This window comes from Camelus bactrianus, chromosome 8, assembly GCF_048773025.1.
Source record: "Camelus bactrianus isolate YW-2024 breed Bactrian camel chromosome 8, ASM4877302v1, whole genome shotgun sequence".
Lineage (NCBI taxonomy): Eukaryota > Metazoa > Chordata > Mammalia > Artiodactyla > Camelidae > Camelus > Camelus bactrianus.
In genome coordinates, this window is record NC_133546.1 from 32,807,527 (window position 1) to 33,095,884 (window position 288,358).

General features: G+C 39.6%; 1 protein-coding gene, 1 long non-coding RNA gene and 1 pseudogene across 3 annotated transcripts; 2 read left to right on the forward strand and 1 right to left on the reverse strand.

The window, feature by feature from the left end:
• Nucleotides 1–4,650: 4,650 nt before the first annotated feature.
• HEY2 (hes related family bHLH transcription factor with YRPW motif 2) lies at nucleotides 4,651–15,669 on the reverse strand. The gene is made up of 5 exons (XM_010965513.3): nucleotides 15,367–15,669; nucleotides 13,337–13,415; nucleotides 13,125–13,208; nucleotides 10,717–10,798; nucleotides 4,651–6,804 (listed from the first exon to the last, which is right to left on the reverse strand). Exons 1-5 carry the CDS (start codon nucleotides 15,447–15,449, stop codon nucleotides 6,119–6,121), a joined length of 1,014 nt encoding a protein of 337 aa, XP_010963815.1. The 5' UTR covers nucleotides 15,450–15,669; the 3' UTR covers nucleotides 4,651–6,118.
• Nucleotides 15,670–16,009: 340 nt separating this feature from the next.
• LOC141578358 (uncharacterized) lies at nucleotides 16,010–185,000 on the forward strand. 2 transcript variants are annotated; one of them, XR_012508631.1, is made up of 7 exons: nucleotides 16,010–16,336; nucleotides 33,213–33,331; nucleotides 45,355–45,464; nucleotides 160,657–160,790; nucleotides 163,521–163,737; nucleotides 177,739–177,987; nucleotides 178,607–185,000. It is a non-coding gene; the product is annotated as an uncharacterized LOC141578358 (long non-coding RNA). The 2 variants fall into 2 exon arrangements; XR_012508632.1 differs by having other exon boundaries at nucleotides 16,010–16,318; nucleotides 177,739–185,000.
• Nucleotides 34,594–37,575, forward strand: LOC105077416 (large ribosomal subunit protein uL1 pseudogene; annotated as a pseudogene).
• Nucleotides 185,001–288,358: the final 103,358 nt, after the last annotated feature.

Consider the following 288,358-nt stretch of genomic DNA (forward strand, 5'->3'; position numbering starts at 1 on the left):
ATGACCACACTTGACCATTTGTACTGTGCTATGCTTATCTTTGTGCTGTCAGAAATATGTCAGAATAACAAAATAAATTTAACAGTGGCAACTTGTGAGACATAAAAAGTGACTGGCTTAGTTCCAGTTTAAGAGGCGGCTGGTGACTGTGACAGAGAAATGTGTTATGACAATAAAATATGGTCTGTGTACCTCTGTGTTTTGCTCTCCCGACTGTGAACACGTCTCCGTCGTCTTGCCAGACCCCAAGGGAAGCCTATTTAAGGCAGCTGTGCTGGGACAGACTGGCCAGGATATGGGAAGGGGCCAGCCACTGCTGGCCCAGGAGAAAGCTTACACAAACACAGCTACACAAAGCTCTGGTCATGTTGTTTCAGTGGGAAAAAAAAGTCTTTAGATTCTCTGCAATTAAGGAAAAAGATTTTTTTAAAAATGAAAGAGCTAGGAAGCAGAGTTTTATAGTACAGTAAATAATGTTCAACTTGACAGCTTATACTCAGGAAAGGAAAGGTTAACTCAAGATCCTCAGTTGTTTTAGGAGTTTATGAGCAATATAAAATACATCACCCCTCTTCCATGAGTGAAATATTATGAATAGTCATTCTTTGCAAATAGTTTTTCTTCTGCATGAGAAAATGTGTCTTTGTTTTCACTGCAATGAAAACACAAAACTGTTACAATGAAAACTTAATGCATGAAAACTTTAGAGTTAATGTGCCTCTTTCTATCTCTTAAAAAAAAAAGCTCATAAGGCATTCTATTACATGCATATTCCATTTCATATATAAATCTCTTCATTCCCATAGACTAATAGAATGACAACAGAGGTCAAGAAAACAGAATATTTGGTTCTCAGAAGGCTAAGAATTTAGAGGCATATAAAAACGTCTCTGGAAGTAAGAGTTTTGAAAAATTATACACATATAAACTGTTAACTGCTTTAGAAAGCATGTTTAACTGCAGGCCAAAGAGTCTAGGTTTGTTAAAAAGCCCTTCCTGATAACAAGACTTGTTAAAGTGAATGGATTACTGAGCAGGTCTTCTTAGGCCAAATGAAGAATGTTGTTTTATGACATGATGGACCTGGAATGTATAAACATTCAGAATAATCCAGCATTTTCCCCTTAAAAAAAAAACTCTTCTCTTTCAAATCTAATGGGAAGACCAAGGATTTTTTTTCAAGTTCAGTTTACTCAGCTTTCTAGTCTTAATATGGCATGATTTTTAACAAGCTTTTGTCAACCACCTTGACTGAGATCATAGAATAGCCTTTGGTAGGTTTACCAAGGGTGACTCCACCCATGAAGATAGGTAGTTTAAAACTTCCTGAGATCTCAGATGCTTGACAGTTGAAAGTTAAAACTAGGGAACTGCCAAGATAATTTTCTTTTATGTTGTATTTAGAATAAAGTGGGGTTGTTCTTTTCATAAAATATATCAAAAGGGTCAGATGGTGGAGATTTTTATGCTAATATTATACAAATTTACTCTTCTCTTTAGGCAAAGTGACCTCAGGCAGGTTGAAATTCTTGGTTAGTCTGAGTGAATGAGTCCAAAAGCACTGCCAAAGGCCACAGCCTCCCAGGCAAAGGTATGGGCTTATGGGTCAGACAGGCCTGGGCTGAGTCACAGCTCAGCTGGCTAGGTATGACCTTGGATAATCAACCTTTTTTTCTTCAGTTCCTAACATGTAAAGATAATAAGACTATATATACTTGAGACTAACATTGTAAATTGAAGTGACTACACTTCAATAAAAAATAAGAATTTAAAAAAATTTTAAAAAAGACTGTCTACTCTTTAGGACAGTTAATGAGGCTTAAATGAGGCAACAGATTCAAACACTTACTCATTCTAATTGACAGAGTTTAGCAGAGAACTGAACAGTATTAGTGGTTTAGTATTACATGTTGTATTCGTTTTTAGACCTGTGATTTAGGACCCAATTCCCTGACCAACCCCATTCCTGTCTGATCCTCTGAAGTGAGAAGTGAAGTTAGAAAGTGCCACATGGTACCTAAGGAACCATTTCTCATCTGCCTCTGGCAACATGTACAGGATTGTCTATGGAAGCCAAGGGGATTTTTTTCTTTCTAAGATCTCTCAACCAAGTTCAAAGACTTACCCTTCCTTCCAAAGAATATGAGCTATAGTCACAGTTTATGACGTCATATTTGCTACGCTTTTTTGTAGTTGCTGAAATATTCACAACCTCAGTTATTGCTTAGATCTTAAGAGAATTACAAGAGGAAGTTAAACCCCATTCTTCAGTAAAATGCAGAACTAGGAGTAGTCCCATTGGGCAATAAAAACATGAAAAGCTTAAAAAAATAGATCTATCGTGAGACCATTACAAAGTCAATCCAGATCCTTTGACTAAGACCCTATGCTGATGGGATATTTTTTAAATTAAGCTAAATCACCCATATTTTAATCTTTGAACATCTCTAGCCAAGGATTTATAAAATTACATTCAAGTACAACATTACAATATTGCCTCAACTCCAAGATGCCATTAAATTTTTTTTTACACTTAGGAAATTGGGATGTGTAAAGTTATGTTGTGGTGGTACTTTTCCTTAAAAACTGAACTTAAACCAATAATATATCTTGCAACTGATGGGGTCTTAGACTTAAGTAAATATGAAATTCTAAAATTATCTTGCTTTGTGATGATGTTACCTAAGGTGATTACTGTCATTAACTTAATTATTGGCGAAAGGGACAAGTTGAATACATGATGAAAATAATTTAAAAGGCTTTATTAAGATTAATGATACACATGTACATGTGGATCTTAGAGCCATCATTCTAACTGATATTTGGACTTTTTATGTTTCAGCTTTACTTTAAAAGTCCCTCAGAGTTCTCCAAATATGATAGGAAACATTATATTTGTAATTGCAAAAGATCTCAAGGAGAGAAAAAGCCTCCCTAAGGAGTTCTGTGAAACGCCTTTCCTCATAGTCTCAGGGCACCTCTTTCTTTTGAGGGTCCCTGGGTGGCAGCCATGCCCATCAGTGCCCGGGCGCAGGACCACACATTCAGATGGTCCTACACAACAGCAGAAAGCTGATATACACAGCACATGATAGGTATTCAATACTACTTCTGGCTCACTGATATGAAACACAAACTGTGTTCTGATTAAGAATACATACAGCCTTTATCATTTAGGGAAAACCAGATTTCTAAAAATATCCCTTTTCCTTTCTTTTCCCCCTTTTCTCCCACTCAAAATCCTTTGAGTTAATTTTGGGATTAACTTTTATACAAGCAAAAGCCATAAATAAATCAAACCCTAAAAGTTATTTTCCCCTTGAGCAATAAAAACACTTTTTTTTTTCTGTTTTGGTAGCAAACATGAAAATTCCCACACCTGAAGGTAGAATACCACTTTCGCAAAACATTGGATCAAAGACGGAAAACTCAATGGTAAAGTTAATCCAATGAAATATGATGTTAAAAACTGATGATGTGAAACACTGATCTAGAACCAATTGACTTTAAACAAACGAAACTACTGACAATGATTATCCTTAAGCACACTGACAACCCTTAGCAACAATGTAGCAAGTTGGTTGGCAAATATTTTAATCAATTAAATTGAAAAACAATAACCCATATGTAATTAGAAAGAAAAAAAAATGTAAGAGTATAAAAAAGGAAGAGAAAGGGGGGAAAGGAAAGGGGATTTTTATCTTAAATTATTTAATCCAAACTTAAAAGAAAATCCTGACTGCCAAACAGTTACATTCTAAAAAAAAGTTCTTTGAATGCTGACAATAGGCACAGAATCACCTATTAGATCCTAAATAAAAATTATTTCTATGCCTGCTGTCCGCAAACTATGATTAAGGAGCATACTCCAGATACCACTAAATCCGTTTCCTTATTTGTTACCTAATCCCATCACAGCTAACTGAAGATACAATAACCACAGAGCTTACAGACAGGAGGGAAAAGGATCTGCTTTTGCCCATTTTTTAACCCACTTATACAGAAAGAAAAAATCAGCTAAACTATATGCTTGATTTTTCAAAACTAAAATAATATGAAAGGCCTCTCACTTTTTCCTTTAACTCTGATAAGCATAATAAAAACATTGCTTTATTTTTCTTATATGTTTGACCCAATAGCTTCAGGAATTCTGAAATACTCTATTTTAGGCTTCATTGAAGAAAGAGGGATTATCTGCATAATTTCAACTGTATCAAAAGAAATCTTGAAGTAGGTACAGAGGATTCCTCATCAGGAGGCATATATTTACCTAGCAGGTATGCATGTTATGTTTTAAAACCCTCTACAAATATTTCTGAGTTATAAAATGTAGGATGCATTTTAGCTTAATACCCTGTGTTCGGTACACTGTTATTTGGAGTTCTGGTATTTGCATTTTTCCAAGAACCATGGTTAAGAATAAAAGGCAGAGGAAACTGACCACTTCCTGCCTCCAAATAATGTCATACTCACCTATGCTTAATTGATTTACAAGCTCAGATAAATGATAAATGCTATTTTCAGGTAAGCTGTGAACTATATTGAATGACTTTGAAAAAGAAAAGCCATGGCTTAGTTTGTTACTGAAGGAAGGCCTTGCTTAAAGTTCATGTCAACTTTCCATTCTGCAAAGCAACTCATCCACATAAAAATAGTCAAAAAGGACTTCATTTAATTAGTGATATATAGACTTTTGCATAGAAAAAGGTTACAAAGTAATGCAAAAAAAAAAAAAAAAAGACTAGGTACAGTAATTTTAAAACAAATATTTAAAAGTATAATTTTGCATAATGTTTAACATTCTCATAATGTTTATTGCTTTCTCCACACAGCAGAGAAATGAAGTGCATAATAATACATGCTGTGTCTTTATCTTTCAAACGTAAAATCTCACGTGCTCAATTTCAAAGTATTAAGAGATTATTTTGTCATTAAACAAAATAAAAACAATAAAACCAAAACACCATTACGTAGCACTAGTCTAGGCATGGACCAAAATAATTCATGTACATCCCAATGCATACATTCATCTTGATTTGGGATCAAACACAATCACAGGCTTGACAAAGAACACTTAAAAATTGTGGCTTTTCTCTTCCCAAAGCTCTCTCCTTCCTTCTCTCATCACCTCCAGAAATGCAGCTTCTCCCCACAAGGTGACAAAAATAGATCTGACATGTTACCGGGATGAAGTGAAGAGGATAAATACGTCAAAATTATCCAAATGAAGCTGAATAAATTAATCTACACTTTTACTAACTGGTGAGTTTTCAAGTTGGTATGAATCAAATAGCCTCTGGTGGGCACACAGCAGGCAATTGCTCCTAGGTGCACTTTATAAAACGTAGCTACGGTTTATATAAAGAAGCACCATATTTTGAGCCATGAAAAAAAATATTTTGAGCCCTGGGGGTTTGCAGGCAGGGCAGAAATGCTTGTTAATCTGAGCACTGATGTAATAATTGCTTATACCAATGCACTGCTGAACGTCACCACTTGGCAAGTCTGTACAAAGAAAGCAAACTAAGATAAAACTTGAACTTGAAAATTATTTATCCTTTTGGCCAATAAAAACCTGTTGGTTTCAAAAGAGCGCTCTTCTCTGGTACTGTGTGAAAATGTCTGCAGCCTAATGCAAGACTTCCATGCTTCTCCTTTCTTAACCTGACCTCTTTGCTCTTCTTTACTTGTGCAATGTTGTACGCTCAAAAGAAAACTTGATTAGCTCAGGCACTTATGACACACGAATATTTTTTTCCATCTAGTTTCAAGAGAATTCAGTCACGGCTTTTTCTTCCCCAATTCAAACATCCTGATGCTTGGCGGGATGGTACGGTCCATATATTTTCCAGGAAACTTCTAAAGGGAAACAAGTGTGAAGTTTTCAAAAGTTGCTGATGTCAGTTACCAAACTGTCTTAAACCAAAAAAAAAAAAAAAAAAAAAGAAAAAAGATAATAATACCACATTTCTACGTGTGAGGTTTGTGTCTCAAATAGCGTTCTCGTTCCTTTGTGGATCTGCAGACATCTGTATGGCTGCTTTCAGGGTGCAGAGATTTTAAGCTGACTCTGAAATGAAGGACATTCAGTGACTACTGCAAGAAGTTCAGTGAAAACTTAAAAAGCTCCCACTTCTGTCCCCCAGGGTCGGTAAGGTTTACTGTTTGTTCCGCTGCTTGTCTGCTGAGGGCTGGACGTGGCTGATACCGACAAGGGCGGACTGATGGCCGTGGCCGCTGCCACTGCCGCAGCCGCGTTTGGGGGGAGCATGGGGAAGGCCCCAGCGAAGGACAGCGGGAAGCTGTGCGCAGCGGCCGTGGCTGCTGCGGCGGCCGCGTGGACAGTGGCTGAGAGGGACAAGAGAGAAGTGGAGAGAGGTGGCACGCAGGGGGCAACACTGCCCGTCGACGGCATCCGAAGGGCGGAATCTGCGTGGGCAAACGTGGCCGTGAGGAGGGCGGAGCCGTGGGCAGGAGGCACTTCTGTCGTGGTGGAGAGGCGACAAGGCGTGGACTCCGACGCGTGGAGTCCGTTGGGTTGGAGCAGGGCTGCGGGGAGATGGTGGAAGGCCGCCGCCCAGTGGTGCGGATGCAGCGGGTGGTGGTGGTGGGCCAGAGAGGAGGTCATCGCCACCGCCTCCCGCTGCGAGGCGCACGTGCTGAGATGAGAGACCAGGCGCGCCCGCAGCGGATCGGAGGAGTCCAGGCCTTCCACGGAGCTCAGGTACCTTGCCACTTCTGTTAAGCACTCTCGGAATCCAATGCTCATGAAGTCCATAGCAAGAGCATGTGCGTCAAAGTAACCTAAAAGGAGGTGTGCGCAAAGTGGGGGCCAGGAGAGAGTGAGGAAGAGAATGATACAGTTACAAGGAGTAACCACCACTTACGTTCCACTCTGTTCTCCACAGATTTAAGTAGAAGGCCGATCCTTTCTGAAAACATTGCCAGCTATATATGGTTGTAATTTTGGCAAAAGTTAATTAAGTGTACTTTGCAATTCACATGTGCGACAACTCTGGCAATGCTATATACTACAATTGTTCTTGCACCCAAATATCACAGTGGGGGAAAAATTAAGAACATCTGTGTTTCAAACACTTCCAGGAAAAAAAAATGTGGTGTCTCTTCTTTTGTATTGTGGGACACTGAAATTCTCTAGAAAACTTTATCATGGTAATGCAGAGTAGCAGTCTCTCTCTCTCTGTCGCATGACTTGGAGATTAAAGGGTTTATCTGTAACATTCTCGCTCTCCTGGCATTTATAACAGAGATGTGAAATGCATATGAGCAGTTTGAGAACTTTTTTAGAAATGTGCTAGAACCTCTTAATAAATTCACAAATGCTTCTTGACTCACGATTTTTTTTGGCAACAAAATGAAAACATTACTTTCTATGAAAAAAAATCTGAAGAAAGCAGAATGATTAAAAAATTTTGGTTACGAATTTGAAGATCTTATTTTTCTATCAGGCAATAAAAAGCTCCTTTACTGATATGAAATTACTATAACTCCTAGTTTTCCCGAAGTTCAAATATGTATTTCTTTCATTGGTTAGCTTACTTTTTCCTGGCTTCCACCCAAGGAAAAATGTATATTAATTTTGTCAGTGTGTATGCTGATACTCCCACAGCTAAGGTTACTACCATAAAAATAGCCAGAGTTGATCATGTTTATAAGAAGCTCTTTTTATCCAACAATAATACATTAGAATAGAAAAGAATAATGTCACCACTTTGAATTAGTAACCTCTGATATATATAAGCATATCCTTTTCAGATTTTTTTCTCATTTGTAACTATTCCTTTGGAGCAATTTTCAAATTAAAAATTAGTCTACTCACTTTTGAGGTATATATACATAAATGACAAATATCATATTCAAAAAAAGGTTATTTTCCTCTAAGGCATTTACGTGATCTTTTTTATATTTTTGCAGATCAAAGTATTATCTGTATCATCTATTAACAATTAAACTTACTAATTATGTAATCAAAATGCTTTGGAAAATAGTAGTCACAATATTTAAAGTCCTAGAGCTTGAATTCCAATAGAAATTTGTAACTCCCCAAAAGAAATTATGAGCAAAATGTATACCATTAAGATAATAAAAAAAATAGCACAAAGCTGATATAAGAGGGTACCACGAAATGTGGAAGATCAGCAACAAAAATGGTTATCATCCCAGGACTTCAGCATTGTTAGCAATAAAGCTCCTCGCCTTTGGAGGGAAAGCTCTTCCTGAAGAAGATGCCTACAAAGAAAGATGTCACAGAACAGTCCTCAGGATTCTCTGTAAGGCTTTGCAGGCTTCTGACTTCCAGAAGAAGAAGGGAGGTAGTGATCAGAATAAGCAGAGTCTAGAAACCCAGAGGGATGTAGAAATTTAGGTTACTCTACTAAATCCTCTCTAGAAACGGCTGCAATACCAAGATAAAGAATAGACCAACAGAACTGAACCTCAGGGGCCTCCAAGAATTTTCATGAGTAGGCACAAGGTAATTGAAATTTGTGATTTGCTGGCTGTATGTTGTTGTATATGGCTGAGTTCTCTGGTGCATCTTAAGGAATATAAATTATGTAATTCCTATTCTATTGCTGAATGCGGAAGGAAATGACCATAAGCAGCTGTTTCCTGTAAATGGATCTTGGGCCAACAATAATAGCACACAGGTCCCCACCACTTCCATCACTGCTCTACGGGCTTTAAGTGAATAAACTCACAACAACCTGGTGAAGTGAACACTCTCACTGTCCTCATTTTACAGTGAGGAAACTGGGGCTCAGAGAGGGTTAGTCATTTACCCAGGGTCACAGAGCTAAAAAAGTGGCAGAGGAAGAATTTGAAACCAGGCAACCCAACTGCAGAGTCTCTGACCTTCACCGGTATATTTTGAGGCCCCCATAGCAGTTGTGAGTCTTTAACAATTTGAGCCCACATTGCCAGCCCCTCTTCTTTGGGGCCCACATGCTCTCCTGCCAGATGACCTCTCTAATGACCTGGCAATCAGGTGACGTGTATGAAGCTTGCTAGGAAATGTCTGTTCACAAACTATTTTGGGATGAATTTTAGGACTGTTCAGGTAGCCAAGAATAGCAACCAAGATAGAACTTAGCTTTTATAATAAGGCGTAAGAACAAAAATTACTCTTTAAAAGCATTGCTAATGCCAAATATTTGAAATGCTGATAAAAATTCTTAGTCTTGTAGCTAACAATGCCAAGGGGAGTAAAAAAATCAAACAACTTCCTGCACCATCGCTGACTTGATCAGCCTCCTCACAGCCTGAGGTCACAACTGTAGAGATAGAATCACAGGGCTGGAGGGGCCTTGAGAGCTCCGAGTGCGAGTGTAGACCTCACAGTGCAGCCCAGCACTTCTGTCCAGGCTTAAAGGCGAGGCAGTGGCCAAGCTGGGCTCTTCTCTATTATGCAAGAATATTTGCATCTTACGCTGAGGGTAACATTTTATTAATGAGTAGAAACCACAATTCCATACCCATTCAGGGTGGTTATTCATGCAGGATGGTTCCTTGAGAAAGTACAACAGAGGGTAAGTCACACCCCATGTGGGAGGGCTTTCCTTTACAATGATCACCCCCCACCCAACACAGGAAGAAGATGGTGATGGTCAGGGCTGATGTTCTACAGGTCCTCAGCAGTATGGCCATTCTGGAGTTAAATACAGAAACGTTCGTATACCAATTAGTAAAGAGCTACTCCCCTTCAATGCCCTGCCCCTGCTCTGATCTAGGGCAAACTATGACACCATGTAGTCAAAGGCTGATGCTGAGCAGAGAGAAGCCTCCAGGGTGCAGCTGACGCAGTTAGCCTCCTGTGGTACCCTCTCCTTATCCAGTTATCAAATATATGGAACAGCACCCTTGGCTAAGATGAATACCAAGGCCTGCTTGAAGGGTGAAAAGAATACAGAAGGGAAAAATCAACTCTGAAAGGTGTGTGAGAAGTGGGATAATGAAATCGGAGTGAATAGGACAGCTTTTGGGATCTCAGGTCCATTTTTAGCATGGAATAAGGGTCCATCCCTGACCCCCCTGGATGATTCCTCCCAGAATCATTATCCAGGACAGAAGACATCTCTCCAGGGCACTGGGCCCAGGGCACCTGCTCCTGTTGGCTCTCCACAGGCATGATGCAGCTCCAGCAATGGTTTCCAGGACAGAGGCTCACTACCTGCACTTCAAATGCTCTGTGTGGTCTAAATCCAAGACCAACCAAACTCTGAGAGCAACAAAGTACATAATTCTAGACTCACTTCTTTCGGAATAGCTGTATTATATTGACTCCCATCCCTGATGTAATGGAGGGAGTGGGTGAAGGGAAAGAAGAGAAAAGAGGATTGCTTCTAACCTCCTGTTTATGTTTGGATGTTTGTGTGTTTGTTCTGTCTTTCTGTACAAATTCCAGCATGTGCTTCTGAAAGTCCCACACAAATCTCTGACCAGGCTGCTGTGAATACAGCTTTACTCCCACAGTATTATGAAAGCAAACACAAGCCCAGGGTCAAGTGCTTCTTTTGTTCCAGAAGTTCTTTCCCACGAGTTCAATCCTGCCATTAGCATTGATTTCCATGGCTTTAATCTGGGACCTCCTATCTCAGCTTGTTAAAGAACTGTTCCACTATGACTTCCTTCCAGTCTTAGGGAGAAAAAGTGAAAAGAGAAAGGTAGAAAGGGGGAAAAATGAAGTCATCCACTTACCTTTACCCCCGGTTGCCTGGAGCATCTTTAAATGATCCACTGTCATCTGCAATATTTCGGCTTTTTCTAACTTTGCAGAGCCCTGCACAAACAAATAATAAAGTCTTAGAAGTCCTGCAGAAATGAATTTGGAAAAATTTACTCTGAATTTTCAATTTTCCACCTCACTAGAAAATTCTGAATTTAATTTTTTCACAGAAAAACGTGAATTTTTTCCTGCCTTTACATACAAACACTAATTATGTCACACCCAATGCCATTTTAACTTTTAAAGACTAAGAGGCATAATAAATAATTTTAAATCACAAAAATAATTTTACTAAGATCATTCCACCACAACTATTCCAACCGCAAAAATCTCAAGTTTTGCATCCAATTCTGTCGTGGTTAATAATATACTTTATTTTATTAGGGGATATACTATACTCTTACATAACACAAGTCTAGATCAGTTGAATCCAACTCTGGAGTAAAAGCAGATAGGATCTGAGCAAATTATTGTTAAAAGTGTATTTTTCAAAAACAGAAAATTCTAATTTGCCTTTAAGGTAATTCATACGACACCACTGGTAAGTAAAACCAAAAGTGCAAAGGGAAGACTTTCAAGATTTTTTTTTTCTCCCCAATAATTACCAGTAGGTGTCACTGTAAATTCCAAGACCATAAACAAGAAACAAGAAAGCATAATCTACCTCTTCTCTAACAAGCATCAGAAATGCTTAAGGATATTTGAACCATTTAAAATAGTTCTTAATAAAATTATCTTGGAAATGTATTTTATGTGCCTTCCCCCATTTAAAAACAAGGCAACCCCTGGAAACCAAACCAATTTAAATATAAATATGCCACCTCAAACTGTCTCAGAGGGCTGTGGATGGCTTCTAATTTCTTGGAAGAGCTAAATAATTAAATCAGTATGTTTTTTATTTTGAAAAGGAAACTGAAGTTTATTTCAGGTTCCTATGCTTTACTTGTTTTGTGACAATTGTCAGCACCCAGTACATGGTGAGAGTGCCAGAGTTATTTCAACTGCTAGAAAGAACACTCTTCTAATCATCCTGTGATGGGGCCAGCTCACTAGGGTTGGTCGCCAAGCTCAGCAAATGGGAAAGCCTGTGTTTATGGTAACTAACTGCCAGACAACTGAGGTTGGCTTTTAAGGTTTAAGTTGACATTTAAGGGAAAAAAAAAAAATCTAACAAACCAAGAAAAAAAATTACCAAACTCTTCCTCATAACTGTAGACATTTCAGTACGCAAAGTAAAAACCTCACTGATTACTGATATTTTCACTTTCAGCCTATTTTCATGAGAAACGCTACTAATTAAAACTACCATTTGCATGTCACATTTAACTTATCAAAGACAGTTTCAGCCCATAGAATGCGTGCCTTTTTTTCTCTTAAAAATGTATAACCAACAACATATGACATCTTGTACTTCTGTCAATATTCAATTTTTCCTTGAAGATGAACAGTAGTTTCAGTGAAAGTGACTAATAACAAAACTGCAGTTTCTGGATAATTTCCAAGGGCTTTGTAGAGCTTGCTTTATAATGTTTGTGGTTCATGAAGCGAACAACAAAATGAAATAAACAAACAACTGCTGTGCTATGCCCTATTTGAATTTAATTGAAAGTATTTCAACAAGTTATGAGATGCCATATTCTTCACAAGATGCTCTTAGAAATCTGACCATTCGCCATCACGGCGGGAGGAAAAACATAACTTTTCCAAAACAACAAAGGAAGATTCAAACGTTTGGCTTCCTACTTTACTAAGTGTGCAAAACCTTTTATTTTTTTGGTGAAGGAATACTTGAATTCTCAAAAGGGGAGTTTATGGCTAGTTTGAGTTTTACCAAACTTCCACAAAGATGTCTCAAATCTGACATCATTCTATTAACCCAGCGATTAAAAATGAAACCAACTGGTTTGGTAAATAAATTTTGTTAGTATTATTTTTAGGAAATGGAGCTAGAGATGTTACTTCCTCAGCTTTCGTTATTTTTTAAAATAAAAAGCTTACTTTTTTTCAATAGTTTGGGACAAGAATGAAATTTCACATATGATACGTCTTTTAAAAACTGTTTTTAAAAGAGTACTACACACAGCTTGGTTTTTAAACAAAACCACTACTGGTATTCATAGAAAGAACAGAGAAAGCATGAACATGTTACCCTTAAGGGGAAAATAAGCTAGAGAATGGAAATGTTTTTCAACTTCATGATGGATTATGTTTTTAATAGTTTTGCCACAACAAAGCATTTTATTGAAATAGCTGCTCTGTGCCAGATCAGGGCACACACACCATTATTTTAATGAGCTTTAACAAGAACCCACATTCCCAGATGAGAGAATCAGATTTTTTGAGCTCTTTGGTGGGGTGGTCAGGGGTGGGGGCGGCTTACTTGTTTTTCAAAAGCGGTTGGCACCAGTCGTCTCAACTCTGATAAACTGTTATTTATCCGATCTCGACGCCTTTTCTCTATTATCTATCCCCAAAAAGCAAAACAACAAAAGTCTATGAATACACAAACAATAAAACTGCTCATCATGGAAAAATATAACTGCTATACATTAGGCTGGATTGCATGAAATAAAAAGAAAAAAAACCACATACCCCTCTCCTTTTCTTTCTTGCCATAATCTGAGATGTTGTCGTTGGAGAATTCGATCTAATCACAGAGCTAGTACTTTGCCTAAGAAGTAAGAAGAGTTTGTCAGGTGCTGTATTAACATAACAATGTTTCTTCTGGGTGCTTGATGGTACATATTAATAAATATTCAGAGTGATGGCACAGGTCAGGTCCATGTTATTTTATTCTTAATTCTTGCTCTTAACATATTTAACGTGCTTTCAGCCCTTATATCTCTTTTCAGGTAGGAATCATGCCTTTTTTTTTTCCCCCTTTTAATCTTAATGAGTCATCCAGATGCCAAATTCACTGGCAAAAACATCCCTGAACTTTTATTAGGTCTCCCAGTGAAATAATTATGGGGAGTCAGGTGAGAAGTTAGATATTAGTACTTCCTGGTTCCACTCATAAATGTTTCTTAAAAGTCAGCTAATCTCTAATAGCATCCCTCCTCCTCCCTCTGGTCAGACCCACTGAACAAAGCAAAGCTATTTTAAAGTAAGGGCCATGTTTAGCACTACTATGCAACAGATACACCGTCATCACATGTTGTTCCTAGATGCAATCTTCAAAATAAACAGGTTACTTTATTATTTCAAAACTTCAATTAGTCACACAGGAAAAAAAAATGACAAATTCAATGTTTTCTATACTAATCTACCAAAACAATGCCCGCAAATTACATATGCCACTGATAGAAAAAATCAAAATTAGATCAACTACTAGGTAAATGTTTTACTTGAAAATAAAACCCTAGGTATCTCTCAGCCTTCAATCTAAGGTTAAACCTCTCAGAGTTGTAATCCATCTTTAGTTTGCTAATGAAAAAATATTTTATATTGAAAGTTCAATCACATCGCTACTCTGTCACTTGTAACTTTTACGACCCTTTTTAGGATGTATCTGTTTCTCTTCATAATTCACGGATACTCTCCTTCTTCATGTTCTCAAATTCTCCAGGTTCCTGTTATTTGTTCTCTCTCATTTTAGAAATGTTGCACACACCAGGTTCTTATTACCTCACTTTCTCACTTCTGGATCTTATTTCTGAATTAACTGCTCCCCTCATTCCCACCCCTTCTCAACTGGTTTTACCTTTCACATGACATCTTTTGTTTTTCAGATCTTATTTTTTAAGATGACACAACCACGCTTTAATAATTAGAAGATACTTTGCAAACAACGTTTCATGTGAGATATCTTTTCTTCTGCCGGTTCCAGGCTTTGGTCTGCATATATTAGAATAATAATATTGAAAGAAAACCAGTTTTTCAAAGGTAGAAAGAATTCTGCTCTTTGAATGACAGTTGCAGATAAATAATTAAGGCGCTTCTGGGGATGCCAATTAGAAGCAATTATCATTTGACCCGCCTTGGCACTAAAACGCCTCGGTAACTTCCCTCTGTCACTGGAGTGAAGGTCTGGCTTCCGTGATCACGACCCCGATCTTTTCCAGACTTAAGAACAAGCAGTCAAAGAGGTGATGCCCTTACAGCTGTCACTCACTCTCCCGTCAACCAAGTCACACACGATCAACCCAGAGATTTCAACCTATTTAGCCTTGACATCGCAAATTGATTTAATTTCTCCAAAAAGCAAGTCATCTTTCAGTCTCTTAAAACTGTTTTTCAATCAAATTTTTTTCTCTTAGCCTGGCCCATTCTGAAAGTGCTCCCAAATACAGTTTCGGTGGCGGGAGCGTCGCCGGTCGCCCGGACGTGCCAGTCCGCGCGCCCAACGCTGACAGCCCGGGACCCTCCTTCGCCAACTCCTGCACTCTTTCAGTCGCGTCAGCCGTCCTCTCCGCCCCACCCCTAGAGTGAAAACCCACATGCCTCGCCCCACCCCAATGCACGCTTCGTGAGCGCCCACCACTCAAAAGTTTTTTGGGCTAAACTTTCCCGTTCAGTTAGAACGCCGCGGAGAGAAACCTCGGGATTTCCAAGGAGCCGCTAGTACACAAAGCTCCCCGACGCCTCTGGCTCCGGACAGCTCCCGCCGAGCCCGAGCTCACCCCGAGTAATTGTTCTCGCTCCCCACGTCGATGGTCTCGTCCATGTCGCTCTCAGAGGTCGTCTCCTCGCAAGGGCGCTTCATCGCGGCGAAGACCGCGCGGGGCACAGCCAGTCCCGGGGCACAGCCAGTCCCGAGCCACGGACGCTAAGCAGGACGCAGCGCCCTCCCTGCCTGCCTCCTCCCTCTCTGCCTCCTCCCTCCCTCGGCCGGGGCAGGCGCGGCTCCGGCGGCGGCGCGGTCGGCTCCTCGCGGCTCTTTCCCACGCCGCAACCCAGCTCGGCCGCAAGAGCCGGCGCCGGCCACGCCTCCCCGCGTGGGCGGGGCCCCCTCGGTCGCCACCCGCGCGCAAGTCCCCGCCACCCCGCCGGGCACCGCCTCCTCGGGGGTCAGCGTGCCCCGCGATTGGCTGGGACGGAGGGGCGGGGCCGCGCTCGCCAATGCCTGCCGCGGAGCTCGGGCAGAGGCGTGGGAACGCGGCCGCGCGTCTGGGGCCCGGGATCCGAGCGCGGGCGGGGAGAGGCCGCGGCGAGCGTGAGCGCAAAGTTGCTAACTCTAGACAGGGAAGCGTGCGGACGTGGGCACTGGCGCGGGCGCGGGCGCGGGTGCGGCGGGGGCGGGGGCGGGCCGGCGAGGGGCGGGCCCTGGACGTCGGTTTTTGGCGCTCCCGCGCATCCAGCCGTCTGCCAGTGAACTTTCAGTCCTGTGTTTAAAGAATAACCCCAAGAACGTGGCTGAGTGTGAGAGAGCGTGTATGACGTCGGGAGGCGCCGTGGCTTAACCGAACCGCCCCACTCGGCTGTCCCTTGTCTGGACCAAAACTGCTGACTGACTGACCCTGGCGGTCACAGTTGCCCTCTGGGGTTTTTGAAAACCTTAAATCAAAGTTACTTTTCTCCCTGGCAACTCCCAAGGCTACTTCCGCGGCCTCTGGGCTGTGAACAGATAAGGACGTGAGTTTCCCCGACCAGGTACTTACCCGCTGGCGGTCGGAGGGTCTGAGAGACCGGCTGCCAGACGATTTTCGATTTGCTCTAAATCACTTCTCTCCTTTCGGCCACTGGGGCTATGGATAATAGATCCCGCTGAGTAACCGTGGGCTGGAGTTGTGTCTACTCTGGTGGTAGGAAGGACTAGGGCAGTGATGCGGGTATTTCAGGACACAATTTTAGTAACCTTTCAAATTCGACTTTCTCAGGCTGGGATTATCCAGATAATTGCAGTTCTCCACACACCCTGGTTTGTGTAGTCGCAGCGGTAGAGTTCATTAGAATCCAGGACGTGGAAAAAATCGCGCTTGGAAATTTGTTTGTTTTCTAAAAGTCGAATTCGTGTCCACTTTTTAGTGCATTGGACAGCGTGTATAAAACTCTAAGTGTACTTTCAAAACATGTTTTCAAACTGCTCTTTCTCTCCATACTCCGAGGTATTTTTTTTTTTTTTGAACCGGCTATGCCGATATGTCTTCGCGAGGGCAGTCGGGGTAGGTTTGCCCTCCCGTGCGCCGCGGTACCGGGAGGCGGGCGGCGGGTTGGTCGGGATGGAGCCCGAGATTCCACTCGTGCCCGGGCAGCTCCGAGCTTAGTGCAGAAAAGCCTCTGAGAGAGAGGCGTCTATCAATAATCACTACAACCGTACCTCACAGACGGTTCTTATTTTTCTGGGGATCTGCTTAACACGTGCCTTTGACACTGCGTTCTCTCCCCGCACAAGACCGGCACGGGGCGGAGAGAAGACGAAGGGATGCGACTTGAAGAGACCGGGCCCGGGCGGGGGTTAGGCCAGGGGAGAGCGGGAAGGACCTGCAGCCCGCGTGCTAAGCCCTCGTTAAACCACAGAACCCCTTCCCCACACGCCCTCGTCTCTTTTGTGCTGTCCCCTCCGCGGCGCCTGCAATAACCGTGTGAACAGAAACCCGAAACTTTCCATCCTGACTTCTGAAACTTAACACCAGGCGCAGTACAGTCGGCGGGGGCCGGGCGGGGCCTGGCGGAGCTGGACCTGGTCAGTTTGGGGCCGCGGGGGGCGATGACCCCCCAGCTCGGCTGTGGGCCGCAGGGAGGGTGTCCCGCCCGCGCGGCTCTCGGGGCCTTTGCTTCGCTGCGTTGCCGGCGCCAGAGCGCGCTGCGCGGAGCCGAGAGAGCTCGCATCCCATCGGTTCGAACCTCCCCCGACGCCACTCGGCTCTCGGTTCTCGTAACCCCGGGAGGGATGAGCCTGACGCGCGCCCGTCGCCTGCCCCACCTCCCCGGCGGATGCTCCCGCGACCAGTCCGCGCAGGCCCCCCCGGGGTAGGGGGAACATGCCGCCTCCGGCCTGGCGCGAACTCAGCCTTCACAACTTTCAGAGAAGGCTGCACATTTTTCTGAACGCGAATGCCTACAGGTGCAATTAACCTTGCCCACAGAATCAAATTAGCGGGCGCTGCCAAACGCCGGGGACAAAGCCTGAGATCGTCACTGGAAAAAAAAATTGAGTTTTTTCTCACTATACTAGAGTATTTAATTACAATAATTGAGAAAAATTGCGAAGAAGGAAATGGTTTGCTTGCAATAAAGTAGCAACTGGTTGAAGTTTTCCCATATTTGTCTTTGAAGACTTAACCACTGTACCATGTTATAAACATATGGCAGGGACATTCGAAAAGCACAGGCGATTTAACGTCGCTTAAAAAGATTTTTTTAAGCAAAGAGGGTCATATTTTAAAAGTGTTTAGAATAGTGCCTAGTACATGGGGAGCGTTATATATAGTCTGTTAAATACACAAGAATGCATAAGGCAAAAGACCTCGACGTTTTGAACAGGACCAAAAGAATAATATGCTCACTTATCTGCAGAATACTTAATCGCAATTAGGCAGCACTGGATTTTTCCATTAGGTCTTTTATTCCCCTCAAGTATCGCATTTGCCTATCCCCTAGTCAGGCGCCTTGTCTGTCTTCCACTTGAAAGTGCTTCTCGGGTCAGAGGGAGAAACAGAGGGAGCTGTTTAAAACGCCCCAGCAAGCTTAAAAACGGTAGTGGATTGTGGAGGGTGGGGGAGCGAGGTGTAGGGGTGGCATCTGCGGAGAGAAAGAAAAGAGAATGAGAAAACCGCGGGATTTCAAGCATCATCGCCCCTCAGCGACATCCTTTTAAGCGAGAGTTAGTTGAAGGCTTAGTAAGATCCCGGGCAGAAGAAAAGATGTCCGTGAGCAGAGCAAACTGCAGTTCTTTCCTTTTCAAAGATTCGTACAATGAGATAATTAGGCCGAAAGATACGAAGGGCTTTCCTACAAACGAAATGCCATTAGGAAAGAAAGCCCAGAAAGACAGATCTAAACGAAATTGAGGAGGGGAGCCTCAGTAGCCTTTCCGAAATTGGTCCCCTTGTCCCTGTTTTGTCCTTCTGTGATTTAACTCACATAATGACGTGAGAGTGAGATGTCAAATGCCAAGATCTGGAAACCTCCAACTCAGTGGTGCTGATCCTCTTTCGACTCTTCTCTCACCCATTTAACATAAAGTTACAGATTTTCACCTGTATTTTATACTTCTGACCATCTTGACCCTGTTGTATCCTGTCCACAAAATTTGAGTGTTGTTGTGTAAATTAATAAGTGATTACTTTGCAGCAGTCTAAAATTCTCCTTGCAGCATTTTTGGAAGGAACTTGGTATCTTTTTTTATTCTTGGTCTGCTTTTTTCTCATTAGAGCACTCTAATTTTTCAAGATCAATGGTCACTTTGTTATTTGTTGCTTCTCTGAATCCTTTGAGATGCTCTCACAATTACTTTAAAAGTGTAGGCCACTCCAGTGTTTGGGTTCACTTAGAAAGTCACCAAGGCATAACACCACTTTTAAAAAATGTTTTAACTTAGCTTCTCAGTGAAATACAGGCAGCTCTGTTAAAGACCTTTATGTTAGCCTGAGAAGGGTAAGTGCACATAGTTCAAATTAAGAAATCCAATAGTTTGCCCTATCTGAAATATAATTATTTACACAGCTTTCTCTTATAAAGGGAAGACAATCAGGTTGCCCAGAGCTGTGTTAGTCTGTTTGCAATTGCCGGGGCAGGTGACATGCACGTGCATCTGTGGGCAGCCTTGATGGGCTGGCTTCCCTGACTACAAGGCTATTGTGAGCTGGCAACACTTTAAAGTGTGTGAGAATGCTGTCCCCTGAGCGTGGAGGCCAAGGGCAAGATCCTTGTAAATTTCAGTACCTTTCTCAACATCAGGCTGGCAGCCGGCAGGCCACCCTAGGGTCACTGTGTGACACATATTTGCAAGCCAGTAAAGCAAAACAAAGCTGAAAGCAAGGGCAAATTTAGGGCCACCAACCTTGAAATCATCTATAAACGAGACCTGCTTTACCAGTCAACAGTTACCCTTGCCTGATCAGCCACACAAGTGTGTCGTATCTCTTGGCTTGCCCCAGTAGGTACTAAAAACTTGTTACATCAGAAGCTCCAATGTAGGAAGTCTAAGACCCAAAGGCCCCTTTCTTGGAAGTTAGAATGTTTAAATTGATCTCTGTTATTAAGGACAATTTATTTAAAAGCTTTTATTTCATGAGTAGTGTTATTCGTACTTGGTACATGCCCAAGGATGAAGGCTGGTTTTATTACAGGACCCGTGAGAAGAGGGTTGTATAATTAACTAGTTTTCCATATAAAAGTGACAGTCAAAAGATAACTATACTATGTTATCTTTTTCTTTCTGAGGGTTAAATTGATGTTGGAGGGCATTTCTTTTATGGAAATTCTTTTAAATTTTCATTTTCTTAAAGTTGGTTTGATTGCAGCTTTTTTCCCCTCTCAAGAATACAGTTAGATATATTCACTTTTGTCATGAAAATCATCTTTTAATTAACTGCATCCCCATCTAGTACAGAATAATGCCTGACACATAATTTATGCACAATGAATGGTTTGGAATGAATTTCTTGTTGAAATGAGTGAACTCCCTGCTTTCCACATATGTAGAATTTAGATATGTTGGAATAATATAATAGAAATAAACAACCATGAAGTAAAAAAATCATGGGAAAAAATGAAGAGAAAATACTTCAATATGAACAGGAAAGTATTTACTGAAATAGGCCCTTAGTTCAGCACTGAGCTTCCTGGCAGCCAAGTCAGAAAGAGAAACAGTGAATTTTCTAATTCTAGTAATCAGAAAAGAGGAAGTTCATTGTTTGTAAAAAAAGAAAATCTTTATCTAGCTGTTGACTTCTGAAAGAATTATATGATTGCCTTGTTCACAGATTTAAAATTTTAATTTTATTTAAAACAATTTTTTTTTGCCTAAAATTCTTCCCCATGTATCTACACTAATTACTACATGAACGGTAACATTCATATTATGTATAAATGAAGATAATACTTTATCTCCTGATAGCTGAGTAAGTCATTTTTTATGTTCTCAAGTTTACTTAATTGTCATTAATAGGACCAGTGCCTAAGTTACAAAAATGTGGATCCTCCACAGGAAAGTTTCTGCTTTCAGTTTTAGAAAAAAGTTAAATCAAGGATTCCTGGATCTGGTTGGTTGGCATTACTTTGATGAAAGTAGAAGAGAGAGGCTCTACAGGTTTCTGAAGCACCAAGTGCTGTGGAAAAATGTTAAGGCTAAAAGTATTTCCCACTAGAATACAAATGAACAGCTATATCTTTCTAACACTTTTATTAAAATACTTTCACTAGAGATGTGCACGTTTATGTTCTTATCTGCTTATTTTTAAGTTGATAGAAACTTTATGGGGGCAAAAAACCCTCATAGATTGGAAATAAGAAGTTGCTAAGTTTAGAATGATTGTGGAAAAAAATACGTGCTATTTTTGGACCTTCACGCTTTATAAACCTATTGAAGTGATGCTTTACAAGAAAAGAAAAATAACAAGTTTGGCATCTATTGGTTGAAGGGACAGACAGCACGGGAGGTTCCCCCCCTCCCAACTTTAGCCTTCAAAATAATTTAATTGTGTAATAATGTTTTGGGAACATATGACTAAAATTTTTTAGAGATAGATTTTGGTCTTAAGTAATAGCTTATTCAATTTCTAGGAAATGAATAAAGAAAATAACAGTTCTGTGAGGAATTGCAGTATTCATCGGGGCAATGAAATCTGGAAACAAAATGTCATAGTGCTTAGTGAAGAACAACCATGCTCAGCTGCAGTATGGAAAAGGGCTGTGTACTGTGCCTTGAATATGAAAGAAAGGTGCATTTCTTTCATACATTTCCATAGCACTTTAAATCTGAGAATCCTAGGGTATTATTGAATCATGAATCAAAATTCTCAGCACTGCAAGATTTACTTGTCAAGGCTGGCAATCAGGGTTTTGCTAGAATAACAGTCTCAACAGGAACATTAATGGTGTCTGAAACAGAAGACCAAGTTATGTATAGAAAACAGAAAACCAATAAGAACAATTTATGTGGGTATATATGTATCAATCTATCTATATACAAATGGATAAATAGATGTATTCCTATATAGGTACAAAAGGCACAAGGTAATTAAAGGTTTTCTAATTGACATGCCATTTGATTGTTAGTATTGTTAGTATGTAAAAGTCTATAGTTGTATTTGGCACAGACCAGTAGCTCACATCACAGAGGACAATGTATTTTTTAATTAAACCACCATTTGTAACATGAAATTTATAAATCATATATTTTTGTGTGTATATTCTCTGTTTTTAAAAGTTGCATTCACTGTATTCCAGTTTATGTTCTTTTTCAATGCTGAAATATGTTATCTTTTATCTATTCTATTGTCTACATTTTAAACTAGTTTCCTTATGTGATTTTTAAAATATAGGTCCTTAGAAAAACGGAGTTTTGTGGTTGAACCTGTTGGTGCAATGTGATGTTAGAGGGTTTTGTTATGTTAAAGGGTTGGGAGAGTGATTCTCACTGGTGTTCAGGTGAAAACCTGAAAAACCCATGTTCTCTTTATACAATCTTATGAAATATTGATAAGTTAACTATATACTTCTGTGCATAGCTTCTAGTAGAGTTAACAAAGGTTTGAGCAAAATTTAAAATGAAAACATTGTAACCATAAATTTATTTGTGTACATGTGTTTGAATTGGGGAAAAAAATGTCCATACTTTAATTTTAACAATGAAACACTTTGTTCCCATTCAAAAATGTAGTTTGAGAGCCAATATGTTAGAAACATCACAGTGAGGACTAAATAAACAGAACTGTGGGAGGAAATGATCTGAAAATAAAACCAAAGAGATTATGGACAGAGATCACTGACAGAACTATTAATACTTGAAAGTAATGGGGAGCCTAACTCATTAATTGTGGCCTGATTTTTCAGACTGTCCCTCTCTTAATTTGTCTATTCCTATTTCCATGCCACTAAGTATTGAACACATACTTTGAGCAAAGCTCTTGGTTAAGCAGTGGTGGTGATACCTGGTGAATAAGCCTCAATTCATGCTCTCAGGAAATACCAGGAGAAATAACAGAGGAGTTTAAATGCAAACAACTGTTACCATGATGGGATGTATTCAAGGCCAAAGTAAAAGGAAAACTGTAGGCTATGGGCACAAAGTAAAAGATGATTCATTTTTAAAAGGAGATTTCATCAGTGACAGCTCTGAAATTTTTGTATGAGATTAGAGGCAGCAATCCTGTTGGAAGGGTGGGGGTGGCCCAAGGATTTTTGTTCTCAATTTCCATTTATATGACAATCACACTATTTTTTTTAATTTAGATATTATGCTTATTGAGATGTCTTATTACTGTTAAATATTATATGAAGGGGAGTTTTCTAACTCCTTATCTATCCTTTGGTGCAATAATGGGGTTAAGGGGGAAAGTGGCATTTGAGCAGAGCTTGAAAGATGTCCAGAATAGCTAGTCTTAAATACACTCTCTTGGAAAGGGACCAGCATTTGCAGAGATACATCAAGGCTGAAGAGTGCAGGTGATTCTTAGGGAAAGACGGGTGATCCTTTGCTGGAGTGAAGGATTTGGAGGAAAGCAAGGTGGAAGGGAAAGAGTTGTCTTGGGAAATGAATTAGGCTGTAGCCAAATCGTTGTGGAACTTGCATGCCAAGCAGGGTGTCTCAAAGTCATTTGAGAGTCAGTGGAGGTTTTTAAGAGAAGTGATGCATTTATAGCTATAATTCATTAGACTGATTCTGTCAAGTTCCTTCCTTATTTTAATTGTTGTCACTAATTCGAATTAAAAACATTATAGTAGAAGAAAAATTCCAGGGCAATTTGTCTTTATAAATGGAATTCTGAATCTTTCTCAGTGCAAGTCATTTAGCCACTAGGAGAGCATTGTCAGGTAGGAATGTTAACTTAGCCCTTGGGAAACTCATTGTTTTTAATTGGGTTCCTTGGGTTTATTTACTATGACCCGATTTAGATGAAAGAACATGTTCACTACCTGTTTCATAGAGTATTCACAGAATTATGCCAGGACTTGCACATCAATATTTATAGATTTGTTTTACAATCTGTCATGTCATAATTAAAATCAGCACACTGTTACGCTCTCAAGGATTAAGAGAACTTTCTAAAGTGAAGTTTTCAGCTTCATTGACTTCAAAGTAACACATGGTACGTGAATGCTGCTAGCTCTCTCAGATTTATCCAGGTTGAACGCTTTCAGTGAAAGGTTGAGCCCGACTCTTTCCTGATACTTTATTGCTGAAAGAAAGAAATAGGTTACAGTTACTTTCCTACAGGGTGCCATCAAGCATTCAAGGATGTTACAATTCAGGTGTTCTTTAACTTTTTTTAGACTTAGTAAAGTTACATCCTTCCCTAAAAAGTCCCTGTTAAGTGAAAGAAACTTGCATTTTAATTATTAGATACTCAATCAGTAAACTCCAGTAATAATAAGGAAATGCAAGACAGCCTTATAATCATGATTTTCTTTTGGTCAACATGTTGCAGATAACAAGGCTCCTATTAGAGAACAAAGGTTAATAAAGTAGGGCTCTCATTGAAGTTGAATCGGAGCGGAGAGCTTGCAGTGCTGAGACTTCCCAGCAGATATTTCTTCACGTCCAACTTCAAGCCACTGATCCGTCATCTAGTGTGCTCGTTAGGAAATTCAAAAGCAATGCAACAGGGGATTTTTGCCCTTGGGGAATTTATTATGCAGAGAATACACTGATGATTTGAATAACTGCCGTTTGTCAGGTGTTTGCTATGTGTCAGACACTTAGCTAACAAAGCACTATATGGGTTAGTTTATTTAATCCTCACTAGAACTTCTTGACATATATATATATATATAAAAATAAATAAAATGGGATGAGTTTAAATTATTTAAATTTTTTTCTTCCAGTTTTATTGAGATATAATTGACAGCACTGGATAAGTTTAAGATATACAGCATCAACTCAACTTACATACATCATGGAACAAGGACCACAATAAGTTTAGTGAATGTCCATCATCTCCTACAGATACAAAATTCAAGAGATAGGAAAAAATTTTTCCTAGATAAGAACTGTTAGTATTTATTCTCTTAACCACTTTCATGTATAATGTACAGTAGTGCTAATTATTATATTTATTGTGTTGTACATTACATCCCTAGTACGTGTTTATCATATAACTGGAAGTTTTATCTTTACCTTACTGGCAAGGAATCAGACTGGATGAATTTAAATAACTGCCCAAGGTTTTATGGGTGTTAAGGAGTAGGTAAAGTCAGGTTTGACCCAGGGAATCTAATTCTGGGCTAGTGCTCTTACTCATTCCGGGATGTTGCCTCTGCTTATGTGATACAGACAGACAGTGCAAACCAGAAGAAGTGATACACAGTTTAAGAAAAATCTGTTCCCCAAAAACCATTTATAAGTGTGTTGTTTGGAGAGCCAAAGACATTTTTCCATAGAAACTGTGATACCTGGTGGTGATACCTGTTGTACCTTTTTGGCTCTAGCCTCAAAGAGCCTAACTACTCTTAACAGGCTCAGAAAAGTTCATGGTTAAAAACAAACTTTGGCATCAGACACTGAGGGTGGTGGTGGGGGGCATTCCTAGAACTGCCACTGGCTTCATGACCTTGAGCAGGCTCCTTTTCCTGAACCTAGGACCTTATCCATGGGGTTAATGGTAGCTAATAAAAGGGGTAAGGATCAAATAAAATAATGAGTGTCAATTGCTTAGTAATATGCTTGACATATGGAAAGAGACAGACATTACAGCTGATTAATCATGGGTCCTGAGAAAAGAGGACCAAGTTCCTTACTAATTTTTTCTTTATTAAAATTGAAACCATCTTTTATTGCTTTTATATGATAGTAGCAATACATGTTCACTGCAGAAAAATTAGTATGTTGTGTTAGTGATAATAACACTTAAATTGCCACTTAACCTGACAGAGACAATCACCATTAGTACTTTGATCATTATTCTACCAGTTTTTCTATTTTCTCCCTTTCATAAAACATGGGATCACTTTGCCTAATAATATTTAATGATCTGCTTTTAAATCTAAGTATGTATAATGAATATTTCTCCCATTTCATTAAATAGTCTATAAATTTTTTTTCTGATAATGTAGTATTCTTTGGTATGAAAGGACCATAAATGTACTTAACTATTTCTTATTATTTGGCATTTAAATGTTTATAATCTTTTCTTCTATTATGAACAATGCTGAAATAAACTATGTTGTAGGTAAAAAAGTACATGTTTTAAATTGTTTTTAGTCTAAATTATTAGAAATAGAATCAGGTGATGAAATGGTATTCACATTTAAACACTTTTTGATATTTCCTGCCAAATACCTTTCATAACAGTTGGACCAAATTATATCTCTTCCAGCAATGTGGGAAAATGCTAATTTCTCTGAATCATCACCAACAGTAGGTAGTTTGATAGTTGCCAATCTGATAGGTGAAATAGTATCTATCATGTAAATTTTAGTTTTTTTTTGGATTATTAATGATGTACAAGTTTTTTTCATGGTCTTATTGGCTATTTGTAGTTTTTTATGACTGTTGATAAACTTTATTTTTCTCTCGAGGTGGTTGTCCCTTTATTATTGAGTTAAAAATTGCTACTTGAAAATCAAGGCACTTAAATTAACATTTATCTCGTTATATTACAAATACACTTTTTTTTCAGCTTCTCATTTTCTTTTAAATCTTACTTGTTTACCTTTTGATGCGTATGTACAGAGGTTTTTACTTTGTTGAGTTTATCAGTATTTGATATTTTTCAATTTAGAATTTACTTTGGTATATTTCATTATATAGGGATGAATTTTAGTTCATTCAACAAACATTAACTACATGCCTACAGGGTACCAGGTATCGTGATTTTGCATGGGGAACAGTTGCTGCATAAGGCAGGCAGAATTCCTGCCCTCAGTAGGCAGCTCCTCCTTCAAGTGGCTCATTAGTTGATGTTCACACCTTACTTTCCTTTCACTGACTTGAATTCCTCCTTCATTTTATACCAAATACATGGGTATAGTCAGGTCTGCCTATAGACTTTCTACTTGATACCATTTATTTGTTTCTTTGTTTCTGGGCCAGTATCTCACTATTTTAATGATTGTAATTTTAAAACAATGCATTTTAATAAATAGTAAGGCAAAAACTAATTTCATTCCTCTTGCGTTTTTCTTAAATTTTTTCTTGACTTGTCCCTTCTATTTTTTTTTTTTACTATTTTTAAAATTGTGGCATAACATATATAACATAAAATAAAATCTCCCATTGTAACCATTTTAAAGTATATACTTCAGTGGTATTAATTATATTTACAATATTTGCAATCGTTACCACTGTATTTTTCTAAAATTTTTATCAACTCAAACAGAAACTCTGTGCCCATTAAGTAATAACTTCCTATAACCTCCTTCCTCCAGCCCCTGGTAACCTCTAATTTACTTTTTCTTATAATCAATGTGCCTGTTCTAGATATTTTATGTAAGTGGAATCATACAGTAGTTGTCCTTTTATCCTGGCTTATTTTATTTAGCATGATGTTTTCAAGATTCATCCATGCTGCAGCATGTAAGAACTTCTTTCCTTCTTACTCCTTTTTATGGTCCATTGTAAGTAATACCACATTTTGTGTGTCCATTCAGCTGTTTGTGATGTTCCTTGTAGTTACACTTATGGAAAAACTTTAGAATCACTTTGTCAAATACCTCCCCCACATCCTCTAATGTCTTATTAACATCCTCCATGTTCCTTTCTATCTGCCTTTCATTCTATTAATCCTGTCTCCCTGGGTTACTGGTACTGAATGCCTTCACACTGGCCCAAGCCTAGTACCATGATCCTCGAACTTCACTTAAGCTGCCCCATGCTTCAAAATTAGCTACTTCCACCTTCATTTTCCTAATAAACATGGATATTTCCTCAGTGCAATCAATCTCATAGAAGTATTGAGAAAACAATCTAAATTATCTCTAAGTTGTGAAAGCTAGATGCCTCTTAGCCCCCTGGATGGAATGCGTATTTTTGGAAAAGGATGTTTGTGATCTTAAATGATTTGCTATTATTTTTCAAATCCCAATAACATAACAAAGTATCTTTTAAAACTTTAGTCTATAGGAGGGTAACTTATTTTTGAGTTGAGAGACAGGATCCTGAGTGTGTCTGCCCATCCATGGTATCTTAAGGCATTCCTAATTGTCAGATTTTTTTTTACATTTTCAGCAATGAACCCATTAATTTTCCTTCCCTTTGGAATTCCTTTCTTAGGTGTGACATTTTTGACCCCAGTGATGGTAGAAGTGTTGGAGGTAGTTTGTGTGCCTGATTGGCAGTGGGCAGGTATAAATAAGGCACTATTTTAAAATAGAGACTTCCTGCAAATAATCAAATGCCAAACTGTATATTCTGGTCCAGAGTGCAGGGATGGAAAAGAGAAATGAGGGCTGGCATGGTATAAGACAGCTGCATGGGCATTTCAAGAATAATTTATTTGAAAAAGTTGTTTCTTCTGCTCTTTGCAAAATTTAGAACAAGTTCCTAGAAAAAAGAAACTATTAGATTGGTGGTGTTTACTAGTTCACTGTTATACGTGTAGTGGAAAAAGCAGTAGCTTTGGAATCATGCAAACCTGGCTTAAGTTCTTGGCTCTGTCACTTGGTGGCCTATGTTATCTCAGTCAAATTAATTTTCCCTCTAAGCCTTAGTTTCCTCAACTGTAAAATATACCTCACTGTTTTGTTTTAAAGATCAAGTAAGATAAATATTGTGAAACCTTCCAGCAATATGCAGTCCACTGTATATACTCCATGAAGATCAATTTCCTTTTCCTTCCTCCCCTAAATAACAAAATAATCTGTATGGGGGAAAAGCATTTATGGTACTGAATGTCAACCCTTCTTGGTTAATGGCTAAATAAAGTCTTAAATTTTCAAAATGCCTCAACTTTCCTATGTGTAGCTTTCATTTCATGCTTTACTAAATTATGGTGCTTGCAAAGCGCCTTGAACTTTTCCAGTACAAAGCACACTAAGCAGGATGGAATTAGCATTATCCCAGGTCTATAAAGTATCGTGCCTGCATTCTTAGTGACTGACAGGATACATGTTTATACAATTAATGTTGCCTAGGGACATATTCTTGCCTGAGTCCTATAGCAGTGTTTTGCCACCTGTAACGGTGCTGAATAAAAGTGGTCCCATCTATCATTTCTGTAGCTTTTCCTCCTAGAAGCAATCTTGATAAGGATAAGAAATTCAGGACATCACAGTATCAACAATCTTTTCCTCTTCAAAGGCATCTTTCAGACCAGGCTCTAGCAGTCCCTTACAAACATTAATTATATACATCTTGCACACTGTTGCTTTGTGGGAGGTGAAGTGTTGAGTAAAAATGATCATCTGAACAGAGGTTGGCTGTGTGGGGGCAGGACAGAAATTTGGAAAATGGGAAGTGGGTGCATTCATTGCTGGTACAAAGTCAGCGGCATGCTTGGCTGGTTTTTGACTAATATATAACATTTGGGCTGTTCTTTGTTAGAGAGATATTTGTAAGTGGTATGAACTACTTGAATACTAAAGATTTTAATTTTTAAGGCTAATTCTGCATACTGCATACCCAGTAGTATCCCTAGGTAGTGGCACTGAGTTTCTCAGTGTCATGGGATAAAGAAACAACTCAGATTGAGTCCAGGTGTCTCAGTCTGACTCCTGTAGGGAATTAAACAGTGAATAAGAAATTTGGAAGCCCTTCATCAGAGTATATCTTCCTGCTAGAGAATGACTTAGTGGAGGATGGAACTTTGAAGTTAACACAATAGTGTTTAGGATTTACATGATTTATGCATATAAGATGTCTACACTTTTTGTTTCATATTGATTATTACTCCTAATCTGGGGCCCTCATGTCACCAGTGACTCACAATGGTAGTCATGAGTATTTTTTGGAGGAAAAAGACATTATTTCTAAAAGCCTAAGAGAAATTGTGTATATTATTTATTTAAACTTTACTAATGCTTTTTAGGCTACTAGAAATTATATTACCTATTTATTTATACCACAATAATATTGAATAGACTAACAAACATGTTAACTGTCTTAAAATGGGGAAACAGTGAATGGTTTTGTAGTTTGTCTGGTAGGTAATTGTTGTTGCAATGTAGAATTAGTGTAGAAATAATAAAGAGACCCTTGGTGTCTAGAACCTAGTACAGCACCTGGGACATGTAAGTGCTCGGTATTTGCTAAATGAATCAGAACTATTGACATAAACCACTTTCCTTAATTGAAATCCTTACTAATTTGATTCTTTGAGTTATTTCTGATAAACTCATTATTTCTGCATTCTTAAAAACATAATTTAGAACAGAGAATTCTTTTTTCCAGTGAAAATCTTATGCATTCCCACAGTTACACTTGCCCTGAAAACATAAGAGCTGCTGTGACAGTTTGTATGAACCACCTGTAGTCAGCATCAGTTATCTTCCCAGTATCCAATACCTCTTTTACCTCCTTCCTTGCAACACTCAGATTTTCCTCTGAAGAGCCACCCCTTCCGACTGTGTAGTAGCCATTAGTTGGGTGGGACTGGCCCCCGCTCCAGGGGTGGGCCCTGAATTGGTATAGACCAACCAGAACACCCGCCTCTGCTGCTTACTGTGGGCGTATGTGCGCAGCGCAGCAGTCCCCAGGCCACTGGGGTTGGTCACGTGGGGTTCAATCAGTGAGCAGACCGAGAGAGGTGAAGGAGAACACAGGAAAGCCACCTTCCTGGGAGACTTGTTTGGGGATCATGAGGGAAGCCTGAAAATAACGTTGTGGAGAATGTCAAAACCAAGAAAACTGCAGAAAATCACAGCCATGTTCCTGACTGAGCTACACCTGACGCCAGTCCTAACTCTGAACTTTGCTGATATATGAGTCCTTTATGCTTCTTAAACTAGTTTGTAAGGGGTTGCCTGTTCTTTGTAAGGGGGAAAAAAAACCCACAAAACTTTCACTGATATTCATCCTTATCTTAATTATATTAGTTTACAGGTAAATGTTAAAAAATGCTAGGTTCTCCACAAAATATTTTAAGTTTTTGCTTTTGTGGAGAAACACAATTAATTCCAAAAGCACAGTAGTTTTCGTCTGACTAGAACACAAAGATACACTTATGTAGTGTTAGATAACAAAACCCCTAGAAAAACAGATCCGAGTTTATGAGAGACTCATAAATGCTATAATTCTTTTTCCATTAGTGGCCAAGATGCTATGGAATTTTGCATGGCATAATCAATTCATCTGTCATTACACACACCTGATACTTATCATTGTACATTTTAGGCACTGTTCATTAGGGGAAAAAACCTATTATAAAGGAAGTTAGGAAAAAACAGTCATGTCGACAAAAAGTCCATTTAGGCAACCTTTGCAGAGGTAGTGGTTTTTCATGCCAGCAAGTCTTTTGCTTTATATTCTGCCTTGGTTTCCATCATTGTTCATTTCAAAACCTCCCCAAGTCAGACATTCCATGAAGAATCATCCAAAACAGAATATATTTGGAATTCTGCTTCTCATGACCCAGTTGTATCACAAGAGGGATCAAAGAGGTTTTGTTCTGTTTCTATAATCAGCTATTTCTTTGAGAGGGCAGATTCATAAGAGTTTGAATTATGCTTAGAAATGCACACAAGGCAAGCAGCTACATGGCATTTTAATTACCTCCATCCACCCCAGTGAAAAAAAAAAACACCAGGCACAAACAGATGTCTAAGGTTAAATTCAGTTTGATTCTCTCAGCATAGCAAATAATTGGACTGTTTCCTTTCTTCTTAGGCTTTTTCTCTTCTTTTCTTTTTTCCTATCTTTAGTCTATTTTCTCCCCAGCTCTTCCCTTTTGTTTCATAAGCATTCACCTTTTGCTAATGGTAAGAAAATTTCTACTTGACAAATTCTTCTTCTTGCTGTACTCTACGTGACATAATATTAATACAAAGGGAACAGATGGCTGCCTTTGGAATCCACCAATTATAGTAGTACCTTGCTTAATCTGAAGTGACTAATTACAATCCTCAATTAACTGGACTCAGATAATTCAGCATACACAACCCCTATGGTGACCTCATGATACCGTGAGCTTGCTAATGAGTATTTAGAATTATTTTCCTGCTTTTTGTCATGAGAACAAAAAGTAAAGGCAAAGAAATTGACTCGTTTAAGGGATTTATTAAAACTCTAAAAAAAAATCAGACCCTAGTGTCCGAAGTTTGCTATGAAATCAGTATACACCTAACCTGTTTCCATATCTTCAACATGTTTGTAATTTTGTTCTTTTCAATCATCGTTAAAGTTAGATTAATTACTAGTACTCTGAGATTTTCCATTTTTCCATTCAATTAGATGAGCATTTATTAACCTTCCAAAATATTCAAAATACCATGCTAGCTGCCAAGGCAATAAAAAAATGTTTTCCAGTTATTTTGTTGTCAATGAAATCTCTCCAAAACTAATGGCTAAAAATAACAGCACTCACTTTATTATGATCACAGGTTCTAGGGGCAGGAATCAGGAAGGACTCAGACGGGTGTTTATGGTATTGTGTGTCTCATATGGTTGCACTCAGATGGTAATTGGAGTTGGAAAAGCTGGGAGCAGGAGGAGCTGAGGACTCTCTTTTCCTTCAAGGGCCTGTCCATGTGGACCCTCTGAGTAGGCTACTTTGGGCTTCCTTACAGCATGGTGGCCTCAAGACGGTTGGATTGCTTACAAGGCAGCTCAGAGCAAGTGTTCCAGCTAACAAAGTAGAAGCTGTAACACCTTTTATGACCTAGTCTTGAAAGTCATGCAGTGTCATTGCTGCTGCATTAGATTACAAATGAGTCACCAGTCTCTTCAAATTCAAGGCAAAGAGACTTCATATCTCACTGAGGGAGTGGTAAGTTTCTAGCAAAGCAGTGGAGCTGGAAATGTGGTCATTTTTTGAAAATATGATTTGCCTTGATGAATGAGGCACAACATCTTTTCCAAAAAGGCTTGTACTCTAGTGGATAGAACCACTATTCTTAAGCTGTGCATTGAGGCATCCCAGGTCACCGTGGCAAATTCACAAGGTAGCTGTGGGATACTTTATATGTTTGAGGGCAACACTGACAGTGACATCTGTCAGACACCATGTGAATCACTACTATTAAGTAGTTTGGACTGACTGACTTAATAAATGGAACTGTTAGGTGTTTCTCTGATCCTAGTTATGCCATGAAAAAATTATAAAGACACTTAAAAATTACAGAGGCAGAGAAAGTTTAGGAACCTCTGGGATAAAAAGACCTAGACATCCAGCTACAGTCTTAGCAGGCTCATAACTGACATATGTAGGGTCTGGGGCATGATACAAAGGAAATTACTAGCTTGTTCCTCTCTTTTCCCATTACACCATAGGAGCTCCAGCTTTCTATCCAGGCTCAGTACCTCGTCCTCCCCACTGCGGCAACAGCTTCTCTTTGGCCCTAGGAGTGAGCATACCAATGGCAAGTCAGCTCTCTAGAAGATGGACCATGGTAAGAGGCCCAAGAAACAGATTCAGTGTAGATTTAAGTAGGGAATTCTGGAGTCCCAGGCAAGTGATCTAGGAAAGGACACCTGGGCTCTGGATGAATGTGCCCCCTTTGGCCTCACAGAACTCCAGCCCATTTGGAGGGGTGTGGTGGAGGACCTTCTAAAATATAGAAGCCTCGGCAAGGCTTGGTTTCAGAGAAGTACTGAGACTCAGCACAGAACCCAACATATAACTGGTCCTTAGTATATACATGATGCATAATTAATCCCGGGCACATTCTGATAAGCGTAATGACAGGGGCAAATATTGGCCACTGTGTAGACTGAAGAAAACAACCGTTAATTCTGACTAGGTATCTGACTACGGAAGGCTTCCATATGTGTTACCTTTAAGGATGAGGGATCGAAGAAGTAGAGGGAAGTGGGAAAAGGCAGGGATTAATGAAGCTTCTACAGGCAAGCATCAGAAGAAAATCTAAAACTGTGCTCCTGCTCAGGGGTGAATCTGGGCTTAATGTCTTCCCATAGCATATAAAATTTGAGGGCCCTCCTTTTTTTTTTTTTCTTTAAAAAAAACCACACAAAATTAGATACAAAAAACACAACAAATTGCAAGTTTATGAAAGCTCATAAAGCCACAAATACAAAAAAAAATCTAGAAAGAGCAATTTTAAAATTAACTGTATGCCCCAACTCTATACTACTTAAAAAAAAATACTGTTTTGGCTTTGCTTCTTTACCAAATATCAATTTTATGTTCTGCAGAGAAAATAGAAAGATAATTTAGTCTTTATTGAATATCTTTTAAAAATATTACTTAGTTTACAAAATTTTAGCACCATCATTGTTAGTAATGTCATGTAAGTTTTTACAACTGTTGAGAAATTGGGAAAACCTCTTGTCATGCTGTTGAACTGTGATAGACCTGCTCTTTATTTTTAATATAGTTAAGGGTTTGTTCCCTTCAAATCTAGAAATTCTGATAAATTTATGTCTTACACAATTATCATAAACTGTGAGAAATATGGACCTTTTATAATTGTACATATTGCTTTTTAAAACATATTCCTGACAAGAGAAAACCTGTTTTGAGATCTTGATGAGAACCAAATCCTCTGTTACAGTTTTACACACTTGATGATTGGGAGAACTTTCTACAGATTATCTTCTGGCTCCATACATTTCAACCTCATCCCTCCAGCACCACACGCTGTCAGGGCTGAGCTATGGAGGAATGAATGTCTGTGTCAGGAGACCGAGAGAGATGACACAGTGGGCGGTAAGGGAATTCTTAGAATCCATTTGCATGGGGATAGTGGGCAATTACTTTCACAGGAGTGTCTGAACCATACACATACATGGCAGTGTCCTAAAACTGTATGTATCCCCAAGTGAATCAACCACCCCTTAATCATATCCTCAAAAGGCATATGGGGACCCCTACCCTGGGTCTTAAAACAAGAAGATAGGCGTGGGGAGGTCTTGGCTGAGCTCTCTGGCTAGTTTGAGAAGTCAGACTAGCTGTTGGTGAATGTGGATGCTCTGGGCTGAAGTCCACTCTCTGCCCCAAGTTCTCCACATGTCTTCTGGGGAACCAGCAGCATTGTGATGAGGCCAAGGCTGTGGATGTCCCCTACATGGACGTCGAGGCATTGAAGAAACTCAACAAGAATAAAGAACTGGTTGAGAAGCTGGCCAAGGAGTATGATGCCTTTTTGGCTTCAGAGCAGATCCCAAGAATCCTGGGCCCAGGTCTGAATAAGGCTGGTAAGTTCCTTTCCTTGCTGACCCACAATGAGAATATGGTGGCCAAAGCTGAAGTGAAGTCCACGATCAAGTTCCAGATGAAGAAGGTGCTGTGTCTGGCAGTGGCTGTTGGTCATGTGAAGATGAGAGATGATGAGCTTGGGTACAACATCCACTTTGCTGTCAATTTCCTGGTGTCGTTGCTCAAGAAAAATTGGCAAAACGTCCAGGCTTTGTACATTAAGAGCACCATGGGCAAGCCCCAGCACCTGTACTAAGGCACAGCGTAATAAACCAACTGCCACCATAAAAAAAAAAAAAAAAAAAAAAAAGGCATATGGCCACCCAGTGCCACCTAGTAGGAGGGGAAGCTGGAGCAGAAAGTGACAGTGGCCTTATCCAATTGCTATTAAAAAAAAAAATCATTGTGCACATTTTACAAAATCAAGAGCCCATGTGAACCCAATACTGTGGCCCTCCCAGGACCTTAGGAAGGGCCCATGCAAATTAGGTGCTTACAGCTTGAACTTCATTCACTTAAATCCACCTCTGCTCATCATTCTCTCTCTATTCATTAAAGGAGGGAAGCAGCCCAAACTGAGAAAGCATGTTCTGTGACAGGAAGGACACTGGACTGGAATCTGGAGGACACGAGCTTTGTCCCAGCTCTCCCAGCTCTGTCCCTTTGGGTCCCCCTTTGGGATTTACTCTCGTTATCTGTTAAGTGGTGGCCCTTCCTCATCTGCAAAGGGAAGTGAGAAATTGGAATTTTGGTTCTGGGACCCTTTGTGGCCCCCTGGAAGGTAAATCCTATTAAATTATGCCAATTATGTACATTTTAATCCATATTGTTTCCATCAGTTAATACTGCCATTTCCATACTAATGTCATCATTTAAACAATGAGCAAGAACTTAAAAATAGTTTAACTCTATCATAGAGAGGTAGGTGGAGCAGAAAACACTCGTGAGAAGAGAGAATAAACATTTTATCATTCTGGATACCATCACTAAAAGTACACTGGAGCATTTTCCCCCTCAGTTTAAAAAAGTTTTTCTTTTCCAAAAAATTTGCAAAAGTCACACAAGCACCTTATAAAAACAATTCAAATGGAGAATTTTATATAGCAAAAAATGGAGGTTTCGTCTCCAAATTTTACTCCTGCCTGAGCAGAATTACTGCTTAGACAAGTGTGTAGCCTTCCAGAACTAGTCTATGCACACACAATGGGAGGGTGACATACTGAAATGTTGACAGAGGGTTTTTTCCCACTGTACTTCCTGGTGGTCCTGGCCTTTCACCCGTTCCATCAGCTAGCACTTTCTGCATTCACTGCCTCAGGGAAAAGATGACCCAACTGGATGCATTTAAAAAAGGAAGCCAATGACTTTTGGGTCTCAACATTTTGAGCCTTTGTGGGAATAGAAAATGACACGGAATAAAAAGAGATTTGGAAGAATACATGGTAAGTCAGAAGAAGCCTTCGAGCTTTCAAGACTAGATAAAAAAAGATATGAATTCTTGGGAGAAGACAGAGATTTAGAGAGGAAGAAAAGACATCTGGCAGCTTGCTTTGTTCTGATAATAAGAAAAAGGCCACATTTTGGTGAATGAATTACAATAAGGTGACTTGCTTAGCAAATCCTTCCCAGGGACAGTGGCTTAGGTGGCTGAAAACACCTTTGAACAAACACAAAAGCCCCTCTTTCTTCCAGCAGCCTTGGTCCCATGCCGAGGGCCTTGACTGTCTAGATTTCCTCCCCACCTGTACTCAGACAAGTACCTTTGTGCAGTGTTCAGACCTCACAACCACATATGACATCCTTTCTTATGGGTGCCTGGGAAGGAAAGTTCTCTGCCCTGGCTCCCCAACTCGGGTGAACTTGGTAGTGGAGAGGCAGGACAGAAGCAGGTTTAGCAAATCTGAAGGTAGAGAGGTTGTGCCTGCTGTTGTCCTGGTAGAGCCTCAGTCAGGGGTGCTGGCAAGGCCCCGGGAAATGCCACTAGGGTGTGTTTAGACCCATTGGACTCTAGACAGTCTCTCAGAATTTCCTACAGCCTAGCATGAATGGAATGACTCTTGGGAAGGGCATGGAAGTAGCTGAGAGAGATCCAGATCCGTGAAGGGGAGGATGCAGAAATGACTGGCATGATCCTAAGATGAGTGAGCAGATGAGGCGAGAATGGATCCTAGGATGCCAGTAGTGATAGAGGACAAAAATCAAGGACCAGATGTCTCCTTACCTGTATCTTGGCCCTAGATAACCCTTCCTGGAACTCAGCTGCAATAGCAGGAATTAATTTTCTATTAGCATAAAAATAAGGTTAAAACAGAAAATAAGTTCATTTTTTAAAAAAAGTTACATTTCTTGCATACCTGAGTTTGTAAATCGAGATTCATACATCCTTAGCATTGTAATGCTAATAAAAATTATATGTATACTTGACACTATATCTGGAAAAATCTTCTTAATGAGCATCTTCTTAATCAACCTCCTTAAAAAAATGACTTCCTAATATGGCTCAGTGGATGGTTTATCTAACCATTTGCTGGATGGTTAAGTTGTAGTATCAGTGTTTCACTCTTATGAATGTTGCAACAATATTTATCCTTTTGTGTAAATTATTGTTAGCACAGCCTTTTTGAACAATTTTTTTGTGTACCTAGATGCCAGGTATTGAGAGAATTACATTCCAGCTGGAAACACACACACACATGTACACACACACACACACTCATATCAATATGAGTAATCATGCGCTAAATTTCATGCTTAGTTTTTTTTTTTTAGCACCAACATCTTTTTATCAAATGAAATATTATTTTGTGGCGAGTCTGTATTTCAAAGTTATGAAGTGGAAGCCCGCTGCATGGGTGGAGGTAGGAGGCTAGGATATCTGCTGCTCTGATCAACTGCACCTCAGCACCTCACCTGTTCCCCGCTCCTGCCTTGGAGTCAGTTGCAAGGTGTAGGTATGACACCTCATCCCTTCCCGTGCTCACAGGTCAGGACTACCACTGACAAGGTTTAGGATGCTGGTCTGGCAAAGACAGGTAGCTTAGGTGTCTCTTACGGCTTTTTTGACTCTGGCTTCTGTGACTGAATATCAGCTGTGGTGAGGTTAATCATGCTTTCTTTCATGTTTCCATAATGCTTAGCATATAATTCAATTATAGCCCTTACCACATTGTTCTTTCCTGAAAATACTGTTCCAGAAGAGGAACATTTATTTTAGCTTTAAAATCTGCAGAACTTACCCATAGAACTTGGCGAGTCCTAGTTTTCCCATGAAGGCCTTCTGAGTGAATGAATGAGTGAGTCACACACATTTGCACAATGACTAAAATGTAGTGCACATAAGCTCTTCTTCAAGTATAAAGATACTTTAAAAAAAGTACACATGTTCCTATTTTAGTCTCCCTCAGTCGTCTTTAGACTGACTATCTAGGTGTCTAACAGTTCCTGCTTTAGAATAGATTTATAGAAAAGGATTGGAATTGACCCAAATGTCTCACATCGTATTCTTGCAGCCACCTTCGGTCGATGACATAATGAGAGCAGCATATGTACCTAGAACAACCACTACTGTGTGTGAAGGATGGATTGGGTACATTTTAAACAAAAATGGAAATATGTCTGCTTTTTACATCTGAGAGTTAGGAGAACAAAGGGCTGCCCACTCCACCCAAACTCTCCATTTTGTTACCAGGATGCGTGGGGGGGAAGACCCCATAGAATGCAAATACACAAAACTAAGTAGAGTAGACAACACGTGGTAAATGCTCATTAAATAACTGAGGAATCAACCACATGAGGAAAATAGTTCTTTTTTTCTTACATGCTTTTATTTTGACATAATTTCAGACAGAAAAGTTGCAAGAAAATTTCAAAGGATTCTCTTATACCCTTCACCTAGAGTTTCAAAAAGATAAAAACTGAAACCTGTAGACAGGATGCCACTTACCCCTAATTATTTCAAGTGTATATCCCAAAATCAACGACATTATTTTAGATAACCAAGTGTAACCATCAAAATCAGGAAGGTAATGTTGGTACATAATGTTGATGCATAATATTTATATATAATATAAATTCAGATTTTCTGAATTGTCCAAGTAATTACGTTTATGAAAAACAAACAAGCAAAAAAAAAAAATAAAACAACACAACGGCAACAACAGCAACAACAACAACAACAACAAAAACTCTGAACAAACAAAAACCCCTACCAGATCTCACACTGCATTGAGTTTAGTCTCCTTTAACCTGGAACAATTATTCAATCTCGCTTCGTATTTTATGATACTGACATTTTTGAAGAGTGTGGTCAATTATAGTTTAGACTGTTCCTCAGTTTGAGTTTGTCAGACATTTCTTCATGATTAGATTCGGGGTATGCATTTTTGGCAGGAATTCCACAGGATTCATGCTGTGACCTTCTCAGGGCATCATGCCAGGAGGTATGTAGTGCTGATATGCACCATTACTGGTAATATTTGATCATTTGGTTAAATGTCTGCCAGATTACTCCACCAAAAAGTTACTACTTTTTTTCATTGTAATTAATAAATTTCTTATGGGAGAAACTTTAAGATTATGTAGACATTTCTGTTACTCATCAAATTCACACATACAAGTTTAGCACCCATTAATGATTCTTGCCTAGGGGTGGGAGTTAATAGCTCAGCGGCAGAACCTGTATTCAGTAAGTATAAGGTCCTGGGTTCAATTCCCAGTACCTCCATTCAAAAAAAAAAAAAAAAAAAAAGGAGATTTCTTGCCTGAATCAGTTATTTCAGTGATAGGTGCTAATGGTGATTTCCCAAGCCCATTATTTCTTCTGTGTTTATTGGTTTGTTTTGTACTGTAAGGAAGAACTTTCTCTTCATATGTATGTATGAATAACACATGGATTCTGATTTTATTCAATGGGTTATAATAAGTTAATACCATTATTATTTTGATGCTCAAATTTCCATGGTTAGACTAGTGGGAAGCCTTTCATGCTGATTTCTTTGACCTTTTGATATGTCTCCATCAGTCTTTGAGCACTTCCTTATTTCCTCCACAAAAAAATGATTTTCCAGACTCAAATTATCCTTTTCCTTCTCCAGACTTACTATGTTTTGTAAGTGGAGAACAGGTGTCACTGCTTCTTGGCCTTCTCAGTAGGCAGAGCTAGGAAAAGCCACAGGGATCATTTAGACCTTCCTCCTTTGCACATTTGTAACTCTTCATTGTCATTGTGGAATCAGGCTCCCGCTGATTACCGTATATTTACTTATTTGCTAAATCCTACAATATACAGAAAATAGTTTCAGGCCTATATGTCTATGAGAAAAAAAAACCCCTATTAATTGGATTTCAATAGTTGTTAACACTTCTTGTCTTTACCCTGAAGGTATATAGTCCAGCTGTTCCACTGAAAATTTACTGGAGTTAAGTTTTCTCCCCTGTCCCCCAATTTGGTTGATTTGTTTGTTTCTGTTTGTATCCCTGTCCCCCATCCTTGTTTTCTTGAGTATATGAGGCATTCACATGGTTCTACAAGTCAGGGTTGTATAAAAGGTGGTGTAATTTCCCACCATTCCTTTTATGCTTTTCACCAATCTCATTCATTTCTATTTTATCCTGTGTATCTTTATGTACAGATGAGTAGATATATCTCATTTTCTAAATATCTCTTCTTACTTACACAAAAGTGATGTACTGTAGATACGCTTTTTTTTTTTTCCATTTAACAGCGTATCCTGGAGAGAGCTCCATATTAGTTCCAGAGGGATCTTACTCATTCTTTCTTACAGCTGCCTAGTGCTCCATTGTGTGGATGCACCGTAGTTTATTCAACTCCTCTCCTACAAATGGGCATTGAGGCTGTTCCCGATATTTAAAAATTATAAACAACACTGTTATGAATAATCTGAATCATACTGTACAGATATATTTTTCGAGGTGTATTTGCAGGGTAAATTCCTGAAAGTGGTACTACTGGGTCAAAACATAGACACATATATAGATTTGTTAGCTATTGCAAATCCTTGTCCATAAAGGTTTTGTGCATACCCACTGGCAATGTATGAGAGTGCCTGTTTAAAATTTTTGCCATATGATAGATGAGAAATATCATCTCACTGTAATTTTAATTTGCATTTAACTTATTATGAATGAAGTTGATTATATTTTAATATGTTTATGGACCATTTGTATATCTCTTTTTGATGAATTGTCTATATTTTCCAGGGACCATAGTTAGTTGTCCCATGGAATAAATGGAGTAAGTAGAATAAATATGGTTACTTTTAAACACTTTTTGAGAGAGTGACCAGCTCTATATTCAGAGGACTATAGGTTTCCTCATCTGTAATCCAGTGTCTACCGTTGACAAAGCTACCTAAGCTGTCTCAGAGAGACGGAATCTCCCTTGGTTGAAAGGATATCAAAAGCAGGAAGTTCTGTAATAGCGAGAGACACTGTTGTGATGTTTGCAGTTGAGTTTGGGAAGTCGGGGAAGAAAGAATGAAAGTAAGAGCTGGTTTTTCCACTTATTTGGGTGGTTGAATTAGCTGACCTTTAAAAGCTCTTCCACCCTGAGTTTTATGATTCCATGAATCATCCCTCTGACTCAGGCCAAGCTAGTGATGGAATGGCTGGGGAGGTGTAGGGGTCAGAGGTGAGCTGGAGATGTGCTAAGTGGGTGAGAAAAAGGGGAAGAGGGGAGCGAGTTTAAATGAGAGTACAGAGTTAGAAAATAATTTATTTTTTCTTCTTTCAAAGCCTGGTGTCAGAAGGAGGAGAAAAGCTGTCCATTGGTGGAAAGGAATGAGTGGATAGGGAATGGCAAGGTAGGGGGCCGTGAAAGTGTGGTTGTGGTGGGGGATGGATTCAGGGAGCTTGACAGGATTTTAAGGATTAGTAAGATGACAAGAGCATCATCAGCCACTTTTCCAACAGGGAGAACAAAGCAGTTATGGGGGTGCAAAATTCTTTAGAGTGATTTTTCCTTCTAATTCCATCTCCTTGGTACTTACATATATTTAAAAAATACTGTGGATAAACAATCTAATGTAAAGCCTATCGAATTTTCTGAGCAGAAACAAATTCACTGCATTTTGGAAAACTGTTTTCAGATTTTAAGGCCATACTTAGAGGAGAGCCATAAAGGGAGAGGTGAGAAGCTTCTATAGATCAAGGTATTTATAAGGAGAGATTGAAAGTATATTGAAGCAACTCAATGTTATTTAGCTATTCAATTGTAGGAGATACCTTCCTTCAGTTGACCAAGGAGAGGTTGAGTTTGCAAATCATTGTATATAAAAGTGGACATGATATTTTCATTTTTTCTTAAAGAAATATTCAAAACAATGACATACAAAGGAGAAGTGAGCCTGGAGAATGGCATTGGTGACTATGGCACTGTGGTGACTTAAAGTGGGTATATAATTGTTGCCTGTTATAGCAACGATGATGATGATGATGGTGGTGGTGATCATACAAAGACTCACTGGAAAGCTTGAGCTTCTTTTTTGCTGATATGATGGAATCTTTCTGTCACCACAGGGGTGAAAAAAAAATCTGAGAGTGAAAATTCATGTGCAAGCGGCACCAATGGAGCATAAATAAGGCAATAATACTTCCCTTTATACGACCTCCTTGGTTCCCTTACCCTTCTGTGTTGGTTTCACTTTGCTCAGCTTCTGAATGACTGAGCTGCAGAAGATAAGTCCTTGGTGCTCTTTGATCGGTGCTTTCATGCTTGTCTCCCTCTCTTCCTGTCAGAATGTGCTTTCAGGACTTTCTTTACATTAGAGGTATATGTGTCCAATACATTTAACATGCTAATTACCTCGCGGGTATTTATAAGAGCAGAAGACAAAGGAATAAACCATTGATTGTAGACTCTAAGTCACCAACTAATGGGAACATTTTTTGTGGGGGAGGGGGGAGGAATCTTAAAAAATTCTCCTTAACTCATACCACTTTATCCATCCATTTATTTCTCAAATATTTATTGGGTACATAATAGGTGCATTGCAAGTTGTGTCCCCTGGAAGCATATGGAGTCCAAGATATTTATTAGGGATCAACACCTTTGAAAAGAAGGGGGCAGAAGCAGAACTGGGCCAAGGGAGAAGTCAAACTGCAAAGCAGAGCTGACAAGATCTCAGCCAGTTTGGCAGGGAGCTCTGGAGTCAGACTGCCCTTCACTGTTGTCTCAAACTAGCTCAGGCTGTTATCCTCCAGCACGCCTCTCCTCCACCTGCTTGGTTGCTGGATGCAGCTTTCGAAAAAGGGCATGATTTCAGGTGAGACCATTATTTATCTACAGCTGAGGCCAACCTTGGTGGAGCTGACAACTGGAGGCTAACCACTCTCCCAGCAAGCCTTTCCTTGAAGGGGCATCTGGGTGGAACATCTCTGTGTCTATCTCGGGGTGCCAGACCTGGCTAAGTGCAGGGAACAAGTAGATAAAGAAGACACAGTCTCTTTGCTCAAGGAGAAGTAGTTCCATCTGATCTATCAATGGTTACCTCTGACTACATTTTTTTCTTAATAATTCTTGATTGCCCAAGGGGCTAGATGAGGGGCTTCACTGCTCATGGGCAAACAGTGATTGTGTGTTGAAAACAGCTCAGACAGACCTGGGTTCGCCTATGGGGAAGTCGCTTTTCCTGAGTCTTCATTTATGATGAGTATCGTATCATAGCATCCTTTAGAGACAGTTGTAGTATCAGACAAGGTATTTATAAACTTCCCAGCAAAGAGTTCTAATACTTCATAAGTGCTCAACAAGTGGCAGCTGTTATTAACTACCCTCCTCATCCTCACTGGATTCATGGCCACCACCATCAGCCCTCTCTGTATATCCGTCATGGTGGGCTTGAGTTATCTTTTCCATCCTTCATTTTGATGATGACTTATCTTCTCAAATATGTCTGGGTCCTCACTTCCTATTATTTCAAAGCTCTTTACCTCTCTGATTCTTGTGCGTTGACTTCTGTTCATTTTACACGCCCTGCTCATAATATGTCCTTGCTGTCTTTAAGCTTTACAACTTAAACTCCTCGGCTACAGCTCATGTCTAGGAGCTTGCACATTTTAGCTCAGGAGACATTCTTACATATTGAAACAACCTATATTTTCATAATTTTCTCTAGGATGACTAGAAAAGAACAGCAAATGTTCACTGACACACATCCCATCAGGAAGCTGTCTTCATCTTTATTCTCCTTTGTTCCCTCTTTGTACACCTCTGCCGGGGACCCCGCACCACTAGCTGGCTCTCTCTGTCAGGCGATGCTTTGGGAAGATTGAGGCTCTTCGCTTACCTTCAGGTTCTGAGCACCATGCTGTCACAGACCTTAGATGTCAATTTCCTAAGACCTTCTTTTAAAATGAGGACAGGACCCTATATTGCAAGCCTCAGAGCAGATATGAGAATCCATAGGTCCAGCAAGTGTTCTCAAAGCAGCTGCTCAGCAGAATCCCCCCTTAACCTGGGAAAGAGAAAGGGAAATGATTCCAGTTTTTGGCTCACAAGGGGGTTTGATTGGATCTGGGATGGACATGTTTTAAACACGTGAATAATTCCTGGTTGTGTGTCTTCTCCTTAAAACAGGACCAGTGACTTCAGAGGGCTGTGGGGTTTTTCCTTTGTTCAGGTTCTGGGTCGTGGTGCTCTTTGCTGACAGTTTAATGTATATTCAGAAAAATTCAGTTTGGCTTGGGCCAATTCCAAACCACAGACCTCCTTTGCATTCCTGCCCTCTCTGCTGTGTCCTCTGTGAGATTTGTAGAGGAGGATGAGACAGAAGAAAAAAAAAGATTTCATATTTATGAATCATAATGATAAATTTTCCAGGTTGGGAAGTTCATCTTTAAGTCAAAAGATAGATCCTAAAGACCATATAAGTGAGAAATTACAGATTATCCCAGGTGTTTCTGAATAATGCAGTTTAGGCTTACATAACTTCCTCTGAATAACTCAACAGGTTTCAAATGGGGTATCCTTTCAAATTAATAGTTGTTTGGGACTTTTTTTTTCTTTAGTTCTTGGATTCATAGGTTCAGCAAACTTATCATTTTCATTGTTTTTTGAAGTCCAGACACTGCTTTTGCTCATTAATTTGCCAATAAATTGGTTTATATTATTAAACGGTTACTAAGAATATAAATACTACTTTGTAGTTCTCCAAAGCCATAGAATTTTAACTTACTCTTTCACACTTTCTAAACAATAAAGAGATCATTGCACACTTTCTCCCTGTTACCCTTTCACAGGGATGGCATGGTGATTCAGGAATGATCTGTCCCAGCGCTCATGGAGTTTAAAGGCTAGAGGGAAATCAAACTTTGAACCAGCAATTATGTACCAGGAAGACATCACCTCTGTAAGTACTGAATGCTGTTGTTTACTAACATTACAATTGAACACCAGGTAAGGAAAGTTAGAAGCAGTCAAAGAGACAAATGTGCATAAGAATACTTCAATCTGTGTTGGATATAGTGGTGATTGCTTGGCAACCCTTGCTTAAGACGGTTGGAGAATAAAAGTGAAAATTCTCACAAAGAGAGCGCTTGTTTTCAAATTTGCAGTTTTTTCCTTTCTCAAAAGAAACCTAAATAATGGCCTTTAGGATTTGGTTCAGAGCATAACTATTTAATCTGGTTGTTCCTGGAATGGCCTGGGGGGAGGGGAGGTTCACAGTGGGCAGGGAGAGAATGTTGGCCTGGCTTCATTTTTACTTGCACAGATTCAAAACACTGACTTCTTTTCAGAGATCTTGAAGATATTTTATTTGAAAATATAAATTAATAAGTAAGAACAATGGAAACTTCAAGGAAAGAGACTATATCTGAATATCAAGAAGCCCATATCAGTCAGATCTGCTAGCCTCTGGAATAGCATGTCTCAGGAAGAGAAACCCTGTTGCTTGATATCATTTCAAACTGGACTGACTAATCTGATAGTAAAACAGAAGAAATCATAGCTTGCAACAAGAAAAGAATAGATAAAAAGACTTAGTAAAGATTTTCCCCTTCTACACTTTTTGCCATGGTTTTCATACTTGACCATCACCAGCATAGAAAAGATAATCATTTCCTACTTTATTAGGTTTTTGTTGGATATATATTCTCATAAACACATAGCATAATAATAAAAAGCAAGAAATTTTGAAGTCATTACATAAAAGTAAAATTACAGTGAGGCATATACTTGCTCTGCACACACGGAATAAATATTCCCCAGAATAAAAGAGACTATTGGGTGAGTTTTCAGTTTGCTCTAATTCCAGAAGCTCATGGTGGATATACTGCATTAGGGTCCTCTTTTGCTTTCATAATAGATAGAAACACTCAAATATGGCACCACAGCATCAAATGTAAAATCGTAGGTGGACTTGTCTGCCATCCTTGTACTCCCATCCATCCTAAGCCCTTGGAATCATTTCTGAAATTCAGTCCAGGGTGCAAATGTCAGATTTACTTCATTGTCCACCTCCAGAATACAATGGTTTCAACTTTTTAACAGTTTAGATTTATTATTAATTATAGAATGACTATAGGAAGATATTTGCTTCTATATAGTAAATGCTGAATAAAAATAATTTCATTTTTACTGGAAGAAAAAAAGATGAACCTGACAAATATCTGGACAATATGTATCTGAAGTATGTTTCATTAGCATAAGGGACTTTTTATACTTTAAACAAATTAGAAAGGATCCAGTCTTTCCAGTGAATCAAGAGATAGCTCTGCAGTGTCCAGACCAGGGTGTGGACTACAGAAGACCAGGTCAGTTGGCCAAGTTCTAGAAACAGAGACAGGTAGGGAGCTCTGAGGCAGGGAACAACTGGGCACTTGAGCAGGAATGGTCAACCAGGTCCTATAGGCAGAAGTCAGCATGCCCAGATTCTGGGAGACTAGTAGATCAGGAGACACTCAAGGTGAGCAGTGAAAAGACAGAAGCGATTTGTTCTCGGTCTCCTTTTGAACTCCTGCTATGTGGGTGGGCTGGGGCTTGCAGGTGTCTGTAACCAGAAGAGAAGGGCCTTGCTAAGATCAGCTTTCAGTTTTCTGTTATCCTCATTCCTTGTCTCAAGCTATTCAGCAATATTGCATCTTTAATGGGTAAGCTCTGGGGCAGGTGGCTATTTGTAAGGCTACTAATTAGATAAAGGGACTGATTTGCACCAGGATGCAGATAATGCATGGAATTGTGCCAAGACCCACAGCTCGGGAGTTTATGACCCCCAGCTACCATGGCGACCATGTCTATTCAGTCAGAAGAGCCTTTTTGTTGTGGCATAGGAAGCAGCACACAGGGCAGAGCATCAGCCTCTGTGTGGTTTGAAACTGACAACTGAAAATGGAAGGGAAGAGACAAGTAGGCAAGAGGACATTAGATTTACACCCAGATGGGTAGATTATTCTGTGGGTTCCTTGCCACTTGCTTATTAGAAAAAGCAGGGCCTTTCCCTGAGGATAACTGTCTGATAAGCCTGAGATCTGGAAGGAAACATGTGTTTGTGGATGTTTTCTTCTTGCACTGTCTTCACACTTCACAACCCTAATCTCTATGCCTTTGATTTCTTATTCTTATCTTTATTTTTTCCAAATGTTTTGTTGTATTCACTAAGCAGGCCATATTGTAAGCTGCAAGCTCATAACTCCAGAAAAAAAAAATCTGAGATCTATTTTCTGGTTTTAATATGTGTAATATAATCATATAATTAGTACTGAAAGAGGCAATCAAGATAGATGGTCACAGGCCCAGTTTCGTTGGGACTGTCTTGTTGTCCTGGTGTAACAATTAATAGCTCTCTTTTTACCCTCAAAAGCAAACTGGTTGGGGGCAATGATTATCCTACTTAGAGATATGTTATCCAACTCATCATTTTGTAGACAAAGAGAGACTCGAACACCAAGCTGGGGAAACAGAAGTCTTGGAAATGGAGAGAACTATAATAATGGGGGAAAATAAGGGTAGGTGAAATGAAGGACTATTGTATCTAGGCTGGACTGGGAAGGAAATAAATCTAAAAAAAGGCTAAAAGATGGGGAAAAGCAGGAAAGGGAGGGATCAGGCACAGGAACGGAGAAAGAACAGCCAGATTAAGAGTCATGGAAATATTTTACCTTAGCCTTAATTTTTCAACTTGGCTAGATGATTGTATATTTTTTTCAATAAAAGTGATTTCTATATATTGCAATAATTTATTTGAATGCCATTCTTACTATATTTTAACAAATAATATCACTATTCACTATAAAAGGAAAAGAGTGGTGAAGAGAACTGAAAGGATAAGAAGTTGTGGTCAAAGACTGGGATATTGAGTTTATGATTTCAAAGGTGAAGCTTTAATAGTGTGGCCTGGGGTTGTGGAAGCTTCAGCAGGAAACAAATAACCCTGTAAGGATGAACTGGAGAGAGTCTAATAAAGGGAATATTTACAGAGGTGTGAGCAGGTAAAACAAACAAACAAACAAACAAACAAACAAACAAACAAACAAACCCAATAAGGGACAGTGATACATCAAAGAACCAGCAGTGACAGAAAGCCAAGCCATTTTCATACCTAGGCCTGAGGAACCAAGAAGAGGAAGTGGTGTTATTGAACTCTGGCTAGTGTTGTAGCCATGGGAGAGGTGCTGTTCCTAGGAGCTCTGGCCATAGCTAGATGAATGCACCTATTGGCAAAACTTTGGCTAGAAAAGGATGTATGAAGATAGGATCACTGTCTCCTTCTACCCTTGGATCTTCTGCCAGGGCCTCCTGGTGGTTAAATTTAAACAGGAGGCAGAAAGAAGCAGAGAAGCTCAGAAGATGGATCTGACAGGCATGAAGATAATCAACACTTTAAGGTACTGTGAAAATAGAGAGTTGCAGCAATTGTCTATAGATATTGGCTTTACCCAGGATCACAGTGAGATGGGGGGCTGGGGAAAAGATGTAATATTCTCTCCCAGAAGTTTATATATACTCAATGTCATTCTGCAGAACTATAATATATGATAACTGATTCTTAGAAATATGATCAGAAGGCAATCTGAGATTTTGAAATCTCATAAAAAGTAGAATTTATTCAAGTAGTTTTGGTGCTATTTGTATTTTGTATTCCTATTACTTACAAATTATAAATCTTTGTGTAGACTATTGTAAAGTAAGGGCCTGGATATACATCCTACCTTAAACAACTAGAAAACCAGAGAAAATACATGTAGCAGCGATTTTCAGACATGATAAAGGCAGCACAGGAGGGTGATCCATAGGAGAAATGGAGCAATGAAGAGAACTCTATCATTTCCACAGCTTACTGCTTGGAAGAGATTCCAGGCTGCAACCTAGGGACAGGAACCCAAAGAGAGCCTGTATAATTTTCTGAATTAAGAAGACAGAATTTGCAGTTCAGGGAGGCCAACAAGGCTAGGATTTGCAGAGAAAAATGCCAGAAAGAAGAGGACTACAAGGCGAAAAAGAATTAAAAGAGATTTACAGAGGGGTTCCCTCAAGCCTTTGAGTGAATACTTTTACAAACATGCGTATGAGGAAACTGTTCAGGCTGGGAAAAGAACCATTGTAAGGGAGTAGGTAGAATAATCCCTGGAGTTTAGACAGACTGCTAGTTCCTTGATGTATCACCATCCCTTGTTGGGTTTGTTTGTTTGTTTCTTTTACCTGCTCACACCTCTGTTCAGGTTTCCACCAGCCAGAGTAGAAAGACATTCTAATACATGAGGCATTAGGTACAGTCCTTAAAAAGGACCAAGCTATAGACTAAAGACTCCTTTGGACTTACCCTAACACATTTTAAAAGCAAACATTGATAGAATCAAACTGATTTCAAGCAACTAAACCGTGTCCCAGAAAAAAGCTTCATAATATTAAAAGAATACAAAAATTCCAGCAGCTAAAAACATAATATTTGCTAAATCTGTCACACAAAGAAAAAGATTATCAGACATTCAAATAGGAAAATATGACCTAAAAGGTTATCACTAAATAAGGCCAATCACTGAAAACAAACTCAGAAATGACCTAGAAGTTAGACTTAGCAGATAAAAATGGTAAAATAGCAATTATAAATATATTCTTATATATTGAAAAAGATAAAGGACAACATGAGCACAATGATGAGAGGAAACAGAAGATATAGAAAAGACAAAAGTGAATGTTCTAGAGTTGAAAATACAAGTCTGAGATAAAAATACAATGGAAGTAATTAACACCACATTAGACACTGCAGAAGAAAAGACTAATGAACTCAAAGACATAACAATAGATTCTAACCAAATTGAAACACAGAAAGAAAAACAACTAAGAAAAAGTGAACATAGTCAGATGTAGGACATAATGTGAGACAGTGTCAAGCCATCTAATGTAGGTGTAATTGGACTCCCTAAAAATGGAAAAAAAAATTTAAAGTAATAATCACTAAAATTTTTCTAAATTTTATATATATATATATATATATATATATATATATATATATATCTCCATAGATCCAAGAAGCTCAGTGAATTTCAAGTAGAAGAAATATTAAGAAAACCAACACCAGGACAGATTACAATAACATTAAAATTACTCAAAACCAGTAATAAAAGAAATTATTAAAAACAGTTAGTGGGAAAAGATCTCTTAAATACAAAGGAAAAAAGATAAGGGTGACAGCCAATTTGTCACTGGAAGCAATGCAAGTCAAGAGTCAGTGGAGCAACATTTTTAACTTGTTTGCGAGAAAAAAAACTTGTCAATCTAGGATTCTTTGCCCAAGGAAAAGATCATTTGAAAACAAAAGACAAATAAAACCCTTTTCAGGCATACAGATGTAGAAAAAGTTATTAACAGAAGATCTACATTACAAGAAATATTAAAGAAAATTAAAATTTTCCTTCAGGCAAAGGCAAAGTGATACCATATAGAAATCTAGATCTACACAAAGGAATAAAGAGCTTTGGAAATCATCACTCTGTCAGTAAAAGAAAAAAAAAGGCAATTTTAATTTTATTTAAATCTTTTTAAAGATAATGAACTTTTTTGACTAGTTGATAAACAAGCAAATATCTATCTGAGAGCTAAGAACTCAGAAAAACTGCAAACACAACAATGTAGAAAGTAAACTTTGCACAGAAAAAAATACATAATGGAATTAAAATTCAGTAGTGTTTTTGGATAGTATATTATCTGCACCCTTGATGAAAAAGATATTTTCTTATTTCAACAGTTCATTAGAAAATTTCTCTTTTTTTTTTTTGCCAGTAGATAGAAAATTTCTTAATTCAATAATACAATTAGAAAATTTTGTAAACAAATGGATTAGGAAAAAATTGAACATTACCTAAACCCCTATAGAGAAACATTTTGTGGTATCCTTGCATCAGTCTCTCTCTTTCTCCATCCCCTTCCTCTCTTTACATCTCTGTTTCTGTCTGTCTGTCTCTCTCAAGTATAAACAGTTTCTATGACCCTGTAGAGAATCTTCAGGTCTCTGTTTTTTCCACTTAACATTAGACCAGGAACATTTTCTGTGTCCTTAAATGTCATTGAAAATACTCACAGAGCTGCCTAATATTCGATTGTAAGGATGTACAATAATTTAAAAAATTTCCTTGCTAAGGATTATTTAGATTGTTGCCATATTTTCACTCTGATAAATACTGTTTCATTGAATATGTTTTGAATGCTTGTTTAATGAAATCTTTAGGAGAGATTTCTAGAAGTAGAATTATATTGAAAAAAGAATATTAAAACATTAGAATGTTAAAAAAAGATAATAAGCTATTTAAAGCAAAATAATAATGTATTGTGGAATTTTTAACATATAGAAGTAAAAAGTATAACAATAATACAATGGTCAAGAAGGGGGTAAATAGAAGTATACTGATGTAAGTTTCTTGCAGCATACATTAAGGGATTAATATTATTTGAAGGTAAATTGTGGCAAATTAAAGATGTATATTTCAAACTCTAGAGGAGTTCTAAAAAAATAAAAGAAAGAGGTATAGTTAATAACCAATAATGAAGATAAATTAAATAAAATAATCTTCAGTGAATTCAAAGGGATGTAGTAAAAGACAAAGAAAAGAATAAAAAACTGATGAGACAAAAAGAAAGTAAACATGATTTAGTAATCCACTCATGATAAAAACTCTCAGTAAGCTAGAACTAGAGGGAAACTTTCTTAACTTAATAAAGGTTATCTCCAAAAAACCTATAGCTAATATTATACTTAATAGGGGGAAACTAGAAGCTTCCTCAATAAGATCAGGTACAAGACAAGGATGTCTCCTCTCACCACTTACTTTCAACATGGTACTGGAGATCCTTGCTAATGCAATAGGAAAGAAAAGAAAATGTATACAGCATGTGAAGAAAGAAATAAAACTGTCTTTGTTTACAGATGGCATATTGCCTGTGTAGACAACCCAAAAGAATGGACAAAAAACTGAAACTAATAATTGATTATCAAAGGTTGCAGGATACAAAAGTCAATTGCTTTCTTATGTACCAGCAATGAACAAATGGAATTTAAAAACACAGTACCATTTATATTAGCACCCCCCAAAATGCAATGCTCAGGTATAAATATTTAGGTATAAAACTAACAAAATATGTACAAGATCTGTATGAGGAAAACTACAAATTCTAATGAGCCAAATCAAAGAAGAACTAAGTAAATGGAGAGATATTCTATGTTCATGGAAAGGAAAACTCAATGTTGTCAATCTGTTGTTAGTTCTTAATTTGATCTATAGATTCAAAGCAATTCCAATCAAAATACCAACAGGTTATTTTATGGATAACTACAAACAGAGTCTAACATTTATATGGAGAGGCAAAATACTCAAAATAGCCAATATCACATTGAAAGAGAAGAACAAAGTTGGAGAACTGATGCCACCAAACCTCAAGTCTAACTATAAAGCTAGAAAAACCAAGGTAGACCATTATATTCTGGGTCATAAACCAAACCTCAATAAAATTAAAACATTTGAAATTATATGCAGTATGTTCTCTAATCACAATGACTTTAAATGAGACATCAAGAACAGAAAGTTGAGGAATCTTCAAATATTTGAGAATGAGATAACTCAGTTTTTAAAAAACCATGGGCCAAGGAAAGAAATCATAAATAAAATTAGAAATTATTTTGAACTGAATAAGATTGAAAACAATATATCAAAATATATGGGATGCAGTGAAAGCATGTTTAGATGAAAATTTGAAGCATTAATTTCTATTAGATACATAAGAAAGTTCTCAAATCCATGAGTTAAGCTTCTACTTTAAGAAACTAGAAAAAAAGAGAAAATTAAATGCAAAGTACAGGAAGGGAAATAATAAAGATTAAAGCAGAAATCAATGAAAGATAATAGAGAAAAATAAATGAAACTTAACATGTTACATAATAATTCCACTCTTAAGTACTTATTGAGGAAAAAGAAAAACATGTCCACAGAAAACTTGTACGTGAATACTTAAAGCAGCAGGATTATTTATAATAGTTAACTGTTGGAATGAACTCAAATATCTATCACTTGGTGAATGGGTTAATTATGGTATATCCACACAATGGATATTACTGAGCAGTAGAAGTATTAAACTACTGATACATATAACAATGTAGATGAATCTTAAAAGTATTATGCTAGTTGAAAAAAGCCAGAAGCAAAATTTTATTTCATATGATTACAGTATATGAAATTCTAGAAAAAGCAAAACTAGTGAAAGAAAACAGATCAGTGGTTTCTAGGACCCAGGGATAGGGATAGGGTTATGGGATTGGTAACAAAATTGTAGGAGCAAATGTTAGGGGTGATGGAGATATTCTATATTGTGATTATGATGGTGGTATGTGACTGTATGCATTTGTTATAACTCATAATTCAAAATCAGTGAATTTTATCGTATACAAGTTGTGCTTCAATAAAAGTTGTATAGGAAACAGAAACACTGATCTATAGATGATGTTTTACAAGTTAGCTTTTAAAAATTATGTTTACATGCTCTTTTAAAAGAAAAAATAAAACAGAACAAAATGCTATAAAATGAAGAGTAAAAATCCTTTTCAAATTTCCACCTCTTGGGGGCATTTTACTAAAAACAATTTCTTATGGCAATTTTCAGAAATTTTCTATGTTATTTCTACTGTTTGTTATAAACAGACATTTATCAGATGTGCCTATACTTTAAAATTTTTCTTTTTCTTTTCTTTTTTCTTTTTTTCTTTCTCTTCTGTCTCTCCTTTTCTCTTTCTTTTCACAAGCAGACTCATATTTTATGATAAAAATTTTTGCACAGAGAAATAGGTAGATTTACCTTATTCCTTCTTCTTACTGGCTGCATATGCTTCTATTGAATGAATTTTTCTAATTCATTTAGTTGTTCTTCTACTATTAGATATTCAGATTTCTTCCATGTTATGCAAGAATAAAAATACGACAATGGATACTCATAGGTGTGTATATGTTTTTGTATCTTGTGCCTAGCCATATAATTGTGGGGCCATTGTTTATGCAAATAAAAAATTTGATAAATATGGTTATGTTTGACCAGCATTTCCAAAATCTTACTCACTCACTCCAAGAATATTTATTTCCTGGTATCTGTACAAATTCTGGGAATTACCAGATTTTTTTAATCTTCACCAATCTACAAAGGGAAAAATGCTACTGCTTGTTTCTTACTAAATAGTATCATTTTCCTTGCAACCAGAACATAAGATCGTAAGCCTGTCTAATAATCAGTAGACTTCAGAATAACCATATCTACCTTCTAGAATTTATTTTACTTCTTTTCTAAGCACACTTTTGTTTGGTCATCTCTCTGTTTTAAATTTTTTTTATAGTTTTTTAAAAATTGAAGTACAGTCAGTTACAATGTGTCAATTTCTGGTATACAACACATTGTCCCAGTCATGCATATATGTATATATATATGTTTCATATTCGTTTTCATATTCTTTTTCATTAAGAGTTATTACAAGATATTGAACATAGTTCTATACAGAAGAAACTTTTTAAAAAATCTATTTTTATATATAGTGGCTAGCGTTTGTAAATCTCAAACTCCCAAATTTATCCCTTCCCACCCCCTAGAATTTTTGATTAAGCCCTAAATAGCTCTATGTGCACAGTTACTGAGAGAAATCACCTGTTGTTTTAAAGAATCTCTCCTCTTTTCCCTTCATATCCCACTGCAGCATGTTTTCTGTATAGACCCACCACTTTAGATCTTATAGGCGTAGGAAATATATCCAAGTGCCTCTTGGAGTTCATGCTTTTAGTCTCTTGCTTTAAATGCTTTGGCTCTCCTTTGTGTTCCCTTCCCCCGTGGGCATTTAATCATGAATATGACAAACCAGCCTTACATGTGACTCTCCTAGTAATACCATATGGCTTTTCTGAATGGGGATGGATGGAGGAATCTGTAGACTTTGATCACTGCACTATAACAAATACAATTATGGCACGGGAAATTTCCTACTAGAGTTCAAGGGAAAATGGAGTACCCCCCTCCTCTGGATGATTCGTGTGTCTGAATGAATCAGGAGGTCTCCCCCAGATCCCATCCTCTTTCATATTTAATCATGGAGATGATGTGTCCATATGCATTACTGGGGAAGGATTTCTCTCCACCCCCATTGCCAATCAAATGATCACTCCTTTGAAACAGAGGGAATGATTTAGCAGTTGAAGTGTTGGCTTTGAAACATTTAGACTTGGTGGCATCTTTCAGAGTTTCATCAGGATTTATTTAGTCCTTCATTCTGGAAAGATCACAACCACATGGAACCCTAAGCCATTACAGAAGACCGCTCTTTTTAAGAAACTCCAAACTTGGGGCCCTGTTTTCTCTGAGATTGTTGAGCACACAAAACATCATTTTCTGAATTGTGTCCTTATCAGACAAACTAAGAACCATCAGATTCTGACCTTAGTTATCTCTGGTAGGTTTCAGAATTTTAAATAGATAGTGTAAACTAAATATTTAGTTCAATTTTTAACTCACAATGCTGTATGCATTTTCATATAGAATGCTTTTACATTTTTCATAGTTTCATAGCTGTTCCTGTGAATAAATATCTCACTTTGTTTAGGTAATTCATCATTTGAGTGTGGCTTTCTGAATTTTAATAACTTGTGTTCTTAAAAAGAGGGAAGCTACGTAAGCTTCACATCCAGGACATTCAGTTAGAATTCCTGTTTTATGCATTGTTTCCAACTGTCAGGGAGTTGGATGTTCCCTCAGCCTTGGCCTGGCCTCTTTGAGGACCGTCGCTGTCATAATTGTGACTCATAGCCTCAGTCAAATAATAAAGAACGGAAGAAGTCGTGAGAGCCCACAAAGCAATGTCATATGGAGCGCAGTGCCGGAGGAAGGCACGCAGAGGTGGGAAGCAAAGGTCACTGGAACACAAGGAAATGCCTTTGCGTGAGAGGCACAACCTGCTGCGTGATGGCCAAGATCTCTCTGGAGGAGAATCAACCACATTTGTTCTCACACATGATGGGATAGGAAGGGTTCCTGTGGGTGTGCCATCTGTCAGGTGGCTGGTCACTGAGAAACACAGGGAGTTCAGTTAGCCCAGACCTGAACTAAAACTCATTAAAACAATACAAATAGAGCAGCTCGGTCCTTTCTCTAAGGCTGCATCTAAATGTCAACAGCTCTGTGTCTCTTGGCAGCCCTGAAGCTTTGGCCCCTATTGTCCCAGGAGCCTGGCATCTCACGAAGTTAGGGAGCTGTTTGGACAATCATCCTCTGCACACTCTCTCAGAGGTGGCTATCTCCCTGGCCTCCTGGGCTCCTGGGTAGTTTCTGATGTGTTTTTCTTCAGCGTGATGTGCTTGAGCTCTTGTCTGGTGAGCTTGGCAAATCTTCCCAGCCCTGGGAACAAAGAGGTTCTGATAAGATGCTCTTCATCAGCAGATCTCTATTAAACAATACATGCCTTTTCTTTTGTCTGTTTCAAACACTCTGCTTGTTGTCAATGTTAGGCACCATTTCTAAACACCTATTCTAAACACCACAGAGCAATGGTATCCTTGTGGGTTTTCATTGTAGAGTAGTCTGTAGGTCTCAGTAAGGACTCTTTTTTAACATCAACCACCATCCTGTTGAGAGTCCTGGACAGACGATTTTAATTGATCAGAACCAAATCCAGTTGTTGATCCCAGAAAAAAGGATGCTTTTAGGTTGATTTCCCTTTGCACACTCCACAGAGTTAAAGATTAAACATACAGGCATTCTGTTAATAATATGTAATAAGCCAAATAAATTCAAGGGCTTTTTACCATTTTAAAAATTAGATGGAGTTCCAGACATCATGATGAGTATATTCTCTGTGTGAATAGAAAGTTCTACAGATCTTTTATTTTTCCCTTATATAACTGACATTGATGTAGCATGAACAGATAGTTATGGGCTCTGTTTAACTGGAACTGTAAACTTGGACACGTTTTCTAGGTACTCTGAGGCTCAGTCTTCCTATCTGTAAAATGCGGATACTGACAGTGCCTATCTCCCAGAGACGTTATGAAGATTTAATGAAATAATCCATGCATGGTGACTTCCATGTAGTATAAAAATACATGTTAGCCACAAAAGTTTCCTTAGTATAAGTATGCCAAAATTTCATAGCTGGCTAAATGCATTTGATTAAAATAAACATATAAAATTAAAGCTTTAAAAAATTATAGGGGGAAAAATTACAGTTTTGTGGCCTACATTCAGTGGGTTGTGTCATTATGCTAGATAAAATAAATACTTTTCTGTTGTCTCCCCACACTGCCCCCCTTCACCCCCCACCCAGGGTTGATGTATCTGGTGTTTGTTAACGCATTAGGGAGAATCAGGAGTATGTATGACTGATTTTGTTTTTTCACTCCCTTCTCTGAGTCCATACCTTCTGTGCATATATCTCTTGTAGCACGTACTAAATTGTGTTGGGATTATACCGTCATCCATCTGAATTATCCACCAGGATGAGAGCTTTCTGAGGACAGAGACTGTGTCTTATTTTCTTTGTCTCATGAGCAACTTTTATAGCACTTGGCATGTGGTGATATGGTAGGTCCTAAATAAATGTTTCATGACTGACTGAATGTGTTTTTAAGGACTTTCTCCCAGCTGACAGCAGTGCTTAGTTGTTATTAACTACAACCAGAAAATTTTTTAAAAATAAAATAAAGCATAAAATGTGTTCATGTTGAGAAAATATTATTACAGTGACATATACATAGTATTTTTAATACCAGATAATTTAAAAATAGTTTTTAAATTTTGAAATATTTCAAACATATTGAAAAGTTCAGAAACTAAAATAACAGACGCCCATATATCTATCACTAAAATTAAACAAAAGTAAATGCTTTAGCTCTCTGTGTAGCTTTATAAAAATGTAATGTTAAAGACAGTGACCTCCCCCCATTTCTCCTCACCCCTTATTGCTTCTTCCTCCCTACCTCTCTGGAGGTAACTACTATCCTGAAATGGTATATCTTTTCACCATAGTAAAAGTGCACAACTAGTCACAGTTGTTTTTTTTTTAAATCAAAGTAGAGTCTTTTCAAATACAAAGTCTTTTTTTAATGTTCTCTTTTTTGGGTGACATGCTTTTTTCTCTCAACTCAAAAGACCATACTGTCTAGGACAGGGGAAAATATCACAGCACATCTTTGGCTAGAGGGCCTGATTAGGGAGGGGTACAGATTTAAAATTAAACATACTATGCTCTGACTTTTGTTTGCTTAATAAAAAAGTGTGATCTAGGAATTGAAACACCTTGCATTTCTTGGTCTTAAAACCACAAATGGCATATCTAAGCACTAGGCACTTCGTTTTTCACAGCCTACATCAGTTCTAAAAGTAGTCACTAACCTCCTTGTCATGGGTGCATAAGAATTTTTCTGCCCGAAGGAAAAAATTATTGATTTTGTTCATTTTTCAAGCAATAGACCTCTCCCTGTTTTCTTCCACTTTACCCTCACTGTGTGCATATAACACAGCAAAGTAAACCCCAAAATATATAGTCCATTTTACACAACTTGTTGCTCCCTAGAATCGGATTTCTTTAATTTGAGGTTTAATTCACATATCATGAAATTCAGCCTTTTAAGGTGTACAATTCAGTAGTTTTTAAATATATTCAGAAGGTTGTCCAACCATCATTACTATTGAATTCCAGGACATTTTCATTACTCCAAAAAGGAGCCCAGAAACCATCCCATTAGCAGTTACTCCCTACTTCCCCTCCCCTCTCTAAACAGCCACTAATCTGTCACTGTGGATTTGCCTGTTCTGGACATTTCATATAAATGGAATTATTAAATGATCTGTGGCCTTTCGTGACTGGCTTCTTTCAAGGTTAATTTGTGTCATGAAATATATCAGTTACTTTATTCCGTTTTATGACTGAATAATAATTCGTTGTATGGATGTTGTTTAACCTTTCATCATTTGATGGACATTTGTGTTGTTTCCACCTCTTGACTATTGTAAATAATGCTGTTATGAACATTCATGTACAGATTTTTGTGTGAACATATGTTTACAGTTTTCTTGCTTAGGAGTAGAATTGCAGGGTCATATGGTAACTTTGTTTAACTTTTTGAGGAACTGTCAAATTATTTTCTAAAGTAGCCATACCATTTTATACTCCCATCAGCAGTGTATGAATGTTCCAATTTCTCCACATCCTCAGCAATGCTTGTTATTGTCTGGCTTTTTTATTATAACCATCTAGTTGTTATGAAGTGGTTTTGTGGTTTTAATTTGCATCTCCCTAATCACTAAAGATATTGAAATTTTTTTCATGTGCTTATTGGTTGTTTGTATATATTCTTTGGAGAAATGTCTATTCAAATTCTTTGCTCATTTATTAATTGGATCATCTTTTATTATTGAATTATAAGAGTTCTTTATACATTTTGGAAACTAAATCCTTTTCAGATATATGATTGGTAAATATAGTCTCCCATCTTGTGGTTTACCTTTTCACTTTTTGATAGTGTTCTTTGATGTAAAAATATTTTAATTTTGATGAAGTCCAGTTTATCTATTTTTTTCTTTGGTTGCTTGTGCTTTTGGTATCATATCTAAGAAACCATTGCTTAATCAGTCCACAGTCATGAAGATTTAGTCCCATGCTTTCTTCTAAGACTTTGATAGTCTAGCTCTTACATTTAGGTCTTTGATTCATTTTGAGTTAATATTTGTATGTGGTATGAGATAGGGTCCAACTTCATTCTTTTGAATGTGGATATCCAGTTGTCCAAACATCATTTATTGAAAAGTCTATTCTTTCCCCCAAGAATGATTGGCACCCTTGTAAAAGTCAATTGATTGATCATAATTATTTAGGTTTATTTCTGGGCTCTCTACTCTATTGTATTGATCTATCTGTTTATCCGTATGCCAGTACACACAGTCTTCATTACTGTAGCTTTCTGGCAAATAATGTAGCTTTGAAATTGGGAAGTTTGAGTCCTCCAGCTTTGCTATACTTTTTCCAGATTTTTTGGTTAATATGAGTCTTTTGTATTTCCATATGAACTTGGGAACAGCTTGTTAGTTTCTGCAAAAAATGTAGCTGAGATTTTTGGAAAGGATTGTGTTGAATTGATTTGGGGAGTATTGCTATCTTAATAGCATTAAGTCTTCCAGTGCATAAACATGGAATGTCTTTCCATTTATTTAGGTATTCTTTAATTTTTTCAATGATTTTTTAAAATTTTTCAATGTGTATGTCTTACACTTCTTTTGTTATGTTTATTCCTAAGTATTTTATTCTTTCTGACACCATTATAATGAAAAATTTCTTAATTTTATTTTCAGATTGTTTATTGCAAATGTATAGAAATACAATTGCTTTTTGCGTATTGATCTCATATCCTGCAACCTTGCCGAACTCATTTATTAGCTCTGATAAGTTTTTTGTGTGTGGATTTCTTAGGATTTTCTATATACAAGAGCATGTAATCTGCAAATACATATAGTTTTACTTCTTCCTTTTCAATCTCAGTGCATCATATTTCTTTTTCTTGTCTGATTGCCCTGGTTAGAATCTCCAATACAATGTTAAATACAAGTGGCAAAAGTGGACACCTTGACTTAAGGGGAAAAGCTTTCAGTCTTATACAATTACGTATGAGATTAACTGGATTTTTTATTGATGCCCTTTATCAGGTTGAGGAAATTTCTTTGTACTAGCTTACTGGATGTCTTTTTTTTTTTTTTTTTTTTAATCTCAAAAAAGGTGTTGGATTTTGTCAAATGCTTTTCTGTGTCTTTTGAGTGATCACTTAAAATTTTTTTTTGTCCCTTATTCTATTAATACAGTGTATTACATTGGTTTGTTTTGATATATTGAATTGATCTTACATTCCTCACATAAATCCCACTTGGTCATGATATATGATCATTTTTATATGTTGAATTCAGTTTGTTAATGATTGTTGAGAATTTTTGCATCTATATTTATGAATGAGATACTGGTCTATAGTTTTCTTTTCATGTGATATCTTTGTCTGGTTTTGGTATCAGGTTAATATTGGTTTCATAGAATAATTTCAGAAGTGTTCCCTTCTATATATATTTTGAAAGAGTTTGTGAAGGATTCATGTTAATTCTCTTCTTTAAACCTTCAGTAGAATTCACCTGTGAAGTCACTTGGTTCTGAGCTTTTCCTTGTGGGAACTTTTTTGATTATTCATTCAATTTGTTGATTTGTTTTTTCTGTTCAGAGTTTCTATTTCTTCTTGACTCAGTTTAGTTAGACTGCATCTTTTTAGGAGTTTGTCCATTTCATCTAGGTTATTAATTTGTCTGTATGTAATTTCTCATAGTATTTCCTTATAATCCTTTTTATTTCTGTAAGACTAATAATAATATTACCTCTTTCATTCCTGATTCAGTGATTTGAGTCTTTTCTTTTTTTTCCCCTTGGTCACCTTACCTAAAGACTTGTCAATTTTATTGATCTTTTTCCAAGAACCATCTTTTTGTTCTGTTGATTTTCTCTATTTTAAAATTTTCTATTTTATTTACTTCCAATCAAATATTTATTATTTCTTTTATTTTTCTTACTCTGGGTTTAATTTACTCTTTCTTTTCTAGTTTCTTAAGGTGAAAGTGTAGGTTACTGATTTGACATTTTTCTTCTTTTTTAATGTAAGCATTTACAGTTATAAATTTTATTCTGAGCACTGCTTTCATTGCATCCCATTTTGTATGTTGTGCTTCTTTGTGTGTGTGTTTCATCTCAAAATATTCTCTAATTTCCTTTGTGGTTTCTTCTTTGACTCACTGGTTATTTGGGGTGTGACAAAAGGAAATTGATTTCTAATTTATTTCCATTGTGGTCATACATAATGGAATACATATTTTGTGTTGATTCAATCATTTTACATTTATTAAAACTTGTTTTATGGCCTAATACATGGTCTATCCTGGGGAATGTTCCTTTTGCATTTGAGAGGAATGGACATTCTGCTATTGTTGGATGAAATGTTCTATAGATATGGTGGGTCGAGTTGGTCTACAGTGTTATTCAAGCCATCTGTTTCCTTGCTAATCTTCTTTTTAGCTGCTCTATCCATTTTTGAAATGGAAGAGGACAGCAGCTAAGTGACTTTTCTTACTTCTGTTAGTTTTGATTGTTTATAGAGTTAACAGGAACAATGTAAAGATTTATGCTAAAATGAACACCTGACTCTTCACCACCTAGACTGAGAAATAAAAATAATGTCTGTACCTTAAAAGCCTTTGTGATTCTCTTCCCAATTATATCTTTTTCCTGCTTCCCAGAGTTAGCCATTGTTCTACCTTGTTTTGGTCATTATCTTTTGCTTCATTATAGATTTACTAGTAATATATGTGTAACTACACAATATATTGCTTTGTTTTGGAAAACTTTGTAGCAAGCACAAAGCCATCTGTGTAGGGAAAGCATAAAACTGCCACTGTGAAAGGCTTCTGGGAGAAGATGAGTGAACAGAACTATATGGTCACAGTCTGGCTTCAGTTTTTCTGAATGTTTACAGGACCCCTTACCTGGAGAAGTCTTTGGCTAAGATCTTGAGTGAATCTTGGGAAACGTTGGGCTGGCATATTGGAGTTGGGCCAGTAAGCAGGATTGTTTTGGGGTCTAGGTTCTAGAAGTCTAGCAGGAAAATAGTAGGGAAATGAGTTGTTCTTTATTTTTTGCTTCTCAGCTAACCACTGCTCTAAGCTTCTAAGCTTACTTCCAGCTTTCAGGAGCATCCAAGCAGAACACTTACGCAGAGTGAACGGAATATCTTCAGCTGATCCAGGCTGCAGGGCATGGAGTGGAGAGCAGTAACCTACTCAGAGTGTAGTCAGGAGAAGCCAAGTATAGATAAAAGTTTGGTGTGGCTCACCCAGGCACTCTCAACTCACGATGAAAGGAGGTGTGATTGCCAAGTCCTCAACATGGGTCTGTATCTTGAGTCACACTGTTCCAATCTTAACTAATTGCTCTCTCCTTCCAGTATAGCTGTCATCCTGGGATCTTCCTTCACTAACCTTCTTGAGATTCCTTCAGTTTTATCCCATTCCCTGCATCCTGTGTTTTATGAGATTTGAGCTTAACTCTACTATTGTTACATTCTTTTATAATCATTTAGGTTAACCAACATGCCATTTTTTGATGCTCTTTATTCTTTCTTATATCTTAATTTTTCCATCTGGGACCATTTTCCTCTTGCCTAAAGAACACCCTTCAGAATTCCTTTGATGCATGTCTGCTAGTAGCTCTTTTGGGGTTTTCCTTCCTGTTTAAAAAATGTCTTTATTTTATCTTTATTCTGCATTGAGAATCAGTAGTATTTTTTTTAAAATTTCGTGTGGACATTTATTGACCTTCACCTGACTTTCGTTTTTTCAATGTCATTTGTTTGGACCTATTTGGTCCCACATGACTGGCTCTTTTGTGTCACATTCAGCCATCTGGCTCCACTGAAATGGGAATTTCGGCATCTTTTCATCATTCCCACTCTCATTCTCTCTTCTTCACTACCGTGCCCTGTTCCATGTGGAGGGTCTACCTCCTGATCTTCTACATTTTCTTGTCCTTCTCTTCCTTATGCCTTTTGACCTCACTTCTCATTCTCCTTTCTGGTGATCTTATTCTGCTTCTTCAGACTAGGCTTGACACAGTTTCTTGGCTAAGGCTCCTGACTCCTTCTTTGACTGTTAGCCAAATTCTCTTCCAGCTCTGCTGCATCTAGCCACTGTGGATAAATCTCTCTCCAAGTCAGGCTTGGATCCTGGAAGCTGTGACTTCAGTGCAGTTTCTATGGGTATAACTTTGGGTTGGTTAAAAAATTCAGATTCCAGATGATGACACATTTAATTTAAAAAGGGACAGAAAGGATCTTGGGGTGAATGGGGGAAGCTCCCTCACAATTTATCAAGGTATAAATTTAAACATTACTTAGAACAAATCAAATCAAACTCCCAACATATGCATACAAAACCTTGTTTATGTAAGTATAAATTTTATCTGAAATATTTAAGCTATTTTCCTGTATTAGAGGTTGAGGACAATGTTTTATGATTTTTAAGTCTCACTATATAGAAGTAAAAGTTTTTTCTTAGAATAAATTAGACATGAGTATGCCTTTTGAATTTATTGAATCATTGGAACTGGAAGGTGAGTTGGTAAGGGGAAAGACGTATCATCAAATAATTTCAAATTATTACAAATGAAGTAAAATTTGGTCTAGAACATGTGTCGTTCAGAGTACTGTTACAATGATCTATCTTATAGTAGATTTATTTGATTGATAAATTTTTAAAATAAAAGTCAATTTCTTTTTGAGAAAAGCATGCTACCAAGAAAGTGAGCTTTACAACAGGTATGAAAAAAGAAAGTTGTTAACTCAATTTGTGGCTCTGATTTTCTGTGTGTTTGAAGGAATTACTTTCTTGGCTTGGATCTCACTTTTCTCAGCCACAGTGTGTGGAGACTAATTGTTGCAAAGTTTTGTAAGAACATTAAAGGGAAGATAACTATCAAAGTGCAAAGAATAGCCAGACATTTTGCTACATTTGTGTTCATCTAATTTTGAAATTTGTGCTCTTTTTCCAGTCTCTTAGAGGAAACACCATCTGCATATTTCATCCTGTTGTGATGAATTATAAGAAGGGATATGGAAGTCAGCTCTGAATTTCCTTTTCTTTTGGTGTGTGAAAACCAGTCTTTAGCGTTATTGCCCTGTTGTTTTGTGATTTCCTTTCCTCTACGTCAACTGCATTTGTGTGAAGGGCTTTCTCTGAGATTACACATTTTCCTCATTGGCAGCATTTCTGAATTTTAATCTGCCAGACTCTTTACATTCAGACTACATGAAGCCACATTTTTTCCCAGCTGAAACCCTGGCACCTACCTCATCACTGTCAGGACCTTGACAGAGAAATCAGGCAGCTGTTGTAATGCAGTATTGAACATGAAGATGAAATTGGGATGTGGGGAGGGAGATAGAAGATATTGAAGGAAAGTTCTTTCTATTAATATTAAGGTGAAATCCTTTCTATCCAATAGTCTGATTGTACCAAAAAATGGTGCCAATGATAAGACAGAGATGCAAAATTTAGGCAAGCTGAGAATAGTGGGTGTGTCTGAGGTATTCCTCTTGTTAAGAAAGCCACTGCACTTTTGGGAACTGGAGATGGTCTCTGAATTTGCGAGGCTGGTGCTGCAGCTGGGAAGCTGAATCTGTGGGCTCAGAGGTATGTGCAGAATGTGTTTGATCAGTTTCCCCACTAGGGGTTGAAGAAGGGGGCATAAAAAGAATATGATCGAAGTAGGCTGAAAGTACAAGTTGAGTTCCGGGGATTAAATCTTAGCTTGAATTTAGAGTCCCTGTTGAAATCTTTCGCTGCAGAAAATGTTTGACTTTTTGAAGTTTTCAATAAATGAAAAGCGCACAGCATATTTTAGTACCTCCATAAGCATTTGCAAGTCCCCTATTATTCCCCTCCGCACAACATCTCCAGGAATCTGACACCAGCTCTGCCATTTGGAGAATATAACATGGAAACAAGCATGATAACAGTCTTTATGACCTTATTGGATCCTTGACAACCAAGAGATGTTAGTCAAAAATGGTTTTGAGAAAGCAAGGATTGGAAACTTCACTTTTTTCTTTTGGAAAAAACTTTGGTAGGAACTATTTATAAAGTTTATTGCTCTTATCTCCCCTTCCCTATTGAGTTCAAGGACTCAACAGATACTTTCTCTCACACTGTACCCAGGCAGTAACGTAGCCTAGTGCCAAGAGTATCCCCAGGGGGGTAGATCTTTATTCTGTGGGTGGATCACTAGCCCAAGGTCACCTAAGATGTTGGAGGAGAGGTTGGAACCAGGCCACAGCCCTGATCTCAAATTCTGTACAAATAACTGTAAAACATGTGGACAGCGAATGCAAGATATTCTTGTGGGAAAGAAATAAGAAGGCAGTAATACAGCCAGGTATTTTCATTTGTGCAAGAAGTGCTCAAGTGGAGAGGTTATTCTGTTGGACTCTGGAGACCTGAATTCTTGAACTAATTCTGTTACTAGCTGTGCTGGTGCTAGACGAGTCACTTAGTTGTTCCATGGCTCAGTTTACTCGTTCAAAAATGAGCTTGGTGATGCGTGATCTATCTATCTGAATAGGGTTATTTTGAGGATTAAAAGAGATGATGTGAAGAGTGAATGCCATATTTGGCATTGGCATCGTGTTAAATGAGGGTGATGTAACAAATTATCTTTTCAAAGCAAATTTGCATTTAATAGGCTCTCGGTAAAGTTTGTCAGGTGAATAAGGAATTGTAGAATGTTGGAGCAGGAGGAGCCCTTGGTAATGATGGGAAACCAAGGACCAGTGGACTTAACTGGCTTTCATAACTTGTTCCTGACAGGGTCCCTTGTCATGGCCCCCTGTCCCTAACTCTTGTTCTATTGTGCTTTCTGATATAACACATTGCATCTCTTAGGCACCACCATGGTAGCTTATATCCTAGATGCAGAATTAAACTATACTGAGTTCTAGCTACAGGTAACATTTTTAAAGAAGGTTTCTAAATTACCTCCATAGCTATTTTAAACTTTCTTAACCTGTTTTTTTTTTTTTTCCCTAAAGCTCTACCCTCAGAGAAATACTTCAAACACAGGCATGAAGAAACAAACATTTACTGTAAATTAATTATTGTTTCCATTTCAAAAAGTTGTGAAAGGTTTATAGAACTCCCCAAGATTACTCAAGTTGGTTTCTAAAAATATTTTCCTATAATTATAAACATGCAATTATAGGAGTGGTTGGGAGGATAAAGATTATTTCAAACTTTTTCCCTCTCATTTCTTCCTAAGGGGACAAAATCCCATTCAACAATACAATGTTTATATTTCAAAATATAGATGTAACATTAAAAAATATTAGCAGGAATAGGAAATGTAAATCTTATAAGTGTAATCAACTCACATTTATCAGAGTCAGGAGTGTATAACATTTGTTTAATTTTTAATACTTTATGAATTACATACAAAGGATTTTCAAGGAAGTTTTATACTCATTTCTGGCCAAACTAGAAGCAAAATCTATTTGAAGCCTCCAGGAATGTTCATTTTCAGTTAGGTTCCATCCAAATTTAGGAGAGCCAGATACAGTTTGCACCCATCAGTGATAAAAATTCATCTTGTTAAACCTTTTTAGTGCAATGAATCATATGTCAGCTTTGATTCTTGATCATGAGGTGATTTTAAACAGTAATAACGGCTCCTTAGTCATATTCAAACTACACTCAAGTAATTTTTTTGCTTGATGACTTAGTATCATGTAGCATTGGAAAATTAAGAAAATAGCCACATAAAGAGGCAGAAAGTATTTAATTGAAGAGGTACCATGACCTGTGCACAACATAAAAATGTGTGTCTTACTCATTTCAATACAGTTTTTGTTGTTACTAACTAGAAATCATAAAAAGAAAAGTTGGCCTCCTAAAAATTTTGTTGAGAAAGAGACACTAATCCAAGTTCTAAAAAAGGAAGAAAACCATACTGGAAACACTGGAATTTCTTTGTTTAAAGTTGTGAAGGAAAACACACAATAATGCATTTATAACTACCACTACGTTGTTCAAAACATTGCTTCTTGGATGGATCTGACTCACTCATGAAGTGAGTTCAACCCGACAACTCCCTTTTGGTGTGGCAACAACAGAAGGGGAAACAAGCCAGCATTCGCAGAGGCACTTCAAAAGTGAAGCTCATATCATAGAGACATGTTGAAAAGTTTATATATTCTAAGCGCTTTTAGAAGTGAGTTGACTCTACTGGTGTTTTGTCTGTGCTGTTATGGAACCTCACAATCTGAGAGTTTAGTTGACTACACTGGGGTTTCTGAGGCTCTATTCTGTCAAGGTGGGCACTGACAAGGGGGTGTCTTTAGCTTTAGCCTTGATTTTCACTTTCATCTGGAAAACCATGGCTAGGCCACCCCCAGTCAGTAGCTGGGGCTGAAGGTAGAGGATCACCATCTGCTGTCACCTAATTGACTGAAGCACTTGGAATCTTCAGGAATATAGAAGCAACGGTGAAGGTGGATGTTAGCAATACCTCTGAGATGTTTCCATAATTTTCTTGGATAGCTCATAGAACCAGATTCCAGAGAGAATAGACATAAACTAGCAGTAAAATGGGAAGAGATAATGTCCTGAGCTAAATATAGTCCTAAAGGCTTCATTTCTAGATAGAGGGTTTTATATGCCACTTGGGAGTTCTTTGGCATTCTTTTGAAGAAGGAACTCATTCTCAGTGTTTCGAGGCATTTGCCTCTTGAGCCAATTGATATCAGCCTTGAAGTCTTCCCATTCTCTGTGTTTGGTGGTTCTCTGATCTTTAGTTGAGGATAGAGGCAGAGATGAAATTGGAATGATTATGGCATACAGAGCTTTGAGTGAGAAATAAAATCAGAACAAGTGTGGCCAGAGCCAGGTGTGTAATTGCAGATCAAAAGTGAGTCAGTTTTGAGGCTATACCAAGATCCCATCAGATGCATGGTTTGCATATTTGGAAGATAAAGCAAGAATAAATGCTGAGGGAATGGGAGGTGAATTTACAGAAACAAGTAAACACTGGAATTGCTTCTGGGAGTGAGGACCACCAATTGATAATAGACACTGTCGTTGCTCCTTATGTCGTTTCTAATTAAGATTCCATAGCAGAAAGGGCTGAAGGAGCTAGAAACCAGATCACCAAGGTTTCCTTGTTGTTTATCCTGGTTTTGATGTATTCTGGAAGGTATACTTAGCATTGCAAACCTCTATGACACAGATACTTCCTCCATGTTTATGGAAGAGGTGTGTCATAGTTTGGATTCTCTAAATACAGCCTCTGAGATTTATGTACAGTAAATATGTTGGGAAGTGCTCTTGGCAACAACACCACTGAGGGGCAAGGAAAACAGGATTAGACAGAGAAGAAGCTGAATCATAATGCTTTTGCAATCAAAGCCTTGGCTACTCCTACTGGGAGTTCTGGAGCTGGAGTAGTCTTTCAGAGTTATCCCAGATTGGGGCGAGGATGTCAGTTCTGAATAAAAATCAGTCACAGGATGTACAGAGAAAGGATTTTTATCCCTATTGGGCAGATAAAGAAAAAGACTCAGAGTGGTAAAGTAAGTGCCCAAGTTACATAGCTTCTAAGTGGAATAGCTGGGAGCTGTTCCTGTGGCCACCAGACTCCAGACCTACGGTCACAGCCAGATAATACATCATCCCTGGCAGAGGAGGGCAGAATATGGTCTCCCATTGAACACTGACCTAAGAAGTAAAATAAATGTGCCTCTGAGTTTCTTTAAAGTTATCTGATGTGTATCTTTTGATTTGTATAATAAAGATAAGAACATGTACTTTATTAAAAGTTATGTTTATTGATAAAATTTTCAAACAATTTTCTTTGCCACTAAAATTTTCCTTTTTTACTTATGGTTTAATGATAACTTCAAATAAGACTCTTCTTTTAAGGTCTCATGTTAGCTGATATTTTCCTTAAAAATAGACCAGAAAACCATCTCAGTATTTGTACCAAGTACTTTCCCTTGAATGAATGTATATCATAATAAATAATAAATATAATAAATGTGGAACTTTTGCAGTTTAGAATTTTCCACCCATTCTATGCAGAAGCTTTGTGGGTTTGAGAAATTGTGGCCAGAACATAAATGTGGAATCTCTGTTTCCGGAGGGTTATGAGATTTGCCTGAGGTTACACAGTTCGTGCACGTGGTCCAGGCCTTCTGCACACCTTCCTGGGATATGCATATCCTATGTGCTTCTTATATTCTGCCTCACCCTAAGGAACATTCTACCATGGCTACATGGTATCTAGGAAGTAACGTGTTCTACCATATGAGTCAATGGAAGAACCAGGGCCAATGTGTTTTCAATGCGAGAGGTATAGCCAAAAACCACTGCGAAAATCATTGGAACCCTGATCTCCCATGAGCGCCTAAAAAAAATAATTTCTCTGGAAAGGCATTAAGAGTTTCAATAGAACTCATTATCTGTTTTCTTTGGATGAACTCTGTTATTAGTCAATGTAATCTGGGCTTGCGTACCACATTAGAACCCATAACAGAAACTGTCGATCCTGCAACTTGTGAGCAGCATGAAGCAGGCGTGGATTTATCTCAATGATTCCTTAAGTGGTGACCTTGATTCTAGTTACTTGAAGGTTTCTTGATTGTAATTATTTGAAAGGGATCCAGCTAAAATGACGTTTGCTTGGATTCTTGGGTCAACTATCTCACTTCTAGTGACAGAAAATATGCTATATAAGAGGATTATATCTTTTTTTTCTTTTTTAAACTTTCCTTTCCTTTTTGGTCACTTAGTCACTTTCCAGGTCCTGGAAAATATTCTGCACATGCTCAAGTGTGGGGAAAATGTGTGCGTGTGTGTGTGTGTGTGCGCGCATTTAAGAGGGAAAGAGAGAGAGAGAGAGAACACAAGTGAATTAGCAGCACCTGACCGTGTTATAACCATAAGCATGGCTTGTTCAATAGACCAGACTTGTGAAGAACTGCTCTGAGACTGGCTAAGGTTTGGCAAGGGCTACCTGATAAGTGTCCATTTTAATGATGTGTGTATCACACAGTGAATGTTGGGTGATGAATCCTTGGAAGCAGTGGTCCAGGCTGTGATACCCTACGGCAGGATTCAGACTGTCTTCATCAGAAAGGTTGTCTCACACAGTGTTGCTGGCTGTGGCACACAGCTCGGTTTAACCTCTGGTAGGGCCAGGGTAGTGCCACATATATTGAGGACAATGACCAAAGATACTTTGCTGCCAGTAGTTAAGACAGATATTTTTAGAGCAGATGGACAGGACAGGAAAGGCAACTGAAAATTCCTAAATTCCAAAAGGGGACTTCAGTTTACAGTGAAAGTAGTTTTTGGTAGAGATGGACATGTCCATGGTTATGCAGATAAAGTTATGAGGTGTTGTCAAGAACTAAGAGCACGATTTTAATGAATAGCCCAGGAAATAGAATATTGGCACTAGAAGCTTTGACAAATCTAATCATTTTAAAGGGAATTATTAGGTCCTGGGGATTGAGGGCCACAGAAAATTTTCAGGGCTGAATCAAATAGTTGTGTTACAGGTTGTAGTACCAAAAACTTAAAAAATGTCCATGAACTTGATTGAGCAACTGTTTCTAGGAGTTTTTCCAAAATAAATTGCTAAAAATTTGTGCAAACAATTAAGAATTTCCCTTGAAACTTCTTATTAATTAAAAATGGGAATAAATGAATTATTGAAACTAGGAAATTGTTAAATAGATTATTGTAAATCCATATAATAGAATCATATTTAGTCATTAAATGTGATGGGTTAGAAATACGTGTATTATATATTTTACATGTAAATATATCTTATATTTACATATAAGTATAAATATATATTACTTTGAAACATTTCGAACACACAAAGTTGAAAGAATGGTGCACTGAGTATCTGTTAACAACTTGCCATACCTTCTCTTTCTCTCTCCCTCTCTCTCTCTCTCTATATATATATCTTTATGCACATTTCCTTTTGCTAACCCTACTGAAAGCAGGCTATCAGTATCATGACACTGTGCCGCTTAGTACTTCATTCATTAGGCCTCTCCCAAGAGTAAAAGTACCCTCTCTCACCACATCATTACCACACCTGAGAAGATCATCATTAATTCAATAATATCATTCACAAACATATTTAAATTGACCCAAAAATTCTTTATTATTATTTTTTTTTGATGTGGTTTATGGATCAAAGTCCATTTTTTTTTGGGGGGGGTGGTGATCAGGGAGTTACTTAGATTTATTTATTTATTAATGGAGGTACTAGGGATTGAACACAGGACCTCGTGCATGCCAAGCACACACTCTTCCACTGAGCTATACCCTCCCCTAGATTCTTTTCTTCTGATCCAAATTCCAATGAAGTTTCATTGATGGCATTGGCAACTGTGTATCTTCAGTACCCCTCTGTCTAGAACGCTGTTCCCCTGTCTTTCCATGACATCAAATCCTTTGAAAAGTCCAGACCAGCTTTCTGACAGAATGCCCCATGTTCAGGATTAATCTGTTTCTTCTTGATTAAATTCAGCTTAAACACACCAGGCAAGAACACTGTATAGGTGATGTGTGCACCTCCTACTGCATTGCATCAGGAGGCACATGGTATGAGACAACCGCATTATTGGCAAAGCCAGGCTTAACTGGTAAGTGCCTTTATTAAAGGGCACATTTTCAATAAAATGTAGGCTGAAATTTTGAAGTGCAGGTGTATGTTTACTGATATGGAATAAGCTTTATGCTCTATTAATTATAGTTAGAAAATTACAAACTGCAAGGATCACACACACAGGAAAGGTCTAGAGGGATACAAATCCCAAGGCATTTAGAGTAGTTATGTCAAGGTTGTATGACTATAGTTGATTTTTATTTTTCTCTTTTTTTGATTATTTTCCTTAATGTTTATAATGACTACATTTAGCTTGTATATTTTTCAAAGTTAATAAAATGGATTGGATGCAACTGATGTTTTAAAACTCTTATTATTTTAAACAGGTGAGCATTGTGTGTGTGCTCCTTTCGCCTCTCCCTGCTTTGGTGACAGTAATGTGAAATACTTTGCAGAGTTGGAGCTACTTTTATTATTATACCAGATCCTACTAGGCATATTTCCCTAGGAAGGAACAGTTAAATTAATTCAAGGACAAAATTCTCATACTTCTCTCCAGAATTTCAGCATATATATTTTAATAAATGCAGTGTACTTTAATGAACACACCATATTTTAGTTTATAATTTGAAATAAAGTCATCACAGAATTTAAAGCACTTGTTTATTTCTTGCTTCAGGATAGCATTACAATGTGGTAATTCTGGCCAGTATTTATGCATTTTGCCTTTCCAAGTGATATATATGGTTATGGCATCAGGTCACTTGCTTTCTTGGCAGATGTTCTCTGGCTATTTGAGTAAAGGAAGTAACCTTTATTCAGCATAGTCACCGGGCTCTGGTGAGTCAAGGAGGGGTGGACCTAGACTCATCTTGTCTGCTGACCCATTAGTGTAGGCCAGGTGGTAGGGCCACCAAAGACCAGAAGCGTAGGGCTCTGGGGTAAGGCTCAGGAAACCATCTTGGCTAAATGACAGAGTTGAAGACGGCCAGGTCACAGCCTCCTGCTGCCTTTGTTATGGATACACAGCCTGCTGTTGTTGGAAGCGAAGTCTGCCACTGGCGGTCCAGGGAAGCTGACCAGGCAAGAGGCAACGATGTTGGGTTCTCTCCGTGGGGAAATCTTCATTTCATCCCTGGGAAGGCAGACAAGCTGGTGCAGAAGGAAACCCACACCTAGTAACTGATACACAGCAATGACGTCCTGCTGGGAGATCTGCAGAACAGAGCTAGATAGAATTCTGCATTCCATTAACTGCAAGCAGGATGTGAGGGATTAAAAGGGGGTTGAAGTGGGCAGCACAAGGCTAGAAATTATCTGCTAGAATCACTGATATTTTCCCCTGGAAACAAGAAAAGTACCCTTTGTATATATTTGCAGGGATAAAGCCTCTGGATTACTATTTCTGGGAAATATAATAAGGTTGTTGGCTGTAGGCAAAACTCATGAGTGGGTGGTGTGATTTTTACAGTAAACTATTTCTATTTTAATGTCTGTTTCCACTACCCTGGCACCTCATTTTTCTTAATGCTGTATTCCTTTCCATTGAAGTATCTGTTCTTTATTTTATACCTTTGAATTCAAGGAGTAAATGCATTCTGATAAACTTTGGTAGAACTGAAAGAACTCGAAGCTTCAGAAGACCTGGGCTCAAGTTTCAACTCCATTACATACTGGTTATGTGAACTTGGGCAGATCTCTTAACTTTTCTGAGCCTCAGGTTTATCATCCATGAGTGGGACTTCATAATCCAACTTAACATAGGTCTTAGTTTCCTTTTACAATTTTAACCATGAGCTTCTGGTTATGCGTGAGCTTCCCTAGGAAGAAATTTCAAATAAGAAATGAGGCAGGTGGTGTCTTGGGACAGTTATAGATAAACTTTCATGGATCCCCTTAGTCAATTCAAATCAAGAAAGCTTTGAGAGAACCTAGCTCCTGCATGTCCAGAATTGGCCCTGGCATTCCAGTGGGGTTGTACTGATGTGGGTTGAGTATATGGATGCAAAGGGGCTCTGGGGCAAGAGGCAAACTCTTTGTAAGCCTATGACTTACTTTATGTGTTCAGAATAAGAGCTTCTTTATTATAGAGGAGACCCAGCTGAATGGTAGGTCTCCTTATAAGAGAGTTAAAATGAAAGTAAAAACCATGTGGAAAGGGTTGAGTCTAAAGAAAGGCATCAGATCCTTTTGGTCAAGAACTTGGTCCTTGTGTAAAAGACCCAGCACAACCTCAGCCGTGCTGGGTGGCCTGTGTACTAGATAGCGGCCTGCAAGGCCACGGCCCCCCTGCTAGGTGGGTTAGTCTCTTTGACTGACAGCCAGTGGTGCTACATCCTGGGAAGGCTGTGGGCCTGTAGCTCAGGAGAGGCATGCTTGGCCAGTGGCACTTCTGTTTGGAGATTGAAGGACTAAGTGATAATTCAGCTGCAATGTTAGAAGTCTGAGGGAGTCAATGGGCTGAGTGTCTGCAGATAGAGCGATTCGTTTATTCCAGGCGTTACGGAGAGGTTATCACAGCCCTTCTGTATTACAAGTTTATGTTAGATACTTTTTCAGGGAAACTTTCCCTTGCTAGCTGGTTTTGGTGTGGAGAGACACAAGTCCTGAAGCAGGAGACTTTGGGGCAGTAAGTGTATACAAGGAGGTGATTATGCACCGAGGTGCATTTCTTATGCTTGATCATGCTTTACCCTTGGGTGTTGTACGTGTGAAATCACTCTCTTATTTGCCATGGAAATAACCACTCTTCATTGGAGAGTCATTGTGTTCTATTGCTCTGTTATTTTTAATTTTTTAAAATTGCTTTTCAGTAACTTAAAAGCAGGGTGTTTACAGGCTCCAGGTTGTCTGCCCACTTGTGAGTGGGGTCTTGGGTCAGGTCACTCGGATTCTCACAGGATTCATTTCTCACCTGCATTGTGATCTGCAATGTACACCATACGCCAATTGGAGGTAACTATAGAGCAGGCTTTTGTCTGCAATGAAGGAGCAGGAAACCAAAGGTAACAGCTACTTCCTGACCAGTTCAGCAGTCTGTGTCATGGAGTAGATGTTCGTTTGATTACTTAAACATCGAGGGGGAAGAACAAGTTCCAACCCCTTCGGGCAAGCATCGGCCAGGACATCATCCGCACCCTTGTGGGGTCACGTGTCAGGCCTTGTTTTCACCCAAGTCCATTGAAGTGTAAGAGAAACTTTCTACAGGAAATTAGTAATTGAATATGCTCATTGTTAGAACATGCAGGGAATTTTGTTAATAATCACTGCACAAAACAGGGGCAGTCAAAATGGGATTTTTCTCTTTATGCCTAATATCCCTAAGATCAGTACTGGGACCCAAGGCAAGTGCTGTCACACCTCCTGCACCATTGCTTGAATTGAAGCTTTTGCCTCTCTGAGGTTTGAATCCCCATGGACAGGAGGCATGGCTGGTCAGGTCTACACAGCCCAATGTACAATATAAAGGCAGCATGCATTCTGCTCACACACCTTCTAGAGAAGCAGACAAAAAAATCTGCATTGGGACATAGAGAGACCAAGGCTTCATATAATAAGAAGGTGGGCAAGTTATGTGGACATGCCAGTGATGTCTGGCTCAGGCAGAAGAGAGACATATGGAAAACTCAACACCCAAATGTACAGGCACTTTGCAAAGAAGATCGAAGTGCTGGGTCTCAGATAAATGTTACTGTTTGGTTTACATGCAGATCTTTGCCAGCACTTTGAGGTTACTTCTGCAAAAATTCAAGTAAGGGATTGAGCAACTCAGGAGAGCTGCACAAGAGACAAGAGATCTGAAATGAATTAATTGGCGCAGTGTCTGGTGGGTGGAGATCTCAACTCCAAATCCGTGTAACTGAGATCTGTCATTCTGGCATGTTCCAAACGAATTTAAGGAAGGACAAAAATTATTCTTTGGGGGGAGAGGTGTGGAAGGAGATGGAAGATGAAGAAGAATGGAAAGGGAGCAGGAAGCGGCATTGAAAGCTCCTGTTGGAGACTGAGAAGCAGAGGAATTAAGTCCCAGTCCATCTGCCCATCCTTCCTTCTTTACATCTGTCCACGTAGGAAGGAGAATAGCAGAGACCAAGGCTTGCTGCCACACACCATCCCTTGAAAGGACAGTGGTTTCCTTATTTTAATGCTTCTTAAATGGAAGCTTTAAAAGATTCTACGTGGTGCCTTCAAAATGTAGCATTTCAGCTGTTGGAGTGGGATGGGGGGAAGGGAAGATCCAGTGTTAAAGGGCCAGTGTTTCAAACTAACGACGCTTTTGTTGTGAAGCGATGAGGAGAAGCCAGGAGTCAAGGGGAGAAAGGACATAGCTTTCCTTCTCCTTGAATGCTGGGGCTGGGGACGCGTTTGGTAAAGCCCAGGGGGGAAACGGATCTCTGCCAATGTTGTGCGGATGAATAGGGAGCTTTTGTCTCTTAGGATGTCAGTCCAGCACCTTCCATCAGAGTTAAGTTCACTTGAAAATGTAAAGCACCCCGCCCCTCCCATCTCTCCTGCGTCCCGGAAGGACTGTGTGACTGTAATCAAAGGAACTCCAGGAACGGAAGGCCTCGCGGGTTATCCGGTTCATCCTCGGATCGTACAGGCTTTCCTCCTTCAGCGCGGCCGGACTGTCGTGCCGTCTGGTTTCCAGTGTCCCGCGTGAGGGAGCTCCCCGCCCTTCCCCGGGGGGGGTCTTTCTCTAATCCAGCAGTTCTCCCCGCCAGGAAGTCTTCTCTGATACCCATCTCGAGTTTTCCCTTCTTCAGCTGGGTCGCATTACCGCCAGGCGCTGCCTTCGTACCAAGCCTCCCTATCGGTGGCTGCACGCTGTCTCCCACCTTTGCGCCAGCACCGATTAAAACCCTTTCCTTTCACGTCCTGCACTCTCCTTTACATATGCTGCCCTCAGTTCGGGAAGGCAAGGTCGCCTTTTGGGACTCCTTTTACCGTGTCTTGTTTGTATCTTTCCTCATAGGTGAGCCGGGAACAGATGTCTAATTTTCATGAAAAAGTAGGGTGTTATTCAAAACTTGTTTTTGTAACTTTAGTAATTCTAATTTATTTCCCCCCTAAAACTAATTATAAAGCTCTTGTGTGTTTCCTCAATAGGCTTAATCTTCACAGGTCAGGTTTGTTATGTACTGGATGACGACAAATTTGTGTCTGCCGAAATGGGGAGAAGACACACTTAGAAAAGAAAGATGTGTTCTGAAGCAACAAGATGAAAAGTCAACTTGAGGGAAAGAGCCTGCGGAATCATCTGCAGTGTGGCTTAATTAGGTTGTGTGTTTTCAGAGACGTTGAAGTAAATGTCCTTTTTGCTGTTAGCAGCATAGTCTCAGGGGCTATTTGGTGCTACCACCTCACAGACCAGGTGGTTACATGTAAATGACACCTTGATCCCAGAAGCCCCAAGGCAACTCCAGATTCCTGAGTCTTCCCAGGCCATCTCAGGTGGACTGTCTAATTGGACAGGTTCCGTACACTTATCTGATGTGGACGGAAATCCCCCTTCAGGGAGGGAGAATGCTAGAAGACTTTGCAAGTCTGGCACCACTCTTATTTAAAGTCTAGGCTCTGGAGGCAAACTGGATGTATTTGAATCCTGGCTCTGTTACTTCTCTGTGAACTGGGGTGAGATATTTAATCTCTCTTTAAAGTCAGTTTTCTTAGCTGTAAAAGGAACTATTAATTATAGATTATCTCATAAGATTTTGGCAGGGGCTGAGGTAATGCTCGCAAACCAAAGCACAGTGTTTGGCACATAGTAAACACTCGTAACATGCTCTATATTTACCTAGAGCAGGTTTCTGAAAGTTGAAAAAGGCTTTGCCAAATTATATGCCAAATTATATAAGGATGCGCTTGTAGCATTGTTTATAATGGTTAAAAAATTGGAAATAGCCACCATACCCACAATGAAAGATTGAAGTCTGGGAAAATTTCATTAACAATTTAGGTTAATCCAGAAGAGCAGAGTACAGAGCTGTACAAACATATGATCTCATCTTTTTTATGTCTATCTATCTACCTATCTAATCTATATACCTTTATACTCTATGCAAATACACAACATATATGCATAAAAAAGACTGGACGTAAATGCACCAAAATGTTAACAGTAGCTCATTAAGGGTGGTATAACTGTAGCTGATATTTTTTTCTATTATTAGTGGGTATTATTTTTATTTTGCTATTTCCAGAGATGGAATGTTTCATTGTCTGGGGAGGTATGGTCTCTGTGAAACCATATTATATATATATAATTTATGTCTTCAAGATTTATATATTTCAGAGTGAGAAATCTCCTTAGCCTAAGCCCTGCTGCTTTATATTCAGCATCTAGACGTACTTTTTTATAATCAGCAAAAAGGAGAGGTGAAAGATGATGTGCTTTATCAGTCATGTCTTGCAGGCTGTTATTCCCCGACTCATCGGAGGGGGGGCCTACATGGCCTTGGTCTTGCTGGCTCCCCGGCCTCTGAGCTCTCTCTGCTCTCTTTCTTGAAACACTCTGAGTCACCTTCTGCACAAGGCAGACTCTGCCACCCCCTCTGCAGAATAAAGAGAGGTTATTTATTGATTTTTAAATTAGTAGATCTGAATTTGAATTCTAGCCTTGACACTGGAGAGTCACATTCTTGAGCATGGGGAAAGAAGGATGCAGAGTCTGTATGGATAGGTGTATGCCAGGACACACCTTAGGTAAAAGTTAAACTAGAGACCAAACAGCTGGGGGATGTGGGACAGTGACTCCAACCCATCTTCTCACTTCATATCCCATGCTCTTTTCTCTGCGTCTGGCAGCTGGCTTCTTGTGAATATATATATATATTTGTCTCTAGTGTGGGAATAGTAATGAGGGGATTAAATGAGGTAGCTGGTTCGAAAGTGCACGGAACATAATACATGTCCAATGTGGAATAGTGTGATGGTGATCTTGGATGAAGAAACCAAAAGGGGCTGACTTCGAGCCTGGAACAGAACTTCAGGGCCCTGATTCCTAGGTTGGTGTTCGTTTTACCACCATAGGCGCACACATTCTCTGACAAATACTGAAATTATTTCCATGAAAGAGAGAATTTATAAGTAAATTCAATATCTATTTTTTTTTTCCTGTTTCTTTTTCTTTAAGTAGTATTTCAGGTTCAGGTAAAAAGGAACTTTCTGACCCAGATCAAGCTCAGTCTCTCCTATTTTGTGTCTAGAGTTATATCATAAAAGATTTTTAAGTGAAAGAATTGACTGATACTGATGGATTTACAAGTGAAACCATATGTCAGATTTCACCTCATGAGCTAAGATTTGAACTCCTTCTGATGTTTTTTCAGCCTTCATCTTGTTTGGTATATTTATTCACATAAGCAGAATGGTCAGGGGCTGGGTCTTTTCCAGATTTTGCCAGGCCTCCAGAATATTGTCTCCGTGCTCCTGGAGACCGAAACTCCTTGATGTACTTATGACAGCATCAGGGTAGGTGACCTGCACTTTTTCTGGCCCCTGCCCCAGGCTATAGTTTACCATAGTTTCATTTTCTCATCTCAGAATAGGAGACATTTGACAAATTAGGTTTTGGAAATGAGTTATTTTGAGTAGCTGAGATGCCATATCTGATATGGCCCATGGTTGTGATATTTATATTATGAGCAATATCGCTTTCTTTATTTTTTGTATTATAATCCTTTTTTCCTGCTAAATTCAAGGTGTCTGAAGGAGCACTTCTGGCTCCCGCAGCGGCTTGGTGCTGCAGAATGCTTTGTGTCTGCTCCTCTGACCTCGGGAACACAAAGGGGACTTCTAAAGATTCCACTGTTTGCTTCAAGCCTCACGCTGGGTCCCTGCTGTTGACCACATTTTGAATGTTTTTCTAATGATTTTTCAACTACTTCCTTGAAAAAAGGGGTCCATTTCTGGAATCATCTGTTGGTAATTAGGGTGGCCAGCTACTCGTCTTCTGTTATAAGTCTTAGATCAGCATTTCATGGGCAGTGGTGTTCACAGTCACCTTTGTATTATAGTGGAGTATTGGCTCATTGGAAAAGTTTGGGAATCACTTAGCTTCTACAACCTGGAGGCTCTTGGTCAATACATGGTAAAGTTGTTGATAATGAGGATAATTGAGATTTCATTGATTTATAGTTACAAAGCAACTCACGGATATTAATTTATCTGACAAAAATTTTGTTTATCCAACAGAATTCTGTTTATACAACAGAATTTCCTATTAAATTAAATTACTCAAATTCTGTTCATCTAACAGAATTTCCCAAGGTCTACTATATGCTGAGTACTCAGGATTTAAATATTAGTCGAACATGGTCCAACTTTCACAATGTTCATAGGGAAGTAAGCCAGAGTAGTTTATTTGGTCCTCACAATAACCCTGTGAGGTAGGATTTATTTTCTCAGATATGATTATTTAGGCTGGGAGAAGTTGTTTGTGTCGATATTTTCACATTTGGAAGGGGCCATGCAGGTCCTCAAATCCAGGCTTCTTTGCTCCAAACTCTTGCCCTTTCACATGAGTCTGGGCTCTGGACTCAGACTTCTGCATTCTCATTCTGAGCTTCACCCTAACCAGCTGTGAGGCTTCACAAAAGTTACTTAGCCTCTTTTAGCTTCGTCTCCCCCGTCTGTAGGATGGGGGAAATAATCTTGCCTCTGGCATTATTGTGAGCATCATATGTGATAAGCCTGTGAAACACTTGCACAGTGCCTGGTGCTTAGTAAATCTCGACAAATGCTACTTGTAATGGGAACAACAAGAACCATTATGATCACAGCTACGGTACGAAGTTTGCCTGCTAGACAGTCTTATAAGCTCCTGGAGCAAAATGTCATATTTACAGAAGGGCAGTGGGACCAAGGAGGTTATGTCATCTTCCATTTTTTGCTAGTGATTATGCCCATATATAATATATAATCATTTATTTCAGTAATATTTATTAAAAACATATTATATGCCAGGCATGGACTAGGTGCTGGAAGCTTACATTCCAGGACCTATTTAACCTTCAGAATAATCTTTTGGGAGATGGTTATTTTCAATATCTGCATTTTATATGTGAAGGAAATGAGACTTGGAGAATTTTATAATTTTATACAACATCTCCCTCTCTGTCTATATATATATTTATATACATGTACATACATTATGTACATATGTATATACATATACATGTTTACATATATATACACACACACACACACACACACACACACATATATTGTCTATAGTCACCTGGCTGGTAAGTGGCAGAGCCAGGACTCTAATTCAGGCCCTCTGCCACCAAGCCCAGTGCTACTTCTGCTACTGTCTGTAGTCAGAGAGCTCTTTCATTCTAGAATCTGCTTTCCTTTCTTTGATGAAGGGACAGAAGTGGCCATAGAACACCATACATGTTATGCAAATCTAAAGTTTTAGGTTGCTGTAATTATAACATATTCAGAGAGGCCCAAACAAAAAAAGCATTAATTAAAAAAGGTAACAGATTAGAGGAGAGGTGTTATGGCACATTATCCTCTTTCCAAATAGATTCATTCCATAGACAGGTGGATACTTATCCTTAAAATCACCAAAGATACTCCATAATCATTTTTCCCCCTCATGGTCAGTTTCACTGTCTAATAGAACACATGCACAGGAATCCCTTCTTTTTGTCCAGCATAAATATCTAACATAAACTTGAGCAGTCACAGGCTGACATGGGCTCTTACATGGCACTCGGCACGTGTTAAACCGAATTTTCTCACTCTAGAAGCAGTGGATTAAATATCAGCTGATCTACTCCTTTATTCATAAGATCACCATTTACATATAATACTTTAATCCAGATAATTCTTCTTTTTTTGGTAAATAAATTCTCAATCTCATGCCTTTTCCTTTTGGCAATTATTATTATTTTACCATTTTAAATTTATCTATTTAGCACCAGTCACACACCTAAGATGCTTAATTTCAGGCAGAGATTTTGGATAAAATTGCTTCTTGTCTGGACCTATACTTTCTGTGTGCCTTGAGGCAGCAGATCCTGGAAGCAACTCATGAAAGTGTAGGCTTGTCCTGGTCACTTAAAGGTGGGAGTTTGAGAGCCAACAGATAAGTTGCAGGGTGAACTTAAAATACCCTGAAGAACTAGAAACTTACCATAAGATCACCTGGAGCACAGGCCGCCTTCATAAATCATTCATTCACATTTATATTCCTCTATCTGGCCTTTTCTACAGAGCACCCTAAAAACCTATAACCAGTCTACCCACTCAGCATGTAATGAAACTGAGTTCCAGATAAATGTAGTGGGATCATTGCTGATGTGGTTGTTTTGAATCTCAATCCTGAATTCTAACCTTCAAAATCAGGTGACTTTAAGTAGCATATTTTTTTTCCTATTACCTGTTTCACTGATCATATCTCTAATTATTCCAGGTAAAATGCAGACCCCCTACAGAACATCAGAGTCTTTCCCCACCACTTGGCCATACATACACAAATATATCTGAATGTCACTTAGACTCAAGCTCTGATCTTAACTACATGGTCCCAAGTGGACATACACTTTATAACTACTATTAAGGAAAACTACTTAACTGTAATATCAATGATCTAAAAATATTCACATATGAATGAAATGATACCCCTTTGAGGGCATAGAAATGAAAGAAACAACATCATCTTTGAATTTCAGATGATGAACTAATTAGTAGAAAATGGACAATTCCGCATTCCATATAAATGAAATTTCTACTTAATAAAAACCTCAGTTAAACACCACATGTTGTTACAGTAGATGAACAATTATAAAAGATACAGAGAAGCCTAAACTCTATGCTCTGAAGTCTGTTATACATTAAATCTGTACATCTCAAAGTGGAATTTAAAAAATTAATCATGGTGTAAAGTAATGGAGAATGTTTCTCACAAGCATGGTCTCTGCCTCCCATTGACACCGTATTTTGGGAAATGATCATGAACAAGCATAGACTTGATATGCTTGTCCGTTTGGGCTGAGCAGATTGCTATGGGTGTCAGGTTGTTCCAGGAGTCGGTAGATGGAAGGACAGCTAGCCGCCCTTGATGCACAGAACTAAAATCATCACTCAGGCAGTCGCCAGTGAAAGCCTTGGCTGAATGCTCCTAAAACCCAAGTATCCATTTAAAAATTAATTGCATTTGACATTGGAAACACACACCATGGATCTCATGTGGATGACTTTCCTTTGAGGTCTACAGTGCTCACTGCTGTGCTGCAGATGTGCTCAGCCCTATGTAGCTACAAAATATAATTAGGATGGTCCAAAATCTTCAGAGTTGGATGATGAGAACCAATCATCAGAAATCAGCAGGAAATGGGATGAATCTGAAAGTTCCATGGTGTGGGGAGGCTCAATCCCACAAGTATACAATAATGCCCAATTAGTCTCAAACGCATTCTCACTTTGATGGTAGCCACCACAGTCATCTGTAGTAATAAGAAGAATTATTCTGGGTTAAAGTGCTTATTTTTCCTGAGATCCTTCTTTTGGTAATACTGAGTTCATGTATTCCTTGCTCTATTTCTTTGCCTTTTCATCTTTTGGCTTACAGTTTCCATGCTTAAAAACTGCACGTTTAATGCTGGAAGTGGAAATTGAAAATCTGTGCTTGCCTTTTTTTTTTAATTAAAATTTTTTGTGTATGTTGGTAGACTAGAATTTCTTTAAAATTAAAAAAAAAATTGTCTCCAGCTTTATTGAGATGTAATTGAAATTCTGTACTTTAAATAATATTTTTAGGATGCCTGGGCTGCCCCTTCCCCCTGTTTTGACCCTGTGGCGTAGTGTCACAGAAGGGAGCTGGGGGCTCTTTACTGACCCCACATGTGCCAGTTAACCTTTCAGAGACTTTGTGCTGTTTCTCCAAGGCAGCCCAGAATCATCTGGCTACAAAACTGGGCTCCCGACCACTCTCCTGTTGCATGTTGTGACATTATTAGACTTTGTGTGTGTGTCTTTTTGGCTTGGGTTGCTGAACCTCTGAGCAGGTTGTTTTTGGACAGTGTTGAAAATTTGGCAGGCTGGCATGCCGGAACAGCTTTATGTATTGAACGGGATGGAAAAATAAAACCGTGAAGTTTTACTTTGCAATGACTTTATGTTTCAGTGAGTTTACAAAATGTGTCTGTAAACTCAGTGCTCACTGTTCCCCTGACTTTCTGTTAGGGTGATAACACCATTCCTCTTGAGGACAGTCACTGGAGCAATGAGTAATTTAGTTATTTGGGCAAAGTAAAATTCCTCATCTTTGCATAAACTCTAGTTTTTTTGTTTTTGTTTTTGTTTTAATTCTTGCTGTAGCTGAAGCTTTTTCACTGATGTAGTTGAATAATTCAACCAGTAATCCAGTATTAAAGTCTTTGCAAAATTATAGAAAGAGGAAGGAAGAAAGGAAAGAAAGAAAGGAAAGGAAAGGAAGGAAGGAAGGAAGGAAGGAAGGAAGAAAGAAAGAAAGAGAGAAAGAGAGAAAGAGAGAGAGAAAGAAAGGAAGAAAAAGAGAGAGAAAGAAAGAAAGGAAACACTTTCTCCCTGTCAGCCCCCAATCCCCAACACCACCAAAAGCTTCCAAAGTCCTAAATTTGCTTTCCATTAAGACAGTGGTTAGACAGCAGCTGCTCAGCCTCTTAAGAGAATACACGATATGGTAATAAACATCATTTCAGAAATATGCTTTTTGTCCACTTTACTAGGAAGCACAGTAATGAGCTCTGCATGTGCGCTGCGCTTTTTACTCCAGGCCCTGATTTTAATGAGGGGGGCTCACTGCAACTGGTTCACTCCCTACCTAGCAAATGGAAATGTTTGTTTTGTCTTTCAATTCCAGCCACCCCTGACTTGGATTCCTTTATGCAGTGCATTGTAAAATGCCCTTTGAAGTTCATGTGTCATCCATTTAGAACGAACGCCACAGGTCAGCATGCACAGCTCCTGTCTCCAATTGTGCTGGGTGTCCCAGTTTCTCTGGGGAAGGTTCAAATCTGACAATACCCTTCACTTATGGTATAGAAATCCATGCATAATACTGGGGTTGCCAGATGGAATCTAAAAATTTATGTCAGCCTGCTTGCTGTTTGTGTAGGAAATTCAATTTATAGGGAAAGAGAAGGGTGATGATTTTAATGCAATCAAATGTCTTGAAAAGTACTTCCAGGCTGTCTCATGCTATGTGCTCAGCTGGCTGCGCGTGACAGTTGATGTGGCTCCTCTGTCTCCACAGCACTGGGCAGTCCTGGGGAAAGCAGGGAGAAGAAAGATGTTGTTCAGGACAGTTGTTTGTGGATGGAGATGTGTGTGGAAGGGAAAATTCAAGGATGCCCCAGGATATTTTTCAGGGCTCTATTTGGGAGCCCACAGAAGCAACCGGATATGTTCTGTAGGATAATGTTGAGTCTGGACATCTTAAAAGTTATAAGTAAAATATTCTTTAGGAGACCATGTTCTTTGCTCTAGGTGGGCTCAGTGCTTTATGGTTAACAAGGTTCTTTTTAAAGAAGATCTTTCTTTTTGTTTTTTTCCCATTTAATCTTCACAATGTAGTTTTGAATTGAAGACTAGTATTTCTACTTTCTAAACAAGAACAGAGCCTGGGTTTTGGAGGAGTGATGTTGGGTTCAGATACCTGTTCTGCCATCTCATCTCACCTCCCTGGGGATTAAACAAGACAACTTTCAAAAAGTGCCTGGCACATGACAGGGGCTCAAGAAATATTTTTCTCACTATTTCCTCCCCCTCCCATCCTTACCATCCGGATAGGTTAACTTCAAGGAAAGAGGCTGATGGGAAGGCTGAAGCTGAACACTATTTGTATATTGAATAATCAAAGTATTGTGTTCTTTAAATTTGGTTCTGATCATAATCAGGGTGATACAGGATGAAATGAGCTTTCACCTATGGGTGAACTAGTCATTGAAGAGAAGCAAATCGGAGGGCTCCAAGGAACTCAAGGGGTGTTGCTTGAAGATTTTTGAGATGTCATTTCTGAATGAGTTGATGAATGTTATCAAATTATTAATTTTCCTATTGTAAATTTGTCTGTAATCCACTTAACTCTCTGAACCTGAGTCCCTCATTTGTAGAGTAGGATGGTCTGACCAGTCACTATTGTATTGAAGGAAACTCTGGAAGTTACTTTGCCACCCTCTTCATTATACAGACAGAGGGAACATGACTTGCTTAAGGCCAAGCAGATAAAACCGGACCTGAGTGCACATCTCTGTAATCACAGGACTTCTTACCCCTGGACCAACATGCTTTATAAATTGCAGGGAAATCGATTCATTTCTGTGTGTTAAGAAGTGGTTAAAAATTTTAGTATGTGGACTTTATCTGGTTTCTTGTACAAACAAACTATTTTTTAAAAATGGTGAAATTCAAGAGATAATTGTGAATTTAAATACTGAACAGATATTAAGGAGTGATTATGTTTTTAGATGTGGTCAAGGTAGTGTGGTTATGTTGAGAAAAATAGAGAGCTTATTTTTAAGAAGTCCATGGTGAAATATTAATGAATGAAATGATACATCTGACTTTTACTTCAAATTATATAGTGGGTGTGGAAAGTGAGGGGATGGGATAAGTACAGAAAAAACAAGATTTGCTGTGAGTTGATAATGGTTGAATTGGGTGATGGGTATAGGGGGGTTCACTATGTTATCTGTTTGAAATGCTCCATACTTTAAAAAATATATATGATTGGTTATATTTCTGTATACACTTGGTGTTCCCACTGTCAGACTTTCCATTTTGTCTTCTGATTTTGTGTACACCAGTTAACATAAGTTTCTGTTTATGCTTTTCCCAAGAAATTGGTTTTCTTTTTTTCTGAAAGACGCTGTGAATCAAAATTTGTTTTCCTTTTTGTTTAGGATGTTAGAAAGCTTAGGACAACGCGTGTGCTCTACCACATTCACTTATACTTTCATTCATTTGACAGAGCTGAGGTGATGCTGAGATGGTCTTTGTTTTTCTACCAAGTTTTTCATGAGGATGGATTCTAGAGAATTGATTTTGGAGGCTACATGGTGCTGTGGTTAAAATTCCAAGAACTGGACGATCTGGGCTTGTAGCCCAGCTTTGCCACATACTGACGAGTTAGCTTCTTTGAAGCTCAGTGTGAGCATCTGTACAATGGGGATAGTAAGAGAATTTAACCCCTTGGTGACTGTGAGGATTAAATGAAATAATGCCTTTAATGCCCCTAGAGACAGACCTAGTACATAAAAAAACACTTAGTAAAATTTTGCTTTTATTATCAATTAGTAATTATTGAGTACCTGCTATAAGCTAAATGCGAGGCTGGGAAGGGAGCTTGCAGTGGTGTCCTAACTTCACTTCTGGTTCTCTCTTAACTTGGTCTCATTCATTTCCTTAATCCAATAATTTTGAAGTTTATCTTTTTCTTGTTGTATTTTATGTATTTATCTAAGCATTCATAAATTCTTTTTGAAATAAAGTAGGACATAAATAAAAATATTGCTTCTGGGATTATGTTTATGCCTAATTCTAGGCATATTTTAAGTAATATTTTGACGGGTAAAGTATTTGATAATGGAGCACCCCAGGTAACAGCATAATTGAAAATGCAGAAACAGTAGTGGGAGAACCAAAATCTGGAGTCAATGAATGCTGGAATTTGATAAAGAGAATTACTGAGTTTCTAAGTTGAAATTTACTAGTTGGTATCAGCTCTCCCTGATATAAAGCATTTTATTTATCTTTCATTCCTCTTATTTAATTTTGCCTACTTTTTAAAATGTGAGCAGGAAAGTCAACTGTTTCATTATAGCAACAGATCTCCAAGGAGTTAACAAGATTTGCCCTACATATTATTGTACAACTCTTCCCACTAAGATGAGGTCTATAATATCAGCTGTAGGATATATGCACCCCAGTGTTCATAGCAGCATCATTTACAATAGCCACGATATAGGAAGCAACCTAAGTGTTCATCAATAGATGGATGGATACACACACACACAACAGAATACTACTCAGCCATAAAAAAGAATGAAATTTTGACATTTTCAACAGCACAGATGGACTTGAAGGGTATTATGCTAAATGAAATAAGTCAGACAGAGAAAGACAAATACTGTATGATATTACTTACATGTAGAATCTAAAAAATATAACAAATTAGTGAATATAACAAAAAATAAAACAGTCTTACAGATATAGAGAAACTATATAAACCAGTGGTTACCATTTGGGAGAGGGAAAGAGAGAGGGGCAATATAGGGATAGAGGATTAAGAGATACAAACTATCGTGTGTAAAATAAGCTACAAGGATATATTCTATAACATGGGATATAGCCAATGTTTATAATAACTATAAATAGAGTATAATCTTTACAAATTGTGAATTACTGTATTGTACATCTGTAACATATAACATTGTACATTAATTTTTACAAAAGGGAAAAAGTAACTACAATTAGTTAATACATGGTATCAGTGCTAAATTTCCTGATTTTGATAAGTGGTAATCATGTCCTTGCTCTTTGGAAATGTACACTGAGGAGTTTAGGGGTAAAAAGGACATGATGTCTTCAATTTACTCTCAGATAGTTGCAAAAGAGAGAGACAAAGAATAGGGAAGAATATAAACAATTAGTATATCTGGGTAAAGGGTATATGGCGGTTCCTTGTCCTACTAATTCTTACAGCTTTTCTGTGTATTTAAAATTAGATCAAAATAAAAGTTCTAAAAAGTAACAATGGAATTTTTTACTTGAAATGTGAGATATTTTTAGAAGTGATGTTCAGTCTAGAAGGTATTCCTCCCCACCCTTGTCCCCTGACACCTAGTCACTGGTAAAGGTCTCTTCTCTGCCTGTAGGCAAGGGGATATGCCTATTAACATGAGTGCACTCTGGCATTCAATATTAAGCTTAAATTGGGCATGGAACATGGAAAAAAAATGGGGAATATGTCAAGTCTCTGGCATTTCAAGGCCCAGTGAACCATTAATGGTGATATCATGATCATCATAAACCAGTTACAAGGATTGTCCTTATTTTACAGACAATAGAGTTAAAAAGGTTAAATGAGTCATTTGAGTGTCCCTTCCCCCATAGGACACAATGTTGTGGTAACAGCTCTGAAAACAAGAAGCCATATCCTTCACTTGAGCTCATGATGTTGTTTGTGCCGGGCAGGGGCGCAAACTCCCTCCACAACCCCTCCACCACCTTTTCCAACAGCAAACTTCTAGTGTCAATTCCAACCCACATCTGAAGATTTAGATAAGAGGGTTTCCCAAGATGGTTGAGTTACCCAATCTTCTCACCTTTGGGAAGATGGGTTATGAGTGTAAAATCAACAATTTTCACCTGGCATAAGCATTGCTACTTGCTGCTGTGCATTGAGCTCTTATTTTAATATCATTGTGTGTAGAGACAGGCAGCTGGAAGTCTACATCAGGGTTGGAATTCTTTGAAAAGATGTGCAAATGGCTGGAAAAATTAGAGCAGTGTCTCGGCTGTGCTGTGAGTTAAAATCACAGTGAAAGATTGATTAGTGGTAATTTCAAGCATTTATTGGAATAATGATAGCTCCGCACACGTGAAATAAAAATCTCTTGTAAGGAATATATTTTAGGAGAAGTAAAAGGGAAAATTAATGCCTGATTCCTCTGTCAGGTTGCTGGTGGTTCGAATGGGGGTACAAGATGAACACACCTAAGGCAACAGAGACCAAATTGGTGGGTTGAAGAGTACTAGTCCTGCAGTTGGCGATCTCAGCGTGGTCCCTGATTAACTGTGTGGCCTCAGGAAAGTTCACCGCCCTCACTGATCTGCATTCTCTTATTTGTGCAATGAGGGGTTGATCACACTCCCTTCTAACTCTGAGCTGTACTTTCAATAATAACATTATAAAATTCAGTCTCCCAAGCAGGGATGACATTAAAAATTTGTTATGTATGTGAAATAATTTTCAAAATCTACTAGTCTTATATAATATAAAGAATTATTTCTGAGATTTTTAAAGTTAAAGAAGTTCAGTCTTTTAAAATGTTTGGTAATCTTTATTCTGGAAGGCGAAAAACTCTTTGGATTCTTATTTTTAGCTCATGCTGGCATTCAAGCCCTGAGTCATTCTATTTGAAAACAACATTGTTTTTTTAAATGCCAGAATATGAGATATTTATAAGGCATATCTACAATGATTGAATAAGCTATTAATATAATGCTAACACAAATAAAATGAGGTGCGTGTTATTACCACCCTAGAGAAAGGAAGGGAATTTAAAAATTCAAGTAAGTCAGAGGAGCCAGAAGCTCCCATGAGAGGTAACAATAATTACAGTAGTGACGTTCCGAGAACTTGAGACTGGAGGGTGTGTGTGTGGCGGGGGGAGCGGAGGGGGTGGGGTGTATGTGATTACTTCTCCCTCTAAAATCAGAGAGTTGACAAACCATGCCTGCTACTTCCTAGTTACTTCTCTGTGTTACAGATTACAAACTTTGGTCTGCCTTTTACTGATTCTCATGATCCTGATAGGCTCACTCTAAGAAATGCTGATCTGCGAAAATCCCTACGTGCAAAACACATCAATTCTGGAATGATCACTTCTTTGACTAGGTTACTTTACACAGCCACACAGAGAAAATATGATTTGATTGTCAAACATATTTACTGTGTAAAGTGAAGTATAAAGTAATCTTTTGTTGAAGAGCCTCCGGATTGAGCAAACAAAAAAATCCAGACATCAAAAAGAACCCCTTCCAAACTCAGAAATGCTAAAAGATAGAATTACTTAGTAAATTAATTATATGGAGAGTCTCGAGACAAAATTATTTTAAAATGGCAATATGTTAGTTCCATAATCCCTTAGACACAATTCTGAAACACAGGAGTCTTAGAAAATTAGTTTTTTTCCTCCACCTTTATTTGATGGTAAAACTTCAGCTGACCTGAGCAAATTTGGTAGAAAACCTGACTTGAACTGATGTGAGTTTATTTATAGTCTTATTTACTTCACTGAGTGTGAATATTTGTGCTTTTTGCTGCAGAAATGTTAATGTGTTGGATTACAGGGAACGATGCCAGACTTGGCTGACCTGTTATGTAACATGCAGTAGATAGACTAGTAGCAGTAGATAGCATAGTAATAGTAACTGTAGATAGCAGTAATAACCTTCGTAAAATCGCTCAGCTCTGACGTTTGAAATCCACATAGTCATATGGGTTTCATCAAAGGAACTATGGACTGTAATATTTGTATCTAGTTTTTTGAGCTCCCATTAAATCCTTTACACAGATTCATATAGAATTTATATAGATTTTAAAAAAAAATCAGTAGTTTAGTGTGTAGATTTACTTTTATTTATAGGTATTTCCTCCTTTGCCACTTTCAGCTTCTTGAAGAGTTGACTATAAAATGCATTTTTCAATGTAAATTGTATTTTCCTATGGATTATTCTAGATCCCAAAGATGCCAGGAACCCACAGATACTACCAATAGAGGATATATTTGAGTAGATAAATAGCTTTGGTTTCATTGTACAATAAAAAATAACTTCAGATTACTTAAAATAACATACTTGTAAAGTCATACAATTAAAAGAGGAAGTTAACATTGTGACATTAATTAAAACAAATTGAAAAATCAAAAATATATTTAGTATATTTCTCAAAATCCAGAAGTTGTTCTTTAAGACTCAACTGATGTGTGAAAGAGATTTGCTATTGCCCTGTGAAGCGTTTCCTGCTATTTCTGTTATGATCCCCAAATATATATACACATTTGGAACATAAACTGTTTAGTAGCTTGCAGCAGGAAATAGTGCACATAAAAATTTTTCTTTTGATCCTGCTGTGAACTTTCTGAGTGACCTTGATCAGCTAGATTTCTCTCTCTAAAATGATAGATTGTTTCTAACTTCTTTCCAGATTTAAATCTATTAATCTATTCTTCTATATTTCCATTTAAAAAGTTTATTTTGTTCTGGTTAATTCAAAAATAGAACATTCTGATATTGGCTAGGATTTTAGAAACGTTCAATCACTTTAATGTGAACATGAAAATGAGCACATTTTCACTGTCTTGATTAGCTGTATAATCATCCTAAAATCAGGCAGACTGATTCCTCACACTTATTTTTCTTTTTCATAATTGTTTTTAGCTATTCTAGCTCCTTTGCCTTTCCATATACATTTTAGAATAATCTTATCTATATTTACAAAAAAAAAATCTTGCTGAGCTTTTGATAAAAACTGTTTTAAATCTTTAGATTAATTTGGGGAGAATTGACATCTTTATTATATTGAGTCAATCTGGGGACATGTATAGCTTTCCTTTTATTTAGATCTTTGGTTTCTTTTGTTGGTTTGGTGTAATTTTAAGCATTCAAGTTCTATACTTTTTTTTTTTTTTAGATTTTTCACTTAAATATCACATTTTTTTTCTGAGTGATTATAGGTAATATTGTATTTTTAATTTCAGTGTCCACAAGTTTACTGCTAGTATACAGCAATACAATTAATTTTATATGTTTATCTTATGTCCCTATTAGTTTTAGTACTTTTTAAAAAAAATCTTGGAACTTTGTACATAGAAAATCGTATCTTCTATAAATAGGAATGGTATTATTGCTTCTGTTCCAATCTGTATGCCTTTCATTTTCTTTTCTTGTCTTACTCAGTGGCTTGAACTTCGAGTACCATGTTGAATAAGGGTAGATATCCTTGCCTTGTTTTGTACCTTAAGAGGAAAGAATTCAGTCTTATAATATTAGCTGTAGGTTTTTGTAGGTATTCTTTATCATGTTTAGGAAGTTCTATTTCTAGCTTTCTGGGAATTTTTACCATGAATGGTTGTTGAATTTTATCAAATGCCTTTTCTGCCATCAGTAGATATGACCATGTGATTTTTTAAAAAAAAACTCTTTGCCTGTAGTGAATTACATTGACTGATTTTCAGATACTGGGCAAGCCTTCCTTACATCTCTGGAATAAATCCACTCAGTCATGGTGTACAGTTCTTTTCAGATATTGCTGAACCCTATTTGATGATATTTAGTTAAAGATTTTTGTGTCTATATTCTTGAGAGAAAATGGTTTATACTTTTCTTTTTTTATACAGTCTTTGTCTGGTTTTGATATCAGGGTAATACTAGCTTCATAAAATGAATTGGAAAGTGTTCTCTCTCCTATTTTCTGGGAGAGAATGTGTAGAATTGGTGTTAATTCTTCTTTAAACCTTTGGTAGAATGTTCAGTGAAACCATATGGGCTTGGAGATTTCTTTTTTGAAAGTTTTAAAATTATAAACTCAATTTCCTTAAGAGTTATAAGCGATTTAAATGATCTATTTCATATTGAGTGAGTAATAGAAGTTTGTGCTTTCCAGGGAATTGGTTCAGATATCTAAGTTGCCAAATTTATGTGTGTAGAGCTGCTCAGAGTGCTCTCTTATCTTTTTGATGTCTGCAAGTTCTGTAGTAGCATGTCCTGGTTCCCTCCTGACGTTGGTAGTTTGTGCCTTCTCTCTCTCTCATTGTCAGTCTTGTTAGTGTTTTGTCAGATTTATTACTGATTTTCAAGAACCGGCTTTTTGTTTGATTGATTTTTCTCCATTATTTTTCTGTTTTTAATTTCTTTGATTTCTGTGCTTATCTTTATTATTTCTTTCCTTCTGCTTACTTAGGGTTTATTTTGCTCTCTTTGTCTAGATTCTTTAGGTCAGAGCCTGGATGATTGATTTGAGATTTTTGCTCTTTTCTAACTATTTAGAGCTATAAATGTCCTTCTCAGCATTGTTTTAACTGTGTCCCACAAATTTTGATATGTTCCATCTTTATTTTCACTCAGTTGAATGCATTTTTAACAAAATTTCCCTTGAGGTGTCTTCTTTGGTCTGTCCCCATTCAATTTTTTAAGAATGTATGGTTCATTGGTTTTTGGTGTATTCACAAGTTTATGCTACCCTCATCACTATCTAACCTGAGACCATTTTCATCATCCAAAAAAAAAAAAAACAAAAAACAAAAAAACCCTTCCTCATCCCCACCTCCTTTCAGTCCCTGGCAACCACTGATCTACCTTCTGTCTCTATGGATTTGCCTGTTCTGGATAGTTCATTTGAATAGAATCATTCAGCATGTGCGTGTTCTTTTGTGTCTGGTTTCTTTCACTTAGCATATTGTTTTCAAGGTTTATCCATGTGGTAACATGTATCTGTAGTTAATTATTTTTTATGACTGAATAATATTCCTACGTATGGATATACCACATTTTTAATAGATTTTATTCTTTTAGAGCAGTTTCAGGTTCACAGCAGAATCAAGCAGAACACATTTTGTTTATATATTTGCTAGCTGAAGGATATCAAGATTGTTTTCATCCTTTGGCTATTATGAATAAACATTCACATACATGAATGTTTTCGTATGAACACATATTTTTAATTCTCTTGGATATTCCCTAGGAGTGGAATTGCTGGGTCATATAGTAGCTGTGTTTAACTTTTTGAGGAACTAACAAACTGATTTCCCAAACAGCTACCCCTCTATTCTGTTTTATAAAATATTTTTGGCATATTTTCTTTTCAGAGTTTCATTGCTTCTTTTTAAAATATATTTAAGTCTTATATTTATCCTAAATTTTGTTTTGAAATCAGAGTTGAAGCAGAAAAATAAGTAATTTTTCCCAAGGTGGCTACCTATTCATCTGAGTACTGTCTTTCCATCATTGCTTAAAAATGTTATACATGTTAATTTCTCCTAGGTAATGAAGAGCTATTTTTGACCTTACGCATTTTGTTTCATTAATCTGATTGCCTGTTTAGGAACCCACACCATATTGTTTTAGTTATTTTAGTTTTCTTATGCATTATAATTTTCAAAAAAGTTTTCAACTTTTCTTATTTGGTCCACTCTTCTTGACTTGATTAGCTCATTTGACACTAGGAGTTCTTGGGAGGCTTCACCTTTATCTCTGAAAAGTATTAAGTGAGAAAAAATGTCCAGGGTTCCAGGAAGATGCTGTCACTTGCTTTGCTGGAGAAATTATGAAATATAATATTAATTTAAATGTTGGCACTTTTTAACCTGAGACTTTTCCTGTTTGTTGCCCCATCAACTTACCATCTAGGTGGTGAGTATCTCGGTAAAGGATGGTATATCTAGATTTGAACATATATCTTTCTTTTTTCCCACTCTGAACGTTAGGCTAATGATTCTAAATTTTGTTTTTACTTCTACTTGATGTAGTTTTATGGCTTGAAGGCCATCTCTTAATTCAGGACTCAATTCTCCATGAATGATGAAACCAACTCTATGTATATACCATTTACTAAACATTTACCTATATAATAATAACAATAATTTAATAATACTATTGCATAGTGTTTAGCTGTTACATGCTGACTTATATGTAGATTATACTGGAATTCTATACATGTAACCCCTCTACTCTCTCTGGAGAAGCAGTGTGGGGCCATTATTGGTTTTTGAGCAGGCCAATTATTCAATAGAAATTGTTACATTTAACAAAGAAAATCTGAAAATTGTATATTAAAGAGATGGAATGGAAGAGAGACTAGACACAGGAAGGCCAGTTAAAACAGTTATTGGAGCAAAGTACTTGTAGTCATGGTGGTAGTAAGAAAAGCAGTTTTGAAAAATAACACAAAAGGAGACTTGAAGGTGGAATCAAAGGAACTTGATAATTTGAATTATTGGCAACTTGGGATACAGTAGATGGAGGTGTTATCAATGATATTTTTCAAAACTCACATCTTCTAGGAGCCCTGTTTACATGTTGCTTAACTCTGTTTTCACTTGTGCTTTTTTGCTTTACAGTTTATAACAACATTTTGCACTGTGGTGTGCTGTTTTCACAAAATGTCATGTGGCCTCATGCTTGTGTGTGGTTTCTCCAATACTGAGCTAGATACTCCTCAGTGGCAGGGATCATTTTGCTTATTTCTTTGTTTTTTTATGGAAAAACTGTTCTACCTACAACAGGGTTTTAATAAATATTGTTGACTGATAGGATGACCTAAAGGGGAAAGAGAGTGTGAAATGAGGGGAGCTGGTCCAACACAGCAAAATTCTGGAAAATAGACCAAACTCCCATATTTCTTTCTGATGACAAAAGTAGAAATAATCAAAGGAAACCCCCTGTGTGAAGTGGATTCTTCTAGAGCAGACCACCCTGCCATTTCATCAAGTCTGGTCAGTGTCCCGGGGAGCCTTGTCTTCAGGCTACAGCCTGGTGCACAGCACTGGGCCAGGAACCTCCCACAGTCTTCATTAACACACGGGCGACACACACACACACGCACACACACATACACACGCACAAACACACACACCCCCCAGTTGGCCAAAAAAACCCTGACCAAATGAGAAAAAACTATAACAAGGAGAGGAGACTGTTTATACATTTCAGTTTCTCAGCATCTGCGCCTGTCATCTGTTTTCAGTTTGGTGATTTTTATTAAGGCAAAGTGGCACATGCTGTCGTAGGAACGGCTCCAGCTCACGCTCCCCAGCAGGTCACCGGGCATCCCCTGGTGTGCTGAGACATGATATGTTTTCTGCCAGTGGATGAGGTGGAGGGAAAGGTCTGCTCAGCATCAGTTTCTAGTTCCACCACGGAAATGGCAAGCCACGGGCAGACATGTGAAATGCAGAGAACAGTTGCTTCCTTTAAGGAGTTTGTCCATTGATTTCACAGACAACTGTTCAGCACTCACAGTCCCTTCCAGGGATTTCATTTCCCTCAGGAGGGTAAGATAGTTGGCCTGCTATCAGGAGGGTGACCTTCGGGCTGTGATCTTCCCTTGTGGTCCATTCGTATGCCCAGTCTGTTCCCCTGTAACCCAGTCTGCATCTGGGACCAAGCTGCCTGTGTTTGGAGGTGTGGCTTATGGTCACAGAACAGGGCTCACTTTGCAACAAAATCAGTGGTTCTCAGGCTCATTAGTAACAACTATATAAAGTGACAACAATGATTTGGAAGTGAAGCCATTGAACTTGATCTCTGGCAAACTTTGGGATGAATTCATATTTTTATATGCTTTGAAAGGGTATCTGGTAGTGTTTGTGGCAATGGTTGTGTATCTTCTCTCAAGAACATCTCACTCGGCAGTGGTGGAGGATGAAGTACTGTTGCAAACACATTTTCTTAGAGAAGCAACTGTGGTTGGTGTCACTGACTTTGAGAGTGACCATGATTCTGCCTGGTGATGAGAAAATGACAAAGCAAGGTGGAGTCTTAGACAAGATCGCTGGATACTTGGCACTCTCTCTTGGTATACTTGCAGGCCACAAGGCAAGATGATACTGTCTGGAGATGGGCAGTGGAGAGAGTTCTAGTCAGAGACCAGCAGGAGCCTTTTAATGACATAAGTCTGTTCTGGAAGGGTGGGTAGGGTACTTTGGCCTAAGTTGTTTCCCCTTCAAAACAAGCAGAAGCCCTCTTGCCAATGTCTGAGAACCCTGTGCCATACCCCACCTACTGGTGCTATGACAATGAGCTTCATAAGACTTTTGGACTCCAAATACTGAAGCTCTTCTAGAGACTTCCTGGATATAGCTCAGATCCTTCAGCTGAAGACTGTGACTCCACCCCTGTCCTCATGCTCATAGTGATCCACCCAGCTTGTCTGCCTGATCCTGCTGTCTCTGTCCCTCACTAACTTTTTCAGTCTCAGGCAGGGAAGCTAATTTCTCTTAGTTCATGAAAAAAATACTGTCCTTCTAGAGGCAGGGAAAAAATCAGGGTTGAAGCTCTTGGTTGCACACGGTTGTAGTGTAGATAAAATATGAATAATGTGTCCTATAAAGCTCTTCCAGGATCCTCTCCTCTGGGCTGATGTTTGCCACCCCAGGTCCTGGGGGAAACGGCTAGTGATGGCTCAGAGCTGTCCTCCTCACTGGGACTTGCCCTCCTTAGCAGAGAACTGTCTCACCCGAGATCACATCTCCTCCCAAAAGGTGACCTGAAACTGGAGCTTGGCCTCTGTGGGGATTCATGGGTCTGTCCCCCTGCTTCAATCTGGAGCAACTCTGAAGGGCCATCCAGCTCTAAGGCTGACCATAGAATCTGCCCAAGTTCACCTGTAACCTCACATGGATCACCTTCTCCCTCTGTGGGGTTCTACCTTTTTTTGCTTCCTGACAGTTGTCTCTTCTGAGAACATTCCTCAAAAAATATTCTGTGCACAATGTTCCATTCTGAGAGTGTTTCCAGGGAACCCAATTGAAGACACTTGGTACCAGGAATGGTCATAGGAAATAGACTCTGAGAGAAGAATTATTTGCTGTCTGGATGGCAAGGGGGACCCCATCACTACTTGCAAGTAGAATATATACAGTCCCTGCCATGTTGTCCTGGTGTAACTGTTAAACTCTCACTGGTAGGAAGTTGGATTGGGATGTTGGTGGAAGGAGGTATGCTGGCTGGTACATTATACTGGCTGGTACTGAGAAGTATACAGAAATGGTAACATTAGGGACTTTGGAATTTGATGGCTGTTGCTTAGCACCACTGACTCATCAAAGAGGGATAATGACAGGCTTAGAGTGATTAATTACCAATTCAAGACAGACTGTGAAAATTAGACGGCCTCTTCGGCAGTATTCAGGGAAATCCTAATCTCTCACAGCTGGAGGGCAAAGAGGAGGACCAAGTTCAGGACTTAATCACAAAAGTACTGGAGCTTTGGAGAAGTTTGAACTCACATCCTGGCAGTTCTCCTGAGCCAATGTCAGGGCCTAAGCAGGAGAGGAGTGGAATCCTGAGACTTGGGCTGAGGATATCTAGGTAGATGCAGGCGCGAACTTTGAAAGCTCCCATTCCCTTAAGTCTGCTGAGCTTGCAGAAGTGACGGATCTTCCCTTACTAGAAGATAGTGGCTGTGCTTTGCTTGAAGGTCATGCAGGAGACTCAGCAATGAGGGAAATGCTCCCCCTGTCCCCCAATATCTACCTTCCCTTTCCTTCCTTGCAAACAAATGACGATAGTCAATCTCTTACCACACAATCCAGCGATCATGCTCTTTGGTAATTACCCAAAGAAATTGAAAACTTATGCTCCCACAAAAACTTGTCTGTGGATGTTTGTAGAAATTTTGTTCATAATTGCAAAACTAGGAAGAAACCAAGATGTCCTGTAGTAGGTGAGTGGATATACATAAATGGCGGTACGTCCAGACAATAGACTATTATTCAGTGCTAAAAAGAAAGAGCTATCAAGCCATGAAAAGACCTGGAGAAACCTTAAATGCATATTAGTAATTGAAAGAAGCCAGTCTGAAAAGGCTACATCCTGTATGATTCCAACTATATGACATTCTGGAAAAGGCAAAACCGTGGAGACAATAAAAGATCATTGTCTGCCAGGCGTCAGGGGTTGGTGAGGGGGGGTAGTTGGAATGAATAGGCAGAGCACAGAAGATTTTTACGGTAGTAAAAATACTCTATATGATACTATAATGATGGATACAAGTCATACTTTTGTGCAAAACTGTAGAATGTACACTACCAAGAGTAAACCCTAAGTTAAACTATGGATTTTGGTGATTATGATATGCTGATGTAGGTTTAGTTGATTACTCTGGATCTCTTTTACTCTGGAAAAGGCAATATTCATCTTTACCGGAATCATCACATATTCTGGGATATGAGTTTGCCTTTCCTGCCCATAGAAACTCTGCCCAGCACCACTATCTGAGCACTTACAGAGAGTCTGATTCATCAACATGGAATACTGCATAACGTTGCCTTGGGCCACTGGGTCCACTTTACAGCAAAGGATATGCATCATTGGGCCCACGATTATGGATTTCTTGGTCCCATCACACACAGAAGCTGCTGACCTGAATGGTGTCGTGGCCTTTTAAATACACAAGTGAGATGCCAGTATGACAATAATACTATCTGAGGGTGGGGCACCATCCTCCAAAACATAGCATGCAATCTTAGCTTTAGGCTCTGTGGGTCAAGAGGTCTTAGTTCCCAGAGGGAGAATGTGTCCACTAGGGAACAGTAGGAGTGCCGCAAACTTGGTTATCATCTGGTCACCTCAGTTTTCTTTTTGCTAAGAGGCCAACAGAAAAAGAGTCACCATACGGGCAGGAGCAATTGACCTGACCATCAAGAGAAGGTAGGGCTGCTGCCAGACAGTGAGCAGAGGGAAGAATATGATCGGTGCTCCCACACCCAGTTGTAACGGTACATGGACAAGTATATCAGCCATGGCCTAGGAAACGCATGGTGGCCAGGAAGAAGGGCCTGGGTCACCATACCAGGCAAGCTTCCTTGACCAGCAGAGATGCTAGTTGAGAGTGAGAGGTATCTAGAATGGAAGGTGGAGGAGAAGTGATGACTATCTGTTACGGCTTTGAGGTCAGCTCCAGCTATGGTGACTTGGTTCATCCCAAGAAACAAGATAAGCTAGAATCTGGAGATGCTGTTCCCAGATAGGAGAAGCAAGTGGACCTGAACGGTGCAAGGCATGGACTGCAGTGGAAGCTGTGGCATTCTGCCTGGATCCCCTCTTTAGGGTTGATGCGCCGCCCCTACCCCTGACCCAAAGCTGGGAATATTGGCTCCTGAGGGCTCACACACATCCGTGTCCCTATAGGAGTTGCCCTAGCAGCATGGAACTGCCTCACCCAAGGTTATACTCCCTCCCAAGGGAATCGTCTCTGGTCAATGACTGGCTTATGTGGACATCCAAAATCCAGCCTCTTGCCTCAATTTGGCATATCAGTGAAGGCATTTCAGCTCCAAAGCTTCCCACGGGATAAGCTGAAGTCTCAGCTGTTACTGTCATGGATCAGCTTCTCTCTCTGCATGATCCTTGCCTCCTTTCTTCCTTACACGTGTATCTCCCGAGAACACTCCCCAACAAACCTGCATGCAACTCTGCATCTCAAAATCTGTTTCCAGGAAACCCAAGTGAAGATAATACACAAAGGTCCAACACCACGCTGGTCCATAGGAGACATCCAGCCAGTGTCAGACTCATCTCTTTCCCTCAGTCATTTATTTTTTACTTACAACCACAGCCCTTGTCTATAATCATATACACATTTATCCAATAGTCATAACAACGGGTCCTGGTAAGAGGGAAGGATGAGCCTAGGGTAAGCTGTCGCACATCCCAGAGCCCCACAGGCCAAAGCAAAGGACAACCGCAGTCCTGAGCACCCTTCCTGGGTGAGGGATTTTACCACTCATGTTGCACATATCACCTATTTATTCCTCTAAGGTGGGTATGGGTCTTGCCATGTGGAATCTGTCCACTTTCTAGTATGCCACATTGCTTCCTCAAAGCCCTCTCATTTCACAAATAATTGTATTCTCCTGGCAGCAAGTCACTGTCCAGTAAATCCCTACTTGCAGGGAGCAGTCCAGATTTCCTGTGCCACAGTGCATAATGGTCCTAAAAAGAAGGTATGCTGTACTGCGCCCTAAACCTGAACTCTCAAGGTGTAAAGGATAAGCAAGAGACAGAGCGCTTCCTCCCAAACTCCGACTCTAATAAAGTCGGTCATGGTGTCGGAAAGTCAAACACTTTTTTGGTGGCGGTGGTTGGGGGGATGGTGGTGGGGTTGGAGTTCATACTCTTTGGGTTCTTTGGCTGAACGGGAATGATGGTGTAATTACTTACTGCAACATTTGTTAGCAAGGACATGTGGAAGGATTAACTGCAGGAATCTTAGTTTCAGACATGGTCTTCCCTAGAGAATTCACCAGTTTTTTTCTTCTCTGTCTTTTCACTACATCAAAGTCCGAGGTGCAATGTGTCCCTGAGTAATAGGTGCCTAGAGTAATATGTAATAGCTAGAGAGGTAACAGAGGATCTAGAGAGAAATGTGTGGTTTGGTTTGTGACTTACAGCAGGCGAGAAACTGCAGAGGGAAACAGACAGGGACAGAGAAAGAGAGAGAGAGCAGTGGAGGAGAAGGAAAGGATGGGAAAGGGAGGGGAAAGAAAGAGCCAGCAGAGGGGAAAAATAAGTCCTGGCCTTCTCCCCTCCATGCCAAATGTGTCTGTGCGCCACTGGGAGCACTTGGCAGCCTGGCGCAGTCGGCAACGGCAACAAGAGAGCTGTGGCTCGGGGCCAGCGGGAGGCAGGCGGCATGGGTGAGGGGCTGGCAGAGGCTGGAGGTAGTGGAAGCAAATCGCTGGATCTGGCACAGAGATTTGGTAACTGAAGTTTAAAATCTGTGTGGTAAGGAATGAGTGACTTAAAAAATCCTCTTGAAGCCGCTATTGGATTTTTGAGGTGAATGTGTTTCTGGTACATTTGCCAGAATGAAAAAGATTTCAGATTACAGTGCTGTACATTTGTGGCCCACGTGTCTGCTGCAGACCCTTTTTTGGGTAAAACAGAAGGATCTGGACTCTGCCTCTCTCTTCCAGGCCACCTTCCCCTGGTACATTCGGATAAGAGTCTGGTCTCTTCTGCTCGGAGTCGGGCCAGGCATCAGCTTGCTTCTCTGCTGTTGCCTCCATCTCCCCACGTAACCTGGCCTCTGCTGCCTTTGCCCCTCCTGGAACTTGGGACAGCCTTTCTCTTGCTTGTTGTGTTAGTACTATAAGGCTTTGGGGTATAGCAGCTTCCACGGACAGTCTGGGGACAAAGGAGAGTGATCACAGAACAGGCAATGTCTTGGAAGCCCTCAGGGAGTGTTCTTGTCTGTGGTCTCCACCGGTGGCTGTGGGGCTGGGCCTCTTCTGCCTCGATCTCTAGTCATGTTCTCCTCTTCTTACAGTTCCTGGTCCGAATTGCAGTCCCTTCTCACTCCTCTATCCTCAGGGGCTGCCACCAAACAGCAGGTCCAGGCTCCCGGCTTCCACCATGGCTGATCTTCCATTGGGTTAGGGGACTCTGTCCAAAGTCCCTTTTGTAGTGAGGCCCTGATAGCAGCACATGACTGTTCAAGTAGGTACCTAACTCTCAGAGTGAAACGGGAATCCTTGATGTCTAATTCTCTTCTTGACGCTTCCTCTGTTCACTTTGCTTTATCCACTTCCGCGGGTGCTGAGCCCCCTGCTTACATCAAGCTAATCTCCACAGACCTGTGCTGGGGCATCAGTTCCTCTGCGAGCAAAAAGGGGAGTCTTTGATCTAGCATCTTCCCTTTCAGCACTTCACCAGAGCCTAGAAAAATTTAAAATATATATATATATTTATGCAAGATTCTTTATTTTAGTTAAGGTTGTAATAGAAAAAAATAGAAAAGAATTTAACTGTTCATCAGTACAGGAAGGATTGACTAGACTATGGTTCATAATGTGATTAAATACCATGCAACCATTAAAAACAGTAGAATCTCTGTTTGCTTACCCCGAGTAATGTCACTGATATATTGTAGACTGAAAAAGCATTTTCTAAATCAAAAGCTAGAACAAGATTTTTAAAAATGCCTCCTGCCCTCTCTTTCTCTCTCTCTTTCCTAATGTAGAAATATCTTGATAAATACAGGAAAAAGAAAGAGAAGACCCCAAACTGCTCCTGGATAGTGTGATCGGAGAGGTGTACTTTAATATCTTACTTTATAAACTTCTTCATGGCAGTGATTAAGTTGTGGACTTATGAATGTCTCTTTTTTGTTTTTCATACTTTCAAGTAAAAACATTAACAAATATAGTAAAGCATGAAGTGAACCGGTAAAAACAAAGGGATCAGGTTAAATATTCACTAGATACTTTCAAGTTTTATTATCCTGAGAATATGTATTTCCACATGAGGAACAAAGAAAAAATTTAAAATATAAAGTGCTTAAAATAATTCCTGAAATAGTTTAAGCACTTGCATCATGTAAATCTTACCCCCAGATTTAATTGTATCATTTAGTGTATTTGCTTGCTTCTTACATTCTTTTCCATAATGATGATGTTTGAAGATGTTCATTCATTTGAAAGTATTAGCAAAATTAAAAAATTTCTCCAAAACTCTAATTACTTAATAAGTAAATGTGTACTTATAGAAATCACTCTTTCTTGATTTGTTTAGTATTCAGCTGAGCACATGTGTGGTATTTAACAATTTTCATTCAGCCAGTGAATTAACCACACAACAGTGCTGTGATCAAGGTGGGGCTAAGGTAGGGAGAGACAGCTTCTAGCCCTGGACTCATCCATCAGCAGTCTCCTCCTGCTGTTTTTACCACAGGTAGTAGCCTTACTGCTTGATGACTGGAGGTTTGGGCAACTTCTGGCTTGCTTATCCCCTTCTTGTCCCGTCCAGGACCACTGTGGTTAACGGATAAGTAAATGGACATGAGGAGAGAGTCAAGACTAATCTTTCAGGAGTATATCCATCAGTGAAGACTTTGGCTCTCTGCTACAGGTCTTTATCACATCCTCTGACCACCAGACTATCCGTCTTTGATCTGACATGAACCTACGTAATCCCAACCCATGCTGTTGAACCCACAGTCTTCCAGAATATTTAAAAAATACTAGATTCGGCCCTTTAAGAGCCTGAATTAGCTCTTTCAGATCAAGACAAGGGTCTAGTTATTTCACAGAAGCAGTAATTCAGTTATAGTTGTCCCGGTGGCCTAAAAAAGTCAGTGCTGCTTCCAGAGGTGCCTGATTTACTCCCTGGATGTAATTTATGTACTGGGAAAATCTGATTTGGTGAGTCTTTGTTCTTGGGAAGCTCGGAAGCAGGTCAAAAATTGAGAATTCTCCACATGACCTTGGAATTTGTGGCAAGGATGCAACACCACTCAAAATGGAAATAATAAAGCCTCCACATTCCGGAGGAGACTTTTTGTGGGTGTGCATTTTTCTTGTTCAGTTTTGCAACCCTTGATCTAGGGGAGAGTTGCTCTAACACGAGGCCACTGCCAGCATAAGAATTCATTCCCACAATATCTAATGTAACTCAATCGCCGTGAGACGATTACTGAGGAAAAGACTGACAGCGGCGACCCACACCAAAACCCTCCTTTACTTCTGGAGCATGGTCCCGGTCCTTTCATTCATTCCCTTGCCGTGTTTGTTTCCAGTCTGTCCAGAGAATGTTAGAGATGTGGAGTCAATTGAGCCTCATCATTTAGGCGGGGAATGTTCCCATGTCTTACCTAGCTGAAAATGACTGACAAAGTACAAACCAGGAGAAGGTGAAAAGGATGTAGTTTGTCACCAGAGAGTCTTCTTCTCTGGGATCCTTGCTCCTTAATCTCCTCCACTTTCCTCCTACCCTACCCTGCCCTTCCCTCTTTTAGCCTTGATTTTAGTGTTGGGGGTTTTTGTTAATTAATGGATGGTGATTTTTGAATTAAGCATTATTGGGAAGAATGAAAAAAAAAAAAAGTGAGGCCCCTGCTCTCAGAATGCCTGTAATCAAAGGGCTCCTTATCCTGTAAGGTTTTTCCTTTCTGTTTTGGAAATTTTAAAGGTAGTCCCTCAACTCTTCTCCCTTTTGTGAGTTTTTTTTGGGGGGAGTAAGATAATCATATTTTATTTCTCATCAGGAAAATGTGGAAGAACTTACAAAATTTAAAAATATTAATTAGCAGCAGCCACTTTGAATCAGGTGGAATCTCAAGAGAGAATCAGTCTCCGTGGACTGAGAGCTTGGGTTGCAGGGAATTTTGACCAGCATAGTCAGCAAGGGGGAGCTGGTAACTTTTTTTTTAAGCTAGAAACCCCCAAATTAAGCATCTCTTGCTTTTGTCACCAAGCTGTATGCTGGCAAAGTGATTTCTGAGCTAGGTAGTTCTCCGTTTGGGACAGTCAACAGTGTTTAGCAAACCTGGGCTTTCCGTAACTCCAGTGACAATCTGGATGCTCCAGGCAGGAAGATGGGATGCTGAGATCCAGGACACACAGGACCAGCCAGTGCTGAGGAGGACAAGAGGCTGAGGATGTGCTTTCTAGCCCTTCAAGTACCCTAGGACTGCATAAACCACAGTGTGCCTGTCTCTTGCTGTGTAGGCTGGTGAGTGTATGTGTGTGAACATTTCCTATACCTTCTACTCCATTTTTCCCATGGCTTTTTTTGCATTTGGGTACTGTCTTCCAGATAGTAGTGATGTATTTAGGCTTGTAAAGGAAGTAATTTTTCTATCTCCCAGGAAAGCCAAGGGAAGATCCATGTAACTCTTTGATTCCTTTATGGGGCCTGGCATGTAGTAGGTGCTCAAAAAATACACCATCTGTTGAGCAAGTCAGATTTTGGACAGCTAGAATCTGGAGAAAGAAACTAACTTTCATAGCTCAACAGCCGTCATCTGCTCCTTTAGCTGAGCTGAAAGTCAGTTTCCCTTCAGTTTAATCCTCTGTGTACATTCCCCTTTCTCATTGACACTTACTGGTTAGTGACTATGCTTTGAAGTAGTAAAGAGACTGATGAAGAGATGGGTGAGCGCTGCCACATTTAGGTTTGTTGAACATTGCAAGCTGATTTGAGTTCAGAACAACCCCGAGCATGTTTGGCAAAGCAACTTTCCCTCAATATTTTAAGAGCATGTGGACTTAGATGCAAATTTAATCTGCATGTTCATTTACACGTAACTCATCAAAACATTTAAAACAGACTTTGAAGTCTGCAGAGCCTTTTCAATCCATCTGATGGAAACTTTTTAAGCATTTTGGGTGTTTTTTTGGGAAGCCGTGTTTGGCTAAGACCAAGCATACTGGATACTGAACCCGCTTACCCCTCAAATATTTCATATTGATCTAAATCCCATACCTTATATTCTTATGAACTCCATTACTGTGCCAACACATTTCTTCATTTCTACATTGATGTTACTCATCAGATTTTATGGAGAGAGGGACAAACAATTGACATGATGGATGAAAGCTGGACATAGTCTTTGATGGCATTTTAATGAGGAGTAAAGTTGCCATGGATCATTCAAACTGGCTGAAAGGAGAAAAAATTTCCAGTTTGGTTTAAGAATGACTAGTGCCTCTATGAACTGATGAGTCTCGATATTCCCAGAAACATTTGTTTAGTTTCAGATAGATCTGTAAAATGTGACAGATTTTTGTCAGAGTGACATGGTCATGTCTGCATTTTGGATAGGAAGTTGTTTCAGCAGTGGAGGATGGGTCTGGGGGATGCCTGACTTAGCTGCAGTGGTCTAGGTGATGAGGTGGAAAGGCAGGCAGAGATTTGAGGAATATTTAGAAAGTTGATGCTCAAGACTGGAGAATGGTTGGTTAGCTTGGATGAGTAGGTGGATGGCAGTGATGGTAAGTGAGGTAAGGAACGTTGGAAAAAGAGCAGGCTTAGAATGAGAGAGAGATGGTGAACTCAATTACAGACATGTACCCTGAGATGCTGAAATGTCAGGAGGTATTAGACTTGGGATTCTGAAGCTATGGGGGGAGATTTGGGCTGGATAAAAATTTGTCAGTTACCAGCCCATAGCTGGGTAGGTATAGGTGAGAGGTGGGTGAGTTTACCTGTGAAGGTTAGCAGACCGAGTTTGTAATTGTGGAGACAGAGGCTAGCTGGAGGAGGACACGGCATAAAGGAAAGGGAGTCTTCTAGGCGGTGGAAATATAAGCATGGTTTTAAGCTGAGGAAAGGAGTCTGCTTAGAGAATGGAGAAAGTGAAGAGTCAGGGTTGAGATGGGATTTCTCAGGAAAAAATGGTAGGGACAGGATGGAGAACTGGGTCTAGACAAGGTGGAGTTTTGGCATGTAGGAGAGAGAGCATGTTCTCTGAGACTAGAGGAAAGATGAGAGAGAGGAAGGAAGTTGAGTTTTAAAATGGATGCATTTTATGCACGAGTGTGTGTGCTTTAGTTTTCTCAAGAAGTGATAAACAGTGTGGTTGGTCAACAATTATAAATATGAGCATGCTTAAAATATGAGAAAGGTTGAGGAGACTAGTGAATAGTGAATATATATTGATATGGGACAAAACATACGTGTAATATTTGCTAAGGAAAATAACAGGCAACTAACCCAGAACTTGAATTAGTCATTTGCAGCAACTCTTTCTGCTGCAAGTGATGAAAAGTCAACCAAGTCTTAAGAAAAAAGTATATGTTAGCCTACATGATTAGACATCAAACAGTGTCCTTAGGAACTTTCAGGATCTGCTCCTGTCTGAGTTGCCCTAGTTCTAAAGCAGGTGGTCCCCCATGGTAGCAGGAGATCCAGACTTTCATTCTATTTGGAAGGATAAGATTGAGTTTGAGATGCTGGAGTTTATTCAAGATTTCTGATATGGAACACTTCTCAGGGATAACATATTGCAGAGTCTGGCCATGCAAATAGTTAATTAAAGTAAGGCAGAGATGGAAGTAGTGTGAACTGAGGAAGCCAAGGAAGTGTGAGGCCAGGGTCAAGAGTCCTGACAAGTACATGTTCAGGATGACGCTGGAGCTGGGGTAGGAGGGAACGCTTTGAAATGCATGCCAATTTTCTATGAATGAAAGGGAGTGCCTGGGAAGTTGCTAAATGACAGTTACAAGAAAAGATGGTATGTGCCATAAAGAGATGGCACAAGCAAGTGGCTTTTTTTCCTCCCAATGAGCGAAAGAATTAAGTCTGAAGAAGCACTAGGAGTTAGGAGAATGCTGACTTCCAAGTGATGAAAATCCAAGTCGCATTAGTGCAGGTTAAGGAGCATTTACTGGTAAATGTGGCCAAACTGAGGAGAAGGTGTGAGTAGATGGAGTTGCTCCTGGGTGATCAGAATCAAGGCTGCCCAGCCCCCACAAAGGCACTGTCTTTCTCTACCACTCATTTTGCATCTTTCCACCTTTTGGCTTCTATTCTTGTATTTTTTCAGCTTTGCCACATGAGAAGAACCCTTAGCTCCAATGAGAACATTTGGTGGGGAGAACTCTGGCCCAGTTAGGTGCCATTGTTGGGTCTGATACTGTGGCTGGTAATGTGGGGAGGCTATGATTAATCCAATTAGGATCAAGAGTCCAGCCATAGACCAATTACTTTGCCTAGGGAGGTGGGACCTGTAAGACTGTTTTCGGAATTAAGCCCAAGGTCTTACCATGTGTGCAATCTAACCCATCAGATTCCCTGTCAGCTCTTCACCTATGTCCCCATTCCTGCCACACAGGTCTCCCAGCCCTTCCTTGAATACATCAAATGTGCTTCTGAGTCAGGATCTCTGTCTCTGCTGTCTCCCAGAAGTGCTTTCCCTCCGGATGCTGTGTGATTCAGTTCCTCACTTCATTCACATATCACCTCCCAGAGAGGTCTTCCCTGACCACTGTGTCCAAAAAAATGCCCCCAACCCTCTAATCTCTAGCCACCCCTGCCTGTTTCTTCATGACACTTGCTGCTTTCTGATGTATATTTGTTTATCTTGCCTCCACCAAGAGAACGGCAGCCCCATGGGAGTAGAGATTTTGTCTGTTTGGTGTAGCACTGTGTATTCAGCGCCTTGAATGGAGCCTGGCCCCTTCTGCAGTGAGATTTAAATCTTAGAGCTTGTCTGTCCACAAGCAGTCAAGGACCCCATCCGTGTTCAGCTCCACCCCTTTCCCCGGCCAGCTTTATTTCCTCCCTTACAAGAGTTTCCTGAGACTGTCCCCACAATAAATCAGGTATAACTGAGTCCCCATTCAGGATCTGCTTCTAGGAAGCCTAACTTAATACATCTATGTTCAAGTTACCTGTTTTGCAAATTTTAAAATTGAATCTTCTTCTTGAAAAATTGGTACATGATGAAATTTCCTGAAATAGATGAGGGAAAATACAGCCTGTTTTTGAATAAGGTTGGGGATCTGGTAGGGGGAGAAACATGCCAGCAGAGGAGGGTGGTGCTGCTCTAGGCAAACAGAATAGTCCAGTTCTCTTACTGACCCTCCTTCCTGGGCCGTGGAGCATGGAAGACCGGATAGAAGCATCTGCTCCATCTGCATCTGGAGGAAAAGCCCAGCGTTAATTAAGGCACAAGGAGTGAAGGAAATCAACATTCAATACAGAGGTCAAGAGTATAGAGAGTTTTGTTTAGCTTAGCATGGAGGATCCGGAGGGAAGAGAGGAAAGGCTTGGAAGGCCAGAGAGAAGGTGGAGGAGAGAAGAGGAAGCAGAGGACAATGTGGAGAGGAGAGTTTAAAGAGAAGAGACTTCTGGGGGGTGTTATGTTCTGGGTGGTAACAAGGCATGCCAGGGAGGGGATGGTATCAATTTTCTATAGTGTTAAATCTAAGCCTAATTGCTTTCGAGTCAGCCTGGTTCAGGGCTGGGCTGGGCTGAGATGGCTGTGAATCTGATGTCTTGGCCTCCTGGTGTCGAACTTGCAGCTTCAGGACAGTCTGCAGGCAGCCTCGCAGGAGAGGTGGGCCCACAGTGCCTGGGGGAGAGGCTGAGGAGCCTGCGTTTGGGTAGAGGGGTAATAGATTTAGCCCTATACCTTAAATATGGAAGATGAAATAGGAATTAAAAATATTATTAACACTAACTTGCATTTCAATCCTTCAAATTATGGAGGTCATTAAGGCAGAAATTCTTTCCTTGGGATCCAGAATTTATTTCAGAAGTCTAACAAAATTTCTGAAAATTCATGAAAATACTGTGTATATGGGGTTTTGTGCCTATTTGAGGGGAAGGATCCTTAACGTTCATCAAATTCCTAGAAGCTGCCAGGATTCCAAATGATTAAAAACCATTGCTCTAACCTCAGTAGATGAACATACCTCTCCTCAGGTTCTTTGGAAGATGTGTTGTTAGTCCCCTCCCTCTGTCTACTTAGCTAACATTGACATCTGTTTTAGGAATGCTGAATATGTGCAGATTTACCCTGTTATACATGTTTTGGTTGGGATATTATTAAGTTATTTTGCATTCCTTTCTAATCAGTGGCTAGATGACAGGGAGGAGCATCCTGCAGATGCCTGGGTAATGAGGCGAAGGCTCTGTTGAAAAATGTTCGGTAGATAAAACATAAAGCAGGTAACTCTAATGCAGTTGTCTTAGTGAGGTTGCCTAAAGGCAGATCTTTAGACAGGGATTCAGTTTTATGTGACTTATTGACAGACATTTCTTGGGAAACCCTTGTAAGGGAGGGAGGGAAGCAAGATAAGGAAGGGGAAGGAGCTGGGCAAGGGTGTGGTCCTTGATCTGATTGTGGGAAGTTTAAATCTCGCCCCACCTGGAGGCCAAGGGGCCAGGCTTTGTATCCTTTGTATCTTCCTATCAGTCATTGGCTACCTGCTGGGGATGGGGAAGTATGGGTGTTATGGTGATGGTTGTGGTGTAACCTCCCAAGGCTCCCCAGTGAAGTGGCTCCAATCAGCCCCGGGCAAAGCTCTGGAAAATGTGACAGGTGTAAGCCTTTAGCTCACCACTGGCAGAAGCTGGAGGAATGGGCACACTGGCTGGTAAAGGTGACCTGGGAGAGTCACCAACAGCATCTCCTGCCTTGAATACAGTTCTTTCCGTGCTCACCAGAAAGACGTTGTAAGATGTCTCTGAAAATTTTGAAAGTCAATAAATGATCAAATATATCTCGAGTGTAAGATACCATTTTTAATTGGACCCCCAAAGTGACCTCTCTACTTAATAGCAACATGATCATCATTTGCCAAACAGATAAAAGTTAATGATCTCAATTTAAGTCATCATTTGGTCAGTCTGGGCTGTATGCTCCGTTTACAAAGTTAAATGTTAGAAAAATTTGGTAAAATCAAGCATACAGATCTGGAAAATCCCTGTCTCAGGCCTCAATTTGTCCAGGGCAATTGTTCTCAAATCCAGGACACATTGGAATCACTGGAGGCCTTGTCAAAGCACAGACTTTGGGCTCCCACCTCCGTTCAGTCTCTGACTCATTAGGGCTGAGGATGGGGCTGGAGACTTGGCATTGGTCACACATTCCCAGGTGGTGAAGCTGCTGCTGGCGACCCCACACCACTGCTCTAGGGGTTGAGTAGCTTTTATTTTGAACCACAAAGGACAACTGAGCCAGACTTTTCTTCTTAGTCCTACTTGTAGACACACACACACACATCCAGAGACTACTTAATTTCCCTGTTCAGTTTATTGTTTATGCTTGTGTCCTTAAGAGTGGTAGCTCTATCCAGATGGACATTGTAGAGACAACCAGAAAACTATGAATAGTCTTCCTGAGGGTGAAACAAGAATCTAGATCAGCTCTGTACAATAGGAATACAGTGCAAACCGCATATGTAATTTAAATTTTTCAGGAGGCACACTCAAAAAAAATATTTTCTCCTAGAAGAAATAAAAGCAAGAATAAACAAATGGGACCTAATGAAACTTACAAGCTTCTGCACAGCAAAGGAAACCAGAAGTAAAACAAGAAGAAAACCTACGGAATGGGAGAAAATTTTTGCAAGTGAAACCGACAAAGGCTTGATCTCCAGAATATATAAGCAGCTCATACGACTCAATAAGAAAAAAATAAACAACCCAATCCAAAAATGGGCAGAGGACCTAAACAAGCAATTCTCCAAGGAAGACATACAAATGATCAAAAAGCACATGAAAAAATGCTCAATATCACTAATTATCAGAGAAATGCAAATCAAAACTACAATGAGGTATCACCTCACACCAGTCAGAATGGCCGTCATTCAAAAATCCACAAATGACAAATGCTGGAGAGGCTGTGGAGAAAGGGGAACCCTCCTACACTGCTGGTGGGAATGCAGTTTGGTGCAGCCACTATGGAAAACAGTGTGGAGATTCCTCAAAAGACTAGGAATAGACTTACCATCTGACCCAGGAATCCCACTCCTGGGCTTGTATCCAGAAGGAAATCTACTTCAGAATGACACCTGCACCCCAATGTTCATAGCAGCACTATTTACAATAGCCAAAACATGGAAACAGCCTAAATGTCCATCAACAGGTGACTGGATAAAGAAGAGGTGGTATATTTATACAATGGAATACTACTCAGCCATAAAAACCGACAACATAATGCCATTTGCAGCAACATGGATGCTCCTGGGGAATGTCATTCTAAGTGAAGTAAGCCAGAAGGAGAAAGAAAAATACCATATGAGATCGCTCATATGTGGAATCTAAAAAACAAAAACAAAAACAAACCAACAAACAAAAACAAAGCGTAAACACAGGACAGAAATAGACTCACAGGCAGAGAATACAGACTTGTGGTTGCCAGGAGGGTGGAGGGTGGGAAGGGATAGACTGGGATTTCAAAATTGTAGAATAGATAAACAAGATTACACTGTATAGCACAGGGAAATATACACAAAATGTTATGATAACTCACAGAGAAAAAAATGTGACAATGAGTGTGTGTATGTCCATGAATGACTGAAAAATTGTGCTGAACACTGGAATTTGATACAACATTGTAAAATGATTATAAATCAATAAAAAAATGAAAAAAAATGTGAAATTCATTTTAATAATTATTTCATTTAATCCAAAAATCCAAAATCTTACCATTTCAGGTAATCGATATAAAATGATTGAACTATTTTGTTTTCCTTCTTTTTGGAACTAGCTCTTAGAAATCTGGTATGCAGTGAATTTCAGTTTGGTTTTGCCACTTTTCAAATGCTCCATACCTGCATGTGGGTAGTGGCTACCCTATTGGACAGTACAGAAGATGGCCTACTTTTGTCAGATCATTTAACTTGTGATCTGGCTTATTGAAGAGAAAGTGTGATTTCTCTCTTTTATTGTCTCAGGTCCCCAGTTTTTGCCCAGTAGGTAGAAATCTGCTCCTCAAGGGCTTAACAATATGAATAATAATGGAGAGGCCTGCAAACATTGCTTAGGGTGTGCAAGAGTTTGTGAATATCTGCCTGCAGAATGCAAGGGAGATACAGGATTTCTTTAAAAAATAATTTATGATTATGATTTTGATATATACAATGATTTTGATATATACAAGGACATGATGCTTCCCAATAATTGCAAATGTTGAATCAATCGAATATACCAGGTGGAAGACGAGATCACCTACCCTTTATTTTAGCCATTCCACTGGCCTGGGGGCTGACAAGTCTGAGGACTCCACAGCACATGGAAGCAGGCCAATGGGAAGCTGTCAAATGTTGGTTCCAATTAGTCTGAGGTTAGCAAGAGGTTTAAGCCTCATTCCTGCCTAGAGGCAGGGTGCTAAATCTCATGTAATGCAAATGAAAAAATAATGAAAACAATTTATATATACAGGGCTTCCATACAAAATGTTTTCATGTGTGTTATCTCCTCTCTGACTTGGTATCCAGAGGTAGGCAGCAGTTACAGTGTCTCTCCCCCATTCTACAGGTCATTATGGTCAGTCGCCTGATAACAGAGTTACTAGCGGGTAAACCTGGATTTGGACCAGAGTTTTCTGATTGTTACCTAATCCTGCACCCAAATACTGCCTGTGAAGTGCATGCTACGCAGGTGCTTGGGGTGCGAGAGATGGAGAAAACAAGCCTTCAAGTCATTTCTACAGTTGAATGATGTCAAGTGTTTCCTGATGTATTTTTTCCTTTCCTGATAAACTCTAAGTAGAAGGATCATTCAGTGCTTTGACTTTATCTCTGAAAACTTGAAAAATTCTGAACTTTATGTTGGTATAGATATTACACATGTATGTTTCCTTCCTAAGCTTTTACGAAAGACATTAATGTAAAAACCAAACAGCTGAGAGATTGTCACTTGGCCTGCTCTTGGCAGAGCCTACCCACTCTCACTCCTGCCTCAGCCCCTGTCATCCATACCCGTGACAGAAAACTTGAACTGAGATCCAAATCCTCTTCTCATCTTCCGGTGGGCTGTGTGCAAGACCTGTAGACGTTCATCTCCTCTTGAGTGAGCCACTGAAGCACACAGGATGAAGCACTTCATAGTTTTCGAAGACAAGGGTGAGGTCATCACATAGCTTTTAATGTCATGTGACTTGCAGGATCCTAGTTAAATGAATTAGCTGTGACCCAGAAGGTTCCAAACTCTGTGTTCAAACTTGGCTATTCATTAGAAATACCTGATGGAGGAGCCGTGTGAAAGAATATCCTGATGCCCAGGCCTCCCCCACAGAGGTTCTGACTTCACTGGTCTGAGCGGAGGCCCTGGGCACCAGCATCTCCGCTGATTCTAATGTGACACGGAGTCAAGATGCATTGGAAAGTAAACTTTTTTTTTGTAAAGTAAAAATTTATGTTTTTGTTGTTCCTTCTCATTCACACAAAATTCCCAGGATTTCTAGGAAAAATCAAACTTCATTTTAGAAGTGCAATTTGTTTAAAAAGAAAACAAGCTGCTTTCATATTTAGAAAGAACTGCAAATCCTCTTGGAGGGCAGATTAAAACAGATGATAATTTACCCTGCGGTCTTAGACTGACCCTGGAGACCCTTCGAGGTGGGACAAGGGTCATGAAGTGGTGACTGCTGACAAAGTGTTCCCCACTTGCTACCCTCCCCTCTCTTCCCTCTGTTGCTCTCACACTCTGTCTCTTTCATCAGCTAGTGACATTAATTACTACGTAGAAGTTTCTGGAATCATACTATTTACTGTTTTTGCAGAATGGTATTTTATATTCTTGGTCTCAGTTTTGGGTAAATGAAAGAGTAAGTAAGATCTGAGTCAAAGTCCCAACTTTTCCTCTTCCAAGGAAAATGGGCAATTTCCTTAAGTCTCTGTTCTTTGATGTCCTCGTCTATAAAATGGGGACAATAATATGGGTCTCAGTTGGTTGTTGTGAAGATTAGACTGGATTATGTATGAAGACTGTTTAATCTGAGTAAGGAGCCTTGCACTTAATGAAGTATCAATGAGTAGCAGCTACCTTTACTCTTACTCATTCTTAGCTTTCCCGCTACAGTTAGTCAACATATAGCTGACAGATGCTCAGTATCTTAGTTTCTCCTCATCCTCCTCCCTGCCTGAGTTCTCTTTAAGAAACCTGAAACAATATCTCTCCGTGTGCACCAGCCCTCTCTCCAGCCCTACAAAATATTTGCCATTTTCTTACGTGGCTCTCGGTTTCTTCCGGAAGTCAGTGCTGCTTAATAGAAAAACACTGTCCAGTATAGCAATTTCACTTCATTGACCTCATTTTCCTCTATTTAAAGGCCAATACTGGTTTGTATTGAGTGAGTTTTTCATTCTTTGTCACCAGCTTTGGGGGCACATACCACTGGGACCTGCCTACAGAATCACACATGCCCTTCTTCTCATTTCAAGTACTTTCATACAGCAGTCAGCAGGCAAAACTGGTTTCTTGCCCCTCAAGAATGGCCTTCCTTGCTCAGCTTTCACATGTATTGTCTCGCCAGCCCCCACCCCCAGCCACATCCTATTCATCACCTCAAAACCAACTTCCTTAGTAGGATTTGCCACAGAAGGCCACCCAGATTATGCTTTTTATGTCTCTGGGGGGCAAACTATGCACACAGACAACAGTGAAGTGAATAGTGCTGAAGTTTGCTGTGCACTACTGTATACCTTTGCCCTGTAGTATGCCTCCCAGACTCGCCCTCATAGATTTATCAAGAGATACTGTTTCCCAAAGCGGTTGTACCATTTTACATTCTTACCAACTCAAGTGTATGAGAGTTTCAGTTCCTCCACATTCTCACTAGTACTTGGTATGGCCAGTTTTTCTACTTTTAGTTCTTCTCATAGGTGTGTAGTGATATCTCACTGTGGTTTTAATTTGCATTTCTCTAGTGACTATTGATGTTAAACATCTTTTCATGTGCTTATTTGCTATTCATAATTTTTTGGTGAAGTGTCTGTTCCAATTGTTTGCTCACTCTTTAAATTGGGTTGTTTGTTTTCTTAGTATTGAGTTTTGAGACAGATATGCACATACACATATACCTTCTATATACATATTCTCTCTCTATAGATAGATAGATAAATAGATAGATAGATAGATAGATAGATACACACACACACACACACACACACACATACATTTGTGTTTTGCTGTCTTCTTGCTGACTTGTAAATTCCTCCAAACAAGAGAGTTACTTAAGTACAGAACACACATTATAATATGTAAATTCATGGCATCCAGCTGAGATTCAAGTGCTTGAGGGATTCTTCCTAAGAATTTCATGGTAGTGAGGACCAGTCCACATGTCTCTCACATATTTGGAGACCATGCTACACACAGTCAAATAGTTTTTAATGTTAAGACTGTGGATTAACCTAATCCTATTTAAAAAGCTCTGTATGCAGAGCATATGTTATACAAATTGCAACAGAAGTACTTTTAAAGTTTTTTAGAGAATGAAAATTTGGTAGTTTCTCCCAAATGGTTAAGTCAGGAGGCATTTAATTCTAAATTATTAGCAATCTTCCTGAAATACCAGTTTAGTATTTCCAGTGGACTGTCTTTGTAGTTAATTTAAAGTAATAAATAAACAATTCTGCAGGAACTAGTGTCTGTTCACCAAATGTAGAATGTGTTAGTCAGTTGTATTGCCAAAGGGTAGAATCATGGTTTCTGAAAATAACTAAGAAGTTCAGACCCATTGGCAACCCAAATTGAGCTATCTTGCAGAGCATAATATTCTTTGGGATAAATGCCATTTGAAAAGTGAATAAGAATAATATATTAAACCAATCATAATGGCTCTGCCCTCTTCTCTGGTTGACTCAATCATGTACAAGTTGGTAGCAGCAATTCCCAGAAGCTGTGAGAAAAGATTATTTCATTGGGTCAAGTGATACCACATGCAGCCTTGTGGCATGCAATACTAGTCCTTTTAATTTGAGTTTGATTTCATTTTTAGACATAATGAACGACTTCCAGTTGGTCATTGGCACCTTGATGGATTTCCTAGCCCTTACTTACTTTGCTGGTGGGCTGTTGGCTAACCAAAGCCAGATCTTCCACTTACTAAACCACCCAAGGAGATGCCAGTTTTGTTTTATCCCCCAACTGATGTCTCACAACTAGAGATCTTTCTGGTTGCAATTTTAGGTCTTTTTCTTTTCTTTCTTTTTTTTTTCTTTGCCTCATTCTCAGAGCCCAGCTGTTTCATTCTACCTCAACAGTGTAGCTTCATGTAGGAACTTGTTAACTTTGCTTAGCTTTGTTAACTTTGCTAACTTTGAATGCTCAGCCCATTATGAAAAGGAACTATCTTATTGAAGCTTTCTTATTTTCATAATATAATTTGCATATGGGATTCTATGTTTGTTTTCTATTCTTTGGAGGCTAAATTAAACCACCAGAATCTTATAATACTCAGCACCATCCATGGCAATTTGTGGAGTGTTTATAAGTCCCAGACACTTTTCACATGTTATCTTTAATCGTAACAATAATTTTGTAAGCTAGGTCTTAATTCACTCCTTTTACAGATGAGGAAAATAAGTTGCTTGACCCAGATTACACAGACAGCAAGTGGCAGAGTTTGTTATTGTTATTACCAGTAGCAGCAATGTTTTTTCTAGCTGTTAAAGCTTTGTGCTAGAATTTGGGGAAAAAAAAAAAAACCATGATGGAAACACTGCCATTATTAATACATTTTGAAAAAGTTTTGTGATACACATAAGAAGGTAGTGTAACTGAATTCATTTACATGTTTAAAAGACATGAAATGGAGATTAAGGGCTTTAAGGTTATTGGAAGCTTCAACAAACCTCTTGAAGAATCAAGTATTTGACATTTATTATTGCCCATTTTTCCACCTGGTAAAGAGAGGAAGGTTTGTTTACTTACATACATGGGCGTACACTAGTACATACATACTTTAGATCTGTTGTATTCTGGATAGAATAAATATTCTTTAATTTTTTTACATTAATTTAAAAAATTTGCTAGTTTACAAATTTCACAAGCATGTATTATTTCATGTGTAAGTCTTGGAAAATGGCCACTGAGAAGATCTACAGTCGTTCCATTCAGATACAAATGAAGAGGACAAATGGCTACAAACAGAAGATAACCTTCCAGTGGAGTGTATTTCAGAACTCCAGAACAGGTAAAGCTGTTATAATGTAGACATCATTGTTTGAAGGAGCTGGCAAGGTCAGGTTAGATAGGAATTGATACCGTACAAAATTTATCAATTCCTCTCACACATAGAAATAACAGAAATTAATATTGTGTTACTGGGTTATGATAGAAGTTTATAAACAGTGAATATGTAAGCTTTACCAAATTCAAGAAGAGCATAGTATTGAGGAACCTTTTTTTGATGAATGGATAGGCTTTAAGCATTCAAGTTATGCCCTCTTCCACATTCCCGCACCCCACAACCCCTCAAAAATCAGTTCTACAGCACTGTATAGGAGCACTTGTGAAAATGTATTTAGAAATCCCTATATCCTCCTGACATTCTATAACACCTCTTCACAGCACTTACCAGTTTTAAATCATTCCTATGTTTGAGTGATCAGTCAACTAATGGTCAGCTCTCTCACTGGACTGCAAGCTTCTTGGTTGCCTGAACCACATCTCTCTTGCTTACCACTGCATCTGCCCCATCTGGTTTCTGACACATACCGTCGGCTCCTAGTACATTACTCGTTAAATAATTGTTAAATGAGTGAACAAATTCTTCCTCTCCTGGGACTACAGTTTGAGAAGGAGGCAAGCTAGACATGATACCTGTATGCCTCTCAGCTTCACGAGGGGGACGGGGACAGTGCTGTGTGGCTTATGTGGCCCCAAGGATCGCCACATCCTTCCAATTCTTGCTGGCAAGTAGAAGAAGGAGGGTGAGGTAAAACATCTAGAATGTCCATGCTATGGTCAGAATGAGGAATGAGGCTTTCAGTTTCTCAGAAAAAATGGGGATTTCTTTCTTCTGAGTTGGAGTCAATGTCCCAAGCCCAGGATATTCAGGACCCTTTTCAGAAGAGGGGCTGTGAGGCTCCTCTGGAATAGACTCCCATGGGGCCACCTCTCTTCTCCTGTCCTCCTTTCTAGCTAAGGTAGGTGCTGGGCAAGCTGATGCAGATCTCCTCTTCACGTCCTTTAAAAAACAGGAAACAGAGTTCTAAGTTGAGCATGCAAATCAGTAGAGAAGTGGGCTCCATGCGTGGACTTCTTATCCCCATCTTTGGTGAAATATTGAGCGCATTTTCTGTATCTTGAGAGATAGTTGGTCACAATAGGAAGACAACTTGAATAATAACTTGGCCCAGTTAAAGAAGGATGTGTGCAAAGTAGTGTTAGCTGTCAGTGCAGAAAACTTTGCATTGAAGAGACTCTTTATGTTGGCTTACATTTATTTTTTAAAGGACATGATTCATTCTTAAAATAATGAACAAAATAATAAAACAAACATACAAAAGACCATGTGTGCTATAGAAAAGCCCCCTTTTTCCCCCCAAACACATATTTAAGTAAAATACCTAGGTAGGTAAAAGCTTTTAATCACAGAGAAGTTCTGGCAGCAGTGAAGTCAAATATTCTAACTTGGTATGTGATTTCTTTCTTTCCTTTTTTAAAAAAATTTTTTATAGTGTTACAGTCAGTTTACAATATTGTGTCAATGTCTGGTGTACAGCGCACTTTTTCAGTCATACATGAATATACATATATTCATTTTCACATTCTTTTTCACCGTGAGCTACTACAAGATATTGAATTCATTTTTAAGTGATCTCATTATTAAAGAGCTTTTGGAATGGTATGTTAAGGGAAAAAGGAGACCTACAAGGACAGAGAGAGCAATGAATTCCCTCTTTGGAGACTGCCTCCAGATTGTTGAAGTCTGAATCTGGGAAGAATGCACAGGAACCTGGCTGGTTCCATTTGCTGGGGAGCTGCAGAGAGAAGAAAGCTGACCCCAGAGACCTGGAGTTCTGAAGAAAGGACCTCTGGACTCTAACAGCTCCCTCATGATGCTTTTGTTGTGCAGTTTCTCCCTCGATCCCTTTATCCAGGTTGTCATTTTTACTCTCCCTGGGCCCGATTGATGATTTCAATGATTTCTCCACAATAATCCTTGGGTCCTGGTTCTGATCAGCAAACTAGATGTTTGTTTCATTTTTCAGATATTCCCTTGATTGGTTCCTGGTTCCCAGTCTCCATATTTTGCATTTTTTCCTAAAAGAACAGCATTTGCCATATGCCGTATCAACCCTATAATTGATCCAAGTCCTCTTATATTTGATTATACTGCTGAAAGCAATGATGGTGTCATTTGTTCTCTTAAAAGAAAACTGTGTGTTTTCCTTGGGTGTCTGTCTGTACTCCAGTGCAGCTAAAATCCTCGAATTTGTGATGCCCACATATGTGATGCCCACACTCTCTGAATGAATAGAAACTTATTTATATCCATGTGCTGTCCTTATTTGAAAATTCAATGGCCAAAACAATATTCACAAGTTCTAATTTCCCAAAGGAAAGGATTCATAGATCTCATGGTTGACAATTTCAGTCCTTTACATGTAATTCTTTGTAATTCTGTTTGGGGGTAAGTTTTCCCAAAGATGATCCATTGCCATAAAAAAATGTTGAATTGAGTGAAATTAATTGATACAATGTTGTCTTTTGATACTGAGAGTAGAAAGAAGACCTATTGATGGAAATTGGTGTAGAAACAGAATTTCAGATTAAGAATTTTTGAGCATCTGGTTTACATTCCAATTTTCAAAAAAATCAAGCATATTATTATTTCTCAGCCTTTGGGCTAGAAATGAGGAGTAGACTTGTCCAAGTTTATATAGTTATTAGCATCAAAGTTGAAATTAGACCAAATTCTCCAGACTCAGTCATCACTACTTCACCAGCTAAACACATACGTGGATCTGTGAGGTAAACAAGCTCTCGTTCTGTACAAGCAGAGAAGTGGAGACAGGGTGAGTGCAGATGAGTGTTTGAATAGTGGGACAAGGAGGTGAATAACTATATTCCTTCCATTCTATTTTTCACAAATAAGGTAGATTTTAAAACTCACTTAAGAAGGTTGGCTTGCCTACGTTTGGAAAACTGGAAGAGTTAAGATCATGTAACATTATCTAGGTTTGTGTCAAAGCCATCTAGTTTCAAGTCAGTCTCAAGTTGAAACCCTGTTAGTTCTCCTGGAAAGTATATTGATGTTCAAGAAATTTTCTAATAATTCCTTTTCTGGTGCTGATTAAAGAGGAAGCAGAAGTGAACTTAACACTGAAAATCTGATTAATAAGAACCACTTTTCTAACACAGAAATGTTTTGCATAATCAAAAGCAATAGTATTGGTAGGGAGGAAGATGGCTGATCAAGGGAGACACGACTCTCTAGCCAATGCTCAACGATCTTCCAGCCACAGGTTTAAATGCAGCTTGCACCACTTATCTGAGCACCATTTGCATTTCATGTACATTGAGATTTCCAAACCACTTGGACATCTTCTCCCTTCCTAGTTTTTCTTTTAGCCCCCTCTTCAGTCTCCATGATTGGTGGTGGTTAGGGGCAAAAATACCAGGCCTTCAACTTTGCCCAAGTTCCAAGTGAACACAAGATCACATGAGCTAGAGTGGACATGAGAGGTCTGCAGACGCGGCGTTCAGAACCAAATCAGCTGAGCTTTCCAAATGGTTCCTTTGGGTTGATTTTGTGTCTATAAGCACCTTTTTTTTTTTAAAGTAAACAAAAGATAATAAAATCAGGTTTCAGGGCATTAAGTAGATAAATTGGGGAAAATGTTTTAACCAAAAATAATTATGCTTCATTTAGATCTCATGAGCTATTGCTATTTGACAAAGCAGCTGCAGTTTTAAGAAATGGCCAAGTGGGAACTATATGCACTTTCCATGGTAGGAGTTGATTATAAATACTGACCTATTGCTTGAAGCAACACATTAGCCAATCCTTTCTTTGATGGAAAAATTACATACATAGAATCCTTTTAAACCCCTATGGGATATGTGTGCTGGGGGCACATAGAGGATAGTGTGGGGGGCTGTATATATGTGTGTATGTTTAGGGGATGGGTTGACAGGGGCACCGAAAGGCCTTACTACAGGCAGCCTGTGTTGTAGTAAGAATGATAGATTAATTATTCCCTATGTTCAAATTTGATGAATGGCAATTAAATTCATATTATAACAAGGCTTTAAAATGTTTTAATATAAATTTTTAAAAGATAAATTGATTTAAAAACTGTCATAACTAGTGCAGTTGCCACGTATATTATAGGACACTTAGTTAAATTTGAATTTCACACAGCTAGCAAGTAAATTTTTAGCATGAGCTTATCCCAGATATGGGCACATACACTAAAGATTTATCATTGTTTAGCTGGAATTTGGATTTAATTGGGTGTCCTGAATTTTTATCTGCTAAACCTGGTAACCGAATAATTAAGCAAATGTCTGGAACTCATTCCTTCAGAATCATTTAGTATAGCATCGCTTGAATATGCTATTTCAAAATAAAGAAGCTGTGTCAACAACACTTGAGGAAGTTGTGATCTGCTGTTCTGTCAGTACCAAAAAGCTCCTGTGCTGGATTTTTGCCTCTTTCCTGTTTCATGTTTATAAACAAGAGCACCCCCAAGGAAAGGGGGTGGGAAGGGATAAATTTGGGAGTTTGAGATTTGCAAATGATAACCACTATCTATAAACATAAATAAAAAAATTTCTTCTGTTATAGCACAGGGGACTATATTCAGTATCTTGTAATAACCTTCAATGCAAAAGATTATGAAAATAAATATATGTATATATATGCATGATGGGGATACTGTGCTGTACACCAGAAGTTGACAAATTGTAACTGACTATACTTCAACTGAAAAAAAATCACCATAGGGAAAAAAAGAGCAGCCCCAAACCCTTCGTAGTTCACAGGCATTCACTTTGAGGGCGCACACCACATTTTAGGCTCTTTTCTTATCCTTGGAGACAAAAAGCTTTGAAAAATTAGGACCATGTTTGAGGCCTAGACACATAAAGTATGCTCTCCATGTATTGTTTCAAGCTGATTTTCCCCCCTTTTCCTTGGGAGAAAAGTGCAGCATCTTAAACTAAAGCACACGTCAGCGGTCGGTCCCCCTGCTCGTGTGGTGCCAGCAGCCACAACACAGGGCTTTCATCTCGGCTTCAAAGTGTGGTGGTGGGGTCTGGGGGAGGGGGTCTGGGGGAGGGGGGCAGGGAGGGGGAGAAGGGAGGGCAAGTTGAATGCAAAGAGGGAAACAAACAAACAGAGAGGAGAAATGGGATGGGTGGGCAGAAGGAGAAGTCGCCTGTCTTTCCAATAACACGTCCCCGTGGCCAGGCTGGGAGAGGCAAAGCCGTCACAGTTTTCCCCTGGTGTGTGTTTTTTTGTTACTGCCACTTCCCATGCTGGGAAGATTCTTGTCATCCCTCACATATTTTATCCACAGAAAAGGCTGCCCTGCCCTGGGCTTGGTGATTGAGGCTGTGCTCCTGGTGTGCCACTCTATCAGTGGTTCCCAAGGCTGTCTAGCCTGGGAAAAGCTGCATGGACACGTTCCAAAATCAGCATTACATGCATCATTGTTCTTACTCTCCCTGATTAGAGTGCACACAATGAAAACAACAGCAACAGCCTCGTTTTCTAGCCCTCCTCCCAGCACAAGGCAGTTCTTCGTCTGTTTTTCTTTCCCCGGGTCTTCCTCCAAGTTAACTGCTTCAGTGCTGGGGGAGTCCCGGACCTCACAGCTACTGCTCTCGGAGTTCCTTTGTGCTTCTGGGAGGTCACTCACAGCCCTGGGGCAGTGGGGGAGCAGGCAGGCTTGTCCTCCTCTTGGAAATCTGGGAAGAGTAACGAACAAACAGGGAAAAGTCAAAAGCTGTGTGTACTGCCCTGGGTCAGCTGTGGGCTTCTATTCCTGGATGGCTCTTCGTAGCCTCTGGGTTGGCTAGGTGCTCAGCTTCTCTTATGCAATGTAGGGGCAGATATAAAGAGGTGGGGGGGGGGTCCTGGTGTTTCAATTCTAATCCACAAAAATCTATCTGCATTAATCTGCTGGGTTTAGTTGTTGAGTCTCAATTATCCATAGGAAATGCTTCTCAAGCTTCTTTGGAACTTTTGAATAAAATCTTTGTACACATTTGCAAGAATATAAGGATGCTGGGTGGATGAGGGATGGAAATTATTACTTTAAAAGCTATAGGGCAAATCCAAATCCTTTTATAATAAATATTAAAATGAAAGATCTGCTACCTCTTCTCTCCAAAAATAAAAGAGATAGAAAGAAAGAAAGAAAGAAAGAAAGAAAGAAAGAAAGAAAGAAAGAAAGAAAGAAAGAAAGAAAAGAAACAAAAAACTTCCAGCATGTGATTCTTGACTTCTTTATATAAAATAATGGAGGATACATGACATTCCAGTGAAGGATTATATTGTCACGTAACTGACCTGACTTTAAAGGTGTGAGTGGATGAAGGGTGGAGACGGCTATGTGAGCGTGTGTCAGGACATTCAAAGCAGCAACTCAAACTCTTCACTGACTGCACAAATACCATGAGTCTGGAGAACTCTTCCACACACTCAGTCACAGCTCTAGTGGAGATCTTAACTGCAGATGTGGGGACATTTCACATGTGGTTATTTGCTGTGTTCCTGGTGTCTGTCCTGAGACCAAACATGACGAACATTTATGGCCTGGATGGAGGACTAGTAATGAATTTGCCTTCAGCCCAGTAGGAAAGATGAAAAGCTCAAGTTCCCCTCTGAGTTACCATCCCTGACTTTTAGGAGATGAAACAAATAGAGAACGACCCTGAGCTTTGTTATTTCTTAGGAATGTAGTGCTTCGCTGTTGCTGTGCTGAGGGCGACTCCTGGTTGAGGCTGGATATCACTCTCCTGCTACTTTAATAAAGACCAGTAAGATGGCTAGTGGGAAAGTACTGTCGTTCATTGATCTGCGCAAGTGGAGGGGCTTCCTTCCTCTTCCTCTTCCTCTTTCCTCCCTCCCTCTCCTTCCTCCACAGGTCAGATGCATGGCACAGCTGTAATTAACACAACACTGCTACCTGATTTCTGATAGATGGCATTTTGGGCCATATACCATATCATTTCAAGAAGTTGATTCCTTCTCTTCTGTCTAATTATTGGCCAATTCTGTCTCCCTGCAACTACCTACATGAGCTTTTTAATGCCTCAAAAAAAAAAAAGTACATAAACAAACAAAAACTCCAAGTCAAAACCAACAAAACCTGATTTGTGTCACTTGCCTGAGGCATTAGTTTTCCTTACCAACCGTAAAAATCCCACCACGAGAACTGAGATGGTAAATTATAGGAAGATGCATGAGGCAAGAGGAGACCCAGCTTGTTTAAGAGAAGCTGAGTTGGTTCTGGTTTCCAAAGCTATAAATACCCCTTTTTATAAAGAAAGCTTATTTTTTCAGACTCGGAAGGAGATGCAACAACATGTCATCTTAGAGACTCTCTTCTTCCACTCCCCAAATCTCTGAATATAAATGTTTGGTGGAATGAATTAGACTATTTACATTATTCCATTATATCACCAACGTTTCTTTCCTGGAAGTAGGACTGCTTGCTGGCACTTGTGATACAGGAAAATGGGGCGTGAGAGGATGGTCATGTCTCAGGTCTCAGATGAGTCCCTAGGATGCGCCCCCACCAAGGGAGGGAGGGTGCTTGGCTTTGAGCAGGAAAGAATTCAAGAGTGAGCCATAGTTGAGGGAAGGCAGATTTATTCAGAGAGACACACACTCCATAGGCAGAGTCTCAGAAGGCAAGAGACAGCAACCCCACAAGGTGTGGGGCTGTTAGGTTTTATGGGCTGGGTAACTTCATATGCTAACAAGTGGGAGGATTATTCCAACTACTTTGGGGAAGGGGTGGGGATTCCCAGGAACTGGGCCATCACCCACTTTTTGACCTTTTATGGTCAGCCTCACAACTGTCATGGTGCCTGTGGGAGTGCCATTTAGCATGTTATTTACAGTGAGCTGTGTATAATGAAGCTCAAGGTCTACTGGGAGTTGAATCTTCTGCCATCTTGGTGCTAATTGCTGTGTCATTTGTTTACTGGTTGTCCCCTGCCCCCTTCCCCTCTGTCTCACGTGCACTGATAGCTTAAGTCCACTCTTCTTGAGTAGTACTTAAGTGATTCCAGGACAGAGAGCTTCCTTGTCCACAACCTCAGTTTACCCTGAAAGAGTCTCAGCAGACATGAGCTATCAGAGTCAATGGGGCAAAATGTGGCAACAGCAGAAGATTTGCAGCTAGAAGTCTCATAATTTGACTTTCACTCCATCCCTGGGTAACTTTGGGACAATCAACAGGTTTCTCAGGATTCCCACCTCCCAGAACTGGTGTGAGGATTATATGAGATAATGGATGAAAATGCTTTATAAAGTATACTCAATTTTAGTTGCTACTATCTTTTCATTGTGTGAAAACTGTGAAAATGAGATTTACTATCGAACCAAATTGGTTTACAGTGTGTAAAATTTATAGTCTTGCTTTTTTTTTAAAATGTAGCCCTGCATGTGGCATTACCTTCAAAGCTATTTAAGCCCTGTCTCTCTCTCTCACACATACACACACACACACACACACACTCTCACACCATTTAAACTTTAACATATCTGTATTAATTTCCTAAGGCTGCTATAAGAAGTACTACAGACAGGAAGCTTAAAACAACAGGAATTTTTTCTCGCATAGTTGTCAAGGCTTAAAGTCTGAAATCAAGGTGTTGGCAGGGCCGTGCTCCCTCTGAGACTCTGGGTAGAATCCTTCTTGCCTCTTCCTAACTTCTGGTGGTGGCCGTCAGTCCTTGGCTTGCAGCTGGGTGACTACCATCTCTGCTTCCACCTTCACACCTGCCTGTGTCTCTGTGACATCACATGGCTATATGCTTCTTATAAGGACATCAGCCATATTGGATTAGGGCCCACTCTGTGACCTCATTTTGATCGCATCTGCAAAGACTCTATTTCCAAATAAGCTCACATTCATAGATACTGGGCGTTAGGACTTCTTCAATCTATGTTTTTTGGGTACACAGTTCAACCCATAACAATACCCCACAAAACAACCCAGTTTCTCACTGGCTGGTGGACCTGGCTGCCAGGCTGAAATTTGCCATTAATTAGCCAGCTAACTTGTAGGTAAATGAGGGAGTTGTAATAGACCTTTTTGGATAGTTTCAGTTTTAATCTTCTATAATTCTGTCATTTCAGGATTCTTCCACTAGTAGTTCTGAGACCGTGATGGTCTTTCTTTCTCACCAACAAACTGATGTACAACAAAACCCAAAGTCCAGCTATAGAAGGAATGGGGAAATGGTTGCAGTTTCTCTGAGCTCATCCAGCAGAATTACCCTTTCCTCAGTGTCACCACAGTGAACACCTCATTCCAGTCCCTCAGTTTTTGTTGCCTGAACTGTTGCAATCGTCTCTCAGCTGCCTTGAGTGTCCTCCTCCAATGTAGCTTCCGGCAGGGGCCGCCAGAGTGAGCATTGAAAAGCAAACCTGGTCATGTTACACCCTGTACAACACCCTTTAAAGCCCCCCCACCCCCCATGTATGCCGTACAGGTTCCTATTCCAAGCGTGGCACCCAGGGCTCTATAAGCAGGAGCTCCTCACCCAGGCTCATTTGTTCAAGAATTAACCTCAATAAATCTAATCTGCTTATTTTCGTGCCCACCGGATTTTGCATTTTATACTTTGGTGCATTATATCCCCCTGTCTATTAGGCCTTGTCCCTCCTTTATTGGCCTAGAGAATTTTTATTTATCCTACAAATTCCAGTTCAAACAGCATCACCTTTGGGAAGTCATTCCTGGCTACCAGGAGTAGTCGGAAGGGACCATTCTTTTTTCTCTATCACCATTTAGTTCACATTTGTTTCTACTTTTGCACCTATCATTGAATTATAACGTGTTACTCATCAGTTGGGGTGATGCTTTTGTATTTGGGTCAGGGCCTGTACCTTCTTCATTTCCAGGGGTCAAACACATATCTGGTCCACAAAAATGTTTTATTAAGTTGAATTAAATAACCAGTTCTTGACAAGGAACTGAAACTAACAGTCAGGGTCAAATAGATTTTTGGGGTTTTTTTCATGTGGGTTGCTTTTGAATTAATGAAACAGTAAGACGTGCTTTGGCACAGCTGTCTGGCATACCTGGGTTAAGTTCCAGTGCAAACAGCTGCATTGCTGTAACTTGCTGTAAAATACCCACTTCACATGGGGCCGTGGGCTGTGGGACCCGTGGAAGGGAGCCAGGCCGAGGGCTGGCAGTTACCTGAAAACCTTGGGTTAGGTTTCTGCTGCCATGGTAGTTACACAGCTTCTTGTCATTATTCCCTTTAACTGGCAGCCTTGCCTCACAGGACATAGTCTACTAGGGCTGGACTCCCAGACAGGCACTTTTGCTTGCCACTGTAAACATTTCACTGCTGGAGCTGCCTTGCAAATAGCCTGGCCCATGTTACAGGACTGCAAGTTGTAAATTATCAATTACAGCGATAGATATGGTGACCGGTTAGAAGAAGAGAACCCAGTTGGGATTACCATTACGGGTGAGCTCACTTCTTTTCCGTTGTTAGATTGGCCCCTCTCATCCTGCTGTAGAGCTCTGAAAGTGAAAGATCAAACTCCTATAAAGAGTGAGGTTGGGCCAGGGTAGGAAAGAAAAGGACCAAGGTCTTGGGCACTCCGGGGGAAGATGGAGGAGAAAGCACACGTACTTCAGGAAGAATGGCAGTGATGCTGGCGATGGAAGAAGCTGGAGGGCAAGTGCTGAGTTTCGATTTGGGGCTTTAAATCATATGATGAATGAGGATAGTCTTGTTTATATCCCCTATTCTCCAAAGGGCAGGTGGAAATATGCAATCATCAATCCTCCGCTTTGTCAACGGAAGCATCCACATCCTTACTCCTCCAGTAGCACTAATTAGTGACCAGAAGTGTTACTGCCTGTATTTGTGTTTGTCTTGATTCCACAATGAGACTGAAGCTCTCTGAGAGCAGGACTGACATCCCATCCATTTCTGTCTTTCCTAACAGTTTCTTACACCTGATTGCACATGAAAACTATTGCGATTAGAGAGACCTGAGCATAAATATTGCAGGTGTGAACCCGCATAATCTAAGGGAAATGGATCACTTAAAAGGGGCCAGGTAATGATGATTTTTGAGGAGAATTCTAATTTGGTGCATAAGAGAGCACCTGTAGCTTTTTTTTTCTATTATTGTTGCTGACAATGAAAGTACGATAATCATGGAATTTTTAAAGAAGCATTATTAGAAATGACCAAACTGGAAAAAAATAACAAGCCACAATGGATAAATGGATCATTAGAGGTATATGTTACCAGAGAGCACAGGGTTTACTTTACCTTACATGTTTCAACTTGGTAAATGCATGAATTTGTTGAAAATTCTTATGATAAAGTCCTACTAAGTGTAAGGCATTACTCTAGGTCTAATTTAAAAGGGTGAAGAGAATCAGCACACTTGAGACTCTGCTTGTAAAAGTTTTCTCTATGGAAACATAATGCTACAGGAAGGAACATCACTTAAACACAGGTCTCAAGTCGCTTGGCAAGGAGTGCTTGTCAGATGGGCAGCATGGCCCCCTATGTAATGAGTCCCCCTCATGATTTTATCAGCTAACAAAGCTGACAAGATACAGCAGGCTCCTTGTACCTACAAATCATTTCCTTCCTGTTGCAAAATGCCAATGCTGTCTGATCGCCTTTGACACACAGTGTGCTGTTCCAGCACTCCATCGTGGTAGGAAACCTGCCTATCATAAAGGCCTAGGAGTCCATCCTATGAAATGTCAAAATATTGTAAATATTAGTGATGGGCCAACCTCAGAAGTATTGGAGATTTAGTCTGGGAAAAGATCCAAGATTTTGTGAGCTTATATAAACACTTTTGATCTTGAAAAATCGGTCTGCAAATCTTGCAAGAACAGGTTCCCTCCCAAGATTTACAGTATTATTTTGGTTTAGTGTAGCTTACGTGGTGGTTTTGGGGGAAAGTTTGCTATTTATTCCTTTTCTATTTTTGACCAAAACATTCTGACCAAAACAAAGTTATATGTATTTTATAGGAAAAACAAATTGATTTTCATTTTGCAGAAAAATCATTTTATCTCTGAAAACTGGACAAGAAGTTATTTGCCGATTCTTACCTTACTAAAATTATTTCACCATTTCTGGTGAGTTATAATGCATACATTATACTTAAGAAGAAAATAAATAGCATTGAGCATCTCATAGTGGATATGAACAGGTGTGCACTGATATCAAGGCTAAAACAATACATTGTTAGCATTTTGTATATTGCACTTAATTTATGCTTATTTGGACATATGTACATAATATTTTCTGTAACATTCAAATACAATATATGTAAGTAAAGAGTATTTCTGGTCTAATACATCACTGAGAGTACATCTCTCCAGCCCCATTTATATGTAAAACATTGAAATGTGGTTTTTAAAAGAATGTCCTACCACAGTTCAGTTTTGAATCTAGTAAAACCTAAGAGAGGAGAGGCATGGTGCAGTCTCTCAATTGTGTACTTTGGGATGTAAATACCGAGGACATGAATAGAATTCCAGGGCAATAGTTTTGGAACTGCAGTTTAAGCACAGTTCTTTACTCTAGGACTTTTCAGAACTTTTAAAATGCAGACGTTCAGTTGGATTTTTCAAGTGGAGGATCATCCTGAGAGACTGGGTGTCCATGAACCAAGTTTGGGGACATCATGGTATGGTGGAAAGTGCATCATAATGGGCGTAAAAAAGTTAGATTCATGTCCTGATTCTGCCATTAACTTGAGGTGTGGCTTTGCGAAAGCTGCTGACTCTAAAACAAAGAGGTTGGATGGGATGATCTCTAGTACTCCTTAGCATTTTACCCTAGGTTTCTATGCTAGGGCTCTGTGCTACTTTCTTTATTCCTTGGGGGCTTAGCATAGTACCTTACACTTGGTAGGCCTTTGATAAATTTTGCTGGAACTGAACATAACCTTTTAATTTTTAAGAATCATTAAGTCTGCCAACTTTTTCCAAACTATGTTGGTTTGAGCAAATCATTTATTCTCTCTGAACTTCAGTTTCCTCACTTATAAAATTTAGGCATTTGACTATTGGGTTTCAAGTCTTTTTCATTGTTAGCAATATTATTAATACTCCAGGTAGCACATGTAGCTTTCTTCACATGAAACCTTGCACAGAAGTCCGATGTGTGACACAGATCAAAAGTGGGGACCATACTAGCCATCTCCACCCTCCCCATCCCCGCCTGCACTGACTTTTTCCCTTGCCCCTGTCTTCAGGTGTGTTTGAGGAGCCCTGAGGGCTCCTCTGAGCAATACTGATATTGATCATCTCTGAAGCTTCTTTTAGGCCAAACATCTTAGATTTTTCTGGGAAAGTATAGAATTTTTATTCCCAAGACTAATAAGCTTTGGAGGAAATAAAATGCAATCAAACCCCCTCCCTACTTCGAAAAAAACTTACCCTTTTCATGAATCACCGTCTGAAACAAATGGAACAAAAGTCAAGCATCCACAAAAACTAAAAATGGGACCCCATTTTGGCTTAAGTAATGTATTTGAAAATCAAAAAGGATATTGTTATTTCATTGTTTATAAATAATTTAAAATCCATAAGAAATCTCTATTTACCCTTGGAATAATCTTTATGCAAAAACTGAAAAAAATTATTGTACTTTATAATGGTTTAATCGTCCCTCCTCACTATAATTCATATAACCAAGACCAGAAATAGTGGAAGTAGGTTGATTAATTATCAAAGCATGCAAGGATGGCTAAAAATTTAGCTTAGCATTTCCATTAATGAAATGCTAGTGAAAAAAATCTGTGTCAGGGACAAATAGCTGCTGAGAAATCACTAGGAAACATTTTGGTGACATTTCTGCAAGAGAACTTAGGGCTTTCTTCCTGATGCATATTTAAAAAAAAAAGAAGAAAAAGACTAGACTCTGTGTCTGAATCAGCCTCTTGGAAAAAGCCAACTCTGGGAGATTCAAGATACTGCAGTGGAGAGCAGCCCTGCTTAAAACCAATAGCCCCAGGCTCGGTGAGCTACGAGGAATCCCATGTGTTTATGAAGCCTCTGCTTCCCTCTCTAGTTAGAGTGGAGTTGAGGCAGGATTGGTTACGTCACTGAAGCAGTCAATTTCATCCAGCCCAGTTTTTCTCATCTGGAAATGAGATCAAATTTATGTTAGGAGCTTGCTGATTTAAAAAGCAATTGACGCAGCACTTTGCAGATGATGTTATTTTTATATGAAATTTTGCACCAGCTACATTTGGGGACTGGGGTACAACATACTCAAAGAGGGGCATTATTACCAGGTCACTGTAGCATCCTGGAGAAGTAGTTTATTGTACAGGTTATGATCCTGGAATCATATTTAAAATTAAAGTCTTGGACAGGGTAACAGAGCAAACACAAAGGATGCAGACACCTCCACAGTGAGGGACAGGCCAAAACAAAGCCCACCCAGGTCTGAGATTAAGGGAGAAAGGCAAAGTGGTTAATTTAAGAAGAAAATCAGGCCACATATATGTATATTTTAATCTGGGTTGCAAAAAATAAATACATAAATAAAAACCTGGAGATTATTTTTTGTGCTAAAGAGGCAATGTGTTAGAGTAGAATTTAAAACATAAGAAGGGCGGGAAAGGATCTCTCAATAGACTCCATGTCTTACTCAGTGTTGGCAAGTTATGTCCATTTCTGAGCTTCACAACTTGAGAAGAAACAGAGAACTTGGAGAATCTTCAAAGGTGAACGAAAAGATGGAGAATAATCTTTGGCAGAAAGGATTATGGAAAAAGGTTTGAATATAAAGGACAGTAAAAGGAAAAGCCCTTTGAACATGAACATATTTAAATAATTTTAGAGACCTCATTTTAGCTTCTTGTTTCAGTTTATTTCCTGGGGAATATCCATTCAATAGAAGATCACTAATGTATTATAACATTTCCATAACCAAAGTGTGAGTAACCAAACACAGCAAATGAATTGAAGTAAGTTCCAGAGGTGCTAACAACGGTTTTGCTTGAATTGTTTGTGTAGGACATGGAATTTGCAACCTTGTAGGAGGTGAGAATTAAAGTATGTTTATACCATGGTTTCTATTTGATGGCTGAGTCTGCTCTTCTACAATTCTATTGTGTTCAGATGCTGTATCAGGTTAACTTCTTTGTGTATTAGTAGTATCAGTCTACAACAGACCAGTGGAAGAATAATTCAGAGATTTACTTTAAAAAAATCTGTATTACATGTCAGAAACAACCCGGCTCTAAGTATTAGTTAGATGTAGCACCCATCCACTAGAATTAAAGTTGGTTTCTTATGGATTTATGCAACATGGCCAAGATGGCTGGAGGATGCTATACATAGGTAATGTTTCAGGTGTGAATCTTGGTTCTTTGTCCTCGGCCTTGAGCAAGGTCCTAAAAATTCTCTGAACCTTAGAATTATCATCTATATAGTAAGAATCACCATATAAATCCATAATGTTATTCTTTTTTAAAAATTTTTTTAAACTTATTTTTTATTGAATTATAGTCATTTTATAATATTGTGTCAAATTCCAGTGTAGAGCACAATTTTTCAGTTGTACATGACCATACATACGTTCACTGTCACATTCTCCTTCGCTGTGAGCCACCATAAGATCCTGTATATACTTCCCTGAGCTACACAGTACAATCTTGTTTATCTGTTGTACATTTTGAAATCCCAGTGTGTCCCTTCCCACTCCCCATCCCCCATAATGTTATTCTTGGTAAATGAAATAAAACGTCTCATAGGATTGTTGCAAGAATTAAATGTGTTAATCCATGTAAGGTGTTTCAACAGTGCCCGGCATGCACAAAGCTCAATAAATATAAGGTATTTATTATTAATATTATCATATAAGAAAGAATTTAACACAATGCCCAGCACATAGTGGGAACTCAAAAGTATTAGTTAAATCTGAATCTAATAGAAGCGATTAAAAAGAAGGGGAGGGATTCTTCAACACAGAAATGTAAGTTTTAAGGCAATACATTAGAAATGATACTCATAGCATACCCTTGCCTGCTGGGGGCTGTTATCATGGAGAATAATGTGCTGGTCCATTCTGACCCTGGTACCCTGGGTGGAGGAATCTGATCCCATTTCTTTCTGCTCAGGTAGGAAGGATGACCATTCCTAGTCATGGCTGTGATGATCACCTTAGGTCACTGGTCTTTGAGGATGGCAGACTGAAACTGCCAGGGCAGGTTTCACAAGAACACCTTGCAAGTTGACTATCCAGTCGATACTTTCCAAATACAAAAGGGCAACCAACATTTTGGCAGCCTACCTCTCTGTCCAGCTGGATATAAGTTGGCCATCTGAATCTAAATATATTAAGTAGATAGGGATAGGAATAGGGAAATATATTTAAAAAAAATTTCTCAAAAAAAGAGGAATTTGAGCTTAGAGACACTGAAACATGACAACCAGCAAACCTAAGAGATGACTCCAATAATCTCCCCAGTCCTGACTGTAATTGGAGCAAATATTTTAATTGTGGATCTACCCTGTACCCAGAATTGGAGACAATTCACATTCAAGAATTGTTTCCAAAGTGCCACGTCATCCTTCTAGTAAGCCACGGGAAGAGAGAGCAAAAATTGTTGCTGGTGCCTGTGGGTTTCCAGTCTGTAACATGGAGTTTCTTTTTCCACGCCTTAGGATTAACCTCCACCAAAGTGGAAAGCAATGCCTGTAATGTATTGTTAAGCTTCCTACTCCCACAGTCATAATAAAGAGAACCACGCCAAAGTGTCAGGACAAACAGTAGATAGCTGAAAGCAGTGCTGTCAATCATTTGCATTCTGGTTGGCTTCCAAGTCTTGTCTAGGTCATATTATGACTCCTTTATTAGTGTTTAAGGTCACCAAGAGACAGGCAAGTGCATCCTATATCAGGAAGTGTAGTGAGCCTCAGGAGTGAGATATTTGGCTTTAGTAGGCACTGTGGCTGTGACTCGGAAATCCAGGGAAATGAGTTAAGCTCCGTCAGACTCCAGGCGCCGTGCTGCCCCACAGCAGATAGAATGAAGCAGAATAATAGAAGCTTTCCTGCCATTCTCCACATTAGGCTGAATTCCGGTCAGCCCTTCCAGTTGGGTTTCTGGAGGCTGTTTTCTATTCAGCCCCCTGCACTGCAGGCCATAATTCATGGGACGGGGCTGCAGGGAAAGGCTGGCCCCAGGTTCAGGGAGGATGGTGCCAGGGGAGCCCTCCTGCAGGAAGACAGATTAAGGGGCAAGTGTACCCATTTGGTGGGTGAGTGCAAAATTTAGTGCCTACAGGGGCTCCCAGAGAAATGACTGCCTGGCTGATTTAGACCTGGAAACCACACATAAACTCGAATACTTAGATTTCCACACGCTCCCTTACACGGTGACTAACCACATCTACTTAACTCCGGTGGAGAAGGAAAGAAAGGCGGCAGTGGCCATCTCCTCCACCCACTGGGGAGCCTATGTCCTGGTAAGATAAGCTCTCGGCTTGTCTGGTATGAGCTAGGCTCTTTCTTTTCACAATCTGATTCCTATTTAAGGTCCTAAAAATTCAGATGACCTCACTACAGTGTGAATCAGTAGCCTGAAAACGTTTCCTCTGTGGTATGATAGTAAAACGCAGTAGTTAAGGAAAGGGAAAAGTGAGCAAAGGTCGGTTTGAAAAGAAGCTTTCTATTTCTATAAACGGATTGAAGTAAATAACACAAAGACAAAGTTGCCAGTAATGGCTTATTACCTTCTCACGTCTAAGAATTCCATATTCACGTTACAACCTAAAAGCACCAGTAAAATCTTCAACATGCAGATTGTCGAGATGCAATGAGGCACTGTGATATTCAGAGTCCTAGAGATGACATTAAATGTTCATACATTTGGTCTTTGATGTTGCAAAAGACGAATGATTTTAAGCTGAAGAGACTGTTTTTAAGAGAAAGCAAGAAGCATTTGTGTGTAATGTGCTGGTGGCCCTTTACCTCTTATCTACTTTGCCCTCATGTGGTTTATTTTTGGTTTTTTTTTGGCATGTTAACACTGACTCTTTATTTCTGTTCAGACTCTTAAGTTTTCAGAAGCTTAAATATAGAGCCCTTTAAGAAAAAAAATAAAAGGAAGAAAGAATTTTTCTGGCTAGTTGACCTCTTTTTAAGAAGTGTTTCACCATTGCCTCCACTCTCCGTGAAGTTTCTCTGCAGCTCTCTGTAGGGTGGGGGTCTGGGCTGGCTGGCAGAATGCTCATTTTTGAGCTGAATAGAGTTCATCGACAGACATAGATCAATATAGGTTTTCTTTATTTCCCATGAATTCCAAAATGCCATCCAAAGAGACTTGGTCGGGTAGGAAAACGAATAGAGCTACAGTTCACAAATCAAAACAAGAGGGCTGTCAGGCAAGCGTTATTGATGGTAGCCTTGGGAATGAAACCGAGTTCTCAGAAGTCGTCTGTAACAATCTGGCAACCCCTGGAACTCTGCTTATGTGCAGTTGACATCTCTTGTGGGTTCACAAGGACGCAGCATCAGTGGAGAAAGGACTCTGAGCTGATAGCTTTTGCTGGGCGGGGAGTGCTCTTGCAAGGACAGGCCTGGCTTCTGGAAGCCTCAGGGCCTGCCCGGGTGTCCAACACAAGGGAGGTGCTCAGCAAAGGTTTACTGGGTGCAGAAACCAACTAAGGCCATAACTATATGTCACTAATATTTAAAAGAAAGAACAAATACAGAAATAAAACAGACAATTTCTGATTTGCAGATACATGGATGGTCAAGATCCTGTGATCCTAAAGACCACTTCCGGCGCTAAAATTCTGCAGCATTTTTTGGAAATTATAGACGAATTTCCTCTCATCATGAGAGAGATGTGAGCATTCTGTGATCTTCTTTGAAAGACTGTGAGAAAGGCTGAGCTTTGAGAAGATGGTAGAAAGTTTCCTATTGGTAGGATGTGGAAGGTCAGAGCAGCAGAGCATATCAGTTTCCTGATACAGCCAGGCTTTATTGCTCATTTTGAAGTAATCATAAAGAGACTGCATGCATGCTGAGAAAGCCTGTCCCGGGGCCGTTCATGTCTGCATGTGCTATGGGCGTGGCAGTGGTTGTGGTGCTGTGTGTGAGTGCTGGATGAAAGCGGTTTCAGAACTCTGCTCCCAGCACCTAGGGATATCCACTGTGGTCACCGACCCTGAGCCAGGGGACAGCACAGAGTGTGTGATCTTGCCCCCTGGGCACTCGGGCCCCTCTGAGCACGCACAGCCCCCAGAGATGTGCCACCCTGGGCACTGCTCTTTATCACACTCCAGAATCGGACTATGGAGGGCTGCAGGCACTGAGGTTTGGTCAAATACTCACTTCTGGTCATTTGAAACTATGTCAGGTAAATAAAATATAACTTCTTGATATGGCCAGTGCTGCGGAGGGGCAGACGGGCAGGCAGGGGTAAATCTTTTTAAGGACCTGAAAACCCACAAGGCATCCTGGACAACCAACATCAATTACAAAGTACTACTTTGATGAGCTGAGTAAGTGAATCAGAACCAGATGGATTAAATTCCCCTTGAAATTAAAAATTAAGAGAAGTAGTGCTAGACACAGTGCATTGTTTCAAAATGCTAGTCAGAGCATTTGGAACAAACAAAGTTCACTAGAGATTTTTGACAGTTAAGTGACAGTTCACCCACCTCTAGAGTCTAAATCCTATTTTGGCTGCATAAATAGTTGGAGAGAATTTTATGTGTATGAAATAGAAAAATGTTTACTGGAATACCAAGAGTGGGCAAAGGAAAAAATTCTTTCAACGTGTGTTTGATTTCTTTGCTTAGGTAAGTAAGTTAAGATGAAATTCCCTAGAAAATGTTTATCAAGTTACAGTGGGTAGAAATGAACAGTTGCACATGTGTGCATACAGACTGGCCCAAGCACTTAATTAAAGACACGTGATCATGTTTGACAGATTTTAATAGGTACTTAAAATGAGTGCACACACACGCAGAGGCATCTCCATGTCCATGTGACGCATCTTGACCCTGACGTGTTGATCAGCCCTTCAGAGAGCTGCTTTTCTTAGTAATTAGTCACTGACACATGACCCTCCACACGGGCTGCCCGTCCTGTGGGTGACGGCAGGCTGGGCTGAACTGCAGGCGCTTCTCAAGCATGAGCCTGGCATCTCAGTGCCCTCTGGCTTCTACGCACAGGCTGCCAAATAAACAAACAAGAGATTCCAATTTTATGCCTAGTAGCCTTGGTAGTGTTCCCGCAACAGGGTTTGCTCTGTTTATTTACTCACAGCCCTGCAAGGCTCCCTTGGGAATGTTTGAAGCAAAGGTTTTGGATTCCCAGACCTTCTGGAAAGAGGCAGTGATTCTTGCCTTATTACCCCTCTGCAGAAAATTTTGTATACCTATACAAAACTGTTTATATATATATACAAAAGCATAGGCAATAGAAGGAAAAACGGATAAACTGGATTACATCAAAGTTAAAAGCACTGTGGGTCAAAGGACACGATTAACAGTGAAAAGGCAATCTGCAGATTGGGAGAAAATGTCTGCAAACCATATATCTGATAAGCAGTTAATATCAGAAATATATAAAGAACTCATACAACTCAACAACAAAAGAAACCCAAACAATCTAATTTAAAAATGGACAAAGGAAGGCCTTGAATAGACATTTCCCCAAAGAAGATATACAAATGGCCAAGAAGCACATGAAAAGGTGCTCAAGACATCATTAATTATTAGGGAAATGCAAATTAAAACCACAGTGAGGTACCATCTCACATTAGCATGGCTACTATCAACAAAACTGGAAAATAAAAACAAGTGTTGGTGAGGATGAGGAGAAACTGGAACCCTTGTGAACTGTTGATGAGAATGCAAAATGGCGCAGTTGCTATGGAAAACAGTATGGGAGTTACTCAAAAAATTAAAAATAGAATTGCCATATGACCAGTGATTCTATTTCCAGTTGTATACCCAAAAGAATTGAAAGCAGGGTCTGAAAGAGATATTTTTATACCTATGTTCATAGCAAAATTATTCATGATAGCTGAAAATGGAAGTAACACAAGTATTCATTGACAAATGAATGAATAAACACAAAAAGTGGTGTATGTACACGATGAGGTATTACTTAGCCTTAAACAGGAAGGAGATCCTGACATATGCTACAACATGGAAGACATTATGCTAAGTTAATAAGCCAGTCACAGAAGAACAAACACTGTCTGATTACTCACGTGAAGTACTCTCGTTCATAGAGATGAAAGTAGGAAGGTATTGTCAGAAGCTGGGGAAGAGGAGAATGGAAGTTGTTCTGTGGGTATAGAGTTTCAGTTTTGCAAGACACAAAGAGTTCTGGAGATGGGTACACAGCAATGTGAGTGTATTAAACTACTGAACTGGACACTTAAAAATGGCGAAGATGGTGAATTTTAGGTTATGTGTATTTTACTGCAATTTTTAATAAAGTCAGTTTATATGAGAGAGATTTTTAACAGAGCTTCATGGAGAGACCCTAGCATCATCATGGAATGTCCTTCCTGAAATTTGATGATTTTCAAAGAATATTAATGTTTCCACATTAAGAAATAATGTTGAAAGTAAAATTAAATGGCCATTTTCTGTGTTTTTCCAACATGCGTATGTGGCAAGAAGCAAATCCAGTTCAGAAACCAGGAATTACAGAGCCTAAATGTTAGGCCCTGGGGGAAAGGGAACTGGCAGTATGCTTTACATGCATTACCTTAAACTTCCACAACCCTATCAGTAAGCATCACTTTCAGTCTACAGATGTGGCTGCTCTAGGAGGTTAGGTCACTTGGCCAACGTCACACAGATGATGAGTTGTGGAAACAGGATTTGGACCCAGGGCCCCCACTGCTATAATGCACCATTACTGAGGAGGGAGAGAGGCCTGCGGAGAGCTCAGTAGAGGAATGGAGGCTGACATTTATGAACATACTAATAATGTAACTGACAGATGAGCAACTGTGACGTGTATTTGGGGAGACTAAACATATAAACACTAGAGTCAATTTATCAAGAGTCATCCATGAGGTGCTATGAGGCATGGTGAGTGCATGTTGTAAGTCAACCAACTGCAAAGCCAGGGCTGCAGCTGTGGTCCTCTGGGACCTCTGTCTAGCTGCCCCTTGCAAATCTGGCCTGGGTCTTGGTCAGAGTCAGATAACCAGAAATAATGATCATTATGTAGGCTCTGGAGCTAGACTGCCTGGGTTCACATCCTCTCTCTGACTGTAGCTGTGTGACTCAGGGCGAATTATTTAACTCCCTGTGCATTCTTCCTCATCTATCAAATGGATTATAAGAGCATCTTCTTCATAAATTATTTGAGGAATAAATGAATCAATGCATACAAAGTACTGAAATAGTTCCTAAAACATACCACATCCTTCATAAGTGTTAAGTGTTATTCTATACCAATCGTTAGAGACATATCACACATCAGTTATGGTACCTCTGAGGTTTCCAATAATTCAAATGTGTCTACACCAAAAGGACAAATACTTTTAGCATATAAATTATGTATCTTAGAGTGCATATAAAATTCTACACCTTAAGCAAACAAAACAAAATAAAAAATATAGTATATGGCAATTTTCAAACAGGCTTAGATATAAACACATATTCTTAAACTTTCAGCAAAATTGCAGTGTTCCACTAGTCTTTCTCAGCATTTAAACATTTCTACTTGACATTTATATCAACTTGTCTCAAAAGCTAGAGCAGGCTGCGTGGAGCTCTGAAGGTTGTGGCGTATTCCAGGTATACCTGGGGAGTGAGCTGTAGGTCCTATTCACTCTAGGCCAGGTGGTTTTGTACATCTGATCCCTGAGAGAAGTGATAAATGAGAAAGATCTTCTCACATATTCACTGGTGGCAGGGAGGATGGCGACCCTCCTCCCTTTCCATCCTCACTGCCACACTTCTTCCCATGGGGAGAGGGCAGTAAAGCCACCCAAGTGAACTTTGGGTTTGAACCAACCAACTAATCAAGCACCTCGGAGGATGGTAGTATGTTGTGTGTGTAGCTGTTACATTTACGGATAGTTGTCTACCAAGAGAAGGGTAAGAATTCTGGGACTAGAGGTGTGATTAAGATTATTCATTGCTCTCTGAATTGTATATTATTGTTATTTATTAAAAGTCATCATTTATTGAGTCCTTATCATGCCCAAAGTTCTATGCCAGGGATTTTATAAATAATATGGCATGTAATATAATAACACTGTAAAAGAGATTTGATTACTCTCATTTACAGTTGAGGAGACCAAAGCCTAAAGAGCTTAAATGACACAGCTAGTAAGCTTTGGTATCACTGGGCCCACTATCTGACTCCAAAAATGAACTCTCAACCTATATGCTCCACTGTTTCTCAGTTATATTCTACAATCATTGACAGGAATTAAAACGGGTTCAGAAAGCAGATAATCAGTTATCTAAGTCTCTATAAGTAAAATTGTGATTATCCTAAGTATGTAAAAAGTTTTCAAAAAAGATAAAATGACATCATATACAAGTTAGAGCAGAGGAACCACAGAATTGGAAGGGACCTCTGAAGTCGCTGAACTTACTTTCCATTACAAGGAACTCAGGAGACTGTTTGCCAAGCCTTTGCCTGGATACCCCCAGCAGCGTGGAACTCACTTCCATGTGTGAAGCTGACACTCCTATCAGATGGCTGGGACTGTTGGAAAGCTCTAATTTCTTCTCAACATAAATCTACTTTACAGTGCCTTCCTTCCATTTTATCTGGCTCTGCTAGTACCACACAGAATAATCTAACCTCTGCTCTGCAAGATAATCCCAATTTATCACATATTCCTTGGTCTCCCCGTGTGACTTATACACAAATTATTCCCAGCACAGTTGGAGGCAGTGTAGTGTAGAGGAAAGAGCATAGATTTTACAGTCAGAAAGTCTGATCAAATTCTGGCTCAGTCACTCCTTACTTCTAAGAGCCTAAGGAACTTAACTTCTCTGACCATCAGTTTCCATATCTTCATAAAGATTTTGCAGGACAGTTCTGAGGGTTGGGATGAGAGAATGAGCATGTTGCAGGCGTTCAATAAAGATTAGCAATTATTATAAGCTAATCTTTTCTCTGGTAAAGGGTACAAGTGTTTTGCTACCCTGCGTAGGTTAATCTCAGACTGTTGGTTAAACTAAGGCCTCCTCTAGTCCACAGTGCACAGGCAAGTGACTTTTGGTGTGAGTGAGTAATATAACAAAAGGAAGTTTTTCAGCCAGCTGTCAGTACATGTTTGATATTGCTGGTGTGGTTATTTTGTGTGTGTGTGTGTGTAGTTTCTCCAGATATATCTAACTGATTTTGGCTACCCAAGCTGTACACATTGATATTGGTCAAGTGTCCAAATAAATTGGAATCCTAGGATCCTAGGGTCTTAAGTGACGTGTTTGAATTAGATGAACTTGATTTCAGATCAAGTTCTTAAACTCCCTGATAACCTGAAATCTCTCCTTAGAGAATTTCAGGGCAGATTAACTCTTTGCATAACTCTACCTTGGTTAGGAAGAGCTGAGGTGGTAATGATGTCATAAGACCAGTTTTACAGAGCAAAGTTCTCTTCAGACAGATGTCTTCCCTTCCTTGTAGCTCTGTGCATACATTCCAGTCCATCTCACAGTAAAGAATGCAGTTGGAGTGGAAACAGCTAATTGTCCTCCCAAACTGGGTTCCTGTCTTCTTCCGTAATGGTAGAGCTACACCTAGCATGTGACCACTGGGTCAGGACTGCATTTCCCAGCACCCCTTGCAGCAAAGATTGCTCATGTATCTTGGTCCTTACCAATGAATGTGAGCAGAAATGAAGTGGACGACTTCTATTCTTTCCTCCCTCCTCCAGGAATTGTGACCTTGGACACCTTAATTTGGAAGATGGCAGAGCTGCCATCAGTCTGGGTTCTGGAATGGCCACAATGATCAGAGCTGCCTGTTGCCTGAAATGCTGACCCTGGAGTTGTTAGATAAGAGAGGAATACATTTCTTTGCTCTTTGAGCCACATGATTGTTAGGTCTCTTCTTAAAGCTACTTATTCACTTATTTGATCTAATGCAGCTCTGGAATTATGTTTAATTTCCATAGTTATTTGACAAGAATCAAGTATCTATTTTGCTGAAGCCAATGTTCCAAAGAGAAAAGAGAAAAAAATGTACTCTACGGGTCCTTTGCTCCAGGAATAACACACACTAGGGACCATCAGATTCTTCAGTGAATTCAGTGCCTGGGCAACACCAGCCCAGACCTGATTTCCAGTTTGGTTAAGATTGGGTTAGTGTGCTGAAGAGGCAGAACAGCCAGACATATTCTTTGTTCCATCCTGCTTGTAGCACCCAAACTACCAAACTACCAAACCCTAGAGAGGTTTTTCCTTGAGCTTTCAGACACTTCCTATATGACTGCCACGAGAAACTCTGTGTTTCATCTAACGTGAAGACTTTTTGCTGCTACTACTTCCAGCATAAGCATGGACCATTTTGGTATGGAAACTATCAGTTTGGGGGTAAAGCCCCCATTTCTCTGATCTGTGTTCTGGGTCTGGCACCTTCTGTAGGCTGTGAGCCATGCTCTGTGCACAGGAAATCCTGTGTGAGCCTGGCAGGGGAACAGAGGGAATGAAGCTGGTCACTGTCCTCAAGTAAGGAGTTTGTCTAACATCCAGTGGTCTCCTCCAGAAAAGACAGTGTACTTTTTAAACTTACTGGTACTATTAATGCATAGAATCACTATCTGTAGATCTTAGGCTGCTTTCAGCTTTATTCTTCTTAATTGTGACTTTTTATCTTTTCTAGATGTGCACAAAGCGCAAATCTCAATTATCACGATCTGTCAACTAATAAGATAGCATACAGTAGTATTATAATATTGGTAGTAATTATTATATGATAGAAATCTATTAAACTCAATATATTTTATTTTATTTTTAAACTCAATATATTTTAAACTTAACTTCTGATCTCCACAATCCAGCTTCTGCTACCTACTGTCTTTCCCCATTTCTGCTGATGATAGCTCCCACCTCTGCAGCTGCTTAGGTCAAACATTTCTGTCATCCTTGACTCTTCTTTCACTTTCATCTCACAACCAATCCATCAGGAAATCCTGCCAGCTCTACTTTCAGAATTTTTCCAGAATATGACTCCTTTGCACCACCTCTGCTCCTACCACGCTGGTGGAGCTGCCAACATCTCTTACTTGGATTAAGTGGCCTCCTGACTCCTCTCCTTCACCCTCCCACCCACTCTCCAAAACACACACACACACACACACACACACACACACACACACACACACACACACACTCTCTCTCTCTCTCTCTCTCTCTCTTCTCAACAGGGCAGCCAGAGAGATTCTTTAAAAAATGAAAGCCAGGTCGTTCAATTTCTCTATTCAAAAACTTTCAGATGATTCTTCACTTAGCTCTGAATAAAATTCCAAGTCCATACGGGGACCTGAAACACCCATGTTCCCTTTCTGACCTCACTGTCTTCTACCTTCCCCCTCTTACTCAGCTCCTGCCCCAGGGGCTTCCTTGTTGCTCCTGGATCACATTATGCATGCTCTTGTCATAGGGTGTTTGCTTCTTAATGCTTTCTCCTTGATGTCTGCTCGGATAACTCCCTCACTTCTTTAAGACTTGGCTCAAATGTCTTCTCTTCAATAAGATCCACTGTGACCACCCTATTTTTATTGCCACTTCCCCATCGACCTTCCTTATTCAGTTGTTTGATAGCACTTACTGCCTTTTAACATATGAGGTAGTTTACTTACTCACTGTGTTTCTGGTCCCTCCCACTCACCACTGGAATATAAGCTCCATGAAGGCAGGAACCATTGATGTACCTCAAGCACCTACAACAATGTGTGGCACACAGTAGGCACTTTATATATGTTTACTGGAAGAATGAATGAAACCTATACATGATGAAGTTGATTGTCTGATGAATATGAAATGAACTGGGGTGATTAACTTCTCCAGAGACTGAGGCTGCAGAAGTTACTTCCCTAACAAGAAGGATGTGGCAGCAGGAAAGCATGGACCCTGAGGAGAAGACTTTCCTGAAGGCGAACCAAAAAAGGAATCTTGAAATGATAGGCCTGGTAAACTCCTCCTGTGTTACACTTCAGGAGGACTGACTTGGGGGGTGAGAACACTCTGTTTTGGAAGTTAGGACTTGTCCTTGTTTTTAATTAGAATCTGAGTGACTGAGAAAAGCGGGGTGGATCAAGTTCCTTGCCTCCTGCACAAATATTTCCTGGTCCAGTTTCAGGTATCCCTTTCCTTAGGTGGGTCTGCCATTGAGGGATTAAAGCGCCTTGTGACTGGAGCCTGGGCTGTCACAGCGGTGCGGACACACGTGTGCTATCTTGGATCTCTGTCCCGTTCCTCATTCACACTCACCTTTGGCTGAAATGGTGAACTTGCTCAGTGGAACCCAAAGCTGAGTGGCCAGGCTTTTGTGCTGTCTGGCCTCTTCTCCGATCCCAGGACTGCCCTGCCTCTGCCAGAATTAAAGTGCATTGAGAAGGGCAGGGAACAGAGAACAGCAATGGCTGGAAGAAGGTGAATAAATGGAAAGAACAGACGTGCTGACACTGAGAGAGGAGAAGGCAGGCTGGTGGGGAGGGTGGAGGAGAGCAGCGTTGTTCATTTTCTGTGTGTGCCCCACACTGCCTGGCATTTTCAGACATTATGCTCCCTGATGACATGAGGAACACACTGTTTATTTTTCTCCACAAAATAAGGAAAAAGCTACTTCATCATTCAAATTTGAAACCTTTGCCAACAGGGGAAGAAAATACTTTGCCAAAATTTGCAAGCACAGGGTGCTTTAAAAATGTAAAGATGAAAAGGCTCTCAAATGACCCTCCAACTGCTAACACACTTTCCAAGACATTCCACGTTGGCCTTGAAGCCTAACCAAGATGTGTTCTTTGATGCGTTCAAATCGAGCCACTCCTCACCACCTTTCTCAGGCTGGTTTCAGTCACCAGGAAATTTATGAACAGCAAATGAGCTTTGCTCACTTGCTTCCTGAATATCTATCCACTACCAGAGAAGTAGTCATCATGAGGGAGCGATGTACTGACGGAGGGTAAAAGACATTTTTTTTTCCAAAAAAATGAAGACTCTATATGAAAGAGGTGCCCAGATCTTTGGAGTGTCCAGTAGAGTTCCCAGCAGCCTGTTGAAAGGCTCTGTGCTGTCTAAACAGCCTCCTGCAGGGCAACTGCCATAGCAGCCCATATAAAAGGAACAGAGGAAAGGTGCAAAAGTCATTAACGGGGAGAAATAGGAAGCAATCAGCAACACTTTAGACACATTAGTACCATGAAATTACACTCTCAGCTTGAGATAAGTGTCCTGGGTCTGCTAAAGCCATATACACCTCACTGTTTCAAATGAGATGAGGAAAGTTTTCCTCTTTGGTAATTTATGAGGTGCTAGACCACAATGGATCGTGATGCCCGAGTCAGGGGTTGGGGGGAATGCCCACCTCTTTCCAGGCTTCCTTTGCGGACATTTTACCTGCACTGGGGGCTTGGGCCGAGAGGCTTTTCAAATACTTGCCTGGATAGGATGCTGCCTTTGGGGATGAAATGGAAACCTCCTGGACCGACTGCATTTTATTCACAAGTCGTTCTGAGGAGAAAAGCCCAAGACTTTTCCTGGACTGCTCTGGGAGTGGGAGCGTGGGCGTTCGCCGTCGGAACCGCTTGGCACCTGAGCCCTCCCTCCCTCTGTCCCTCCTTCCTTCCCTCCCTCCCACGGCTGCAGCCAAGGCGCCTTCTCCTTTCCAACCTGGCCTTAGGTTAGGTCCCATCATCCTCTCTGGCCTCTCCTTTGGAATCAGCATTTCAAAATGTCCTCAGTTCCTGGTGACTCAGACTCTGGTGGCTGTTTGCTTCTCCACCTACCACCCTGGAAAGCTCCGGATCCGCCCTCTGCGGGCTGATCCCAGACTCGTCTTCCACCCCCGCTGCCCCATCAGCATCGGCTCAGACCACAGCGCCAGCATCGAGGTTAGCCTCGCTCTCTGCGGCACCATTGTCTGTTTTTGAGCCTCATTCTGTGCTTGGTCCCTCGGGCGATCTACCCCTGGTGTGCACCTCACAGAACCAAGCTGCTACCCTGAGGCCCTAGATGCTTGAAGTACAAGGGTAGGCTTTTCTGGCAGCCACCTCAGTTCCTCCCCTAAGTGCCCCTGGCGTGTGCCCAACACGCCTCAGTTATATTTGTTTCCTGGATGCATCGTTCCAGCTCTTGACAGCCAGCCCAGAGGTGGTGCTAATTCTCAGTTGCAGTTTCCCTTTTGGCCTTCTTGTTTTAGTCACAAGCAAATTTGTGAGAAAAGAAGCTTTGGGTTTTTTTAGACTTTAAGTTGAAACTTAGATGCTCACTTTTGCTGAGGAGTGGGAAGGGGTGTGTGGTATACACAGTGTATAATGAATTCAGACATATGGATTAGGAAGACTTTTCACAGACACCATGAACGAAGTTAGTGAATCTTGATGTCATTGTCCTAGGGAATCTTCTTGTCTATATTCACAAAAATCTTAGTGTTTTAAGGGATTAGCACTGAAAGGGAAAATCAAAATTACCATGTGTAATCTCATAACGAAACACCATCTATACATACTTGAAATGTTGTCGGCTAGTCTCTTATAAACATCTAGAGACAAGGAGTCTTCAGCCTTACAAAGAAGCCCATTCCAGTTAAAATAGCCCCAACCTGGTTGGATAAGTCATTCTCGTATTTAAAGGCCTCCAGGTAATACCGTTCTACTGCTTTGTTTTGTCTTCTAGAAATACGTGAAAAATTAATGCAGTCTTAAAGTTGAAAAAATGTATAGACAAAATCCTATTACATATTACAATTCTTCAGATCTTTTTTTCTAGATGATACCTCTCTGTTTCTTTCAGTTCTTCAATATGTGACATGGTTTCAGGTTGTCCTACATTTTGTTTTCCATCTTCAGATTCAATTCCTGTTAAAATTTGGTCCCCAGGTATGATAATGGTGACAGTCACAGGGACAGTAACAATTGCTAAGGAAGATTCATAGGATCAAAATAACGATGTTGATGAATCTTTGGTTTATTGCAGGTAAGAAGATATAATATAAGAACAACATTAAAATAAAGATACCTGTGGCGGCCAAAGGTTGCCTTGCAGCAAGCGGTCTGGAAAGTCTGGGCCAGGCTCTAATTATCCTTCCCCAGTAAGGGCCATTTTAGAAACTCATGGTTGGAGACCCATCAATCTATTCCAGTGTCTTCATTTTAAAGAGAAGTGTTTGATGACCACAGATATTAGTGATTTCCATAATGTCAGTCAGAAAGCTGAGCTTATTTTGCTGTGTTTGTGCCCCTTAGGGTACAAGGAGGCAGAAATATCAGGTTATCAAATAACCAAATCTGCATGATTTATTTCTTTCAATTCTACTGAATTCAAATTAACTTGCATTTTTGAGTCTACTATATGTAAGCACTAATGGCAACATCCATAATTATAAAGCCAGGTGTTTAGACTAGTATAATACAAAAATACAAAAATTTAAAGTTTTTAAGGGTGTGTGTTTGTCAGGATCAAGGTCTCTAGCCAAACAGAAGCAGTATATGTGTATATACACACACACATACATACATCATCATCTCTGTCTCATATGTATATGTATAAAAGAGAAAATAGAGGGAGGGATTGACTGACTTACTGGTTTTTATTGATGAATTGGCTCACACAGTTGGAAGGGCTGGCAAGTTCAAAGTCTGCAGGCTGGAAACTCAGGAAAGGGCTGATGCTGCAGCTCAAGTCTGGGGGCCACGTGAAGGCAGAAATCCCTCTTCCTTGGGAGTTAGTGCTTATCTCTTAAGGCCTTCATTTGATCGGGCAATCTGCTTTACTCAAAGTCCACTGATTTAAATGTTAATTTCATCTTAAAAAAACCTTCACAGGGACATCTAGCTTGGGGTTTGATCAAACATCAGGGCACCATAGCCTAGCCATGCTGACTTAAGGGGTGAAAATTTTACTTACTTCTTATAGGCCAGGTTAGCTACTCATTCATATTTTTGTTTTTTTCAAAATTCTGTCTGTTTTTATTTTCAGTATTATCAAATAGTTGTTTTTACTACTCTTGACTATGTATTTATAGTATTTCAAATTATTAGACAGCATTAAAATTTTAGTAACAGCAGTAATGATTTGGTACTTATGGCAACACTGTGAAAAGCAATATTTTTCTAGGTAATGACTAAAAGAGGTAAGCTAGGTGCTTTTTTCATATCATACATACATATATATATATATATATATATATGTATTCCACGTATAAGTACATTTTTATATTTACTTTTCCCCCTAGTTTTATTGAGGAGTAATTGACATGCACCAATATATAACTTGAAGCATGCAGCATGATGGTCTGATTTACATATACTGTGAAATCATTATGGTAGGTTTAGCTATTCATCTTCTCATATAGATATAATAAAAAGAAAAGAAGAAAAAGGGGGGGACCCTCCTTCTGAGGAGAAGTCTTAGGATTTACTGTCTTAACAACTTTCCTACGTATCAGGTAGCAGTGTTAGCTATAGCCATCTCAACCATATTTTTGAGATCTTCCACATCCTAGCCCCTAAGGGAGTTCCTGAGAAACAAATGGGAATGAGGAATGGACTTAGCTTTAAGGAGTCTGGCGTGGTGAAAGTACTACAACAGAAATAAGATCTCAGGAACTGGGGCACAGGACAAAAGGTGACATGCTCTAATGGTATCAGGTTGGCCGGCTGCAGGAGAGATCAAGGGCACATTTATTTATAGAGGATGTGATGCTAAACTGGGTGTTGGAGGATGAATGCAATTTCATCAGGAAAGGGACGGGACAGTCCTCGAGGGAGCGGAGCCAGTGTGAGCAATGCTAAGCAGGTATGAGGTGTCTGGTGATCTGGGAAGACCAGCAAGACCAGAATGGCTGGGAGGGTATGTGTGGGTGGAAGGGAAGGAGGGGAGACTGAAAAGGTAAATGAGCCGGTAGAGTCTAACTGCTGATCATTTCAGTACTATTTTGAATTTATTTTTTGCATATTTATTTACTTACTCCTTGGTTTTTACAAAAGTAGTGCATGCTAATTGTAAAAAATCCCTATTTCCTTTAAGCTGAATTATTTTATAAGGTAAAGGTAGCCAAAGACCTAAAAGTTAAAATTCACCATCCTATTTCCTTAGGTCAGTGCAGTGCCTGATCTCAGCTGATTTCACACCGAAGTATGCACATCTTGTACCTGGCATAGACATCCTTACAACACTTCCTCTAACTGAAACAGCAGAGAAAATAGATAAAAGCTGAGTAGCATTTGGTAGAAAGGGGTTGCCGTATATTTGGATATTCAGAGCTAAGTGTGTACAAGTAAGTTCTTATCAGAGAGCCATATTGCATGGCCTTGAATGGCCAATAAAAGCAGTTTAACAGCAGTTTATAACCAATTAAGTACAAAATAAATGTTCTGCAGTAGAGCAATAACAATTTCCAAAGCAATTGGAAGCAGCCGTATTTGTTTGAAATTATCTTAATATATAGTCTTGAACTACCTTTAACAGTTAAAACATCTTTCTGAAATCAAATAATTATGTTGGAAGAGTCCCTAGGAATTCATTCTGCTCTTATTTGTCAACAACCACATTAATGGGGTAAGAATCCACTAAAAAATACAGAGAAATCGAGTCTGTCATCTTTATGAATCACTTTAATAATCTCCACAGAAACACAGGCTTTTGTTTCACTTCATCCAATTATGCTATGCCAAAGCTTAGATTCTTTTTTCTTTTTCTTTTTTTTTTTTTTTTTTGAACTTTTTAAAATGGAGGTCCTGGGGATTGAACCTAGGGACTCAGGCATGCTAAGCACATATTCTACCATGGAGCTATGCCCTCTCCCCAAAGCTTAGGCCCCTTACCTCTTTTTATCAGATCTTAACAGAGACTGAGTGTATCGATCTGCATCGTTTGTAACAAGAATACCGTGTCTGTCTGTTCCTACCACCCTTCTCTCTGTGCTTAAGAACACCCGTCCATACTGGATGATTGCTTTATTATGATGTTCACTTCTGATCACCTCCCTCTGAACGAACCAGCATAATAACTTTGAGTTAGATGAGGGCAAGGCGGTGTGTTCTGTGTGAAAAATGGAGACAGGAGGTTCTGAGCTTTGTTCTTACCCTCAAAGTATCAGGGATCTCTCAAATGCGCTCTAATCTTGGTGTGTGTCATATGCAGTGCGGTTTGCAGAGAAAAAAACCAATGAAGACACACTAGATAGAGAATCCACCTCTATCCATTTAAGCCCTTTCCTGGAGAAGGTATTTCTCCTTAGTGTAGTAGGACCTGAGTCAGAAAAGCAGAAGCTGAAGACGCCTGGCCTAATTCTGGTTCTTCTAACAGCCATGGGACTGCCCAGCTCATTTCACCAGGAGATGTTTCTGATTCCTTTTCTTACATGTGACTCCAAAGTGGGATCTTAGGATCTGCTCCTGGAGCACTTGCATGATGTAGCAGCCAAGGTCGGAGCAGTTAGAGACTGAGGGATTTTGTGTGCCCAGAGATACAGGACAGTCCCTGTGATAAGATGGTGGATCGGGCCTTCCTTTCCATTGCTGGGGGGTGGGGTTGGGGAATGAGCTGGAGGGTGGGGTGAGGGCAAGGAACTGGTGGAGAAGGAGACCTGGGGAGTAAGAGAAAGGACTGGGAAGTGAGCCCAGGGCTAGTATCTGGGGAAAGGGGAACCAATACCTCTTTTGTTGTCAGGAAAGCCCTGGACACAAAGAGTGAGTTTGAGTTTCACTTCAGGTCAGTTCGGGGCATTATGAAAAGGCAGTTTTCAGACAGCGAGCTTAACTGACTGACTCTGAGGTAATTAAATCACTACATTAGGCTGCTGACCATGAAAGCAGAAAAATACAAGCACACAAAAGAAGAAAACAAAAACCTTACATTTGTATCTAATTATATAATTAAAATGTTTACTGTTCCATGTAATAATTATGTGGCTCATATTTGATCACGATGGAGTTTCTCTAATTTGGTAAAAGTTTTACCCATTTTTATTGTGGGATAAAACCCATTTTATTTGGTTTTATTTAGTCATTTTTCATTCAGGCATGTAAGGCTTCCATGCCGTCTGACTTTGTTTTATTCTGGCTGAGGTTTTGGCAACGTCTGTGGTCATTTCCAGTTTTATTTCCTGTCTTCAGTGATGACTGTAATTGTGGACAGCCAGTTACCTGAGGAAAGGATTCTTTCTTGTGCCTCTATTTGCTTTCTTCACGTGGACTTTGTTTCTCAGACGCCAGGACACACGGGAGGCAGTTGTTCTGCGGTGCTGAGAAGGTCCCCTGCAGAGGATCTGTTGTCCTCTGCAGTTAGCACCATCGTGACTGGCTCATTTCCCTCCCTCCCCATCATCGGTGTGGCACTTCCTGCATCTCTAGCTCTTGATTACTCAAGGACTGACTAATTACTTTGCAAATTATCCAGACACTTTATGTCTCTTCTTCCTCACCTCCCATCTCCTTTCAACTTTTTATTTATCTATTTGTGTTTTGCCCTTTCATAGATGAACTCTCCGACACTCATCAGGATAAGGCATGTGGAAAGAGAAATGATACAAGGAAAAAGAATCACATGTTGTTTGTTCATTTCTGTGGTTAATGGTGGTGGGAGAGAGTATGCTGAAATTTAGGATGAGAGTTGGGTTTTACTTTTAGCGGTGGAATTCAGTGATCTATTGTCTGTTACTTCTAATAAATACAGTTGGTTGGGAGCAGTGGTTTATAATGGCGTATTGAGAATTCTTCATAACTGAATTCGGGACAAAGATTGTTTCCTTTATATAAGGCAGTTGCTACTACTGATAATCTGTAGTGGGGTGTCCAGAAAGGAAAATGAACCGGCTTGAGCTGGAAATAAAACTTGCCAGTCATAAAACATGCTGTTTCTCTTGGAGGAAGGTATTATACCACTTTGCGGAGGCAGAAAAGTCTGTCCAGTCAAAGGAAGCTCAGAGCACAGAGGTGGGCCAGCCATCGCTCCACTTCGCCCTGGGAGCTGGGTGGGGCCGCATGGAGGGGAGGGAAGACAGGTTCAAGGTGGAGCTCGCTGAATGGGAGAAACGTTTGGGGTTTTTGTTCTACTGTGCACCTTTCATTCACCTTGGTCCTATTGAAACCTATGCACTTCAGAGAGGACTCTTGGTAGCTTTCAAGGTGACAATAATTTAATAAACTATTTCTTTCCTCCCCCAAGGTGCTCATGAGAAAAGATTAGAGTAGTCATTCTCAACCTGGCACAGTTTTGACCCCACCTCCCGGGACATTTGACAATATTCAGGGACATTTTTTGTTGTTACAACCGAGCTCACTACTGGCACTGAGTGGTTAGAGACTGGAGATGATGCTAAACATTCTTCAGTGCATAGGACAGACCTGCACAACAAAGAATTATCCAGCCCCAAGTATCAATAGTGTTGAGGTTAGGAATTTCTGGGTAGAGGCACCTATTGAGAGTCCTTAATCCCCCTCCCAGGTAATAGATACACTTGTTGAAAAATGCTTTTCTGAAGACACCCATCATCCATCTCTCAGGGTGCTCAGGAGAAGAGGACAATTATTTATGTATATATTTAGGTGGGCTGGAAAAGTAGGGGCGCTTGAGGTACCTTGTGAATGACAAGGTGGCAAGCTTTTTCATGTGAAGCCGGCTTGTGTAGTGATCACATTCACCTAGATGCATCCAGGAGAGTCCACAGAGAAAGTATTTGGTGTGGTTTGTTTTAATTCAGTGGCCTGGCATGTAGTGGGGCAAAGCACTGTGATAGGTTCAGCCAAGGTTATAAAATGCTGGGCACACAGTGATTAAGAAGACCGAGGTACCACTGACACCCAGGACCTTGCAGTCTATGGGAGAGAAAAAGGTAGCTCCATAAGAAACAATAATGAGGGAAGTGAGAGTGCGTGGGCACACGTGGGAGGGGCACATGCTCTACACTTTAGGGGCTAGATGGGCAACATGAAGGAAAAGAAAGATGAGTAAATGGACAAATTGTAATTAGCTTCTCTTACTGGGTTGTAGCAGATACTCACTGAGATCAGTAAGATACTGCTTGGCAGCTCATACAACTCAATAACAAAAAACCAAATAACCCAATCCAAAAATGGGCGGAAGACCTAAGGGAGCATTTCTCCAATGAAGACATACAAATGGCCAATAGGCACATGAAAAAATGCTCAATATAACTAATTATCAGAGAAATGAAATCAAAACTACAATGAAGTATCACCTCACACCAGTCAGGATGGCCATCGTTAAAAAGTCTACAAACGATAAATGCTGGAGAGGGTGTAGAGAAAAGGGAACCCTACTATACTGTTGGTGGGGAATGTAGTTTGGTGCAGCCATATGGAAAACATATGGTGATTCCTTAAAAAATTAAAAATAGACATACCAGCAATCCCACTCCTGGGGATGTATCTGGAGGAAACTCTAATTTGAAAAGATACATGCACCCCAGTGTTCAGAGCAGTAGTATCCACAATAGCCAAGACGTGGAAGCAAACTAAATGTCTATCAACGGATGACTGGATAAAGAAATTGCAGTGTGTATATATATATATATGGAATACTACTCAACCATAAAAAAGAATAAAATAATGCCATTTGAAGCAACATTGATGGACCTGGAGATTGTCACACTAAGTGACATGAGACAGAAAGGGGAGGAAAAATACCATCAGATATCACTCATATGTGGAATCTAAAAAAATGAGACAAATGAACTTATTTACAAAACAGAAACAGACTCACAGCCATAGAAAACAAACTTACAGTTAACAGAGGGGGAAGGGAGTGGGAGGGGCTACATTGGGAGTTCGGGATTTACAGATACTAACTACTATTTATACAATAGATAAACAACAAAGTTCTACCGTATAGCACAGGGAACTGTATTCAATATCTTGGAATAACCTATAATGAAAAAGACTATGAAAAGGAATACATATATACACACACGTGTGTATAACTGAAACACTATGCTGTGTACCAGAAATTAACACAACATTGTAAACTGACCATACCTCAATAAAAAAAATTTAAAATTAATTAATTGATTAATTTTTTAAAGACGAATCCTTGTGGGCATGGTCTAAGGAGAGTTAGAACACGTAAGTCTCCTTTCCCATATCTCTGGGGATATTGATAGATGTTTTACCTACTTGTTGCGTTGTTTGGAGGTGTGCTCTGTAGTGAGTCCATTCATTTTAAGTGAGCTAAGATGCTAATTGCATTATCTCTTTTAGTGTTGCTTTCATACTTATTTCATGGGTTTACTTTCTGCCTTCTCCCTTTTCTTTTTATTTATTTATTTTTTAAAAATTCTGCCTTCTCATTTTTAGCCTTTAAAGAATTTCAATAAAAATAAACTGTAATGTCTTCAGCATAACGTTTTGCTGAATAAAATGTTCTGGCCCTCCTCAGTCTGTTAAAAAAAATACATAACGAAATTTATTTATATATAAAAGGAAGCAAAAATAGGGGATGACTTCACCTTGAAACAAAAGTAATTTCACCCAGAAAAGTTCGTATGTAATTCTTGCTATAAAAAGATGATTTTTTTTTGGATGTGGAAATAAGATACTTCTAACATTTGAAATCTGGCTTTAGACCCGTATTTCTTGAGTGCTAAAATACGTTTTTGAAATAATTTAGTGGAATCTCCTGATTTTATAGGTGATAAAAATGAGGACCAGAGAGGCAGTGACTTGCACAAGATCACCAGATGTTTAATACCAGAGCCAGAATTAGGAATCGGATGTCACAGTCAATCCCCCTTTCATATGTGCCACATTATTAGAAGACTTGAATCTTCTATGACAGACAGAAAGAATTTCTAATCTTGGGAAATTATCTTGGGAAGTTTAATTCATGAGAGAAATTTAAAAAATGAAAGGTCAACCTATATCTACACTGGGCAAAAATATGAGACCCTATGGATGTGTTGTTCTGAGGGGATATATATATATATATATATATACCTGAGGGAGGTCAGAATTTTCTCCCTGAGGCAAATTTGTATTCAACAAATGTTTATGAAAAAAGTCAATAGGCTAAACTCATTGGTGATTACTAAGGATTCATCTTAAACCTCTTTTTCAGCCTAATGGACTGCATACTTTTCTTTGTTCTACCTATAGCCATCCAGTGTCCTCGCATAAGAAAAAATCTTAATTTGTCGAGGTCTCAGGGAACACTCAAATACCCGGCTCTCTATATTAGTTTCCTTGGTTGCTATAACAAATTACTACAAACTGAGTGGCTTAAGGCAACAGCAATTTATTCTCACAGTTCTGGAAACTGGTAGTCTAAAAGTCAAAGTGTTGGCAGGGCAGTGCTCCCTCCAAAGCCTCCTGGGTAGATTCTGTTCTTTTTGTTGCTCAGTTTCTGGTGCGTGTTAGCTCACTCCAATGTCTGCCTCTGCTTTTACATCACCTTCTCCAAGTTGTCTCTGTGTCCTCTCCTCTTCTGTTTCTTATAAAGATGGCTGATGCTGCAGGATGATCTCAAGATGTTTAATTACATCTGCAAAGACCTTTTTTTCCCCAAATAAGGTCACATTCATAGGTTTGAGGGATTAGGGTGTGGCTGTATCTTTCTGGGAGGACACCACTATAGTTACCTTTCCTCAGACAGCACAGTAAACTGTGCAAACTTGCTGTTCCACAGCTAGGCTGGCCCACTGTCCCGGTTTTCCCTGCGTGCAAATTCCTGGCAGTGGAGTTTTCAGTGCTAGAACAAGAGGAAGGAGCAACCCAGGTAACCCGGGTTGGCTGGTGACCCTACAACAAAACGAAGACTGTGTGACCAACATCAGCACCCTGGAGGCTTGGAAGCTCCTGCTGTGAGATATCAGTGCAGGAGAAAGCAAAACTCTGAGAAGGGGGATTGGCCCTGAGGTGCCCCTTCTCCTTCTGACCTCCGATTTGACAGCTGTGATGAAGTGAGTCAGAGGCTTCTGCTGGAAGGAGAGACCTTAGAGAGCAGTTCTGTCTGTCAGAGCCACTCTCCAGACTTCATTTCTGCTCATCTCATTACCTGTAGCAACCCTGCCTTCTCCTCAGGGGCTGGTGTCTCTGAAAGCAGGTGTGACAGAAGCAGATGGCTGGTTACGTTTTAGCGACCTGGCCAGTGAGGCCTCAGCAAGGTGTTGCTTGATTCACAATGATTCACATTGTGCTAAAATGCCCTGTCTTTTTCTCCCACCTCCTCCCTCATTAACCGCCCCTTCAGCCTCCTCAGAGCAGAGTCAAGAGGAGCAGTGAGGAAAGCTGGGGCTTTGATCTCCTAAATGGCTGTGTCCCTTTTTCTGTGCACTTGGGCCAGAGGTCACTGGGTGAGGAGCAGCAGAGCTGACCTCGGCCGGGGCCCACATGTCTCCTTTGAAGAGTTCATCGCAGCCAAGGACGAGGAAAGAGGTCTGGCGTTTGCTGGCTGTGGAGCTGTCTGGGAGCCGCCGCCCTCCACCTTGTTCTAATGACTCTGGTCTTGAGAGAACAAGATAATCCCACCTTCAAACCAACTTTATGAGCTTCTGGCTCTGCTCATAGCCTGTTCCAGCCTGAAGCTTCACGGAGATGGGACTGTCTCTGGCTGCAATTTTAACCCTAGTTTACTCCCCTTGCTGAAAAAGATAAGATTCTTTTGTGGGAAAACAGCTGCTTTGGATCAAGTTAGAGGCAGTAAATTAACAAACAGAAGTAACATGAATGAAATGAGGGGATCAGGACACGATCCTGAGGATGAAATGATCACACTTTCTGCTTTTGTCAGAGTGATTGCATTTTTCATTTATACTTATTTTGTAGTTTTTCATGATTCAACATTTTAATCACCTAATCCAATACTTTACAAAAATCTTTTGATCGTGGTCACAGGTAATTGTGATGGTTTAAAAAAATTCTATGCAATAATTTTTTTTGAAAGCAAGATTTAAAAAACAAAGTTCCTGAGAACTAATTTCCATCCATTCATTCTTCATTCATTCACTTCATCCTGATGGACGTATCGTTTTTGGGAGTGTCGCGCTTTGTGTGCTTTTCTCAGTGGCTGCTTTCTGTATTACAATGTGCATGTGCAATTGACCAGAGTCCACTGATATCAGCTTATTTTTCACTTGACATGTTATTACTTCAAGTGAAGTATAGAAAGCTTACTTTTATTTTAGTCGCTTTACCTCCCTACTTTTTAAATATAATTGTCTTTATTTCATTTTCATGCATTGATCCTCACATCAGATGGTTTTATGATTTTTGCTTCAAACATCAAATATAATATAAAAAACTAATGAGAAGGGTAGTCTATTGTGTTTACCCATTTTACCTTTTACCCATTTCTGTGTTCTATTTTTCCTTCTGAAATTACAAGTCTTCTGTTATCATTTCCTTTCTGTACAGAGAACTTTCTTTAGCCATTCTTTTTAAAGGTAAGTTTGCAAGCAATAAATTTTCTTAGTTTTTCTTCACTTCAAAATATGTTTGTTTCCCCTTTGTTATTGAAGAGTATTTTCCCTGGACATAGAATCTGCAGTTGACAGGTTTTTTCTTTTTTTCCCAGTACTAACATGTCATTATTTTTCTGGTTCCTTTAAGGCTTCTTCTCAGTTTTCAGAAGTTTAATTATGATATGTCTTGTGTAGATTTCTTTGGGTTTATTCTATTTGGGGTTTAGTCTCTTGATTGTATAAGTTTATGTCTTTCTGCAAATTTGGGAAGATTTCAGTCATTATTTCTTGGAATATGTTTTCTGCCCTTCTCTCTCCTCTCCCTCTGGGACTCGATGATATAACTCAGCTCTTTTTTCATTGTTCTACAGGTTCCTGAGACGCTGTTCACTTTCCTACCCCATTCCAGTTCTCTCTCTATTGTTTAGAATGGATCAGTAATATTGATCTGTCCTCAAATTCACTGCTTTTATCCTCTGTCATCTCTACTGTACTATGGAACTTAGTAAGTTTTTTATTTCTGTTATTTTTAGGTTTTTTTACTCTTTATAGTTTCTATTTATTTGCTGAGATTTTGTGTATTTTTCATGTTTCAATAGAATTAATAATTGTTTGTTGAAGCATTTTTATGATGGCTCCTTTAAAATCCTTGTCAAAAAATTTCAGCATCTGATTCCTTTCTGTATTGCCATCTATTGAGTGTTTTTTCTCATTCAAGTTGTGATTCTCCTCATTCTGGTATGACCAGTGGGTTAGGGTTTTGGGTTTTTGTTTTTTTTTTTTCTTTTTGGTATCACAGAATTTTTGTTATTATATTATGAAGCTCGCTATTCTATTTAATTTCTTTATTTAGCAGGAAGTCTCAGTTGAGATGTAGAGCTTGAGGGCTGGGTGAGTGTATATGTTGAACTTCATGCTGGAATTCACTGACGTCATTCCAGCAGAGTGGAGCACTCATTCATATTGCCTTGCTGCAGATAGGAGGCGTGGCCCTTTAGTTTTCCTTTGTTCCACTGACACTTTCCAGAAGAAAGAGGGGCATTGTCCTATTGTTTCTAAGTCTAGGTGTAAACTCATCTCCCCTGGGCCCTGTTGACCCAGAGAAGAGAATGCAGGGTAAGTGGGGAGGAGGAGACAGCATTCCTCCCGTCACCCCTGCATCCTTCTTTCTGGTGCCTCCTGACAACTCTTACCACTTCACTGGTGCTGGTTTGGAGTGGAGGCTCAGCTCTTCACTGAACCCACTGATGGAGGGATAAATGAGGAACCAGAGAGTGGACCAGCCTTACTTTGCCCTTTTTCATTCTGACTCATTGATGCCAGGTAGGGAATGGAATATTAGCTTACTGCTCAGCCTGACCAACACTTCCTGGCAAGGACATCAGATGTCCCATTCATTCAAATATTCAAGTAGAATTTATTGAACATCAATGTTTCCCAGACATTAAAAAAAATGCATAAGATTAGTAAAGACTCAAGACAAAGCTGCATCTCTTCCTTTGTGGACCTTGCAGTCTAGTGAGTGAGATAAAAATTAAAGAAATAAATGTCTAAATACTTAAATCAGGTAAAGGTACCAAAGGGACTTACAAAGGGGAGGTAGAGAAGTTTTCACAGAGGAAGTAATATTTTAATTAAATATTGGGTAAGTAGGGGTTGGCTTGATGAAGGATGTTTTAGGGAAAAGGAAAGAATAGTTGGTACAAAGGTTATGAATTAGGAAGGACTTCGCACCAGGGCAAATTGTTAAATAGAACTATGATACAAGCTACATACTGTATATGTAAATTAAGTTTTTCTAGTAGTCATAATGGGAAAGTAAAAGAGAGCAAATGAAGTTAATCTTAATGATACATTTTATTTAACTTCAAATGTCCCCTCATATTATCATTTTAGGATATGGTCAGCATAAAAAATTATAAAATATTTTATATTCTTGTTTTCATACCAAGTCTTTGAAATTTGATGTGTCTTTTACACTTCTAGCATATCTTGGTTTGGACTAGCCATGTTGCAAGTGCTCAATAGCCACACGTAGCTAGTGGCTACTATATTGGACAGCACATTTCTGGAGTATAATAGGTCTTAACTGAGTGATGGATGTTGAGAGTTCAGGCTAAAATCAGGGCTAGAATCATAAGTCCTGTGTTACTGGGGTGGTTGGACATGGAAGAGACTGGACATGGGGAGACTTGGGCAAGGCAGTTACACCGTGCCAGATGAGAGGTGGTTAGGCAGTGAGGACAAAGACCAAAGAGTAGTTTGAAAGGAGGGATATTTTAAAGAGAATTGTCTGAATCCACAAGATTCAGAGCCTGATCTGTTGCGGTGATAGCTTAGAGTTTTGGGATGAGCATATCTCCAATCAGTGCTGGGAACACAGGAGTAGGAGCAGGTTGGAGTAAGAGGGATGTTTGTTTTAGACAAACTGAGACTAAAGTGCCCATAAGACATCTTGTTAACTAAGACCTCTGGCAGAGAGTGATGATAATTAATGTTCATTCCAGGGAGTCAGCGAAGACATGGCAGAGAGGAGGCCTCCATACTGGACCACTTCTCCACATGTCCTTAGTTTAGTACCAATTACCCAGGAGGCAGGGAATGAGAACTGACTCCAAAAATATCATCTTCATGAAACAACAAAAATGAATCAACCACGTGAAAAACAACATTGAAAGAGACTAGAGAATCTTTTTTTTTTTTTAAGTCTAACTACAAAATAGCTGTTGATGTAACTGGCAGTAGTTTTAGGAGCATAAAGAAAGCTAGCTCACTTCTCAAAGTTTTTTTCCAGCCCATGAGTAAGACGGCTGATGCCAAAGAGGTTGTGTGGCCAGCCCCTGCGTGAGGCTTTTCTTCTATTTTCCAGCAGTGGTAGCTTTTCCAACATTCCCTGCTGATTTGCTCATTCATGACCCTGCCTCAACTTAGTTACAGTTCACCAGCTGAGCTGAGCAGCCAGAGATACAGGGAACACCATGCAGCCTTGACTATTTAGGAGAAAAAGCAGATTAGAAAAATTAATGTGGGGTTCTGAACGCAGAGCTCCCATTGCAACCCAGGAGCTCACAGGGCAGGAACTACACATCCTCTGTTATTGGCGTTGCTTAGGACAGGAGCCAGGAAGTAGTAACAGCGTACATTAGGAAGCACTTCCTAGTATCAGACCCTAGGAGCTCCCCAAACACTGTCACATTTCATTCTCACAACACCGTTTCAATTTTCTGCTTTTTAGTGACAAAGAAATTGAAGTTCAAAAAGTTGGGTACCTTGCCATTGGTCATGGAGCCGGAAAGTGTCAGAAACTCAGATTTCTGAACCAAGGTTAAGCAGGCACCCAAGCCCTCACTCTTCATTGCTGCCCTGGATTCGATAAACCTGTTTGGGGAAGGCTCACCACTTAACAGCAAGCATCACAGCATGAGGAGCTCTTGTGTAACCACTGCTTGAGGGTACGTTGCCATGCACCACGTGATGATGTGGGCAAAGGCATTTAGAAAACTTGTATGTTCTGTGGTTTGACTTCCAGGATGAAGAGTCTTGGGAAAAATAGTAAATGGGTGTGTAAGGGGGGCTGAATGTTGGATAAAAACTGGTATCCTGGTTGATGAAATGTAAGAGACATTGACACACATTGGCTGAAAGATGTATTTTGGAACAATGCAATGTAGTACCAACTGAAATATTCTTCCACTGACCAGCAAGGAAAAAATATATCCTTCCTATCCTCTGGGAGAAGGAAGTCAAACAGCTGGAAAAGGTAAGAAAACTGAGAATGGGGCACTTGATTTGGAAACCTGGTTAAAGAATTGCAACCAGTTCCAAGGGGAGGGCCCTGAAGGACAATCATAGCTATATGACCTTGGTAAGTTACTTAACCAACCTAAGGGCCAAATCCCTTACTTGTAAAATGGGGAGAGTAACACTGACCCTGTGTGGTTGTTGCTGGGATTAAATGAGATACTGTACTTGAACCATTGGTTACAATGAAGTGAGTCCCCTTCACTCCTGCCTTTCCTCTGTCTTTCCCTTCCTTTGTTGAGCAGTTCTCAGGTACTGTAGTCCAGAACTCTCATGGTCATTACTGTTTGAAATTTTCCATTTTGAATACACATGTCCCTATTCAGTTAGAATCTTGTTGATTTGGTATGAGGAACCTCTGGTTTACAATCAGACTAATTAATGGTAACACCCAGTTCCAGTTTTTCAAGCCAAAAACCTTGAGGTCATCCATGACTTACCTCTCTCTCAAATGCCACATCCCAAATTAACAGATCTTGTTGGTTTTATTGTCCAGATCTATTCAGAATCTGACCACCTACCACCTCTCATCACTTCTACTGCGTACAGCCTGGTGATCACCACCATCTTTTATTTGGAATAATGCAACTGATTCTTAATCAGTCTCTCTGTCCACTTTGCTCCCTTTTGGTCTGGCCATTCTCAACATGGCAGCTAGCGGTACTTTTTACCTTTTGTGTATAATTCATATCATATCAGGTACAACTCTCCTATGTGTCCCCATCTCACACAGAGTAAAAGCCAAAGTCCTTACAATGATCTGCCAGGCCCTATACAGTCTGGCTCCCTTGTTACTTCTCTGATGTCACCTTTTACTACTGCTGTCCTCACCACCATTCAGTTCCAGCTACACTGGACTTGTATTCCTGGAGCGTAAATGGGCACTCTCCTGTCTCAGGGTATTGGCATTTGCAGTTTCTTCTGCTTAGAATGCTCTGTGTGGCTTGTTCCCTAATCTTTTAAGTCTGGCCTCCAAAAGCACTTTGTCAGTGAGGCTGTCCCTGACTACACTATTAAAAATGACAATATTCCACTCTCTATTCTTCTCTTAAAGTATTTATTACTCTCTGATAGTCTACTGTATTTTGTTGAACCCTAAATGCTGTCACTGAAGGTTTGTATTATTACTTTATGGCCCTCTATAAAGAAAAAAAACACCAAATAAAATACAATACGTCTCACCATCATTTAAAAATGAATGCTATTATGTAAACTCCATGAGACCAAAGATTTAGGTGTGTCTGATCATTGTCTAGAAGATCTGGCCCCTAGCTGGTCCTCGATGCATAGTTATTGAATGAATGTGTAAGACTTGTCTCCTGCCAGAAAGTAACCAGGGTGATAAGACATAGACATTTAAAAATAGGCATTGAGTAAGGAAGGTCAGTTCAGTAGCTGTGCCCCAAGCCCATGTGCTGTGAACCTCAAGGGAAAGGCACAGAATGTTCTTGCTAAAGCTTTCATTTTAATTACAAACATATTGTGTAGCTAAACCTGATATGTGTTAATACATAGCAACAAGACCCACCTCCATTCTTCCCATCCCAGGACCAAAGAACATTTAAAGAGGAAAAGGAGAGAAGATTTAGGAGTAGATTAAGGATTCATTTTCTCCCGTACTATACAGCACAAACTTTTTTTTGCTCATGTGCCCACACTTGACCTCTTGTTTCCCTCTTTCACCCTGGACCTCTATAACAGCTCCTTGACAAGGGCATCTAATCATTTCTAGCATGCGACAACATTTGGTTCACATTCCCTTATCAGCATTACCTTTTATTCTGTCCTATTTGCCCCACCTCCACCTTAAGGGAGACCCAGAATGGACCACAGAGATCAGTGACACGTCCACCACTTCTTCAAACACTTCATGTCGAAAATCTTTCAGAGATGAGATTATGGGATCCTAGACCTGGAAAATAACTGTCATCAAGACCTTTACATCTGTTAAAGGAATTCATTCCAATGACATTGCTTGGCCCTAAATTTATTGCTAAAATTTACACACACACACATGTTGGGCTCTTTTTTATACATTTAAAATAAAATTAATCTAAACTTACTTATTTCCATTGGGCAATTACAAATCAGTTTATTTAAATAATTTGAGAACTCCAATTTGATTTCTCTCAAAAGCATGTACATAAGGAGGTTTCGGTTAGATCTTTGAAAAGTTGGTTTTCTGCCTTTGAAAAATGTGTGGATAGCATTTAGTAATTTTAAATATGTTACATATATTCAATGTATTTTCACCATATACAATGCATATTCAGTAATCTGAAATTAAGTTATATCTAGTATATATTTTGTTACTTCCATTAGCTTTATCTTGTTAATGTTCAGGGTAACAAATCCAACTAACATGAAACATTAACCATGGCTTTTAATTTTCACTTAAAAGGGAACTGTAAGCTGCTGAAAATGTTGTCTTTTAAAATCAGAATGACTTCCAGATTTCTATAGTACTTCTGGCTACAAGAATAGTTTTAAGTATGTCAAATTATGGTACTGGGAGGAATAAATTTGAAATTTCTATCTTTTTACTGACTTTTAAAGACTTTCTTTATGATTCATCTAATAATTATCACTTCTTTGAAAGTTGAGCTATTTTCTAAAGCTAACATGTAAATGCATGTAATTCCATGTTAGCGTTCCCTGTGATCCATGATCCTTAATCAGAGTGAGTGTTAGGAAGATTCCTCACATATATTGTCAATTAATCTACAACAAAGAAGGCAAAACTATACAATGGGGAAAAGACAGCCTCCTCAATAAATAGTATTGAGAAAACTAGAGGGTTACTTGCAAAATAATAAAACCGGAATATTTTTCTTGTACCATATACAAAAAATACTCAAAATGAATTAAAGACTTAAATGTAACACCTGAAACCCTAAAACTCCTGGAAGAATACAAAGGCACTACACTCTTTGACATCAGTCTTAGCAATATGTTTTTGGACCTGTCTTCTCAGGCAAGGGCAACAAAAGCAAAAATAAACAAATGAGAATATGTCAAACTAAAAATCTTTTGCACAGTGAAGGAAACCATTCACAAAACAAAAAAGCAACCTACTGAATGAAAGAAGACATTTGCAAATGATACATCCACTAAGGGATTAATATCCAAATTACATAAGTCACACAGCTCAATATCAAAAAAACCAAACAACCCAGTTAAAAAATGGACAGAGGATCTGAATAGACATTTCAAGGAAGATGTACAAATGGCCAATAGATGCATGAAAAAATGCTCAATATCACTAATCATCCGGAAAATGCTAATCAAAACCACGATGAGATGTGACCTCATACCTGTTAGAATGGCCATCATCAAAAAGACAAGAGATAATAACTGGTTAGGATGGGGAGGAAAGGAAACCCTTGTGCACTATTGGTGGAAATATAAATTGGTGCAGCCACTGTGAAAAACAGTATGAAATGTTCTTCAAAAAATTAGAAATGGAACTACCATACAACCAAGCAGTCCTACTTCTGGATACTCACCTGAAGAAAACAAAAGCACTAATTCAAAAAGATATATGCATCCTACGTTCATTGTAGCATTATTTACAAGAGCCAAGGTACGGAAGCAATGTAAATGTCCACTGATGGATGAATAAAGAAGTGATTTACTCAGCCATGAAAAATAATGGCATCTTGTGAATGGCCACAACTTAGATGGACCTAGAGGGCATTATGCTAAATGAAATGTCAGTCAGGAAAAGACAAATACTGTATGATCTTACTTATATGTGCAATCTAAAACATAAAACAAATGAGCAAACAAAACAAAACAGATTCAGACACTGAAAGCAAACTGGTAGTTGCTAGAGGCAGGCTGGGGCTGGTGGCTGAGTGAAACAGGTGAAGGGGATTAATAAGAGGTACACGCTTTCAGGTATAAAATAAGTCAGTCACCGGGATGCAATATACAGCCTAAGGAATATAGTCACAATAATACTATAAGAATTTTTCATAGTGACAAATGGGCTAGGCTTATTGAGGTGATTATTTCATAATGCATTTGATTATCAAATCACTATGCTGTATACCCCAAACTCATATAATATTGTATATCAACTATACTTTAATAAAAATTTATGTTTCTCTTCTGCAAAGACTTACAGATACACTTTCCTGAAAGTTTTAAATTACCACAGATTGTCTTCTTTTTACATTAGAATTAAATAGCATTATCTATTACACAACATCTATTTCTTTTCTAAAAGAATTTTCTAAAATTTGGCACTTTTATTTTCCTAGAAGTCATAAGAAAATATTTTATTTGCATACTAGATACATTTACAGAGTGAATGTATTTTAAGCAACAATGTTTTATCTATTTATAAGTAATTTAACTATAAAATACAGGACTCTTCAAGGTAGCTTAAGAAGGAAAACCATTTTCAAATTAAAATGTCAAATATTGATGCTATAAAGCCCGAATATAATTACCAACATAGAAAGTCATGAAAGCATGTGTAAGAATCCGCCTCCAAAGGAAAACTCCATGAAGTTACTATTATTTTCAGCAAAAAGGTAAAAAGACACACCGATCACTATATTACTAAATATCCAATTGCAATTCTTAGAACAACATATTAGGTAGCAAATTATGGTTGGTACACATGCTTTATCTTTTCAGTTTCTTAACTATGTGTATTGGTAACACCTTGCTCTCCATAATATTTATACAATTTCTATTGATTGACTAGAAAAGGTCTACAAATTCTATAAATACAAATCTATCAAGATTTTGATGACATAAACTAAAGATTAGAAACAAAACGCAATTTGAAATTAATTACTTTTCATTCAAAATAGTTATATAATCTATAACCATAAATTTAATAGCTATGTAGCTTATGAAAACATGTCACTGATATGGAGTCTTATTAATTATTGTCTAACTTAATTTTTGCATGTATTGTAGCACATTTAAAAATTCAACTGTCAAATATAGTTACATTTTAGTGATAGAGTTATATATTTTAAAAACTCTTTAATCTTTACTGTTAGTGGGTTTTCTGGGGTTTGCTCTTTTTCACTTTCTGTGAGATAATGAGTTCTTTCTAATTAATATAGCACTAATGGAATCTTTTTAAATTAACATTTTTATTGTGAAATAATTCACAAGCCATACAATTCATTCATTTAAAGTGTACGATTCAGTGGTTTTAGTATATTCACTGACTTGGGCAACTATTACCATAATCAATTTTAAAACACTTTCATCACTCCAAAAAGGAAACTGTACCCATTTGCAATCTCTCCTTGTTTTCCCCCATTCTTCCTAGCCCTAGACAATCACTGATTTGCTTTATGTCTCTGTGAATTTGCCCATTCTGAACTTTTCTTATAAATGGAATCATATACAATGTGGCCTTTTGTGACTGGTTTCTCTCACTTGATACAGGATTTCCAAGATTCACCTATGCTGCAGTATTCATCAACACTTCATTCCTTTCACTGCGGAATAATTATTGTATGGATATATCACATTTTGTTTAGCTGTTCATCAGTTGATGGACATTTGGATTATTTCCACTTTTTGTCCATTGTTAATACAGCTAAGATGAGTATTTGTTGTGTCGACATGCTTTTATTTCTTTTGGGTTTATTCCTAAAAGTGGGATTGCTGGGTCATATGGTAACTTTAATGCCAACTCTAATGGTAATTCTTACAATTTTGAGGAACTGTCAGTCTATTTTTCCAAAGTGGCTGCTCCATTTTCCATTCCCACCAGTGGTGAATGACGGTTCCAAAAATTTCCTTTATATCCTCAACAACATTTGTTATTGTCTGTCTTTTTAATTATAGTCATCTTAGTGGGTATGAAGTGGTATCTTACTTTTGGTTTTGATTTACATTTCCCTGATGGCCACTAATCCAATTTTAGTCTAAACCAGAAAGGCATGCTTTTCAACAACCAGAATACATTTTCTAGAATTTCAAACTTTTTTTCCCAGAAAATATATATACGTTAAATGTGTTCATATATATGCTATCTATTCCACTTAATTCTCAAAGTGTGAAGGTTGGGTTGGTGGACGAGGAGATTGTCAGACCAAGTTCTCATTTCTCTCTCTTATGAACATGTTAATTTTTATCCTATACTCAATCCTAGAACATAAAATTTTTGGAGGCTTAATAAGAGGAGTAACTAATATTGTTTGGTTCTGTGTCAGTTCTTCACGTACATTGATTCCTTTAATTCTTACCACATTGCTGGAGCAGGTGTCACCATTCTCATCTGGCGGTGACAGAGTGATGTAATTTGGCTAAGTCTACCCATCTAGTAAGGGCTGGAGTAGACATTCAAACCAGGGTCTGCCAGACTCCAAAGCCTGCGTTCATCATCACTGCCCCCTCTTAACCCTTAAATATTGTTGCTCAATTGGGAATGTCATTTGATACAGGCCTGGAGTATTCTTTTCAAGTCCTGTGTAATTATTGCTCAAGGAAGTCTTCAAACAATATCCCACAGTGTGGTGTTTCCTACATGCAATGCTTAACTGATAACTTGCACATACTCTGGACCTAAGTCTGTATAAAATACTTTGAAAAAAATTAAAACTGCTGTTTATTGAGCTCTTACCATGTGCTAAATACTATACTAGGTCCTTGATATATATATATATATAATTTCTTTAAACATGCATGCAAGCTCATTAAATAGTCCTGAAACAATTTACTACCTAGTTGGAGAGATGAGACATATATTTGAGTGCATAAAATAACATTAAAAAAGAGGCAAATAACAATACAGAGCACCCTTAAGCAGCATGTAATTAATTTCCAAGTGAATCATATAAACAATATGTGCAAAGTGTTTGGAAGGGGTTGTGAACTCAGTGGGCTGGACTGAACAACCGTGGACTCATTGAAGGTGATTATCTGACAGAATTAAATAGTAAAGTTTACTTCCATCTGCTAAACTACAGAAGATGAGATCTAGAAACGCCTTTAAGAAGTGACTGTTTAGTTTGCTCATAGGTGGAACATCTCATTTAGCACCTTGGTAACGTGGTAATAGTTTAGCACTCAAACATTTTTATTATTGTTACATTATTATGAACATGATTATTTACATTGCTTAATTTGATCGTCTCGCCATTCAGGTGTGAAAAGCAGACCTAGGAGTGTTATCTCTATTTTCTAACAAGAGCCTGTAGCTCTGGTTACTTAATGATTTGCTTCTGGTCACACAGTAAAGGAGAGGCCTGGAAGTCTCTCATGTTATTTCTGGTGCTAATGCTTCTCCTTAGAAAGAACCAGAATCCGTAGTAGAGGCCATGCTCTGTCCTCTGCTGGAGTCCTAATTTCCATATTGACACTGGAACATTATCTTGGAAATAAATATAGCATAATCTTTGTTTTATGAATAGATAAGTAGTCCTAAAGATGAAAACTCAGGAAATAAGTAAATAAGTTGGTCACTAATGGCAACCCTTGAGCCCCCAGCTTTGTGGAGGATGGACTTGTCAGTTCCTTTCTGTCCAAGGTCAGGTGAGTGAGTAGCTGTTGGCCACTTCCCCAGAGAATGCTCATTGGTTTAACTGAGTAGCACAGAGTGCTGATAGATTATCAGCCACCCAACCCTCATTTCCCCAACCCCAGTCAGATGTGATCAGAACCTCCAAACATTTGCAGATGGGTCCAGTTTGAAGTTATTCTCCTGCCCTGAGTCCTGGGCTTGCCATTGTTGAATTCAGTAAGTAGATGTTTAAGATTTACTGATTTCTCTCTGGGTCTATAACCAGGGGCAGGAAGCCTGGGGCTGGTGGTGGGAGTTGAGTTGGGTAGAGGCAAGTAACAAAGGCTTTCAAGACAGGAAGTAGGGCTGGCAAAGCGTTCTGGACTTTCTAATGAGCAGGGTCTAAAAAGGATGAATTTCAGTTTGAACAACACTCATTCTCACTGTCATCCCAGCAGCAGACTCCTGTGATGGAAAGTAACCGTGCCAAGATCCCAGCGTGCAGGGAAAGATGCCGCTCTGGATCTACTGTCAAGAAGGCTCCCCCTCACCAGTCCTCAGTCAGGCTCCAGCTGATGTCTCTAGGAAGCAATCTGAATCATGAGGAAAATCTGAAGGCATAGCAATAGTTTAATTAACTAAATGTGAGAGTCAGGAGAACATAACTCGTTGTCTTTTAAATTTTCTTTAGATACGAATTAGGATTATTTTTTCAAAGAGGTGCTTGGAGGGCTTGTAAAAGTCAGCAGATGCTTTTTTTTTTCAGCTTTTCTCTTCTTTCAGATCATAGCCATCTTATGCACAGGGTAAGATTCTAGATATAGTCTGGAAGAGCAGTGTGTGTAGGTGAAGAGCATTGCAGCTAACTGCAAGCCTTGGGCAAGCTGCCAAACTCTCTGGCTCTCAGTTTCCTTATCTGTAAGATGGGGCAGTAGTAGCAGCTTAGCTAGTAGCGCCGTGGGAGGAATGAAGGGTGAGTACAAGTAAGCACTTGGAACAGGGCCTGGCTCAGAGGACGTGCTCCGCACACTTTAGCTGCTCTTAAGTCTTAAACAACAACAACAACAATTTTTTTTTACTATTTAAATTTTTCATATATTTAAAATGATTACTTCTTTAATATATTCTTATAGCTATTATAACATTTATTTAGACTTGCTTGTCTTTCTGTTTAATTTCAGCCAAGAAATAAGTTGAATTTTATGGGCTTCTTAGGGGCGTGCATTGTATAAACAAAGCAAAATTTTATGTTTAAATTATATTTCTAAAGAGTTGAAGTCGTATTTTAGAGTGTTTCGCACCATCTGCTTTATTTATATAACTGAACTACAACTACCACTTTCCTCTCTGTGTAAAATGATTCATTTCATTAATTTCAACGTATATACTGTGTTTCCAGAAATGTGCCCATCGCGGAATGTGAGGAACACTTACGGTGAGGCTGCCTGTGGTCAGGGCCTCTGGTGGCAATCCTAAACCTTGTCTCCAGTCACCCAGCAATAGTGAAGCAGCAGCTGCTCCTCTTCCAGGATTCTTGTCTCCAATATCTTATGTTTACAGCTCTACTTACATTGCTGCTAATTTGGAAGAACGGCTGGGGTGGGGTTTCTGAGTTAATTAGCTTCCTTGGATGATCTGAAGCCCCTGGCAGCAGCTAGCGAGCCGTGGCAGATTCATGGACAGCAGCGGGCTCAGAGAGGCCAAGAAAAAAATAGAAAAGCCTCCACCGCTTTTCCTTTTTTTGGGGTTGGGGGAGGTGTAGTGGTGGGTAAAATATACGCAACATGAAATTTACCATTTTAACCATGTTCCAGTGTATCGCTCTGTGGCATTGAGTACATTCACTTAATGACATACAGCAAGGTGTGCAGCACAATGATTTGACTCACATACATCATGAAATGATCATCACAGTAAGTTTAGTGAACATTCATCTCATTTAGATAAAAAAATCAAAGAATTGGAAAAAATATTTTTTCTTGTGATGAGAACTAAGGACTTACTCTCTTAACAACTTTCGCATATAATGAACAGCGGTGTTAATTTATACTTACCATGTTATACATTACATCCCTAGTACCTATTTATCTTACAACTGATTTTATTTTATTTTATGATTATAGTCAGTTACAATTATGTGTATGTTTAATATACATGTATTTATATATAAATTATTTATGTACCATATGTTTATTTATATGATATCATATTTATTTATATATGTAACATATAGAGAGAATAAATTGGGGAGACTCTGTATGTCAAGATATGTAGATAGATAGGTAGGTAGATACAGATATAGATACATACATCAAGAAACAAACACTTTGATTTCCCCCCCAGTTTTATTGAGATATAATTGACATTCGTATGTAATAAGTTTACAGTGTCCAACATAATGACTTGATTTATGTATATATTGTGAAATGATTACACAGTAAGTTTAATTAACACCCAAGAACCAAACACTTGGATTATAATTTCACTTCCAGGGAATTATTTTAAGCAGATGATCAGATACAGATGAACACATTAAGATGATCACAGTATTTATAATAGCTAAATCATAGACAGTTTAAATAAATGTCCAGTACTGGAAAGTGATATATTACAAGTGATTGATTTGAGGTAATATTACATTGCAATTAAGATATGTAATAAAGGATTTCCATGACATGTAAAGGCACTGTTAAATGAGAAATGAAGAGGTTAATTTTTCTATGTGGTATAACCTCAGCCATGTAAAACCATGCACAGAAAAAAGGCTGGTTCTATCTGAACGTGGGAATCTGAGTTCCTATATCCAGATTCCCACATCCAAATCAATGGAATTTCTTTTTTTTTTTTTTTCATACACTGAGCTCCACTTTATGAGAAAGAAAGAAATCAAAAGAAACTAAGTTAGTGTGAAGAATTTGCTTAACACTGCCCATCCCAGGATAGGTCTGTGGGGAATGAGTTTATTCTTCCCCAACTTTTAAAAACCACATGTTTAATGATGACCCTGAGGCACATAACATTCTGAGGCACTGCTGAATCAGGCATGGTTTTGCTCAGTATGGTTTTAATACTAGGTAAGCATGCTGTCTTCTAATGTTTTGAAACTGGTGGTCTATGTATGTATGGGACCTACACAACTCTGTACATAGAAGATCTAATTAATAGAACACTGTATTCTCCTGCTTTTATGGACAATCTGGGGCTTACAACTCTGTGGCTGCAAGTTTATTCACTTAAGGAATTACGTTTTTATTAATAATTATTTAATTAGTGGCTCTTACTTGGTTCCACACAGTCCCCTATGTGAGAAGGTCTACATCTGAATGATGATGATAAAGTGTTTCCAAGTTTCTCTAGGCAACATAAAATACCATTTCATGCCAACTTAAAGGATAATTTGCACCATGTACATTAGCATATGGGGCAATGAAAAAGGAGACAGACCCCCACCAATGTATTTCACACAGGCCACTGTATCTTCCCCACAAGCCTCTCCTGTGACAGAACCTTCCAGTGCTACCAACAGAAGACTGGCGTCTCTCCGGGAAGTGAAAGGCTCCTTTGAGCTGCCAGATGTTTTGAGTTGATGCTGATATGTTAAAGGTTTTGCAAAGCGGCCCAGGGCTTTGCTTGTACATGTGCCTTTGGCGCTGTTTCTGAAGACTACCCCACCATGGCCATTCTGGGTATTTTAACAGTTTCATTTGCAATTTGGGATACAGATTTTGGTCTAGGATCAAATATGAGCTCTGAATTGAAGACTAACATTTAAATCAGCCACCAAAAATGCTTTCCTTCAAAGTGGGTCAAAAATGGCAACTAAATTTTGTACCATTCCTTTTTGGGTCCCCTTAGGCAGGACTCCCTAAACTTTGTAGATCCAAGTATTTCAAGAATCCATTTTTCCAACTGTTGAACTGACAGGAGGTGCCAGATTATTTCAAGTGACTCTCATTCACCCTGTAGGTTTCCTGGGTTTTGTCCCTTTGACCCTTGAACTGCAATGGAGTGGATGTATCATTTGGGGTCGATGCTAGACTCGAACCAAGACAACAGTGGTCCTTGTTCTAATATCTGGGAGGGAGATGCTTTCAGTGAAGTTTGTCAGATGGCAAGCATTTTGCTGAAAATCTGATGAAAAACATGTTAGTTCCAGACGGCAGGAATGAGCTTAGAGAGAAATGATGGAGGTTTTTATGTTTGAGCTGGAAGGATGTAGGTCCCAGAATCACAGAATGGACAGTAGATGGCTTTATGCTTAGTAGATTATTGAATAAATAAAGGAATGTGTACATGATATGAGAAAAACAATGAAAAAATAATGCCTAGATGGGCAATTTCCATGATACAAATGGATAGCTCGAGAAAATTGAGACTGTAGAAGTGTTTGGAGAGGGGTTAGATTTAAATGCAGCAGGTGTGAGAAGATTAGAAGCAGGTCTTAAAGGAACTAAACCGAGTCTGCTTTTGGAGTATCTGTTGGTAGGAACAGAAGGATCTATTTGTTTCAACCTAACAATGCAACTCAATGCACAGGACAAAGGATTATGATTATGCTCTGATTATGCTCCAACTGTTCCAGTCATGAGCATAAGAATGCTCACCTACACAGCAAATTCCAGCCTGCTGATGAATTGTTTTCATGGATTCTTACAAACTCATCCTACCATTTGTCAAAATGTAGCTTTCCCATACAGAAATTAAAACAGTCTCTTTCAAAGGTTTCCATTACATTTATCTTTTTTTTTTATGATTTCATTTATTTATTTATTTTCTAAGTATTTATCAAGGATCTGTTCCATCCCAGACTCTGTGATTAGTGCTAGGAATGCAAAAAAAATACAGGGCCCCTGATTCCGAGAAGCCTGGTGTTCAGGGACTAATTACAATACACTGTTCCCAGAACATCTCTGTTGTACTTATTTATTTTGATGACCTAATTTGAACTATATGAGCACAGAGACTGGATCTCATATATATTTGATTCCCTGGCATCTGGGACACATTCTATATGCTTAAGTAAATTTATTGAATTTATTTTAATTGAGTAAAATGCTTATAATGGATATAGACGTAGGATCCAGGAATTATTTTTTGCTCATATTGTTACAGAACTTTTGTATTTTGGAAAAAAATACTGCATGCACTGAGTCCAAATCAGTGGAGACCTGATTCCAAAATGTCATATTTTGGAAAAGAAAATTATTTAAAGGGCATAGTGTTATATAATGGGAAGAGCTTGGAGTTTGTACTTGGAAGATCTGGATTTCGTTGTGTGTAAGGAACATCTTTTCTTAGACCCAGTTTCCTCATCTCTAAAAGCAGCATATAAAGAAAATTTAACTCAGGACTTTTAAAATGAGATTAGATAATAAATGTGAAAATCGTCTTGTTAACTGTAAAGCTAGATGAAATGTTGACAGTGAATCAAGAAGTCAATCAGATACAAAAGGCTATTGGGCGTTGTGGAGTCAATTATTACTCTTTTTCTGTCCTGTTAATCATCTCCTCGGGGAAATACCCTTTCTCCATTCCATGTGACTATGCTGTGCCCCTGCCTTGATCTCAGATGGGGACATGTGACTGTGGCTAGACCAGACAGTTTCTGTCTCCTGGGAACTGGGACCATGTGCAGACAGACACCCAGGTAATGAAGGCCACTGGCATGGCAGCAGTGTCTGAGGGAGCCCACCAGCTCCTGTGTAGAACATCCTTGCTGCCCTTTCTCAGGCTTGGATGTTTAGCCTTTCCTTCCAATCTGTGAACTGCCCCACAGTTTTTCAGAAAACTCCTTTCTTTTGCTTGAGTCATAGCTTTTGTTTCTTGCCACTGAAAATATTAATTGATAAAGGCTCTCTCCCAGATCAATTTTAGTGAATTTTAAGTAATATTGATTGAGTGAGTCCTTGTATATTCACTGCATGCACACTCCCTGAGATATGAGCTGTGCTTTCTGATTTTGAGAAGCTCAGGCCCCGGTCTACCCCATGTTTCCCAGGCCATCCCGACTGGGGCTGGAAACAGTGTCTCCACCACCGCTCCACCTCAGCACTTCTCTCTGGAAGCCCATGACTGGCAGATCGTGTGGCAGTCCCTCAGAGAGCCTCACAGGTAGTCTGCGGGAGTCCCCTTGCCACTCCTTGGTGTTCACTGTTCTTTTCTCCTGTTCCAGCTACTCCGGTGTGAATTCTTTCACTGCCATTGCCCCGAAAGGCAGCGGTGCTGGCGGTGCCTTCTCAAAACCGTTGAGCTCTGGAGCCATGGCCCTGCAACATGCGGTCGCATGTGAAGTGTGGTGATGATTCCGGTTTGACTACCATCCGGTGTCAAGTTCCCATTCGAGCTCCTGAGATCAAGCCCTGGGAATTCCACTGTGGGGGAGACGCCGTGGAAGACTTAGATTCCCACCGCTTATCAGAGGGTGTGCTGGGGCTTGGAGAGACAGAGAGGGATAGATTGGGGGTGTAGGAAATGGGAAAGTAAAGATGCTGAGGTGATAATGAGTAAGACTTTTTAAGAGCACTAAGAATAGACAATCCTGGGTGAAGCACAAGGATGTGGCTTAGCTGGGAATAGGTGTGTGAGACTGATGTCCTCAGCCTTTGGGATGACCTGGAGGGGACTGGAGCTCTGAGAGCAGCCACCTCCAGCTGTGACCAGCTCTGACCATCTACCCTAAAGTGCCAGGCAAATATTATCATTTTCAAGATGTGCCATGAATAACAAAGGTTGGGAAGCACTGCTCCAAGACTAGCGGAAGATGAGACGGGAAATGTAGCATGACGCCCTACTGCAAGGAAGTGAGTGCCGGGGTAAAGAATTTGGTGTTTCCTGGAGGACAGGGAAGAACTGCTGAAGGATTCTGATTGACACAAGATTAGCCTTGTCACAGAGCTATGAAGTCTTAGACCCAGGAATGACTCCAATAAAAATTATTTAATTCACTCATTCTCAGCCTTAGAGGAGGTGGGATTGGTCAGGACATAATAGTGTCACTTGGATACTTTTTCAAAAAAATGTCCACTTCTCTCCCTTTGCAGACTCTGTACATCTGATGGGGACCATGTGGAGGGATGGCATCTGTACGTTTAGAGTTTTCTCCAGGTAAACTAGTCTGGTTCCTGCTGATTAAACGCAGAGTTTTGTTTTGTTTTGTTTTGTTTTCAGATATGTGAATCAACCAATACCCTGGTAACCCGCTCATCTTTCCTATTCCTAAGGGTGCTGTGATCAGTAAGTCACCATCACATTCCTTCAGGTCTGCACTCTGGTCACCTCTCCCTGTCTCTGCAGCCTACTATGGTACTTCCTCCCTCCTAGTCTCCACAGCAGGATTCCATTACTGCCATTGAAATCAGAACCCAGCTCCACAGCAGCATCCCCTAGCCCCCATCTCTGGCAGATAGACAGCCCTGCATCCCTGCAGAGCCTCCTATAGTAGAGTTTTCTCCTACCACGGCATTTCTGAGATGGAGGAGCATCATACAGGTTTTCTAAAGTAGGGGTGAGGCAGAACAGGGGTGGAGAAGTGTTGGGCACTTTGCATATAATGGATCTACTTCAACACTCCCACCTCTCTAAACTTTTGGAGTTCTTATTCTTCCAAGGGCAGTTGTGATATTTCAGCCTCATTTACTGGTTCAATTAACTAGCTAAGGAAACTGTTCTGCAGAGGTTCTCAACCTTGGTGCCTATTGGAAACATCTGGGACAATTTAAAAATTGCTGATTTTGGCCAAAAGGAAGACAGCCGAAGGGGAGTCCAATAATACCATCCACAGGTGTCAGCCTCCTGGATTTAGGCAGTGGGGCACAGGGAAAGTAAGTGGCAGATTGAGCCACTCTGATATGAAACTGAGACCCCTGCTTCACTTCATTTACCACTTAATCTAGTTCAGCCTTCAAGTCAACCTTTTCTATAACTCAACCAAAGATCTGTCAGCGGCAGAGCCAGTACTAAAAGCAGGGATTTCCACCACATCGACGGGACGTTAGGCTGATAAATCTGGACATACCATAGAAAGTAGACTGAGAGGTACGTTTGTGAGTTTATCTCTGTGTGTTGAGAGTGGTTGTAGGGGGATTCTGGAGCCTTGGGAAGCAGTTCAGAGCTTGTTGCAAGAACCTAGGTTTGAAACTATAGAACACAGGACCAGGGTGAAGGCAGCAGGAGTAGAAATGAAGGAATGGATCGTGGAAATGTTTGAAAGGAAGAGTTGCTTGATTTCTTGAGTGACAGGAAAGAGGAGTGAAGGGTTTACCAAAGGTGACGAAAGCCTGGAGGGGAGCCTATTTAGATTATATATGGGAAAGGTAAACTCTGAATTAGACGTGTTAGTTATTCCAACTGAAGCACGGAGGGAAGGACTAGGGTTCTGAAAGGACAGAGAAACAGAGTCAGACAAACTGGCTCACCCCTGGAGCAAGCGCCCTCCGGCGCACCGACTGTGGCAGGGGCTGTGTGTGCTGCTCCGTCTCTCGCCCTTTCACCTGTTGGCACCACTTGTGGCACCAGTCCCCCTCTGGAAGGACACGTGGCTGGGGCTGAGGTGACGCGAACGACACAAAGCTGACTGGCTCCCCTCGGCCAGTCTGTGCTGACAACCTTAATGGTATTGGATGTGGTATTGGATGCTGGAGTCTCAATTCTGCCACCAATGTCTAGGTGACCTTAGGCACATCCAGCATCTCCTGGAGACTTGAAGCCTTGACTCTGAGTCGGGGCAATAAATATTTGCCACCTTTTGATTGTTATTTTAAACTTTCTAATCAAGAAAATGAACTTGTTACAACAGTGATTCAGGGTGAAATAAAGAAAATATTGGCATCTCCTTTCCCAGCCCAGGACGTAGGGAAGTTTCAGCTTTTTACATGAATAGTACAAATCAACTAAAAGAGGAATCTATTAAGCTGTGAGAGACTGGCTCCATGAAGGGAGAGCATCCCTGGTGTAAGAGGAAGTGGTAACTGCGATAAAATGCGTTTCCCTTCCTGAGAGGCTTAAAGAAACAAGAAATGTTTTCTGTTTCTAAGGTGTGCTTAGAAAACTGTTTTTATATAGATATAAGCCATTTCACCAGATGAAGCATTCCTGGATATTTTAAGATCCTCTGGAATTGTCAAAAAGCAGGGACATTTTAGGTTTGTTATTTGGGAAGACTTCTTCCCTGTAAGACTTATCATTTTATAATGACTGTTCTCAAGGGACAGGTTGGAAAGTCCAAATTTTGTACTACTTAGAAGCTGTACTAGCCTTTATATTCAAAATTTGAATGTGAAGGCATTTCCTGTCTGCAGCAGGATTAAAACATTCAGTTTTTTCACTTTCCACATTTTTTTCACATTTATTTTTAAACTCCCCTGATATGTCACTAAGTAGTCCAGACGTAAGCCAAAAATTGTATTTCAAATGACCTTAATATCTTCCTGAGTTTTCTAGCATTTAAAGTCAACAGGTAGGCTACTTAGCTAGTTCTGCTGTATTGAATGAAGCAGTTATTAGTGAAAAATAAAAAGTTAAGTGATGAAAAATTAACCCATATTTACCGCAGTTGTCAGACTACATTTATGGTCAAAAACCAAGATTCACGAGGGAAGACTACAGCTCAGTGGTAGACTGTGTGCTTAGCATGCACGAGGCCCTGGGTTCAATCCCCAGTACTTCCATTAAAATAATAACAACAACAACAACAATATAATAATAATAATAATAATAATTAATAATAATAATAATAATAATAATAATAATAATAAAAACTTAATTACCTTCCTCTCCCACCCCCTCAGAAAAAACCAAGGATAAAATACTGGGCTTCAAAAAGAAAAAAAAAATATAGAAAAAAAAGAGAAAAATACAAGTTAAAAAAAAGTAAAGTGACATTATAAACTGTCAAATTAAAAAAACATGATTCAAAGAACTACCGGTCACTAGCTTTAAAGGCAACTTGCTGCACTGAAAAATTACAATTACACAGCTCATCTCACTCAGTTTGCTGAGCAACTTGGAAGTAGGTGACAAATTCCCATTTTACAGATGAGGAAACCGAGGGATCAAGGAAGTTAATAACTTGTCAAGGTCACCAGCCTAACAGACAGTGGACTTGGCCTGGAAGCCAAGTCTGTCTGATTCCAAAGCTGGGGCTCTCTCCATTGCATCTGCCACCCTGAGTGACCAGCAGCAGCATTAATGACAACCATCTATGTGAGTTCCAGCTTGGGAAGGGTTAATGGGAATCGACTCATAGTCAATCCTATAGAGTAAGGGCTGGGTGTGTTATATGAGAAGAGACAAAAGAGATAAGAACCCTTTCCCCCTAAATGAATATTTCTTGGGCCAGTCATCTCTCTGGGTACTTGAAAATTCTGGCATTAAAAATATTGCTTTTGTTTAAGTCACGATTAAGATACTTTCAGTATCACACATTCAGCCCCGTTTATCTATTAACATCTCTGTGCTAATTAATACCAATTAACTTGTTCAAAACTTGTTCTTCAGGGGACAAGTCATTGGGATGAGATAGGAAGAAATGCAATGCAAGGAAACTAATTTTAATTTCTAAATACTCTGGAAGGTGGAGAAGGAAGTTTTGGAGGAGAAACTATGCAAGGATGGCAGGACAAGGTGGGGGTTTGTAGTGAGTGATCTGCATGCAATTCCAGGAGTTAGTTCAAGGCAGAGAGAAGGGCCACCAAGGTTTACATATCTCTTTGTAATAATTTTTAGCTAAGGTTGACTCTGAATTCGGGTTTGGGGCATGTGTGATGGGAAAATCCAACCGGGAGCAGAGTACTAATTAATCTTAGTAGTGGTCCAGCTTACCGTGGAAATGAGTTGAAGCCTGGGGACTATTACTGTCCCTACAAGTGGACCCTGGGAGACAGCAGGCCTGGAGGCTGATAACAGAAATCAGGCAGACCAGACCAGATGGGAAGATTCGAAAGACTCTGCCGTCTGGTTGCACAGGTGGGAGCCACCTCCTGGGGTGAAATGGGAAGCCAGTGAGACAGCAAGGCAAGATCAGAGACCACCCTGACAAGGAAAGGATGTGCGGAAGGGAAGGAAGACTCAGAACCTGACTTTCGAGCTTACATTCCAAAGAAAAGTGAGCCCTGCTGCTGTGAGGTGAGGAAGGATGTTCCTGTTAACGCGGAGCGTGGGGAAGAGCCACGGAGGCTGCAGGAGGCCTTCTGGCATGTTCTGCTTGACCTCCCACTTGACTCGTGGCACCTCGCCTGCGAAGGACACCATGAGCCGCCCCCAGGCCTCCACTTGTGAGTGTTGAAGTGTTAGTCCCATAATCCAGCCTACAAGTGCCCAGCAAGATGGGGTGTATGGGGCACAGTGCAAATTCCAGCCCCTTTGATAAGTCATCCATGGTCTGGGGGCTGCCAGATCAAAAGGTGCAGACTGGGATTAAGACCCCAGATAAGGAGAATGAGTGTCTGGGGAGAGGCCCATTCAGCCCTTTGAGGCCGACGGTTGTAACCTGTGATCTTTATTTAACCTGCGCAGAGGTAGGAATTCTTTTCCATTTCAGCTCAGTTTAGTGGACAGCCTGTCTCTCGAATGGCCTGAAATACAAATACTGTGCACGCCAAAGGGAAGTATTTCCCCATGCAGTGCCCAAGGCTGGTCGTCGAATCTCCTCTGGGAGGGCAAACTCTAAATACCATAAATGTTTGGTTACAAAAATATTGGGCTGTGTTATCTGCTCCTCATCCAGGCCACATAATGAAATGGATTAACCACCTCTGGGCCAGGATCCTAACCGACTTTCAAGTGTAGCCTATTTGCTGGTTGTGGAAGTTTAAAGGAACTCATCACAGGCCACCTCGACAATGAAAAAAATTATCTCAGTGATTTATTACTTAATGCTTTGGTTACCTATGTGTCTCTAAATGTAATTTGGGTAAAATAGGTAAACTGAGGAAAATGAAATATCCCAGGAGGAGGTGTCGTAATAACTGATGGGCAAAACTGTGATGGAAAAATCTTAATACACCAGACTGTCCTCAGACATACCGAGAAGGAACACTGGCATGAGCCTGAAATGCAGTCCTAGAAAATACGGATTTGAGTGGATCGAGAATTGTTATTGATGGAAGTAAAATGGCCCTTTCTCTTTCACATGCTGAGGAAGCTTTATCTTTTCATATAAGGACCTCCTCTAGCTGAAGCACATTCTGGACCATTTCTCGCTAAGCTCCTGTGTGTTTACTTGTTCTAGAGCCAGAGATGGAAAAGCCCATTTCTCAGATTTATTTACTAATACTGCTTGCTATGTCTCAGATTTTCCTTATAAAGCTCACTCTATCCAGAAATATATCCAACGATAAAAATAATTGACTCCTCAAAAAATTTCACCAGAGACTTCTAAGGAATACCTTTGAAGGAAAAGGCCACCCCAAGCCTAAGGAGGAACAAATAGAGGGTCTGAATTGGGAATTGTTTAGACCGAACAATTATTATTAGCTGGGTTATTGTCAAGCCATTGCACGCACTTAACGTGATTTGCATTTCTTTCATTGGACATCTGAAAACTGGTGTACCTACTCAGGTCTCTGGACTTCCAATGGTCCCAACATGTCTGACCTCTTCTAGAAGACTCATCAGAGTAGCATGCTTATAAAGTGTTACTTAATTAGAGAAACTAAATCAAGAAATAATAGCAGTTAATTTTCTATACTGGAAAATACATTTATTTTTGCCTCTGTTAATTCTTTCTTATTTTGTATGTTATTATTATAGATTAATTGAAACATGCAAAAGTAGACAGTTTACTATAACGGACCCTTCTTTACCCATCACCCCCAGACATCATTAACTCCTCTTTAGTCTTGTCTCATATAAACCTCCCCAATTCACCTCTCTTTTTACTTCGAAGCACAGCTCAAAAATCATTTTATTTAATCCTTAAATATTTTAGTATGTTCTAGAGTTTTCTTTTAAACCCAAATATAGAGCAGTGACTTAATCCCAACAATAAAAGAATCTTTGAAAAATACTTGACTTTGAAAAAGAAATCTCTCTCCATTTTTAAAAAAAGAATGCCCCTCTATTTTTAGTAGAATGTCTCCTCTAAAATGACTTTTATTAATCTGATTTTTTGGGGGAGGGGTCCCTGAAAAAATTTTGCAACTTATAAAATATGCTCCTAGTCTTAAGTAGGAGGGACCATTGTTTCCTTGAATTGTAAATGGAGACTAGTTGGATATTTAAAAATGTGTCCCAAGATCATGCTTTGCAGCCTGGGGGCGGCACAGGGCATGCCTTAATCCTTTAATGAAAAACACAACTTTATTTGAAAGAGAATTTGATGTTTCTGTTACCTTTGTGCTTTACAATTTTCTACTCTTCTAACATAAACCTGGAAGTTTAAATGTTCTTGGCAACCATGTTGCCCTTTAAAACCTGAAATAAACAAAATCTCTTTGATGAGTGACCCTTAGTATCATAATTGGTGGGAAAAGTGTCATGAGAGGAACTGGCAAAACCTGTGAAGGTTCTATGGAACAAATGCTACCAAAATAGAACCACATACTTCTGTTTGGTGACAGTCAACAAAATAAAGGTGTTTTTTTGAAACATCTCTTATGAAAACCAAGCTAAAGTCCTATGTCAAATCTTGCTCAGTTCACATGATCGGAATTGCACTAAAAAAACTGTCAGGTTTACAAAACTAAGCCCGTGTGTTGCTTAGTCCTTCAGTGGCACATGGACCACAGTGTTCCTCTGATTTATAGCTGGAAATCAGCACATAAACCCAGCATCAGCATTTCCATGGTAAATAAAAAGGTATCACATTTCTCTGTCCTCGGGCCAACTACTTTCTCAGTTCCCTCTTCCTGTGCTCAGGAGCACAGCCCAGGATCTGAGCTCCTGTGAGAACCTGTCTGATTTACACTCTGCCAGGAAAACATGAAGTAGTTTACCTTACACCACAATACAGGTTGGGTGAATAGCAGGCTGATCAAAAAGGACAGCAGGCTGGAGCCCTGAACAGAACCACAAGGAAATCCATTCCTAAGTGGGTTTCACTCTGCATCCTTGTGTCCTGTGTATGGTTTCAGGTCTCTGTTTAGTTCCCCTTTAAATACAGCTCAGTCAATTTTTTAGTTAATTAAAAAGCTGTAAGAACATGTCAAAACAATAACAACAACAACAACAACAAAAACCAGAGAGCAAATGGGACTGTCTCAGCTTCCTTTCGCAAAGATGGTTATCAGTGCTATCAGGCATCTCCAGTCTCCGCTCCTGGGAACACGCCTTCTTTTAGATAGCGTCTGAGGATTAATTGGCAAGAAGCTGTCTCCTGATACTGAGTTTCTTCCTTCCCTAGCTGACAAGCAAACACCACTCACCCCGCCCATTTACTGTGATATTCTGGTGCTTGAGAGTGGTTCTGAAATAGCACCGGCAGACCTGCCTTCCTCCACATTGTCGTGCACCTACTGGCCAATTCCCAGAGACTAGAATATGGTTAGAAAGAAAAACAATGGCTCTCAGTGCCACGGTGCAGAATGGCAATGGGAGGAAATGACAGAGACACAGGAAACAGGGAGAGACGTTTTCTTACACAAACAAGCCCGGGGAGAAACAGACTAGGAAAACAAAGTCGAGCTGGACAGAGCAGCCACTGGGGAGCATGCGGTTCAGGCTCGGGTCCCCCCCAAGCAGTGCAGCCAGGGACCTCGGCGCCGGTGACACATTTCACTCGGTGACCAAGTCTTCAAGGGCTCCTGAAGTCTGAAGCAGCAGAGAGGCCAAGAAGGAAACCTAAGAACACACTAAGCCCCAGGGTTTGGAGTCCCTGTGGGAGTCAGGGGCAAGCTGCCTCCCTCTTCCTGCCTCTCCTCCTGCCTCCCCACAGAGCAGCAGGAAACAAGCCCTGCCCAGTGTACGGCTCCTTCCCCGGTGTTGGCACTGATCTCTGGCATCACCTGCTCAGTAGGTCTCTTCTTGCAAAAGTGGAATTCCTAGCCCCTCTAACCGATGCTACATCCTTGCTCTAAACTTCCTGGTTCGGGAGCTGCTTTCTCCGGGATGGATCGCTGCCTCCGTTGCTCCTGCATCTGCATTCCCATAAACTCTTCCAGAGCCTGCATGTTTTCTCATCATTGCCTGTTGCTCGGCCACCTCTGTGGTTCATGACCTCAGCACAGGCCTGCTTGAGCAGGTGCTCCGGAAAGGCTGGTTGACATGAAGTTAATTGAACTTCCTGCCTGTGCTCTTGTTCCCAGGTAGAACCTTCCTGTCCTTGGGCTCCTGATGCCGACCCCTCCCTGGTGACCTCTCTTGGCCATTTGCAATATTCATTTTTCTTTCAGAACTTGCTTACAGAAAGGGACCAGGGAGTATTCTGACAGAGCCATAAGAAACCCTTCTGCCCACTCCCTATTTTGGGTTTAGCATGTTTAAAGTAAGACCACTGTCTAGAGATTCCTGCCATCTTTAATATTAGTCTTGTAAGGGTTCCCCCGCAGCCCCAGTGGAAAAGACCCAGCCAGGGGCAGCTCCGAGGGTGGCCTGGAGGGTGGTGATGGCTAGACCTGCTCCACTGTCCCACTGCCCTCTTGCCTAAGCCACCATGAACAAAGGCGATGCGTTCTTCATATGCACTACTTTTTGGTATGACTGTTGCTGTTTTCTAAATGTGATATTAATAAAAGTATTTTACCAGTCTAAGCTGGAGTTCTCTGAAAGGTAGCTGGAGACTGAAAGAAGGTGCTCTCAGAGCAAAACGGAGGATCAGCTGAGCCCAGAGGATGTCATTCAGAACAAACCGAGTCCCTTACAGAGGGTTTCCTTCTGGGGGTAATCGCCCCTTGAGCTATGATGTCATACTGAGCATAGAGTTGACATTTCTTCCTTCATATTTTGTGATTCCTCTTAATCTTGCACAACTAGTCAAGTGACATCTGGGTGCCATAAACTGTGTGTGGTGAGGTTAAGGGGAAAGGAAGAGATGGACCAGCGAGTGGAGGTGAGGCCTGCCTCGGACTCTGCAGCCCTCCCCGGGGGCCTTTGAGGAAGAAGCAGAATTTTTTACAGGGGTCCTAGGGAAGTAGCAGCCTGGTGGCCTACAGTGGGCAGGAAGGAGCCCTTGGCTCATGGAGAAGTGGTCCACTGGGTGATGTAAGAGCAGGTGTGAGAGAGAGGGAAGTTACCCCAGAGTGAATGGAAAAAGCCACTATTGGAATCACACATTAATTGTAATTAGTTGTTTAATTGTATTAAATTACAAACTCCTCTCGTTAAATTATATACTCTACATGGGCCACGACTGGGTCCAGAGTTATATTTAATAAATATTTGTTGAGCAGGGGAGTAAATACATTTATTACACTCTTGATTTAATATTATCTTATTTAGTTGTTCATTTGATCATTAAAAAAAAAAAAACCCAAAACAAAAAGAAGCCACACAAAAACACATTGACTCTCCTCTCTGAGCTGAGCACTAGAAGGACACCAAGAATAAATGCAGAGCCGACAAAGAAATGAAGCTGCCCCAGTTTCCACAACTCATAGAGCTTGCCCATGGAATTCAGCCCCGCCAAAATCACTTTCAGTCATCCCACTGGAAAGCAGCCCCTGCATGTGTGGCTCATATTTACAGGGTTTGTCAACAACTTCCCTGTTTCTCCTAGTTGGAATTACCTCGCTCCTTCATCTTTCCAAAGAATAGTTAGGATTCGTGGGAACTTCACCCCACTTCCCTCTCAGACTCCCAGAGCATGTAAAACCATGCTCGCTGGGTTGAATTAAAGTTCATTTCTAAAGTTAGGACCCATCTCCACATCTGTGAAGGTAGATTTGAGTGTAAGCTGATACACACAGCCCTGTTTCCCAAATGGTCTGCAAGTTATAAAGCTGATTACCTCTTAGTCTTGGACAAAGACTTACAGGGTGGGGATTTTGAAACTAGAACAGAATTTCAAAACAACCTGCAAGTTTTTCTCATTTTATAAATAAAAGTAGAAGACAGAGTAGGACTTGGCTTCTAATTTTGGCTCGGCTACTCCTTGCTGGGTTGTCTTTAGTCAATTCCACCCAATCATCTTCTTAGTTTCATCCGTCTCTTGCCTATCTACCACGTATCTTCAAGAGATTACAGATAAGGAAGAACGCAGAGAAGTTTAAAGTACCACGTAAATGTAATGCGTCTGGAAATCTAGGTGGGTGATGATTCAGTTTTGTAGCACTATGGGGGGAGTGCTTTCAAAGCAAATCAAGACCATTTCTTTAGATGAAATAATAGATGTAAAGCTCTTAATACCATCCCAGGCCTATCATGAATGCTCAGTACATATCCCCTATTATTACTATTATTTTCTTTCCCATGCTGAAAAATACAGTCATGTCAGAGCACTACCAATTACACTTGAAAATATACCTGTCTTGGTTTAGATTGAAAACTCAGTACATGCCTGGAATATCTTTATTTTGGTTAATACAACAAGCTCAAGAGCAATATTTTCATGTTGAAGGAGGTAAATCCATGCATTAAGGACTGTAATAAATTCCAGAGAGCAAACTGCTTGTGTTTCATCCTTCAATAAGTTCTTATCTTGATTTGTCTACATTATTTACCGAAAGTATCTTGGGTGGAAACTTTGTTTTGAAGGGTTAGATCGAAAATGATATTTCATGACTCCAGTGGTTTTGGTGTAATTGCTACACCTATTTCTATCAGTTTGCTTACAGTCCAGAATTTGGGGAAGCAGGGATAATCATAATACTCCCTACTTATGCAGAGCATTTAAATAACTGGAACCCAAGAATGAGGTAATTTTTACCAATTAGTTGAAGCTTCAAAGAACAAATTACTTAGGTTAAAACAAAAAAAGAAAATCTCACTTTAGGAAGAGATTTGCATCAATTTTTTAATCTAACAGCATAAGCTGCTCAATAGGAATACTCATTTTTTTTTTTTCTTTTTTAAGCGGAGGTACTAGGGATTGAACCCAGGACCTCACGAATACTAAACATGCACTCGGTCACTGAGCTATATACCATCCCCCTGGAATATTCACTTTAAGTGGGCACATGCAAAAGCCATGTGACTGTGCAGGTTTTAAAGAGATTCTAAGGGAAAATTATAATTATCTCAGACCACTGTTACCCATTCTATAACCTTCCTCCCCAGTTTGTGCTTTTCCTCTTCTTGAGCCACGGCTGTTTTCTTTGGGGCTGTGCTGTGACTCACAGTGCTTCTAATTTGGTATTTGACTTCAGTTGGATTTTAATGAAAATATATCAGAACTGTGGGAGAGTGATCTCCATCATTGGATGTTTAGTCAGACCCCAGGTGGCTGTATGGTGAGGTTGCTGAAGGGGGCATCCTTTGGGAGTTGGCCTATGTGGTGAATAGAATCCTCTCCAGTTCCTGAGATTTTATTCTACAGATCTAAGTTCACATGATCATATTTATTTTTGGCTTTTATTGTCTACCTATGCCATTTATATAAGATTTTGACATTTTACTTAATTTTATACAGCTTGTTCCTTTTCTATTTCTGCAACTGCATACTTGATTTGAAACCACTTGAGAATTAATGGCAATGTCTTGGACAGTTGTCACAAAGAGCCCCTCCCAAGACTCCTTACAGGTGGAAGAGCCTCCAAAGGGGAAGATGAGCAAGTCCGGAGTGCTAACAGGACTGTGGCTTCTAGAAACTCAGTCCAGGGACCTGGATGCAAGGAGGCAGAAAGGGTACAGAGAAATCGGAAGAATGATTTAGATTGCAATTTAAGAAGCCAAAAAGCTAAGATAGTGATATTTGTAAAGATGATCAAGTGTTTTCTCAAGGAAAGCAGAGGAGGCACAACCCAGCTGGTGAGTAGTGAAGTTGTACTTGTCAGTCCAGCCTTGTTCATGACGGAAAATGGACTGGAGTCTGAATTGCCTAGTAGCGTTGCTCTACTGCTGTGTCCTTGTCTCCTCACTGCTGCTGTTTCAGTGACGTTCTACATTTTTCTTGAATAAGTTCAGCTCATGTATATGGCCCTGACTTAATTCTTCCAGTGCCCTCCACGCTTACATGCCTTGTGAAACTGGGTCCCCGGGTGACTGAGTAAACATTCAACCACCTGCTCTTATGTCTCTGAATGGGACAGGAAGTAGCAGTGGCCAGTTGCTGAATTTCTTTTTCCACCATTTCAGAAAGACATGGGGGCCAGGAAGGAGCTGTGAATCAAGTCTGTAGGTAAATGGGAGAAGGATTAATAGAAAAACTTGTTGGGGATGGATGTTAACAAGACTTATTCTAGTGATCATTTTGTAATAAATACAGCTATTGGATCATCATTTTGTACACCTGAAATTACTGTTATGTCAACTATATCTAAATTAAAAAAGTAGAGAAACTTGGACCCTAAACTACAAAAACATAACATTTTAGAACCAGCAGATGCCTTAGACATTATCTTGCTCATTGATTCTCCACCTTGACTATACATTAGAACTATTTTGATTGCTTTAAAAATGGTAAACATTGATTTCCTTGAATTGGTTTCACAGAAACACCTTTATTTTTCTGATTAAAAAAAAAAAAAAGTGAGACCTGCAGGTTCTGTTAATTGCTCCAGGTTCCAACGTGAGACCCGCACCGCTAGCCTCAGGGCAAAGTACTTCCACTGTTAGGCAGCTTAGATAGAAATGAGCACTGGGCAGAGGGAGGGGAGGGGGAAAGGAGCAACCCAGAAAATGGCAGTGTGTCTGCATTCAGGAAAAGGGACTCCAGAAATTTTTACTTTCTCTAAATGAGGGCCAGTAAAAGAAGCCGGTTAAAATCAAAGCACTGCAGCTGTGCATGGGAGGGGGACCTGGTATAACCTGACCCGATGAACCTGCCTGAAAGGGGATGGGCGTGCCAGAGCACTGGGAACCTGAGCTGTCAATCAGCCTGAGCACAAGGAACCTGAGCCGCAAATCAATCAATCAATCAATCAATCACGAAAACGCCCCTAAACCAGGATATAAAACAAGGAAAAACAAAGGAACGGCACCATCTTTCCTCTCTTGGAGTGGCCCGCTCCCAGTTCTCGGGAGGGTACTAGCTTTCACTATTTTTTTACTTCACTAATAAAAATCTTGCTCTTATCACGCTTTCTGTCTCTCGTCAAGAATTCTTTTTTTTTTCAGGTGACTGAGAACCAAGGTAATTCTTATTTCCCTTTTCCCAGTAACACCACCAGGAAACACTTTTTAAAAGTCCTACTTCTCTCTTCGACCTCTTTTTTTTAGTTCCAGGTGGAAATGGCGATCCTCCATTTTTTCACCCCATTTCTTTACCTCTGCAGTCACCAACGACCAGCTACATCTTTGAAGGATTCCTCTTGTAAAATGACTTGGAAACCCCAGACTGTTTTGCTTACTTAAGGGCTCCTGAGCAGGGACACTTGGGATAAGCGGAGATCACACGGAGTTGATGAAGCCCCCCATGTTAACGCACATGCATCTTGAGAACAAACTGACCATTTGAGGGGTTCAAAAGGGTAAGAAATCCAATCAGAATGAGCTAAATGCAAGAAAGGCATTCTTGTCTTTCGCTTTCTCTCTGAATTCTGACCAGTAGCTGCACTCTGGTTAAGTGGGTCACCCTGAGAGGCTCCCGGGTGGCCCTGCCAACCTCAGCAGGAGACACTGTGGCCCTCTGACCTGAGGGCAGCGTTTTCCATTACAGAAGTAAAATGAGGCTCCATGGCTGGAAGGGGGGCATTGTCACTGGAAGGTGCCTGACTTTTACAACCCAGAGCAAAACCTCAAAGCTTTCAGTCTTCCCTCATTCCCTCCCCACCACATTTCTTTTCAAAAAGCAACAAATTCTGGCTGGTTATCACTCATGCGCCACCCCATTCTTCTAAGTCAGCTTTTGTGCGGGGAAATAGAGAACTATTTTCATTGCCTTATCAGCGTCCCAGGAAAGGGGAAAGGAGCGTCTGGCCTGCTATCTGCACCTTGCCTGGGGACAATGAAACGCTGAAAGCAGGCTCCAAGGGCAAGGGGCTGCCACTTCAGACCCACACAGAGTGTCTGCAAGGACCAGGGAAGGAGGTGTTGGAGGAGGGGCTCTGCTTAGCCTGCTGAAAACATAATAGCTCCCGGGGTGGGCTGCTGCAAACAGGAAGGGTGTGGGCAGGATCTGAGTGCAGCTGCCATTCTGCTCATGCCGCCCATTCCCAGTGCCTTTGATCAGCGGGCAAATGGCACTCTGTGCCCTGAGATAAATGCCTGGTCAGAGGGTGTGGGTGGCTATGGAAGGGGATAAGGATTAAAGATGAAGGTGGCTTATAGCCTGCCTTAAGGATGTGTGTTTCAAATCTGGGATCAAGGAGGTGCAAGGCACAAGGGCACAGAAAGGTTTCCCATGGATGCATTCATTCATTCATCAAACATTTGTTCTGTACCCAGTAAGTTCAAGGCTCTGTGCTAGACACTGTCAGGGATGCCATAGTGAATAATGCACAAGCCATTTCTAGTCTACTATAGAAAATCTTGAGCATGGGAGTTGATTTGGGATGTCAGAAATTGCCGAGGGTGGGAGAGGCTAGGGAGAGGCCTCTATGTATTCCCCTCAACCATGGACTGAGACACTCGCCACCCTCCCCACCCTGGGATGTGTGCCCTGCAGCTGAGAATCACCGTGAATTAGGAACACTCTGGGCATGTGAACTGGGTGGAGGCAGATTAATAAAAACAAGGGAAACTGCTGCTTGGTCTAATAGAGAGGCTAAGCCTTCTACAAAAACAAATAAGCAAACAATAATGACCAAAACAAGCCAAACCTCCAAATACACAGTGAAGAGAGTTATTGCAATAAGGAGATGGAGATCTTGATTGGTGAGCAGGAAGAGGTGAGGTCCCTTCCAGCCAGGGTGGTGGTGAAGATTGTGTCAGTGGGCGTGTGAAGAGCCTTGTGGAAGGATGGTTCCTGGAGGAGGCCTTGAAGGGTGGTGAGGTGGGGATGGGCAAGGGGGGCCAGGAAGAATGGGCAGGTAGAAAGGACATTTTGGGGGCAAATGAAATATTGCAAATAGGGCAGAGTGGCAGGGATGAACACTAGTAGAAAACAGCTCACTTTGGCTGAGAATGCATATGTTTGCCCCAAGAGAGAACACTGGAAAGCAAAGTGGAGCCATTGTCCAGAGTGTTTCAAAGGCAGAGTAAGAGCTTTGAACCTGTGATCAGGCTGCAGAGAGGGATAGTCATCCAACACTTCCCAACCCTAGACTTGCCCACAGCCCAAAGGAAGTCCCCCAGATCCTAAGGTGTAACGCCTTACCTCTGGGACACACACAAAATTTGAGAGCCACACACCATAAAAAGTTCCATAAATGGCCTAGGCTTTTTCTGAAGTTCTAGGCAAAGACTTCTTACCATTCACTGATTGATTTCGTAATGCCATGTTAAACGAAAAATGCAAAATCCCGCCCCCAAGGAGCTGACATTCTGATTAGAGAAGCGCAGCCAACAAACAGAAGCAGCAAGTCCTGGTTATGAGGGAAAACGGTGAGTAAGATGTTAGGGAGATGGTGTGGGTGGGCTAGTTTCTGTAAGTGGTCGGGGGAGGCGTCTCTGGTAACTGAAAGATATTTGGGCAGCAACAGGGCAGAAGTGAGGGGAAAGCATTCCAGGCAAAAGGAATTTAGTCCATTCTGTAGTGGTTGCAAGGAGGAGAGACCTTGTCAAACTCACTAATGATGGATACAAACATCTCCCCTCTGGAGGTGAAGTGGCGGGTAAGGGAAAGCCATGTTATATGCCTGACCTCTTAAATATACATTTTAAAAGGCTGTTGACTGTCTTTAGGAGCTTTGCCCCTTGGTGGCCAGTCCTGTGTTATTTAGTGTTACGTCGTGGTTTAATATGACTTCAAACCCACTTGTTTGTGACAAAATGAAGTTGTTTATAAGAGCAAAGTTGTTTCCAGGGTGAAGTTATTCTTCTGATACAAAAGTGAAATCGTGTGTCAGGATGTCATCATCCACGTCTGTGGTTGCTGATGAGCACTCAGTAGCTCAGCAGTCCAGAGTGCTGCTGGGGGCTTAGCAACAGGAACATATAGAGAAGCAACTATGCCAGGGGATTGGTCTATAAATACCCAGAGTTTGTGAGGACTATCTGAGGATGTTCATTCTGGGCTGATCTAAATAGCTCTTGGAAGACCCTGGGGCATTAGCTCCCGCCTTGGTAAAGGCTGCTCTTTGACCCTCAGTGGCAAAAGCCATGCAGAGGCCCCAGGAAAGTCATCTTGCCAACTAACATCCTCGTTCCTTCACAACATGCTCTAGCAAAAAGGGACGTTCGTTTTCCCCAACTCATCTAAAGGTACACCTCAAACTCAATCTGGATTTTATTCCTTCATGTCCTCTTGCCTAGAATAATAGTGTAATTAATCTGTCACGGGTTTGGAGTGTGTTATTTCTTTATTGGCTTAATAAGAGACATTATCCTGCATGCTATTGGCTTGTGAAATTTCGGTAATTTCCCCCAATGAACCTGTGTTAAATAAAATATTGGCAAAGACATCTCAGTTTCTAAGCATAATTTGCTGTTCCTCCAAACAAAACACTCAGTATAGCCTTCTTAGGATGAAGGCAAAAAAAATTTACCCAAAATATCTTCGTAGGCCCTGATTTTGGTGAGTAATCTGGATTAGGAAAATGTTGTGGTTTAGAATTTTTCTGTGACAGTGAAGGTGGTTTTGGAAGGAGACCATGAAAGTTTAAAAGGGTGTTGAATTGTTATGGATGAGGAAGGCCTTCCTATAACTCAGTTCCTCACTAATACAAAAAACGTTTCTCCTTTGAGGTATAAGGGAAGATCACATCTTTCTTACCTGCTTGAAAGCCAGCAAGTTACTAGTAAACAACTCATGAATGTCAGAGTTTTCTTTGGCAGGTGAAGTCTCTGTTGAAACAAAATTTGGTATATTTCTCCCTGCCCTGCAATTGCCTGTTGCTTCCCCAAGCCTATGTAAATATAGTTGGAAAAGTTCAAAATAGCATGTGTGATAAAAAAAAAAGAATGTGCATGGAAAAATTGGTAAGTGGAATGAGTTTCATATTTTGGTATAGAGTGTGCTCCTAAAACTGAGAAAGTTGAACCATAGATGTAATCATTTCCTGGGGGATAAATTTTTTTTTTAAAAAATTCTAATTTTTAAAGAAAAATTTAGACATAATTCAAGAGCCACAGTCAATATTAATTAAGGTTGAGAGTGATTCCTCTTATAACTGGTATCAGCCATTTAAAAATATTTTTGTTTCAGTTTCAGGAAATAATAAAGGAAAATTTAATTTAAAGGGGATATCAGAACGTTCAAGTATAATGGATTATTCAACTACGTGCTCATCAAAGAAGGAGTTTTAAACTAGAGAAGGAGACCTATTCTGAAGAGACTTAATTTTGTTCTGTACTAGGTGCCTGGAATTAAATGTGTACACATATGTACATATATACACACATAATTTGCATACATACATAAATCTCTAGAAAATATAGCTTTTATTTTTCCTCTAGTCATGACCACTAATCTTTTTCTTTTTTCTCCAAATCTCTTGGGAAATGGCCTAGGGCTGCTTTAATGGTCTCTTTGTTCTTTTACAGAGCAACAGAACTTAGACCATGAACTCTAGCCTGAGTGAGGGATTTGGGTTCTGCCTAGACTTGAGGAGATACCTACCTGAATACTGGAACTCTGGACCCTGTGGCCCTTTGGTGTCTTGGCTGGATCCTAGCTGCTGGCCAGTGGGGCTAATGAGGGCTGGGGAAGAGGGAACTTGTCCCATCTGCCCTAAGAGTATTGCTTTGAAAATGGCTACTTTTTTTTTTTAATTGAAGTGTAGTCAATTATAGTGTGTTCATCTCTGGTGTACAGCACAACGTCCCAGTCATGCATATACATATATTCATTTTCATATTTTTTCCATTAAAGGTTATTACAAGATATTAAACATAGTTCCCTGTGCTATACAAAATAAACTTTCTTAACATCTATTTTTATATATAGTGGATAACATTTGTAAATCTCAAACTCCCAAATTTATCCCTTCCCACCCCCTTTCCCCAATAACCATAAGATTGCTTGTTAAGTCTGCAAGTCTGTTTCTGTTTTGCGGATGAGTTCATAGTGTCCTTGTGTTTTGTTTTTTTCAGATTCCAGATATGAGTGATATCATATGGTATTTTTCTTACTCTTTCTGGCCTACTTCACTAGAATGACGATCTCTAGGTCCATCCACATTGCTGCAAATGGCATTATTTTCTTTTTTATGGCAAAGTAGTATTTCGTTGTGTAAATATACCACAACTTTTTTTATCTGGTCATCTGTCAATGGACATTTAGGTTGTTTCCATGTCTTGGATATTGTAAATAGTGCTGTTATGAACATTGGGGTATCTTTTCACATTAGAGTTCCCTCCGGATATATGCCCAGGAGTGGGATTGCTGGATCATATGCTAAATCTATTTTTAGTTTTTTGAGGAATCTCCATACTGTTTTCCATAATGGATGTACCAAACTGCATTTCCACTGGCAGTGTAGGAGGGTTCCCTTTACTCCATACTCTCTCCAGCATTTATTGTTTATGTACTTTTGAATCACGGCCATTCTGACTGGTGTGAGATGATACCTCATTGTAAGTTTGATTTGTATTTCTCTGATGATTAGTGATATTTAGCATTTTTTCATATGTCTATTGGCCATTTGTATGTCTTCATTGGAGAAATGCTTGTTTAGGTCTGGAAATGGCTACTTTTGAATAGCCTGCCTGACCTAATCAGAAAACCTATGGGATGTGCTATTGAACCAACTTCCCTGTATCAGGACTTTTTCTTAATTTCTGGGGCAGGTCCAGGATAAATCAGATATTTCCGGCATGGGTAAAATCCATTTGATCCAAACTTGCAACAGGGGACAGAAGACCCCTTAGATATAGTTCATCTTTCTTCAGCTGCTTCTTAGGTATGAGAAATTGATGGGTAAGTAGCCTAACCTCCTTGAGCTTCTACTATGGCTGTATAGTGGTTTGCAATTTCTTCCTCCTAGTGGTATTGCAAGGCTTAAATGAGACACTGAGTGAGGCACCCTCCATCATTCCTGGCACACAGTTAGTGCCTGATGTATGCCAGCTCCCTCTCCCTTATCTACGGACAAGGCATGAGCACCGGCCCAGGTGTACTGGCTGTGGAGCAACACGCTGTTCCCAGACCCACCTGACATGTGAACACACGATATTGACTCTTTCAGAATTAGTTGTGAAATCATATGAAATTCCATGGTCTTAAAATCAGCATTAATTCATTCAACATGAATATCTGCTAGACTCTGCTAAGTTCTGGAGATAACAATGAAGTACAGTCTCCATCCCAAAGCAGTTCTGAGTTTAGAGGAAAGCTCCACACATAACAGAGAAGGATCGCTCCTAGGATTACCTGGAGTCAATCAGGCAAGAAGGATGGAGGAGGAAAAAGCCTTTGAGGGTGGGGGTCATTTTTAATAAGGACACTAGATGATTCAGATGGAGGTATAAAGACATAAGGGTATAAAGACATAAAGGTATAAAGGTATAAAGACATACTTGAAAATAACACTGCTCTTAAATACATTCATTCCAGAAGTCTTAATTTTTATGAGTAACGTGGCCCTCTTATAGTTAACTATTAAAAAAATAAACAGGCTTTATCATCCTGCATCTGTCTCATTATGTGCACATACTTTTCTTTTTGTAATCTCCAATCCTATTTACTAAGAAAATCACCCTTTTCCGCCACACCTTTTCTAATCGCTACATAAATAAGCAAACAAACAACCCCAAGCACACAGATAATTCAATTCACTTAGTTTCTTCAAAAACATAGACTTCTATGACTTTGTCCTCTAAGCTGCCAGGAGGATGCTGAGTCCCTGAGTGCTACAAACATGTGCAGGCTCGCTGATTTGAGACACACGGATACGTGCCTGCTCTCAGCTGCTTGTTGGTGACCAGTGCTCATTCAGGTCTATTCGGTTTGAATAAGGAATGAGCATTACGTGTGTACCATGGGCATTATGTAATATTGGGGCATCCTTTTGTTTGAGTTTTCCTATTGTAATGACTTGTGGGTTCAAGTTGTGTTTATACAGTGCCGTGACAAACAAACTGAAAAGTGGAAAAATTCAACAGACTACGTTCTTGTTGAGCCAATGATTTATTTTCTAATGCCAACAAAACGAATGAGTATTTTGTTGGATAGCAGGTGCAGATTTGGATTAAGTATTCCATCTGGTGTATGTTATTTTTCTTACAGCTTACCTTCATGAAGATTGATTTTATAAAAGAAACCAGCGTGTGTACTTGTGCGAGGCTTGGTGTTTATTTTTCTGAAAACTTAAAACACCACGTACAGACTGAGGTGCCCGGCTCTGCTGTATCCTGGTTTCTTTACAGTATAATTGCCCTTTTGGCCAGAGGTGGGATTGCTAATGTAGCAGCATTGGTGCTCGCTGTTTTGTTTTGTCATAGTGTCCAGAAGAAGGGTAAGTAATATATTCCTGTAAGGTAGAGCCAATTGCTGGCTGCTTCTCTTAAGAGAATTTTTTTTTTCCGTTGAAGTGGCTTGTGAGATGCAGATGGCTAAGTGATTCTGTTATGCATGGCATCTCACACATTTTAACCAATTAGAAAGGCTGTTGAGAATTACATGGAATTAATCCCATCCAGAAGGTCCAGGGACAGCCTCAACTACTCAAACTCTATTTTCTTGGTTTACAATGTCACAAGAGCCCTTGATGGGATTAAAGCTGTGTCTCTCCAGGCAGTTTGTCTATTATTTCTTGAGAACTCTGTGTGTGTGTGTGTGTGTGTGTGTGTGTGTGTATGTGTACAACTGTGTCAGCATTTGTTAGGGTTTAACCTTAAGCTCTCACGTTCATTTTATTCAGTTTGCCAAGCTAAGAGGCCCTTTGAAAATGGCCACTTCTTTTACATTTATAAAGACCATGCCATTTAGTTGACTTCTCTTGACTTTTTCGAGTGTTTGTTTTGAAGTTTCCATTTTATACAGGAAATAGACATAATTACCAATAAATTTAACTTTAATAACTTAGACCCTGGGAGCCTTTCCTAGTTGGCAAAAAACTTCCCTGCATGCTGCAAATCCTCCTTATGGGATATCCTATTTCTTATCTGGAGTTGAAAGTCAGGATTAATCCAGATGATTAAGAAAATCTTTCTAAAAGATACCCTGCATCCTCTTTAAAATTAAACTCTGCATGAAAGTTTCTTTCTTTTCTTACTAAAATCATAGTCTCAATGGTAAAATTAAAAGTGGATCACAGGAATTTTGATGTTTTCTATAGGTATTTTTAAAACTCAAAGACAGTGAGATCTGACCCATTAATTATACCACAAAAATGACATTAGAATATAATTTTGAATCAACTGATTAATAATCAACACTCATTTGGCAATGTATTCAATAGATCAAAGAAGTTAAGGAGTATATAAAGAAAAAACTTTTTGATTCTTTGATTAAATTATCCATTTGAAAAACATCTGCATCCCATATCCCCCATATATGTGCTTGAGTGCACACACACACACACACACACACAAAGCTCATCTGCTTTGTGCTCTCTAGGAGCCAGAAACCCTTCTGCAGGTGGCACTACTGGAGGTTTCTCACCTTTCCCTTTTGCTTTCTAAGACGTGGAGCAACATGGCTCCTTCTCAGACCTGCTATAAAAAGTAACATCAACTACGGGAATTATAAGGCAGAAGGGATATGCCATAAACAGGGATAAACATCTTCCTTTATGCAAAGCTGCCAGATCCCCTTTAAGCAGAGAACTGCTCCTTGTCCCCACGGTGGCCCCTCTTTCCTGTCCAGAGACCAACGAAGCGGGGCTTTCCCTCCTCAGTGACCCATCATGAAAGGCTTAGATAAGGCACAAAGGTACCCTCGATAGACTTTAAACCCCCATCTCCGGGACAAAGTGGGAAAGCTATACTTTTGTTACCACTCTATCGAGGAGAAAAAAAGCCAAAGAAAACATCCCCTGGACAAAGCCTACTTTGTGTGCAGAGAAACCCTGATCCTTGACTATTGTCTCCATCCTATTTATGCAACAGAGATGATTTTTCAGAGGCTTAGCAAAATTATCAGCAGGGCAATTTTAATACTCTACGTTGATTTGCTTAGCACATTCTCCATTTTCTAAGGGAAGAAAACGTTCAAGCAAATTTCTTCAAACAAAAACTTACAGAGGGAAAAATATAATGCTCATTTCTGAATGGGAAAAGCCTCTCAGTGTGAAATGCTCTGATATGATGAGAATCATACTTGATGCCAAGCTTTAAGAAATGTATTCTGTACACATGCTGTGTAGATAAAGTACGTTCTATATTTGTATTTTTTAGTACAATTACATAATATATATATATAGGTATATATAATATACATTATTTCAATTTTTTAATATGTGGACAAGTACAAGTTCTAGACATGATGGCTTTTTCTAATCCCCAAATCCAAATAGGTAAATGGTATATGATGCTTTCAGCTTGTGGTGGAGGTGGGAGGTGGAGTGAGAGGTGGAGAACGCCAAAGACAAAAAGGTGGACGAGGGGAGACGTGGGTTTGGGGGCCCCACGGCCCAGGTGCAGAATCTTAATTCCACACTTTACTCATTAATAGACTCTAATAAGTATTATTTTGTTTTTATTTTTGAGCTGCAATAGTGGGATAATAATAACTCCCTTATGGATCTGCAATTGCACTTGTAAAAAACTTCTATTGTAAAGTAGTCATCAAACATAAACTTTCCAGGTGGTTAAGTACCAAAGGTAGGTAACTTTGGAATGACTTCGTTTGCTAGTCCACCTCCCTGTGAGAGGCCGAGGGAATTCTGAGAAGTCTTTGCTACATTATGCCAGTGAATTTTCAAACTAGAATCCATTACCAGTCAACAGATATTTATTGCTCATTCTGTCCCAGGCATAGTGCCAGATACCAGAAGGATTCTGCAACGTGCTTCAAGGAGCCACAAATGTTTGATTTGAATTTTATTCTAGACCTATATTTTATTTATTTTATTTTTTAACATTTTTTATTGAGTTATAATCATTTTACAATGTTGTATCAAATTCCAGTATAGAGCACAATTTTTCAGTTATACATTTGTCACATTTTTTTCGCTGTGAGCTACCACAAGATCTTATATATATTTCCCTATGCTATACAGTATAATCTTGTTTATTTATTCTGCCTATGCCTGTCAGTATCTACAAATTCTGAAATCCCAGTCAGTCCCTTCCCACCCCCTGCCCCCTTGGCAACCACAAGTTTGTATTCTATGTCTATGAGTCTGTTTTGTATTATGTTCTTAATTTTTTTTTTTTTTTTTTTTTTTTTTTTTTTTTAGATTCCACATATGAGTGATCTCATATGGTATTTTTCTTTCTCCTTTTGGCTTACTTCACTTAGAATGACATTCTCCAGGGACATCCATGTTGCTACAAATGGCATTATGTTGTCAGTTTTTATGGCTGAATAGTATTCCATTGTATAAATATACCACCTCTTCTTTATCCAGTCATCTGTTGATGAACATTTAGGCTGTTTCCATGTCTTGGCTATTGTAAATACTGCTGCTGTGAACATTGGGGTGCAGGTGTCTTTTTGAAGTAGGATTCCTTCTGGATACATGCCCAGGAGTGGGATTCCTGGGTCATATGGTATGTCTATTCCTAGTCTTTTGAGGAATCTCCATACTGTTTTCCACAGTGGCTGTACAAAACTGCATTCCCACCAGCAGTGTAGGAGGGTACCCTTTTCTCCACAGCCTCTCCAGCATTTTAGACATATATTTTAACTATTTGAATAAGGAATAGAAAGGGCATGCACGTTCAATATGCTAGATACTAAATTTTAACTCTTTCAATAACACAGATGCTTTAACTTGCATTCTCAGGTTAACTCATTTTTGTGTCAATTCAAAGTACAGCTTCTTCTGCCTTCTCTGAAAATATTTTTCCTTCTCCTAAATGTGCCTTCGATGAGGAATGTCATGGTGCTCAATGTTCCTTTACAAATTCAGACTTGCTCAAGTGTGCTCACGGAAGGCTGTGCGAGTACCTGACAGCGTTATGTGAATGTTGGGCGTTCCATGTTAAATGGGTGTACCAATGTCAAATTCCAAGTCAGGTCTGAGGATCGGCTCAGAACATGCTCTGTTTCCAGGATAATAGCACAATTGTGCAAAAATAAATGACAAGCTACTTTGTTCAGTACAGTTTGGGACCCCTAACTGTAAATCTTGAGTGCTTCTCATCTGACTTCTGTATTTCTGAGAAAGAACGAGCAGTTGTTACATATGGTTGGTGATTCAGTTTTTAAAAGGAAATGCTCCTCACTATTTTGAAGAGAACATTAACACTATAAGGGAAGCTGTGCTCAAGTTTCATCATTTGTAATGACTTGTGTGGTTGGAATAGGATTTTTCTCAGTACTATGTAGCCAAAACAAAATACAGCAAAAAAGTGAAATACTGAGGCTGATATCAAACTCTTTTAAAGCAAAATACTGGTTGCGCACAATGATTGATTTACTAGTAGCTCAAAATTATAAATTAATTCTATAAAAGAAGTGCATTAATAAAATAATGTTTTGTCTGTTTATATGCTGGGGCATCAAATCCTATTAAACAAGTGTAGAAACCATAGCTCTATGCATGACTTTCTCCAAAAAGAAGATCATGGACAAGAGAACAGCCAAACTGTTATAGAAGGTCTGTTTAGGACAGCCCTGTTTTCCTTTTTCTGGATAAAATGGAAAGGTAAACCCCAAACATGTAGGTTGTATGAAAACACCAACACAAGTGTTCTACGACACAATTGGATATTGTGTAGAACTGCAGCCTTCTTGAGATGATCATGTTTTACTCATCTTATGCACAAGGTCCTTTATGTAAAAGCATTATCGAATTGTCTTCCCCCTGCTCACTTCCTCCAGGCTCAAAACCACGTATGTATCTGGACAAGGGTCACGTGGAGTCTTCCAGTTCTGGGGGCTTATTTCTCCTTTAACCCAAATGCCAATTCATCCTACATTCTTTAAAAATCACGAGAAAAATCACTTCGATGTCCAAAACTGAAAGCATCAGTTTTGTAAGTGTTCCTGTGGGAATGTCTCCTTGCTGCGGTCAACATTTAGAGCGAGCGCGTCCTCCATGTCTATCATTGTTCTAAACTCCAAGGCATAAATATCACTTCCTTTTCCCAGATCCCACAAACTGAATGGAAGGAAAGGAGAAAGAGGGAGCGACCCCAGTGTCTGAAGCTGATGTTTCCCTTAGATGATGAAGACTGGACGGAGGCTATGTGTTGTTTCAAAAAGTTTTTGTGCGTTTGTGGGTGGCGTTGGGTGGGAGCGTTAGAAAATCCTTTATTAATGCAGTGCTCTGTGTGAGTAATGATGTTAAATTATCAGTCTATTTATAGTTTAAATGTTAACCTTTATATTAATGATGATTTACAGTTACTTTTGGTCTGTTGCACCTATAGTAGACATAGTAGACAATTAAACAAAGGCAAATTCCCATTTAGAAACTAGAGATATATTTTATCTTATATTCTAGGACATTGATGCGATACAATTGCTTTCCCAGCAACTTACGGTCACCTGGTTTGCTACTCCCTTTGGTCCTCCTGATCCAGAGAGGTTACATACCTGTCCTAAAAATCTGTGTGCAGATTAGCACTGGTAGTATTAGCCTTGCTGATGCCACTTTTTATTTCTCAATCTCTACTTCCTCTATTGCCCCTTCTTCCAGTGGACTTGCCCTATATTTTTGTTTGTTTTCTGAAAGGAAGATTATTTTCTGTTTCTAAAATTTTTCCCTCCTGTAATTTTCTGCCAATGTTTGTAGGTATTTGTGAAGTTCTTTTGCTTAGAATCCAAACCTTAATCTATACAACCTGACCTAAATTCTGCTATTTTTCTTTTTCTTTTTCTTTCTTTCTTTCTTTCTTTCTTTCTTTTCTTTCTTTCTTTCTTTCTTTCTTTCTTTCTTTCTTTCTTTCTTTCTTTCTTTCTTTCTTTCTTACTTTCTTTCTTCCTTCCTTCCTTCCTTCCTTCCTTCCTTCCTTCCTTTCTTTCTTTCTTTCTTTCCTTCTTTCTTTCTTTCTTTCTTTCTTTCTTTCTTTCCTTCTTTCTTTCTTTCTTTCTTTCTTTCTTTTTCATTTTTCAGTTTGGAACCACTCTCCCCACCCCAAGATCAGGTTAAGATGATCAGTATATTTACCTCTCTCAGGATTGAAAAAGGCCCTATAGATCACCACCCAACTGGGCTGAACAAGAACTACAGACTGAGCAGTGGAAAGATTCTTGATCATCCGATCTCTCTCATCCCCTACACGAGACACTTTAAACAAAAGACACTCAAAGCTAATCATCTGAAAATCCTGCCAATGTAAAAACAAGCACAACTTCAAAAACGTGTTAAAACAGGTGGAAAGGGATGTATCCTTATCCTTAACTGGGTATACATTTGAAATCATTGTTTTGCTTTTACATAATAAATGTGTGGGGGCAAGAGCAGCCTAGAGGTTAGCTTTGGTCTGAGTCCCTGAGATATAAGCCTGACGGGGGCTTATTCTGTGTTCTCCGGCAAGTCACTCCTTGCATCCATTTCCCTGACTGTGAAATGGAAATAATGCCTCCATCCCGAGGGTCCTGGGGTTTACTGTCAGTGAAGTGCTTTGGAATCCACTGCTGAAAGGCGCTCAGGAAGTTCAAAGCACTGGTATTAAGAAGGTTTATCATATTTATAAACCAGTAAATCCTTCCCTGGGTGTAAAATGATTCTTCCTAGTTTTATTCCCTACACAGACTAAAAAAAAGCTTCAGATTCTTCCATACTATCAACTTAACACTGTGCTCCAGCTGTTTACATGCACAAAACTCTTCCATCCTTTTTTGATTTGCAGCATGTGCTGAGCCTAAGACAAAAGAACGCACTATTCACAAGTGTGACTCATGTGAAAATGGAAACTTCATGCTCTATTTTATTGAGGGCATTGCTTTCTTTCTGTGGGTTAGAATAATTGGGAATAAAGATAAACACTGAAAAATAAACATGGACACTGAGTCCAATAAAGTAAATTTGAATCAACTGTTCACTGGCAATCCTAGTGGACAAGTGAGGAAAGTACAAGTGTTGAAAAGCTAGTGATGAAGCTGTTCCTTTATTTCACTAGGCATTTTATATAAATACGTTATTTTATTTAATAGGAACAAGCCCAATTACAAAACATATGGTGATTTCAATAATTGGTGTTTTATTCAAGAGACTAGGGGGCCCAGAAGAAGAGAAGAAGACAACTGGATGGCAGCGTGGATGAAGGACAGCAGAATGGGTGGACAAGGCCCAACAGAAGTGATGGTGTCACACGTTAGAGGGAGAAAGAAAGAAGGGCGACCTGCAGGGTGTGCCAAGTTTGCGGCAGACATCATGCTAAGCACTTTACATGCGCTATCTCATCTTATCCTAACAATGACTTTACAAGGTAGGTATTATGACAACTTCCATTTTGTTGAAGCTGAGAGCTATGCCATTTTTCCAGGGTAATGGGACTACTAAATAATAGAAAAAGAAGTCCCACCTGGTTTCATACAACTCCTAGTGTAACCCTTTATACCACACTCTGGCCCCATTTTGGAAAAAACAAAAAAACCAAAAACAACTCTTGATTCTCAAAACTATAGTTAGTTTTCTTATTATGACTTGGTTACATGCACTCCAAAATAATACTATTAGTATTTATCTTGGCCTAGTTTGTCTCTTTTACTTCTGTGTGGCTATATTCCCTTTTCCTGAATCATATTTAGACCAAAAACCTGCTCTTTGAATAATTAGATTGAACTCTGTTTTAAATATGATGTTGGTAGTGAAAATATACATGTATCAGGTATAATGCTCGGTGTCTCACTTATGCCCTAATGATGAAGGTAGAGAGGCACTGAGATTAAATTTGAGGATTTTAGAGAAATTTTGGCAAAAGGAGAGGGGAATAAAAAATGTAGATCTTTTAGAATGTGTTTGAAACAAGTAGATTTAATTACAGGTCAATATATATGAATCCCATGGTAACTACAAATCAAAAACCTACAGTAGATATGCAAAAACTGAAAAGAAAGGAACACAAGCATACTACTAAAAAAAAAAATTATAATCAAACCACAAGGGAAGGAACAAAAAGAAGAAAGGAACAGAGAAGAACTATAAAAACAACTGAAAAACAAGTAATAAAATGGCAATTAGTACATACCTATCAATAATTACTTCAAATGTCAATGGACTAAATATTCTGATCAAAAGACATAGGGTGGCTGGTTGGATAAAAAAAGACTCTTCAATATGCTGCCTACAAGAGACCCACTTTAGGGCTAAAGACACACACTGAAAGTGAGGGGATAGAAAAAGATATTTCATGCAAAGGGAAACAACAGGGAAGTGGGGATTGGGAGATGGAGCAATATTCGTATCAGACAAAATAGACTTTAAAACAAAGGCTATAACAGAAGACAAAGATTTGAACGGTCACCAATAATGATAAAGCAATAAAATAATGGATGAGGCAAGACTATAATGGATGCATACAGCACTTTATCTTTTGGGGGCTGAAAGCCAGTTAGGTGCATTCAAAACAGTAACAAATCCCAAAACAAAGAATAAAACAAACTACATACAAAACTAAGGTGCAAGTTATTTCCATTGCAGAATGTACTTGTTTCATATTTATAAATCCTTTCATTCCAATAAATACAAATACAACTCTAGGACTCTTGTCAAGCAATACCCTTCAAATAGTATAGTATTTTTGATATGATAGAAATGTATCAATAATCCTCATATCTTTTGATTCTCTCCAAGTCTCTCAAAGGTATTAACATTCCAAAAGTAAAATTGGAAACTCCCTAAGGTCTAGGGTACTCCATTTAATCCTTGGACAAGTGCCCCTCAAGCCACAGAATCTAGAAATTATTTTTTGAGAGTCAAATGAAGTAGGAGAGAATTGCTTGGTGGAAGAGTGACAGGGTGGTGATCAAGACACCCAGGCAAACCGAAGGACAGAGTAGGCTGTCATGCATATGTGTGATACTGACAAAAAGACTTTGGGAGACTTGGGACTTCAGAAAAGGAAATTACTGTACACACAAGGCTTTCTTCTTGGTGTTAATGAGTTTCATCTCAAGACTGAGGTGTTTTCCTGATGGAATCTGTATGTTTTTTCTGAACCCTGCACTGATAATGACTTTGACCAACTTAGCTGTGCTTTCCTTTCAATAGAAATTTTGCAAAGATTATCCTTTCAATCTATACAGACTTATGCCAAATGACTGCTAATTTTCTTTCTGATTAAAAAGCATCCATGATTCTTGTAGCAAACTTGAAAAGTAAAGAAAAATATAGTGGAAAAATAATCAAACCTTGCTACCTGAAGACAACCACTGTTAACAATGGCACTCACTTCCAAACATTCCCCTCTTTGTGTGTGTTTGTACATCTATACATATATATCCTATTTTTCACTTAATGTGATTTTTTTGGGTCAATTTTATAATACCATTAAAAATAATATGTGTAAGGCCCTTCTTAATGACTACATGATGTATTGTCACATGACTATACTGTTATTAGTTTAACTAATTGATTTAATAGTTTCCCAATTTTTGGACATTTAGATTTTTGTTAATGTTTTATTGTTACTATAAATAACACTGTAGTGAACAACACGGCAGCAAACACAGTTTTTGGTCTACCTTTCTAGTCACTTAATTCATTTAGTATTCATTTAGTCAACAGATATTGACTTAGTCCTTGTTACAAGCCAAAGGCACTGTGCAATCAGCTAAGCACACAGCCAAAGACAAGCCAGGCCACTCTCTGCCCTTTCTGCCATCGTGGAGATTTTGAGCTGCTAGGAAAGAAAATCCTGAAATTATTACATTTACAAGTGTGATGACTATTACAGAGGGGAAGTGTTAGTCAGCTCAGTTGTCATAACAAAATACCATAGAGTCGGTGGCTTAAACAACAGAAATGTATTTTCTCACAGTCTGGAGGCTGGGAGCCTGAGATTGGGGGCCAGCGTGGGCAGGTTCTGGGGAGTGATTTCCTTCTGGCTTGTAGACAGCCCCTTAGTCAGTGCTCACACAGCCTTTCCTCAGCACGTGTGCTTGAAGAAAGAGATCGCCTCTCTTCCTTCTATTATAAGGCCACCAATTCTATAGGGTTAGGACCCCATCCATATGACCTCATTTAAACTTACCTCCTAAAAGCCTTATATTCAAATACAGTCACATCAGAAGTTAAGGCTTCAACATATAAATCTGGGGGCAGGGGACAAAATTCAGCCCATAGCACTTTGGGAGCATTTAAGGAGAGTCTCGTTGAATATCTTCTTCAAAGTTTCAAAACATTTAAGGTTTTATTAATTTTCTTATAAATTTGAATGTGCTCTTCTAGGGTTGCCACATTTAGCAAGTAAAAATACAGAATGTCCAGTTATATTTGAATTTCAGATAAACAGCAAAAAAACTTTCAGAGGTCCCACACAATATTTGGTGTTCTGTATTTTCTCTGGCAATCCTTTCTTTCATGATTTAACATGATCAGTGTGACTTTTTTTCATCTAGGTAAGGGATCCTAGACTATATATTTGTTTTTCTTTAGGACACCTAGCTTAGTTATTTGTTTACTGAATTTGACATGCGAACAATGAAAGTAAGCATTTTTAAAGCATCCAGGTAAAATTTATTGCTACATTTGCTTGACATTTCTGTGTGTAGACACTTAAAAGCTATCTCTCTCTCTCTTTTTTTAACCAAATTTGCTAAGCCTCCATTATTATTTGACTAAAATTTTATGATTTAATCATTAGTTCCTAAAGCATAAAAATTGATATACTTTTATTTACTTTAACATAAAATTTTAAATGGAGGGAATCTTGTTTAAGAAAAAGCATTCTCAATTCCTTAATAATTCTTCACAGAGTCCCCATTATAAAGTGAACATTTAAGTTTCCCTGAAAAGTCTGTACTCTTGGAAAACTTTTTATAAATACGGAGAACAATGTGGCAATGGTGTAGGGCTTTCAGAAGACGTGTTCGTTGCGCCTCTTCGCATTAATTCTTTGTCCCAAGGCTGCCATTCACTGTATTTTAGGCAAGGTTTCTCTTATCTTGAGAGTAGGGTTTCGGCTGCTTAGAATACTTTGTGACTCTCAACCACTTTCTCTGCCTTAAAGGCTTTATAACTTTCTCAAAAAACACTCAAGCCAAGAAGGTGGCACAATTAGCATTTGCTTCAATACTTTCACAGAAGCTCTGCCCAAGATAATCTTACACTCAGCCATAGACACATTATTCGAGCTTTTTTTCCCAAGGGATTACCAGCTGGAAATGAGAGCTGAAATGTATCCTATACAGCACAATTGTACAGACGAAGCACTAACGTCTGACTGACACAATGTCACCCTATCGAGGGAATCTAGCTGCCCAGCGAAATATTCAGCAAATATTTATTACATGGGAGCATCTGATTTGAATGTCAAGGTTCTCAAAAGTACTCTACTGGTCTTCAAACTCCTTTTCAAATTTCCCAAGATTTCTTTTCTTTCTCTTCTCACCTCTAAGTCCATAAACACCATGCATTGTCTTGCTTATCATCTCTAAAGAAGTATGCCCTTCTTGAATGACCCAAGCACCTGGCTGGTAAATGTAGAATGGTAAGCTGTTGAGGATGGACAACACAGAACATAAAGTTATGTTTCTCTCTTTTAGTTAGGCTTCGATGTAATCAATTCAGAGACTGGGAAGCTGTGAATTAAAAATATTCTTATGAAATGTTAATAAGAATACTTAAGTTTTCTACAACCAAAGGAGACATATTTTGTTTAGAAGTCTGAATTACAAATGTTTTAATATGGCTTCAAGTGACAGGCACTTTGCCATTCCCTTTTCCTGCCTAGCAGCGACTTTTAAGCATTACAGTTCCTTTAGGACCTAAGCTTTGTGAGGATAAGAAATTTTAGTGCCTAGAGCAGTGTCTGGCAAAGAGTATATTTCCATGACATAGTTATCGAATGTACAAACAAATAAAATGTAGCAGAAGAAAAAAAGTGTGTTTGGTTTCACCTCCCTGGTGTATAATCATGAACAAATGCCTGGTGAAGTGAGAAGGATACTCATAATTAGCACTAATTTCTTTTCTACTGTCGAGGTGGGTGTTCATCGGGCATACCAACTCTTTCTAATTGATGTTTTGAAAACTCCCGTTGCCAAACATTAGTGACTTTTGTCCTGCCATGTTTACATACCTGAGACCAAGCACGGGCACTTTTTGAAGTTAATTAAAGATTCACTTATGTTAAACATTTCCGGATGATAGCAAGAGACCGACTTGGCAGACAATAGAAATAATCTCTAGTACTTCCCTCTGTGATTTTTCTCAGACAGGTCTTGAAGGGTCTGGTCCTAACGGGATTGATAGGAGCAAGATGGGGTGATGGGGCGATGCTGGGCTACTTATTGCCTACAGTCAGAGAACTCAAGTGACTTCAGAGACAAAATCACCCCCGTCATCCTTTGCATATCCGAGTGCACATTATCCAGGGCAGATGTAAAATCCCCTAGCTGGCATCCCTGCCGTTAATTTGTTGTTGTGTGTTTAAAGGCTAATTTTAATACCAGCTTTAAATACAGCCTCATCAGATCATTCGCAACTATTTCCCCTGAAAGTATCCTCTTATTTATTTTCTCCCATGATTGACTAGGTTTTGAAAATTTTTTATCTATTTTGAAACAATTATAAACTAATAATTCATTTTTCATTTTTATTTTATTTTAGAAACTTTGCTTAGAGTTTCTTAACAAAAAATGATCAGCTGTTACCGCAAAGTGTTGGTTCAGTTGCAGCCAAGGGCAAAGAGACTCAGTGTTAACCCCGAGGAAGTTTATCATGAGTGGATATATGACTGGCCTTAGGCTGTTTGAAATATTCAAAGTAGCTCCTGTGGATGCCTGCAGGTCCCAGGCTGAGAATCACATTACACTGCACATTAGGACCAACTGAGGAACTTAAAAAAAAAAAAAATACTGGTGCCCGGACCCCATTCCAGACCAATTAAATTAAAATTTCTGGGCCCTGGAGTGATTTTTTTAAAAATAATAAATTCATGTGGTTAAACAGTCCAACAATGCTGAAGACTGATTGTAATGCATGACTAGGGATAAAGCCACTACACAGTGTAGCATATCTAAAGCAAATGTTAAAAACAAAAGTGAAAAAATAGAAAGGAAAGGAAAACCAGGAAAAAGCCTGTCTGGGAAGACGCATCGTAACTGTGAGGAAGGCTTTTGGAACTGGGAGTCTGGCCTCTGTCTTGCTAATGGCAACTCCTAAAAGTAAGGGCAGAGGTGCCCCCCTACCCTGAAGCAACCCTCTTCCCAGGGCATGTCTCAATAGCAGAACAAGGCACTGCCAAATCCGACAGGAAACAGGAGAGTGAGCTCCAACTCAAGATGTCGCAGGATTAAATTCCCCGTGTTCAATTCAATACGTGTGGGCACCATTAATTTCTCAATTGGTGTTCCTCCGGCTAAACAACCCTGCATTTGCAAATGGCTTTCTCTCCTTCCCACACAGCTTTGGTGTCACCTCTTCTGTCAAGCCCAACGTTTGACAACATTCTGGTGACAACTTAGATTACAGAGCTGCCTAGCAGTAAGGATGAGGCATCTCTGCAAGATCTTCTACCTTCCTGTGGCCCCACCCTTGCTCCTGACTGGTGACCATTCAAAACCACGAGAGAAGTTATGTGTTCTTTAAAGATGTCCAGTATTACCCCTCAGGCTTTGCAGATGAACAGAAGCATCCCGGGTGCATCAGGGTATTACGGCTGCTGCTGGAAAAAGTGCCCATAAAGGACAAAATCATTGAGAAGACGTGAACAATAAAATGAATGCTGCACATTTTATGAAATGTGAGCAATCTCCAATTTGCAACTAAATAAAATAGACTTCCATACATTCCCTGTAATAAATTTTGTAAACTTTGTAGTACCTTATTGACTTCAAAAAACAAATGCCCATGATTTTTTCACCTATTATGTCTCTCTAAAAGCTGAGCGTAGTCAGGGACCTAAAAAAACCATTACACTTGGCTCTCTGGCTAAGTTAGGGAATGTAGAACTTGTCCAGTGACTTCCTTCAGAGGCAGCCTAGCGAGATGGACAGAACAAAGGCTTTGGAGAAAGCCAGGCCTAGGGTTGAATCTCTGTTGTGCTCTTTACTAATTGAATGATTTTAAGGCAAATTACTTAAATTTAATCAGGCCCAGATTCCATATCTATATAGTGAGACTGATAATATCTGTCTTCACAGAGTTGTGAGAAGGATTGAATGAGCAATGTCTGCAAAGCTTTCAGTACTGAGTCTGTAGTTTAGGAATTATTCACACATATTGCTGTTATTATTATTACTATTCAGAAAAATAAATGGCATCTCTTTTCTCAAAGAGTTTAAAATCCTTTGGGGGGAAAGATTGATGCCAAAGAAATAATACAAGTTAGAATATAATAAAGCTCTCAGTTAAGAAGAAAGATAACAGGAGGGCTCTGGATTCAAGTCAAGACTGTGATCTTGTTCTGGATGGACTGTGTGATCTTGCCCAAGTTACTTAACCTCTTGGGGCCTCATGTTTCCTTATCTATAAAATGCAATTATTACAGCACGTCAGGTGTTTCCAACATCTAACAGTCCATGAGCAAGGAGGCTTCTGAAACCATTTTTAATATTTCAAAAAGCCCAGTAAAATTGGAGTTTGTACCATGATAAATGTGCTCAGACTAACTAAACTGTCAAAATGCTTTGCTTTTGCAGGACTAAGAAAAGTCATTTTTGAACAATAACATTAGTTCTCATGCAGATGAGAAATTATAATCAACCATAACATTGTAGAAATTTGCAAAAGAGATAATAGAATGGATTCTTGATTGTTAAAAGATTGGAAACTTCTATAGGACTTAATATTTCCAAATAAGCTTTCCTATTTGATTTTAATCATATGTCAAAAGCACAGATTCCTGAAAATCTGTGAAATGGGTTTTCGGTTTCATAAATTTTTACTCTTATTTCCGCAGACTCCCTAACAAAAACCTCTGCTCTAACAGTGCTTTCCTTTTGCCCCAGCCCCTGTCTCCCCTTCCAAGCCTGAATCTTCTTCATGTCCTATCCAGTTTGAAATCCAAACTACCCTTCCAAGCAACACTTCTCTTTAACAGCTAAGAACTTCAGTTCACCACCAGCCTGATACTTCATCATATAGTTCGTTTTCTATTTCATATCTATTTATTACTTTCCCAATTAGACTGTCAATTCAAGGGCTAATCATTGTTTTAGATTCATTTTCTAGCTCTTATTTTCCATGAAACCCATGAATTTTAATTGAATAAATTGAATCATCATACACACACATCTATACATTATGTGTGAAAATTACAGGAGAGGCAAATGTTAAAAATAAACTGAAGTTTGGTAAGAATGGCAAGCTGAATTGTGAAATGCATATTTATATTACGCATTTTAGGTCTTGGGACCAAGTCTAAAAAGGGCAGTATGTATAATGACACTTACATGTTTCATTACATATATGGCATAGAAAATTTTGGAGATGGACAAAATGACTATTAGAACAAATCCAATGTGCCCAAGCACATGGGTTTTAAATTCACACTATTTTATTACCATATACTCTCAGGTACATAGAATAAACTAATTATATCATTAACATAAACTCATTGTGTAAAATGGGTTTTTTACAGCCCTGTTGACCAAATATGCCACTTGTTCAGAGTGAGATATTATCTGATTTCACAATGGCTCCGCTGTTAAAAAGAAGGCGTAATTTTTCTGTGCCTGGGAAGAGAGTTTTGGTAGCTGCCTTGAAAGAAAGCACTGTTACTCTTTCATCATTTGATCCACTATTTCTTTCACCATTTGCCATTTCTTCTGACTGTGGATACTCTCCTATTTTCATGTATTCAAATTTATTTTTAGTTTTTACTTAATTTGTAAAAATCAGTGTTCAGTGTCAGACTAAAATTATTAAATGTAGATATTTTACAGGAGATTAAAACTATTTCCCATGTATTTCCAATCATCACTGCCATTTCCTCAAACTGATCTTATTAGCATGATTCCTCACAATGAAAAATATAATGCTGAATTATCTCATATTGGATAAAAAGTATAACTGCTGAAATTTACATATTATACTAAATTGAGAGGATTAGAAAAAAAAATGAAATGAACTTAAACTGTAAAACTAGCCAAATTCTTTAAATTCTTTCAATTCAAGTTTTAACTTTTAAATCTTTAATGAAGACTCCGTCTGGGAGTGAGGAGTCAGTTGACGTTGTTGGTTAGCCCAGGGACAAGGAGGTAACCCATCTAGCTGTGGTTGGAAGAGCCAGCACTGAGGACTTAGCCTGTGTGGTTGGGGGGATTGGTTGCACACAGTGGACTGAGCAAGTAACTAAGAACATGGAGGATAATGAGAGCCAGGCTTCTCACTGCTGGAGATTAAAGCTACAAATATGGAAAGAAATAAGGTGAGAATAAATCCGGGACTGGAATTTGCAATATTTATGGAAACTCATGAGTTGCTCTATTTGGTACAAATAGAAGTAGATATAGATGTAGACATAGACATAGGTAAGATACCAATTATATTAGTCTGCTTGGGTTACCATACAAAATGCCACAGACTGAGTCATTTAAACAACAAAAACTTATTTTCTCACAGTTCTGGAGGCTGGAGGCCCAAGATCAGTGTGATTATGGTCAGATTCTGGCGGGAGCGCTTTTCCTGGCTTGCAGACAACTGCCTTTGCAATATGTCCTCAGGTGGCCTCAGTGCATACACAGAAGAAAGTGAGAGGCCTTTCTGTCTCCTCTTATAAAGACGCTAATCCTACTGGATTAGGGTCTCACACTTAAAACCTCATTTAATTTTAACTATCTCCTTCTAGGCCCCATCTCCAAATAATGCTACAGTGGAAATTAGGGTTTAACATAAGAATTTGGGAGCACACGGTGATTTGGTCCATAACACCAATATATTTATATAAATATACGTGCCTAGAATCCAGATCTTGGTTCAACTAAAAAGAACCAGGATTCTTTAGAGAAATGGCTGATTCCAGATCTTAGACAAATAAAATTCAAGATGAGGCTGGAATACCTTACTAAGCCAGATAGTAAGAAAGTGTTCAAATGATGACACAAAAGCCAACATTAATGAGGTCCCACTTGCCAAATCTGGTATAATTTAAGTGTCAAAATAATGATAAAAGTAATGGATTATAATTCATTGGATAAAATAGGAAACTATCTATCTATTAATATCTCTATAAATATATAGATGTTAGGTAGATAAAAGGACCAAAGGAAAAGCCCTGCCTTAAAGTACAAAGAATGGTGGAATTGGGAAATTAACACTTGGCAAGTACAATTAATAACAATCAATTTAGGCACAGAAAAATCATTGATGGATGCCAAAACTAGCTGATGATATTCTGACGAGCATCAGGATGCATATAGTGTTGATATATAGCCTATCAGAATACTTGTTAATCACTTATTTATAGATAGCACAAAAAACTGGCAGTTATCATTGTAACCAAATGGTAAAAGTTAACAGAACCCATAATGGGACTAATTGATATCACGTACTTCCTCACATGATCCTCCAAGAAGAACACACACAGCATCACTGCTATGTATTCCTGTCACAAAGCATACCCTGAATCTAAGCATAAGGAAAAATAAAAATCCTCAGGTTGAAGACCAGTTGAAACAGTCTTATACTCTTAAAAAATATCAAGTACATAAAACACAAGGAAAGACCAAAAAATGTTTTCCAAGGTAAAGGAACTAAAGAGACATGGCAACTAAACACAAGCAATTCTAGACTGGATCCTCAATTTATAAAGTGTATTATTGTAATAATCAGTAACATTTGAATGGAGTCTGTGAATCGGATGGTGGTCATCTACCAGCGTGTTGATTTTCTGATGCTGATGGCTGTTTTATGCCTAGGTAGGAGAATGTCCTGATTTTTAGGAAATAAACACTGATATCTTGAGGGGTAATGGGGTGTTATGTCTGCTACTTACTCCTGAATGGTTCAGAAAAAGTATGTATTTTATATAGAGTAATTAATGTGATATTAGATGTATACGTATGTAGTTTTACTCATATGTGGCATATGCTATATATGTTTATGTATACATATATATAGAGAGTACGAGCAAGAGAGAGAGAATGAGATAAAATGTAAACAGCTAGCCAATCTGCATGTTAGTTACATGAGACTTCTTCACATCATTCCTGCAAATTTTTGTATATTTGAAATTATTTCAAAATAAAAGGTTAAAAAAAATTAATGAATTTCAGTACAAACAGCATAGGATATTAACCCAAATCAATGACCTAAGACTGAGATTAACGAGTGTAAAAGAAACCATCATAAGAGAACAACCTAAGGTGATATATTAGAAATACTCATATTTAATAACATTTCTTTGGGGAAGAATCATAATCTATTGATAAAGAAAAACAAGCTGAAATGAAATCAAGAGATGTCAGAGTTTGTTGGAGTTTAGGCATAAAGCAAATCTCATTTATTGCAACTTCATTGGTAAAATTATATATGGTTATTCCTTACTCATTCTAAGATGGGATATATTGAGGTGTGGACTTACTGGACAAAAATAAAATCACTGGACTTGCTCAAAAATTAAGTGCAATTAGTTTCTAATTTTCTTGTGTGACCCAGGAAAAATGTTGCTGGATTCACACCATCATGCAGTTACTTGGTTCAGTCCCATATATGTATTAGATGTTTCTCCATGGTAACCACTGGAAACAGATATCTGAGATATATATATATATATATATATATATGTGTGTGTATATATATATACACACACATACATACATACATATATATATACACACACACATACATACATATATATATACACACACACATATATATATATATTTTTTTACTGTAAGCAGTACCTAATCTGCAGGCAATGAGAAGAGTGTCGTGTGAGGGTAGAGTGCCCCCTTCTTACTGGGATAAAGAGAATGGAGGGACTGGGGTGCTTCTTGGAGGACCACATCCTTCTACACCCTATCTAACAATGACAGATGGCCTACTGCCTTTAGCTCAAAATGTATTCTATACCAGTGGCTCTCAAAGTATGATCCCCAAGACTTCAGCATCAGTCTGGGAACTTGTTAGAGATGTAGATTTTCAGGCCCCGCCTTGGATCTCCTGAATCAAGAGTGCTAGGATTGGGGCCCAGCAATCTGAGTTTATTAAGTTCATCAGGAAATTCTGAAGGTTTTCAACCATTGATAACTCATCCACACAGCAAGTTTGAACGAACACTGCCTGTTAAGGAATACTCAGGCACCTGTGTCTCCTCAGGAACGGGAATAATTCCCAATTTCCTTACAGTTAAAAGCCTTTAGAAGGAATCACCATAATTTAAATGGCTTGAGCTCTCAGAGAATTGCTTAATATGACCATAAATAAAAATTTAAAAACAGTTAGAGAGGCACCAGAAGCTCTCTTTATCCTAGTGCAATTTTCTAAATGCACCAAGGACTTGCCACTTGGCTATTATAATTTAGATCCACCTCTGTATTAAGTTTCTTGATTTGCAGTGCTTACTTTCGGGAACCAAGTGCCTGTCATTTTATGGCACCGTGGAATGATTAATAAAGGCTTTTATATAATGTGCTGGATTGCTGTGTGAGCACATCCTGCCTGTTAAGGGAAAATGACTCAACATGATACCTGCAGGCCAGGTAGCATGAAATTCTTCCACAGGGGCAAGCAGAGGTGGGGAGTCTGTTTTAAGCTTAAGATAAAGCAAGATTGGGAAGTCCAGACAACCTTATAAGAGATGTGGCAAAGATGAGGCACAGAGGGAAGCAGAAAAGGGAGGGTGTTTCTAAATTCCCACCTGCCTGGAGTGACAGCAGTGGAAGTGCTCTGCCTGGGGTCCACAGATTCCTGAGTGGTTCCGGTGCATTCAGAAAGGATATAAGAGCGCCCCAGTCACATTCTGCTTTGGTGTTTCTAACATGCAGAGTATGTTAGTGGGTTTGGGCCACTGTAACAAAAATGTGACAGACTTGGTAGCTTAAACAACAAGTGTTTATTTCTCACACTTCTGGAGGCTGAGAGGTTCAAGATCAAGAAAGCAGCAGATCTGATGTCTGACGAGTGTCCACTTCTTGCTTCATAGGTGGCTCTCCTCACTGTGTCCTCACACGGCAGAAAGAGGGTAAGAGAACACTCCGGGGTCTCTTATAAGGGCACTAATCCCATTCATGAGGGCTCCACCCTCATGACCTAATTACCTCCCAAAGGACCAGCCTCCAAATACCATCACATTGAGGATTAAGTTCTAGCATAAGAACTTGGGGGGGCATAAATTCACTCTAAAGCCAATAGTTTTTTCAGCACTTAGGAATCTTGATTTTAAAGAAGATGCTTATGTAAGTAATTTGGATTGGACATTCTCTGTTGCCAAAGGATAAGCCCCAAGGCTCTGAGATCTTTGAGGGTAAAATGTTTGCCTTCTAGGCCAAATTCTGCCTGAGGCTTGCCCTGACACCTGGAAAAAGTCATTTCACCTTTATTTATTAACTATTTATTTCTCTGTGTTAGAAGCAAAACTGGATCTTGTTAATATATGGACACACCTGTGCCACACTTAATTATTCTCAGTTCCATTTAACAGCCCCTTCATTGGCATTCCAGGACTAGAGGCCCCTCTGGACCAAAGATCCAACACATGGGATGGCCCCCAGGCCTGACACAGGCAGGACTAAAAGTCTCATTCACCTGGTGGACAGCCCATCCAGGGGGGTCATCCTCAGGCCAAAAGCTACAGTTAGTTTTCTGAGCCCTACATCTTCAGATCCTTTAAATGCTTTCCTGGAGGAAGTTCTGTGGGCCAGTGCTCCTGGAACTTTGGGGGCCAGAGACCTACTATAAGACTACCCCCAGGTATGGGGCCAGTTATCTCAAATCCAGCCCTGGCTACCCATCCCTGCCATGCCCTGAGCTCCACTTTATCTTTCTCTTAGCACTTAAATCTTTTTACTCCACTAGGCTGGCTACCCTAAACTCACACATGCCTTCTAATCAATGCTGCTGTAAACCCACCATCAGCTCTTCTAGGGGCAAACAGGCTTTCCTGGGTATTTCTGCTCTATTACTCAGTCAGTGTGATGTACAATTTCTGGCTTGCACCACAGCTGGGAGAGGTGAGCACAGTTCATTTTAATTACATGTATCCTCTGTGTTCCTACCAGTTGGAACATTTATGAATACGCTATGTAATTTTACCTCTGAGTCTTTTTACCTTTTTACCTCTGAACATACTGTTCCATCGCTATCAACAACATCATAGCTGAAATTTATGGAATATCTACTAGGTGCCTGATGCTTTCATAAGAATGTTACACATCTGTGTTAGTTTAAACCTCACAACAGTTTTTGGGGTAGTAACATTGATAGATTCATTTTCAGGTAAGGACACTGAAGGTCAGGGGATTGTATAATTTGCCAACGGCTCATAGACACTGCAGTTGTGTAAGAAGTCCTGTTTTTAGCTGTATTGATGAAATTCTGCTTGAATTCCATCTGATTACCTTAGAACATGAGGTGGTCTAAGTAAAGCTGGGGAACACTTCAAAGAAGGGCAAGGGGGAGTTTTTCCAGGTTTGGGGTGTCTGAGAGTTCAGAACATGTGGGAAACAAATTCCTCTGCTGTTTGAAGTGGGGCCGCTTGGCAGGGTATCAACACTGTGTTTGGAAACAGGAGAACAGGACCCTAAGCCCAGATCTACCCCTCATTGGCTGTGGGACTTGAAGCAGAATATTTAAAATTCTCCGAACATCGATTTCCTTTATTAAGAACTTTTTAGTTCTGAAGCTATATCATTTTACTTCAAAAACACAGTTAATAACACTAAATATGAAAGATCTTAAAAAAAAAAAAGGAAGGGTAAATGAGGATGACTATTCTTAACATAGAACTTCAAATTCTGTCATTTTAGTTTAAAAAAAAATGCATGGCCTGAAAGAAAAATAAAATGTGTTCACAAATAACTGCTTTCTATTGTCTTTGCATCTGCAGTTCATGGAAAAAGCAAAAGAGTACCTTTATAAGCCTATTTAGATATAACCCCCAGAGGGCTGAGTATGCATGCTTTAGAGTCCTGTGATCTTTACCAGTCATTGCTAGCTGACAGTAGCAGATTTAGCAGACTCGGTGTTTCGTGGAGGTGTGGGCAGCATTCTGGGCCTGGTCCCCCATAGACTAACCAACCCCTTCCTTTCTGAGTTTTATGTACAGTTTCCCTATTAACATTGAGCCCATATTCTGGGAAAGTCTGTAAAACAAAAAGTCTAGGACGTGACTTGGACAGACTGCGGACTGTCTTTCACAGGCTGGATTTTATGAACTCTTCCACGTATGACAGCGTTTTGTTTTGGTTTTAATGTATTCGATGGTGGGGGGATACTGAACTGAACCATTGTGGTGAGGTTCACAAAGATTTAATAGAGCCCTAAGCGGGACACAGAGAGGGATTCATTATGCGCCAGGAGTGAGATTCCAATGATGTATATTCAAAATAGGACACTATCATTAAAAATTGAGTGTCTTGAGAGGAAAATGCTCAAAATTATAGCAGGTCATGCACTCAGATGATAAAATAGACCGTTGCTACCATGAAGTATAAGAAGAAGAAAAACAACTATCAGTGATGAATCACTGAGCATCAAACACCACACCTCTGCCGGTTTCCCAAGAGACCCAATTCCTGTAAACTTATGAATCCATAGTCGTTTCTAAATCTCTTCTTTCAGAAGCCAACAATCTATGCGGTCAAACGTGCAGCTGGGTGCTGTTGCTGTATGGATGCTGAGCAGTTACCCACCTTCTGCCTGGACACTGTTAAGTGTACAGTCGTAGTCACCAGCACGATGTTTTTTTATTTCTCCACTGCTCACTGTTTGTGGAAGACAGGGCTTCATATTTTGCTGGGGTATGTGATATAGCATATAAATTTTGAACTTTTTAGAAGCTTGAAATTTATCTGGAGAGAAAGCACACAGAAAAATAACTATAATGTTTAATATTCTTTGAGCATTTGCTGTTTGCCAGCATTATATTAACTGCATTACATGCACTGTTTTATTTAATCCTTAAACAATCACGTAGGTAGATATTATCATTATCACAGTTAAGGACATTGAAACTTAGCGACATGAAGTACCTTCCCAACATCCCATTGCTAGTAAACAGCTGAGCTGGAATTTGAACTGAGGTGTGTCTGGCCCCCGCATCCTTACCTCCGAGCCACTGCCAGTGGCTTTAATACTCTCTACCAAGAAATACAGAGACAAGTGCACATATGGTGCAGACTGACCCTGTGAGCTTTTATGAAGACACAGAATAAAGAAATAGAGTTTGTTAATAATGATGCTTTGGAGATAAAGTCTGAATATTTTTCATTGATTAGAGTGGACATAGGATTTTACCAAGGAACACAGTGAGGAGACTATATAATGAGTACCGTTGAACCTTAAACAACATGGGTTTAAACTGCATGGGTCCACTCATAAGAGGATTTTTCCTTTTTTTTTTTTTTCAAAAAACACATTTGGTGCTCTGTATCCTCAGGTCCACATCTGAGAATTCAACCAATCAGGGATTGCAAATTTAACACAAGATAGGCGGTCGATTGAATCCATGGATGCAGAACCATGGATGCAGAGGACTGACTATGGGATTTGAGCTTGTGGGGACTTGGGTATCCCCTGCACGTCCTGGAACCAATCCCCTGCAGGCACTGAGGGACTAGGGATGTATATTTTATGACAGTTTCTACCTCTAAACCTCATCCCTTTATTATCTAGTCTTCCTTCCTCCCTAACCACACTCCCTACTTTTGCCCTACTTTGTGCTGAATTACTGTCTGAAATGAGAATGGGGTCTTCGTGTAGATTTGAATTCTGTCCTTTTCACCTGAAGACATGGCATTGTGTGGATAAAGGGATTTATCTTCCAAATAAGAAGCTTCCAGACTTGACTGTGGCCACTTCCTTCTCACTGGATCTCTTTCTTCCTGGCGATCCAGGGTGGAGCGAGGCCAGTGCCTTCTCCACCTGCACCAGGTTACCGTACCCTTTGAAATCTGCTGTGCTTCCCTTTGTTCCCTCTATGTAGGCCAGGCCACCCCGGACCTTTCACGGGCTCTTTATCTGATCCCTGGGGTCTGTAACGAATCTTCCCTTCCTTCACGCTCCTGTCACTTTGCCCAAACCTATCTCCTCAGCATTCACTTCTTCTTGTTCGGCTGAACAGACCCCACTCTTTCATCTAAGCTATTCCCAGGCTTCTGCCAGCAATCTCTCTACTGGGAAAAGTCCTTTCCTTACGTTCATTTATTCTCAGTTCCTCCTCCCTGATCTGAGTGATAATTTCTTTTTTTGTACAGTGCTTCTGGCAATAAAACCCTCAGAGAAGATGTTAAACTTAGTGATCGCTTGTGTGCTTGCTGGTGTATTGACGATCCCATGCCCTTTCTTCTTATATGGCGGGGCGGGTGGTTAGGTCCCTCACATTGTTGTGTGCCTGTATGAATTTTAGATTTCAAACATCTAGGGAGCGGGAACCCTGTCTGCTTTACTTCCTGTTGAAATGTGTTGAGCTGCTCTGTGTGTATCTGGGCAACTGAATCCTATTCAACTATTTGAACCCATGGAATACAATTTAAAGAAAAACAAGATAATACTAATTTTTGGACTGCTTGTGTGGTATTCATTTATTTTTCTTTCTGGGTTTTGGCTAGCACATGTGAATTTTATGGTAGAGTCATACAAATCCTAAATAATTAAATAGAATAGTCTGAGGTGGTGAAAGTGCCAGGTTACATCCATTTAAAAATGGAAACAGTTGTGTCACTTTCAAGAATGTGTAATGATATGAACCATTTACAAAGTATTAACAATACTTGTTCAAGGAGACCTACAATATTACCGTCACAGTCAGGAGGCCATATATTCGATGGAGCACAGAAAGACCTACATTTAAGTCCCAGTTTGCCATGTGAAAACTGTATGTTCCTGGACAAGTCCTTCACCCTTCAGAGTGTGCGTGTCCTCTCCCAAATCAGTACTGAGGATTCGGTGAGATACTGTAAACCAAGCCCTTAATGTGTATGTGTTGAGCAAATAATAAATATTCAAAAAATATATAGCAAATATTAATATTTGAGCTTGCTTTTTGAAAAGATGCTTCAAAAGCACTTAATTTCTTTCTTCCTGTAATCTTGATTATATTTATAATTTACTCAGCAAACTCTTTCTTCCTAGTGCTTTGTCTGAATGGTCCGTACATTCTCTTTAAAGAGATTCCAGTTCATGTGAGCCAGGTAGAATGAGAATAAGAGAACAATTTCTTTGCTTCTTCAGACCCTGCACCTCCTCAAACCTGACTTCTGTGAGCAGAGAATAGAGGCAGGACGGGGGAGGCTGGATGGCCTCTCTCCCTTGTACGTCCTGGTCAGTAGTGACGCTCAGAATTGACGCCCTCCTGCCTGGAGTCCCTCTCTCCTTTTCTAGTCCAAGTTTACCCACACATGGTCTCAGAATTCTTGTAAAAGCAGGAATGATGACACCACAGAGGCACCTCACTGAATAGAGATAAGAGATGGGGCTTGGAATTCTACCTCGGGCCAACGTTGTAGAAATGCAAATGAGCGGTGTATCAAAGCAGAAACAGTGGTGCAAGGCTGCGGGATCTTTGTCATAAATGAGCATTTGGGGTTTGTATGCTTTTTTTTTTCTTTCTATTTTTTAATAGGGAGCTGTGGGAAAGGTCTGTAAGATGCCTGAGCTTTTCACTGGCATTTCCACATCGGTGAGGAGGGGTTGGGGAGCTTGTTTCAAAGGGTGTAGGATATTCTAGTTGGGAGAGCAAGTTAGATTCAGTGCTGGCCAATGAAAAAGAGATGATCCTGATGGCTGGATTAGTTTCTCGTTTCTCCAGTGAGAAACTTGCTCACAATTATCTGAATCCCACCACAGGTGGCTAACAGGACCCATGGAAGGCAGAACCCAGCACCATGATGCCTTTGCAGGCTCAGTGCTTCGTTTGTGAGAAAACCATTAATTTAGGGACTGTGGAAGTTCTGTATCAAAACAGCTTTGCTTGCTTATTTGTTAGTTATTTATTTACATCTATTCTAGAACGACCACTGAACATTTATTACTATTTTTAGCAAAATTTCTGACATATCTAAAATCTTCCCATGACCTTTAGAATGAGTGAACTCTTTTTTTTTTTTTTTTCATTTCTTTGAAATGCTTTACTATACATTCGCCTGGTAGTTTCCAAATGAGTTATTCTAAGACACAGGCTTCTTAATCATCTTTCTATACCTCAAAAATATGCACAGGACATTCATTGGGAACTGGAATTAATCTTTATTTTTGTTTTCATTAATAATATAAACCTTTCCTAAGTATAAATTCCCTGAAAGGCATTTAGGCAATGTAGAAGTAGATGAGTTATATTGAATAGCTTCTAGAATCAAAGAAGCATTTTGAGAGACTGAACTTACAAAATATGTCTTTGTCTTTCATATTCACTTCATTTAGAGGAATAGACAAACATGTAAAGTTTTTCATTCAAGTTTGGCTCAGTGACCGTGAAAAGAGACAACAGTCAAGTACTGTTAGGCAAAGGCAACTCTGTAAGCGTCCCTGTGGGTCAATTTGCAAGCAGAACGATCCTAATTAACCTACAGTATGTTTGAGAACAGATAAGCAAACAAACAGAAACCCTTTTGAAATTTTTACTTTAACATCCGTGGAATTCTTCCAGAAGTCCTGAAGGTCTTATACGCGGTCAGGTTTCCTGTGCATTTCCTTGTCCTTCCTCCAGAGTGATTTTTTCAAAAGGCAAATCTAATCATGCAATTTCCCAACTAATGATCCCCCTTGGCATACAGAATAAATCCAAACTACCTGCAAACCAGACCCTTTGAGAGCCGCCTCCTCCCTCCCTGTCTGCCCTGTTGCCCGCTGTGCCACATTCCTGAGGACAAGTCTGTAGGCTTGCAATGTGCCCACAGCTTCACTCTTTGCTCAAGTCATTCTACCTGAGAGAAACGCGCTCTCCCTTGCTTCCTTTCCCCTCAGCCTGCCGGGGGACCACCCACTCTGTCTTTACAGCTTGGGTCAAGCAACCCTTCCTCTCTCAGCCCAGGCAGAACTGTCCTTCTTGCCTCCCTATCACCATCACTGTTTCACATCCTTCTCTAACCACACATCATATGGTTAGGGTGCATCATATCTTCCCAACTGGCTAGAGCTCCTTGAAGGAAAGACCTGGCCACAATATTCATTTTGTGTTCCAGTACCAGCCACGTGGAAAATTCTCCAAAAGTATGTGTCGACTGAATACTTGATTAGGTGAATACAGAAAAACTGAATTAAAAATGATATTCTCTTACCATAATTGCTGATGACTCCCTGCCAATAATTGTTATCCATACACGTTTCCTACTGTCTCCATCCCTTCCATCTGTGACACTGCTGCAGTTTTCAGGGAATCACAAACAATCCAAAGTTTATGGTTAGAAATTTATCATTTTCACCAGGGCTCGTTTGGTTTTCTGTGGTTTGACACTGTAGTTCTTTGACTGCTAGTAAGTAAAAGGGGGGGGGGGAGCAACTAGGAAGTGTTTCTGCAGAGTGTTAAAGAAATTCCAGTCCATTCTCATTTGGCCTTGAGACTTAGAAATCTCCATCCTCAAGGACAATGGTACCACCACAAATGGACCTCCCGGAACTGACCCATTCAACCAGAAAGTAATTCCTTCAGGAATCAAGGGCCTCCCAAGACTTGAATCTGGGTGGTAGAAAATAGCACATACATACGTGTGTGTGTGTGTGTGTGTGTATAAAGAAAGGGGGCTTCTATGTCAGAAAGCAGGAAAAATAGTTATAGATTTAAGGGATTTTTACCCTTAATATGTCTAAAACTAAACTTCTAGCATCTTTTAGCTTCAAACCTCCTGCCCCTTTTCCCTGCCTCAGTTAGTGGCAACTCCTTTCTTCTAATTACTCAGGCTGGAATCCTTGATGTCATCTTTGAGCCTCCTACTCAGGATTCAACCCCTTCCCACTAACCCCCCAGCTGTCTTCCTTGCTCTAAGTCATCGCTATATCTTGCCTGGATCATTCCCGTTGCCTTCTACCTGGAGCTCCCGTAACTGCCAGCTTCAGTGTGTTTCTGACACAGAAGCCAGAGTGATCCTGTTAAAACATGTCAGTTCCTGTTGCCCCTCTGCTTGAAACCTGCCTAAGTGTTGCATCTCATTCAGAATAAAAGCCAAAGTCTTTCCTATGAGCCACAAGCCCCGCATCATGTGGCCCTCTCCGACCACATTTCTTCCCACCTCCCTGGCTCACTCTGCACCAGCCACACCAGCCTTCTCCCCCCGACCCCCTCCCCCACCGCTGCTTGACCTCCTGGCACACTGTTGCCTCAAACCCTTTATATTTGCTCTTCCCTGTGCTTCAGATTTCCTGCCCTGCTCAGATAGAGCCCTCATGCCCTTCAGATATTTCTTCCAAAGCCATCTTCTCAGTATGTCCTTTCCATGAGTAAATTTACTCTCCACCAGCCCTTCAAACCCCCCTGCTTTTTCCTCCTCAGTCCTCACGATCAAACATTCATATTTTTCTCTGTTCTGTTCACTGCTGTGTCTCCGGCACTTAGAACAATGCTTGGTACCTAAGAGGTGCTCAATAAACATTTTTGGAATTAATGTTGGATCCTGTAAACCATTACTTTCAGGAATAGAAGTGTGATTTTTCTTTCGGCTGACATTCAGAACATTGTGTTCAGCAGGAGACTTGGGAGGTTTATTCTGGTCTGTGTGTGGGAGGAAAACGGGAAAAGACTGATTGTATTTCCTGATGACAATTTACAATCTTAGGTATCTCGTCCTAGGTGGTTACTCGCTTTTGCTCTCCTAGAAAGCCTTTAGTCAGGTCCTTGGACGGGTCAGAGGGCAAGAGGAGGAGATTTCAGCACAACAGCGTCAACGTCAGGAACCGCATATTCCAAGATGCAAATTACCACTGCATTTTTTTTTCCTTCAGATTTCCTTGAAGTGAAATGTCTAGTTTATTTTCAAAACTGTATTTTTTAAAAAAGGTAAAAAATTGAACATTAGTGAATGTAGCCACAAAATGGTATGAACCCAGAATAAAAAGTGCAAGGGGGGTGTTTCTGCAAAGGTGAAGAGGACAGGCTGAGAGGGGGTGAACAGACTCCCTGTGCTGAGGTGATGGGAACACTGAGGGGTTCCAGGGGCATAGCCACTCCTCGTTCCATCCGGCGTGTTTACCGTGGGCGTCTGGGGATCTGCAGCCTGAGGAAGTTTGCTGCTTTGTCTCTAGACAAATTGCCAGGCAGCAGGCAAGTCTACAGCCAGAGAGCAGGCCGCTTGTCAGGGCGACTGTGTCCGCCCGGCTTTGCTGCTTGGGGAGGCGTTCAGAAGTGCTGTCCCGTCTCTCCTCATGATCAGCCACTGCCACATATTATGTGCCAGGCGAACACATCTGGACTTCAGGTCTTAGGCCGCATGTTTCTGAAAGGCTCTCAGCAAACGTGCAGTGCTTACAGGTTCGTGAGATTCTTCGGATCTGTTCTTAGCCTCTAACTTGATACCGCTTTGCTAAGTGATGTCGTTTTTCTTCTCTGTAACTGATCTTTGAGAGCCACTTAAAATGCGCTGCAAGAGAAGTGACTGCAGTGGACATTTGGTTGTCTGTTACTGTTTTGGTCTGAAAGAGCTCAAGAGTTCTGTCCCCAGCAAAAAGGCACCATGTCAGTTTTCAGTATTTGATGTACGTGTGTTTCTGTGTGTATGTGCGTGTGTGTGCACCATGAAATGAAAGATACGTATGAAAATCCATAGTCAGATTTGGATGAATTAATTAAGGAAGAATCAAAATATTTTATTTATGTTTATTTAAACCTGAATACCTTTAAATGTAAAGGAGTAAAACTGTAACATATGTCAAACTTATCCTAGGATCTCACTGCTTAAACAGTTAAGCAAACATCCACTGTTCCTTCACACAAATCCCTCACATTTACTCAGAGACCCTCCACTCTCCCAGGGAAGAGTACTAGATTGCAATGTCTTACAGGGAAAAATTAAGGTAGGTTTTATTCGGAAAAGCGTAGATTTTGGAAGCTTTGAGATTCTTCTTCCAGCATGTGATGAGCTGCATGTGGCTAAGGGATAAATATTCTAAGTTGCTCCAAAGGGAAGAGTTAGGGCATCAGGGGTAAATTGGGAGTAAGGGAGAGTGTAGTGCTAATGTTGAATAAGGAATGTGGATGAGCTTTACTGGAACGTACTGAGTTCTCAGTTTCCAGAAGCATGTTGATTGACAGATTTCATAGATGTTGAAGAGCATATATATGTAATTCTAAAATTCCATTGTTGAAACAAGATGAGAGCAACTAAAGGAGTTTGTTTGTTTGTTTATGATAATGGACATCTCTTTATCCTAAAATTTTTACAATTGCTATTTTGAATCCAAATGATTTTTTTTTTTTTTTTTTTTTTTCTGTTTAAGCTTCATCTGCTTGTCTCTCTAGTAATGAGTTCTCCTACCCTGGAAAATTTTTCCCAGAATTTCCATGCCTACTTGCCAGGGTTGCTGTAAAAGGAACTCTTAGCCTTGCAGAAGGTAAGAGGGAGAGAGGAAATGAGTTGGCATCATGCCAGGTACTTGATACTCATCATTTCATGTAAGCAGCCCGGTAAGTTATGGAATACCATCTTTGTCTTACACATGAGGACACTGCAGCAAGGTGCTGTAAAACTTCCACAAGGTCATACAGCTGCTAAACAGTACAGTACAGATCACATCTGGGCCCACCCCTACATGGCCTCCTCTCCCAACCCTTCCACTCTGACACAAGGCATCTGCATGGGAGACTAGTTGACCATTATCACTAAATTGATTAATCAAATCAATCCAATAACCAGTTCCCTCAATGGTTTGATTGCTTTGTTCCTTCAAATGACATCTTTGATTCAGTTTGCAAAATTGGATAAGTATTTTTTTGGTGGTGTTAAAAAAACCCCAAAACCCAAAGATATCTCTTAGACTCAAACAGCAATTAGATAAATTATTTATGGATACTACATCAGAGAGTTTGATTTGGCTTTTTTTTGCTCTTCTTTATTTTTTCCAGTTTAATTGAGATACCATTGACATGTAACATTATATTAGTTTAAGATGTACAATATAACAATTTGATGTATGTATAGGTTGCAAAGTGATTACCACAATAAATTTAGTTAACATATACCACCTCACATTGTTACACACTTTTTTTTTTTTGAGATGGGAACTTCTAAGATCTACTCTTGTACCAGCTTTCAGTATACAATACAATATTGTTAACTGTGGTCACCATGACATACATGACATCCCCAGGACTTACTGACTTGGCTCTTAAACAAGAATATACAGAACCTACTGTGTGGCTCTGTGTTGAGGGAACAATACTAAAATGTGGGAGGATAGATGGAAAGAGGCTGGTCCAGTGGCCCAAAGGATGACAGAGTGAATTCTTAAATTCTTCAAATCAGAAGTTGCTCAAGTTGGGGCAGGGTGGGCAGAGTATAGCTCAGTGGTAGCTTAGCATGCACGAGGTCATGGGTTCAATCCCCAGTGCCTCTGCTAAATAAAAAACATAATAGTAATACTAAATAAGTAAACCTAATTACCTCCTCCCCTCTCACCACCTCCCAGAAGAAGTTGCTCAAGTTGGAAAAGATCTTAGAAAGCATTTTCATTCTGCCCTGTCCCACAGCTGATGAGTGAGCTGTGCACCAGAGATTTGAATGAGCTGCCCGCAGGCACACCCTGATGAGTGACAAAAGCAGCAAAGCCACCTGTGTAGTGATGCCACATCTAGAATTCTCTCCACCCCCAAACAGCCTGCTTTAACAAATGAGTGATCCCCTAGAAGAGAAAATGAAGGTCTGACCAAAAGACCCGAAATTAAAATAAGTGCAAAATCGTTGAAGTTAGAGTCAGCACTGACCTTTCAAAGGTCTTAGGGGGTAGTTCCAATTTTTAATTTATGATTTTTAGGTCAGGCTACTTTCAGTGCTTTAAGGTAAAACTTCACTTTCATGGGTGAAACAGCAAATATCACCAACACAAGTATTAAATCTGTCTTAGTGAAAAAATTGCCAAGCAAATATTTACATGTTTTGGTTTTGCTTTTCATTGGGATTCTGTCCTAGCCACATTCTTAGCTGGAAAAAAAGCTGCTAAACAGATTATCAGGAGTCACCAATGTTCTTCCTCTCCCACAGATAGGCATACATATAAGCAGGGTATTTTCTCTCTCTGACAGCAAGCCCAATTTGGTTCTCAAGGGGAAGGGGAAAAAAGCCAATATTTTCTTTACTGTGTAATACAGTGTTTTTAGCCATCATTGCTCTACACTGTTCTGCAAAAGTTGAAGACAGGGAGCAACTATAAGGTTACACATATTTCTTTCCAACTAACTAAAAATCTGTTTGTGGTGTTCCCTATCCTCCTCTCTTCTCTGTAGCTCTATTCCCAGGCACTAGTCTGTTTTAAATGGAGCTTACATTAAGTATTGAAAAACACAAAGGAAGAAAAAAGAGAGAGAGAGAGAGCGCATGCTCTAAAATGATTGTTTTAAGAGTTGCCACATTCTTACCTTTGGGGACCCCTGAGGGGTAGAACAACTTGCTTGTAACCTTATTTCTTCGCATAAAATGGAAATTGCCTGTCAATGCCTTACATTCTCAGTCTATATCCTCTTGGCCCACAGGCCTGGCTACTGCTTCCAAGAGAAGGCTGACTCACATTTCCATTAGGTAAATCCAAGTGGACTTAGCGGGTTGCCTTTCAGCCACCTAATTGCTGCTTTGGGTGGCTAAGATCCCGGCTTTGGCCGCAGTTTCTAAGCTCTCAGGAAAATCTGGCTAGGTTGAAGACTGTCTGATAAAATACCTCCTCACACTAATTCTAGCTCCCTCAGATGAATCCTAACCCTCAGTAACCATAGTGAATTGAATTCACACACTCCAAAACCCCAAAAATGTTCAATCCTGATTCAGGAGTATAATCATCTAAAGTTGAGATTCTAATCAGAGCTCTGGCCAGAAAGGAGCCTGCCAGCTTAGCCAAAGCAGCGGCATTTAGGGGCTCAAGGATCTGAGGATGGGAAGCTCATTTGGATATTGTAAAACATATGCATTGCATTTAAGACCCTTCTCTTGAGAATGGCTCTGACTCCCATGCAGAAGGAACATGAAACGAACACACCCCTCTCAGCTGTATAAATATCACTTGGCAGAAGATATAAGCTGGCATGCCAACAATTAAAACACAGCCTTTCATCTCCATCATAGCCTCCACTAGGCTGTCTGCTTATATTTGACTTCCTTGCTCGGCTCATAGGCTTCATTTTAGCCAATAGACTGCTGCGATGCAGCGGCATTAAAGGTAAAGAGTGAGTTGACAAGAGGACTCCAGGAGAGCTTCCGTAATAGCTTCAGTGATGCAGAGGTGTGCAGTGGGTTCTCTGCCCGCTGTCAGCATTGGAGCATTTCCCACGATTTTCAACCAGAATTAAAGAACCATATTTGAGATGCTACCCATTTAAGTTAATTTCTATTTGCCAGCCTCCCTGCTTTGACTGGTTCCCACACAGACCATATTTCCCTTCATTCCTGAACTGAGAAGGACTGAACTCCCTGCGTCTTGTCCAAGTGCAGATGAGACACAGCATTTACTTCCATTCACCATCCAGTGTGGAGGTCATCAGCCTTTCTTGGTTCATGATCCCCTTAGTGTCTTGGTAACTTTTTTAATGGTGTGAAAAAAAATAATTCCATGTATTAAGTAGAAAGATGCAAACAACTTAATAGTAGTAGATAAAAACGGTGACCAAAACGGACATGTCACTGAGTTAAAATACCCTGCAGCAACACTGTGAGTTTGCCCTGGCACCCTGGGTCCCTCATAGCACCGCTAGGTTCTGTACTGCGCACAAGGGGTTGTTTGACATCGTTACCTCCTGTCTAAATAATCTAGCAAAGAAAACGTTAAAGTGCGGTAAAGCATGTTATACAGCAAAGCAAGATGGTATGCTATAATAAGAAAGGTATTTTATTGGTTAAGATGTTTAATTGCAGAAAACAGAATCCACTCAGACTACTTTGAGCAAAAAAGGATTTATTAAAGTGTATTAGGTTGCACATAGAATTTCTAGAAAGGTCAAGGGATAAAGTTGGATGCTACACAGCCAAGAGAGTTGTCCAACTTACTGCAAAACTGCTCAGTGAAAATCTCATTGATGTGGCCTTTGCTGTCTTCTACTCAGGACCTATATGACCCACCCTGGGGGACCCTACACAGCTGCCTCAGAAGAGGGAAATATCTCCCTGAGCGTAGCAGCTGCCTCTCAGTGATGACTTCCGGCCTCCAAGTCTCTTGGTAACCCAGATCATAGGCAGAAGCTCTTGCTGAGGAGGAGTCTGGAGTTAGTGGTATTTTAGTTGTCCAGCTTCTTCAGCATAAAAAGGCAGTCCAGAAGAGGGCTAGGATGAGTGTGATGTGATCTAACCTGCCATGTGAGCCGCAGGTCCAAATGAATACAATGGTTGCTAAGAAAGAATAAGAGGTCAGATTTGGCTGTGGGACAACACTGATCACTCCATCAACCAAGGACATAAGATTTGAACTGGGCCTTCAGAGAACAGCGGCATCTCAGTAGGCAGGTATGTGGGTGGCCAGTCACAGAGGAAGAAATAAAACAAGCGAAGGTGCAGAGGCAGGAAAGTGCAGTAACATCGAGCCAGCTGTTTGGAGGATACTCTAGCCAGGAAGGAGGCATAATGCTGGGAACCTGGGTTGTGCCAATGTGGTGAAAGTCTTATACTGGATGGACGAGTCTCCAAATACATGGTAAAGGTACCCTGAAGTTTTCCGATTAAAAACTAAGTGGACTCCTAGAAACAGAAATGAGAAAATGCTTGGATAACTTCTCTCCTCTCGACTCACTCCCCAGGTCTTTAACTCCTGTGGCTTTAAATGTGTCCAAATGCTGAAGACCCCACATTCCTGTATTCAATCCAGACCCCTCTTCTGAGCTCCAGGTTTATCTATCCAACTGCCTGCTCTGCATGATGTGGGTATAGATAGGCATCTCCCACTAAACATGTCCAAACTGGGACTCTCAGCTTCCCTCAGTCTCATAGACCTGCTCGCGGTCTTCCCATCTTAGTACAATTGTAGATTCAAACTTTCAGTTCTCAGGCTAAGATCACGGATGTTGTCCTTGACTGCTCTCTTTCTCTCACCTGTATATTGACTGTCAGCAAATCCTGTCAGTTCTTCCAAAGACATCCAGAATCTGACACCTACCCATTAACTCCACTGCCACCCCTAAGCCACGATTATCTCTTGCCTAGATTACTACAATGGCTCCTGATTAAGCTTCTAGCCTCCAAACACCCTTCACACAGCAACGAGGTTGTTTTTACAAGTTGAGTCAGAGCATACCCTTCTTCTGCTCAGAATCCTCTAGTGGTTTCTCATCTCATCAGAGAAAAAAACAAAGTCCTTACAAATTCTCTCTGGTGCTACACAATTTGGCTTCTGCTACTTCTCCAACCTCCCCTCCTCCTGCTCTCCTCCCCTCACTGAGCTCCAGCCTCAGGCATCCTTACAATTCCCCAAACATGCCAACCACACCTCTGCCTCAGACATTTGCACTTGCTGTTCCCTCTGCTTTAAACACTCTTCCAGCTGATAGTTTTGTGGAACTTTTCTTCTGTCATCTGCTCAAATACCACATTATCAGAGAGGACTTCCATAGCTGCTCTGAGTGAAATAACATTGGACACATGCTATCTTTTTGCATTTATCAACATTTACCATTTAAATTTAAAATTTAAAATTGTTGACCCTTCCCATAAATTAGGACAGTGCCTGGCATATAGTTCAAGTTCAATATTCATTGAATGAATATAATCAATCAAGGGCAGATTCACAATGAGGACATACTGTAAAATAAAGGAATATCTATTAAGTGGTAGATGATTTTTTTACTTCCATGTCTCTGGGTCCCCATCCTATCACTCAATCCATGAAAAGTTTGCTAAGGAAATCATGAAAAGTAAGTATACCACATGAAATAATGTGTTCACCAGCACTAGATATAGAATAACATGGTTTGGAAACCAAACACGTGGCCAATTATACCTCAATACACTTTGTTAACCCCGGACACTCTATATGACTCTTTCACATTCATCTTCTAACCAAATCCTCACGACAACACAGAAAATCAGTTGTTGGGTGTATTATCCTGATTTTAAAAATGATGAAAATGAAGTTTAGCCAGATAAAGTTACTTCACTTGGTCACACGGCAAGAAAGGTGGAAGCGAGGACTTCAAAAGCATCTGAGAAACTCCCAACTTCTAGGTCTTTTCCAATCACACCAGGCACATGGACCTAAATGCATTGTGAGCATAGAGCTTCTTACCTACACCTGCTCTCTGTTTCTCAGCTACACCAAAGTAACCAATAACTTTTGGGTTGGTTCAGCTGCTGAATTTGAGATACTGATCTGGAATTTGGAGTGTGTGCTTGGTGTGGAAGCACCATCTATGTCAGTGCCTGATGTGTGAAATGGCTCTGTGTTTGGATTAATAGGGATTCAGGACACAGTTTTGTTCAGACTGATTGAGGATATATTCTGCTAGTAGAAAGAAATCTGATGATGAATGACCATGGATGAGGACTCTGAGGAAGCAGATGCAACACTGCTGCCTTATGTTTGAACGATTTGTGTGCATTTCCTGAAAAAGGGCATCATTTGGCGGATCCAGAGGAGATGGCTTTCCTCAGTGCAGTTGTGACAGAAGGGAGATCTTTCTGATGAGCTTTAAGGAGGGACTTCCAGGACAGGTTTCTCAGAGTATTTTTAGCTCTCCAGCCCTTGAGAAAAGAGAGGAGTGAGTGTCTTCCAGCCCTGCCCTGCAGACACAAGCCTGGATACAGCAAAGTATTATTACTCTGAGGACTGGCGATTGAAGTCTAAAGGCTGAAAAGTCAGTGTTTCTGGGAAAGTTAAGATTTTCCTGTTTCCGGTTGCCTGGCACATGAGGATGACTGAGAGAGACAGATCCACCTCATTTGGAAAACGGGAGACTGAGAGATGACAACACTGTGGAGAGTGCAATTAGGCAGAGTTTAATGGTCCCTACAATAGACAGTTCAAATACTAAAAGATATTTTATAAAAAGTAGAAAACAGGGAGTTTTTAACATAACAGAATATGTGGCATAGAAATATTTATGTAAGAAATTACCAGCAAAAGATTAGTAGCAAGGCCGGCCCTATTTCCTCTGGACCTTGCACACAGAAAATTAATGGGGGGTTCAGGCAATTAGCTGCATAATTGAAAATTTTACTTCACCTCAATTACTGGAGCTCTGAGACGGAAGGTCTCTGAACCTAGATCATCACCCTAATCTGGAAGTCTCTGTTTGCTTTGTATGGGTAAATATAACCATATGACAATCTGTTTGTATTCCCTGAAAAAAAAAAAAAAAACTGACCCAAACTCCTCTCACTGGAATGGCTTTCTTCACAGTCAAGCTGCTCACACCTTACCCCTAGAGATTCTGATTCAGTAGATTTGGATGAAGCCATAGAAATCTACATTGGAAACTGTTTGCAGGGAAATTTTGATTTTTGGCTAACTTCGGGAGGCACAAAACCACAGTGTCCTTTTCCTGGGGTGTGGTGTGCAGTGTGCTGTTTAAACAAACTCCAGCTCTCATTTGCTTTCTTATTGTTTTCCTAGCCACACTGAGCACCCAAAACTTCCAGTTGTTTGAAAGGTCCAGTTAACTCGATTTCTGTGGGTTCACAGAGTTCTGTACTTTCCACTGCATATTTTTTTTAATTTCCTATGGAGTGTGAGATTTTGGCATGGAGCAGTCTTTGCAGACTCCAGCCTCTAACATCTGCAGCTTCAGTGCATCACGTCTTTAGTCTAAGAGGGGACACATCACTACCTCATATATTTTTCTCAACCTTAAAAAAATGTTACCTGAATTTCCTTGTCTTTTCCCCTTTCAATTTGCTATTTCCATTCCCATTAAACACTAGAAAGGCTGTGTCCTCCACGGAAAAGAAAAATAAATTAAAAAATTAAAGAAAGGAAACATTGATGCACCCCCTGAGAAAACAGCAGATCATGTACAATGGAAACTTCGAGTGGGATTTCGGTCTTACTCCAAAACAACAACTCTCTTTACTCAGCAAAGAGCACGATATTCAACGTTTTTGTGGAAGGATTTAGTATTCTTTTCAAAGCTTCATATCAAAAACCCACACACAATGGAAACATTCCCTCTCACTTGGGCATCAAAGAAGAGAGAACTTGCAGACAGTCTTTCTCAAATGAAATCTTTTCATTTGCAGCCTCAGATATGTTCTCTGTGGAACACTGACTTAAAACCATGAAGAAGAGGGTGAGGGGCCATCATGCCATTCCCATTAAAAGCAGTTGTGGTGGCCACTTCCCCACTTTGTTTCTCTTCTTCCTTGTTCTGCAGTCATTCTTGCATACCAGTTAAATGAGGCTTCCTGCAATGGGCCAGACAACTCTGTTCTCCCCTCTAAAGCTAGTTGCTTTTCAAGTGGGTGGTGGGATAACTAAGAACATTTGTTACTGGGGCAGAGTCTCTTCAAAACTTATTAAAATGAAGTATTCTGCTCATTCTTTTTGTGCAGATATTTTTTTCCTCTGTAAAATTTAATTTAATTTCTTTTGGGAGAAGACCAGTGGTCAGTTAAAAGTCACAATCACTCCATCTACACAACCGAAGTGAAACAGGAGTAAAGAATTTTTTCCAGTGAACACAGAGTTCTGTCTGGTTGACCTCATCCTGTGTACTAGGAAGTGCATAGGGAAGTGTAGGGTCATACATATTTGTATACATTTTGCTGTTGTTCTTCACCACAACCAGTAACATGCTGTGGCAGGCGGACCTCTAAAATGGCTCTCAGTGCTCTAGTATTCATGCCTTTGTGTAATTACCTCCCCATGTATGTAAGCTGAACCAAGTGACTTGCTTCTAATGAATATGATACAAGAAAAAATACAGGGTGTGAGAGAATGGCCTTGTCCCAGGTCCCAGTTGAGTCCCTGGGATGTGCCCCGCCAAGTCAGGGTCCTTGGCTTCGCACAGGAGAGAATTCAAGAGTGAGCCACGGTTGAGTAAAAGTAGATTTATGCAGAGAGATACACACTCCTTAGACAGAGTGTGGGCCGTCTCAAAAGGCAAGAGAACAGCTAAGTGGCCTAAGAGATACACATTCCATAGGCAGAATATGGGCCAGGGGTTAGGACTTTAATAAATATTTTGGGGGGGGGGGACACAATTCAGCCCATAGCAGGCATTTTTTGTCATAAATCAAGTGATTGTACATGTATGGGCCTGTTTTGGACTTTCTGTTCTTTTCCTGGGCTTTCTAATTTTTTTCCATGGGACTATTTGTCTATTCTTATGTCATAACAACAGTGTCTGAATTACTGTAACTTTAAAGTAAATCTTCATATCCCGTTCTACCTGAGATTTCATGTGTGAGACAACTTTCTTTCTGTCTGAAGAATTCCCATTACTATATGTTTGGTGTGGATATGCTGGTAACACATTCTCTGAAAACAACTCTATCTTCTCTTCAATCCTGATAAATATTTTTCCAAGTATAGAATTTCAGGTTGGCACTGCATTTTAAAGATACAATGACATTCTCTTGACTTCTATAATTTCTGTTGAAAAGGCAGGTGGAGATTTTATTGTTGTTCCTTTAGAGGTAATATGTCTCTGTTCTCTGGCTGCTCACTGGAATTTCTCTCTGTCTTTGATATTCCATGGTTTTACTCTGATGCTCAGGTATGAGTCTCTTATATTTACCTTTCTTGGAATTTCTGGAGCTTCTTGAAGTGATTGGATCCATTTCATCAGTTTTGGAAAGTGATGGATATTTAAATGTGCAATATTTGATGAATATCCAAATATTACACCTGCCTTATCATCTTTCCCCTCAAATTAGAGAGTCCAATAAAGTGTCTGTTAGACTTTTTCCCTATATCTCATCTGCCTTTAATTCTCTTTTCTGCATACACCATCCTTTCTTCTTGTGTTTCAATCTGGGTATGTTTTAATAACTTATAGGCCAGTTTAAAAAAATCTTTTTTCTGCTATATCTAATTTTCCATTAAGCCCATCTAAGTAGTGCTTAGTTATTATAATTTTATTGTTCAGTTGTAGGATTTCTATCTGGGTCTTTTTTTTCTTTCAACCTTGTGGCAGGCTCCATGCCATGTGCTTTATATTCATTATCTCATCTGAACCCTCATGAATACCCTGTGAAGAATATCCTGTGAGGAAGATGCTGTTAGTATCTATATTTCAGAGAAGGGAAACAGAGGCTAGAGGAAGGTGAAAATGCCATCAATGAGTTGATGCTACTGGAGTTCAAGTCCGGGAAGTCTGACTCTGAATGAGTTTTCATAGCTACTAAGTTGCATTTCTCTTAGGAAGTGTAGAATTATGATAATTATGGTAGCCACCATCTCTGTAGGGCTTCCTATATGCCTACTACTGTAAGCACTTTACATATAGTAACTGATTCAATCCTCATTATGATTGTCATCACTGTACAGATGAGAACACTGAGGCTCAAACAAGGTAAATCTTGTTCAGGTTTCATAACTGCTAAGTGCACGTCAGGATTCCATCGAAGGACGTCTGTCCCCCAAACTCATGCCCTTAGTTACTACACCAAACTGCCTTCCAGCAAAATCAGAGCAGAAATAACTCTGGGATTGAGATACAGCGTAGGCAAAGGAGAAAATGGCATCTCAAATCTGATCGCAGGAAAAGTAAACAGAATGCTTAGAAACAGAGTGCAGAAAAAGGCGCTTTGGAAAGACAAGGTGGGTAAAAAATTCTGAATTTGATATAGGACAAGGAAGAAAAGGGCAATACAGAGGACAGGATACAGTAAATAAACCATGAATAAGTACATGCTGCACTCAGCTCAAGAGAGAGCGTTCTTTGGAATGTGGTTTGCATAATCCTAACACGGGGGACACAGCTGTCAACCACACAGTACGAAGAAGCAGAGGCTGTTTAAAGCTGAGTCCTGGCAAGTCCTTAGGGTCAGGAGGTTCTGACCACTATGGTGGTAGTGAAGACTTGGTTGATAATTGCTAGGTTTCATAGATGAGTATCAAGCAGGCAAAGATGTGGTCAGGATGGTCCACAGGGGTCCCAGCAAAGCAGTGGGAATCTGAAAACTAGAACTGAGTAAGTGGGGGTAAACTCAGTTAACTCTGGGCTGTAATTATCAAACCACTTCCCAGGCTTTCTCAAAACACGGAGATATATATTTAATAAGTGTGCTGGGGAGTTTACAAAAGGCATTTTGTTTGTAATAAGTGACATTAGGCAGTTTTCCTGTCAGCAAACAGGACTGCCATTTCTATTCCTGCGTTGCTGCATGCAAATAAATCGTTCCTTTTATGTAACCCAGTTTGAGATTCCTGGAAATGCTAGGGATAAAGAACTTGTTTTTTAGTTCTCTTGAGACAAACCACATGAAGAACCCAGGCACCAGAGTGGCATCTGGGCCCCTTCCCTGTCCTGGAAAAGCAGAACTGAAAACGACTTGCAGTAAAAGGATTAATGAAGGAACACGTCTCTGCCAATTAGCCCTCCTCCAAAAGGCAGAGTAGAAAGTATCCTCCTTCTCCTCAGTAAAGCATGCCACCACTTAGCAACCTCTATCGTTAGAAATGCCCCAATCCAAATCTTTTTGTTAAAATTGAAGCCTTTCCCCCTGTTCTCAGGGGAAACAAAGAACATGAAACCAGATTGCAGGTTCAAATTAGGTTCCTCCTTTAATCTCACTCTTATTATTCTCTTCCTTCATAGCCCACAGCATGGTTTGCAATCACATAGTTACACATGTATTTATTTGGTTACTGTCTCTCTCTGTCCTCATTTACGGTCTAGCAGCTCAAGGGCAAGGCGCACAGCTTCTCTGTTCACCACTGCAGGCCCAGAGCTCCGCAGAGCACTACTCCGCAGCGGGCTGTCAACAGATATCTGTTCAATACGTAAACAAGAGGGAAGGGAAGGTCTATAATGATGGATCTATCCTAGCTCTTTGTTTCATGCCAGTGCACACAGTGGGCATTTAATGTCTGCCACTGCCACATTAGATGCAGTCAGTAAGTCATCCCACTTTGGCATCGGCTCCTCTCATGGCATCTCCAGAGACTGCTCAAAAGAGTACCCCAAAGTCTCTCATCTGGGCTAGGGAGGCCCCTAACTAGCCTCCAGTTTTTCTCTTATCAGCAGTCTCACACAATTGTAACAGTTTAAGCTTTAAAAAATACCACTTTTGACACAACATTGTAAAATGACTACAACTCAACAAAAAAATGTTAAAAAAAATACCACTTTCAGGCTAGAATCAACAATGAGGAACTGGATGAAAATTGGAGACACGATTATGAACTTATGGTTAGCTTAATATAGACACTGATGGATCCACAGAGAAATTATTATAGAAATGTGTGTATAAATGGTAAGTGTACATGCATTTACTTCCCAGGTCTGTCTGCTAAGAGGAGCCAGAAGCAGTTGTACGCCACTATCAATGTGTAAACCCCGACCCAGATCTTGGTTTTTAATACGTTTCTCTAATAAAGTGGATCAGTGATCTTTGGGAAAAGGACAGGTCCTAAAGCTTGGTTAGGGACTACACAAGATAAACTTGATCATCTTATGTTACCAGAAAATGAGGAAGTGCTCAAACAAAATGATGTGAGTATGTTAAAGGGGCGTGGGAGTCCACAGAAAGAGAATGCAAAGGCCGAAGATGGCACAATTTATGGATCAAAATCAATAAAGTAGCATTGGACTACAGGGCAAAATATAAACTAAATATCCACCAGCCCAGAGTCTAAATACATAATTGAATAAATAAACTGGGGTGGGGTCCAGGGAGAGACAAATCTGTACAGAAGAATTCCAAATAATTGTTGCAGATACTCTGCTCTCAAGGCCATGGAGCATAACACCCCACTCTTTAAATGTGGACTACAGAGGGGTGGGTATAGCTCAGTGGTAGAGCACATGCTTAGCATGCATGAGGTCCTGGGTTCAATCCCGAGTACCGCCACAAAAAACCCCAACACTCCTAATTGTAGACTATACTTAGTGACTTGCTGCTAAAGACTAAAGTAAAGAGAACCTAGTAATAGTAAACACCGCTTTAGCCAGGTTATCAAGATTGATATCATCAGTGACAAGTCATGTTGATAACACATGTCCGTAGTATGATTTGTTGAGAACAACATCTTACCTCTCTGGCCTTTCTCCCAGTCTAATTATAAGAAAAACACTCAATACATCCCAACTGAGTGATATTCTACAAAGTAACATGACCAGCAGTCCTCAGACTATCATAAACAAGGAAAGTCTGAGAAATTGTCAGTCCAGGGCAACTTAAAGAAACATAACCAAAGGTAATGTGGTGTCCTGAATGGGATCCTGGAACAGAAAAATGACATTAGGGGAAAATTAACAAAATGTAAATAAAGCATGGAGCTTAGTAATAATGTACCTATATTGGCTCAGGGTGGGAGTTTAACAGCAGAAAGAGTGAAAGACGCTCAGATTCTGGATATGACATGACACTGTGGTCAGCAGGGTTTGATGGTAGATTTGATCTGCAGAGTGAGAGGGAGAGCAGAGTCAAGGATATTTCCAAGGGGTTTTGCCAGAGCAACTGGGGGAAATGAAAGAACCATTTACTTAGGTGGGAATAATGGAGAAAGAGTAGGTTTGAGGGCCCAAAGAGGAGTCTGTTTTAACGCTGTGGCAGAGACAGCTCACTGTCCACAAGATCTGTCCTCCTTCCGTAGAACAGAGCTGTGTTAGGAAAGCAGCCGCCCGCCTTTCACAATCCCCTGAGCACCTCAGTATAGCCACGTGGCCAGTCTCGCCAACACACCGTAAGTACAAATGATTGTATCTCTTATTGGTCAAGGCTTTTGAGAAATAGATCTGCCTTCTCCATGCTCTCTTTCCATTTCCTCAGCTGGATACAGAGGACACTGAGGCCCTAGGGAATAATGAGCCACAAGCAGTAATGATCTTGGTTCCTTGAACTACTACGTGGAATAAAACTCCCCAGCAACCCAGAAACACGTGCATTAGACAGTTACTTGAACCAGCCATCAAATTCTGTTGCGTTAAGCCACTGATGTTTTGGGTTTCTTCTTATTCTTCCCTTCCTCTTCTTTCTCCTCCACCTAGAATTAACCTAGTACAGAAACATAAATATTGAGATGCCTGCTTCTTAGACATAAAAGTGGGAGTGTCTAGCTAGCATTTAGACACATGTTAAATGATCAAAGAATAGTCTCTGAAAAAAGGGAACTCTATTGGACTTTGCCCAAAGTTTAGATGTCAGCAACTGGTCAAAATCCTGGATATAAAGAATCCTGATTGACCGTATGGTGTCTTGGAGGGTGTTTCTGGTGCCATGTTGTGAGGGATCTGCATGCATCCTGTTCCTCTTAACATATTTATCCATGTCTTAGATGGAAATACAGAGGATAACCTCACAGTCTCCACTGATGACAGGGAGACAACATGTTTTGTAATTCACTGCACAGCAGGATTAGAATATAATATTATTTAACAAATGTTAGCAGTAGTCTGAATCTAACAAGACTAAATGGAACAGGGCCTCAAAAGACAAATGCTCAAGTACAGGTGGGTGGAGATTGTCTTAGCAGAAACATGTGTGAAAAACAATTAAAGGATTATAGACACCAGTTAGTTCAATTTGAGTGAAAACAAAAAGTGGCTACGTTAAATTTAGGCCACTTATATCTGCTCTAACAGAAGGAGAGTATGCTTATTAGAGAAAGGGCTATGCTTTTTTCATACTACATTTAACAGATGATGCTGAAAGCACTGAATGCTATGTATCCGTTATTCAGTTCATATAGACATATGATATATAATGTAAATGCATAGTATATGGTGTTCTATTTTGAAGTCTCATCTTAAATGGGATATAGACAAACTAAAGAGTGACAAGTAAAAAAATTACATCTAATCATCTTTGAGCGTTTAATGCATGCCAAGTACTTACATTTTTTAATTTAACCCTCCTAGTCACCGATGATCAGGGCATTATAATCAGCTTCCAGTTTACCCATGAGGATCTCAAGGCTTTGGAAAGTTGAGTAACTTCCACAAAGCCACACAACTAATAAGAGATGAAGCCAGGATTCAAATCTCAGCAGACTGACTGTAGGGCTCACTCTCTTACCCACTTCCCTGTGGAACTTAGGATGCTGGTCTCTGAAGATAAGATGAATGAGGAAGGAGTAAACTGGCTCACGGACAAGCTGACTTGAGGGATGTGACAACTGTCCCCAAATACTGAAGTTCTCCCAGGTGGAAAGAAGGACTGAACTTGGGCCCAAAGAAGAATGTGTGAAGCCTTAAGGAAGTACGTTTCCCCTAAATGAAAAGAACGATTTTCCAACAAAAAGAACTGCTCATGCCAATAAGGACTGCCTTGAAAGACAGTTTTATTGTCATTACTCAAGGTGTTAAAAAAGAGAATGTGGAGGGAATGGGTTTTTTCAAACCATGGGTATTTCCCAATTATTAGATGGTGAAATTAATTCAGTAGGATGTTAACAGTATAATTTTTTAAATGAAATAGAAAAAGTAGAAGAGAAATTATTTAAATACAACATGTGTGAAACTTTGGATTTGTCTGATACATGTGCATGTGCTCCCTGGGTTGTGAAAAGTGTATTTCTTGTGAGTTATTAAGTATGGAAGTTGCTGGCCTAAATAACTGGTCTCCAAACCTTGACTGATCTTTGAACCAGTGTTAGTTCTTGATAAAGTTATCTCTGGTATTTAATGAATAGAGAAAAATATAAGCAATACAGTAGGTTTTTCATTAAGCTAGATTTTTTCAATTTAAATGATCATCTTTAAGTCTGAGATCATGTCCTTTTAATTATATCACTGTTAAAATGTCCTACCTTTTCAGAAATGAGGAGTGATAAATAGCATTTCCTAACATGGCCACAACAATAATACCCACTCCACATGACCTTTTTCTGTGTGACTTTGTGTAGAATCTATTTTCCCTCCCCTTGAATCTGGACTGGCCCTATCACCTATATTCAGAAATAAAACACAGCAGAAGTGATGCTGTTTGACTTCTGAGACTTGGATTCAAGAGTTCGGCAGCTTCTGATCTCATTTCACAGAATGCTTCCTCTCGGAACTGAGCTGCCCGCTAGTGAGGAAGCCCACGTGGCCAGGTGCAGAGGTCCACATGGAGGAGAAGCGATGTCCTGGGCTGACAGCGCCAGCTAATTGGCAAGCTGACATGTGAGTGAGGCTGCTTTTCCAGCCATCCCAGGTGAAACCATGTGAGGCATGCATTCTTAGACAAGCTACAAAATTGTAAGAAATAATAAATTGCTCTTGTTGTGAGCCATTAAGTTTTAGGGTAGTTTGTTACGTAGAAGTAGATAATGAAAGCAGACAGTGACAATAGATCCTAGCCAATTGCCTGATTATTTCTTTTAATATCCACTCTTAGCAAAATAAATATGGACAAGCTGATGAATGTCTCCTGCTTTTTAAAAAAAACTCTCTGATTCTATGAGATTGGCTCCACGGTTACCTCTGTACTAGATGACCTTCCTTTCAATCCTGAAAAGCTAGGAGATATCCCCTCCTTCGTGAAATTTAACCAAATACTCTTATTGCCCTTGCTAAATGGAATAAACTGTCTTTTCCATTATCTTCTCATAAAACTAAGACAGGACCTTAAAACTATTTTAATGTTTCTCACACATTGTACAAGGACCTGCACTTCCATGTGGTGAACTACTTGAGGATGGGAGCTCTGTCTTATCCATCCTAGCTTCCATTAGTGCTGGGCATGTAGTCTGTTCGGAATAACCTAATAGAACCGCGTTTTAGCTTCTTTTTAGAAAAAGTCTTTGTAACATCTTTTGTTGCTCACAATTACCAGCGTGCTAGCGGAGAGTATCCTGTTACATGCATAGCTGTCTACCTCACAGAAATGTAATGAGAAGAGAGTAAGGGTGTTGAAGAAGGCTACAGGAAAAGGGAGAAGCACCATGCAGATGTCAGGTGCTGTTAAATATGTCCCTAAACATCGAGTTGGTGTAGTCCCAGATACAAGTGGGTGTAACCCTGTGTTAACACTGAAGAACTTCTGCGGGATATGGAAGCAGATGCTAATTAGCGAGGGCCGATCCTTTCACCATAAATCTTCCTGTTGGCGCAGAAGAATCAACAACAGGAGGTTTGCCATATTGAGGCTTATATTCCTGGCTAGGTAGATGTATTGTACCCTTTGCTCATGTCCTATTTTTCACATGAGGCCGAAAGCAGAATAATTTTATCTGGTATTTTTAGATGTTAAGTGTAGTTGAACCAATAGCAATTAAACCATCCACTGATTATGCTAGTACTATTTACTGATTATGCCCGTCAGTTATACGATTTAATCATTTGATTAAACCTTCTATTTTCAAATTACTGAATATGTGGTCGATGAAAACATACCGTAATTAGTCACTACTATGAGTTCCTTGCTATTGATATAAGGTTACTAAAATCCACTTGAAAGATTGCTAGAAGTTGACTAACTAAAGGGGAAAGAGCTTGATGAAGGTCATAAAATTCACTTTATGTCCACAAATGCTTCTCTTCAGAAATTGTGACTATGATAATGGAAACCTCACTTTTATCACTGAGTACCCCAGAAAATTTATCTTCGGTTGCATGAATTTACATTGCGTTTGAACAACTGAGTTGCACAAATTGCTACATCTCTGTAAAGCTGTGTTGAATCTGTTTTTCTCCTTAATTGAAAATGACCTAAGTGTTGCCATCGCTAAAAAAAAAAAATCTTTGTAAAAATTAAATTCTCCTAATAAATTGTAAACTAAGACTTTTTCGTCTTTTATTAAATAAATGCAAAAGATCCATTGTTTTGTTCTAAAATTTTAAGATTCCAAGAGGAAAATGACTATGAACTAGAGAACACTTTAATTCTGTGGTTTGGTTCCATATTATCAAGAGATCTGAAAGCATTATTGTAACATTCCTCCCCAAAGAGTTCATTCATAAAGAAACCAAAAGGAGAGGAAATGGGAAGTCATTGGGCAATTCTTATTTTTATATTAAATCCTAGGTTAGTTTTGACTTTCTTGGACCTAATGATTCTCCATCATAAGATGAAACATCTTTAACAAATTAGAAGCATTGTGGTGGTTGAGTATAGGAATTCCCTGTCCCATTTGAATGCATTAAACAAAGCATTTTCTTAAAAGGGAAATGGGAAATATTTTCATTTTAGATATTTAACTTTTCAATTTTTCAGCCACACTTTATTTGATCTTAAGACCACTGATGTGCTAAAACCAAGAATTATTTCTAGCATCTGGTCTCATGAGTTTGGAGGTGGGAGTTTGGGAATATATTTTTAAGGGTATTTTATTTGTGCAGAAATTCTGATCTAGCACATGATAATCTTTTTGCATTATCAGGCAAATACCATCACTCTTTATTAATATTATTTTGGTTGTATGACATTATATATCTTGTACATCAAAATTAGTATTATATTTAAATCAAAGACAGTGAAAAAAAACTATTCCAGAAGTAAAAATGAAGCTAAAATGACATCTGTTGTGTATGGTGTGGTCACCAAAGGAGTTTTCATAAAGGGATAATATATAACATGCAAACATGGAAAAAACAAGTGTCCTATGGTTCTCATAACCAAAAGGACTCATACACGATTCTTCTATAACTTCAAAAAGGCAGACAGAGATCACAACTATTGAAACAGAAATTCATGATTGGGAATTAGTAATAGGGTAACTGAACAAGGTCTGATTAACCATTGTATTCATAAATGCTAAGAACTGTTCAAAGGTAACTTCAAGAACTGAAGACCCTCGAAATCCTTTAGGTCCTCCTGGCTCCTCTGCCCACACTCTGTAGACGCCTACCTAGAATGTTCACTATCTTCGCTTGGTCCCTCCCCATCATCATAAGCCCTCAACACACAAGAGCTATACAAATGCTAAACTCCTCCAGTACCACATTCACTGGGAATTGAAATTTGGGTGTTCTAGAAGTGCCAATGGCCTCTAAACTTTTGCCTGGATCCCTGTCTTCTATCAGATCACAGTCCTCCCTACAATATCAGTTCCCTCTTTCCTTAGCACTCCCAGTTCTAGTTGTTTTATTGATCTGTCCCAGATGCCCAGAGGTCACAGAATTCAGTCCAGGCTCCATTACCTAGGAACATCAGGCACAGTGAGGCTCCCACAGCTCCAGTTCAGCCCCTAGGAAGCTACCCCAGCCTCTAGCTCCCTACCCGGAGATCTGCAAGGAGAGACCCAATCTCTCACCCACAAAGTATCATTTACATCAAATAAGAACTCTCATTAGAAAGTAATTAAAAGTTCTAGGCTCCCCAGGATCATGTGGTGATTCTGATTGCCATTCTTACCTACCAGATTTCCACCATCCCTAAGTTCAGTCTTACACCTGCACCCTGTAGGCCCCCAGCCTGTATCCCTGGTAAAGATAGTGCAGGTGGTATACAGCTCAGATGAGGGAAAGATTTAAATTTAGAGATAAACAGTGGGCCATGACAACCAGTTAGGTCAAGAGTGTGAATCTGGAATGCAAGAAAGATGGTGAAGATCAAATGAATAAAGATAAAGATAGATGACTTTGGTTTTAAATGACAAGTTTTAAATGACTCCTTTCTGGATTAAGACAAGATATGAGCAGTTTAGTGAAAAGAGATTTGGGTTCCAGATAAGGGAAGTATAGGAGACAGATAGGATATAATTATGATATGATTTTAAAATTTCAGTAGCTGTAGGGTCAACCTAAGATAATTTTCCACAATGTCTCCAAGCTATGGGAGGTTCAGGAGAGAAACAGTAATAAGATATCCATGGTCAAGAGTGATTACGCTTTCCTTTCAAATCCAGAAAACAGCAGAGACTAAATAATTGAAGGATGACTCAACAGCTGAACTTGGACAAGTGCCAGGCTGGCTGCAAGGGTTTACCTGAGCAACTTTGGAAAAACAGGAATATCTGGACTCCATTTCCAGAGACTCCTGTTCAGGAGGTCTGGAGTGGGAACCAGGAATGTGAATTTTTTAAAAGATTCCTCCTCATTGATTCAAATATGCAGCCAAAGTTACAACCCACTGGGCTAGGAGCCACAAACTCTGAGCTCAGTGACTAAGTGTCTCCTGCTAGATTGTTGACTCTGTTTCAGAAAGTCCACAGAATAAAACAATAAGGAGCAAAGGGCATGATGCGTAGGTGTGTGAATGTGAGGATACAGGAGCAAGGGAGACCGTCTGAAGAGGATGTAGCTAAAGAAGAAATAAGCACCAATAACCAAGCAGTCAAGCCTAGGATTAGCTGAAGAGTTGCAGGGAAGGAGTGAAACTTGCATCAGAAAAGAAAAAAGACCCTCAGCAGCAGCTGCTAACAAAATTTTAAAGACAGTGGTGAAAGACAGACTAACAGTAGGGCTGGTGCTATTGGGGCACGTGTGTGTCACTCCTTTCTTCAGGCTTCTGGTTCCTCGGCCCAGGGGTCTGCTCCTCACTCACTCTCTTTTTCACCTCCTTCTTTACTGACATAGCATTTCTTATTTTCAAAATGCATTCACCATTTTTACTGGAAGACAGAATAATATGTTAGAAGTGTGTGTTTTGGAGGTAGCCTTCCCTGGCTTCAAATCCGGACTCAGTCCCTTTCTTAGTCAATTTGAGCTGCAATTACAAATACCATAGACTGGGTGGATTAGACAAAAGAAATGAATTTCTCACAGTTCTGGAGGCTGGAAAGTCCAAGATCAGGGAGCCAGCAAGGTCGGGTTCTGGGGAGGGCTCTTTCACTGGTTTGCAGATGGCCGTTCCTGCCGTGTTCTCACCTGCCAGAGAGCAGAGATGAAGAAAGAGTGAATTCTATCGTGCCTCTTCTTATTAAGGGTATTAATCTCATCACAAGGGCTCCACCCTCATGAATTAACCTCCCAAAGGCCCCATCTCCAAGTACTATCACATCCCTTGGTAACCTCAACATGTGCGTTTTTAGGTTTCAACGTGTGAACTTTGAGGGAGACACAGGCATGCAGCCCTTAACAGTCCCTTCCCACTCACCCTGCTCTGGAGGAGGGTCCTCGAGCCCCAGCCTCCTCATCTGCTTAGAGGTTTAACATTTGTTGTGCTAGACATTTCATAAGTTGTTACTGCTGTTCTTTGTGCTTACCTTTCTGCTATGTTAGGCACGGCATTTCTTTCTTGAAACATTTTTTTTTTAATCTCCTCAGCACTGCATTTTTTTATATGCATATTTTTATTGAAGTATAGTCAGTTTACAATGTTGTGTCAGTTTCTGGTGTGCAGCGTAATGCTTCAGTCACACAAGAACGAGAGTACAAACACTGTGTTATTTTTGTTACACTCCTACTCCTACAGTGTTCTATCTCAGTGTCTCCTCTATTTATCTCCTTTCATGGAATTGTATGTTTTCCCCAAGACTGCCTAAATAAAACTTCTGCTCGGAAGACTCTTCAGTTTGCTCCTCTCTCCCAGGCAGAGTAGGTACCCCTTCTGTGAAGTCCTCATTAGACCCCCTAACCTGGATTCCACAGTGCCCTTCACACGCTAATTGCAGTGCTGTGTTATCTTCACCCCTTGCCAGATCGTGAGCTTCCCAAGGGAAGGGACTAGTAAACTGGGAGCATAGTCAGTGCTCAGGAAGTGCACTTTGGAAGAAGAGATGAAAGGTTGAAAAAAATGAATGAATGAAGTTCTCTGTTTCCAAAGTGTGAGTATTTCACATTGTTGAGCTAATTATGATTATCCATCCCTTTGCCAGTGATCAATTTGAAGACAAGCCAATATAAGCCTGTCTGGACCAGTGAGACACAGATGAGGCTTACTTGAACTTTCTGGGCAAGAGAACCAAGTTTATGTCCATCCTGCTGAATATGAGCAGGGAAGCTTTGGTCCTATTGGTGCTGATGGCCAATTCATGATCTTAAGGAAAGCTGGACGGTTGAATTACTGAATCAACCAATGCTGAAGTGCCATCTCTCCCTCTGGACTTTGTTACATGTGATATACATTTTAGGTACTGTTATTATTTATCATATTCATATATAATAGAAACAGAACATTTAACGTTTAATGTAACATTAGTTTCCAAGGTACAGAAGTATTGCATACTATTTCTTCCCTACTAGACATATTATAATTTAGTATTTCTCAGAGATCCTGTGGGAAAAATATTGATTCACTTCCGTGTTTAATCCCTTGAACACTTAAACTCCTTCTACCTCTTTTTTAATGTCATAGTTATTGACACCATCTTGAGAAATGCTGGAATAAATGTTAATCTCTTCCTTAAAATATCTTTTATACTTCTGTCCACCTGTTTAAATCTTGATCATTTTCAAGTTCTTTCTAAAACCCAAATTTCTGGGAATGGACCACTGGAGCTGTGAGTGGCACCTCTCTCTTCAGAACAACTCTTCCAGTTATAACATGTGCCACTCATTCAGCTTCTAAAAGCCCTTGTTTCATCATGGACTGTGCTTTGGCTTCAACAACAGTGCAGTCATGTGAAGATGTCACCTGGCTCTTTTTCTGCTCCAAATACTTCTGAGGCCCCAAACCCTGGCTTGAGAGTCAATGCCCCAGTGCATCATGTGAACTTCAGTACTGGCCTGGCAAGGCACGCTTCTAATCCTTGGAACCCAGTGGTGGGTAGGAAGGCAGGCATAGTCCCTGCTGTCCTGCCCAACAGGGAGGAGTGTTGAAGGGAGGAGGCAGCATCCTAGTGCAGATACTTCTCAGGTAGGCGTTCACCAGGCTCTGACTCAACCTGGCGCTTGTAAGAACAGAATAGGAGATAAATGCAGGTGTCTTTTCAAATGTTTCGGCCAGGGACTTGGTGAAGGGCAGTGATGAGCTGAGAAATGACATTGACTGGGGCATAAGGACGAGCAGGACAATCACAAATTATTCTGTTTTATTCAGGTTTGAGTTGAGAAAATGATACAGTTATAAAATCTTACCTATTGTCAAGGCTCAGCTCAAATCCCACCTCCGTCTCAGACTCCCTACAGGTACCTCCGCCACTAGCGATGTCACCCTCATGGCCCAGCTGCGTGAACCTCCAAGCACAAGGCCTTGTAGTGTGTCCACACGTGCATGTGTTTCATCTCCTCCTCTAGAGTAGAAGTCCCTGTTTAATGTCATGTGGTGGTTAAAACATGGGCTTGGGGTCACATCACCTGGATCTGTATCCCATACAAATCCCTGAATAGATTTGTGTCCTTAGGCAAGTCAGCCAATCCGAGTCCTAGTTTTTCATCTGTAAGTTGAAATAATGATAATAGCAACAACAACAATAATAAAACCTACTTTCTAGGGTGAGATTGTGAGGAATCAGTGAGAGATGCAAGTAAACACCACAGTGATTAGTAGGAACTCAAATCTTAGCAATGATTATTATCCTTTGTAAATCCAACAACACGTAGCACAGAGCACTCAAATAGTGGCTTCTCACATCAGCATTTCTTGAATAAATTAAATACATAAGTGAATGAGTCTCACCCAGGCACCTCAGAAATGGAATGTTACATAGAACAAGGCTCAGGGTCTCAAGGACAGAGGATGGAATCAGGGATGGCCAAGAGGTCACAGCTCTTAAATTCTCAGCCTTAAATTGCTTCCCTACCATGTAATGATTCTGCACATTTTATTTGGTTTCCTTTCTTTTAGGTTTTACTATGTCCCAGAGTCATCTTGGGCCTTTTGGGGACTGTTTTGAGGAAGACCACCCCAGAGTTTTACCCCCAGAGTTTTACGACACAAGGCTTTGTTTTGAGAAATCGTATGCAGTTTTCCATTTCCAGCATTTGAGAGGAGGCCCGCATCCATGTGGATCTTCATGTATCCAGCCCCTCCTGTGGCTTACCAGTGAGGCATTATAGGTCCAAAGTACATATTTTGTGCTTTTTGTCAAAGCCATGCCTTGAATTTTTTCCAAAGGTGATGTGTCATTATTATAAGATGTTATAATAAAAGACATCCTTTTATTCCCAAAACGTTTTCATGAGCTTTTTACTTATAAGGTTAAAAGAACACCATTTCCTACAGCAGAGCCTAAGAACCTCGTATGCGTTTTGTCTAAGGAACTTTGAAGCTCCTTGATGTTTCTTCAGCCTGATCTCAAGTTCAGAACTGAGAAATCTCAGGGAGAAGAAGAGAGAAGGGGAGATTTAGAATAAGCTCAGGATATTCTTACAATGTATTCAATAGCTTAAAAGGTCCTCAGCGTGTACAATGCATTTTTGTAAACTATCTGACAGCTTTGCAGCACAGAAAAACCCAGGTATATCTTTCCCTTCCTTCCCTATTTCTCCATGACAACAGCAACAAGCAACAAAAATGAAGGACTCTGCACAAAACCATACACATAAAGCACACATTTCCTTTGCTGATTTCATGCAGCTTCATGCGAGCAAGTGAATCAGCAGAGAGGGAGGCCATAATCCATCCCTTGAACAACCCCCCAGAAGCAGGGTCGGCGAGCTCCAAAGATCTGCACGGGAGGCCCCTTGTGCTGCACACAGGCTTCCTGAGGAAAAACTGGAATTTAAAGGAGGAAGAGCCGGATGAGCAACTTGGAGATTTCCAGGTTGCCTTTCAAATGCTGGGGGAATTAACCAGTAAGAGTTGTGTGGGAAGTAATCAGGCCCCAAAAGGAAATAGCCCAGCAGCTTGAGATAGTGGCCGCAGCTCTATGGACATATGCATCCCCCTGATCTCTTCACCTGAGGAATTTTGAAATGCATTTTAAAGGAAAACCAAGGAAGTCTTTTAGTTCTCGATGAATGCATATACTGTGATTTTTCTCTTAACTGTCGCACAAAGGAGGGATGTGGTTCCATTATGTCTGCCACAGCCCTCTGTTTGGCATTGTGGTAATTTGCTGGGATCTTTGTCTCCATGTGAGGGACGCCACATACCACCCTGGTTCCCACCAGAGTCAGCGGTCTGTTTCCCCTTTGTCTTCCTTCTGAACTACCACTGCATGCCTTCCACCTCCCCAAATGTACTGTCTCGCATTATTCAACTAAAAAGATGCTTTTCCAGCACCAGCGTCCTCAGATGTGGTTCGCTCAAATAGCATCCTACCAGCAACTAAACAGTAACTGGCATCCATCAGCCTCTGATGAGCGAGGGAGCTGGGAGAGACAAGACCGCTTCAGGCTTAAACAAACAACAATAAGAATATGTGCAGATTCCAAGAGAACACACACCAAATCTAATAAAGACTTGGTGCCACAAAAGGCTGTGTGAGTGGATGATGCTGGAGCTGATCTCCTCTGGGATTTTCTTGTCTCTGTCTCTGGAAACCATGGTCCCAAATCCACACTCCCCATGACAATGAGTTGATTCACCTCTGAGCATGCCGCCTCTCGGTAGCTAAGGGCTGGGGGCCGGGCAACTCAGGGGCTCTTTAGGTTTCTGTTCCGATGGGGCCAAAGCTCCAGCCCACAGAATCGCTGGGTTTAGTCCCTCCAGCTGCCCCACAGAGGCCTGGGCTTGGCCACAGGGGCATCGAGTTAAGGGTGTTGACAAGGTTTCCATAAAGCAGTGCCGAGAGAAGGGCCTTAAAGCCTCTGCTTCTCTGGTAGTAGCCGAAGAACTTCCTTAAAACTACATTGTAGTTGTGTGCAGTCATACTCGGTGGTGTAGAGGATGGAGCAGTTGTGCCTACAGCGTGTGGGAAGGAGGCAACGACTTCAGGCATTCAGAAGGCTTCACAGGGAAGGGGACGTCTGAGCTGGGTCTGGGGAGAAGCAAGCCAACACTGCTGCCCTGTGCAGACAGAGCCCGAGCCATGGAGCCCTGTGGTACAGGCAGGTTCTCTAGATGTCGGCAAATTTTTTTGTAATAAAAATGAAGACTTCATGACAAACTTCAGACAGTGCAGTAAAGAAAATTCTTTTCCAGACAACATTGAGATAGGAGGAAAAGTTTAGCTCTTTGGGAGCAAGAGGGGCAGATGGCCCCGAGAGTCTGGCCCTAAGCTCTTTCTGATTTCACATTTCTTACTTTTATTGGTTTCTGAACTCTCAGGTTCTCTCAAATTCTACTTCTTTTAAAATACACAGTTGTCATAGTTGGGTGGGGGGAGGTGGGAGAGAGGTGAGAGGAGGCACTCAGCTTCCAGGGGGCTGCAAGGCAGGAGCTGGCTGTTGAGAGTTGTGTCTCCCCGAGGGAGGGAGAGAGGGGGACCGGCGGCCTGTCCGCTGTAGGAATGAGCCTGCTGCAGCCCACGCGGCTCCTTCTCCTTCCCCGGCCGCTGCCGGGTGCTGCCCACGCCTGACCCTTGGCCCTGAGTTCCCATGCTGTGCAAGCCCAGCACACTGGGCTATTCTTCTGAACGCGCCCCAGGTCCCCAGAGGGAAGGGAAGGAGGCCAAGGAGGGTAACAAACAGCCTCAGGAGCTGCACAGGGCCAGTCGGCCACCTCTTGTGTCACCATGGGACTGAATACTCATTTACAGGTATACGAGTCCAAGGGTCCTGCTGTGGAAAATGGACTGGGGGATGGATTTCTTGCATTTTTCACTGCAAGGGAAAGAGACAGAGAAGATTGAGGCTCCATATGATCATCAGCAAATGTCAATTTTTCATCTGGCCTGTCTGTGCACATCTGGTTTCCTGTCCTTGACCCTGAATGACTTGATCCTGTTGGAGGTAGCTGCTTGGGTAAAGCGGGGTGCTGCTCAGCAGCCGCTGGGGGTGGGGGTGGGCGGTGGGGCCAGGAGGTGGCCGCCCTGACTCCAGTTTAGGCTGCTCTGGGTGAGCAGTGGCAGCGAGAGGTCCTGTGAAAATCGTCTGGGCCGCCTCTGCTGGCCGTCCTCCAACCAGAACCGTTCACAGGCCTGTTCTCAGGCGGCCTCGTTCCAGAGGGTCTAACTGAGAACACAAATGCATTTTTTTTTTCACCAACCTCAAAGAGATCCTTTTATGGACAGACCGTGTCAGCCTCCTTTTTTAAAATTCCCGTTGAGAAGCTGACCTCCCTTGACCTGGGCGAGGCAACAGGTGACAACCCCCTCGGAGAGCGGGTGATGGTCAAAGCGGCTCTGTCTTTGGGGTGTCCGTGGAACTGAGGACAAATAAAGCTTTCAGCCTGAAGGACACAGGCGTTGCCTCGGGACATGCCCTTGAGTTTGGTGGTGCGTCAGGGCAGTGGGACTCTTGGCCTCACAGAGCAATTGTGGCTGATCCGAATGCTTTGGGAACTCACCAGGTTATGCATGATCGTGCTGGCAAAGAGGAGAGCAGAATGTGTGACTACCCTTTGGGAAAAGTTCCTTGGGCTTTTACCCAAATAAACTCTGTTGCATTTGGCTTAAAAACTTAACCCTCAGTGCAATCTCCTCTGTGGACAGTTGTGGAGAAGAGATTCTGAGTAAGGGCAAGACTGTCAACATCACTGACTGGACGGGAAATGATGCACTAGGGTAAAGAGATTTTTCTTCAAGACTGTGGTGTCTGGGATATTTCAAATCTCCAAGAAAGTACTGACTTGATGTTATTAATTTACTAAGACATAATTAAGCATCTTAACTGGAAATGAAATGAGATTCAAAATCGGCTCCAGCTACCACCCAAATGTCAGCAATTTGATGTACAGTTCTTGTTTTAGGAAAGGACTGACAGAGCGAGATCTATATAACAGAAAGCCAAAAGGTTTGGTTATTTTGGGTACAAATGCATTTGAGTCAAGTTTTAATGGCCTTCTTTAGCCATGTATTTAGAGCTCTATATTTATTTTATGTTTGGAGTGATAAAAAGAAAGGAAGCTACAAAAATGCCAGAAAGTACAAAAAAAAAAAAAAAAAAACCCAAACCAAAACCCCACTGTGGTTACCATAGGGGAGAAGGATGGGGGAGGGACAAATTATGGGTATGGGATTAACAGATACAGACATTATGTATAAAATAGATAAGCCACAAGGATATTATAGCACAGGGAATTACAGCCATTACCTTGTAATAACCTATAAAGGGGTCTAATAAGCAGAAATACTGAATTGCTATGCTGCACACCTGGAACTAGCATAACATTGTAAATCAACTATACTTCAATTTTTTAAAAATGCTGGATTCTTTTTCTACTGTTAAGACACTTGGAATAGATGACTCACTTGTCCCTTTTGTGTATTTTTATTCTACTTTCAAATACTTTTTTGTTTTATTTTATTAGTCTTGTATATTTTATATATTGATACACATATGTGAATTTAATATGTATTTAGCCCTCATATATGCCTTGCACTGAGTTAATCATTTCAGTTTGGTGTTGTAAATCCAGAAGACATAGTGCTTGTCACAAGTGACACACAAGTCTAGGGCGAAAAATGATGCCAAACACAGAGTTCTTATAGCCTGTAGAATTTAGGTGTGTATTATTTCACTTGATCAAGAAGCTGCCAAAGCAAATGTCATGGCTTTTGGGAGCTGACCCAGCCAGTCAGAACTTGAGTCAAGTCTCAACCCCAAGTCATCTGGCTCTTCCTCTTCACTCTGTTGGCCATTGGTAAGGAGCCTAAGGAAAATCACTAGCAATTAAAAAGAAATGTACTACGTTCTTAGAAAGCTTGTTTGCAGCTGAAGAACTGAGCCCTGGTCTTGAGTGGCTGCTAGGCCCTAGGTCATTCACTCTTGCCTTGTGTATCTCAGCGTCTGCATTTGTGAAATGGGGACACTTAAAACACAAGTTACTCTGCAGCTACATCTTAGGGATAACAACATGATAATTATTTACACAGAGATCATTCTTTACTGGATTATTTGCAAAATTCTTTTTTGTAAACAAAGAAATTACACAGAAGGAGCTTTGAAAGGAAAAAGACTATACAATTGTAAGTGATTACTATGCTTCCCTTGTTAGAACTTCAATTTCCCCTGCAGTAAAAAGGATAGTCCATAGCTGTCTCATATATTTAACAGGAATTTGTTAAAGTCACTCAGTGTCACTTGGACAGTCTTTTCTGAGCTGAAGAGATGTTCATTCAAAAACATTTATTAAGCCTCTATTATCTGTTAAGCATTGTGTTAAGTACAGGAAAGGTGAGCAAAACTGGATCCTTTCCCTCAAAGAGCTTATAGTCTAGATGGGGAAATAGACTTTAAAAATAAAATAAGGTCTATTGTAGCAGGTGTTAGAAAAGAAGTTGAGACAGAGCTGCAAGCTTAGGGCAGCCAGAGGAAGCTGTTCCAGGTAAGCAATGAAGACAGACAAAGGAGTGGAGATGGAGACAGAAGGCTAGAGATGCAAGAGAGATTTCTAAGGCAGATGAGACTCTCAGTGTTTGAAAGTAGGGACAATTTGACATCTGTTTCTGTATCCCCAGCCTGAAGCATATACCTGGCACATAGAAGATGCTCAGAAACAATGGGAAGTGTTAGCTCTACTGTGCGAGAGACAATCTTGCAAACTGTAGGACACTGAGAAGCATTATTTTCCTTATTATGGTTTAAACTCTAAGAATCAACATTTACCCTTGGTAGATGTGTGTGTATGTGTGTCTATGTGAGATAAAGTGTGAGAGAAGATGGGAGAATGATGTAACAAACGTCAGCTTAGCAACCAGAAAGTCAAGGGGCGTTAAGTGTGATCTACACGGATATGGAGACCTCAGCAGTGCCAGGACCTAACTCGCCCTCATGCTAGTCTGTCTTACAGAAGCCCCGAAAGACATTATTCTAGACTGAGTAGTTAAGCTTGGGGAACAGGGAAGGATCTTGATTCAAAAAGGGATAAAATACTGGAGAAAATACATCCTCTGTGAGGACAGCAAATCTAAGAGTGGAGGAATAAGGCAAGGATTGAAGGATTCAGCAAGGAACTTTATAAAGGATCTAATTTCTAGTGAGTTTTCTCTTTGGACCAAGGGATACATACAAGTTTAATTTTGTCCCTCCTAAACTGAAATTCTCTTTAGTAATGCGAGGGTTTCAGCTCTTTTTCAGTTTGTTTGTTTCTTCCAGGGTCAACAATGATAATTCCTCCAATTCTCATTATTTTATTTATATTTTTTTATTTGTTTCCTGTCTCCCCAACTAGACTAGCAGCTCTAAAAAAAATGCCCTTGCCACCATCTTATTCCTAGAATCTAACTTAGTAGGCACTTGATAAATATTGGTTGATAGTAACAACTGAACTTCTACTCTCCTGCTTTCTTCTGTTTTCTGTGACTGGTATTTTCATTACACAGATATTTATTGAGGGCGTATCTACATGTGGACTAGATCCTGGATGGGCACAGGAATACGAAGATGAATATACTGGCTCCTGAGTTAAATGAGGCTTAAAGAAGACAGAGGGAAGCAGATAAATAACAGCGCAGTACACAGAAGAGGAGGACTGCCTCTGTCAAGATGAGTCAAGGAGGGTTCAACAGAAAAGGAGACATTAGAGTTGGACCCTGAAGGCAACTTAGGTATCTACAAGGTGGAACACAGAGGAGGTGTTACAGAGACACAGCCTAGTGAGTTGTATTTGGAGCCTGATGGTTAGGGCATGAAATGAGTGTGGAAGCTTGGTGGGAAGTGAGGCTGGATAGTTGGAAAGCAGCTGGGAAATAAAGAATTTGCCCACCATGATAAAGACCTTGGGGTTTAACCCCAATGGATGAAGTATCTTTGAAGAAGTTTAAGTATGTAGGGAGATACGATTAATTTTTTCCAATTAGAAGGTCATTGCAATAGCCCAGACAAGAAATGGTAAGGGTCTGAACTAAGGCAATGGATTATGATGAACTAATTTAACATATTTTTTAGGGAAAAAAATCCAGATAATTCTGTAGCAATATCTATCAGGATTCAGCTACAAAAAAAAAAAAAAAAAAAACCCACTCTGGCCAGTTTAATAAAAAAGGGATTTTTTTCATAACAAAGTATAAATGGTTTGCAGAATGTTTGGAACAGCTAAAGAATCAGATTCTAGGCTGAACTCCCAGGAGTAATTCAGTGTCACAACAGAACTGAACTGCCCAGGGAGTTACTTCAAGCACAAAAGCCACAAGATTCTAAAAGTTGCTGGGACAACCATGTTACCTGCTTTAATGTGCATCAGCAAAGTGGATGCCTACTGTCCTCCTTCTCTTCCTTCTGAACTCAATTTTGAATTAAGCCTCACACAAATGTATCTGATTAGTATTCTGATCGCCTCACCTCCAGGGACTTTTACTTTCCCCTCACTTCTCCAGTCCGTACTAGCTGTTACATCTTTAGCCTTGCCAACTGAACTTTTAAATTTCAATATCCCACATTTGTAATGTTACCTTAATGCAAACCAACTAACATAATTGAAATTCAAGAGAAAAGTTGTCCCATATCACATCACTTAGTGAGTGCTTTAATTTGCCTGTGGTATCATCCAGTACTTGTCCATATGTTCATCAAGTACTATATGGATCTTACTCATCACTTTACCCACAGAATCTAGCAAAGTGCCTGGTTTATAATTACTATTTATTGAAAGTCTGAATTGATAAATTTAATAATTTTCATTTAAGCCATGATAGGAGTTATTTGTTTTAAAGGGCATCAAAATTAGTGTACCTTTCATTTTTTACAATGATAGTCCTTTAATGACTGATACTTTGGTGAAATATTATATAAACAAATTACTAGAGGAATGAAGCCAGCACTAACAAAAGAAGAGATACAAAATGCAAGCCCCAATTTTTCATTATTCGATTTAACATATGATGCTATTCTGTGGGATAACTGTAAAGGTTTCTAAATGCTTAATCTAAATTTCGGCAATTTTCCTGGTGTTGAATGGTGACAGCTCACAAACCAGCCCTAGCCAGCTGACCACACTTTGAGTAGTGCTGGATCGGATGACAGAGGTGTTCGTACCTCTCAATTAGTTTGCATCTCTCCCTGATCATTTTGCTTTTTGCCAAAGAACATTAGAGAAAAGTCCTTTTTGTTTTTGCAAAGCAAGTAAGGATCTGATTTTCTAATTGCCACTCTGGTCAATGAGTTGAGCATCCTTGATATTCGAAGTGGTTGTAGAGGATACAGATGTCACGGCTGGTGCTCTGAGGTGAGGTGGGGAGTGAGCACGTGTGCTACAGAGACTGCCCAAGCCTTTCGCTGCATGATTCCATGGCTCTCAATAGAGTGATCACTGAGTCAGCACCCACTACTGTGCAGCCTTATCTTTGGTACTGAGTTCTTTAAAACCAAAGACTTCCCCAAGTTGTTTATCAATACTACCTTCAGAACCCCTTAAACACTACGATTTTTATAGCCATTAGAAAATTCTTGTATTGTTTCTACTAAACGTGTGAGAACAGTAACTTCTCATAGAATGACCAATTTTGTTGTTGTTGTTGTTCTTTCTAGAAGCAAGTATCTAAGGACATTAAAAGTTCAGAGTGATGGCATCTACAGTTTTCCCACATACTTTTGAACAGTAAAACTATGGTGAAGTTTCAACCTCTTCCCCTCGTCAACTTTGGAGTATTTCCCTGTTTAACATTTGAAAAACTAAAAAAAGCCCAGCCCCACACTGGAACCTCAGTGTATCTCAGACAGAAGTTGCTGGACAGTAGCTCTGTTTTTAATGTCTTGTTCAAATTGCCTGTAAAAATACAAGACAGACAGTTAAATTTGAATTTCAGATAAACAACAAAAACTATTTTTAGTATAGATGAGGCACACTTCTGTTGCATGGGACACTAAAAATTTATTCTGTTTTTTTTTTTTTATTCTCTGTTTTTCTGAAATTCAGATTTAACTGAGTATCCTGTATTTTATCTGGCAACCCCATCTTGAGTAAATTATTTTATTTAGATGGGTGCTTTTTCCTATGTTGCCACCGTGGGTTTTGTTGTTGTTGTTGTTTGTTTCTTTTTTTGTTTGTTTTTGGACTCTTTTCTTCACCATTCGAACACGCTTTCTGAAAGGCTCCCTGCTAGTCTCCAGTGCATTATCAATGACATCATTAGCATCACCATAGCTCTAAATTATGCTGAAACAGGATTAGAACTACTGACACACTGTAAAGACAAGAGGCTCCCAAGGAAGTTAGGATCAAATTATGATCAAGAAAGGAAAGGAAGGAAGTGCCAGACTTAGCCTGTAGATAATGCCCAGCATAGTGAATGCTCTGTAACGGAGTCAGACACAGAATACCCCTGGGAGGCGATGGGCACTCAGCCTCGCATTTCACAGATGGAGAAACTTGAACACAAAGGGAGTCAGTGACTTCTTGAGGGGACAGGAAGCAGCTGTATAGAGGACTCGGGGGGAGACGAGAAAGACAATCTTCTGAAACCCAGTCTTACCTGTCAGGGTGTGGAGAAGGCAGGCATGACTGAGACGTGGATATTTTATTAAAATATTTTTCTTCCAAATGAGTGGGAAAGTTTTGTGTCTTCTATCTCACCCTTTATATGCATGAATCGTGGAACCCAATACATTCTAAAACCAGGAAGGGACATCAGAGAACATTTTTCCCCATCCCTTCATTACACTGATGGAGGAATTGAAGCCAAGAGTTAAAGCAACTTTAACCAAATTGTGTAACTTGTAAGAATCCACCTGGGTCTAGGCCGAAAAATGTCTACTTGTTTTATCCAGCTGCTTTTTAGTTAATAATTGATCCATACGCTGTATAAAGAAAGCCAGGGTGAGTTTTCTCAACCAGAAAAGTGACTCTAATGAATTGGGGAATAAAAGGGTCTTAAAATGTCCCTCTCTTTTCAGTAAATTTAGAGGCTGCCATCTAAGAGCGAAGTCTGATTTTCTTGGTAAAGTATAAATTATAAGAGAGATACAGTTATGACACATACAACTATAAAACAAACACATGTCAAAGATTTTGCTTAAGTCATTCATGAGGAAATCAGGAAGATGCTGTCTGAGAACAGGTTCTTGCCTCTTGCAGAAAAGAATTCAAGAGCACGGCATAGCAGGGTGAAAGCAAGTTTATTTAGAGAGACACACAGTCCATAGACAGAGTAGGGTCTGTCTCTCTCAGAAGGGAAAACAGCTTAGGAGATATACACTCCACAGGCAGAATGTGGGCCACATCAAAAGGCGAGAGGGAGAGAAGCTGAGAGGTGTGGGGGGTTTAGCTTAAAGCAAAAGTAGATAGGCACTCCACAGAGTGTGGGCTGTCTCCGAAGGCAAGAGAGAAAGTGACAATCAGGTGCAGAGTTGTTAGTTTTTACGGGCGCCGTAATTTTATATGCTAGTGAATAGGAGGGTTATTCCAACTACTTTGGGGAGGGGGCAGGGATTTCCAGGAATTGGGCCCGCACCCACTTTTTGGCCTTTTATGGTCAACCTGGGTACTGTCATGGCACCTGTGGGTGTGTCACGACGCTCAGGGTCTACTGGAAGTCAAATCTTCCACCATCTTGGTTCCTTCCCTCCTGTCTCAGTGTTACAAATGGTTTAAATGATAGTTCGACATACAGAGATAATATATTATATTATCTACCTGAGTGCTATGGACTGAATTCTGTCTGTCCCTCCCCCCACAAATTCATATGTTAAAACCCTAATCCTGACTATTTGGAGATATGGCCTTTAAGGAAGTGATTCAGGTATTCACGAGGACAGAAGACTAAAGCCTTGATTCGATAGAATTGGTGTCCTTATAAAAGAGCACGAGATATCAGAGACTGGTGTCTCCCTGCCGTGTGAGGAAATAATAAGAAGGCAGCCATATGCAAGTCAGGATGAGAGCTGTGCCCAGAACTGGACCATGCTGGCACTCTGATCTCAGACTTCTAGTCTCAGGGCCTTTGAGAAAATAAATTTATATTGTTTAAGCTACCCAGGACACACTATTTTGTACTGGCGGCCTGACTGAGAAAACACACTGAGAAATCCATGCGCATTGCCTGGTGTAGGAATCATTTGCATAGATCTGGACAGAAACATCTGCAGTTTTGCACAAGCTAACTGCTCTCTACAGAACTGTAGAAGCTTAGTCAAAGAGAGACAAAGACACACAACTCTATAAAATTAGATGATCCCCATACGCTCCAGCAGTCCGCGGAAAGGCTAATCAGTCATCTCTTTAAGTCATTTAAACATCTTTTATAATTCCTCCCCCACAAATTTTATGAAGATCTATCTGTAGGAAAATATTTTACCTTTGCTTCTCTGAGCCCTCCTTCACTTCACTGGAGGTCACGCCTTCCTTACAACACACTTTTTATGGGCTTCTATGGACCCAGAACTCTGTCTGATTCGCTTTTCTTCCAATTTCAACTTTTTACTCTCCTCACTCTCCATCTTTTTCTGTGATTGAAAGTGTTAATTACATTTCTCTGTAGTTAATTTGTATAAAATGAATACGAAACCTCTTTCCATCAGAAGATTAGAACACTTCCAAAATCAATAACTGGTTTATTTAGGAGAAAGAAGAGGATGACTCTTTTCTTAATGTGTCATACTTCTCAGAGTCAAGAGGCATCTCAACAGATTATTTTGTTCTTTATATTTAAGTACCTAGAAGATAACATTTTATTTAAACTATTCAAAAATGATAAAAATTCATCTTGTTTCTAGATGACTCGTAATAAAGACTTTATAACTATTGATAGAAACACAAAGATTCTTATTGTCATTATATTAATCCTTAAAGAATTATAGATTTAAATTTTGGAAGAAATTTAGAAATTGTGGAACATTTTCCCACCAATTTTTCTTTCCTTCTACATTAATCTTCAGAGAAATTAAGACTGCTTAAATATTTTCAATTATCTCAGTACTTCATGGGGAATTCTTATAAATTGTTGGACAGTTCCAAAGCTAATCATAACTCCCCCTAAGCCTAAAAAAATAAAAAAAAATACTGCTAATACAAAATAATTTTAATGACAGAGAAATCTACTATTTCTCTTATATAGTAGCATGTGATCAGCTACCAATCACATATATTAATCCATCTGTTATAATGAAACTCTTCCAAGATTATTTGCCACATTCTGAATTCATATCATAGAAGGATGAGAAGTTTGGATTTTGGAATTTATAGGCTGCTGAGAAAGCTTTCAATTCTGTTTAATTTAACCTTCATGATACTTTGGCTCCTCTATAAAACTCCACTTATTTGCTTGCTTTTGTTGAGATTTTTATAATGACGATGGTTATAAATGTCATCTTATTTAGGACACTGTATTTATGGACATTAAAAAATGCATCCTTCAAAGTTAACCAATAATTCTTTATAAACTCATTGATTATTTTGCATGTTTTTTTAATTGAAGTTTATAATGTGTCAATTTCTGGTGTACAGCATAATGTTCCAGTCATGCATATACATACATATTCCTTTTCATATTCTTTTTCATTATAGGTTACTACAAGATATTGAATACAGTTTCTTATGCTATACACCTATATAGTTTCTGTTTATCTATTTTATATGAGGTAGATAGTATATGCAAATCTCAAACTCCCAATTTATCCCTTCTCACCCCCTTCCCTGCTGGTAACCATGTTTGTTTTCTATGTCTGTGAGTCTGTTTCTGTTTTGTAAATAAGTTCATTTTTGTCTTATTTTTTAGATTCCACATATGAGTGACATCATATGGTATTTTTCTTTCTCTTTCTGGCTTACTTCACTTAGACTGATGATTTCCAGGTCCATCCATGTTGCAGCAAATGGCACTATTTTATTCTTTTTTATGGCTGAGTGGTATTCATATATATTCCATAACAACTTCATTCAGTCATCTGTCAATGGACATTTAGGTTGTTTCCATGTCTTGGCTATTGTATATAGTGCTGCTATGAACATTGGGGTGCCTGTATCATTTTGAATTTGAGTTCCCTCCAGATATATGCCCAGGAGTGGGATTGAGGGATCATATTGTAAGTTTATTTTTAGTTTTTTTTTAAGAAATCTCCATACCATTTTCCAGTATTGCTGCAGTATTTTGCATGTTTTGAATGGGTTCTGTTTGGCAATTTTTTTTAACTGAAGTATAGTCAGTTATAATGTGTCAGTTTCTGGTGTACAGCACAATGTCCCATACATACATATATTTGTTTTCATATTCTTTTTCATTAAAGATTATTAGAAGATATTAAATATAGTTCCCTTTGCTATACAGAAGAATTTTTAAATATATTTTTACATACAGTGGCTAACATTTGCAAATCTCAAACTCTCAAATTTAGCCCTTCCCACTCCCTTTCCCCAATAACCATAAGATTGTTTACTGTGTCTGCAAGTCTGTTTCTGTTTTGCAGATGAACTCATTAGTGTCTTCTTTTTTCTTTTTTTAGATTCCACATATGTAAACTCATTGATTTTTTAACATATTTTGTATATCCATCCACTGCTGTTTTTCTCCTTTTTTTATGTTCAAAATTTTCCATCTTTGGCCAATAACATTTTTTTCAAATTGGCTCCTGAGTCCCTTAGATACAGTCCCAGCAGTCTTAGAAAGTGTTTATGCTTTTTGTTATGGCAAGTTCCAGGTTCATCTTGTACATCCTTCCCCAGACCTGGAATCACCCATTCTTCAAGCTCTGGCTTTTTTCGGAAGAAAATAGTATTTAAATCACATAGTCTATATGCCAAGAATTCAGAATAACATTAGCAATATTAGGGAAGCAGCCCATTATTTTAATAACTGGAAAAGAATGGAAAAAAAATCAAAGCTATATTGCTTTTCATAAAAGTTGATGAACAATTTATAATAGATAGATCAGGCTGACAATATCAATCCTTGATCAACTGATCAATTATAATGATAGAACAAAAGGAGAGATAATCATGTACCTCTTGATAGGACGTAACAGGAAGTATAGAGCATCATCTATAGAATGTCTTTGCCAAAAAAATAGAACTGGAACCAAATCAAGCTCTAGATCTAACTACCAGTTTGCTGACATGCTGAAGAAAGTGGCACACGGTAAATGACACAACTAGGGCACAATTCTACAGGGTGTTTTCCTAATGAAACACTTTAAAGAACTAAAGAAAAGAAGGGAGGTAATTTACAGACTAAGAGAAACTTATAAAACTTATCAGCCAAATGAGTGTATGGACTTGGCTTGATCCTGATTTGAACAAACCAACTGTGCAAAATGTTATGAAACAATCAGGGAAATGTGAATGTTTTTGATGATGTTCAAGAATTATTCCTTTGATCAGGATATTCGGTATTTTAAAAATCGAAGGAGTAGATATGAAACAAGGTTGAACGCATCCTGGTAATTGCTGGTGGTGGAGGAAGGGTTCACAGGTGTCACTGTCTACACTTTGTAATCTCCCTATTTTTATATGTTTGAATTTTTTCATTATGAAATATTAAGAAAATTTAAAATCCACGTACCTTTTCTTTTAAGAATTGTACCTCTAGGAATTTTGTTTTGGTGATATACTTCCATTCGTGCTGAACAACATGTATACAGGGATATTCACTGCAGAAGTGCTGCAATATCAAAAGTCTAGAGAGTGTCTAAATGTCCACCATGAAGGTACTGCTTGCATAAATTAAGGTGTGTCTATACATTGGAGTACCATGCAGTCTTCAAAAAAGAATGGGGTTGCATGAGATACAAAATTAAGAGCGATCTCCAATACACGATGTTGGGAGAACATGAGCTTAAAATAAATTTACTCCTGGCTTATTTGCTCTACCTTATTTCTTTAGACATAAAATGATGTGTATGTAGATCATATACGTATATGTTAGTTATCTGACTTGGAAGTCACCTATTTCTCAGGGCCACTCAGTCTTTTGGAGCAGAGACAAGATGACTCTCTCCTGGGTTGGGAATCAGAGCCCTTCATCTGTGATGCAGTCTCCTCCTTTGTAACCTCTACTCCTTGCCTTTTACAATCAGCGATAAATGTGTTTACCTCTCTCTTCTGCTGATCAGCATGGAAACTCATCCTCTTGGGACTGTGAATCTGGTTAATAAAAGAGTAATTTCAATTCAGAGACTTTAAAGGCCTGGATGAACTTTTGGAAAAAATGTTATTTGAGAGTCCTTTATTACCCTCGAGTGGATGTTGGAACCTAATAAGCCAAATAAAAGACTTGAGCCATTTTTATTCCTTAGTAGACCAAATCAGAAGTCTGCGAACTCTGTAAATAATAACTGCATTTAAACTACCTAAAATGAGCACCCTAAAGGCTCGCTTTGATCATTTAATCCTGAGATCCTTTTGCCTTAAACTTTCTTAGCTTTGGATGAGTTACCTGACCTAATTTGTTACTTTAACATTTAGTATACAAACAAAAACTAAGCAAAGCTCTTTTGTCTGCGGAGAATCATGGCTACCAAATGGAATGGCCTGAATAAAAGAGCTTTTTTCTAAGCAGCTCGCTGCTTAGAGCACAGAGTTGGGAAATATTATATCTGAATTCCTGTCAGTTGACCTCAATAACTTTCACTTTTAATGGACTTGAAACATTGATTTTTGCCTAACTTGAAACCAGGGGGTGGAGGGGGAGAAGTTTCACCTGAAACTTGGCCCAGAATTCTTTGTGGTTTATAAATCATGCACACACACTCAGGTCGGGTTAGTGTTTAGGACAAAAATCAGACAGGAAACTTTTGCTTATTTCAGGTTTCAAAAAAAGTTTTGACAGTCCTGCCCAGCATGCGACGTGTGACAGACATCAGGATGCACTCCTGGACATTCGAGTGAGTAGGACTATCTAAGGGCAGAAAATCAGATACAGATTTTGGATATCTCATCTGAATATAACCTATAATAGATTTGTTTCAGGGGCTATGGCCTTTGAAAGGAGTTTTAAAAAATGCTCTAAAGTGTGTTTAAGCTATCAGTTTTATAATTTTGATATCTCTCTTTGACTTGTCACTTTTTGGAAAAGGTGATTTACGTCTTTGCCACCACTCAGCCCCAGTCCTTCCTGTGATCTTCTCCTGGTGATGTAGGACGACCCCTTTAAATGATACATTTATTAGGCTATGTTGGATTGCAAGTGCAGAAAACCCAAACCAAGTTGACTTAAAATAGTCACATGCCTTTAATATCCTGTCAGTTCTGCCCTGGCATCAGTTTAGTGATCACACCAGCTTTACTCATGATGACAAAATGTCTTCCAATGGTACCTGGGAATGTGTCCTCCCTGATTTATGTCCAGAGTCAATGATATATGGATATATAAATGTTTTCCCCTTACTTTTTTCACCTAACATAATGTCTTGGAGAGCATTCCTAATTTTATATCTAGTCATCTTTTTTAAAGACTGCATGGTACTCCAATGTATAGACACACCTTAATTTATGTAAGCAGTACCTTCATGGTGGACATTTAGACACTCTTCTAGGCTTTTGGTATTGCAGCACTATTGCAATGAATCTTTCTGTATTTATATTGTTCAGCACACATGCAAGTATATCTCTAAAACAAAATTCTTAGAAGTATAATTCTTAGCAGAAAAGGTACATGGATTTTAAATTTTCTTAATATTTCATGGTGAAAAATCCAAACATATAAAAATAGGGAGATTGCAAAGTGTAGAGAGTGACACCCCCTGAATCCATCTTTCACTATCAACAATTATCAGCACATGTTCGACCTTGTTTCATATCTACTCCTTCACTTTTTAAAACATAAACAAATACCCTGATCAAAGGAATAACTCTTGAACATCATCAAAAATATTCGAATTTGCCTGATTGTTTCATAACATTTTGCACAGTTGGTTTGTTCGAGTCAGGATCAAGCCAGGTCCACACACTCATTTGGTTGATAGGCTTTATAAGTTTCTCTTAGTCTGTAGATTACCTCTCCTCTTTTCTTTAGTTATTCAAAGTGTTTTATTAGGAAAACACCTTGTAGAATTGTGCCCCAGTTGTGTCATTTAACACATTCCATTCTCTCCAGCATGTCAGCAAACTGCTAGTTAAATCTAAAAATATTTGTTGGCCAAGGGTAGACTACTTGAACCACAGATGATTCTTCTGAAACAGTCATATTTAATTCTTATTTAACTTATAGGCAACGAGAAACCTCTGAAGACTTTGTTAAAAATGCTGGCACCTGTGATAATACCTCCAGAGTCTGATTCAGTAGGTCTAGGGTGGGTCCAATACTCTACATATTCAGTAATATCTTCTCAGGAGATTCTCATACCAGGGAGCTGGATCTCTGTCTTTGAGAAACACTGCTTTAGACAGTAGCAGCTCCAGTTTCAGCTAAATTATAAAATAAGAAATGCTCTGCTGTTTGGCGTCATCCTATCTTGAATTCCAACAGCCTTAGCACTCCTTTTTTGTAAGTTTGGTTTCCTAAGAATAGAGACAGACAAACCTAGGTTTATGGCCTGGCTCAACCGTGCACCAGCTGTGTGATCTAGTATAAACTACTTAACATTCAATTGTTAACTTATTTGTTTAACAATAATTTATGCCCTGGGCATAAAATCTTGAACAAACCCTTATGCAGTTGACTTTAAATGAAGGAGTCAAACAAACATAAAGACCAAGAAACAATAAGTAAACTTCAGAGATTGGTGAGCAAGACCTAAAAAAATTAATAAAACAGGACAATGAGATGGAGAATGACTGGGGGCGGAGGGGGCGGAGGGGGCGGGAGGAGAGGAGGGGCAGGTTTTTGTGAGACCTTGTAGGAAGGGATGGACAGTTGATCAGAGACCCAAGTGATGTGAAGGAGCCAGCCATGCAAGGATGCAGGGGAAGGGCTGCAGGACAGCAAGCCCCCAAATAAGTTTGGACAGCCAAGAGACAGGAAGGAGACCAGTAAGACAGAAGCAGGGTACCAAAAGGGAAAGTGGAAAGAAAAAGATAAGGTCAGAGACAAGGATGAACTAGATTACCCAGAGCTTTGGAACCACGGTAAAAAAGAGTTTAGATTCTTTTCTAATTATGCGTGCTTTATTTTTTTGTTGTGGGGCGGGGAGATAGTGAGATTTATTTACTTATTTTTCAAAGTGGCAATACTGGGGATTGAACTCAGGACCTCAGGCATGCTAAGCATACACTCTACCCCTGAGCTATACTCTCCCACCCCTTTCGTAATTAGATTGGAGAGCTATTCAAGCATTTTAAGCAGGCCACAGTCTCTCATAGTAAGGTGCTAAGGGTAACTACTTCCTAGGAGTGAGTTATAGAATGCTTGGTTCTTCGTAAGGGTCCAATAAATGGTAGCTAGTGCTTTTCTCTCCTGGGAGAGAAAAGGTGCTGCCCACCTCATCATTCTTTGCTCATCATCACCATATTCACCCCACAGAGCATCTTACCTGTCCTGTATCTCATTGTATCACAGTCAACCAACAAGTCTGAGAGAGCTACTTCTGCAGCACAGCATAGCATGGGAAGCTCTTGGAGGACGAATGTAAAGGTGGCTTCCCACAGGCCTCACAACATCCCTGTTCTCTCAGAGTGAAAGTGACCACAAGGTCTTTAATTGAAAAAACAAAATCTATGGGTTTAGTAGTAACTCCAAAGTTGAAAATGTAAGTTAAGTAAGTGTCTTCAGTAGGGCGACAGCTCATACGTTTCCCCTGGTCCCCAGGAGATCTCCTTAACCCCACTATGGGTCAGGCAGCAGCAGCAGTTTTCCTAATCTTCTAGCCTGAACCAAATTAATAATGTCACGGTTCATTTTCTGTGAAAATATGTGAATGTTTCTAATACTATCTCATGTTGTTATTTTAAATAAGAATTAAGTATGACTGTTTCAGGAGAATCAGTTGTGGTTCAAGTAGTCTACCTTTGGCCAACAAACATTTTTTGAGGGCTTTTCACCAGCCAGGCATTAAATTTATTTAGTACATTGGTTTTAAACTATTTTTTTCTTAAGGCAGAGATAATTTCCTTCAAAAAAAAAATCTGTGAAGTCAATCCAATGCGTGAAACAGACCAACACGAAGCACCTTTGGTGAAGGCAGGGCTGGGGTCTCTGGCCTGAGACGGGACTCCCAACAAGCAATGGCCACCGCTTTCCAAGGGGAGCCCTGAGGGTTTGGAGGAAATTGAGCACATCCGAATACTACTGCCCTGGTTGAAAAGATTCTGTAATCTTCAGGGACTAATAGAAAATAGATTGGGAAAATAAAAAACTCTTGGAGATGGTGGCCCAAATGATAATTACTCATTCTTTTTCTCTATTTAAGATGTTTTGGGGAGGTTATGAATTATATACCAAACTCTTTATAGTTTTAACACTTACTGGGCCTTTTTAGTCAAAGTTCCTACAATCTACAGTTCACATGGCTATCCTGAACCCTCTGTCTCCAGGAAACCCCATCTCCTTCCAGTCACTCATCACTGCCGTATCCCACCCAGGACAGGAAGTCCCACCAGGTGCAAGATCCTTCATAAATGTGCCTGAAAGAGACAACTGGCCCCTGACATGCCCCCAGTGAGGTTGGGCTGATTTAAGTATGTTAAAAGATAAACTGAAGCATATTAAAATTTTTAAGACTTTATTTGAGCCAAAATAGATTCAAATCAGGTTTCCCTTCTGGGAGCCTGCAGGGGTGGGGAAGATGGGAAGGATGGTGCCACTCTCTGTAAACTACGCCGCTGTTCTCCCATGTGTGCAGCTGCTGTTGAGCGATGAAAATACAAATTCTTTTAAAGTGTTTACCGAACTCACGGTCACTTTAAAAAAATTTTTTTAATTTATTTTAAAAATAAAATACACCTCCACTCATGTAAAAGGCCACAAAATAGGTTGGTGTTAAGAGATCCTTCGACTTCGAAACAGTGGGAACAGCTTTGGGATGGAACGAAAGGGAAGCCCCCAGCTCTAGTCCTCGCATTAAATCCTGTTGACTTCCTCTCCGCATCCCTCATTACTGGGGGTTATCGGTGGGTAGATAGAGCTGATAGCTTGGCCTTTCTTCACCTTGCCTGTGGTGTTTCCTGGCTTCCTGCCCAGCCCCCCTTCCTGTCTAAGCCCCTCTAGGGCACATCTCAAGAGGGCGGCAGCAGGCGGGCCACTGAGTCACAGGCTGGGTGGTGGCGGAGGTGGTGGTGGTGGTGGTGGCGCTGGCTCCCGACCCGACCCGGGAGACAGCCCCAGGGCTGTGTCTGATTGCTGACGAGCCGTCTGGTGGCCATGCCTTCTCATCAGCACCGTTTGTTTTCACAGGCTGCTGGTGTAGACCCGACCCTTGTTTTCCTTGCCTGGGAGGCCTCTGAAGTTTTTCCTCTCTGAGCCTGGCCGTCTCCTTTTCTTTTGAGACCGTGTGGGAGCTAAATTTAAACTTGATTAACAACATTTAGACCAAGGAGGGCAAGGATCCTATTTTCATGTTAAATGCTGCTCCATTGAGTTCTGTGTTGTTTTGTTTTAAGTCACAATAGGCCTTTGCGATGATGAGAGCCTTTCTGATTTTGTTGCTATGGTGTGAGAAACAAAAACAGCATACAGCCTTGGGTCTTTGATTCCATCTTGGAGATGGAGAAGGGAATGGATGCCTTTCTGTGAGGACATATTCTACTATTGGCAGATATATTTGATAAACCTCACAAATACTCTTAGTAGCGACATTTTGATGTTTTACATCTACATTTAACTACATTTACTTCTTCCATTTAACATTTGGGGTCCAGGTGGACATCAGTTGCTCAGGTAAACTCCCTGACTCCCCAGATACGTGATGTCCACTCTTAAGAAGCTCCTTCTGTACCCAGAAAGTTTCTTTTCTAGCATTGTCTGAGGCCTGATTAAACCATTATTCATGATCTGCCCTCTTTGATAGCCTGTAAGCTCCACGGAGGAGGCACAGCTTCTCTGGTTCTCCACCAAAGGGAATGAATGTATAAGTGGACAATGGCCAGACCACATATGACACTAGAACTCTGTCCCTCAACCTCTGCAGCAACCAGTTCTGGAAGTCACACTACAACCTCTTGGTCCAGAATGATCGGGAGAATGGTCAGGGCTTGGCTGATAACTGCCAGCCTCTCTAATTTTGTCCCCATATCCAAATCAGGACCAATTAGAGAAAGTAAAATATGCTCCTCAAACCTATCACGTGGGATGCCCATTCCCAGCCATCCCACCTCCAGCTTCCCCCATGACAGCTTCCCCCAGAGCACACCCAAAGCCTTCTCTTCTTTCACTATAATGCTTTACCACTCCCCTGCCTACCTTGGCATCTACTAAACATATGTGATGGTAGCTGACTCCCTTGATATAGAAAACTCTAAACAAATGGTCTCTGTTTTCATTTGGATTTTCTTTATTGATTTCCACGCCATAATATCCCTTGGACTCAGGAGAGTGTCTGGCACATAGCCTGCACTCAAGATTAACTGAATGAATGAAAGAATATTCATCAGTTCATTACTGAATTATAGTTTAATCTTCCTGAACAGAAATTTTGGGAGCCAAGATGATCTGGGTCTTCACTTTAGGTCTTTATGTGTATGACTTAGGTCTTTAAGTATCTAAAGCTTTGGAAAAGTCACTCACTGGATCTTGGTACCAATTTTCTCAAGCTGTAAACTAGCAAGTTTTGACTAGATGATTTCCATGTTTTGAAGATTTCTCATAAAATCTCTCTCTATGACTGTGAGCTCAGGACATCAAGCTAAATTTCTCCACATTGTGCTTAATGAGGAAATGTACTGAGTGCTATCTCGGACTATCTGCCTTTGTGGAAACTTGGAAGAAAAGGATAGCTTTAAAGGAAACGAGTTTGTTCCTCCTGAATTATGACTTGAGCCATGACGTGTGCAAGATCATTTTTATTGTTATTTATTTAGTTATCTGCTAAAGATTATGGGAAAATGATCATACTTTCCTGCTGGAAGTCCATGCTGTTAAAGTCTCTGTACCTCTGTTTTCCTTCAACTTATTTCGCTTGGCTAGGACGCTCCCTCCTCTACTCCAACAATGCAAACCATCCCAACTTCAAGGCCCACCTCACATTCCATATTTTGCATGAATTCTTCCCCAGTTAGTCTTGTTCTTGATAATCCTCTTTCTAAATTCTTGTAAGACATCATTGAAAGTTCACATACAATCTTTCCAACTGGATTACAGACTGCTTGAGGAAGGGGATGATGTCTTCTGACACTTCTACATTTGGCCTAATGCCTTTAGAAAATATACAAGTATCGTGGGATGAGCCAATACTACGTGCCAGCTGTTTACATTTCTATTATGTCATTTCTGCCACAATCTCAGGTCAAGGTTACAGTCTCCATTTCACAAAACGACAGACTGAATTTCAGAGTGGGTGAGTAATTCCCCAGGGTCTCCTGGGCAGTAGTACTGGGTCTCAAAGCCAGATTTCCTGAATCTTGGTCCAGCACTACATCTATTTACACTATTTACAGTAGCCAAGACATGGAAACAACCTAAATGTCCATCAACAGATGACTGGATAAAGAAGATGTGGTATACTAACACAGTGGAATACTACTCAGCCATAAAACAGAATGAAAATCATGCCATTAACAGCAACATGAATGGACCTAGAAATTATCATACTAAGTGACATAAGTCAGACAGAGAAAGGGATATTGTAGGATGTCACTTATATGTGGAGTCTAAAAAAATAATACAAATGAACTTAATTACAAAACAGAAACAGATTCACAGACATAGGAAATAAACTTATAGTTACCAAAGAGAAAACTGGGGCAGGGATAAATTAGGAGTTTGGGATTAGCAGATACAAACTACTATGTATAAAATAGATAAACAACAAGGTCCTACTGTATAGCTCAGGGAACTACCTACCTTCAGTATCTTGTAATAACCTATAATGAAAAAGAATACATATGTATATTCTGAATCACTATGCTGTACACCAGAAACTAAGACAACATTGTAAATTAACTATAGTTCAATAAAGAAAGAAAAAGTTTAGAGCGATTGTTTTAATTGCAACATTGCAAGATGTTAAGATTGACTTCTCGAGGTGTTTATATTTTTTAAATTCTAAATATGCAGGGAAATTGGGGGGTGGGAGAAAGGACCATAAAAAATGGTAATATGTTCTGAAGTTTAACTTCTTCCCAAAGCAAGTTCACAGACTCCAGATTAGTTTGGAAATATTGCAGTACATTACTCTAGCGTACTTATTTCCACACCAGTCTTGCATTCTGCAACAAGATCCTTTCTCAGCTAGCACACTATTTGCCCAATGGCTTTTGCTCAGGGATCTGAGATGCCAGTGGCGGAAACCTCAGCCCTCTGACCTGGAGAGGGAAATAGTGCTGAATAACATCACTTGACATCTCACAAAATTTCTCCAGAAAGCAACCACGTTGCAGAAGGGCATCCATCAAACCTTTCAGTATACACCCTTAAGATCTAGCCTAGACCTAATTATCAATACTCTTCTTAATATTTCTTTTCTGAAGGGCAAAGCCACAATACAGTGCTTGCAAGCAACAGTAATCTCCTCTCCAGAATGCCGTATTTGCCCAGAATGCTCACCAACATGGAGAAGTGTGATGGTTCATAAAAAGGACACAAGGGAGAATGATTTATTGGTAGCCAAGAACACAAACTCAGACCTAATCTCCATTGTTTAGAGGTGGAATAGGGCAATCAGGCAGAGGACGCAATGAAAAGCAAACAGTAGCCTGAAAAGTTATTAATCACACCCTAATACCTTTTTGCCTGTGGGAGAATTCTCTATGTTTGCTATGTAGAAAAATTCACATTGTTTCAATCAACAAATATGGGAGTCTGAAAGGGCAAGTCAATCTAATTGCAGTGGGGTGAAGAGGTAGCGGAAATATCAATAAATGTGGGCACACCATAAGGTCCATTCAGAACTTCACTTTGGTCAGAAAATATGTTTATACAGTGACTCTAACCAGACTTCCTCTCCCCACCATGGCTCTCATGCACATCACTCCATAAACTCTGATTTTGTTATACATAGGTGTATATGTTCTTATGCATCAGAGTTGGTTTAGGTACTCTTGCTGGCTCTTAAGAATTTTAAGGTCAACCTTTATCTAAAGTATTTTTTTTCCTTATCCCCTAGGTTATTATACTATTCCTGCTCTTGAATTAATGTTACTGACTAAGCTATTTACATTTTCACTCTCGGAGAATTCCTTTTGAGAATAATGAAATTGTTATAGGTATCTATAGCTATCAGTATGACTGTGAAAGAACATTCTGGCTCACATGGTTGTGGTGTCTTATTTACATGCCTAGGGACATATGTTTTGAGAAAATAGGTACCGACTTTCATCCCATGTATTCATTTGCTTTTAAAACAAATATTTTCCGAGTAACTGAGTATTAAACCTAGAAAAGAAAATGAGATTCAAAGTATCACGACAGTCATTGCACTGACTCCTTGTACTTTTGTTTTTGACTCTCTATTATTAATTAGTGCCTCAGTTACTTATTATTGCATAGCAAACAACCTCAAAATGTAGGGGCTTGAATAACAACCGCTTTTTAGCTCACACTTCTGTAGGCTGGCTACTTGGGCTGGATTCAGCTGGATGGTTCCTCGGGTCTCAACAGGCTCACCCCTGTGTCCGTGGTGAGCTGGCATGACTGCTGCGGATGAAAGCACCGTGGCTCAGAGCAGGGCAACATGACTTCCACTGCATTTCAACACAGTATTAAAAGTAATGATTGTTATTATTAAATAAGTCTTTAATATGTATCATTAAATAATAATTTAATAATTATTATTAAATAATATTAAACATAATAATTATTTTTAAAAATCTAGTGCTTTTACAGTTACAGTTTTTTACAGATAATCTTTGCAGTATCTGGAAAGCCACGGGCTCTTTTAACAGACATACATAAAATTATTGTTTTTCATCACAAGTGAATTGTAGCAAGAACAAAGGCTGGAGAGTCAAAACTTTGGAAGCAAACACTGGCTCTGACACTGCAATTTTTCTTCGAGCTCTAGTCTTCAATCTGTTGTCTTATCTGTGAAATGTGATACCATGGACTTGAATTTTGTCTCCCACCCCAAATTCATATATTGAAGCCCTAATCTCCAATGTGACCGTATTTGGAAATAGGGTCTTTAAGAAGGCAATGAAGGCTAAATAAAGTCATAAAGTTGGAGCCCTAATCTGATCAGACTGGTGTTCTTCTAAGTAGAGGAAAAGACAGTAGAGCACTCTCTCTCTTTCCACGTGTGCACTGAGCAAAGGCCACGTCAGGACAAGGTGAGAAGGCAGCCATCTGCAAGCAGGAAGAGAACCAAGGAACCAAGGAACCAACCCTGCTGGCCCCTTGACGTCTAGTCTCCAGAACTGTGACAAAATAAATTTCTGTTGTTTAAGCCACCCAGTGTTTTGTTATGGCAGCCCACACTAACTAATATATATGAATTAAGGTAATACATTTCAGAGAGATTTTGTGGGGTTCAAATTAGATTTGCAAATGAAAGAAATTTATAAACAAAACAATCATACAATAATTAACTATGAGTAATACTTAATGATAATTAGAATTGGTAATTATTTCTACTGGAATTTAATAATTGAATTAAAAGTTGCCAAGGGCATGTTAACAGAGTAGGACAGGCTTGGTGTAAGAGTGTAGAAGGATTTATTAGCCAGTCGAGATTGCCTCTTTGCATTACTATTGTTATACTGACTGTGTGTTGTGCAAAGAACCTGCCTAGTTTCAGGAATGATGAATTGAGGACCATTCATGCTTTGTCCTATGATGTGCCACTCAAGTATAACATTTCATGTCAACATGGGACAAATGACCCCAGTGATCAAACGCCAAATTATGGAAATTGTCATCAAACGCTACATGGTTTTGCTTACAGTGCAACACTTGGAAGATTAGTAAATTACATAAATAAAAGTTGAGAAAACTCATAAAAGTAGATGAAAGAATTGACATAACATTGTAAACTGACTATACTTCAATAAAAATATATTTTAAAAAATTATAACAAATACCAAAAAAAAAAGTAGATGGAAGAAAATTTTCTGAGATTTGTAAAAACTTAACCAAGTTCAGCTGATATGTTTTACTGGTATTTTTCTGTTTTAATCCATTAAATCAAATGAATGAACATTAAACATCGTATTATTTTTAAGATCCCCACCAGCTCCCCTACAATTTCATTGTCATTATGAACTTATAGTTTCTGGGCTTTACAATATGGTTTGGAAGATGAGCTCCAGGCTCTGTCTCGAAATAGAAAAGGTCACCACACAGTATGGGGTGTTTTCCTATATTTTAAGTAAAATCTAGTTCTATCTTTATCAAAACTTGAGGAGAAAACAGAAGTTCTGTAATAACAAAAATAAAATTGGGTTCAATTTTCCCCTTTCCATCTGGGCTGCCCTAGAGAATGGTCTGGTCACTGCGGCAGCTAGAATTCCAGAGGCAGAAGCCAAACTCAGCCTTCTGGACACTGCGTGGACATGCTGGTCTGGGGGAAGCAAAAGGCAGTGAGCAGCACTAGCTCAATGAGACACCTTCGCCACTTGCAACCTGCCTTAAGCCCAGGCATCCTAATGTTTATGTGGCCCAAGGGAAGGGGAGCTTCTGTCTATGGAATAAGGACTCTGTCTCCTTCCCTTTCTATTTCAGCCACTCCCCATGTCCCACTTGTTTTTTTCAGATACTTGGAATTGCCTGGTTTCTCCCTTCCTCCTGAGAGGAAAAACAGTCAATTCCAAAATGACATACTTTTCCAGCATCATTTTCTCCAAAGAGCTCAAAATATATTTTTAAAACCTTCTTGTTTGTATAGCTTTTGGAAAGATAAATGGCAAATATTAAGTTTACAAATAGGAAAAGTTCCAGAAAAAGACTCTCCAGGGATTTTTGTGAGAGAAAAGTTAAAGAGCTGGACTGAGATGCTTGAATGTTTTTCTCTGTATTATATCCCATTACAAAATGCCTGGAAAATTGTAGTCTCTGTGTCCTCATACTTCTTACAAATTAAAAACTGGGATAGTAAACATAAAGAAAGAAGATATTTTACAGTCCTCAATTGTGCACTTCCAGGATTTCCAATGGGATATGGGCAAAGGTTGGATTTTATGGTATTCCTTCTCCCTCAAAAATTTCTAAAAATATACAAACTAATAAAAGCATCCCAATGATATTTAAAGAATGATTTCTAAAATAAATCAGGTCGAGGTGTGCATGCAGAAGCCACTGGGTCTTGAGGACCGTTAAGTGGAAAGACAGGGAAGGATTGTGGTCTGTTGACATATAAGATCCTTGGGACTCTAAGCCCAGCTGGTGAATCCATGGTCATAACTGCTGGTTGTTTCCATGAGTCAGATTAGTGTGCTTAGACCAGTGCAATCGTCAAAGAAGCTGTGCCTTCTGGTTAACTCTGTTTATAAATATATCACAGCTAGTTCTTCCTGGGGCTACAGAAAAATTTGATTTGCTCTTTGGGTCATTTTAATGAAATGCTGACTTTCGGTTTGTGATTCTTGGCACTATCTCAATTGTTAATAAAAAGAATTAGGAAACAGACCCTTCTAAATATATACCATCATCTCCTAAATATACACCAGTATCTGAGAAACACTCCCAGTGACTCTCTGGGATGAATTTGTTTATGTCTGTGTCTATGCAAAAGCCTACACACAATCTTAGAAGGAATTATCCAGACTCTGGGATCAAAGTGTACCTTAAGGAGCATGTAATCTCGTTCTGCCAAGCTGATACAACAAGGCTTTGCTGCCTTGTAAGAGGCCCATACAGAGACGGTAGAGCAGTTTGGGATGCCCAAGAAGGACAATTCTAGAAGTGAGGTTAGAGAGAAGCCCTTTTGTGAATCAATACTTAGAGACTTGTGTGATTCTAGGCAAATCACTCAGTCTTTCCAGGTCTCGGTGTCTGAGACCCCTTCTAGCTTTAAGAGTCTCCGTTTTGTAATACCCTCAAATTGGAGTTTTCAATTCCAAAATTATCACTGAGTACACAGGATGGGCCAAATATATCCCGGAGCTGTAGGGGCTCAAAACAATGAAGAATTAGATATGGTCCCTGCCTTCCAGGATTATGCACCAGACAGGACATCCCCATGAGAAACGTTAAAATAACGATTCAGATTGAGGACACAAATGACAGTAGGGAGGGTTTTTTTTTTTTTTTTTTTTTTTTGCAGAGAGAGTAATGTGGCCAGAAAAATAAGAAGAAGGTAATTCTTAAAGCATAGGTTAGATTTGAATTTGAAGTATCAAATGCAATGTGTTCTTCCTCATTTAATTTCTTCTCTCTGCTTTGGCACATTTCCCTTACTGATGCTTTTACTTCTGCTGACACTAATTTGCCCAGTCGTCGCTAGTTTTTGCATGCTTCCTGGAATTTCTTTTTCTATTAAAATTTTCTTTTCTTTATATCATTCCTTCAAGGCAAATTATAGAACAGAGCAACATAAAATATGTATTTACTAATGTTTGTTGATGATGATGATGATAAAAACTCAGTTCCCAAGCATTATTTAGCAGCTAAATAACTTGGGGGAATAATCTAATCTGTCCTAAGTGTTATTAAGTAGAGAGAGAGCTACATACATAAATGTCATGTATGTTATATATAATATTTTATAATATAATATATATTTTATATGTAATAAGATATACTAAATTTAATATATTATGAAATAATAAGCTTCTAGATGATGAAAACAAGGTAGTGACCTCTAATTTTAGATTGCCATTTTATTTTTTATTTATTTTTATTTTTTATTTTTATTGAAGCATAGTCAGTTACAATGTGTCAATTTCTACTATATAGCACATGTCCCAGTCATGCATATACGTATATATATTCGTTTTCATAATCTTTTTCATTAAAGGTCATTACAAGATATTGAATATAGTTCCCTGTACTATACAGGAGCTTTTTAAATCTATTTTTATATATAGTGGCTAACATTTTAGGTTAACATTTTAGACTCAGTGAGAACAAGTTATAGCATACTATCCTCTTTTCCTTATTAGCGAAGTTGATGAAGGACAGAATACCGAAATACAGTAATCCAAAGATCTCCATACAGGATTTTTTTAACAAGTAAGATCTGGAAGAAAGTTCAGTTAAATAGATTCTTGTGTTCAACAGTTATGCTCAACGAGCATTCCTCAAGATAAACCTGATGGGAGGATCCAATTGAGTGCCTGGGACCCGATTTTCAAGTTGCATCCTGCTCTGCATTTTAATCAAGGACTTGAATTGAGTTATATAAAATTTGCATATCAAATTTTCAGATCTTTTGAGGTTAAGAAGAATAACTTATTTTGTTTGCAGAATCTGAAAGATTTTCAGAGACTTGAAAGAAGAAATGAATCTAAGATTGGATTTCACAGAGATGAAAATGAAGACCTGTATTTGAAAGCAAAAACCAAAGCATGGGATGGACAAGTTATGATGTGGCAGAGTTAATAAATTGGAAACTTTAGTTGACAGTTGATTCTTAATCATCAGAGGTGGAATGTGGCTTTTAAATAAGTTATCATGTCTATGTAGCATGCAAACAAAGGAGTTACAAGTTCTATTATACTCTGCTCTACCCTGGGCTGTTCATTCAGACTGCACCTAAAAGATTTTCAGAGCAATATATTTTCTTTTATTTTTTAATGTTTATTTTTATATTTTTTAAATCTATTTTAATATACAGTAGCTAACATTTGCAAATCTCAAACTCCTAAATTTATCCCTTCCCACCTCCTTTCCCCCGGTAACCATAAAATTGTTTACTATGTCTGCGAGTCTGTTTCTGTTTTGTAGGTAAGTTCATTAGTGTTCTCTTTTTTCTTTTTTTCAGATTCCACATATGAGTAATATCATACGGTATTTTTCTTTCTCTTTCTGGCTTACTTCACTTAAAATGACAATCTCTACATCCATTCATGTTGCTGCAGATGGCATTATTTTATTCTTTTTTATGGCTGAGTAGTATTCCATTGTATAAATATACCACAACTTCCTTAGCCAGTAGTATATTTTAAAAGAAGATAAATCAATCTACACTGAGCAGAGTGCCACCAGGATGGTCAAAGAAACTGGAGATAATTAAATTATAAAAAGAAAGTTTCCAGGAGTGAAGAAAGGAGTAGAAGCATGTTCAGGACAGTGGCTTTTGAATATATATCTTCTCTTTTGATCCAAGGTGTTAAAGAAAGCCCAGTAGATAAATATCACAAATTATGTAAGAATTTTTAAAGAAAAATATTTACAAGATATACTGAGTTGCTTTGTGGGAGGAAGATGTTTTCTTCTTGTAAAGGATTTGGGCTTTGGTGGTATTTTAATCAATGGCCTTTAAGATAGTATCTCATGGGAGACGATTCTCCAAGAATCTCTCATATGTGTGCATATTTTGCAAGCAGAACTACTGACTATGTTTTAATTATAATTTAATGTTAATTAAGGTTTGGTGAAGTCACACACAGATCAAGAGAAAGGGGACTTGAAGTCATGAAAATTTATGATATTCACAGTTTCGCAGGGGAAAATTCAGCAGGCCAGGCATGGCCATATGGGTAAACATCAGGGTCAGTTATGAGGCAGAGACGGGGCAAGAGTGGAACATAGGCAAGCACCTTTATTGTGGTTTCCAGAAGAAGGAGGAGGTGAGGCAAGGAAGGATGCTCTGGGATTGGTTAAAAGCGATGCCCCTGCAAATTCACACCTGGGTGAAGAGTGTGGGGAACTCAGGTCCCTAACTGTTTACTTACAGAAACTGCCAACCATCTTGAAGATTTTAAATTACAGACACTACAAAACATAGTAAATACAGACTGCTTTTACGTAGGACTATCTTTTCAGGTTTGTTTATACAGAAATCAGCCTTGGAAGTTATAGTGTCTCCCTCCAGAGCAAGAGGGTAAGCTTGCTTAATGGTCAATAACAAAGCAAGAAAAGGGCAGACAAGCTTACTGCCCACTTTAAAATATTAGTGTTCCCTAAGTTTGGGGTTCCTTTCCTCTAATGCATCTACTGCATGTGCAGGTATCATCTGGCCTTGTTTGCATTACCTTGTGGGAACCGGGGCTCAGGGAATAGAACAAATGCTGATACTTTGGCTACTGCTACATCTGTAATAAACTGTCTTTTGTCTATGACCCCAGAGTCTCCTGTCTTCTGCCAGCATCCAAAAAACTGTGACTGGCTAACTTGTTATCATGCAAGTAGGATAAAATCTGAGACCCTTCACGGTTCTTGACAATATCTTCTGATATCATGATTCTGTGATTTTGTTAGTCGGGAGCTAATGCCTTTGTGCAAACAAAACATTCTAATTGTAGTACTTCTAGTGTCTGGTATATGGTAGAGAGGTGTCTGAGAGCAGGTAGAAATCTGAAGAGATGATTGGGACAAATTTCATAGACAACCATCTGTTCAGTCTCTTGTTGTGGCCAGATCTGGGGCAGTGAAAGATCTTCAGCACACCATTGATGGGGCCAGAAATCCAGCCACTTCCCAGGGAAACTGTGTTATTCCAAATTTCTATTGAACATGGATATTCTGTTTTAGGAATGTAACCTAAACTGTACAATAATCGGTTGCATCATACAAGGCTCCTCTTCTTTTATATTATATTGTCTCCAAAATGTATGATGGTTTACCTGGAAAACATGACCTATTAATTTTACTACCAATACCAGGTCACATTTCTTTTCCATGAGACCATCCCACTGCTGTGCGTGAAATAGTAAAACTATAGTGGAAGTTGTTTTTTTTAAATATTAACTCTTTTTAGGAATAGTGATAAAATAGTGATTTATTTCCCTGAAATCCCAGCAGATTTAGCAAGACTGATGTCTGATTACTTGTTTGGTTTTTTAACAAGCTTTTACAATTATTTTGTAAGTATTTTATCAAATTAAGGAATGTGAAATGTCACATATACCTAAGAATGAGTGTGTGTATGGACTTACGTGTAACTTGTCACATGTTGTAGTGGGATTATCTGTCTGGATTCTTGAGGTCTTGTGCTGAGTGACAGAGAGCTATTATGAGAGTCAACCCCAGCCACGCATCCCACATCTCCCAAGCTTCATCCAAGCTTGCTCTCCAATAAGGGAAGGCAGCTGGCATAACACCGAGCCTAGAATGGGAGCAAGGAGTGTCCGGATCTCCTTATGGACAAGTTGACAGCTGAAAACCATGTGTGCCAAACTTGTGTCTGGCACAGGAATGCCTCTGGCCTATGACACAACACAGCCTACACCATGAAGACTTTGAAAAATGAAAGGGAAAAAATGTTTGCTTATTGAAATACTTGTAATTAGGGTGGGAAATTTGCTTTCATTGTTTTTAAAAATAATATATTCCAAGAATGGGTAGTATAGGGGAGAGCTTTAATTTTCTCACTTCCTACTGGACTTTTTCCTCATATTTCAAGGAATAATTTAGGGGAAAATGAAAACTTACAGCACGTGTTGAGCTGGGTGCCTTGTGATTGGGGAAAGGACCATCTCAAAGGTGAAAATAACTGCTTATTTTATAAAAGAAAAACTTCATAGTCATTGGACACAGAGCAATCTTTAGGTGACTGTTAGAACCAGGAAAGCAACTATACTTACATTCATGACCAGTCAGTGGGATGCATAAAGCCCTGGATTGTTCCATGGTCTTGTAAACCATGTGAAGACTTACCAACATTGTAGGACAGGCACATGACCCAAAGGGCCGATGCCTTGTGAACCAGGCATCAGACACAATTCATGAGGGAGATTCCAATTTCTCTGATTCTTCTGACAAACGCAGCTCCAGAATTTTTCATGGGTCCTGTATCTAACTGGCTCTACATCTCATTAGACAAATTAACTTAGTTTTCAATATTTTTTCATCTGTTCGCTGGTTCCTGGATTTATCTTAGCTTCTCATGATTTTCTTATTCATTTCTCAGTTATAATTGGTCACCTGTTCCCATTTCCTTTTTTTTTTTTTTTTTTTTTTTGCCATCAAATCTTATTCGCCACTCCGCCCATCCCCAACCATACCCGTGGCTCCCACCTCAATCATAACACCTTTGTCTAATGATTGACACAATAGTTTTCTTGCCTCTTAGATACATGTCTTCCATTCCAGCAGGGCTTTGCTTGGGGCATCCTGTTGGTATCACTTGCTAGTAACTTACAAACACCCTGGCAGCCTGGACTGACCTCTTCAAATTTTGACCCTTATTTATGTTTCACACTGGAAGTGGGTGAAAAAAATTGTTTTGAACTAGGAATTGGATTATAGGCTGAAGAAAGGTATAGGAATAAATGGTTGCATTTTCTGGACAAAATGTGCAAAATGTATATTTATTAGAAATCAGTATTCAGACTTTCTTGACCTTTATTAATTAAATGTTATAGAGTTGAGGTGGAACATGTTGGTAAGTTAAATTCTTCTTGGAAATGAATGTCCATGTTTGAGGAGAAAAATCACAAGAAAAATTTCACAGACGTATGTAATTAGTAGAAATGTAGCAAATAAATTTCAGTCTGAGCGATTGTAAGGTAATACATTTCAGAGAAAAAAATCCAAAGGTTACTTAGGATTATTGTCTTTGAGCTACCAAAGAAAGTCTAAGCTAGCAACCGGCACAATCATTGCAGACTGCTCCAACACCCTGCCATGACCGAAAAAGACTAAACAACATTGTTTGGTATAAATGAGTTAAAGAAACACATCACCTCCCTCGCACACAAAACCTTCATAAAACCTGGTGAGTTCACACTGGAGTATAACGTTTTGATTGATACATTTCAATGAAGAAGAGACATACAGATTTAGAGGAGGGCCAAAGGAAGGTAAAACATTTCATCCATGGACAGGGCTTTTCATAAAAGAAAGTCAAAATAGTTAAAATAAATGGACATCCATCTTAAAAGATAGAGGCAGAGGGCACATTTTCCTGATAACTTTTAGAAAACACACTTTGAAAAGGTGACAAAATAATTATTTTAAACCAGCCGTCTTTATACTCAGTGATGCCCCACCAGAGGCATCCTCATTGAAAACCAGACAACATAAGGATATTTACTCTAACCATCCTATCAGGCTACAATTTCACAGAGCTGAAGTAGTCAGAAGAGAATGTCCACAGGGTCCCATCACCACAGGTTTACTCACCTACCCGCCTATGTGACTATTTACTCCCTCTTGTTTTCTGTTATTACTCATGAACCAGCCATGCTCTTGCCTAAGTCAATCCTGTCTCTTGGGCACCAGATCCCACCTACCCTTGCCCACTCCAGAATATTGCTCCAGCAGTTCTCCCCGTCTTGCATCATGATTTCCCTGTTTACTTTATTATTCTAATGAGGGTAGAAATAGGCTGTTATTTTCCCCACTAAAAATATTTTCTTGGTTTGAAAGCTCAATATTGTAAAGATGTTAATTCTCTTCAAATGATGTAAAGATTCAATGTAATTCCAATAAAAATATCCATTTTTATGTGTGTAAAGTGATAAGTTGGTTCTAAAATTAAGTAGGACTAAGAGTAACCTCAAGAAGTTCAGAACTAGAAGAATTACACCACTGCTTAGTAAAATTTATTATAAGAATAATCTTCAGGAAGAACAGAATTGAAAGGAATTGCATGCTGGATATTAAGATTTATTATGAAGTTACAAGATAGTATAATGTTATAAAAAGTAATCTTCAAGAACAGAACTGGAGGAATTACACTGCCAAATATTGATTTATTATGAAGTTACAGAACTTATTTATGTTATAAAAAAGAATCTTTGAGAAGGACATAGCTGCAGGAATTATACTGCCAATTATTATAACATTATAATTTACAGAAAACAAGAGGGTGGAGTATTTGTGAAAGCATAAACAAATATGCTAATGGAATAAAATAGAAAATACAGACGAATACATTTAAGGTCACTTGATTTTTGACAAAGTAACAGTGCAGTGCAATGTATAGAGAGAGGTCTTGTCAGTAACTGATACTGAGTCAATTGGATACTCATGTTTTTAAAAAAGACTCCTACCTCACACTGTACACTAAGTCTCTTCCAGATGGATGGCACTCTTTCCCAATTCAGTTAATGGACACTTTATCCTCCCACTTGCTCCCACCAAAAACTGGAATCATCCTGATTCCTCCTTTTCTCTTATGTTTCACATTAAATGCATCAGCAAATCCTTTCATCTCCTCTTTAAAGCATATTCAGCATTAAATCAATTATCCCCACTTTAAGGATACACTTTGGTCCAACTTAGTATTCTTTCTTGCTACAATATTACTACGATAGTCTCCTGTCTTAGTTTGGGTGCCTCCGGAAGCTGTCTCTGAGGCAGGAAGCGTGGTGAGTTAGATGGAGGGTGAAACTGGGA

Coding starts and splice junctions, on each gene's coding strand:
- HEY2 (XM_010965513.3), bottom strand. CDS start 15,449: ATGAAGCGCCCTTGCGAGGAGACGACCTCTGAGAGCGACATGGACGAG. Junction 13,416..15,366: donor AGCGAGAACAATTACTCGGG/GTGAGCTCGGGC, acceptor CTTACTTCTTAG/GCAAAGTACTAGCTCTGTGA. Junction 10,799..13,124: donor CAACCGCTTTTGAAAAACAA/GTAAGCCGCCCC, acceptor TTGTTTGTGCAG/GGCTCTGCAAAGTTAGAAAA.